This window comes from Bos mutus, chromosome 18 (assembly GCF_027580195.1).
Source record: "Bos mutus isolate GX-2022 chromosome 18, NWIPB_WYAK_1.1, whole genome shotgun sequence".
Classification (NCBI taxonomy): Eukaryota; Metazoa; Chordata; class Mammalia; order Artiodactyla; family Bovidae; genus Bos; species Bos mutus.
Window position 1 is genome coordinate 11,788,933 of NC_091634.1, and position 276,535 is coordinate 12,065,467.

Genomic DNA, 276,535 nt, shown 5'->3' on the forward strand with positions numbered 1-276,535 from the left:
TGACCAGCCCTCTCGGCCATCAGCGGCCTCGGCCATTACTCGGCTCCCGCCTCTGGCCTGTGTTTGTCGAGTCTCCCTTACCTGGCAGAACCGTCCAGACCCACAGAGCCCTTTCAGGGTCTGCCTGACCCCTTCCCCAAGGGATTCCGAGGCTCCCTGTCGTGTGCCCCCAGCCCAGGCCTCAGAGTGACCCCTCCCCTCGGCACAACGCTCAGGCGGTCATTCTTCAATGGCCGCTGCCCACAGTGGTTCTGGTGGGTCTCGAGCCTGTGTGTTTGAGCATGTGTGTGTGTGAGTCTGCTCGGAGGCATGTGTGTATGGCTGGTGGGGTGGCTACAGCTGTGCTTTAAGTCAAAAGGACTATATGTGCATGAGTGTGTGTGTGTGTGTGTGTGTGTGTGCACATGCACACGTGTGAATAAGGGGTTAGAGTGTCAGCAGCTGTGCTTAAAGTCAAGGAGCATCTGAGTGTGATAGTGCCTGTGCGGAATTAGGATGTTGGGACATGCTTCACACGTGTGTGCGTGTGTGTGCGCATGTGTGTGTGCTTGAATGCAGGGGGCACTAGGTGTACAGGTCTGGCCTTGGGGCGGGGGGGCCATGAGGGCTGTTTCTGTCTTGGCCGTGGGGGTCGGCGCGGTACAGGCATCTGCTTTTCAGACGGTTGTGAGCAAGTGGAGTGTGTCTCTCCCAGACTCTGTTGCCTGTGTTTGTGAAAGTGACAGATGCTGCCTCCCTGGCCTCACTGCGGCGGATTAAGTCTGTGAATGCCACATGAGTCTGCACCCCAGTGGGGGAGGGTCCCCGGCCTGCGCTGACACTCATGTTTGCGGGCCACGGCCCTCAACAGTATAGGGTCCTGGGGATGACGACTAAAGTCCCGCCTTCCGGTTTCTTTGAAGGACAGTGTGTCCGAATGGACGCCAGGGTGAAGGGCTCTGTGTGTGTGTGCATGGGCACTCACTCACACTCACACACTAGTCCATGTTGTCCAAGGCACACTGTCACGAGACGCACATGGGTGTGCCAGCTCCCCAGGGCCGCAGAGAGACCAAGTCCAAACTTCTCAGAACCTCCACGGACGGGCCCAGGGCACCAAGTGCGTCTCTGCTCTGAGGGCCGCACCCCCAGCTAGGCCGCTTCTTCCCGCTCCCTCGCCCGTCTTCCTGCCCCCTTCCTCAGCGCCTGAGGACCCTTTAAGACCCACTTCCCCGTTTAAACCCGAACCTCCCTCCTCCAGATTCCCCAGGACCCAGAAGCTCCCTTTGTGCTCCGGGCACCCCCCGGAATCTTCTGTAAGCCTGGTTTCACTTCAGAGCCCGTGATAATCGTTTTCAGGTAAGGAGTGATCATGCTACCATCGCCTGACTTCCTCAGGAAACTAACTGTACCTCATTCGGGGGGTGACACACCACTCAATAAATGCCTATTGAATTCAGGGGCCTGGGACGTGGGGAAACTGCCTGTCCTGAGGAGCTAAAGAAGGTGGGGCTGTGGGGAGTGAGGGAAGGGGGTCCTGCCTCCCAAGCCCACCGCCGGCTTCCCGGTTGGCCACGCAGCACCGGGCTCACCAGCACAGGTTGCGGAGGGGATGGAAGCTCATCAGTAATCCTGCCTTTGAAGAGGCCCAGCACCAAATTGTCAGCCAGAGTGGGCTCTCGACCTCTCTCATTTGCTGGCTTTCTCTTCAGGACACAATGCGAAGCCCAGGTCCTCCAAGCCCGTGCTGAGCCCTATAAGGCATCCATCCACCTGACAGGCCCTGGGAGACGGGCTTGCGGACAGACATCTCAGGGGGCAGGGAGGAAGGGGGAAGGGGGAAGCCAGAGAAAACAAATGGTGCTGGAACAGCTACGGGGACATGGACAGACAAACCTCCAGAGACAGGCCAGGCTCGGGACCAGGAGCCAAAGACCTCAGTCCTGGCGCTGCTTGGTTACTCATAGGCTGAGAGAACCGTATGGACCTCAAACCCTCATCAGTGAAAGGGGCACCATCAGGGCTGCCCTAAGAGCTAGGCGGATGGAAGGGGAGTCATCATCGCCAATATTATTATTATTATAATCAGATCAAGAGGTGCTGGGCCTATGGGAATAACAATGAGTGCTATATATTTAGAAGAACAGACCCCAGTCTGAGGAGACCCCCACACCTACTCTCTCCTCCCAACAATTCTCTACACCCAGGATTCTCAACCATTTCGATCCTGAAAAAAATACTGGAAATTAATGAGAATGTGCTAGATGGGGAAACTGCTTCCCGGTCTGCATAGAAGTCCAAGTAGCCTCTGCCATGCCCATCTGTCTCCCCCTCCAGGGTCATGTTCCTACACACTAGGAATACCACCAGGGCAGTGACAGGCTCTACCCAAGGGGTGCTGAGCTTGGGGCCCTTGGTGTAGCTGTCTCATTGGTGGGGGAAGGGCCTCTGGTCTGTGGCCCCTGCATGCAAGGAGCAAGAGTGTGTGAACCAGAATGCAGGTGTCCTAGGGTGAGCACTGATGGATCCGCTGGAAAAAAAAATCTGGCTAGCATGCTGTTAAGGAGGTACAAGCTAACCTCCCTCACACACTCAGCATGGGTGTGGGCGCACACGCACACACACACATTCACACACACACACACTGTGGCTGCGTTCTTTTCATATCGTGATCCCTGAAACAGACACCCTCCATTTTCCCTGCAAAGACTGACAGAAGTGAGGGCGACTAAGACCCCCAAGGATGGCAGCCAGCCAGAGGGTGGGCCAGCAGCCTACAGGACTGGGGATCTGGACCTTCCCAATGGACATGGGTGGGCCTCTGTCCACCAACACCCAGGAATCAGGAAGTAGACGCGGAATCACATTACCAGCAACTGGAGACGCTGCCCGCGGCCTTGATTCGCTTCCCTCCTGGCCAGCCTGCCACCCCCTGACATGGGACGATGCTTTGTTACCACGGAGGAGCCAGGGAAGGTTTCTGTGGGCTGGCAGACTTCAGGGAGGGGGGATCTTTTCTTGTTTTGTTTTCTTGAACCCAGCTTCAAGGTTGCTGTGCAAGCATGCTGTTAAGCTCACCCCTACGCCCGCAACCTCTGCGCACATTTCTCATCGCTGCACCCGGGCTCGGCTTCACAAACCCAGCCTCCCTCTGACCCAGGCCACAGAGACCCAGAGACACCTAAGGAGAATAACCACCACAACAGTACAAACAGTTGTGTCGACATGATACTTTCACATATGGGACTTTATTTCACGTGTACTCTCGGGGCACACACCACAGTCAGACCTAGTACCTGCATGCAGAGTCTCTATGCCAACCACGCTGCACGTCCAGATGGACGCACCCATCGCTGATGCTGGACTTGGCACACAGACATGCACACACGCCGACGGCCGCCTCGCACAGAGCCAGAGAGTGCCTCCCGAGTACACACGCAGCCAGGGCTCCATGAACATCGAGACAAGGGAAGGACCTCACAGGATAAATACTCGCGCCGACTCCTTCCTGCACACGCCTCGTCCACAATGGGAAGCCCCTGTACCCGGCCCCCCGCTGGACACACGTGTCACGATTCTATCCCTTTGGTTCTTCACTCTGCCAAGGCTCCCAAGCTCTGCACACAGTCAGTCTGTCCAGCACGCCTCTTGCAATGCACGCAGGCCATGTACACACGCACACAGCCACCATGGTCTGACTGTACACACCAGCCCCACCACCACCCACTGACGCCACGCTCTCCCTTTCTGCCCTGAGGGAGGGGGCAAATTCGCCTGGCAGAATGGTAAGAGACTAAAACCTACTGAGTTAAGCATCTCATTGGGTTTTTTTTTTGAAATCCAAGACCTACTCCCCAACTCCACAGGCCCCAGGATGGAGGGAGAAAGCGGGGAGTGGTTGGCAGGCCAGAGGCTTTCTCTTCCGATCTTTTACCTGGGGTGCAGGAGCTCTGAGGACCCTCTCAGATGGACCCCCCACCCCGACTGCCTCCCCTTTCCACTTCCCACTAGCGATTCGTGTCGTTCTCTCCTTCGTCCACACCCTTCTCTCTCAGTGGGGCTGAGTCCAGAGCCCTGAGCCCTCACTTACAGTCCTCCCCTCCCCCTCCCGTGGCCCCAGTGAGCACCCTCCGGGACTTCTCCATGAGGCCAGGGAAAACAGGAGGGTGGCGCTATAGCCCCCCTCCCCAGGGCAGATCCAGGCCCCAGCTGGGAAAAAGGAGGGCAGGAACAAACAGGGATGTGGAATAGGGGTTATGCTCTGCTGGGAACTTGGGGGAGTCCTGTCTCTGCACGGAAACCCTCTCCCTGGCATGCTGTTCAGGACAAATGATACAAAAGTGAAGAATAAATGAAACTGAGGGAGGGGGCAGAAGGGACAGGGCAACAGGGGAAATGAGTGGCAGGGAGGGGGAATGAGAGAAAAGGAGAAAGGGGGAAATGGGAAAGACAGAAAAAGAAAAGGAGGGGTGGAAAAAAGGAAGCTGAAAGAAAAAAAAGAAAACCTAAAAAAAAAAAAAAAAGAAAACCTGAGGGGGTGGGGGGTAGTTTTTATGGAGAGAAGGAAGAGACAGAGAAACTGGAAAACAGGAGAAAGAGAAACCAGCAAAGGAGATGGAGAAAAAGAAGCCCGAGGAAGGACACAAGAGGAAGAAAAGAGCAGGGAGCTGAGGAGCAGGAGGAGACAGCCAAGGGGCTCCCCAAGTTACAGACTTTGCCCAGAGAGCTGAGGGGCGCACCCGGCTCCCCGGCGTCGCTCCCGGGCCCTGGAGCTCCACCGCCCACCTCTCAGAATCCCATCCCAGCTGCTCCCCATCTCAGCTCCCACCCTTTCCGCAATCCGAGGCACCCCGTTTCTTTCTCTCGCCCTCATTCCCACCCCAACCCTCCCTGCTTCCCCGTGCCCTCTTACCTCGCCCCCCCCTCCCCACGCGCCCTGCTTGCTTCCGAGCTTCCGACAGCATCACCAACCGACATCCTCACCACCATCACACTACGGCGGCCCCCACACCCCTAGCAAAGGGAAAAAACAACAGGCGGCACCGCCACCATCCATGACCCCTCTCGTCTCATTTTCTCCACAGTCGCCCCTTCCCCAGATGCAGGGTCCAAAATGGGGATCCCGCCCAGCCCGGGGAGCCTCTCCAAAGCGCCGAAGCCTGCCGGGCACCCATGCCGCCTTGTCTCTCCTCTCTGCGCTCTCTCCTTTTTGTATATGATGGCCCCAGCCGCGGTGTGTTTTATTTTCGTCTTTTTATTGGTGTTATTTTTTCTCCTCTTTTTCTTTATTTTTTGGCCTGGGGACGGCAGCGATGAAAGCGCTCACCGCCCGGTCCCCTCCACCGGCTCCGGGCAGGTCGCTCTTTCTCTAGTCTGCGCTCCTCTGCCTCCCTCCTTTCTCTTCTCTGTCTCCGCTCGGCTCCTCCGTCCTTTCAGCTCCGTCCTCAGCCGACTGCTCTCTCCTCTCTCTACGGCCGCCTCTTCCACGCCTCTCCTTTCCCCTTCCTTCTTGCCCCTTCTCCCCTTTTTTCTCTCCCTCTTCACCTCTTCGTCCCCATTTCTTCCCATCCCTCCCCACCCCCCCACCACGCACATCTCTCCTTCGGTTCCCTCGCTGCCACAGACAGTAAGCCGACCCCCACCACACACACACACCTCGCCCCCAAATAATAAAGATACCCAGCCAGGGGGCAAAGCCCCGACGCCGGGCGCCGGGAGGGAGGCGAGAGGGCCGGGGCCGCAGCGGCGGCGGGCAGCCGGAGCGCGGTGCGGAGCGAGCGGCGCCCGCCCGGCTCCCGCCCGGAGAGCTCTCTGCAATAGGCCGAGCCGGCTGCATTAAGCTTCTTGCAATCAATAAAGCGCGGGTCAGATTATGCAAAGCGCAGATATTAATATGCAAAGTTTTAAAGATTTTTAAATGGAAGGGCGAGCGCGGCGCGGGCGGGCAGGCAGGGGCTGCGAGGGGAGAGGGAGGAAGGAGGGCGGGGGCGGCGGCGCGCAGGCGAGCTGGGAGAGGAGGAGGCTGCCCGCCGCCCGCCCGCCCGGCTGCGCCGCGCCGCCTTGCCTTACCGCTGCTCCCATCGGTAGGCGCCGCTGTCTTCGCCATGCGCGTCAGCTGCACGGCTCCGAGGGGATGGCCGAGGAGGAGCCGCCGCCGCCAACGCTACCCCCGCTCCCGCTCCCGCTCCCGCGCCCGCTCGCTGCCTGCTGCTGGCGCTGCTCTGGCCGCTGCTCCTCGCCTGAGCTGCCGGCGCGAGCCCAGGCGCGCGCCATCCCCGGCTCCCACCTTGTCCCCATGGCAACCCCGGGCCCAAGGATGCTCAGAGAGAGAGCGCGAGCGAGAGAGCGAGGGGGGAGAGAGGGAGAGGGAGAGGGCGGGGAGCGCAGGGGACACGGAGGCAGGGAGAGGCCCGAGACTCAGAGACACAGAGACACGCAGAGACAGAGACACGCAGAGACAGGCTGAAACAGAGATGCAGTAACAGAGAGAGGAGAGTGGGGTGGGGAGTCGAGGGGGACACAGAGACAAGAAGCCCACAGAGATCTACAGAGACATACAGAGAGACACAGAGACACAGAAAGAGACAGAGGGGAAATGGGGGGCAGGGAAAGAGAGGTGGATGCAAGAGCAGGAAGACACCCTGAGGCTCAGAGATCCACAGAGACACCCTGAGACACAGAGACATCCAGAGACAGAGAAGGGGGGAGGGTAGGGAGAGGGAATAAGGCAGGGAGCACAGAGGACTGTGCTCATAGAGACAGGGAAAGACTCATAGAGACAAAGAGATGCCCAGAGACAGTCATAGAGTCAGAGAGACACAGAGATATACAGAGACACACAGAAACATATACACAGAGACAGAGAGGGGTGGGAAGCAGAGCGGGACTCAAAAGGCAGGGAGAGGCCCTAAGAGCCAGAGACTCAAAGAGACACCAGAGACACAGTACACAGGAAGGAAAGGGAGAGGATGGGAGTACAGGGGATATGGAGGCAGGGAGAGACGAACAGAGGCAGAGAGATGTCAGAGACACGAGAAACATGGAGACATAGGCATGGGGGGAGGGGTGGAGACAGAAGTGGGGAGAGCAGATGGGAACATGAAAGCAGAGAGAGGCACTAAGGACAGAGACACTCAGAGACAGAGATAAGAAGAGATCCAGGCAGAGACAAAGCGAGATGAAGAGCCAGAAAAACAGCCACAAAGAAGCAGACGCACAGACAGCAGATATGAATAGTCATACAGAGACAGAGACACAGATAAGAGAGAGAGACATGCAAGAATCAGAGATAGAAGAGCCACACTCAGAGAAAGAGGAAGAGGCAAGACAGAGTTGGAGAGATACAGAGATAGGAAGACACACAGAAAGAGACAGGCATGGAGAGATGGACACAGAGATAAGAGAGACATCCAGAGTCAGAGACATGAAGAAAGAGCCAGAGAGACGCAATACCAGAAAGACACTGACAGAGACCAAAAGAAACAGAGACGGGGAGAGAGACAGAGAGAGGCGGGCAGAGAGACAGGGGCAGGGGACTAGTGAGATGCAGACAGAAACACAGAGAAACAAAACAAGGATTCTGAGAGGGAACCTAAGAGACAGAAAGACAGAAACGTGCAAAAGGAGACACAGAGACCAAGACAGAAAAAGGAACAAGAAGAAATACAGGCAGTGAGAGACGGAAAGCAAAGACAGATTGAGAGAGTCAAAGTCGTGATGCAGAGAAACACAGAGATGCAGACAGAGACATACACAGAGACTGCGAGAGATGGAAAAGGTGACATCTAAAGAGACAGAGAGAGATGGTGGATGGGAACAGATACTGGAACAAGCTCCCTGGTGGACAGAGATCCATAGGGAGATCCACGACAGGGACACCAAGAGATAAATGGAGAGTCCGAAATAGAGAATGGGAACTGGAAAAGGTGGGGGGTGGGGACAAAGAGACAGAGCCGAGGGAAAGCGGGAAGGTGCAGGCTGGGGTGAGAACAGAGGCCAGGAGCGTGAAAAGAGGGGCTAGGGGAGCAGCAAGGGGAGAGAGCAGGTGGGGGGAGAGCTGCAGGGAGGGGAGGGGAGCAAGGAGGGCAGGGCCTGGTCACGGAACACCTCCGCTGTGCGGGACACAGTAAGGCTGGGGAGGTTGAGGAGGAGGGCACCCTGGGCCCTGCGCCAGCGTGCGCAGAGTCTGAGGAGGACGCGTGTCTGCCGGCCCCGGCCGGTGGGGGCGCTGCGGCGTGGAGAGGAGGACGGGGCTGCGAGCGGCACCCAGGCCGGGAGGCGTTTGGGGGAGGTGGGCGCGGGCGCGCGCCGCGCGGTCTGGGCTCAGCTGCCGCCCGACGCTTTGTTACCCGTCCGGCTGTCCCGCGCGGACCGAATGGGCACACAGGACCCTCGCGTTGGGTGCGTGAGAAAAACATGAGAATCACCAACTGCCCACGTGTACCGAGAGGGCTCCCGGGACCTACACTGCAAGTGAGTAGGAGAATTAAATACAGGAAACACCTACCCCGCGGGCGTACAAAGTAAGTACACGGGACTGCGCAGCGCGCTTAACAGGCACGGAACTACCTATTGCCCCCCCAATCCCCTGCCCCGTGTGCAGCAGTCTCCTGGGACCCACTCTGTGTGTACAACACAAATAAATGCAAGAAACACCCACCCAGCCACCCCTGTGCATACCAAGTAGGTACAGGGACTCTCGCAGCCCCTGCACAAGAAACTTAATACCCACTACACAGCACAGGCCCCTAGGCCCCACACTACCTGTTCAGGACACAGATACAGGAAACTGCGGGCCGCACCCGCACACAGACTAGGCACACAAGACCTACAAGGCATGAACACAAGGACAAGGAACCACCTACCAAGCAGCTGGTCCGAGCCCGCAGCTATGCACAGCACAGATGAACGCAGGAGCACTGATGGCCCCGGCCTGTAAAGCAGGCCTCCCTAGTGTGAACATGGCAGACGCCCACAAGCAGGGCCTGGAGCCCCAGAGCATAAGTATATCACAAGGTACTATAAGAAACCCCACTCTATTTGCACACCAAGGTACGTGGGTCCCACTGGTAAGAAGGAAACACCCAAAAAGGGTGTGTGTAATGGCTACATGGGCTTCCCAGGTGGCTCAGTGTTAAAGAATCCACCTGCCGATCAATGCAGGAGATGCAGGTTCCAGCCCTAGGTTGGGAAGATCCCCTGGAGGAGGAAACGGCAACCTTCTCCAGTATTCTTGCCTGGGAAATCCCATGGACAGAGGAGGAACCTGGAGGGCTACAGTCCATGGAGTTGCAAAAGAGTCGGACACAACTGAGCAACTCAACAACAACGACAGTGACAACACAGGAACTGCCCACCCTGGAAGGAGCAAGAAGGAACACGGACCCTGCAATGAACGTACCCAACTGACCCGGGTGTGTGCGTAACAGACAGAGCGTGACTGCTAGAAGGGAGGTTCCGGGCCAGGGTGGGGCCAAGGACAAGGATGGGCTGTGCTCTGCCTTGCCCCCAGCATCCTAAAAGGATGCACGTGCTGGGGGCTCATCCCTCCCAAGAATGACCAAGTCTGCGATAATTATGTGTGTGATGGATACGGGCTTCCCTGGTGGCTCAGATGGTGAAGAATCTGCCTGCAAGGCGGGAGATCTGGGTTCTATCCCTGGGTTGGGAAGATCCCCTAGACAAACAACTGATGAATATACACTAAAGACACAAGGACCAGGGTTAAGGATCCAAAAAAACATTGATTTGTTACGTGGGAGACCCTTTAGGTGCTCACTGGACAGGGTGCTGAATGGTGAGTTGAGTCATAACCCCTAATTATCCAGAATATCCACCCTAAGCAGAAGCTGACACGCCTCAGCCAGGAGGAGAGCCTTGAGTGCAGGTGGTCCTAAATGCTGTCAAGGGCTCCCCCCGTCCTGAGTCATAACTCCGGGTGGGTTGAGGCAGCCATGAGGCACATGCAAAGATGTATGCAGGACATGGCACATGACGCTGGGAAAATGTGTGTGTGTGCTCTCTCTGCTTCTGAAACAGCCCCAGTTCCAGAAGTTCCGGATTCCCCTGAGGAGTGTGTGCATGTGGGTCTGAGTGAGGGCCATGTCCGGGTACAGGTGTGCATGCACGTGGCCCTTCCTGTGTAAGTCAACTTGGATGCTTAGCTCTCACCCCTCCTTGGCCTGCTCATTCATATACAAAAACGTGTAAAAATAACAGTACCTGGTGTATACTAAACGCACTACGTTGTAAGCTGTTGGCACTTGTCATTGTGTCTGCATATCTGAATGTATGGCACATGCTCACTAATGCAACCTATCTATTCATGCATATGCGGCCACCTGTGTGTGTGTGCGTGTGTGTGTATCTTTGTGTCTGGGTCACAAGTCTTGGATCTCCCTTATACCCCTGAGGATAAAGGGGGTAATTTATGGAAAATGGGAGCACAGGAGAAGGGAAGAAAGCTGGGAGAAGGAGGAGGGAAGTTGTACAAGAAGAAGCAGACAGTGGGGGGCTTCCCTAGCGGTCTAGTGGTTAGGACTCCATGCTTCCACTGCAGGGGCATGGGTTCAATTCCTGGCTGGGGAACTAAGATCCCCCATGCTGCACAACATAGCCAAAAAAAGAAGGGAGGGAAAAGAGAAGTGGAAGTGGAATGGGCCCTAGGGAAGGAAGGAAGGAGGCCCTGAGGACAGAAGGAGACGGGAGACAGTGGACGAGGAAAGGGGAACACAAGGACAGCAGGTGATGATGCCTGAGAATGGAGGGGAGGCCAGAGCAGAAAGGAGGTGAGTGGGGTGAATGGAGACCAGAGAAAAGTGAGCAGGCTGAGGGCATCAAGAAGAGGGACACAGACTGGCGAGAGGAGAAAGGAAATGTGAGGTGGAGGGAAGGAGGAGAAGGAAGGAAACCAGAGAGACAGAGGTTTTTCTGGCCTGTACAAAATTTAGAGATTCCCCCAAGGTCCTCCCATGGGAAAATGTTTGACTGGGGCACAAAGGGGATGGCAGGCAGCAGAAGACAGGAGGAAAGAGAAATTAAATAACACAGTGTTCCAGGATGGGGCAGCTCAGAGGAGCTCAGAGAGAAGGGCTCCTGGGGCACAGAGAAAGGTATCCAGAGCCAGCCTGAGGTGGGGAGGCAGCTGCAGCAGGCAGGTCCCGGAGATGATGGGAGGAGGGGCTGGCGGACGCAAGGAGGCCCCGGCTCAGTGGTACAGAGGCGTCCCAACCAGCAGGCAGGTGTGGGGAACCAGGAACCGGGCAGGGGGAAGAAGCTTAGAAAGCGGCAAGGAGAGAGAGCCTGCTGGCTTGAAATGGCCAAGGCAAGTGGAGGAGCAGCTGGAGGGCAGCATGAAGGCACCAACATGACGCTCATAGAGACCCGGGTCTGGGGCAGACAATAAAAAACAGACAATGAAATACGTGGCTACTGAGACACACAGCAGCACAGATGAACCCGAAAAGCAACGTGAACAAGGCTTGTCATGGAAGACTACATGCGGTAGGATTCCATTTACACAAAATTCTATACAGAGCGAAACTGTAGTGACAGGAAAGCAGCTCCGTGGTGGAAAGGGGCTTGGACTGGGAGGAGAGACTGTAGCAAAGGGACAGGAGGGGACCTTGGGGGTCATGAGAAGGTTTGGCACCCTGACTGTGGTGGTAGTTACATGGCTCTGCCCTATGTGTGTGAAGACCCATCACACTGTAAACTTGAAATTGGTAAAAGTTATTGCCACCCACTCCCATATTCTTGGGGCTTCCCTGGTGGCTCAGACGGTAAAGAATCTGCCTGAAATGCAGGAGACCAGGGTTTGATCCCTGGGTAGGGAAGATTCCCTGGAAAAGGGAATGGCAGCCCACCCCAGTATTCTTGCCTGGAGAATTCCATGGACAGAGGAATCTGATAGGCTCTAGTCCAGTCGATGGGGCTGCAAAGAGTTGGACACACCTGAGCGACTAACACTTTATTGCATTTATACTGCAATAAGACTTCCCAGGCAGTCCAGTGGTCAAAATTCTGTGCTTCCATTGCAGGGGACATGGCTTCAACCCCTGGTCAGAGAAGTTCCACATGCCATGCACTGTGGCAAAAAAAAAAAACTATACTGCAATAAAACTGACCAAAAATGCATAAATAAACAAATATTATGCAGAATATTAAGGCTGAAGATAGTGAAAACTGTGCTCTGGAGGAACCAAGAAGTCGAAGAAGGGGCCGTGAAGGGGGCTTCCAGAAAGAGGTGACGCCTGAGATAAGACCTTAAGGATGGAGGTGGGGGTAAGACATTTCCACGGAAGCAGGACTTTCACATGAAAGCAGGTGTGAGCTGAGAAAAGTTCACTGTGTCTCAAACACAGAATGCAAAGTAGGACTATCAAGTAATGAGGGCAGAGAAAATTAGAGTCCAAAATGCAAATCCCGTGACCCCTGGTGTGCCAGGTTGAATAAACCCCACTAGCACCCCCAGAGACCCATTGCATGCAAGACAGAACTGGGAATTAGTAATCTGCCCATGGCCACCCCACAAAAAACAGTTCCTTCCCCTGCCCTTCTGGAACTTCTTCCCTGCTCCCTTCACGTGGGAACGTCCCTCCCCACCAGGCAACAGCCCTCACAGTGGGCCAGCAACACCCCCCACCGTCTGTGCCCACAGCTCACATCTCTGCAAGCTTGCAGGTCCCAGTGGATCCCTCCGACCTGGATTCTGTGTGGCCACTGCCCCCTGGTGGCTACAGTCATGCATTACTGAGGATGAAGGGACAGTGCCCAGGCCAGGCCCTAGTCTGCCACTCCAGAGCCCAGGCCAGGCCACGCCCATTAGTGTCCCCCCTCCAAATGGCCTCCTCCTTGCTAAATCCAACAGGCGCTTTTCAATCCTTCGGGACTTTCCTTCTCTGCAGCACACAACTATCTTTTAAAAATCCTCCTCTTCACATCTAAGAAAGTTCACTCCTTTGGTTTTCCTGCTGTCTGGGCTCTTCTCCCAGAAACTGTCTTCTCTCTGCTGGTAACCCCAAATTTGTCCCCAGCTTATTGCTCTCTCCTAAGCTTCAGGCCAGATATCCAGCCACCTCATGGGGGGTCCCAAAGGCACCTCAAAATCAACAAGTCCAAACTGAAATGCCTCTTCCCCATCATGCCCCCCACACACATGCTCACACACACACACACACCTGGATTCCCTCTCCCCATGTTAGCAGCTCCATTCGATCTGGCAACCAACTCAAGAAAAATGTCCCTCAAGCCTGACAGCCTCCTCCTCATGCTTACATCCAAATTGGGCTCAAAATCCAATTCAGTTCACTTACCTCCTTAATATTAAGATAAACTGAGGGGGCAGGGGAGGGATAGATTGGGAGTTTGGGACTGACATGTACACACAGCCATATTTAAAACAGATAACCAACAGGGACCTACTGTATAGCACAGGGAACACTGCTTAATGGTCTCCAATAACCTAAATGGGGAAAGAATTTGAAAAAGAATAGATACACGGATATGTATAACTGAATCACTTCCCTGTACACCTGAAACTAACACAACATTGTTAATCAACTAGACTCCAATATAAAATAAATACAATGTAAAAACCAACTGAAAAAAATAACTTAAAAAAAAAAGATGGGTGTTGAGAGAGGCTCAAGAGGGAGGGGACATATGTATACTTATGGCTGATTTACCTTGTTGTACAGAAGAAACCAACACAACATTGTAAAGCAATTATCCTCCAATTAAAAATAAATTAAAAAAGAAAAAAAACCCGATGAACCATACGAAAATTACCAATCATTCATCAGCTTTTCCTTACAAATGAGCAGTTTCATAGACTTCAACCTGATATTTCTCAAGTCCATCTCCTCTGCTCTCCCCTGCCCCTAGTGTCCTGGCTCAGGCCTCCACACCTCCTGCTCAGGCCGGTGCACCGCTTCCCACTTGGTCTCCCAGTGTCCAGTCTGACCCCTGGGGTGATCTTTCTACAACATGGCTCTGATGAAACCGCTCCCTGAGTCAGACTCTTCCAGGGCTCCCCGTTGCAAACAGAACAAAAGCCAGACCCCTTAGCCAGCTTTCCACGACCTTTGCAATATCTGGCTTTGGTCCCCTCCAGTTCCTACCACGTATCCTATCAACCACACCAGACCACCATCACTTCCTTGAATCTGACTCCTCTCACCTCTTGGCCTTGGTACATGCAGTTCCCTATAATTAGAATACCCTTCCCAGAAATTCCCTGGTAGTCCAGTAGTTAAGAATCCACCTTGCAGTGCAAGGGACACAGGTTCAATCCCCGGTGGAACTAAGTTCCCACATGCTTCGGAGCAACTAAGCCCAAGTGCCGCAAGTACTGAGCCCATGCACCACAACTGCTGAGCCTGCGCTCTAGAGCCCGTGCTCCTCAACAGAAGCCCCTGCAGTGAGAGGCCCGAGCACCACAACTCGAGAGCAGCAGAGAGCAGCCCCCGCTCACCGCAACCAGAGAAAAACTGTAGGCAGCAACGAAGACCCAGCACAGCCAAAACCAACTTATTAGCTAAGTAATTTTAAAAAATCTATTAAAAATGACCTGGGCCCCCTTCTGATGCCTATGTCAGAAGCTTTCTCTATCTCCTTTATACTTTAATAAAACTTTATTACACACACACACACACACAAAAAAATGACCTGGGACAGTCAAATAAACAATTTTTTTTTAAAAAAGGATGTCCTTCCCACTCTTCTGCCCACTGGCTAACCTATTAGACCTGAAGAGCCAGCTCCCATATCCTATGCTACTGTCCATCTCCAGTTTATACATTCTTCCACTCAATACACAAACTGAGTGACCTATATGTGTGACTTCCATGGAAGCTGCTAGGGATGCAAAGCAGGAGAGAATATAATTCCTGCCCTCAAGAACTCAAATTCTTCGGAATTCCCTGGTGGTCCAGTGGCTAAGACTCCGTGATTCCAAAGCAGGGGACCCAGGTTTGATCCCTGGTCAGGGAACCAGATCCCATGTAATGCAAGTAAGAGTTCACACATTGCAACTAAAACCCAGCTCAGACAAATAAATAAATATATTTTTTTAAAGAGCTCAAATTCTCCTCAGTTTTCAAGGGGAACTCATTCTCCTGAGTTGGAGGTGGCATGAAACTCAGAGAGACGGTATGAACAACAACAACAACAAAAAGACACTTGAAGCAGAGCAGGCTGGGTGCGGGCAGTCAGGGCTATCACTAAAGCACAAGCTGTGAAGGAAAGATGCTTCTGGAAAGGCTGGAGGAGGCCCGGGCATTATGCATCTTTTGATCTCGGAGGCCATGGAGTTTGTTTCAAGGCAGCTTTGCGTTTTTGAGAGGGCGCAAGCATAAGGAGGAAGAAGCCTGAAAAATCTGGAAGTTGTTGCAATAGCCCAGGCTAGAGGTGCTAAAAGCTGGTATTACGACAATGGTACCAAGGACACAGAAGAGGGCGTGGGCTGGAAAAACCTTGAGGTGAACCAAATCAGCCAGGCTTCGTGTTTGATATGAGTGTGAGGGAGAGATGGTGTCAGGGCCTCACTCTTCAGCTGGATGCCTGAGTGTGTGGAGGTCCCATCTGCTGACTGGGGAGAAAATGAAAGGTGGCACAGAACTTATCCAATGAAGTTCTTTATGGAACTTCTTATGTCTGAGGTGCTCATGGGATATGAGTCTGTGTTGGCTTTGCAGCCAACATTAGGATATATTTATGTGCAGTATCACAGAGACAGGTCGGCACTGAAGATTTGGGCATCAGCAGCAGACAGGTGATAGCTGAATTCACGAGGATGGATGATGCCTCTCAGGAAGAATATGTAGACTGAGAGCTATGGACCAAGGAAGGAGCCCAGGGGAAGAGCCATATTTCAAAGGTGGGCAGAGTAAGAGGAACCCCTACCTGGACTAGAAAAGCTGTTGGGAAGGAAGGAGAATCACTACATCATGGAAGCTATGCTGAAAAGTGAAAGTTGTGTCCGTCTCTTTGCATCCCCCACCCCTGGACTGTAGCCTGCCTGACTTCTCTGTGGATGGAATTCTCCAGGCAAGAATACTGAGTGGGTAGCCATTCCCTTCTCCAGAGATCTTCCCGACCCAGGGATCGAACCTGCATCTCGCACACTACAGGTGGATTCTCTACCATCTGAGGCACCAGGGAAACTACGGTAGGCAGCCCCTAAGAGGCCCCGTGACCCCCACCTCCTGGTGTTCGTGCACTTCTGGGATCCCTTCCCTGTGAGTGTGAGCTGGACCTAATGACCCACTTCTTTTCCTTTAATATTTATTTTTCTTTGTTTATATGGCTGTTCTGGGTCTTAGTTGTGGCACGCAGGGTCTTCGATCTTTGTTGCGGGATGCAGGATCTTTAGTTGCAGCATATGAACTCTTACTTGTGTTATGTGGGACCTAGTTCCCTGACCAGGAATTAGACCTGGGCCCCTTGCATTGGGAGTGCAGAGTCTTAACCACTGGACCACCAGAGAAGTCCCGTGATTCACTTCTAATAAACAGAATATGGCAAAAGTGATGGGGTGTCACTTCCAAGATTAGGCTATTAAAAAAGATCACACTGGGAAATCCCTGGTGAGGAACTCCCTGTTCTCACTGCTGAGGGCCCGGGGTTCAATCCCTGGTTGGGGAACTAAAAGCCTGCAAGCCAAAAAAAAGAAAAGAGGACCACAGCTGCCTTGTGGGCTTCCCACGTGGAGCTAATGATAAAGAACCCACCTGCCAATGCAGAAGACATAAGAAATGCAGGTTTGATCTCTGGGTCAGGAAGATCCCCTGGAGAAGAGCATGGCAACCCACTTCAGTACTCTTGCCTGGAGAATCCCATGGACAGAAGAGCCTGGCAAGCTACAGTCCAAGGGCCTGCAAAGAGTTGGACATGACTGAAGCGACTTAACGTGCACAGCTTCCTGGCATGTGTGCATGTCTTTATTTTTCCCCTTCTCTCCTAGGCCACGCTATCCATCCACACTCACACAACCCAAGCCTTCAGAAGAGACAACAACCCCTCAGCTAGGTTGTTCATGGATTTCTGACCTGCTCAAACTATGAGACAGTCAATGTTAGGGTTTTTTTTGGGGGGTGGGGCTGTGCTGGGCCTTCCTTGCAGTGCCCCGGGCTTCTCCAGTTGTGGTGCACAGGCTTATCTTGTTACAGAGCACCGGCTCTAGAGCATGTGGGCTCAGTAGCTACCACTCGACATGTGGATCCCCAACCAAGGATCACACCCACATCCCCTGCATTGCAAGGCAGATTCCTAACCACTGGACCACCAGGGAAGTCCTCAAATGTTTGTTATTTTGAGAAGCTAAGTTTTGGGTTGATTTCTTATGCTGAAGCCAAGGGAGGAAAAATTTTCAAAAGAGGGGCACTGGTCAATGGAATTAAAAACTGCAGACAAAAACTGAAAAATGTCCTTGGGTTTGGCAAGAGAAGGTCATTAACACGCTCGGTGCAAATGGTTTCCGTGAGTGGAGACTCAAATGGGAGGTGAAAGCTGGGGCCGGCGAGCAGTGGACGTCTGTTAATTCTGCCCGCCCAGCGTCCATTTCCCCATCGGCTACAACAGCTCCCTGATTTTTCTCTGAGCAACCACCCATGGCCTACGGGATAGGATTTCATGAGGCTGTGTCCGTCAGGGTGCCCAGCCCCTCCACAGGCCAAAGGGAGGGCCACATGACTCAAACTACACCAATCAGAAGCTCTCCCTGGAATTTGAATTGTGAGCTGACGTGACAGGATGCCTGAACCTGGCTGGAGCTGAATCATACAGCTATTCTTTCCTCCTTTCTTGATTCCTGCCCCTGCCCTGGTTCCAGCCTTTTCCAAAGCCTGTTTTTTCCATCTTTCCTCCACTGTGTGTGTCACCTTCATTTCCTTCTAATAAATTCCTTGTTTGCTTAAATTAGCAAGTCAGTCTCTATTGTTTGTAGCCAAAGAACGATAACTCACATTTGTTCTTCTAAGAAATTTAGCGGGGGACTTCCCTGGTGGTCCAGTGGTTAAGGCGCCCATTGCAGGGGGCCCAGGTTCAATCCCTGGTCAGGGAACTAGATCCCACCTGCCGCAACTAAGAGTTCACATGCTGAAACTAAGATTCCCTCATACTGCAACTAAGACACAGTGCAGCCAAATAAATATTTTTAAAAAGAAGAATAATTCTGGGTGGGATGAAGAGAAACACAAAGGACAGGCACTAGAGGGAGCACAAAGTAAAGGGAGGGAGAGGTTTTCAGTTCGTTTTTTTTTTTAATGGTAAAAATTTGCACATATTTATAGCTAAGAAGGAGGAGAGGGAAGGAAGCACTGTTGAAGCTGAGAAGGGAAGAACGATGGAGTGATATTCTGGGAGTTATGATGACAGGTGATGCATGGGTGGAGAGGCTGCACTCGCACAGAGCATGGAGCAGTGAAGTAAATCTGGGTGTGAATTCCTGTGGGTGTATATAGGAAGCTGAAGGAAATGCATGACTGATTAGCCTTACTTTTATGTGTTGAGACTGAAAGGGGAGCGCTGGGGGATGCTCATGGGAGAGTGGTGACAGAGAGAGAGGGCTGACCAAGAAGTCGGAGTGGCACCTGTATGTATCATTTCTCACCATTTGTGTTTTTTTGGCTGCACAGAGTCTTTGTTGCTGCGCCCGAGCTTTCTCTAGTTATACAGAGCAGGCGCTACTCTCCAGCTGCGGTGCATGAGCTCCAGAGCGTGGGCTCAGTGGTGGTGGCGCATGGGCTTATTGCTGCACAGCATGTGGAATCTTCTCAGACAAGGGATTGAACCAGTGTCCTCTGCATCAGAAGGCAGGTTCTTAACCACTGGACGTGCCAGCATTCTCCTCTGAGCCAATCTCGAAGCAAGGGTAGGGGTGTGCTGATGATGAGGCAGAGGCTAGGGCGCACAGGAGTCAAGAGCGTGCTGGCCATTTCCCCTTGCCCCCTCCAGGCCCACCTCCGCCCTTCTCAGCCCATATGGACAGCATTATCCGGGCTCCCTTGCCCCCTGACTTCTAACTGGGTCCTTCAGGGACAGCACCAGCAGGACATTAGAGAGTGGGGTGAGGGGGTGGGGAAGCATTGTTCTGGATTTTTCATCTCCTGCTCCCAGCTCTGGATCAGTACCGTACCCTCCACACCGCTCAGGTATGCTCCATGGTCTCACCATGCTCCAGTAACACCCTTTCCCTTCCTCACCCCTGCAGACCACGGAGGGGCCCCAACATCCTACTGCCTTCACCTCCCTTGCTGGTTCTCTCAACCTGACCCACACTCTCTGCAAAAGTCCCTTCGTTAAATTATCTTCAAAATCCCAGCTGTAGGAGCCCTCTGTTTCCCGCTGGGACCCTGACAGCTAGAGAGCTAGCCAGAGAGATCAGATGGTCCAACGTGAGATCCTGGCTGAGCAGAGAAGGGTGAGGAGCCAGGAGGTATCTGGCCAACTGGCAGGAAACAGAGGGATCAAGGCAGTGGAGCTCTCTCTGTGAGTTGGTGCTACAGGTGTGATGGCAGTGGAGGCCTGCCAGACCTGGAAGGCAGGTGTTGGGATCAGAGCCCAGAGTACTGGATTTTGAACATGGAAGACAGAACAGGGTTGTGGTTAAGACCCAGGGATTTTTAATTTGGGACCCAGAGAGTTCTGTGTTATTAATACAATCTTGGCTCAGCCCTTTACTAAATGTGTCACCCAGGGAAGTGACTTCACCTTTCTGAGTGTGTATCCTCATCTTTAAAATACCAACACTACAGGTTTTTGTGAGGAGTAAACATGTAAACCATTTGGCACAGGGCCTGGCATGTGGTGTAAGTGCATGGTAAACGCTCACTATGTGCCCTGTACTTCCGGGTAATGACTAAGGCCAAGGTGTGGTCATGGCAGTGGTGGCTGGCGTGGGAAGAAGGTCACTGAGGATGAGGTGGGAAAGACCAAGAGACCAGATAATTAGAAGGATGGGTCATCACACAGAGGTTAAGGATCCCAGCAGAATGGCAGGAGCTGGCGTGGAAAGGAGGTCTGTGACGATGTGCTAGAGTCTTCAGGAAGGAGAAGGAACCGAGGAGTCCACAGATGTCAATGAGGAGGTGGAACAGAGGGTGGTAGAACCCGAGGACATAAGGCTCAAGGAAGCCTGGGTTCTGTGAAGCCAGATTAGAGTCAGTGTCTGCCTCATCTGAGTTCCCATGGCCCCTTGAATGTCCCTTTCAGATGCCCTCAGGACTTCCCTGGTGGCTCAGTGGTTAAGAATTCCTCTTGCAATGCAGGGGACGTGGGCTCGATCCCTGGTCAGGGAACTAAGACCCCACATGTCATGGGGCAACTAAGCCTGCATAATCCAACCACTGAGTCCCTGTGCTCCATAACCCGGGCTTGGAGACCATGGACGTCTGCCTGCCACAATCACAGTCTGTGCCCCTCCACAAAAGACCTTGCAAGACCCAACTAAGACTTGATGCAACCAAATAAATAAATAAATATTTTTTAAATCATTAAAAAGACAAGGAAATGCCCACAGTGATCACATTCCCCACAAAGCCAGAGCATGTCAAGAATGGGACAGGATCTAACCCATCCTGTAGTAGCTACAACAGAAGTTGCTGTTGTTCATTTGCTCAGTCGTGTCCAACTCTTTGCGACCCCATGAACTGCAGCATGCTAGGCTTTCCTGTCCTTCACTATCTCCAAGAGCTTGCTCACATTCATGTACATCGAGTAAATGATGCTATCTAACCATCTTATCCTCTGCCACCTCCTTCTCCTTTTGCACTCAATCTTTCCTAGCATCAAGGTCTTTTACAGTGAATTGGCTCTTCACATAAGGTAGCATCGGCGCTTCAGCTTCAACGTTCAGTCTTTCCAATGAATATTCATGGTTGATTTCCTTTAGGATTGACTAGTTTGATCTCCTTGTAGTCCAAGGGACTATCAAGAGTCTTCTCCAACACCACAGTTCGAAGGCATCGATTCTTCTGCATTCAGCCTTCTTTATGATCCAACTTTCACATCCATACATGACTACTGGAAAAACCATAGTTTTGAATATATGTACCTTTGTTGGCAAAGTGATGTCTGATTTTTAATATGCTGTCTAGGTTTGTCACAGCTTTCCTTCCAATGGGTAAGCATCTTTTAATTTCATGGCTGCAGTCACCATTCACAGTGATTTTGGAGCCCAAGAAAATAAAACCTGTCCCTGTTTCCACTTTTCCCCTTTCTATTTGCCATGAAGTTTTGGGACCCGATACCATGATCTTAGTTTTTTGAAGACTTCGTTTTAAGCCAGTTTTTTCACTGTCCTCTTTCACCTTCATCAAGAGACTCTTTAGTTCCTCTTCGCTTTCTGCCATTAGAGTCATATCATCTGCATATCTGAAGTTGTTGATATTTTTCCTGGCAGTCTTGATTCCAGCCTGTGATTCATCCAGCCTGGCATTTCGCATGATGTACTCTGCATAGAAGTTAAATAAGCAGGGTAACGATATACAGCCTTGTCTTACTCCTTTCCCAGTTTTGAACCAGTTTTTCCATATAAGGTTCTAACCGTTGCTTCTTGACCTGCATACAAGTTTCCCATGAGGCAGGTAATGTGGTTTGGTATTCCCATCTCTTTAAGAATTTTTCACAGTTTGTTATGATCCACACAAAGGCTTTAGCAGAGTCAATGAGGCAGAAGTAGATGTTTTTCTGGAATTCCCTTGCTTTCCCTTTGATCCAACGAATGCTGACAATTTGATATGTTTCCTCTGCCTTTTCTAAGCCAGCTCACACATCTGGAAGTTCTCAGTTCATGCACTGTTGAAGCCTAGCTTGAAGGATTTTGAGTATAACCTTACTAGCATGTGAAATGAGCACAATTGTACGGTAGTGTGAACATTCTTTGGCATTGCCCTACAAGAGAAGTACATGTTGGTAAATGACTGTTGAATGACTTGGGGGATGAGGGAAGGAGAAAAGTCATGGGTGACATTTAATAAAGGGACAGAGCCACGATAGTAACACAGGACTCTCTGGATCCCAAATTAAAAGCCCCTGGTTTTACAGAAAAAGACTCAAAGACATATGGGGAGGACTGGGAGTTTGAGATTAGCAGACGAAAACTATTATGTATAGAATAGATAAGCAACAAGGTCCTACTGTATAGCACAGCGAACTCTATTCAATATCCTATGTTACACTATAATGGAAAAGAATATAAAAAAAAGAATGTATATGTATGTATAACAATCATTTGCATATAGCAGAAATTAACACGAAACTGTAAATCAACTACACTTCAATTAAAAAATAAATTCAAAAATCCCTGGTTTGAACCACAGTATTGTCTTCCATGTTCAAAATCCTGTACCCTGGGCTCTGATCCCAGCACCTGCCTTCCAAGTCTGGCAGGCCTCTGCTGTCATCACACCTATAGCATCAATTCTTAGAGAGAGCTTCACTCCCTTGATCCCTCTGTTTTCTGCCAGCTGGCCAGACCCCTTCCTGGTTCCTCTCTCTGACCAGCCCAGCCAGAGCCTCATACTGGACCATCTTATTTATCTTTGATTTTTTTCCATTTATCTCTCTGCATACTTTTTTGCTTTTAATAACTTAATGCTTAAAAAAAAAGCAACCTCTTACTCAATTTAAGCAAATGACTACTGAGACCTTCATACACGCTATTCCACCTGTCTATAATAGCCCATTCTATGCACCCAAATATCTACTATTCCTCATTCAAGAATAAGCAGAAATTAATTATCAGGGAGGAGAAAGATAACCACAATGATATACTGCCACATGTCTATCAGATTAGCAAAATTAAAAGTGTCTGATGGGTGGGAGGGAGGTTCAAGAGGGAAGGGACATATGTATACCTACGACTGATTCATGTTGATATACTGTATATACAATACAGTGCTGCTGCTGCTGCTGCAGCTAAGTCGCTTCAGTCGTGTCCGACTCTGCGTGACCCCACAGACGGCAGCGCACCAGGCTCCCCTGTCCCTGGGATTCTCCAGGCAAGAGCACTGGAGTGGGTTGCCATTTCCCTCTCCAATGCATGAAAGTGAAAAGTGAAAGTGAAGTCACTCAGTCGTGTCCGACTCTTCTCAACCCCATGGACTGTAGCCTACCAGGTTCCTCCGTCCATGGGATTTTCCAGGCAAGAGTACTAGAGTGGGGTGCCATTTCCTTCTCCAGATACAATATTTTAAAGCAATTATTCTCCAATTAAAAATTTAAAAACTTAAAAACTATCTGATAGCACCAGGTATTGGCAAGGACGTGAAGCAAAGAGAATTTTAACTCTGTGCTGGTGGGATAGTAAATTGCTATAAACACATTAGAAAAGAAGTTTTTTAGTGTAGCAGGCCAAAAAACATCCCTCAAGGGAATTCCTTTGTGGTTTAGTGGTTAGGAATCTGCCCCCCTTTTTTTTTTGGCTGTGTTGGGTCTTCGTTGCTGTGCATGGGCTTTCTCTGGTTGCAGCGAGTGGGGGCTGCTCTCTAGTTCCGGTGCGGTGGCTTCTCTTGTTGTGGAACACAGACTCTAGGCTTCCGGGCTTCAGCAGTCGCGGTTCTTGGGCAAAGAGTGTGGGATAAGCAGCTATGGCACACAGGCTTAGTTGCCGTGAGACATGTAGAATTTTCCCAGACCAAAGATTGAACCCATGTCCCCTGTGTTGGCAGGTGGGTTCTTAACTACTGGGCCACCAGGAAAGTCCCAGGACTCTGCCCTTTCACTGCAGGCGAAACAGGTTCGAACCCTGGTCAGGGAACTAAGATCCTGCATGTCTCTCAGCAGGGCCACAAAATAAAAATAAATTTTAAAAAGAAAAAAAATGTCCATGGCTTAATCCCTGGAGCCTGTGAATGTTATTTTACGTGGCAAAAAAGACTTTGTTGATGTGATTAAAGATTTTGAAATAAGACTATTCTGGTATTCTGGATTATTCTCATGAGCCCTAAATGCAATCACATGTAGCCTTATAAAAGAGAGGCAAAGGGAGATTAACACTGACAGAACAGGAGGCAGTGTAACTACAGAAGCAGAAATTGCAGTAACGCAGCCACAAACCTAGGGATGCTGGAAACCACCAGCAGCTGCAAACCACCAGAAGCTGGAGGAAGCATGGAACAAATTCTCACCTAGACACTCCAGAGGGAATACGGGCCTGCCAACACCTTGACTGTTAGACCTCTTGCCTAACAGTGAGAGAACACAGTTACGTTGAGTTAGTCCACTAGGCTTGTGACAATTTGTTACAGCAGTCATAGGAAACTAATCAGGCAGTGTCAACCAAAACCCTTGTCCATACCCAGGAATTCTCCAATTCTTCTAAGTACATCCCAACAGAAATGTAAGCATTTGTCCATCAAAAAAAAGTGTACAGATGTTCACAGCAGCATTATTTATTACAGCTCCAACTGCTAAAAACCCAATGTTCACCCCCAGTGCAATACATGAACTACCTGTGGGATAATCATCCAGTGAATACTGCTGCAGCTATTTAGTCACTAAGTTGGGTCCAACTCTTTTTGACCCCATGGACTATAGTCCGCCCAGCTCCTCTGTCCACGGGATTTCCCAGGCAAGAATACTGGAGTGGGTTGCCATTTCCTCCTCCAGGGGATCTTCCTGACCCAGGGATCAAACCCTGAATTGGTAGGCAGATTCTTTACCACTGAGCCACCTGCGAAGCTCACGATGAATACTACGCAGCAATAAAGATGGGTCAACTACAAATAAACAAAACGTGGAAGAATCTCACAAGCACAACACTGAACAAAAGAAACCAAAGGCAACAGGACACATATTGTTCAATTCTATTTATATCAAGTTAAAAAAGAGAAAATTAACCATTTCATTGAGTGACACAAAGCTAAAAACTTAAAAGAAAAGCAGGGAATTATTACTCTAAGAGCCAGGATAGTATTTCTAGCTAGGGAACCAGGAGGGATGTGATCAGGAGGGAGCACATGACAGAAAGGGGGTGGGGACTACTAGGGTGCTACTAATGGATGTCTTCTCATGGGGCAGGTGTTTTACAACAGCTTTTCAACTGTACATTTATTTTTATGCACTTTTATGAATGTTATATTTCACAATTAAAAAGTATCTTGGTGCTGGTGGCAGTAATTTTTTAAAAAATATTTTATTTATTTGACTGCACTGGATTTTAGTTGTAGCATGTGGGATCTTTAGTTGTGGTATGTGGGATCTAGTTCCCTGACCAGGGATGGAATTTGGGCCCCCTGCATTGGGAACCTGAAATCTTAGCTACCGGACCACTAGGGAAGTCCTGGTAACTTTTCATCAAATGAAAAGGGAGCTTTCTAATCCATGAAGCCTTCCTGGGGGTCATCTCAGTCACTGGCCACTCTGGGCTGTGACCCACGGCGTCCTGTCTGGCTCCCCCACCAGAAAAGGAGCGGTCCAGAACCAGCACCCTGAGGCTAGAGTCCTCTCAGTGTCCCCAGCAGGGGTCAGCCAGCCCCAGGCCGGGGCCCCCTTAGGAGTAGGGGAACATGTGAGGCCCAGCTCCAGGCACACCAAGCCTGCCTCCCCAACCACCTCACACCGTTGGGGTCACTGTCGGGGGCCCCTGGGTGTCGGCCGTTACTGTGGTAGCAGATGACTGCTGACCGAGAGAGGGCGGGGCTGACTGCATTGCAACTTACCTTTGACTCTGTCTTGTCACATCCCATTCAGGAACGTTCCCAAGGCCTCCTCGAGGAACGCGCTCTGCCTGAAATGGCCCTTCTCTGTCAGTCTACTGAACTCCTACTCGTCCTTCAAGAGCCAGCTCCCGGTTCATCTCCTCTGTGAAATCATGGTCCGCCTTCCTCTGAGCTCCCACAGGCCCCTATTTCTCTTGGCTGCAGCCTGTCTACGTCCTGCTCCAAAGAATCCTTCTAGAGTTCCGAAGCTCTCTGAACTCTCCGGTTGTTCTCAGAACCTGAGTTTTATCCACTTCTCAGCCTCAGGACTCTGGGAAACACCAGACGCGGGTTCCAGCAAGCCCAGGCCAACGCTCCGGGACATTCTGGAAGCGCGAGACACTGCCTCGAGGTTCCCGCCACCATGGATTCCCGGCATGCACTGCGCCTGTGCAGGCTCCGGAGGCCTCAGGCTCGCTTGGCCTCGAGGTCAGGATCACTTACTTCCGGTGTGCACGTGCCACAAAATACACACTTCCCTCCCAACGGCCCCCCTGAAAAAAGTGGAGCGGGCGGGGCCTAAATAATGGGGCGGGGCCTGTAGGGAAGGCCTAAGGAATGGGGCGGGGCTGAGCTTTAACAGGGAACTGAAGTGGGCATAGGTGTGGAGGTTGGGGCAGGGCCAGGGCCTGAATCTTGTACAGTAAATGGGCGGGGCCCACCATTCCTAAATTCAGGGTGGGAGCCTGAGGGAGAGGTGAAATGCGGGGGAGGCGAGGACAAACAGCAGCTCCCACCCGACTACCGCAGGGGTTCCAAATCTTGAAAGGTCGTGAAAACAAAGCCTATTCCCACCCCAGCCGAGCCCTCTAGCTGAGGGAAGGAGAAAGCTCATGGAAGCCCCAACTTGCCTCCCCAACCTGCCTGCAACGGCGAGAGCTGTTTTCCATCTCAGTACTTCCCTACTCCTCAGGCAAGTCACTTTCACTCTCTGAACCCATTTCCTGTCAAAAATGGTAAAATCCCTACCTTACACAGAGTGGCAAAGTATTAAACAAATCTTATTTAGGAGCCCAGAGAAGATAAATGGAGACAGTCTGGGATGGACCAGGTCTTGACTCCCGGGCAAGATTCAACTCCTGGACTTGCCACTGTATCCCTGTCTATCAACACAGGTAAGGAGTCCAGGACAGGTTCCCATGTGCAGGTTTTCAGTTCAGTTCAGTCTCTTCAGTCGTGTCCAACTCTTTCCCACCCATGGACTGCAGCACGCCAGGCTTCCCTGTCCTTCACTAACTCCCAGAGCTTGCTCAGACTCCTGTCCATCCAGTTGGTGATGCCATCCAACCATCTCATCCTCTGCCATCCCCTTCTCCTCCTGCCTTGAACCTTTCCCAGCATTAGGATCTTTTCTAATGAGTCAGTTCTTTGCATCAGGTGGCCAAAGTATTGGAGCTTCAGCATCAGTCCTTCCAATAAATATTCAGGACCGATTTCCTTTAGGACTTGATCTCCCCGCAGTCCAAGGGACTCTCAGGTATGGGAAGCACATCCTTTCCCCCAAGAAAAGCCAGCAGTTGGGAACGCTTGCCCACCCCATCCCCAGCCCTGGGCCCCTTCTCCCTCAGGAAGTAAAACCCTGGATATTGTGTAAGAAACTTGAGTTCCTACAGTCTTAAACAAGGAGTGGGTAAAGAGTAAGAAACTACAACTTCAGCTGTAGCCACAGGATACCAGGAAGAAATGCTTGCCCTCAGGAGGAGGAACAGAGATCCAGGTTTTAAGATAACTGCCTAGAAGTTGTGAGGGGTGGAGAGCCACTTGGAGATGCTTTCTAGGCAGAGAACTGGCTGCTGAGCCCTTTGGTTTCCAAACCCTTGGAACTCTGTTGGCCTTGGGAGATAAGAAGCTGGCCCACCTCACTGAGGGTTAAAAATGCCAGCACTCCCCAGAATACACAGGAGCAAAGCATGTGTGAGTAAGCCTGGGAGAGCCTTTGTGATTCCAAGGCAGTATCTCCTCCTTCGATAGATGAAACTGAAGCCAAGCGGAGGAGGGCAAGCCTGGGGCAGCAGCCAGCACATGATCGTCCAGCATCCTGCCCACCCTCCAGCCCGACACCAGGCCAGGAACTCTGGAACTGATGCCTGGCCCTGGCTCTCGCCAGCTCCTTCCTCCAGCCCATGAAGAAAGAATACAGCCCTGCTGCCCACCTGTGCCCCAGCCAGGGCAGTTTTATTGGTGCCATTGGTACAAGGCCTTGGCCAATAGCCCCAAGCCTTTGCCTCCCCCTTTTCTGAGAAGGAAGCTGGATCCTTGCCCTGGCCTCCTAGGAAATAACACATTTGGTCTGATGTGGCTGCGACACACACCTGACACCCTGGGCATAGATCTGTGTGCAAGTCTGTGTCCAGCTTCAGGAAGCAGGAGAAAGTGGAGGCCAGGTTCGTGGGTGGAGCCCCAGCTAGCTGTAGAGATGTGTGGGCAAGGTGAGCAGGCCCCAGGTGTACCCCAGCTCCAGTGCCCACTGGTGTGACTGAAGCTCAGGGCTAAGGGACTGTATAATCAGAGATCCTGAGAGAGAAGCCCGAAGGCCAAAGAAGTAAGTGGAGCAGGCCAGGGCAGGCGCCCCGGGGTGGTTTCAGAGAGGGTAGTGTGGGTGCACACACACAGCCCAGGGTTGGGAGAAAATGTGCAAGGGGCCTTTGGTGAGAGGGGTTATGCCTCCCTTCCTTTCAGATCTGCATGCCTGAGCCCCTGGCCTCCTGAAGCTGAAGGAACACACCTCAGGGTGGAGTGGGGGGTAGGGGAGGCTGGGAAGGAAACTCGGCTGGAAGTGGTTTAGGCCTCAGAGCCCACATCCTGTGGGAGGGTCTGGCGAGGGGCCTGGTGTCTGTCGCAGTCCTCGGCGCCGCTGGAGTGACAGTCCTCTAGGGGCAGAGATGGTCGACGTCCTCCAGGGAGGAGGCGGCCCAGAGGCGAGGAGGTGGGGTCAGTCCTGCCGCATCCAGGATCAGGAGGCCTCGGGCGAGCGCCGGCCCCCCTCCTCCTCCATCAGCAGCAGGCGGCGCCGGCCAGCCTCATAGTCGGCCTCGTCCACGCTGACCAGCAGGCGGACGGCCTCCCGGCCCACTGCCTCGCGCAGCGCCTCAGTCAGGAACACGCCCCGCAGGGCCTGCAGCAGGGCACCGCTCAGGTAGTCACCCCAGAAGGCGTCCAGGTAGGAGAGCTCGGAGAACTTGATGTCGCACACCACGGAGCCCAGGTCCCGGGAGCGTAGCACCGCGGTGGCCTGCCCAAACACGTCCAACTGCCGTGCCAGTGCCTGGGGCCGCCGCGAGGCCACGCCCTGCTCCAAGGCTGGCCCGTGCTCACAGTACTCTGCTCGCACCCTGAGCCGGATGTCTGTGGAGGAGGAGGGACTGGTCAGGGAGGGACCGCCACCCGCCCTCCCCTCCCCACTGCGCCTCAGCGTGAGTTGCACTGCCCCGGCCCCACATCCTTCCTCCTCCTGGTAACCACACCCAAGTGTGGGTGACACCCTCACTCAGCTTTGCTCTTGTGGTCTGACCTGCTACCTCCTGACCTGGTGGCCCTGCGCTTCCCCTCACGTGCCCCACTCCAGCCTCGCCACCTCCGTGCTCCTCCCCCCAACACCCCGCAGATTCCACCTGGCTCTGGCCCTCCTGTCCTCCAGCTAGGGATGGTCTCTCCCCACTGTCTGCAGGACTTACTCTCTCATTTCCTTCAGGTTCAAACGCCGCCTTCCCAGTGATCCTACTCTGACCATCCAATCTACCACCGCCCCCAGGCCTCTGCACTTCCCAGACCCCATTCCATTTCTGCTCCATTTCCTCCCCCGGCACTTAGCATCTTCTAACCCACCCCGAGCTTTCATTCACTGTCAAGCTAATCACCTATCTGCCCCCAATGTGAGCTCCCTGAAGGGAATTTTGTTTCTTGTTCGCTTGTATAGGTAGCCCCGTGGCACGTAGTAGGTACTCAATACACATTTGTGACAGAACCAACGCATGAATGAATGGACTGGCTTTTAGGTAACCAGCCGTCCCCCTCTTCTGCCCCCAAACAGTGAGATTCATGTGGGGCCAACCATATCCCCAGCCCCCCACCCACCAGGCAGTCACCAGGCCCAGGAGACTCAAGGCCAAACTGGGCTGGCTCTACAGAAGCAGGCGCTCTCAGTTCCACAAAGGCTGCCCAGAAGGTGGGCTCTGAGCCCAGGCCTGCTGGGGGCTATTCTGCCAGGGGCGGGGAGAAGGAAACCTATACAAGGCCAGGGACAGACAGGAAAAGACTCCTGAGTTCATCATGTGTACATGGAGCACCTGGATTTTCAGCTCTGATCAATTTCCTTTCTGCTTAAGCCAGTCTGAGGTGTGTCTGTCACTTATAACCCTGCCCACATCCACCCAAATGAGGTGGCAGCTCTGGGCAGGGGGTGGGACGTGGGACTTCCAAGGCCATCCCTATAAATGTGACCTCAGGCGTATCACTTCCCCTCAGTTCAGTGGAATGACTGAACTCCCACCTGTGAATCTGACTGCTGACTACTGATACCTACTCACAACACAGGCTGCCCTGATGATCAGGTGTAAGCTGGAAATGACAAGCAGCAGAGTCATATGAACTCATTTAATCTTCAAAGGACCCTGTGAGGCAGGCCCTAGTATCCCCCCAATTTACAGATAAGGAAATGAAGCCAGATGAGGAAAAGGGGATAACAGAGGATGAGATGGTTGGATAGCATCACTTACTTCACGGACATGAGTTTGAGTAAACTCCAGGAAATGGTGAGAACAGGGAAGCCTGGCCTGCTGCAGTTCATGGGGTCGCAAAGAGTCAGACATGACTTAGCGACTGAACAACAAATGAAAGCAAGGAGAAGTGACCTGCCCAAGGTCCCACGGGCAGGGAATGGCAGCGCGTGACAGTGCGAGGATCAGAGGGCAGGGACCCTCCCAGGCCCAGACAGCAGCTTCAGGTCAGTGGAGCTGATCCCGCCCCAAGAGCCTTCAGGCACTAGCTATGTGACCTGGAATGAGTCACCACCTCTCTTGAGCCCAGGGTCTTGCCTAAACCAGAGGACAGTCCCTCCTGGAGAGGGTTGTTCAGACGACCATCCATCAGTGGGTGCTACAGAACGGCAGGCACCAGCAGCACGGATGCAGGGGCACGTTCACCCTCTTTGACAGATGAGGCTGCTGAAGCTCTGGGAGGGGAGTGTCAGGCCCCTGACTCCTTTCACCTTTCAAAGACTGTGTCAGCCGCAGAGCAGAAAGCAGCAGGCAGGTCCCCGCTTCCCCAGGCAACTTCTCAGCACCACCCACTTCCTCCTCCCACCCCAAACCCCAAATGCTTCCTCTTTCTGCCTCGAGGGAAACTCACCCTCTCTGCTCGAGGCCTAGGAAAACCTGTCCAGCCTGGACCCCCAAGACTTCCCACGACACTCAGGCCTGGCTCCCTCCATCCTAGGATCAGACAAGATCTCTGGGCCCACATCCTTGACGCCTCTGAGTATCTGACCAGGCCCTCAACAGGCATGAGCTGGGAAGCAGGGGACCAGGGGGCGGGGTGGGGTGGGCGGAGCAGCACCTGTCCAAGGCCACACGGGGGTGCTCAGCAGCAGAGGCACAGAGCCAGGTGGCGGAGAATGACAGACCTTGAGGCGAGTCCCGGCTCTGCCACTCTCTAGCTGTGGGGCCTTGGGCATGTGACCTCACCTCTCTGAGCCTGTTTCCCCATCTGAAAAACATAAACAAACAAGAGGTCCCTGCTGCACGACGGGGTCATGAGGATCAAATAAGGCAACGCATGAAGCATTCGACCCAGAGCCTAGGCACAGAAGGCACCCCAAAAACAGGAACTGTGATTTCGACACTCCCCTCTACCCCCATGGCCCCTGCCTAAGCCCTGTGCCTGCTCACCTGGGCCCGAGCCAATGTCCTCCCTTGTCTCCTCCTGCAATCCCAGCTCCATCCTCCATACCCTGCCCTCCAGTCACAAGGGAAGTGCTCCCAGCACAAGCCTTACTCACAGAATGAGCTGGCCATCTCCTCTGCCCAGAATGCCCGTCACCCACCAAGGCCTGGCTCACCGGCAGCCTGGGGCCTGCAGCCGCCCAGGTGAACCGCCCCCCAGCTGGCATTTCTCCTCAGCACAGCTGGCTACTAGACATGTGGGAAAGCCTATCTGTTCACACAGAGCCCAACGGGCACGGTTGGGGTGGAAGGAGGACTGGACCAGGGGGGACCCGCACATCCCATTCATTCTTCCATTTAACAGACATTTACTAAGTGCCAGGAGCGCTGGGGAGACACAAGTGGGACTGTAAGACCTGTGAGCCGCAACCAAGGAGCACTCTGTGCGGGTCACACTCTGCGTGCTGTGCTTTGGTCAGTCATGTCTGACTCTTCACGACCCCATGGACTGTAGCCCGCCAGCCTCCTCGGTCCATGAAATTTTCCAGGCAAGAATACTGCAGCAGATTGCCATTTCTACTCCAAGGGATCTTCCCAACCCAGGGATCAAACCCGCATCTCTTGCATCTCCTGCACTGCCTGGCGGATTCTTTACCACTGTGCCACCTGGGAAGCCCACCGCACACACGTGACACTCAGTACTTACTGCACCAAGTACTCATTCACACCTGCTGACCCTTTTGATGATGCCTGCAACCTTATGAGGCTGTGCTGCTGTCCCCTTTTGTAGACGAGGAAACTCAGGCAGAGAGGGTGAGTCACCTGCCCCAGGCCACACAGGCAGGAAATGGCAGAGCTGGAATTCCAACCTAGATGCTTGCCTCCAGAGCCCAAGCTCTCAACTATCCCTAAACTGTGTGCTGCCTCTCACACAACCATACACAGAAGTCTATAATTAAAAGACATTCCAAGGGTCAGGAGAGAAAAGTATAGAGTGCGAGTTGTAATTTAGATCAGAATGATCAGAGACCACCTCTCCAGGAAATGACATTGGAAATGCAACGTGAAGGAGGACAAGGAGGTCGAGGCAAACAAGCAGTGAAAAGAGAACAGCGGCTTTCCCAGAAGAGAGATCAGTGTTTGTGAAAGCCCAGAGGCAGAGCATGAACTTGGGGCATTCATAGGCCGGGGGACAGAACGGGCGGATCACGCTGGAAAAGGGTACAAGGGGACACCTGGAGGGGCCGGGCTGACTGCGCCCTGGTAGGCTGGGGAGGCGGGAAGTCTGGGGTCTTCCGAGCTGACCGCACATCTCCGCACCTTGGTGGCCTCCTCCATAAAACCACCTCACCCCAGCACCTGTTCTCATGGGGCCACTGTGAGGATGACAAGGCTGGATGCAGGTAAAGGGCAGACTGAGGTCAGTGCCTGGCAGGTAATGAGCCCTCTGCAAGCAGCAGGAAGGAAGTGGCCTCAGGACACCAAGAAGCAGGGGGGTCAGGAACAGAGCCAGGGAGCACTGGGGGAAGGCCAGAGGGTAGCTGAATAGTTTCCTCGGGCCAGGAACATGGAGCTTTTGCCTGCGGTCCCTCTCCACAGGTAGGAAACGCTGCCTGCCCCCAGGGTGGAGGGCGGGGCCAGGTTTTCTTAGAGAAGAGAGCTGCTCCTGCCTCCTGCACTCAACTGGGCACCAGCACCCGCTTGGCTCCCCTACCCCACACCGCATCAGTCTCTCTTCAGGGGCAAAATGGGCCCCAGAAGGGAATGGGAGGGGCTTTCCAGTGGGGAATCGGGGAACATTTGAGGGACACAGGCCCCGGGAGAGCAGGTAAGCCACCGTGCGTGCCAGACCGTGTGCTGCATATGGCTGGAGCCCAGAGACGACTCTCACTCAGGTCCCCCCTCCAGGAGTTAGTAACAGGAAAAGCTGGGGACCAACAGGATGGGTACCCAGGGGAGAGCAGCCGGGACAGACTCTGTCCCCCAACGCCAGCACCTCCTCTGGACAACAGCCCGCCCTACCCCGGCTCCAGGTTCTTCCCCAAGGCATAGGCAGAAGTCCTTCAACTTTCCTGAACTAATGGACAGGGAGGAACTGTGGGGACACAGGCCACTGAAGTGAACTTGGGAAAAAAAAGAGACTTTCCTGGCGGTCCAGTGGTTAGGGCTCCACGCGTTCACTACTGAGGGCGGGGGGTTTGATCCCTGGTCAGGGAACTAAGATCCTGCAAGCCGCACAGCACAGCCAAAATTTAAAAAAAAAAAAAAAAATCAAACCAGAATCTGATCAGGCCTCTCCAGGCCCAACTATCAATTTTTAGGAAAAACAGACAACAGAGGTACATGGTCAGTCAATCCTATCGCAGAATGTAGTTGGCAAAATCCAATCTTTGGGAAACACAACCACACAACTACCTTCAACAAATACAATGCAAGGCGGGTGGGGGAGGAACAAGACAGGGGGTGGGGGTGGGGGGTGGTGGTGGTGCGTGGGCAGGGTGGATCCGATAGATTAGGAGAGACTCAAGAGCACCAATATTTAGAATAATTAAACATTTAGGCACTGAGAAGACATTTAAGAGTAAGAAGTTACTGGGTTTTCCTTTGTGAGTTTTTTTTTGGCCGGGGGGAAGGCAGGGGGCAGATGCTGAGCTGTGCAGGTTGCAGGATCTTAGTTTCCTGACCAGGGATTGAACCTGGGCCACTGCAGGGAAAGCGCCAAGTCTGAGTCCTAACCACTGGACCACCAGGGAACTCAATTCATATCTTCTCGAGATACACAGTGAAAAACCTACCCCTGAAACTACAGGACACCTGGAACTGACTCCAAAACAACGTGGCTAATGAAACCATGGCCTGACAGTGGCAGAGGCTGGGTGCTGGGGAGCCCAGGGTCGAGGTTCTTAATGCTAGTCTGTCTGCTTCTGTTTCTTATCCAGAAACAGATGAGGGGATGGGCAAACAGACTGGGGGCAGGGGGAAGTGGAAGCAAAGCTCAGCCTGTCATTCAAGCCCTCCGATTGCTTCCCATCATTTAAAAGACGCAAAGGCCTGGCCTGAGGCTCACTGGCTCTGCAGGACAGGCCCCTGGTCACTCTCCTGCCCTGGCCTCCTTACCGCCCCCGCACTCCCCCTGCTCCAGGCTCGCCAGCTTCCGCTCCACCACTGACATGTCCCTGCTCAGGTCTCAGCTCCCGCTGTCTCTTCAACCTGAAACACCCTTCCTCGGCCATCCACACCCACCTGCCTCTCTCCCTGTCTTCTGAGAGGCATTCCTAGACCACCCTACCCTGAAAATCCATCTAGAACTGCATTTCCCATCATTCTCTATGCCCTGTCCCTGCTGGTTTCTCTCCACAGCTGACATCGTCAGTCTCTCTCTTCCTTCTCTTAGCTTTCTCCTCCCACCAGAATACAAGCCCCGTGAGGGCAGGGCCTCCCGTCCCGTCTATGGGATGTGAGCACATAGTCAGTGCTCTATAAACGCGTGTGACAACCAAATGAACAAACCCAGGCTTTTGCCCAGCCTGTCCGCTCCACATGATGGTGGACGGTATCTCTACCTCAGGGGCCATCTTGAGGACTCAAGGTCTGGAGTAGCACGCTCAGCACAGAGCACAGTGGACGAGGGATGAGGAAACTCAGAGGTCCCGTGGCTGAGTCCAGGATCCCCCAGGGCCCATTCCTCACACTCTGGGGCCCTCAGGAGTTCACTTTGGTTCTATCCCTCAGCGGAGTGCCGTTGACTGGAGGCTCCAACCCCACGGGTGGCACAGGTGAGGAGGGGGGCCCCCCTTCCTCAGGTCTGGAGGGCCTCCTTCCAACCCCAAGACTAAGCCATCTCCATTTTCAGGGGAGAAAACCTGGGCCCTACAGGGGAGAGCCTCACGCCGGCCCCACCCTGCCTGGTGAGTCAGCAGTCAGACCTGCTCACTCATCCCCTACATCAGGAACCGGTCACACCCAGGTTAACCACCTCCCCACCCTCAGTCAAGACGCTGAAGCCTCCACCAGCAAGACCGCTCCCTGGCCTCAGCTTGGCCTGCTCCCCAGGGAGGCAGAGGCTCTCCGGGCCCCCCAGCCACGGGGTGGCCCTAATTACCACCTGACTAGGGAAGAGTCACAACCAAGCAGCCACCCCCTCACGTGGGGGCCCTCTGGGGTCACGGCTGGTTCTGCTGGTCTGCTCCTCCTGACAGCACCCAGGACAGGTATCTGCAGCCTCGGCTACGGGGTGGCTTTGGTGCCCAGGGCCTGGGGGGCCGAACTGGGCACCGAGAGGAGGCAGAGCATGCGCTCCTGAGGGGTGGAGGCTCTGCAGGTGAGGAGGAAGGCCTCCCGCCCCCACTGGAGGCTGAGGTCTCCTGGGGAATGCAGAGTGCTGCCACTCCCCCTCAATCTTCCCACTTGTGATCCCATCCCCACCCAGTCCAGCCTGAGCCTCTCACTAGCTGATACCCTGTGACCGAGCCTTGTCCCACTCAGAAGGGGTACCAGAGCAGCGTGTGGAAGTGTGAGAGAGTGAGTCCTCTCCTCACAACCAGTGAGAACTTCTCATGGGAAGGTCTTCATGAGTCTGCACAGCGGAGTCCCCTACCCCACCCAACCCAACAAGTCTGCAGGTCCAGTCAGCTCTATGGTTTATTTCCATAGGTTCACCTCCTTCTCGCCTCTCCAATGCCACTACCCCAGGCCAGACCTCAGCCCCATCCGTGTTAGACTTGAAGCCACTCCACTCAGGTCCCTGCTTCCCCTTTGTTGCCTGTATTTCCCAGGTACCTGGCAGAGCATGTGCCTGTCCAGCAGTGTTCTAAACACTGTGCAAATTCTAACTCATTCACTGATTTTCTAGATGGAATCAGAGTTCACCTTACTGCCACACTAAAAGAAAAACTCCCTTGGAAAGACTTGACTTCTAGTATAAAATCTAACTCCCATCTGCCCTGAGGCCTGCCAAGCCCAACCTCTCAGGCTCTGCTTGGCTCTTCCAATAAAAAATGAAAATGAAGGTAAGGGATTGTCAGGAAAGGCCTCCTGGAGAAGGCTACACACAACATAATCCTTCAACTATGGGTGGGAGGTAGACCACCAAGATGGCTACAGAAAGGGCAAGAATTCTGCTGTGCTGAACAGGTGCCCGAGCCGCTGCCCACCCCCTGGGTGTCAGACAGGGGGGTGCTTCACCCGCCTCCAGTTCTACACTGTACATGCACTCCCCGAGGCACACACCAACACCTACCACAGGTCACTTTGCCTTCTGAGGTGGGCCGGGCTGGCTCCTGCTGCTGCTGGGGAGTGGTGGTAGCCCCCCTCCGCCGCCGTCTGGCACCACCACTGGGACGGCCCCGACTCCGCCGCTGTCGCTTAGTTGGGGGAGAACCTGAGGAGAGAAAGATGAGGTAGGCTGAGGACCAGATGACAGGTGGAGCATCAAGATGGGAGCCCAAGGAAGCGCTCAAGTCTGGACTCTGGGCTGGGGGACCCTGGGTGAGCCCCTCTGCTTCCTGGGCCAGAAGATGGAGAGTACAGACAAGTAAGCATCATGTAGGACAGGTGAGCACACCCCACCTGGCAGTTCCACCCTCAGGTGTGACTCTAGAGAAACCCTGACTACTCACACCAGGAAACAGGCAGGACAACAGCTGCGGGAGCCTGGAGCTCTGTTTATAGTTTCTAACCATGCAAACCTGAAAACAATGTAAATGTCTGACAAAAAGTGCACAGGGGAGTTTCCAAATAGATTGCTGAGTGAAAGAAAGCAAGTAGCTACAGTTTGCTACATTCTATATAAAAAAAGAGAGGAAACAAGATGTATACATTTTTTGCTATTTCTGCAAGATGAAACACTATAAGTCTATAGGGGAAATGAAATTGATTATCTACTGGGAGGGAAAGAGACAACAAAAGAAATGATACTTCTAAGAACATATTTTCTGCATATTTTAGATTTGACTTTGGAATCCTGTAACTGTTTTATGACATACTCAAAAAAATAAGGAGGCAAAATAGAGCATAAAATTAAACAGAAACAAATGAATCTACACATATATAGAATAAGTAACACACAACAGGAGAAAAGGATTTTAAGTAACTAGGAAGAACATTGTGACCATAAACTCTTAGTAGGATATACTCTGAAAACAAAAATCACACAAAAAAATCTTATGTTTCATTCAATAGACATGGTTAGCACTTTTTAAGTTTGAAATTGTTTTATTATTGTTGTAAAATGAAGCAAATAAGTCCATGTCTTAATGTTACCAAGACTTTCAGACTAAGATAAAAATGTCCTTGTAAGGACTTCCCTGGCAGTCCAGTGGTTAGGACTCTGTGATTTCACTGCCAATGATGCAGGTTCAATTCCTAGTCAGGGAACTAAAATCCCCACAAGCCAGCTCAGTGCAGTCAGGAAAACAAACTAAAAAAAAAAGGTCCTTGTAATGTTAATTTTGAACTGAAAATACTAACATGAATTTGTATTTAAAGGCACAGTTTCTAGTTTGGTTCACTGTAAGAGCCTAGAAACAATGCACCTACTCAGCCCCTGAATCTTGGTCTCTAAATACCACTGCCTCTAAGAGAAACCAGGCTTCTGGAAACAGCTGATTCCAGGGCTGGGGAAGGAAAATACAAGGGAACCCAGGACATCCTGCAGTCCTACCTACAAACCAAGAAGCACTCAAAGAACGAAGCAGAAACACCAAAAAGACACAGGAGCTAGCCAATTTGAACATCAGGAAGAATAACTGATTCTAACACTTTAAACACACAAGTATATATGAGTCCATGGTGACACTCCTCACTTGAAAAAGAGAGGGAGGGATGGATGGAAGCAAAGAGAAAAGTTAAAACTCCTTTTGAGAAAATGCCAGATAACAGACACAGGAGAGAATCAGAAAATCATCACCGTGAGAACACCAGTACAACAACTGGTTCAGGCAAAGATTTCCAACGGCTGCTAAACCCACTGGGGATGCTGCTGGGGAACAGGATGGGTAAAAATGTCATCCCACAGATTATCTACTAACCACGAAGGGAAAAATACCTCTGTACTAAGGGCAAATATACCAGATAACCAGGTAAACAAACTTGCTCGCTCACAAAAGGAAAACCAGGTCTCCTCACGTGCTCCAACGTGAAGCTGACGGCATCAACCAAGGAACATCCTGGCCAAATCCACATAACCTGAATCTAACCAACTCTCTAAACACCATTCCCAAAATACAGAGGACAGAGGTATAAGTTAAAAGATACTCTCAGGAAATTATCAGACACATCCAGAAACAATCAGGACACTAAAAAACAAGTGGCCTGGTCAATGTCATGAGGAAATAAAGAAAAAGCTACCCGGTGGCAGGGGGTGGGGGTTCTATAGTAGAGATTAAGGTGACTAACAACTGAGTGCACAACAACACATCTGTCAGTGGATCCTGAAAGTCCAGACAGTATGGAGAAGATCTGAGACAGGCTCATTAGGATACCAGAGGATTAGTGCTCATGCCCTTTCTCAGGTATGATAATGGTCTTGAAGTGGTATCAGACAATCTCCTGATTCTCAGGAGATGCCTGCTAATTTAGGGGTAAAGTGTCCTGATGCCTATAATTTACTTTCAAAGAGTTCAATAAAAAACCACAGAGTTACATACACACACACACACAAAACAAAACTGGCAAAACATTAAAATTACTGAATCAAGGTGAAAGATATGAACAAGTTCACTGTACTAATCTTTCAACTTCTCTGTGTATTTGAAATTACATTTGAATGATTAAAAACTTGGGAGAGGGGAGGAGAATAGATAAATTCACTGCCATGGCAATGTAACAAAACCAGTTAGAAACCCAATGTGAATAAATCTCAGGAACACATCCAATAAATACAGCCATGTGAAGGATAACACCTACAAGGTGATGCCATTTAAACGACAAAAAACCGTAAGAGACAACTGCACAGGTTACTTTTGGACCCAGGTCTTTGCAGCAATAAACACACAAACCCACACACAAACACAAAGGAAAATGAGACAGAATTGGGACTTCCCTGTTGGTCCGGTGGCAAGCAATCCACCTGACAATGCAGGGGACACTGCTTCGACCCCTGATCTGGGACGATCCCATGGGCCTTGAGGCAACTGAGCCCATGCACCACAACTATTGAGACTGTGCTCTAGAGCCCACAAGCTGCAACTACGGAGACCATCTGCGCAACTACTGAAGCCCGTGCACCCTAGAGTCCATGCTCTGCAACAAGAAACCACTGCAGTGAGAAGCCTGCACACCCCAATTAGAGCAGTCTGCACTTGCCACAACTAGAGAAGGCCCGAGTACAGCAATGAAGACCAAGCACAGCCAAAAATAAAATGAATATATACATTTAAAAGAGAAACAGGCAAAATCACCCCTCAGGCTCCTTTCTTGATGGGTCAGGATAAGGTAGGTTCATGAGGGTTCAGAAGGGCCAGTGAGGGACACGCACCTGTCTCCCACTGACCCTGCTCAGCATTTGAAGAACTGCTTGACTGGCGACGGCGACGGCAGCTGCCCTCCATCCTCCGTGAAGAAGAACTGGACAAGCCATAGCTGTAGCGCTCTGGAGACACTAGGGATGGGGCAGGGGATGGAAAAAAGTATTTGAAACCTCCAGCCTCTCCCAGGCCCAGCCTCCAATTCTCACCCCTCCCCCCAAAGATGAAAGCCTGCCCCACAGGGTGCCTGAGTTCCCCAGAGGTCAAAGCCCAGACAGTCACTCCTCCTCAAACACCTCCAGCCCAGTAACTGCTCCGTGCCTCCCAGGATAGCAGACTCATCACCTCCTGGGGCCACCCAATCCATGTCTATAGCAGCACCAACTGTCAGAGCTATTCTGTAAGCTGAGTTATGGTCAGGATTCAGGCAACGCTGCCTACGCGCTCCCAACCACCCCTGGGTCTCCCTGAGGCCCTAAGGAGTAGGCAGGCCCCTGCAAGCTCCCCAAATCTTCTCTTCCAGAGCCTGACCTCCAGACACATTTTTCCCAAAATGCTGTCAGTTCTGCCTTAAGGTTACCCTTCTCCTGGTTATCCAAACCCTAGACAGGGAAGTTCACAAACGCCCTCCCCAAACTAGCCACAGCACCTCCAGTAACCCAGCCAAGGGCTCAACAGCTCACAGCCTCAGCACACAAGGGGCTCCTCACCTGCTCGGGACTGCTCTAGGAGTCCTTCCCTTACAAGGGTTAAGGGCATTAACTCTGGAGACAAACTAGCAGGATCTGAATTCCAGCTGTGTTATCTGCAAGCTCCTGTGTTACACGGCTTCTCAACTACTCTCTGCCCTTATTTCCATCTCTGCTCCTGCCACATTGGCCTCAGATAGTGCCAAACTCAGTCCCACCTCAGGACTAGACAGTCTGTCTTTCCCTATTCCTAGAATGTTTTCCTCTTGAGATCTAGACACTCGGGCAGTACAGCAGCCTCAGTTCAAACGTCACCTTCTCGGAAAGGACTTAACTGGTTATAAAAACTTAAGGGGGCGGCGTTTCACTCTGAAACACTCCACAGTTCCTACTCTCTCTGCTCCACTCTTCTGCTTCAGTCTTTCCATAACCACATCTAAAAGTAAATCATTCAAATAAAATTATCTTCATAGACTAAAATAACAGTAATAATAAGTCATTCATCTGTCTCATAGTCTGATATCGTTTAGTAGCTGCTCACCTCCAACTCTTGTGCGACCCCATGGACTGTGGCCCTCCAGGCTTCTCTGTCCATGGGATTCCCCAGGCAAGAATACTGGAGTGGGTTGCCATTTCCTTCTTCAGAGGATATTCCTGACCCAGGGATTGAACCCGTGTCTCCTGCATTGGCAGGCGGATACTTTATCACAGAGCCACTAGGGAAGCCCTCTATAGTATGATACCCCCACTAAATGAAAACCTCAGGGATCAAACATTTTGTCAGTCTCATCAAGCTGTACCTCCTGTTCCCTATTTCCCAGAGACACACAGGATTCAACTGTTATATGTGGGCAAGCTGCTTAACTTCTCTGAACCTACTGTGCTTTCCCTGTACAGTGGGGACACTGACGGGACTTCCACTTAGGATTACTGGGGTGGGGGTGGGGAGTCATAAGGTGATAGTACACATGAAGAAGGACTTACTGCTATGCCCGGCATGAAGTAAGCCCTCCGTAAACAGTGGCCACAAACATCACTACTGACGTGGCCAAATTTCACAAGCTCACCCCTCCCAAAGCCATGCCTCCTCCCTCTCGTGTTTCTCATTGATACCCTGGGAGGAGGAAAAGTGCGATGAGACACATACTGTCTGATATGGCTCTCTTCGTATCAGGCACTGGGGAGGCCCCCGAAAGCAAGGCCCTCTCCCCAGCGGAAGTCGGTCGCCCTCCCATTCCACCATACCTGGCCGACGCCGCTTGCGCGCCAGGTGCGGCAGCAAGTCGTGGCGGGACAGTAGGCGCAGGAGTTGCCCCAGCAGCCTCAGGTTGCTCTCGTCGCACTGCCCGCGGCGCTCCAGCTCCAGCAGCAGCTCCAGGCCACTGCGGGCGCGGGCCAGGCCGCCGGGGGCACCCGGGACCTCGTCCAGCAGGAAGGCTAGCAGCTCCAGCTCGCACTCGGTCAGCTGCCCGCCCACCACCTCGAACATACGGTGAAGCGATAGCATCCCGTAGTAGTCCAGACACTCATCCTCCTCCCAGCTCGGGGCCGGGGTCGACCCGGTCAGCGCCATACCCGGGGGAGCGGGGCAGAACAAGCTCAGAACCAGGGCCTAGAACCCACACAGCGAGCAGGAGGCAGCGGTCAGCGACGCGGGGACCCAGACCTCAACCCCTGCCAGTGCGTGTCCCCAGCCGCGTCCAGCCGGGCAGGGCCACCCTCAGTCCCAGCCCTTGGAGCCTCCCCTCTCTGCCACAAGAGAATGGTATCGCCCGAGGTCCCCTAGTAACAGGTCCAGACTCCAGACCCCGCTCATCCTCCTACCACTCGGACTGGCCAGACCCGAGGGCCCCTCCCTAGGTGGTATGTTCCGAACAAGCCTCCCAACACAGCAAGTGACTCGGTCCGAACAAGCCTGGGGGCCCGACGCGGGGCACCCCGCCAATCGCCCTTTGTGAGCAATACTGTCCGGACATGCTCCTTGGCTCCGTCCAGAGGTACTGTCCGATCGGCCATACAGGTCAGCCTAAGTGGTACCGCCCGAAAGTGACCCTCTGTCCCCTACAATGAGACCGACCAAAGCCGCCCTTCGCCCCACACAGGTGGCGCTGTCCGAATCCGACCCTCTTGCCCTGGAAGGGCGGTACCTCCCTCTCCCCAGCACCCAGGTGGTCCCGTCTACCCGCCACTAGTCGCTTGTAGGCCTCTCTATAGCCTTACCGAATTCCGGCGTCTCACGACTCCCAGGCGACGGCCGCAGCCACTTGTTTTGGATCTTTCTGGCACCTTCTCTATTATTACGCCTGCGTCACCTCGCCCCTCCTCCTTCGCCCAACTCGCGCAGGTGCGACCGCCACGCCCCTTAAGCGCAAGCGCAGAGCTTCCAGGCCCCTCCCCTGGGTCCGCCCCCAACCGTAGTGTCTGGCAGGCCTGTGCTGCGCCTGCGCAGAGCGAAAGTGGCGCCGCAACTGGGCTGGAGTTGGTGGTACCCTTTTGCAGGGTCGACTCGAGCTACAGTGTCCTTGTTGCCCCACATCCCGACCTGCTGAAACTACTCATGTCATGGACTACAACCCCCTCCTAATCACGACCTAGAAGCCCACGTTACCACTGTTTTCACCTGCCCGTGGCAAAGGACCATAATCACGATCGTCCTGGCTCTGGGTAGTGCCAAGACTCCTTATGATCAGGACTTGGACTTCCCTCCATTAGACTGCCCCTTACTTCTACTGGCAACCTATACCCCATCTGTGCCATCTCGTGATCCTGACTGGAATCCCACCTCATCCCACCCTATAAATTCCTTCCTCACTCAAGGCTAGGACTCTCCGTCTCATTTAAGGAGCCAGTACCTCCTTCTTGATTGCAATAGGCCCCTACATCTTGATTGTGCACTTCAGGATGGTGTCCGTCATGACTCCCCCGTTACAGTCAGAATCCCCTCCAGGAACTCTAACGCCCTGCCCCCCAAACCCTTTAAAATCTCTGACCTCCAAGGTCACAGGGAACTCTCAATACGCCTCTAATCTGCACCTACCAATTTCACTCTGACAAAAGCAGGTCTATATCAAGAGAGTTGGTGTCAAGGCTGCATGTCTAAGTACTACCACCCCCCACCCCCACCAACCCTGCGGCAGAGCCCTGGACGTTTTGGCCATCCTGCCCCTTCCCCACTTGGGTGACTCAAGGTGAGGGCCCTCAAGTGTCTTGGGACAGGTTCTGGGACCGGTTCCCATCCCCTTGGGACTCCTGGGTCCTGCCTCGCACTGGCTATAGCAGTAACCTCGGAAGAGTTCCTTCCCCTCTCTTTTATGGTTCTTTGCCACCCTACGGACTGTAACCCGCCAGGCTTCTCCATCAATGGGATTTTCCAGGCAAGAACACTGGAGTGGGTTGCCATTTTCTTTTTTTTTTTTTTTTTTTTGGGGGGGGGGTTCCATTTTCTTCTCCAGGGGATCTTCCCACCCCAGGGATCTAACTCAGGTCTCCCGCATTGCAGGCAGACTCTTTACCCTCTGAGTCACCAGGGAATCCCTTCTCTTATGGCAATTGTCACCTCTCGAAACCCAGTCCTGGGCCAGACACACAGTAGGCGTCCAATAAGTGAATATCATTAAATTCACCGAAGAGTGGGAGCGAAGGGAAAGCAATTTTACAAACAGGGAAGGACTATGTCCAGGTTAGATGGGTTATAGTGAGCATCCGCATTATATCAGGCCCTGTGTTGAGTGCTTCTACCTGATTGATTTCATCCAACCCCCTCAACAGCCTTTGAGGTAGATTTGATTCAAGCCCATTTTATTCAGGAGTAAAAGTGAGGCCCACAGATGGGAAATACCCCAAGTGTGTTTGACTCCAAAGTTGTGCTCTCAGACATGTTCGGTCTCTTCAGCTATAAAATTACACTTCTGTTAAGGTCTCTTGCCACCCAGTCCACTCCAGGGTCCCTTGCTTTCCCGTGATGCCATTTCTTTCCACTCAACTTTCAGACTTGGCGGTAGAGCTACCCAGGAGAACTGCGCAGGCGCTTCTCCGAGCCCGGAGCCCCGCCCACAGGGCACAGTTGCGTGCGTGGAGAAACTCGCCGAGCCCCGCCTGAGCGTCCACGCGCAGGCGCAAGGGCGCGTGCCCTCCGCTTTCGGCTCTGATTGGCTGTCAGGGGTAAGGGAGCCGCCCAATGGGAGGTGTGAATAGTGAGGGGTCCCGCACGCCTGGAACTGAGGGTCTGTGTCAAGAGCGGCGGGGGCTGCAGGAGGTGAGAGAGACGGGTGAGGGCGCCCCGGGGCGGGCCGGGGAAGAGAACGCTGGGCATACGGAGAGGGCGGAGGGAGAACGAAGGGGACACCGAGGGTCGAGGAGCTTTGGGGCCTGCGCTAGGGCGGGAGCGGCGCGGAGTGGAAAGAGCGCTCCTTCCTCGGTGCCCTGTAGTGTTGACTGAGCGCCTGTGGCGTGCAGGCCCCCCGCTGTTTGCAGGGCTCTCTCAGGCTGCGGCGTTGATAAGTTTGGTCAGAGAAAAGGGTTGTGTCTCAGAAAAGTTGAACTTCCAGACCCCTGGGGGGCTCTTTTTTGAAGGACTTTTGTTGATTCCCTAAATAAACCCATCTTTCTCCTCAGTAGTTCACAATCCAAGATTGGGAAATGGGAAATGTTGACTAGGAAAGTCCACACTTCGGGTCTTTTTACACATTTACTGGGTGCCTCCTGTGTAAAAGCCTTGCACCAGGCGCTGGGCCTCGCTAAAGGGGAATTCTCTTTTGGCACCAGAGCTGTAAACAATGAAAAGTTGAACTCTCAGGCCCCTGGTTTCCGGGAAGATCCGTTGTTGAATGGCTTTTGTGTGCCAGGGCCCCGGGCAACTCAAAATTAGGGAAGGAGTCAAAAAGTTAGCTCTTGGGCTTTTAATGAATCATTTACGCAAGGAGGATATATTGGACACCAGCTGATAGCAGGGCCCAGTGATGGGCCTTGTTATTGTGGGAATTCATAGTTTAATAGGAGGGCTGGTCTGGTGGGAAAAGTGGAATGTGCACAGAGACCCTTAAATTCTCAGAGCCTCACTTCCTGAAAGGAGCATTATTCATTCAGCAAATATACTCAGTGCCTATTGTGATGAGACCTCTGGGAGCTTAACATTTTTAACTCTGTCCCAAGTTTATGATATTTATGATAATGGAGGTGGCACAGGATACCATAAAAACCCCCAAGGAGGGACTTCCCTGGCAATACAGGTTATAACTCCGTGCTTCTAGTGGAGGGGGCAGGTTCGACCCCTGGTCGGGGGCAGATCCCACATGCTAAAAGGTGCAGAAACTTTTGTGTGCACACCTGAAAGCTGAACTCTGGCACTAACAGATGAGTTGAAGAAGAAATGGAGATGGTGGGGATTATATTTGGAAAATTACTACTGAGGCGTGCGTGGGGGCAGTCTGAAGGACTCTGTACCCCATTGTGTGAAGGGGCCTGGGTTGGGTTGAGCCTACACCAATAGAGGGAGATAGGGGGCACATAGAGGGAAGTTCAAAAGTTAAAATCCCTGCACTTGATCAGTGGTTTTGTTGATGACAGCAGCCCCTACAATGCATCACATCTGCCTTGCCAGCCTTCTCAGTCTGATGAGTTTATCTCAAGTTCATGATATTTGCTATGATGGAGGTGGCACAGAATACTATAAGAACCCCAAGGAGGGACTTCCCTGGTGTTGCAGTAGTTATAAGTGTAGGGGGCACAGGTTCAACCCCTGGTTAGGGCAGATCCCACATGCTGAGAGATGCAGCCAAAAAAAAAAAAAAGAACCCCAAGGAAGAGGGAGTGGCCACCACCCTGTGGATATAGATATGTTATTTAAAAAGACTTCACAAAAGGAAATGCTGGGTGGGAGTTTGTTAGACAAGAAGAGAAAACTTTCTTGCCAGAAAGAATAGCAGCATCAAAGACTTAGAACAGGAAAACATTTCTGGAGAATTACAAGTAATGATTCTATCTAACCTTGATCAAGTACCAGGGACTTTGTGGTCGTTAGTACTTGTAGCCCATTTCACAGGTGAGAAGACAGTCTCAGAGAGACAAAGTAAGTGGTGGAGCTCAGATTCAAGCCGAGGGCAGTGTGGTTCCAGAGCCTGTGCTCTTAAACTTTGCTGCATCCCTTTGTGTACACATAGATGGAGGAAAGATGCTGCGAAGAGAGGACATGCACAGGCAAAAGCCAGCAGGCCCCTAAAGATACATTATGTTCTTGGAAAGGGTGTGACCAGCTCTCTGGGTAAGGAGGGTGGCCTCAGAGGCCAGACTGAGGAGGGCTGTCTCCCTCTTGCAGATGCCTGGGCGCCATGGGGTGCAGTTCAACTACAGAGTCATGGGCTCACTGAAGACTGAGGTATAAACATTGGATCCAGACTTGCTGATTGGTAGAGACTGGTGAGTGATGACGTGGGCAAGGGAACTCCTGAGACATCCCCCCTCCCCTGAGTTCCTGGTGTCTCATTAGGCCCCCCTCCTTTCTCCAGGCACCACCTTCCGCGCAATGGCAGAGGTGGTGGCTGAAGTGGCTGAGGTAGCTGAGATGCCGACACAAATGTCACCAAGGGTAATGGAGATGTCAGCACCGATATTAGGGGAGAAGATGGAGCTGTCAACGGAGCTGACTGAGATGACACCTGGGGAGGCCGTTGCCTCCTCCCTCTTCTTCCAGTTCATGTGCTCTGAATGTGGCAACCTCTACAACACGCTGGAAGAAGTCCTCTCACACCAGGAGCAGCACGTGCCCACTGTCACAGAGGAGGAGGCACTGACCACCCAGGACACTGGCCTGGAGCCGGAGCTGGTGCCAGGCACTGAGGAAGGGCCTTTCCAGTGCAGCGAGTGCAGCCAGCTCATCCTCTCCCCCAGGGAGCTCCTTGCTCACCAAGATGCCCACCTGCGGGAGTCTGCAAGCCAGATCCAGTACCAGTGTGGAGACTGCCAGGAGCTGTTTCCCTCACCTGAGCTGTGGGTGGCTCACCGCAAGGCCCAGCACCTTTCCACTGCAGCAGCTAAACCTCCGGTGCCGCCGCCTCTGCCTCCCGTCACACCACCACCTCCACCCCCTGCTCCACTTGAAGTCAAGATGGAGCCCTACGAGTGCCCCGAGTGTTCTACCCTCTGTACCACCCCCGAGGAGTTCTTGGAGCATCAAGGCACCCACTTTGACTCCCTAGAGAAAGAAGAGCACAATGGGCTAGAGGAGGAGGAGGAAGATGATGAAGACGACAATGAAGAGACAGAGGAAGAGGAAGAGGCAGCAGCCGAGGTTGGTGACGATGCAAAGGGAGGTGACAAGTCTGCAGCTGGCCAGGCCCAGGGCAGTGGGGATGGTCCCCCACACTGTACCTCAGCAGGGACACGCCGGCGACACCGGCGGGCATCCCACGGCCCAGCCTCAGCGGCTCACCCCTTCTACTGCAGCCAGTGCCAGCGAAGCTTCAGCTCTGCAAACCGGCTTCTGGCTCATGGGCGGGCGCACGTGGGTGGCACCCATGAGTGTACGACCTGCTCCAAGGTCTTCAAGAAAGCAGCCTCCCTGGAGCAGCACCTGCGGCTGCACCGAGGTGAAGCCCGCTACCTCTGTGTGGACTGCGGCCGTGGCTTTGGCACGGAGCTCACTTTGGTGGCCCATCGGCGGGCCCATACTGCCAACCCACTGCATCGCTGCCGCTGTGGCAAAACATTCAGCAACATGACCAAGTTTCTCTACCACCGGCGCACGCACGCAGGCAAGAGTGGGGCACCCCCCTCAGCAGCACCACCCACGGTAGCATCTGCGGTGGCCTCCCTGGCTCCAGCCGAGCCCACACCTCCCCCCCCAGCCCCTCCCACCCCACCTGCCCAGCTGCCTTGCCCTCAGTGCCCCAAATCCTTTGCCTCGGCCTCCCGGCTCTCCCGGCACCGGCGCGCCGTCCACGGGCCCCCTGAGCGGCGGCACCGTTGCGGCGTCTGTGGCAAGGGCTTCAAGAAGCTGGTCCACGTGCGCAACCATCTCCGGACACACACGGGCGAGAGGCCCTTCCAGTGCCATGCCTGTGGCAAGACTTTCGCTTCTCTGGCCAACCTCAGCCGCCACCAGCTGACCCATACAGGCGTGCGTCCCTACCAGTGCCTGGACTGTGGTAAGCGCTTCACACAGAGCTCTAACCTGCAGCAGCACCGGAGACTGCACCTGCGGCCAGTGGCATTTGCCCGCGCGCCTCGCCTTCCCATCACTGGACTCTACAACAAGAGCCCCTACTACTGCGGGACCTGTGGCCGCTGGTTCCGTGCCATGGCGGGCCTGCGACTGCATCAGCGGGTCCACGCCCAAGCACGGACCCTGACACTGCAGCCTCCCCGGTCGCCCCCTTCTGCCCCGCCCCCACCCCCCGAGCCTCAGCAGACGATCATGTGCACCGAGCTCGGGGAGACCATTGCCATCATTGAGACGTCCCAGCCACTGGCCCTTGCAGACACGCTGCAGCTGTGCCAGGCAGCCCTGGGGGCCTCTGAAGCAAGTGGGCTGTTGCAGTTGGACACAGCCTTCATGTGACACAGTTAAAGATCAACAATAAAAAAATTTGGTTGCAAAACAAGTATGGGCACCTCTGGGGAGAAGGGGATCACCCCCTGACAAGCCACTTTGGTGCCCACTGGGTGCCAGCATCCATCCTGGCCTCTTCCCTACTGACTTTTCAGAACGGCCCCATCAGGTGTCACCTTTCTCTGCCTGAGGGGACACTGAAGCTCTGAGACACCATACAATGTGTCCTAAGCCACCCTACTGCGTTGCAAAATGGGGTTCTCCAAGACTCTTCGCTCCGTGTCACCCTGGTGCCTAGGAATGTCAGGTAACCTTTCCTGAGCCCCGACCATCTGCCAGGTCTCTGCTGGGCACTGTCACATTCCTCTTCAGGTCCTCTGCTTGTTCTCCACCGCCCGCCCCTACCCTTGCCTTCCCTGGACTCTGGGATCCCTGCATTTGGCTCTGCCTGGTGGAAGAAGGTACTTGACTTCTCTGGGCTTCTTTCATCTCACTTCCAGCTGAAAGATGGGTATTCAGCTGCAGATGGGTGATACTGGAGACCCAGACATGAGTCAAGACAGGGGTTGTGCCCCAAGAGCCATACACAGGGGTTGGAGGAACACACCCAAGTACAGATGGCCTTGTTCCCTGAGTGTCTTGTTGATTTATTGAGCCTGGGTGTCGTAAGACCCACCCTCTGTGTGCTGGGGCCCAAAGACGAGTCAGGCGTCTGCGGTGCCTGAGGCGGGGCAGGCACACTTCAGCCCCAGGGTCCCCAGGGCAGCAGTGGGGAGGTGTAGGGACAGTAGGAGCCCGGAGCAGGAAACAAACCTCCATGGTAGATCGGGGGTCAGAGACTTCTAGAGGAGATAGTCCTTGAAAAGGCAAACATCTGCTTGTAGAAGAGGAAGGAAATACTACAGGCAGACACCACCGTGAGGCGTTGAGTTCTCGGTGCACTTGGAGGTTGTCCAGTTACTGATGACAGTGACAGCAGGCATTCCGCTGCCCAGCCATGGGTAGGCGCTGCAGTTAGCACTGTGCGTGTATGTGATCCCAGCAGGCCTGTGAGGCCATCCCAATGTTATCCCAAGGAAATAGGGACAGACTCATCCAAGGTCTCAGAGCTGGGCAGAGGCGTCAGCCGGGATTTGAATCCAGGTGGTGCTTTCAGCCCACATCTGTAACCAGTGCTGTTGAGTGCCTGTGACCTGAAACCAGTACAGGGGGCGGCGGCTCAGAGGAGTCAGTGTAACTGCAGGGAAAGTGACTGGACTTAAGGGGCCGCAAAAGATAAAAAGGTCTTGGGAGCAGGAAGGAATCCCCAACGTTTTCCGAGGTTATGTGGGGCTGATAGTGCTCTGCTGTCCAGAAGAAAGCAGATCACTTGGGGCAGGCTCCTCTCGGGCCTCTAGACCGAGGTGCTTGGACAGGTGCGGCAGGACAGGCTGTGGCTGAGGTGTCCGGGAGGGAGGCCGGGCGAAGGAGGGGTGATAGGTGGGGGTTGGGGGAAGTCTAGACCTGGGAAGGCCTTGAAAACCAGCCTTAGAAGTTAGGGAAGTGCAGGGGGTGGGATGGGGTGAGGGTTCTCTCTGGGGTTAGGGCTCTTTGGCATCCATCAGGGTGGGGCAAGGAGGAAGCTGAAGATGGGCCGGGAAGGAGAGGATGGGGCCAGACCTGGACAGAGGCCAGGGAGGTGGGCGGAGGGTGTAGGGACACCCTTGGGAACCTCATGGCCCACTGGTGTGAGCAGCAGGCAGGGGCCCCCAGGAACCCAAGTTCAGCCCCTTGTCCAGACCCTTCCTTCCCTCATCCAGTCCACCTGCTCTCGGTGTTCATCCTGTGAACAAGGTGACAGCTGATGGTGCTGAGCAGGGAGGGGCAGGGTTTGCTCTGGGCCGTCAGTATACAGATGCCCCTGGTGCTCACCTCACGAGATAGCAGAGCGCAGATACCATAGGAACAGTCCCTGAACACCCTCAGGGGTGTGTTCGGAACTCTCCCATTTCACAAACGGAGTCCAGTACTGGATAGTTCAGTTGCTCCTCTCTAGGGCCTCTTGCCTTTGCTACCATTGGCACCATGTGGAGGAGATGCCATTTCACTCTGCCACAGCCCCACCATCTGGCCCCAGCATGTTTACAAAGCAAGGAGAAAAATCAGGCCCTCTGCAACAACCTTCCCAAAGGTGTCACTTCCCACCATCCCTAGAGGTGGGCACAGTAGGGTCCTGTTTAAGACAGCAATGAAGGCTTGGGGCTCTCTGCTAGGGTTTGGAAACGGCTCCTCTGCCCCCATCCATGGCCACCAAGAGTCTGTATCAAGGTTGTTTTGGCCCAAGTGACCCCCCTCATCACCCTGTGTCCCCCTTAAGCGGCAGGTAGCTCAGGCTATGATATAGGGAGCCCTTCATTCAAACTTTGACTCTGCCACTTACATTCTGTGGCCCTGACTTATCTGATGGCCAGCTCTTTCACCAGTCACCTGGGAATGACGGTGCTTCCCTCCCTAAGTAGAAGCAGATGATGTGTGCTGTGGTGGATAAGCCAGACGCGGCTCACCACGTGCACAGAGCTGAGGCACAGGAGGCCTGGGCCAGCCTGGGTTCACTGCACCTGCTCCCCTGCCTGAGATGCAGCCCACTCTGTCCCAGCGCCCCGCCCCCTCGCAAGCCCCCCCCTCACCTCTGTGAAAACAGGTGTCTAGACAGGAAGCAGGTTTTCATGCCAATAATTTATTGAACGGAGGTCTGTACACAGGCAAACCTTACTGTGAAAACTAAGACATCAGGAGCTCCCCCACTGCCCCTGCCCTCCAGGGTGGGGAGAGGAGGGAGGAGGCCTTAGGGGCAGAGGACAGGAGCAGGGACACAGCTGTAGGAGGGGAAGGGGCCAGGTTGGACGGTGCGAATCGACATTTTCTTTAAGAAAAAAATTATAACAATCTATTTACACCCGGGGGCGAGGGGAGGGAAGAGGAGAAGAGGGGCTGGTCTGGTTCTATTTACAAGGGACACAGTAGGTGAGGGGGTTGGAGGAGGTGGAGACCTGGGGGGAGGGTGGGGGGCTGAGGGGGTGGAAGGTCCTCATGCCCCCCATCCCCTGTCCTTCCTTCTCTTCCCTCCCCACAACCAGTTAAAATCCTCTTAAAAAGCCTACCACAGGGGTGAGGCTGGTGAGGGAGGGACTAGGGGGTGGGGTGGGGACTCGTTTACCTCTGCCCTCTAGTCTAGGGGCCCAGTCAGGGCAGGAACTTGGTGGGCTATGGCCCCCCTTCCCAGCCCCACACAGGGCTCCAAGATGGAAGGGTAGTTGGTGGCGCCCTCAGGAAGAGTTGGTGAGGGTGGCTGTGTTATCGGTCGACTGCCAGTCCGAGCTGGTCTGAGCCTCACTTAAAGCTGAGGGGCGGGGAAGAGCAAATGGTTAACTTGGGCCTGTTGGCCCCCCACCGCCACCCCGCCACCCCAAGGCAGGAAGCTGGTGTGAGATGCTACATTAGAAACCGAAAGCTGTCACTTTAGGTCGAGGGTTTCAAACTCAGACGCCAAAGGGCCAAGTTGGTCACCAAGTGACTCACAAGGGAGCGAAGCCCCTTAGCACAGGGGGCAGCTGGACCTCAGCTCCAGCTGGCAGGACCACCCTGAGCAGAGGCAGGCCCACTGCTGCCCAGTCTGATTTTCTTCCCCAAGAGAAACAGGAAATCTGGATTTGCACATAAAATAGCTCTCATTTTTAAATGGGAGGAACAAATTTAACTATTTGTTTGTGCAGACCAGATGTATGTCTTTCATCTTCCAGTTTGCATCTGAACACAAAATACAGGCAATAATGCCTTACAAAGGTGCCCATTCACATGGGAAACATGGCTTTCTGTCAACAATTTCTGCATATCTGCAGTAAACTCAGGGGCTGTGAGAACAAACCCTCCCCCCCATACACTGAGAAATGCAGCTTTATTGCACAGGAGATGGCCCCCAACTTACCTTGTGAGGACGGGGTGAGGGAGGCAGTGCCCGCCGGGGACCTCAAGTGAGGAGGGATGAGGATGGCATTGAGAGATGGTTGGATGGTGAGTTCTAGAGACAGGAATGGACATGTCTAGTCAGGGGACAGGGCACCTGGCAACCCAGTCCCGGTTAGAAAGGGGCACCAGATAAAGACATGTGTAGCCACTGAACGCTTTAAATAAAACTGGAAGGAGCCTAACACGGGAGATCGCAGAGTGCAGATGAGGTGGGTTGGGGTCTCCCTGCATCAGGGGTGTATTTTCTGAGCCCCAGGACTGTCTTGCAGCCCACACTTAGCTCTCTACTCCGGTCTTCCACACCAAGCTCTTTGCCGTCTCTGGCTGCCCCTCCAGCACCCCAGATCCCAGGCTGGGCTCTCACCGCCAGGACTGAAATTGAAGAGCGGGGGGAGTGGGCGGTTGTTGGGGAGCTGGGTTCCAGGACATCGCAGTTCATCGAAGAAGCTGTGGGCGCAGGCTTCCAGCGGCGAGAGCCTCGAGGAGGGGGTGTACTCCAGCAGGCTGGAGCAGAGCGCAATGGCCTCGGGCGGCGTTCGCGATTTGAACACCTGGGGGTGCAGAAGAGATGGCTGAGGCCCTGGGTACTGGTGTGCTCCTGCTCGCCCCCACAACCCCGCTTTCCAGATGAGGAAAATGATGCACAGCCTCTTGAGGGGAGGTGAGTTTGTATCAGATGAGCAACCCGCTCGGGTCCCATGACTGTTTGGGCCCTGCTGTGCTGTGAGCCCATTTCCCCATCAGAAAGCAAGCCTCTGGGATTTACTGGGGGTCCTCAGCTTTAAACTTTGCCATGTGATCAAAGTTAACTGACCCACTACTGAGCCGTGACTATAGCCAGGTCCCCAGACCAGTTGGCCTCCGGTGGGGACCTCAGCCACGCTGCCTGAACCCTGAGCCCTCCCCCACCTTTGTCCAGGGATGAGCTTTAATCTGGGGGAACTTGAACTCCGTGTAGTTGGGGTTCATCTCGCGAATCTGTTCCCGGCTCGGTGTTCCCAGCACCTGTAGGGAAAGGAAGGGGTCTGAGCCAAGGTCCTTGGCCCTGAGCCCAGTCCCTGCCCGCCCTGGCCCTGCCCTCACCTTGATGATCTCCACCAGCTGGTCCACCCCACTGTCCCCAGGGAAGATGGGCTGGCCCAAGAGGAGCTCAGCCAGTACGCAGCCAGCCGACCACACATCTGAAGAGGAACGGGGGGAGGGTCAGAGCTACCATGCCCATCCCCAGGCAAGCATTTCTGTCCTTCATGATCACCCTGAGAAATGCCAAGAGCCCCATTTTCTTGGCTCAGAGAGAAAGGGCCTTGCACAAGGTCACACAGCATAGGAACACAAGAGCCTGACTCTGAACCTCCAAGTCTGCCTGACTATGCCGTACTCTCCAATCTAGAGGCTTCCATCGCTTCTCTCCACTCTGATCCCAGTAAGCCTTTTCTCTGCAGCCTCAGAGGACACATCAACAGGCCCAGAACAGACACCTATGTTCTCCGGGCCTCAGGGAGGCCTGGAGGGAAAGCATTAAATGAGCTGCCTTACTCACTTCTGGCCTCTCTCTCGCTCTCGGAAATAGCTGTGGCCTGGTTAGTCACCCCTTCCAGTCCTGTACCTTGACCCCCACAGCACAAGTTCACACCTAGGGACCATGATGTTTCCTCGCAAAGCTGATGAACTTTCTCTTCCGAACACTTTCACACCCTCTCCTCATGCCTGGAAGTTGGCACTCTCACCCCCAGCAATAGGGAAGGACATCGAGGCCCTGTGAACAGGTCACACCCTCATGGTGGCAAAGCCTTTCACCTCCGGATTCCCCCAAGGTCACTGTCAGCCCCTCCTGCTGACTGAGGAGAAAGGACTTCCTGGGAGGTTCCAGGGCTCTATGGACTCTGGAGTCAGGTCTGCTTTCAAAGCCCAGCCCTGCCCAGTCCCACCTGACTGTGGGCAGGTGACCTCACCACTCTAAGCTTTAGACTGTAAAATACACCTATGACAGCATCACCTTCCTGAATTTGTGAGGACCGGCTAAAGAACAGGTGTTACGCTTTATCACCGAGCCTGGCAGACACACAGAAGGACCTCAAAAACTGCCACAACTGCTACCCCCCCAAGTCTGACCGATGGATGAGGTGTAATCGGTGGCTCCGAAGATCAGCTCTGGGGCCCGGTAGTAGCGAGAACAGATGTAGGAGACATTGGGCTCCCCGCGGACCAACTGTTTTGCACTGTGGGAAGATATGGGCAGGAGTCAACACGGGCCAAGGGTCGGGATCCCTCCTCGCCCCTTCAGCCACCCAGCCCACCCCAGGTGAGGCCCACCTGCCAAAATCGCAGAGCTTGAGGACAGCAGTGTCGGGGTCCACCAGCAGGTTCTGGGGCTTGATGTCGCGGTGACACACACCCTGGGAGTGGATGTAGGCCAAGCTCCGGAAGAGCTGGTACATGTACACCTGGGGTGGGCAGGGGACAGCAGAACTCCAGCCCAGTTCTCCCCGCAGAGCACACCCCTGCTCCACCATCTCGGCCTGCAGAGCCCTTCCAGGCCCACTCTCCCTGTCTTGAAAACACTTCCGCTGCCCCTTGGTTCTCAAGCTTTGGTGAGCACCAGAATCACGTGGAGGCCATGGTAAAACAAGGACTGCAGGGCCCACTCCCAGAGGTTCTGATTTGGTAGATCAGGATGAGGCTCTGCAACCAGCCCCCTAGTGCTGGTGCCGGTCCACACTTTGGAAACCACTGCTTCAAACACACACTTTGGCAGAAGCCTGATGGACAAGACAGACACATCAGGAAGGCCTTGTTTTAAAGCAGGCTGGGGAGCCTCACCAAGAAAACCACTGGCTGTAGGAAGGGCTCAGCCTCCTTCACACAGCAGTCAAAACCACCCTCACGCCAGCCCCTCTCCACCTGGATTTTTCTGCTATTCTCTTTCCTACTGACTAGGATGTTAAGTGCTAAGAGCAGGGATCTCTGTGTTTCCATCGCTGCTGCAGCCCCAGGGCTTCGTCCATAGCCCGGCATGTGTAACTGCTCAGGCCTGCCTCCTGGGCAGCACCTCCTCTGTTCCCAGTGCCTGTGGCCAGAGATGCCACCTTCTTGTCCTGTGCCCAGTCTTCTCCCAGAAGCCTTCCTCAATCCTTCTCACTCCCAAAGCAGGCAGGGCCAGGGGCCTCCTGTTTGCAGAATCCCTGTGCTGCTTCCGGGTCGGCCACTGTTGGCAGTTTTAGAGTTCTCTGTGATGATGCCTGTCTACCCTGCTAAACTGAGAGCTCTTCAGGAGCAGTCTGCGTCTCAGTCAGTGGGACCTCTACAGCTGCTCAGTGCTGGGTCCGGGACACAGTCCACAAACCAGACCACCACCACCCGCCCCCCCCAAAAGGTGCGGTCCCACAGCACCACCCTAGGCCTGGGATGCTTAAAGCCAGCGGGAGGAAAAACGGCCCATGCAACCTCCGCAAACGTGAGCCCACCCTCCTCCCGCCATGCAGCTGGCTGCTCGGGTCCCGTTCTCCACAGCATCGCGAAGCCCGCCCACTCACTCAGTCACTCACTCAAATACGTCCTTAGGGACAGTAACACACAGGGCACAGCACCAGGAGAATGAGCCTCCGCAGGCCATGAATGAAGATGCCTGAGTCCCTGGTTCCATGGACACTAAGTTTCCTCCAACCCTGCCTCCTTCCCATCCCCCTCTGCCAGGGCTCCACGGGCCAGGACTCTGACCTCACTGTGCCTCTGCATTCTAAGTCCCCACCTCGATTCTGAGCTGACCGCACCAACACCACTTGGTGGGTGGGCTCCTGGTGTGGACACGAGCCGGTAATGTGCAGCCTCCCCAGCCCTGGTCAGCCTGCCTCCCGGATTGCATCAGGCCTCAGCTTGGGCTGCGCTGCCTCTGGGGAGCTCCATCTCTGGGGATGTAGGGACAAGGGCAAGGTATGTGAGGCCTCTAGAGACCAATGTAAACTTGGAAATGATGGGAGAGTCTGTCTGGAGCACCTGACTTGGTGGGCCAGGACCCCCGCAGCCCGCCAGCCTGCCTACCTTGACATAGATGATAGGGATGCTCAACTTGGCCTTGGTAAAATGGCGGGCCACCCGGTACACTGTCTCGGGCACATATTCCAGCACCAGGTTTAGGTAAAGCTCGTCTTTCTGCAGAGAGCAAAGGAGAGGTGTGAGGCGTCATGAGAAATGAGCAAGGAAGAGGGGGAGGAAGGTGTGTGGGGAATAACGGGGGAAGGGACGCGCAGCCATGAGAAAGGCAGCAGACGGGTGGAGCCCACGCAGAGGAGGAATCCCCATACCCAGGTCTCACCTTCTCCCCACTGGAGTAGAAAAAGTATCTCAGCCTCACGATATTGCAGTGGTCCAGCTTACGCATAATCTGCAGCTCTCGGTTCTTGGGGGGCAAGGGAAGACAGCCTCAGAAGACAAACCACTCTCCCTGCCTCCCCTCCAGAGCACCCCTCGCCACAGCTCTACTCCAATTCCTGCCAGCAGGGCCAAGCAGCCACTCCGCTGGTTAGCTCCAAGGCCCCATATGAAGCAGCCCCTAATTCCTCACCCCTAGCTCCCCTCACAACTAAACTCAGACCACTTACATGTGCTTCCTGCAGCCTACTTCTTAACAATGTTTGATTTTTTGCTCAGGTTTACAAAGCAAATGACTTCACATGTAAATCTAAGTTCTTCAGCTTCTCTTGAAAATCACATGGTGTGGCCACATGAGGCCCACCTCCCTGCCTGGCACGAGCAACACTAGACAGGGAGAGGTCATCCAGATGCCCCTAGTCCCCAGGCCGCTCCACTGCTTTCACGGGAGGCATCTGGGCACTTGGATCCTGAGTCCTGGACTCCAGGCTTCTCATCCTCACCTTCCCAGTAGAGATCCAGCCTCAACCTCTTCCCAGAAGACCTATCTTAGCACTCTTCCCTCTCCTCTGTTCCCCCCTGGGGCCTCAGAGGCCCCTATCCTCAGATTCCTCTCACTTTCGGGACTCACCTATAATCAAATTCTGACCGGCACCCTGGAGGAAGACCTGCCCCTGAAGTCCTCACTGCCCGAGACCTAAACTCTGACCTGGTTTCTTCAGCCCAGGCTCAATTTCTCCTACCTCCCGACTATACAGGATCCAAAGGGCCTCTACCAGCTCACAGGGCACTATATATGAATGAGGTAAAGGACCCCTTCCTCAGGGGTGACCGGGCCCCACACCCAGGCATCTATAGCACGGGCAGGATTTCTCCCAGCAAGTGCCAGACCCTGGGGGCAAAGCCTGACCTTCGCAGACAGAATCATCAGCCCCACCAGCTTCCTTTCTCTTCTGGGTAGCAGAGTAACTCAGTGGTTAAGGTGAAGTGCTTGGGAATCAGATTCTAGACTTGACCTTGTGCAATTCTCTTATCTGAGTGTCAGTTTCCAGCTTCTGCTTACTTAGAATGGGAGTAACAACAGTACCTACCCTCAGAGAATCTTTGCGTTAAGTTAAACTCGCCTACAAAAGCACTTACGAAGAACAAGAGCCCAATAAAAGTTAGCTCTGGGTTCTCCTGGAATGCACATCCCCACACAGCTCACTCTCTTCTCCTCTGGCCCATGCTCAGACCCCCTGTACAAACCCAAGTCCAGCACTCTCGCTGGAGTTCCCCCACCAGTCGTGTGCAGTCAAACCTCCTGATCCCCGTTCCCCGCAAGCTACCTTGAACCTCTTGTCCTGGAGAACCTTCTTGATGGCCACCAATTCCCTGGTGTCTGCCAGCCGTGCCTGGTACACGACCCCAAATGAGCCACTTCCAATCACTTTGATGTCTGTGTAAGCCACCTCCTGGGAGCGCTCCGGGCCTTGGCCTAGAGTGGCTACCACTGTGGTCACCTTCCCACTGTCACCTGGGGAGCAAAGGGAACACACAATCTACTGACCTTTCCCCTCGGGCCACCACCCCATCCTGGGGCTGTGAGAGGGCAGGGAGTCTCTACAGGAAGCTCATGGGGCGGGGGACGGTCTTTGTCCCTCCCCCATCTTCAAAGGTGGCTCCTAGATGCTGCCTTTTCCCCTCTTCCCTTCAGGGAACCCCAAATCCTGACTCCTCCATAGGGGAGAATACTAGCACATAAAACCTCTTGCTGTACCAGGGTTGGTAACCTCTAATTTCCACTTCTGGTGAGCAGCAAATTATTGGTCCCTCCTGATGTGAGGAGGCACCACCACTCCCAGATGTTGAATCCATCCATGACGAGAGCTAACTGCCTTCTGCTCCCTACTCACTAGGGAGAGCCTGACCTAACCTCTTCCACTTGAGAGCAGGAATCCTGAGGTACTTCTATGTCAGTAAAGCCCTAACCTTTCCCACAGCTTGGGGGACAGTGATCTCTAAGTCCTCCCTAAGTTCACCACTGGTTTCTGGTGACAGAAAAGAATGACTCCTCCTGTAGGGAGTGCCGGCGCCCTAACTCTCACTTTTGAGACAATTAGCTCTTACCCAAATACTCTGGGGCTAGAAAAAGGCACTGGCCTGACCTCACCCGTGAGGTTCGGAGCCCCAGACCCCATCCTGTACGTAACTGGTCCCTAATGGACGAACACTTAATAGTGAGAATGGTGAACCTGATCTCTATCATCAAGGGTTTATCCTGGCCTCAGTCCTTTAAAGGAAATTCCCAAAGCATTCTGCGAATGGCAGCAAAAGTTGGCATTCTTGGAGGACAGGGATCCCTCTTCTTGGGGTAACTGGTGAAAGGTTCCCCAAAGAAAATAAGTCAGTGATGAATCAGATCCATTCAGAGGGGAGAGGGAGGGAGAGGATCCTATATAGCTATTTATCCACTGTCAATGACATCATACATCAGAATAATGAGAGGGGTATAACTTCACATCCTTATTCTAGGGGAGGGACTGGTAACCGCCCCTGCCCCCATTCCGTTTTCTGTGAAAGGAAACCCTTCAAGACAGACATCTTTGCTTGAATATTAGTGACTATGAACTTGGTCTGAAAGGTATGCTGACTTCCAATCTGTCCTCAAGAGAAGCAGCAATCATGAATTTCCACCATTCGGTGTACAATTCTACACATTATGGACAGATAGTGTTTTAAAAGGGAAGATGACTGGGTATCAGATTTGGAAAGCCCTGGCCCTGTTCTGTTCTCTGGGGCCACAGCAACCCCAAATCCCTGCTTCTAAGTGATACTCACTCCAAATCCCCATGCTCTAAAGGGGAGCAATTCAGATCCCTTCTCTGGGTGGTGGTGATCTTATTCGTTTTCTCTTGAGAAACAATAACCCTTGAGCCCCATTTGCAAGCGACAATGACCCCTGATCCGTTCTCGAATGGATGGCAACATCAGATTCCTGTTTTTAAGGCTCACGGACCCAAGACTTCGGGACTGGAAGAACAGGAACCTGTGACCCTGTCTTTTGGAGGATTACTAATTCGAATTCTAAACTCCAAGTGATGGTAACCCCCCCGAATCCCTCTCTCCGGGAGGGCGTAGATCTCAGATCCCAGTTTGGGAAGGCACAGTGACCTCGAGCTCCTCCCTGAGCATAAAGAAGAACCTGATCGACGTCTGAGTGGCTTCAGGGATCCGATCTCCACCCGCCACCGGCGCCGCTAGTACTCACGGCCCAGCTTCACTCCGGGCGGCGGGAAGCTGGTGCCCGCGCCGGGGCCGCCGCTGCCTCCTCCGCCGCTGCCGCCGGGGCCACCCCCGGAGCTTGAGGCCCCCACGCCCCCGCCCATGGCTCCGACTGACGTCTTCCCGCCGCCGCTGCCGCCTGGACCAGAGGCCGAACCCCCCGGGCCGCCGCCGCCGCCGCCTCCTCCGCCGCCTGGCTCCGCGAACGAGCTGGTCCGCGCCCGGCCCGAGCCCCCAGGGCCGCCCCCCGAAGGCGCGCCACCGCTCATGGCGCCGAGCGCAGGCCCAGGCCGCGGGGCTCGGGCTGCCCGGGCTGCCCCCGCCGCTGCCGCCGCCGCCGCCTCCCCCGGGCTCCGGCCTCTTCCAGGCCGCGCCGCTCGGGCTCCGGCTCCGGCCCAGCGCCCGCCGCGGGGCACGCTGGGAGATGCAGTCCGCCGGCCCTACGCGACGCCGTCGCCGCTCAAGGCCCTCACAGAGAGCCGCGTGGCACGCCGGGAAATGGAGTCCACAAAGACCTCAGGGCTGCGGCGATGATGAGTCGCGCTGCACCTCGGGAAAGAGTCCCGGGCAATAAGTTGGACAACTGCCCCAAACGGACTCTGAAGCACTTTCTGAAGCAGAGTCAGAGTCGCACACTCACTCCATTGCGGCAATCGCGCGTCCCTAGGTGTGCCTCAGAAATGTAGTCTCAGGCAACTCTATCTGTGAGCTGTATAGGCCCGATGCACTCCGGGAAACGAAGTCCAGTCGCTCACTTAATTTATTGGTTGTATGCCGACTGGCGCCAAGTGCACTCTGGGAAATTGAGTCGGAGCCGGTGGACCCGCCGCTATCGGGCTGTGAGGCAAGCCGGGAAATGTAGTCGTCGCCACGCCCTCACCGCATTGCAGGTATAAAGCTACTTCCAAAGCACGCCGGGAAATGGAGTCCCATGTGATTCCTAAGCCCCAAGTGGATTTTGCAGTTCCGGAGACAGGCTAGGAAATGGAGAGGCAGGGCATTCCTCCACCCTCGTTCGCTAGGCCGCAATCCCTGCTGGGAAATGTAGTCAACACCGAGGCTTCAGGGTAGTTGCTACAGCGAGCCTTGTGTCTTCTGGGAAATGGAGTTCAAGGCGGCCTTACCTTTGACTGAGGGGGCGGGGTCTACCGTAATCCTGAAGCGTGCTGGGGAATAGTCCAGACCGGATCCCGACCCTTTGTGAGAAAACAGCTGAGGTTTGCCGGAAAGAGCGTGAGCGAAAAGGGAAAGACAGTCGCCTAAGATAGACTGCAAAAAGTTTCAACGCCTCCTCTCCTGACGCCAGGTCCCAAGAAAGAGCCGAAGTCGATTAGGGACTACTGGAAAATGGAGTGCAAACACTCCCAAGTTTCCACAAATCCGGAAGGAAAACCCTCTCCGCCAACGATTTAGGAAACAAAGTTTCCGGTGGATTTTCAAGACAATACAGTCTTCGGATACTGTCTAGCTTTTCCTAACAATGTACGTTGCACCTGGAGGCTGAACTGAAGGTTGAAAGAAATGAAAACACAATTTATTTTGAAGATCCCATTAAGCTCTTTGAATCCTCAGGCTTCCTAAATTACAGGATCCTGGAAGGCCCAAAAGAAGGAAGCCAGCTGCTAGGCGTAGCCTCGCGTTTTGTGCTCGCATTATGTTGCCCCCACTTAGCGATTAATACCCGGAAGGACGGTAGTCCAAAGCGCGCTGGGAAACGGAGTTCGTTTGAGTGTGTGTGTGTGTGTGTGTGTGTGTGTGTGTGTGTATGTGTGTGTGTACAGAGCTCGTGCGAGTGTGTGCTGGGAAATAAGAGTTCATGTGAATGTGTCTATGTGTTCCGGAAGTATTTGTAACTGAAATGAAGTCACCCTCCTCTCCTGTCTCGTGGAATGACGGGAAATGGAGTTCTAGGCTTCACTTTAATCAGATCCTGTGATCACTCTAATTGCCTTGCCCTTTGAAAAAAGTCTCGTCCACGCTGTAGTTGAGTGCAATTCCCAGCGGACACAAACTCCTGGGGCAGGACGGATAGTAACTCTGAAGCCTTTCGTACTACATTAACCAGAAGGCAAAGCACAGTCACACTAACGCTCTCTTCGCAATGAATGCGGCTACATCACTGCACAGTCCAGAGCGGGTGCTTCTGGGAGTTGTAGTAGTTCCTCAGTCAAACAGTTCCTGCTGCCCTCTGACGGCGGCTCGGAGTCCAAAAGCAAAAATCTGACTCAAGCCCCAAATCCTGGGGAATCCTAACCTGGACCAAGAAGGCTTACAAGGGCAGGAGAACAGGGCGGAATAGCGGCGGTTACTTAACGGCCAGAACCCGTGGGACGTGTGGCTTGGGCCGCACGTGTGCAACCGCCAGAGGATATTGGGGTCCTTGGGAGCCTGAGGGAGTCAGTCTGAAGGAATCTTATCCGAATGTCTGTACGAGATGAGAACGTTTGTTGAGGGGTGCTAGAGCGGTTTGTAAGTGGCTACGAGGGACCTCTGGGTGTCTAGAGGTGCTCAGAGGTGCTCAGAGGTAAAATGGTCTTCCTGGAGAGGAGTGGAGTCAGAAAGGACTTGAGGTGTCTGTAAAAGGTCTGTGGGAGACTGTGAGAAACTGATGGTATCTTTGAGGGACCTGAAGAAGTGAGCGATGGTTGAGAAGCCTAAGAAAGGAATTTCCGGGGACTGAGGGAGTGCTGGGGATTATAGGTAAGGAGAGAGTCTCTGACGATATGAATTAATTGATGGAAGTGTCTTGAGCTTTTACTTGGTATCAGAGATCTTGGAGGATGTGGAAGGGAGCAAGGGTATGACCTTGCAGAAACGGAATAGATTTAGATGGGCCACTTTAAAGATGAGAGGAGCTGCTGGAGTTTTCAAGACCAGAGGCCACCTGTGACGTCCCACTTAGCCAGAATTTGGGGCAAGAAATCTGGCTGGGCTGTGGTCTGACCTGGAGAGGGGTTCTGGAGCTGAGCGCCTTTGACTCCATGTTAGATCCGGTTTAGAGGTGCTTTGAAGGCACTAGAATCAGGTGCTGAGACTACTAGTCAGGGTCCTCCCTCCTACCTCAGTAATGACATCCCCCTCTCTCCATCACACCACCACCAACTTAGCTGCATCTATGTTGCCAGGAGACATGCCTCATCCCTACTTCCAGAAATAGCCCAGTGGCCCCCACCCCAAGGGAATGACTTACATCACCCAGGAGAGGGAGCAGTTGCCTGCAGGCCTCCACAGGAGCCTCACAGTACCCCAGCCCTGGATCTTCTTCACTGCCAACGGGCATCATGAGGGACCACCCACCCGGGGCTGGCTGGAAATGAAGATGAAATGAGAGTGGGTAGGAGTTTCCAGTTCCTTCCCCCAGAGTTGCACAGGGTGGGGTTTCATGGTGAAGCCATGCAGGCCCAGAGCCCTCAATTTTCTTAGCAGCTGTGTGGCCTTTGGAAAATTTTCCCTCTCTGGGCCTCAGGCACCTCACCTGCACTGGATGGGTTGTGCTGTCTAAAAGCACCTCCAGCTTGGATACCTCCTCCTGATTCATCTCTGATTCAAGCTCTCCAACTTGGGCTTCCGGCTTTATGACCTCTCCTATCAGATCTTAGGAACTTGAGATCCTGGTCTAGATCCAACCATCCTGACTTTAGGAGAATTGATTTGTTGAAAGAACATGTATTTCAGAGACAGACTTCATTAAAGTCCCAGCTGGGCTTAAGGCCTTAGGCAAGTCATTTAAGTGAGCTGCCAGCTCCCACCTTGGAGATAAAGAACTCCAGCTCCTAAGTACCTGGCACACAGTAGGTGAACTGCAACTTCGATTAAGCCAGTCTCTTCTTAATTTACTAGTGGAGTGCTCCCATGGGTTGATGGGAGGATCACTAAAGTGCCTTGAAAGATCTACATTGCAAGACACTGCAAGCCTGTCACCAAAGGACTCCCAGATTAACTCATAAGCACCTCTAAGAGCTGACGTGTGAGGACACCAAAGGTAGTGCAGAAGGAGCGCCAGGCCTTCACCAGAGCCTGGAGGGTTGAACAGTAATTCACAAAGAGAGGCATTGCAGACAGAACAAGGGCCATGGCCTGGCACTGAAGAGCCGAAAAGTGCTCCCAGGAAGAGTGGATCCCCACGAGAGAGGGCAGTCAGAGGGCCAGAGAATGCCCAAGACCTTCACCACCAGGCCCAGAGGTTTAGTGCCCCCCGAGGCCAGGAGTTCATTTTCCAGGACTGGACTTGACCCATTGAGATGGGGTTAGGCCCTCTGGCCATGGATCCACTCAGAGCCAAGGATGTGGCCCTGAGGTGGCTGCATGCAACACTCAATCACTGCATCCAAAGGTCCAAAGTTTTTATTGTTTTGAATACATTCTCCAGCAGCCCCGACTTCCCTCCCCACCCACCCTCCATCCCCAATACAGAATAAGGCTTGACCACAGACCCCCACCCCAGGGGCCCCAGCTGGGAGGCAGAGGGGGCTTCCAGTTTGGTTTCAGGGCACCCCCTTCCCTACCCGCCTGCCTATGGGGCAAGTCCTAGGAGCAGCTGGGGGGTGAAGGGGTTGGACTGGCACTGGGGTGGGGACCAGGAGAGGGATAGCAGGCACTTGTAGAGATTTGTGGCCTATGGGCGGCACCCCTCACCCTCCTCCGCCCCCAACACCCCCCTCAACACGGAATTTTTGGTTCATCATAAAATGTCCCTCCCTCTGCTGCAACCCTGTGGGGCTATGAGAAACCCAGGCACTCACGGCCCCTGGAGGGGCGGGGAAGGCAGAGTTGGGGCTGAGGACAGCCGGGGACGGACAGAGAAAGCGGTACAGGAGGCAGAGAACAGGGAGGGAGACAGGCTTTACTTCCTAAACGATTGTAATAAAAAAAGTTCCTGGGCTTTGAGGCCGGAGCCTCAGTTCAAATATAAATTCCCCAGAATGGAGGTGGCCCCCTTAACTCCCCCCTCCCTCCCACCCCCACCACTTTGCCTGGAGCTTAGAAACCCACAGGGACAGGGGATGGCCCCACCCCTGGGCACCCACCCACCCTCACCATTAAAAAAAAAAAAAATTAAAAGTTTTATACAAAACATGGGGGACGGGAAAGAGGAGGAGGCGAAGCGAGACTAAAAAGCTGCCCTCGCCTCCAGGGAATTGGGGGGGGGTTAAGGCAGCAAAAGAGGCATGGGGGGTGGGGGGAATGGGGGTCCCCTGCCCACAGCCCTCAGGAATCTCGATGCTCCAGAGAGAGCTGGGCTGTAGCGTGCTGGAGGTCAGAACTCACCCGCCTTGGGGTGAGGGGCCCCCCAGCCTCCCCAGGCCCCTCCCCACGCACCTTCTTGTCCTCACCCTCATCCTCAAGGCCCCCAGCAGGGCCCCCACCCCCTTCGAGGCGACAGTCTTCACTCCAGCGGCGTTTAAAGCGCAGCTTGAGAGGCATGCACTGGGCGACCCCGGGCGCCTCGCCTGGGTCAGGCTTTGGGGGTGCAGGAGGCACACGAGGCGTCTTGAACACCTCCCCGTCTTCTTCGTCCTCGTCGCTGATGTCAGTCACCTCCACCTCCTCCGACTCGCCTTCGGAGATCGGTTCCACCTTGATCTGTGGTGGCGGCGGTGGCGGTGGCGGGGCCAGCGCCCCGGCACCCTCGGCCAGCCCGCCTGCACCACTGAGGGCCAGGCCACTGCCCTTGTCAGCGCCCGCCAGGGCCTTCTCCCCAGCAGCCCGCTGCCGGCGTCCCAGGGGGGGCGGCTGGAGCTTAAACTTGAATGGAGAGGAGGAAGAGGAGGACGAGGCCGAGGAGGGGACCGGTGGGGTCTCGGGGGCCATGGGCGGCAGCGGGCACTTGTCGGGGCGCTGGGGCTGTGGCACCACCAGCCCGGGGTAGTGCAGGAAGGCGCGGGGGCTGAGGTGGTAGTTGTAGACGCTTTGGGTGTGGGCCTGCAGGTACCGTTTCATGTCCTCGGGGCTGAAGGAGAAGTGGGAGCCTCCCCCCGAGCCGCTGGGGCCCCCGCCACCACCGGGGTACATGGGGCTCAGCGTGGGGGACGGGGTGTAGGCCAGGTGGGTCGGGGTCATGGGCAGAGCCGGGGAGAGCTGCGGGGGCAGCAGGGAGCCAGGCCCAGCTAGAGGAGACACGGGGAAAGGGCTAAGGGGCTCAGGGCCACCCCGGGGCCGGGGGTAAACACGGAAGACACCAGGGTCATGGGGCAGGCGGGCCAGCGGGGGCCCACGGAAGGCACCCAGCTCCGGGGGGCCAGGCGGTCGGGCCCGGGGGTCCTCTCCCAGGGGCTCTTCGAGCTCTGACGTGCCATCGCTACAGTCACTGACCGAGCCCCGGCCCAGGCGCCGGGCCACCACGGCCGAGAAGAGGGATGACGATGAAGAAGAGCAGGCCGGCGGTGAGCGGGGGTCCTCGGTGGGAGACAGCACCTCGGAGGGTGTCGAGGGAGGAAAGCGGAAGTGGCTGCCACCTGTCGGCACTGGCGGGGCGCTCTGGGGCACCGCACCCCCTGAAGGGAGAGGGAAGACGTGATGTCAAGGCCCCCCCCCCCACCACCACTCCGCCTCGCCTGGACATTCAGGTAGACCCTGCTCTCCCTCTGAGGCCGTACCCACCAGCCCTGGTACTCACCAGCCAAGCCCACATCGATGAAAGGGTAATTAACCAGCACCAGTTTGTTGAAGTTGAACTTGTAGGTGAACCGTTTCCCCTTGGTCTTGTGCAGAATGCGTTTGTTGTAGTAATAGCTGGGGGTGCACAAACACCTTTCACCAGAGGGTCAGTCACAGGGGACCCGAATCTAGAACCCAAACCTTGACCCATATTAGTGCTGCTCGCAAAGAGTGACTGAGAAACGTGGGCCACACGAGAGGAATCAAGGTCCAGAGGGTGGGGGACCAGTTCTCCCCTTAGTTCTGGGGCCAGACTACAGGCCACATCCATGACCACGTTCTCGCCTCAGTGTGACACGTGGGCTCAGAGGGGTGAGAACTTGGCCTGAGGTCACACAGCCATCATGTGGCACAGCCAGAAGTCAAACCCAATGTCTACCCCCACGGGCCAGGGGGCTCCCAACCGGTGTGTGTGGGGGGCTGTCCAAGTCTGCCCCGGGGCCTCTGCCCTCCTCACCGCAGAGCCCGGCTCAGCTTGTCATAGTTCATCTGGGGCTTGCACTTGCGGACTCCCCAGAGCCGAGCCACCTCGTCGGGGTCCTTGATGACGAACTCCCCGTAGTCCCCCTGCCAGGCGATGACACCCTGGTATTCCTCTTTCCGCAGCAGCTCCAGGATAAAGTGCCACAGCTGGATCTGCCTGGAGCCGGGGGACGACTCCGGCTTGTAGGCCCAATCCGGGAAGGCAAAGCCTGGAGACGGGACGCAGGGGAGCTGCCCTGGGTCAGGGCGCCAAGTCCAGGGCCCTGGGGCCCATCCCAGGGTCCACCTCCTGGCCCCGCCCTTACCATGGGGAAACCCGTCTCCCCTCTGCCAAGCCAAGACCTGTTAGAGGGAGACAGTGTGTCTGTGTGTGTGAGGGGGGCTAGACAGGAGCTGGGGGGAGGGGAAGCCGGAGCCTGCTCCAGCGACACCGGGAGAAACAGGAAACCGACGGCGGCGGGTCCCGGGGCCAGTGCCAGGGGGCCAGGCACCAAGCCAGGCCGGCGGGCAGGGCTGCCAGTGGGGGAGGGGCAGGAAGGGGCACACGTGGCCAGACGGGTTGGGGCTAGCCACCCCCAGCCCACCCTCACTCCCATTCAGGGTTAGTCATTACCACGCCCCTACCCCCCCAACCTCCTCTGTTCCCCTCCTAGGAACATACACTGTCTCCCTCCCAAGACCTACCGGAGCCCTTACTCCCACCCTAGGCCCCCAAGAGAAGGTTTTTTTTTTTTTTTCTTAAAAGGACCAGGAGGGGTGGGGTGGCTGGTTGACGATGAGGTCAGCGCTTGCACACACAGAGGCTTCTGTCTTCCCTGGAGAGTGAAACCCAGACTGTCTGAGAGAGCGCCCCCCCCATCAAGCCAGGGACCCTCTGTGCTACACTGCCCTACCCAGACCCGGGCACATGGACCCAACCTGGCTGGAGGGCCTCAACACTGAACAGGCATCGCTCGCTGCAACCCGTTCCCCCTTCTGCCTTCTCATCTTCAGTTTCTTCCCTGCCCACCTACCTACCCGCCCCCAGCATTAACCTTGGGTAGAGGTTGGTGGTGGGCTGGTTGGTCCCTAGAGGGGGTGGGCAGCCTGAGGAGGGGAGTTGGGGGGGCTGCGGTTGTTGTCATTTCCCAAACCCCCGGGTAATCAGGGACCATCAATAATTCAGCACAAGGCAGCCGGTAATGGAGGGGTGGGAGGAGGGAAAAGGGAGGAAGAGAAGAAGGGGGGGGAGGCAGGACAGGAGCCCTGGTGCCACTAGAGGGAGAAGGCCAAGGTGGACAGTTAAGGATGGGCGGGTCCCAAGTCCCAGTCAGGCTGCAAGGGTCAGCCTTCTTCCCATGGCCCTGGCTCAAGCTGAAGCAGGTACCAACCCAACCTGAGGCAACATGGAACCTCCCTGAAAGCCCCAAGTCTGGAATCCAACAGGGAGCCTTCCCCATGGGGATGCCGGGGATCAGCAGCTCCTGGTCCCAAAGGGACCACTCCCTCTAAATCAGAGCTGACTCTAATCCCTGACCCCTGGCCTTGGGCAGACTGGGATGGCCAGCATTCCCCACCTGGTCCCTGCCCCATTCAGAAATCCCAGCTTCAGTCAGTCCCTCAGGGCTCCAGGGATATGACCATATGACCTCAGCTGGTCACAGACCCAGGGTCCTGTACCAGCAGTTCCTGCTCCATTCACAAGTGACAGCCCCTGACAACACCTTCCACGGACCCCAACATCCACAGCCCCATCCCTCTCTTGGGAATCCAGGTGTTCACCCTTTGATCCTCACCCTGCTAGAAAACCAGGTCCAACAGTCTTGTTCAGGGCCCGGAGGCTCTTGGGAACGCAAGAGACCGCCCGCTTCATGTACCCGCCAACCTTCTCCAAAAAACTCCTGTCTCCCTTCATGGCACCAAGCTTCAAGACCCCGCCCCCACCAACAAGCCCCAATTTGGCTCTTGGACTCGGGGTGGGGGCCGAAGCCCCTGAGACATCAGTCTAGGGTTGGGAGGGTGTACTGATTTTCACCCTCCCCCCAAAATTAAAGCCACCCTTCCCAGCCCACCCGCCCCAGCCTCCTTGTCCCGGTAACCAGGCAACGTGTGTGCAGCGACAGTCCTGGGAGCGGGGGAGCAGGAGGCTAAAAATAAACTTTGCAGAAGAGAAGGAGTGAGAGAGACTACATGCAACACAAAGGGAACTCAGAATGGAGGTGGGGGGCTCTGGAAAGGCCTCAAGCTGCATTTCGGGGGCTGACCCAGGCCCCCTTAGTTAAGCCCCCTCCCTGAACAACCTTGCTCCGGGGCCAGGACCCTGGCTCCCACTCATGGCAGGGACCCTCCCCATTCCCAGGCCAACCCCAAAGCCAGCTTTCCTCATCGGACACAGCATACATGAGGGCCTGTTCCCAGCTTTGGGGGGAGAAGGAAGATGGGGGGTGACGTCAGGGTGTCTCAATGGGGCTCTGTTCCCCAGGCTTTGGAGCCAGGAGCCAGGCACGGGCAAGGGGAGCATGTGTGAGTGTGTGTTGTGTATGAGTCCACGTGCTTAAAACAGGGAACCACCCGGCCTACACCAAGAAAGCCTGGGGATGCTGGACCTCTGGAGCACGGGGGGGGGGGCGCGGGGGGACAGTGAGGCAGAGACAGAGCAGCTGACAGAGAGAAGAACTGAGGACATTGCCAGACAGGGTGGAGAAGAGGCAGCAGACAGGAAGGGCTGGGATGGCGGGGTCCCAGAAGACACACCTGGATCCCACACAGGCGGGGTAGGGAATCTCCCAAACAGACTATGGAAACCTGGGGCGGAGGAGGGGGTGCAGAATTCTCGGGCACCCCTCAAATTCACCTTAACTGCCCAAACTTATTTCAAAAGGACTATGGGGGTCGGAAGGGAGGGGCAGTGGTAGAGGAAGAACACGCCGGCCTCCTGGGGGGCCCCACCACCTCCCCCACTCCAGGCAGCCCTCGGTGGCGCCAGGGCCGGGAAGAAAACAGGAAGTGGGAAACAGCCGCGGCAGAGGAGAGTGGGGCCGGGATAGAGGATCGGATGGAGGGGCGCGCAGCGGCCAGCCAGGAGGCAGATGGACCCATGGACCCATGGACCCATCGGGAGGCCAGAAAAGGCTCCCGCCCCTTCCCCCAGCCAGAGAACCCACACACGGCGCGGCCCCAAGACTGGGATGGGGGAGCGGCCCAGCCGGTCCCACCAGGAGAAGGCCCATAGCAGGGAGCGAAGACGAGGCGGGGTTGTCTGGGTCCCTCGGCCCCCTCCTCCGGCGAGGGGAGTCTCCGGCTGCCCCCGAGGCCCAGCGGCCCTGGAGCCTTTAGGAGCCAGAGAGTATGTGGGACGCACGTGACTGACCCTACAGCACTCCGAGCCCCTGCCCACACCCAGCCCCCTCCTCGGCCCCCAATCCCCAGGCGACGGAGCCCGGCTCGGAGCCCTTTAAGAGCCGCCCCCACCCGCCCAGCGAGGGGGGGCGGGGTGGGTGGGCCGGTCGGGGCACACACCCGCACACAGGAGCCGTAGCCGCGGCCGCCGCCGGGGGAAGGAAACAAGTTTGAACAGCGGCGCCCGGCCCCCTTCCCCCTCCCCCGTCCCCGCCCCGGGCCGGATTCCGACGGGGTAGACGGGCAGGGGGCGGCTGGGACCCCTCCCCCAGCGCGCCCGGGCGCAAAGTCCAGCCTGTGAGAGCCCGGGGGCGGCGGGGGAGGGGAAGGGGGAAAGTCCGAGTGGGAGGGGGGGTTAATCCTGCTGCCCCCCGCCCGCCGACCGAGGGGGGGGAGGGGAACCTTGGTCCCTTAAGGAGGAGCAAGTTGGCGGGGAAGAGGGGGGCGGAGGGAAGAGACGGCCGGTTGAAAGAGAAGAGCTGGATGAGGGAGGGGGAACGAGGGGGGGAGCCTCCGCGTCTCCCCCACCTTCCCCACCCTCCTCAACCCCAGGTCCCCGGCGGCGAGGGAGGAGGGTTCCCAGGTCTCTCCGGAGCGACCTTAAAGCCGCGCGTTCTAAGGTCGGAAACAAAAAGTTCCTTTTTCGAACGTTCGGGCTGCGCTTTGGAACTTTGCGACTCGGCGCGGGCGGGGGAGCGAGGAGCCGGCGGAGACGGGCGGGGGAGGGGCGGCGCAGCCCGGACCCCGACTCCCGGGCTCCCCACTCACGCCCTCCTCCTAGAGGCCATCCCGTATCCCCCTCTAAGCCGGTGCGGGGCACGCATCGCGGTGAAGGTCACGGGCCGGACCGTGCAGCGCGGAACCGGGAATAGCGGGCCCTGTGGACAGCGCCCCCCCCACACACACCCCGCACACGTCCCGGCCCCCAGAGTGCAACGTGACAGAGCGGCTGGGAGGAACCCAGCCACCCCCGTGATCCCGGGTGTCAGGGAGAGCCCAGGTTTTGGGGTCCAGGCAAGGAAAGAACCAAGACTCGCAGCACCCAACCACTGCGCCCAGAACCAGGAATTGGGGGCTCGGTGCACACCCCCGCTCGCACCACAAGAAGCAACAGGTCTCGAGTGCTTGGGGGGTCCCCCGCAACTGGGGAACACTCGGGCTCCCCCAGAACCCTTCAGCCCCCCCAAAGTTTCTCCGCCTGGTTTCCCGGGGCAACAAGTCTCCCCCACACGTGCTGCCCCCGCCCCCACCTGTGTCCGCCGGGGTCTTCATGCTGGGGGGCCCGGGGCGAGGCGCCCCGACTCCGGGCCGCAGCTCCCGGCGCCCGCGCTGCCCCGTCCCGTCCCGAGCACGTCGGGCCGCCCTCGCCGATTCACCCGGCCTCGCCTCTCAGAGCCTCTCCCCTCCCCGCCGCCGCCTCCCGGGTTAATATCGCACTCCGGGGCCGGGACGCCCACGCCCCCCGGCCGGCGACGTCACCGCCGCGTCGCCATGGAGACACTGTGCCCGCCCCCTCCCCGCGCACTCACACAGACACACACAGGCACACATACATACACACACGCGCGCGCGCGCGCGCGCGCACACACACACACACACACACACACACACACACACTCGCCGGCGCGCTGCCACTGAGGACCGGCCGGCACTAGGCTTAAAGGGGCCGCGCGACGGGGGAGGAGAGAAGGAGGGGCTGGGATAGGATGGGGTCCTGGGGGTCATGACCTTTCTCTGAGGCTTCAAGTCTGAAGATAACTTTAAGTCCTCAGGATCCGCGACTTGCCGCCCCTCCTCCTCCTCTCCTGCCCACTGCGGGGTCCACATTTTCTTTGGAAGCCTGTAAGAGGGTTTGAGGGATACCTTATGATGAGTGTCAGAAACTTCTGTGAGGAGTATGGACCTTTTCGGAAGAGGCAGAACTTTCTCTGCAGGAGCGGGGGGCGCGGGGTGGGGGTCGGGTCGGAGGATGATCCAGACCACAACATTTCCCAGGCTGGCCTTACCATGCGCCGCCCCCCCCCCCAACCCTGAGCCTGACTAGGGGCAGCTGTCCAGGGGTGGGGTGGAATGGGTGGGAAGCATTTCCCTGCGTCGGAAATGGGGAGGCGGCTGCCTCCTCCGCTCCTCCAGGGATAGGGTCTTGGCCTTCCAGATAGCCCCAGTCCCATCTGGGGAGGAAGTGACCAGAGAGAAAGCACGCAAGAGCCGCCCCCCCATCCGCAGACTGCAGCTGTCTTGGGAACACGGCTGGCGCCGGAGGTACCCCCACTTCCACCTCCAGGGCAGGGGGGTTCCGGGGGTGGAGCCAGGATGCGAGGGGGTGACCAAAGTCTGAACAAATGTGCTCCCAAGGGACACTAGGGGGTCGCCAGGAGAGAGGAAGACAGGGCTTAAGGATGAAGGCCAGTGCGTAGGGATGTGTTAAGTCTCTTTCTGCAGCTGGGAGGAATGGATGGAGCCTGAGGCTTTGGGAAACAGGAAATCAGCAATGATCAGATGGCCAACAGTAGAGGGCAAATAGCAGTTATATTCACAGGCTGATCCTGGAAACAATCTCAGAAAAGACTCTGAGGTACCGAAGGAGAGGAAAGGGGGTGGGGAGGAGATGCTCAGAGAGAATGAAACCAAGAAGATAGGGAGAAGTGAACGGGCCACAGAGAGGAAAGGCCTGAAGGGTTAGGCTCTGGGTGCCTAGGGCTTCAAGCCCACCCTCCTTTGGTGTGTTCCTAGAGGCCTTAGGGCAGTCCCTAAGCAGTCCTCAGAAGAATTCTCGGGCCTCTTCCTCGGGAAGACCAGGGCCTCCCAGGAAGCAGCTCCCCCTTGGGGAATTATGTAACCTTGCCTACGGACAGTGCAGCTCCCCCACGGATATTGTAACCCTCTGGGAGCAGTGTGGTCCAGCAATAATAACCATCATCACTGTTATCATAACAGCTCCCGAACTGCTAGCGCTCACTATGTGCCCGGCGCTGGGCCAAGCGTTGTCGGGACAGCTTCTTACTGAAGCCTCACAAACCCCAAAGAAGGGAATTCCTATTGTTAGCCCCATTTACAGATTAATAAAGCAAGGCTCAGAAACTGTCAGAGCCGGGATTCAAATCCAATCTATCCAATTCAAAACCACCACCCTTAACCAGTATAGTTTATTATGTCTTTTACTGCCCCACCCTTCAGAAAAAGATGATGCCAAGTTTAAAAGATAATAGATCCATACTACAGCCTCAAAGACCTCTCTACTCCCATCAGAAGATGGAGATCAGGGTGGCAACCCAAACTGCTATTTCCTGTATGTGAGTGAGATTGTATAGAGCAAATGAATCGATCTTTTTAAGCCTCAGCTTCATCATCTGTAAAATGGGGATATTAATGATTAGGTTGTTATGAGAAATCAGAGATTTGAGATAAGTAGGCAATAAATACTGGTGATTATTAGCAGAAGTGAGCGGCATAACCTATGGACAATATAAGCCTAGAGATTCCAACTGTAGGCAGCAAACACACAAGTATGGACAGTGAAATCGCCTGTTAATGGCAGAATTCTACCCTGACTCAGCTGGATAATTCAATCCCACAGTTTCTGTGAAACAGTCATGGATTGGTGGGCGTGCCTCAGGGGAGACTTTCAACCATCCACAGAGAATGGGAACCGCTGGTGAAAATGACATGTCCACAGATATTATAACATGACTGCATCATGGAAGTGTGGACTGTGTTGGACAGTTCAGTTGCCTTGTGAACACTGGAAACCACCCCAGGAACGGTGAACCCCACAATTACTGTGTGAAACACCCAGAGGTTGTGAACTTGTGATGAGAACTCTCACCGCTGGTCAATCCTTGAAGACATACTATGCAACCAAGACCATGTGAACTCCAGTGGGCAAGGATCCAACCCCCCCCACACACTCTCCTCAGAAAGCCTTCACAAATGCCCCTGAGGCTAGTAAAAAGCCCAGCCTCTCCCAGACCTCAGTGGTGCCTGGGATGAACAGTGTAACACTCCGTGGAGAAAACACCTCTGTCTGGACAGTGAGGAGACCCCCCCCACTCCCATGGCCCTAGTAGTTCTTGTTCCAGTTTACTGTCCTGACACAGATAAAACAGTTATCCTATCGTTGTCAGGCAAAGGCATGGACAGAACCTACAAAACCTACCCCTACAGAAGTCACAACTCTTCACAGAGTCACGCCTAGAAAGGAGACTGTGTGGACGATAAAAATCATAATCATCGCCTGCCCATCTCCCCTATGAACAGTGACGAACCACTACTGCTCTACGAGCATTGCCGTTCCCTGAGAAATAGCGGGACCCACCCACACTGTTCAGAGCAGCAGTCCCCAACCCTTTTGGCATCAGGGATGGGTTTCATGGAAGACAGTTTTTTCCACGGATGGGGGAGAGGAGGGTGGTTTCTGAATGATTAAAGTGCATTACATTTATTGGGCACTTTTTTCTGTGATTATTACATCAGCTCCTAGATCATCAGGCGTTAGATCCCAGAGGTAGGAGACCCCTGATTTAGAGACTGAAGCCACCTAAACTGTGTAACCATTGCCAAACAGAAAATGTAACTCCATTAGATTATCACCCTTGCTGGTCTCTCTGATTTGAAATGCTGAAGGATTCGAGGACTCAGTCCTAGGTCCTCTTCTCTTCTCCATCTACACACATTCCTTTGACAATCTCCACCAGGCCCATGGTTTTATATACCATATACTATGCTGATTACACCCAAATTTCTGTCTCCATCTCAGGACTCTACCCCAAACTCCAATCTCACACATTGAACCACCTCACCGGTATCTCCATTTAGATTTCTCAAGTTTTCCAAGTAAAAAAGGTCTCTTAGAGCTCCCCCAAAGTGACCTCACCCCCAATCTTCCCCATCTCTGGAAATTGCAGCACCATTTTCCTGGTTGCACAGGTAGAATACCTCGGAGTCATCCTTGACTCCTTTCTCTTCTCTGACATCCAGTTTGAAGGGAACTCCTCCCATTAGGTCTTCCTTCAGCTTTTTCAGACTCAGTCACCCTCCCCACACACACATCCCCCACCACCACCCTGGTCTGATGACTCCTCACTGGACTCCTTGCTGCCTTGTCCCCATAGTCTGTGCTCCGCTGGCAGGTAGAAGTGCTCCAGTCAACCAAATGACATCCCTTCTCTGCCCCCAAACCCTCCATCAGCCCCTCCACTCCCTGGGAGGCTTCAACTCCTTGCCTGCAATGCCCTTTTTCCCTCCTGACCTCACTTCCCACCTTTCCCACTTCATTTTTCCTCCAAGTGCATTCCAGCCTCTTTGCTATTTCTTGAATTTGCCAGGCGTATTCCTCCCTCAGGGCTTTTGCCCATGCTATTCTATCTGCCTTGAAGGCTTTTCCACCAGAAGTCTGCATAGCTCTGTCCCTCATTCCCTTTAGGTTTCTGCGCCAAAACCACCTTCTCTAGAGTTCCCTGGTGGTCCAGTGTTTAGGACTCTGAGCTTTCACTGCTGAGGGTGAGTCAGGGAACTAAGATCCTGCAAGTCACGCAGCATGGCCAAAAATTTTAAAATAAAACAAAATATTAAAAAACAAACACCATCTTCCCAGTACTATGCCTGACCACTATGTAGATATAGATATATAACTATCTGTGTGTGTGCACTCAGTTGTGTCCGATTCTGTGACCCCATGGATTGTGGCCCACGAAGTTCCTCTGTCCATGGGATTTTTCCAGGCAAAAGTTGCCTGGAAACTGAAGTGTGTTGCCACTTCCTACTCCAGAGGATCTTCCTGACCCAGGGATTGAATCTGCGCCTCTGGCATCTTCTGTACTAGTGGACAGATTCTTTACCACTAGCGCCACCTGGGAAACCCAGATATATACCTATATGTATGTCTATATACTTTGGCCACACTGTGTGGCATGCAAGATCTCAGTTCTCCCACAAGGGATTGAACCCACTCCCCCTGCAGTGGAAGCATGGATTCTCAACCACTAGACTGCCAGGGAAGTCCCTGACCACTATTATATTGGAGGCCCCTTCCTAGACCCCATGGGTTCCTTTTATTTTTTTGCTGTGCCATCCAGCATGTGAGATCTTATTTCCCCCACCAGGGATCAACGCCCACCCCCCTGCATGGGAAGCATGAAGTCTTAAGCCAGTGCCTAGACCAGGGTCTGTCATAGAGCTGTTGTCCAGTCGCCAAGTCATGTCCACCTCTTTTTGACCTCATAGACTATAGCAGGTCAGGCTCCTCTGTCATCTACTGTGTCCTGGAGTTTGCTTAAATTCATGTCCATTGAGTTGGTGATGCTGTCTAACCATCTCATCCTCTGTCGTCCCCTTCTCCTCCTGCCTTCAGTTTTTCCCAGCATCAGGGTCTTTTCCAATCAGTCAGCTCTTCGCATCACCTGGCCAAAGCGTTAGCTCTCCAGCTTCAGCATCAGTCCTTCCAATGAATATTCAGAATTGATTTCCTTTAGAATGGACTGGTTGGATCTCCTTGCAGTCCAAGGGACTCTCAAGAGTCTCCTCCAACACCACAATTCAAAAGCATCAAATCTTCGGCGCTCAGCCTTCTTTATGATCCAACTCTCACATGTATACATGACTATTGGAAAAATCATAGCTTTAACTGTACAGACCTTTGTCGGCAAAGTGATGTCTCTGCTTTTTAATACACTGTCTTGGCTTGTCATAGCTTTCCTTCCGAGGAGTAAGCGTCTGTTAATTTCATGGCTGTGGTCACCGTTAAAGAGTAGGCTGTAGCCAGAGATAGCGTAGGCTGTAGTCATAGAGTAGGCTGGTAATATGTACTTGCTGAAGTGAACTGAGTCTGAAAACAGCTGGGATAAGGTGACAGTCAGAACCCATACAGAGTGTCTGTGACGGATGTAAAGCCCATATACAGTATGATTGCATGGACAGTGTAAAGCCCCGATAAACATTGTAATGCTCAAAAACAGTATGAACTCCAGTTTAAACAGCATGGCCCTTTTTAGCCTTGTCCAGATATGCTCACCTTCATAAAGTGATCCGAGCTCCATTCAAACTTTGTAAACCGGGTGGACCCATATAGCAGGGCAACCCACGTAAATGGTATAAACCCCACGGAGGTAGTATAACCCTCATAAACGGTATGAGCCCCATACAGATGGTGAGAAAACAAACAAATAACAAATAAATACGGATGGTGTTCTCCGTACAAATGACTTGTTCCCTCTTCAGTGTGTGCTGCCACAGAGGCAGCATCACCTGCTTAACATGGTGTGAATGCCTCTAGCGGTAGGGTCAGTTCCCACCCCAGGGTAAACTTCACATGTATGGTGCAGGTAAGCATGTAAACAGGGTCACCTCAAGCAGCAGCCGGAGTCTTCATGTGAACAGCGTGGCCCCATAGTATGGCCTCAGGCAGGGTAACCTACCACGTGTCCCCATGTGGACACTGCCACGGATTAGGCGGACCACTCTGTGGACAGTGTAGCCTCAACCCTGGTGGCTCAGCTGGTAAAGAATGTGCCTGCAGTGCAGGAGACGCTGGTTCCATCCCTGGGTTGGGAAGATCCCCTGGAGAAGGGAATGGCTGCCCATTCCAGTATTCTTGCCTGGAAAATCCCAAGGACAGAGGAGCCCGGTGGGGAGCCCATGGGGTGGCAAAGAGTCAGACGTGACTGAGTGACTAACACGCAACCAACAGGTGCAGTAAACACCAATATCACTGTCAGGTTTTTAGAACATATTTATGTATCTGGCTCTGCGGGGTCTTAGTTGTAGCCTGTGGAATCTTTGATCTTCGTTGAGGTATGTGAGATCTTTAGTTGCAGCATACAGGATCTAGTTCCCCGGCCAGGGACTGAATATGGTCCCCTGCACTGGGAGCACCAAAATCTTAGCCACTGAACCACCAGGGAAGTCCTGTCACTGTCAGTCTCACCAAGTCATGGATAATGTAACCCTCTCCCACAGACAGGTGGAAACTGCCTATTCCATTCAAACCCTCTGGGCTCAAATAGAGGTGGCCGAATACATCTGACAAATAAGATACAAGACATATGGATAGACTGGGGCTTCCACAAAAGCTGTTAAAAGACTCAGTGTCAACCCCCTACATCCCATGTCCCTGCTTGGAACTTGGAGCCAACGGCAAGAGCTTCAGCAGCCACTGAGGTAGAAGAACTAAGTGTGACTGAAAAGACAGCCTAAGGTGATTCAATCTCTTTAGAGGACAGAGAAAAACACCTCTCTGTTTTGTTTAAGCCACTGTTGTTTGGATTTCTATTGCTTGTGTCTGGACTTAAATCTAACTGATAATAGTTCTTTTAAAAAATTCAATAAAGTTGAAAGACTATTAACATTTTAAAATCCCTCTGGGCTTCTGTAATTTTCATGTGTGTGCGCATGAAATGAGCTCAGTTGCTCAGTCGTTTCTGATTCTTTGTGACCCCGATGGACTACAGCCGCCAGGTTTCTCTGTCCATGGGGTTCTCCAGGCAAGGATATTGGAGTTGCCATTTCCTCTTCCAGGGGATCTTCCCAACGTAGGGATCGAACCCATGCTCTTGCATCTCCTGCATTGGCAGGTGGATTCTTTATACCTGCACCCCCTTGGAAGCCCGTGTAATTTTCATACAACTTCACATATCCTCCCAAGCCTGAAAGCCTTAACTCTCCAATGAAATTTACCCAACTCTCCTTCAACACAAGGTGTTATGACTTGTGTTAACAGTATGACTCCCTAAGGTGTGGTGTAACCCATCACCGAGAATAGGCCTCAAATAAAGGCCAAGAAATGATGAATTCTTTTTAAAAATTTATTTGGCTGCACCAGTCTTAGCTGCAGCACGTGGGATCTTTTTTTAGTTGTAGCACATGAAATGTTTAGGGACAGGATGCACATGTGGGATCTAGTATCCAGATCAGGGATTGAACCGTGGGCCCCCTGCATTGGAAGCATGGAGTCTTAGGCACAGAACCACCAGGTAAGTCCCCAGTGAATTCCTGAAAAGCAGGGATTCCCAGAGTCTAGTGTAGCACAGAGCACATAAAAATCACTGCTCCCATTTACTGAGCACTTATTATACGCAAGGCCCTAGACTCACCATCTTGTTTCATCCTCAGCTCAACTTAATGAGATAGATACTTGAATGATTCCCATTTTTCAGATTAGGAGAGTGAGACTTGAGAGAGGTTCCAGGCCCAAGGCTACACAGCTAAAAATCGTTACAAAGGGACCTCAAGCACTAGACCGTAATGCCTCCTGATGGACTGATAAATGCCCCACAGATACGCTGCACCCTGGAATTCTTTCAGAAAGCACTACCACAGCACCACAACACGCACAAACTATGGACAAGGTCACCAGTAAGGCTGTGAGAACATAAACTCTTCAGGTGGTGATAAGTTCCTTCTGAATAAGAATAATCACCACAGGAGTTAATATGTTTAAAATTAATTTTATTTGGTTGGGCTGGGTCTTCATTGCTGGGCACAGGCTTTCTCCGGTTGCTGTGAGCAGGAGCTACTCTTCCATGTGAAGTACAGGCTTCTCACTGCGGTGGCTTCTCCTGTGGCGGTGGAGCACAGGTCCTAAGCCCGCGGGCTTCAGGAGATGCAGCACATGGCTCAATAGCTGTGGCACTCCACAGCCTGCGCAATCTCCCAACATATGAAATCTTCCTGGACCAGGGACTGATTCTACGTCCCCTGCATTGGCAGGTGGATCCTTACCCACTGCACCACCAGGGAAGTCCAATACTTGACATTTCTGAGGATTTACCCTCAAAAGACATGAGGAGACAAAAAAATACTTTGCACATCCTTTTTTTAAAAAAATATTTATTTATTTGGCTATATCAGGTTTTAATTTCAGCTTTGCACATCTTAATTCTTTACATTTCCGTAGCAACCTTATCGGAGAAGGCAATGGCACCCTACTCCAGTGCCCTCGCCTGGAAAATCCCATGGATGGAGGAGCCTGGTAGGCTGCAGTCCATGGGGTTTCGAAGAGTTGGACACGACTGAGCGACTTCACTTTCACTTTCCACTTTCCTGCATTGGAGAAGGAAATGGCAACCCACTCCAGTGTTCTTGCCTGGAGAATCCCAGGGACGGGGGAGCCTGGTGGGCTGCCGTCTATGGGGTTGCACAGAGTCAGACATGACTGAAGCAACTTAGCAGCAGCAGCAGCAGCAGCAGCAACCTTATGCCATAGGATTGGGAAAAAATTATCCCATAACAGATGTAGACACTGAGGAACAAGGGATTCATGACTTGCCCATACAGCTGAGAAGAAGCCCAGCTCGGTTCCACCCTGAGCAACCTGGCTAAGCCTGATATCCCACTTCCTATAGCACCACTTCCCCCAACTCCACAGGACAGTGGAATTTTGATGAACTGTGTAACTAAGTTAACTACATTTTATGTAATTCTTCCAGGGACATGTGAAATAGGCCTTGGACTGTGTGAACTGTCACAGACGGGTCTCCTCTATGCATGGTGTAACCAGAATAAGCAGTGGAGGTTCCTCTGTGGACATTAAACACATACCACACTCAGAGACAATCTTGAACAGCCAGTTGATGTTGTTACGCAGTCGCTGAGTCCTGTCCAACTCTTTGTGACCCCATGGGCTGTAGCCCACTAAGCTCCTCCGTCCATGGAATTTTCCCAGCAAGAATACTGGAGTGGATTGTCATTTCCTTCCTTCTTTCCAGGGGATCTTCCTGACCCAGGGATGGAATGTTTGTCTCCTGCAAGTGGGTTGGTTCTTCACCACCGAGCCAGCTGGGAAGCCTGGGCAGGAGAGAACCCCTGTCACTGTAGCATTGTGCTCCCTAGGCAGGGTGAATTTCTTTGTGGAGACTGCAGATCTCATTGAGTCTAATTCTCCCTCATGCCTGATGCAGACTGATTGTGGAGCATGAAACGCCATCCCAGTCAATGGAAATCCTCCCGTCCTCAACACCACGTAAGCTCCCACGGGCTATGTGAACTTCGGCCCAATACGCACCTCCCCATGGACAGTATACTTAATCTCTTTCATATCTGTGACAAAGTTAACAAAGACAGTGAACATCACTAAGCATGGGGAACTTTCTGTGGCTGCTGTGAACCCCTGTGGGACAGCATGAACGATTTTCCAAGGGTCTACCTAAATGGGCTGTGGGAACTCTCTGATGAATGTAAGTTTGTTCAGACCCACCCATACTCAGAGATGCAGATGACACCACCCTTATGGCAGAAAGTGAAGAAGAACTAAAGAGCCTCTTAATGAAAGTGAAAGAGGAGAGTGAAAAAGTTGGCTTAAAGCTCAACATTCAGAAAACTAACATCATGGCATCCGGTCCCATCATTTCATGGCAAATAGATGGGGAAACAGTGGAAACAGTGGCTGACTTTATTTTTCTGGGCTCCAAAATCACTGCAGATGGTGATTGCAGCCATGAAATTAAAAGATGCTTACTCCTTGGAAGGAGAGTTATGACCAACCTAGACAGCATATTAAAAAGCAGAGACATTACTTTGTCAACAAAGGTCCATCTACTCAAGGCTATCGCTTTTCCAGTGGTCATGTATGGATGTGAGAGTTGGACTATAAAGAAAGTTGAGTGCCGAAGAATTGATGCTTTTGAACTGTGGTGTTGGAGAAGACTCTTGAGAGCCCCTTGGACTGCAAGGAGATCCAACCAGTCCATCCTAAAGGAGACCAGTCCTGGCTGTTCATTGGAAGGACTAATGTTGAAGCTGAAACTCCAATACTTTGGCCACCTGATGTGAAGAGTTGACTCATTTGAAAAGACCCTGATGCTGGGAAAGATTTGAGGGCAGGAGGAGAAGGGGACAACAGAGGATGAGATGGTTGAATGCCATCACCAACTCAATGGACATGGGTTTGGGTGGACTCCGGGAGTTGGTGATGGACAGGGAAGCCTGGCATGCTGCGGTTCATGGAGTTGCAAAGAGTTGGACATGACTGAGCGACTGAACTGAACTAATGTCTACCCTATGGGTACAGTATAAACAGCTCTGTAAAACTTTCCTCAACTCAGGGACTCAATATGGGACTACTCAGTATGGGCCCACTCAATATGGAAGTGCAAACTCTCTTTTGGAATGATATTAAAATAGCACTAATAATATGACGGTATAAGGTAGTATAAGTCATAACATAATATAGTGTGCTCAGTTGCTAAGCTGCCTCCGACCCTTTGCAGCTCCATGGACTGTAGCCCGCCAGGCTCCTCTGTTCATGGGATGTTCCAAGAATACCGGAGTGGGTTGCCATTCCCTTCTCCAGGGCATCTTCCTGACCCAGGGACTGAACTCACATCTCCTGCATTGGCAGGCGGATTCTTTACCACTGAGCCACATGGGAAACCCTGTAATGTAATAGCATAAGAAATAGTGTAAGCTTCTTTCCCAGTGTGAACTTCTTGCAGACAGTGAAATTTGCGCCACTCTTAAGGCAAATCTGTGGACAGTTGATAATGTGAATGTCATGGATAATGTCAATCTCCTTCATATTCAGTGAATCCCATTGGACAACTGATATTTCCTTATAGCTCAAAGTGAACTGGCCACGTCACAATATACTCTCTCACTTGTAGTGTGAATGTTACAGGCATACGGCCCTGCAATAGTCTGGGTGCATTTTCTTCACACCTGCTGGGAACCCCGCATCTGGGCAGCAGGAATCTACTACCAACAGGGCATATCCCTCTCCTCCCAACCCCAGTGTGATCCGCCCCCCACCAGGTGTGAACACCTACAAAGTGTAAGCTCTTCACGGAATGCAGTGTGATGCTCCATGAAGTGCTGTATTTCCCCATCTCAAGCCTTCCTCTCACCCTACGCCCAGGGGGGCTATCAGAAAACTGAGCCGCCCTAAATGTCAAAGTCTTGGGGAAGGTGGCCTGTCCCCAGGGTCACCAAGCCCCAGGCCACGCGCGGAGACTACTCCGCAGCGCGCGCCACCACACAAGTGATAGTTCTCTACCCTCCCGATGGCAACAGGGCTTTCCGCGGGGCCGCGCCAGACTTTCTGAGACTGTTGATTGGTTGTAGTCGCGGCCACCCGGCGGCCAATCAAACGGGGGAAAGGTGACATCACTTATTCTCCTTCCCTCCCCCCCGCAAACTTCCCTACTCCCAGCTACCAGCAGCAACAACCACGTGGGGGAGGGGTAAGAGAGTAGAACCCGGTGAGGTCATTGCACCGCCCCGACTGCTGCTGATTGGCTACGGGGCTCGAGGGTGGCGGTTGGCTGCTCCTCGCACCTCCCCCTTGTGCCGCTACCGCCGCCACTGAGAGGAGCCAGCAGCGACGCCAGAGCCGGGAGTCCGGGTGAGTCGGGGCCCTGGGTCTAAGATGCTCCTGGCGTCCAGTGAGACTCACGAGGAATTGCCCTTTCGACTTTTTCTCCTCGCACGGGTTCTTCAGAGCTCCAGGCACTCTGTCACATGGGAGTTGTAGTCTGCCATGTACTGTCGACTATGGGCCAGAGACGTAAGAAGACTACCATTCCCAGCAGGAATTGCGATCAGCCGGTCAACAAACGCTCAGGCCACGCCTTCTAAGCCTGCTCATTGGAGAGCCGGTCCCTTAGCCCCGCCTTCCTGCATTTCATTGGCTACTGTCCTTCATAAAGGCTGGGTTCCGGCCTAGAGTGCAAGACGACTGGGTACTGTATTCGTCATTCTGAACTAAGACAGACTACGGTTGGTCAGCGTTGATGTCCATCACTTGTCGTAGGGCAGGACCCTAGGCTGATCGGGCGATCGTAGGCTCAGGTTGGTGTCGGTCCCAGAGGAGGCCGATCTTGGACCTTGGCCCCTCCCCCTCGCGCTGCCGGGTGGGCACGATTGGCTGTGGCAAGCGTCGCTCGTCATTGAGAGGCGGAGCCGACCAGGCTCTGAGTATCTATTGGCCTAGGACGGCGCCGGTCAGCGGGGTTGTGGCCGCTGATTGGCTGACTGCTCCAGCTGTTGCAGGTCCATTCACCATTTTGTGTGTTGGAGTAAAAAAAAAAGGGAGAATCGAGAGGGAGAGCCGGAGGGGGGGCGGGGAGGGACCGGACCGGACCGAGCCGGGGCCACGGCCCCCCGCCCCGAAACCCCGCTGAGCCCGAGGTGAGGGGCGGGGCCAGGGCTGACACAGGCAGGGGGGATTTGGGGTGCTGGGGGCCGAGAGGGGACAGGTGGCAGGGACGGGGAAGGGGTACAGGGGAAAAGAGGTGAGTGGGATGGTGGGAAGGTGGGACGGAGTAGAGGAAGTGGTGGGGAGAAGGAGTGACAGAAAAAGGGTGACAAGGAGGGGGTGGTGGGCAGAGAATTGGTAACAGGAATGGAGGGGTGACAGGACTAGATCAGGGTGACAGGGAGAGAGAGGGGACAGAGTTGGAGGGGGGTGACAAGGAGAGGTGATGGGGGGAGAAGGTGACAGGTCCAGAGATGGCTGACATGAGAGTGACTGGGAGGAGGGGGTGACAGAGATAGATGAGGGTGACAAGGAGGGAGTGACAGAGGAGGGGGCCTAGGGCCTGCGAAGAGAGAGGTGGAGATAGAGATGGTGACAGGATGGGAAAGAGAGTGGCAGAGACGCTGGTGTCAGGAGACCTGATGGGAGCAGAGGACATGAGACCCTGAGAAGCCTGGGCCAGCCTGGGCTTCAGGAGTTATTGCTTAGATTCTGAGGGAGGTGAGGGCCCAAGAGGGCCTTGGGTGGGAGTTATCCTGAGAGGGTGGACAGGAAGAGAGTAGGCCCCAGGGGAAAAAAAGAGGCTTGGTTTCTGGTGTGAAGAACTTGGACCAGGCAGTGTGGTTGTAAGCCCTGGGTGGGGTATGCAAAGGTTTGTGTTGGGCCCGGTCTCAGTGCCCAGGATGGTGGCCCAGCGGGTCAGTGGGAGAAGGTGGTGGTGGCTGTCCAACTCCTGGATACTTGGGTGCCTGCCCCATTATGAGAAGCCCCAGGGCCCCCAGCCTCTGCCCGAGAGGACCCCAGGATTGGCTCAGAGAAGGGGCAGCCTGGGACTGCAGGCTCCTAAGCAGCAGCAGGCCCCAAGAGGGAGAGCATGAGGTCGGGGTCCCGTAGGAGCCTGAAGGCTGAGTCAGGGGTGCCTCGGATCTTCTTTGGCTTATGGTCCTGGGTCCCCCAACCCTCCCGGGGGCCCCCCTTTTGGCCTCTCAGGTTCTTTTAGTCACTTCAGAGTAAAGTTTTTTCCCTTCTCTTCTCTCAGGGCAGCCTGAAAGGGGGCGGGCAGTAATGACTGTTCAGGAAGTGGGTGAGGTTGGCTTGCTGGGCTTGTCCTGCCGTCTTTGACCTTCTCCCACTTACCCCCACCTGGAGTCCGAGGGCATATTTGGGGACCAGGGGGGCCTAGTCGGCTCAGCCACCCTGCCAGAGCCAGCCCGGGCAGGGCGGGGATGCAAGCAGGCCAGAAGGGGGGTGGCTGGGCTTTCGGGTATCACGTTGGGTGCTGTGGGGGGAGGGGCAGGCTCCCATCCAGAGGGACCGTGAAACCCTGGGGTGTAGCCCTGTGTCCCACTGTGTGATGTCTGTGTCTCTGTGTGTGTGTGCTCTGTGTGTGTGTGTGTGCGCGCGTGCTTATGTACAGCCCTGTGGTAGCACTGGGTATGAGCTCTTGCCCCAGACGTGCCCCTGCCTGTTCTCCGCCAGGATCTGGGGAGATGGCTGTACCTGCCAGGCCTGGGGTGCAGAACAGAGTGGGCAGCTGTCCCTTGGGCCTTGCAGCTGCCCACTCCTTCCCACAATGCCCGGCCATTCCAGGCTGCCCGGGGCTAGGGTGGGGGTGGTAGAGAGAGGCTCACATCGCAGCCCAGTCACCTCCTTTTCTGTGACTGTGTGCTTGTACATTTGTGTGTGTGAGTGCGTGTGTTCTCTGGGCAGTGACAGTGCAAGGAAGCGTGCCCTCTGGATCATGTGACAGGCAGCACACTGAAATGGTTAGGAGCACAGACTCTGGGGCCAGATTACCTGGGTCCAGATCTCAGCTCTGCCATTTCCCAGCCGGATGGATGTGGACGAGTGGCTTGATCTCTCTGTGCCCCAATTTCCTCCTGTGTAAATGCGGCTGATGGTAGCATCCGCCTCTTAGGGCTGTGGTGAGGATGCAATGGGTTAATAAAGGCAAGTTTAGCCCAGGGCTTGGCACAGAGTGAGTGCTCCATAGGTGTGAACTGTTACTTTTAGTCGTGGTTCCCTTGAGGCAGTCAGAGTGTGTGCCTGCACCTACTGTCCTCTGCAGAGAAAGCAGAGTATGTGAGGGTTCCCAAGGAACCAGAGCGTATAGCTCAGGGCATATGGGTGCCAGTCTGTGTCTGGGTGCCGGCCAGGGCCCACAGGAACACAGCCAGGCGGGAGACCTTGGGGATCATGGAGTTGAGGCAGTAGCCCCAGCAAGTGGGAAGTCTTGGGGGACACTGGGTCTGGGGGGTGTTCCTGAGGTTGCTCCCAATGATCCCTGTCTGTCCTCTCACCCGGCAGGTGGACAAAAGATGAAGCCCATGAAAAAGGCGTGCACCAGCCTTCCAGGTTCTGGCAGCAGTGGCAAGTCCCCACCAGCCACCAGGGCCAAGGCCCTGAGGCGGCGAGGGGCTGGGGAGGGGGACAAGCCAGAGGAGGAAGACGACGAGGCGCAGCAGCAACAGCCGGGGCCAGAAGAGGCTGAGGAGGGTGAGGAGGAGGAAGCTGAGCAGGGCCCGCGGGCCGAGGGGCTGCCCCCGGAGCTGCAAGCTGATGACCCGGCCCCAGGCCCAGCTGAAGAACCCAAGGTGGAGGGGGAGGCAGGCCGCTGGGAGCCATCACTCAGCCGAAAGACGGCCACGTTCAAGTCACGAGCGCCCAAGAAGAAGTATGTGGAGGAGCACGGCGCCGGCAGTGGCAGCAGTGCGGCGGTGGGTGCCCCTGAAGAGCAGGCACGGACCCCCGAGGAAGCCGGCGCCCTGGGGGTGCCTCCACGGCCACCCACCTCCACGCGCTCCTCCTCCACCGACACAGCCAGCGAGCACTCAGCCGACCTGGAGGATGAGCCGGCTGAAGCCTGTGGTCTGGGCCCCTGGACCCCTGGCAGCACCAGCGGGGGCTACGACCTGCGGCAGCTGCGGTCCCAGCGAGTCCTGGCTCGGCGCGGGGATGGCCTCTTCCTGCCGGCTGTGGTGCGCCAGGTGCGCCGAAGCCAGGACCTGGGTGTGCAGTTCCACGGGGACCGGGCCCTGACTTTCTATGAGGGGGTGCCTGGCGGGGGTGTGGATGTGGTTCTGGATGCCACGCCCCCACCGGGGGCGCTGGCGGTGGGCACAGCAGTCTGTACCTGCGTGGAGCCCGGCATGGCGGCCTACCGGGAGGGTGTGGTGGTGGAGGTGGCCACCAAGCCCGCCGCCTACAAGGTCCGCTTCGGCCCTGGCCCCAGCTCCCAGCTGGGCCCAGCCGCCCTGCCGCAGCCACCTCAGCCACCACACCGGGAGCCCGAGGATGCGGTATGGGTGGCCCGCTCCAGCCTCCGCTTGCTGCGGCCCCCCTGGGAGCCCGAAGCCCTGCCAAGGAAGCCCCCGGCAGGCCCTGAGGAGGAGCAGGCTGAGCCCGGGGCCACCCTGCCCCCCTGCCCTGCTGCCCTGGACCCCAAGCAGCCTGAGGATGCTGAGGTCTCCAAGATCAGCTTCGGTGGCAACCTTGGGGCTTGTGAGGAGGGTGAGGAGAAGCACCCGCCCGCCCTGGGCACCCCGGCTCTGCTCCCACTGCCGCCCCAGCTCCTGTCACCACCACCCAAGTCCCCTGCCTTCGCAGGCCCAGGCCGCCCGGGTGAGCAGCCCTCCCCGTGCCAGGAGGGGAGCCAGGGTGGCAGCCGGAGCAGCAGCGTGGCCTCACTGGAGAAAGGGGCTGCGCCGGCCGCCCGGGCCCGCACACCCCTGACAGCAGCCCAGCAGAAGTACAAGAAGGGCGACGTGGTCTGCACGCCCAATGGAATCCGAAAGAAGTTCAACGGCAAGCAGTGGAGACGGCTGTGCTCGAGAGATGGCTGCATGAAGGAGTCACAGCGGCGGGGCTACTGCTCCCGTCACCTGTCCATGCGAACCAAGGAGATGGAGGGCCTGGCAGACAGTGGCCCGGGTGGGGCCGGGCGGCCGGCGGGCGTGGCGGCCCGTGAGGGCAGCACCGAGTTCGACTGGGGGGATGAGACGTCGCGGGACAGTGAGGCCAGCAGCGTGGCAGCCCGCGGAGACTCCCGTCCACGCCTGGTGGCCCCCGCCGACCTGTCTCGTTTTGAGTTTGACGAGTGTGAAGCAGCGGTGATGCTGGTGTCCCTGGGCAGTTCTCGCTCGGGCACACCCTCCTTCTCCCCCGTGTCTACGCAGTCACCCTTCTCGCCAGCCCCGTCGCCCTCGCCCTCGCCACTCTTCGGCTTCCGCCCTGCCAACTTCAGCCCCATCAACGCCTCGCCCGTCATCCAGCGTACCGCTGTCCGCAGCCGCCACTTGAGCGCCAGCACCCCTAAGGCGGGCGTGCTGACGCCACCAGACCTGGGCCCCCACCCGCCGCCACCTGCCCCCCGAGAGCGCCATTCCTCTGGCATCCTCCCCACCTTCCAGACCAACCTGACCTTTACTGTGCCCATCAGCCCTGGGCGACGGAAGACAGAGCTGCTGCCCCACCCAGGGGCGTTGGGGGCTCCCGGCGCAGCGGGTGGAGGAGCCGCCCCAGACTTCCCCAAGAATGACAGCTTAGACGCTGGCGTGGACTCGGTGTCCCACACACCTGCACCCTCCGCGCCAGCTGGCTTCCGAGCCGTGTCGCCCGCCGTGCCCTTCTCCCGCTCCCGCCAGCCCTCACCGTTGCTGCTGTTGCCCCCACCTGCTGGCCTGACCTCGGACCCTGGGCCCTCCGTGCGCCGGGTGCCTGCCGTGCAGCGGGACTCACCTGTCATCGTCCGTAACCCGGACGTGCCGCTGCCCTCCAAGTTCCCCGGGGAGGTGGGCACTGGCAGTGAGGCCCGGGCCGGGGGACCCGGGCGGGGCTGCCGAGAGACCCCAGTGCCCCCAGGGGTGGCCAGTGGGAAGCCTGGTCTGCCCCCACCTCTGCCGGCCCCCGTACCCATCACTGTGCCTCCAGCTGCGCCGACTGCCGTGGCCCAGCCAATGCCCACCTTTGGCCTGGCTTCCTCACCCTTCCAGCCGGTGGCCTTCCACCCCTCACCTGCTGCTCTGTTGCCTGTCCTGGTGCCCAGCAGCTATACCAGCCATCCTGCCCCCAAAAAGGAAGTCATCATGGGCCGGCCTGGGACAGGTAAGAGGTTTTGCTGGAGGGGCTGGGTGAGGGCTCATTTTGTACTAGGCGACTGGCAAAGTGGCTCTCGAGAAAGGTGAACTCCCCACCCCAGGGGGCATTCAAGGGGAGGCTGCCCTCCCATCTGCACAGAAGTTCCCATGGGAATTCCTGTGTCAGGCTGAGCATGTGGACTTTGAAGGCTCAGTGCAGTGTTTCCAGAGGCCTCCTGGTTGGGGTCTACCAGTCAGCAGAACTTTCCTGAGAGTGCAGGCTCAAAGCCAGCACCCACCCCCCCACCCCCCAATAGAGCTGATGGGGTAACAGAGATGGTAATCATGATGACAACTCTCATGGCCTGAGAACTGACAGGGGCATCACCGTGATAAGCACTGTGAGTGGGTTATCTCTCCTAACCTCACACCCACCCCTTAACGTAGCACTCACAGCATACTGAACCTTGCTGTGAGTAGGCTCCTATATTGCTGTGAGTAGGCTCCTATGGAGGAAACTGGGAGTTTCTCGACGATCCAGTAGCTGGGAATCCACGCTTCCACTGCAGGGGACCCTGGTTTGATCTCCGATCAGGGAGCTAAGATCCTGTAAGCTGCTGAATGGTGCAGCCAAAAAAAAAAAAGAGGAAACTGAGGTCAGGTTAGTTACTTGCCCAGGGTCACGTGGCTAGTAAATCCCGGAGCCAGCCTTCAAACCCAGGCTGGCTGGCTCATGACCACTTGGCCACAGTCCTTGGTTACAGATGGGAAGACTGAGGCTCCAGTGGGTCCTTCTGCCAGGTGGTGGCAGGCCCAGGCCTGGAGACCTCATCTTCGCTGCTGTACCTGGTAAATAGCACAGGTGTGGTCAGTGCCCTGGCGGGGAGCCGGGGGTGTGGCGGGCATGCCTCCCAAGGTGAACCTAGTCTGGCTGCCCTCAGGACAGGGCGTGTAGGCCAGGGGTTGGAGGAGAAGTTGGAACCTGCAACCCTGGGACAGAAGAACCTCCTGGGAGGCTGATGGGAGGGCTCTGAGGTCAGAAGGAGCACAGCTGAGGACAGCCGGTGTGGCTAGAGGGCTGAGGCCAGGGGTAGGGGGTGAGGCATTTCTGAGATGGGGCTGGAGAGCCATCTGGCCTGGGCCTTGTCAGAGGAACTTTCATGGAGGGCGACAAACACGTCACTCACCCCTTCCCGAGCATCTTTTTCTTATTTACCTATTCATTTACTGTCGACTGAGGGCCCCCTCTGTGCCTGGCCCTGTGCTGGTTGATGCTAAGGACACAGCCCCATCCTCACAGGGCTCATGGTTCCTGGAGTAGACAGACCTGTCCCCAGATAGTGGCTGTCCAGCGTGGTCAGGGCTGGGGTGGTCAGGGAGGACTTCTTGGAGAAGGGGCCATGAGTGCATGCTCAATTGCTTAGTTATATCCGACTCTTTGCGACCCCGTGGACTATAGCCCGCCAGCTCCTCTCTATCCATGGGATTCTCCAGGCCAGGATACTGGAGTGGGTAGCCATTCTCTTCTCCAGGGTATCTTCCCAACCCAGGGATCGAACCCCCAGATCTCCTGCATTGCAGGTGGATTCTTAACCGTCTGAGCCACCAGGAAAGCCCTCTAAAAGTGAGGCCTGAAGGGTGTGCAGAAGGGAGCCTGGCAAGGCTGGTAGGAGGACCGTCAGGTAGAGGGAAGAGTTTGTGTAAAGGCCTTGAGGCGAGAGCCAAAGTTTAAAGGAAGTTGAATCTGCAAAGTCAAGGGTTCTAGACCGTGGGTGAGTGTTGGGATGTGTGGCTGCATAGGTGAGCAGCACATCAAAGTCAGATCATAGAAGGTCCTTCAAAGACTTGAAGGCACTAGGAAACTCTGGAGGGTTGTACCATATAGGGTGAGTTCCAGCCCCTGAGCCCAGGGAAGAAGGAGGTGGACGTGTGGATCTTGGTAGGAGCCGCTGTGTCTTGGGCTGGAACAAAGACTAGTGTAGGAAGGAGCCCAGGCCCTGCCCTCACTCAGCTCCAGCCCAGACCCAGGGCAGAGGACACAGGGATAGCGCTTTCCCCTCATGCTCATTTACTGAGGTGTTTTTTGCTCGCCCCTAACATTTGTTACATTTGTTATTTTGTAGCTGATATGAGCAAAATTCCACAAAGTGGGCACAGCAGGGATTTCTGTCCTTGGGCAGATGAAGACACTGAAGCAGAAGGACTCTATAACCATCCCCTTCAGCCCCCCACCGCCCACATTCCTGCAGCCCCGACACTGCCTTCACATATAGCACTTCAGGGTCATGACCCTCACTGCAGCTGCGTGGGGAGGGTGACCTGAGGCCTACCAGGGTGGTCTGGCAGGGTTCCTGCTACCATTTTCCGGATGAGGAAAAGTGAGGCCCTGACAGAAGGTGGTGGTCACCTGATGGAGGTCACCCAGCCAGGGAGGGGCAGGACTGTGTCTTGAATCAGATCTCTCGATCTAGATCACAGGACCCTTGCTACCAGAAGTAAGAGTAATAATGCTTTATTGAGTACCACTCATGCATGTGCCTGGCACACTGCTCAGTAAGTGCTCAGTGCACTTTTACTCACTGAGTCGTGATCACACCCCAGCTCAGCAGGACCATTAGTTCCACTGGACAGAGGAGGAAACTGCAGTCCCAGAGGCAGAGTGACTTGCCTGTGGTCACCCAGCTAGGAACAGGGAGAGCCAGGATTTGAACCCTGACTGTTTGGCGCCAGAGCCCGTTACTCTCAGTAATGATAATGATAACAGTAACAGTAGCTCGCTTTATTGAGCATATACCACTGCCCAGCCTCACGGATGGGGCTGTCTGATTGAAACTTCCTGACACTACAAAATAGGGATTACCAGTTTCCAGCCCTGTCGTCGGTAGCAGGAGGGGGACTGAGGTTCAGGGAGGGGAGGCCCCTTGCTGGAAGCCACCTGATCGTCAGAACTTGTCCAGTGCCTGTCCTGGCGGTTCTGAGCCGCGCCTTCCTGACTACACCCATGCTGAGGTATCCAGGCTGCCCTCAGGTTCCCAGCCAGTGGGCCCTTTTGTTCTCTCAGAGGCCTCCCTAAAGCCTTGGGAGGTAGGCACCTTGGGGCCTTCTCTGTCTTGAGGCCCAGACAGGGCAGACCGTGCCCAGGGGCACAGTGAAGCTATCACCCTTTGGCCTGCCCATGCCAGGGCCTGACCCTCCGTCAGGACAGCAGGTGTGAGGGGGTGGCCCAGGGCAGCCTGCCTGCTTCTGCCCCCCGCCAGGCATTTGCTTCCGCTGGGGGACTTGCTGGAGCAGGCGGGCCGGCATTCTCCGCATTCTGTGCATGGCCGGGCCAGCCAGCTGCCATCGCCACCTCCCTCTGACTCTTCCCGCCTGCTCCCCCAGAGAGGAAGCCGCCCCAGGGCCTACAGCCCTGGCCTAGGAGGCCAGATGTCTCAGCCTTGTACTTGGCATGGCCTGCCTTCCAGCTCCTGGCTTCTGCCTGGGTTCCCCGTATTGACAGGCAGTGCCCCTTCTCCTGGGCCTGTCTTCCCATCTGCCTGTTTGAGCCACTGCGTATCTGTCTCTTCCTTGGGTGCCTATGTCTGTCTCTGCCCAGGTCTCCATTTCTGCGCCTGAATCCTCCTCTGTGGACTTCTGTCTGGCTTTCCCTGAGTCTCTCTACAGCTTTCCTGGTTTGTACCTCCTTGGATACCAGTTCTTGTTGGAGCTTTCATTTCACCCTCTTTCTCTTTTGCCCCCCACCCCCCGCCCCAATTGTGGGATTCTATCTCTGGTCCTCCTCCTCCCATTCTTTAGACAGACCTGCTTTCCCTATCCTAGTCCCCACTTCCACTCTGTGCACATCAGGAACTCTGTTCCTCTAAGTCATTGGAGAGTTGCTAAGCACCAGGTCTCTTGCTCCCTCTTTGGGGAATGTTGGAATAATGTCTAGGCCTGAAGGCCCCTTCTTGGTCCTTGACAAATTAAATGTCCACTCCTGTCCTGAAAGCTGCTTAGAGTTGTCGGGAACTATCCTACAGACCCATCAACACCCAAGCACCTGTTTCCAAGACAGGCAGGAAGGCGGGGGCTTTGGGGGCCAAGCTAGGAGATCCGGCTGTGGGGGAGCAGCAGGAAAGCAGTTCCTCTGCCCACCCACCTGCTTGAGGGCATGATCCGGATCACCCCTACCACCCCCACCCCCATCACCTTTCAGAAGACACTTTGGTGCCAGCTCCATTTAACTGAGTCCCACGAGTAGTCCTTCCCAACAGGCAGAATCTCAGAGACCAAGCAGTATCCATCCACTGTGCTTGGGTGCGTTGGGAAAATGAGGCCCCAAGAAGAGCCAGGGGGGCGGCGGGGTGGGAGTGGGGAATCCTCCTGACTCTGCAGATCCAGACTCTGCCCAACCAGAATTTCTGTTTTGTCTCAAACAATAACCCCCCTCTCTCCCACCAGAAGTCCCTCCTCACCTCTCTCCCTGGCCCAGGCTGAGCAGCCCTGGGGTAAAGTGGGTTAGAAAGGCATATGTGGATGCAGGCACAGGCAAGGATGAGCAGAGGGAGGCCCAGAGCCAGGGGAGGACAGAGGAGAGAGGCAACTCTGGCTTAATGAATGAGGTGATGAGGGAGGTTCAGGTAGGCTTCTCACTGGAGGTGACATTGGAGCTAAAACAGGAAGAATGAGTGGATTTCAGGGAAGTAGAAGAGAAGGTCCATCCAGGCATAGGCAACCACAGGAGCAAAGGCCAGGAGGGGTGAAAGTGCATGGCCTTGAAGTGGCCAGTTGAGGCTGGAGCTGACACGGGGCCTAGGCTTGGCAGAAGGGTGCCAAGGAAGACAGGTACAGCCGAGCCACACTTGAGTGTCAGCCCCGTGAAGAGCCTAGAAACGGTTCAGAGCAGAGGGAGAGGGTTGGATCAGGCTGTCCAAGACCCCTGGATAGGAAGGAGACCTCGCCTGGGAAGAAGAGGGTGAATTACAGGAGAGAGGAGAGAAGAGGCTCTTTTGAGGTAGCAGGAGTGAGTCTTGGAGATGTCTTGGAAGAGCCCCGAGCGCCAGGCACTGCAAGGGGTCAGGCTGCCTCCTGGTGGCGGCGGGTGGCTGGGGTTGCTGGCCCGCGCATGCGCAACGTCGCGGTGGTGTGTGGCCCGCAGCCCCCGGCGCCCGGGCATTAATGGCTCCATTAGTGGCAGGGAGGGAGGCGCATTAGCGGCGACGACGGCGTCTGGCTCCCATTACCACCGGCGGCAGCGGCTGCACCGCAGGCGGCTGGACCCTCGCCTGCCGCGCCGCCGCCTCCGCCCGCACCCCGTACCCTGTTCCCGCTCCGCTTGGGGGCCTGGGCCAGGGAACCCCCGTCTCCCCATTTCGGTGGAAAAGCTAATCGTGAAGCCAGGCAGACCGGGGCTCAAATCTTGATCGTGCCACCTCCTGACTGCAAGATCCTACCCCCTTCTGAGCCTGTTTTACGCGAAGCAGCCAGGGAAGGAGGGTGCATCGGGGGCTTTGTGGATCCAGACCTGCGCCCAGTGAGGGCCGCGCCCATTCCCGCGCCCTAGGGGGTAGGCCCGGGGCGTCTGGCCTCGGGTCTTCCCATTGGCCGCTGTCGCTCCCGCCGACGCCGATTGGTCGAGATCTGTTCCCCCGCCCCTGCGCCATTAACCCTTGCGCGGCCGCGTTCTCGGGCTGGGTGGGGGACCTCCCCCCCAGCAGACAGTTCGGGTGCCAGCTGGCCCGCGCCTCGCCTCGGCCCGCGTGGGTGTCAGGCCGGCCAGGCGCCCGCCCGCCGTCCCAGCACAAAGCGGCTTTGTGGGGCCCGCCAAGGGCTGGCTAGGGGCCAGGCGGCGAGTGGAAAATCTCGTGAGCGCGGGGTTGGGGAGGAGAACGCAGGGCGGCGCCCCCTCCTCCGCCCAGGCAGTGGCGCCTCCCTCAGCCCGCGCGGACCAGCCCTTTCAGCCCCGGCGCTTGTACACTCCCCCTTGACTCCTTTTTCTACCCCCAAATCCACATCCCTCTCTCCATCCTATCCCGCCCATCTCCCAATCCCTGGGGAGCCTCCCCCACACCTCTCGCTTGCCTCTCTTTCCCTTCTGGTCCCCCTGCCTACCCCAGCCCCACTCACACTGACTCACCCCGGCGCTATTTTTAGGCCCCCATCCCTCCCGAGCAGCACCAGCCCAATCCTGGGCTCGTTCCCCAGGCAACCCTGGCCGTCGCCAATTCCGCCCGGGGTGGGTGGGTGGGTGGGTGTGTATGTGGAGAGCGGGTGAGGGGAGCTGGGGACACCGGGGTGGTGAGCCGAGGCGGGGACCCGGGCCTGGAGAGCAGGGTGGGGAGCCGCAGGCGGCAGGGCGCGGTGCCTCTCGGGCTCAATAAACGGGGGCCCGTGAGTTCAGGGCATGTCTGCCTGTCCCTCAGTCTGTCAGCATCCCTGGCTGTGCGCCCCAGGGCTCTGGGCAGGCCTCAGCCTGTGCCACCCTGGGTGGCAGTTGCTGTCTCTGTCTGGGCTCCTGGTCCCCAGGCTGGGGTGGGGTGGTGCCCTGGGGATTGTTTGGGGCCAAACCTTTTGTGGAGTTGGTTACAGGGTAGTGCAGGGGTGAGCTGCACTGTGGTTCTGCCCATTACCTGCTCTGAGTGAAGGGTGGTGAAGCACTCCCTCTCAGATGGGGCTGAGGCCCTGGTTTGGGGAACCTCCTCAGCATTTTCCAACCAGGGAGGCCCCAATTAGAGTTGGGGATGGCTGAAGACACGGAACTGCTCCCTCTTCTCTACTAATCACCCCCACCCAGGGTTCCTCCATTCCAAACAATGGAAACTAAGTATAGGGCTGGCCCAGTGCCCAGGGCAGGGGGGCCCTTCCCGCCCAGATTCCGGCCCCTCCCTGGTAGGCTGGGCCCCCACTTGGCTGTCCCCTACCCTGTAAGGGGCCTCTTCCCATCCCTTCTCTGTGGGCACTGCCTTCTACCAGATGTGCAACCCTCCCAGATGTCTGGGGCCCTCTTTCCCTCCTGTGCCAGGCTTAGCTCCTTTTCTCATGCAGCAGAAGTGGGGGTACTGGGGGCAGGGTTCCTCTGAGCTCAGTCCCTGAGCTGCATTGCAGTGGGGAAGGGGTTAACTTGCCAGGAGGTGACTCACCGGTGGGGAGAGGAGGGGGCAGCCATGGGGAGATAGAGCAGGCCACATTGATTTCAGCCTTGATTTCTGCTTCACATTGCAGTCCCTGGGGCAGTGAGGTAATGGAGGGTCTGAGTCTGGGGCTGCATAGGGAGGAGGGGGTGGTCACCTAATAGTCCCTCTGTTGGTCTCTCCAGGCTCACAGCCAAGAGTCTGGCCCTGCAGTCACTGGAGGTCAGAGGGCTACAGACCTCCCCTTTCCCTCTGGGCTCAGGTTACCTGGTTTTTGCCCCTCTCCATGCCTTCATCTCTGTAGGTGCAGAAGGCTGGGAAGAGTTTGTGCCTGTCACTGATCCTACCTGTGTAGGAGCTCAGTCTCGGTCCATCTGAGCCTGTGCAGTCTTGACCTGCCCAGTTGTGACCCCAGGCCTCTGCCTTCACAGGATGTGACCTCAGGGCCCCCTTGCGTGATCCAAGGCCACTGCCTCTCTGCCTGGTAGGCCCCAGACCTTGTCTGTGACTCTTTGTGTACCCTCTGACTTTTCTATAGTTCATCAGTCTCTCCGAATCTTTGAACATATTCCCAGACCTTTGGATTGGGAGTCTCTGCCTGTGTCCACCCTGAGGTTGAATTTTCAGTAGCGGACAGAGCACTTGAGTTGGAGTGCTGGGCTGTTATGTCCCAACTGCATGATCTGCACCATTTATTGTTTCTCTGAGCCTCACTTTCTCATCTGAACAATGGGCATAATAAAGTGTACTTTCCTAGTGATTGTGAGGATTCAACGCACAGGGTCATACATACAAGCTCCCCAAACGGAGCAGCCCCAGTGTTAGTTTCCCCTCTTCCTTCTTCTGAAAAGAGTGACTCACAACCTAGAGTGGTGGCCTCCTGCCTTACACTGTGAGGTGGAGGGCCCCAGGTGGCCGCTAAGTGTCAGGTAGGGTTGCTCAATGATGGTGAACAGCTATGGCACTTTGTATACCTGATGAGCCAGGGTACTGAAGTAGTGCTCACTGGGGTAAGTTTATATAGTGTGTGGGGTCAGTATGATGGCACTTGTGAGAGTTACCTGTGTTGGGATTGGGAGTGCCAGGAAGGCCACGAGTGTTGGTTGTGTTAGAGGGACATAGGGTATGTGCAGTGGACAAACAGTGATTGTGATGAGGTGTAGGAGAAAATTCTGCCTGTTTAATATGTCGTGTGTTTGTATGATTCACAGGGATGTGTGAGGATATGCTTTGATGAAGCATGTATGACAGGGCATGTATGAAATGGGTGATGTGAAGAGGATGGGTGAGAACGAGTGTGACTGTGGGTGGGGCATGATGGACGGTTAGTATGGGAGGTAGTACATTATGTGAGGAAGTGTTTTAGGTGTGTGACTTCGTGTGAGAGTGTAAGAGGGAGGGTACATGTGACCCTGGGCTGTGTATAAGGTAAAGGGTGTGGTAGGAAAGTCTGTCTAGGAGTGTGTGTGTGTGAGTTTGTGACTGCTGTTGTGAGAGTTGGTGAGGGCTCAGGGGTGGCTGGCCCAACCCTACACGCAGTTCGTCTGCCTTGCGGGGCCGTGCGCGCCCCAGGTGTGCGTGAGGGAGGTGGGCCGAGCCGCGCGTGAGCGTGTTCCTCGCGCGGACTGGACACACACAAGTACCACCCACAGCCCCGGGCCTCTGCAGCACGGCGCCCCGAACCGCCCCCCTGGCTCGGTGCCTTTACTGCAGTGCGCCCTCCCTGCCGCCCTCCTCCCGCGGTCCCGCCCCGGGCCGGCTTGGGTCCAACCGGAGCCCGCCCCGCCCTGCCCTTATTTGCATATGACTGACGTTCCCCCGGGGCGGCCAATGGGGGCGGGCGCGGCGGGGCCTGACCCGCGCGCGGCGGCGGCAGCCAATGGATTCGCGCGCGGTGGGCCGGGCTTGCGCGGAAGGCCGCGGGGGAAGCGGGGAAGGGGCGGGGGGAGGTGCGGCGGGGGGAGGGGAGCGCGTAGTAGTGGCGGGGCGGGGAGGCGGCGGTGGTTCGGCGCGGGGCTCGCTCGGAGCGCACGGACGCACGCACGCTCGTCCGTCTGCCCGTCCGGGGCCGGAGGCCGACCCCGCGCTGAGCCGCGGGCCCCAGGCCCGGAAAGGCGGGGCGCGGTGCCGGCAGCCGGGGCGCGCGGGGCCAGAGCCGTTACCCGCCGGAGCTGCGAGGGAGGGAGGGAGCGAGCCAGCGAACGGGGAAGGGAGGGGGCCGCCCCCGCGCACGCGCGCCGCGCCCCGCCCCACCTGCCCCGCCCGCCCGGCTCCGCGCGGGAGGAGGGAGAAGGAGGGGGCGGCGCCGATGGCCCCCGTGCCGCGCGCCCCGTGACGGCCCCCGCGCGCGCTGGGGGGCGGGGCGGGGCCGGCGCGCTCTGACCTCCCCCCGCCCCCCGGGCGGCGGGAGGCAGGCGGCGTTGTGCGCAGGCGCGCCCGGCAGAGACCCCCCGCGTGGGGCGGCCGGAGGGGGGCGGCGTGGGGGGGGCATGTGGCAACGGCCTCCAGCTCCCCCCGGGCCCGAGTGGCGGCGGCCGAGGAGCCGGCGGCGGGCGGAACGGCGACGGCCGCTGAGGAGGCGCGAGCCCCGGCCGGGCCCCCCCGCGCCGGACCATGTACTCAGCCCACAGGCCCCTGGTGCCCGCGTCCGGCGCGGCCTCCCGTGGCCTCGGCATGTTCGGTCAGTAGCGCCTGGGCCCTGGGACTGCAGGGGTCAAGATGTCGGGGTGTTGAGTGCAGAGTAATGGTGATGGGGTTACAGTAAGAGAACGGTGGCGGCAGAGTAGAGGGGAAAGTTACAGAGCTCGGCTGGGCCAAGTGGTTAGTGACGGCAGGTGGGAGTGTAGCAGAGTGATAAGAGTGCAGAGTGGGGCGTAGCTGGGGACAGCTGTGGGGTTTAGGTGCGGGGTGGAACAAGGTATGTTGTCATAGGAGGTGAAGGGTGCAGAGTACCTTGGTCCGGAGCATGGGTTAGAATCGTAGCAGCGTGAGACCTGGTTCCAGGTGTGAAACAGAGTGGGGAGGCGCTGGGGGCTGTGATTGAGAAGTGGGCTAAGGACAGGTCTTGGGTTTGTGAGTGAGGCACTGTCTGCTCAAGAGTGATGTGTTTGTGGTGTGCTCTTCAGAGAGAGGGCGAGACCTAGGAACCTGGAGGGTAGTGCGCTGGAGAGGAGTTCAGGAGGGACAGGACCAAAGGACCGTCCTCCCATTGTCTGCTGGGCCTCTTCTTTCTCATCCAGCAGAAGATCAGGAGGCAAGATCTTTGTGAAGAGTGGGACCTGTCCAGGTCTCTAAAGGCTCTTGTGGGTTTGAAGGCCCAGCAGGCTTGTGGGGCTCCAGTGCCCCAGTGGTAGGGATGGGATTTTCATAGTATCTAGAGTCCTCTCCAGTGTTGGCTTCTTTGTCCGTCTCCTGTTGCCTTGATGTCTACTTCTTGTTTTGGCAGCATCTCACAGAAGCAGGTCTTGAGGCCAGTGTCTCCCATAGGGGCTCCACGAGGCTAGCCTTCCAAAGGCATTGGTTGGGGGGGTCAGCTGAGGTCAAATTGATCTAGATCAGGGGGAGCCTGGAGTGAGGGGGACCGGGGCTAGGGCGTTTTCCTCCTGTCTTCATGGTCTTCCCCTAGCAGGGGCCTTTTCTGTGGGTTCCACTTCCCCCAGGGAGCTGGCAGTGAGAAGGAGACCCACTCCCAGCTTGGGCCAGCCCCAGGAGTCCAGCCAGGGGTGGGCCGCAGCGTCAGGCTGGCTCTCTTATCACCCAGCTCCTGGAACAGAAGGTTGGCCCCTGGTGCGGGAGGTACCTTCCTGTGCATATTCTCAAGGAAACACCTGGCGCTGTTGCCTTGCCTGGGCAGGGTCTCCTAACAATTCTCTTGTCTGCTCTATTGTCCCTGCCTTTTCTTCTGAGGAGCTTACCACACCCTCCCATCTTTCTGGGCAAGAGGGCTGGCCACTATACTGGAGGGAAGCGCAGGAGTTTCAAGTGAGGGGAGGCCTCTTCACAATTAGTAGACTTCTCTCTGAGGAGAAAAGAGAAGGATTCTGGAGCCACCAGTGCCCAGCCTGGGAAGGGCAGGTCTGGGTCCCTGGGGTCTGTGGTAGGGGGAGGGAGGCAAGAAGAAAGGCCTGAGATCCCATGCCCTGTGGGTAGTGGGGAGAGGAGGGAAGGAGAGGAGTGGGAGAGGAGGTTGGGCCATCTGCTTCAAGAAAAGAGAAAGGGAATGTGGGGCCAAGGTGAGGGGCTCTGTCGGATGAGGCGTGGTGACAGGAATGGGCGCGACTGGGGGAGGGTCTCCAGCCTCGCTAAGGTCTTCAGAGAGTGAGATGGCAAGCAGACATGGCCTGGTTTGTGACAGGAGCCAGTTGTGCCTCTGGCCTGGTCCCTGGTGGCAAGGCTGGTGGAGGTGGGGGAGGGCGTGGGGTGTGAGGGCTCTTTCCCTGCTTCTGTTTTTGTTCTTATAAATCTAGAAATCTGTCAGCGAGGAGCTCTTCCTGAGTGATGTCGCACGCCCGAGCCCAGGGTGCTCTGGGATGAGGGAAGAGGGTGTAAAGAAGAGGGGGCGGCGCCTTGTCCAGGGTGGAAGAGAGCTTGCTTTGGGTTGAGGGGGGTGTCAAGGCCCGGCTCTCCTGCTGCACCACTCAGCTGACTCCTTCCCACAGTGTGGACAAATGTGGAACCTCGCTCTGTGGCCGTGTTCCCCTGGCACTCCTTAGTCCCCTTCCTGGCCCCCAGCCAGCCTGACCCCTCTGTACAGCCAAGTGAGGCCCAGCAACCTGCCAGCCACCCCGTGGCCTCCAACCAGAGCAAAGGTGAGGGGCGAGGGGCCGTGGGGAGGCCTGGGGATGGGGTCGGGATGGCCCCGGAGCCCTCTGACTGGCCCGCCGCTCTGCCCCCAGAACCTGCTGAGTCGGCGGCCGTTGCTCACGAGCAGCCACCGGGCGGGACAGGGAATGCTGACCCGGGGCGGCCCCCTGGAGCCACATGCCCTGAGAGCCCAGGGCCTGGACCCCCCCACACTTTGGGCGTGGTGGAACCTGGGAAGGGCCCTCCTCCCACCACGGAGGATGAGGCCCCTGGACCGCCAGGAGAGCCGCGGCTGGACAGCGAGACAGAGAGTGACCACGACGATGCGTGAGTACCCTGAGGCCTGGGACCAGGGAGGAGGGGGCGTGGCCGGAGACTCAGCTCTCCCTGTCCCCGCTGCTCTGTCTCCATCACATTTCATTCCCCACAGCTTCCTCTCCATCATGTCTCCTGAGATCCAGTTGCCCCTGCCGCCCGGGAAACGCCGGACCCAGTCCCTCAGCGCCCTGCCCAAGGAACGGGACTCCTCTTCAGAGAAGGACGGACGCAGCCCCAACAAGGTGTCTCATCTCCACCCGTCCGTCCCCAGCTCACCCCAAGGCCACCGAGGCCATCCTCTGGGTTCTAATAATCCCTTGCGGGCCGGTGTCTTCTGCAGCGGGAGAAGGACCATATCCGGCGGCCCATGAATGCCTTCATGATCTTCAGCAAGCGGCACCGGGCCCTGGTCCACCAGCGCCACCCCAACCAGGACAACCGGACTGTCAGTAAGATCCTGGGCGAGTGGTGGTACGCCCTGGGGCCCAAGGAGAAGCAGAAGTACCATGACCTGGCCTTCCAGGTAACGCCGCCACCTCTCGGCTCCTCAGCTTCTTCCTGTTGGGCAGATGAGTGAAGGGTCTCCTTGCCCTTTCCTGCTAGGTGAAAGAGGCCCACTTTAAGGCCCACCCAGATTGGAAGTGGTGCAACAAGGACCGGAAGAAGTCCAGCTCAGAGGCTAAGCCCACGAGCCTGGGGCTGGCAGGAGGGCACAAGGAGCCGAGGGAGCGGAGCATGTCAGAGACAGGCACTGCCGCTGCCCCCGGAGGTCAGTGAGCCCCTCTGGCCTCTTCCCTCCTGTGGGCCACCAGTCTTCCCTTCCCTTGCTCAGCCCACTTCCCCAGAAGCTCCTTTCGGCTTCATTGCTTTTGAGCCCCTCACCGCAAAGGCCCTGACACTGAGCTGTGGTGAAGGAGTCAGGGAGGTCCAGGGAGGTCACACATCCGAACAGAAATCTCATCATCAAGTGCCATTTATTGAGCATTTACTACATGACAGGCACTTCTTAGAGCATAATGTCTAGCATTCAAAACCAAAGCCCGTTTTCCAGATGAGGAAACTGAGGCTCAGAGAGGCAGAATCACTTACTTGAAGTCACAAAAAACTAGGAAGTGGCCGAGTCTGAATTTAAACCCCAGCTTGTTGGCTCTCAGGGCCGCAGTCAGAAAAGGCTCTTATTGGCTACTGCTACTGACTGAGGGTGTCTATAGAGTGCACTGCCCTGAGGCGCTTTTCTGGAGATCCCTTGGGTTCTGGGCCACAGCCCTGCGAGGGATGTTCCTTTTGCTCTGAGACCAGGGAACAGAGGCTCAAGACAGTCCAGTGGCTGTCTGTTAAGCGGTGCTGCACGTACCTGTCTCCAGGCTTTTCTCCCCTCAGAAGGGCCGCCTCCCGGGGAGCAGTGGGCTCATTCCTCGAAACCCCAGAGGACAGGAAGTAGTGGGAAATGCTGGGCTGGTGGGTGGTGCCTCTCTTCTGCCTGGTGGCCCAAGAAGTCCCACCTGCTTCCACCCAGTGTCTAGAAGTGTCTGTGGACGTTTTGGCCAGCCTAGGTGCTGGTAGCAGGCTTCCTGACTGTAACCCTGTCTCTTTCCCTCCCTGCAGTGTCTTCAGAGCTCCTGTCTGTCACGGCCCAGACACTCTTGAGCTCGGACACCAAGGCTCCGGGGAGCAGCTCCTGTGGGGCAGAGCGTCTGCACGCTGTCGGGGGACCTGGCTCAGCCCGGCCCCGCGCCTTCTCCCACAGCGGGGTCCACAGCCTGGATGGTGGGGAGGTAGACAGCCAGGCGTTGCAGGAACTGACTCAGGTCTGGAGGGCAGGCCGCAGGGGTAGGGGCAACGGGCAGGGAGGGAGGTGACTGCCCTGGCTGAACTCTCCCTGCACTTGCCCTGCAGATGGTGTCTGGCCCTGCGTCCTACGCTGGCCCAAAGCCCTCCACCCAGTACGGGACTCCAGGCCCCTTTGCGGCGCCCGGGGAGGGAGGCACCCTGGCAGCCAGTGGACGGCCCCCACTGCTCCCCACCCGGGCCTCCCGTTCCCAGCGTGCAGCCAGTGAGGACATGACCAGTGATGAGGAACGCATGGTCATCTGTGAGGAGGAGGGGGACGACGATGTCATTGGTAAGCTGTCTCAGGACCCAGAGTCCTAGCCGGGGAGCAGCAGGCTCAGGTTGGGAAAGTAGGTGGAGATTTGGCTCAGGTCCTTGGGCCCCTTTTTCTTCACTTCCCCGTTTGTTTGTGATCCTGGGCCTGTTCAGTTCAGGCCCTACCGAGGTAGTCCAGCCCTGCCCTCGAGAAGCCCCAGGTCAGGGACTTCCCTGGTGGTCCAGTGGCTAAGACTCCACCCTCCCAATGCAGGGGGTCCAGGTTTGATCCCTGGTCAGGGAACTAGATCCCAAGTGTCGTGACTGAGACCCAGTGCAGCCAAATGAATAAATGTTAAAAAAAAAGAAGAAGCTGCAGGCCAGACAGGAAGCCTGAGGACAGCAGCGTGGCCGGGCCACTGGGGCATAGGATCAGGTGCCGTTTCCTGCTCTCAGGGTCTGGTGGCAGGCTGGGCACACCTGGGCTGAGGAACAGCATTCCCGGACAACACTTAGTCAACACAGGGCAGAGCTGAGGCCAGAGCCAGACTTCAGACCCTCTATTCTGGGCAGCACTGCGCCCAGCCCTTTGCCAACACTGTCGCGTCTGTTCCCTCAGCTGATGACGGCTTCGGCACCACTGACATTGACCTCAAGTGCAAGGAGCGGGTGACTGACAGCGAGAGTGGAGACAGCTCTGGGGAGGACCCGGAGGGCAGCAAGGTGAGGGCTTGGGACTTGCTGTTGTCTGGTCCACATGTCCTGGGTGGGAGAATGTTCCTTTTCTGTGTGTCAAGAAGTGCGGAAGATAAAGGCCCAGAGAGGGCGAGCTATTTGCCCCATGGGCGTCTCAGCCTGGATGAGTGGAGGCCTTCAACTGGCCTGGCTGCCAGCAGGACGTGGAAATGGGGATGGGCAGGGTGTGGGTATCCAGGCTCCCCTGACGTGCTTGTGTCTCCTTTTTCCTTCCACACAGGGCTTTGGCCGGAAGGTGTTCTCGCCTGTGATCCGTTCCTCCTTTACTCACTGCCGTCCGTCGCTGGACCCTGAGCCTCCAGGGCCCCCAGATCCACCTGCAGGCTTCAGCAAAGGCTATGGGCCCACCTCCTCCGCATCCTCGCCCGCTGCCGCCTCCTCCTCAGCCACCACCTCCTTCCCACTGGGCTCAGGGACCTTCAAGGCCCAGGAGTCAGGTCAGGGCAGCACCACAGGCCCCCTCCGTCCCCCACCCCCTGGAACTGGGGGCCCAGCAACACCTTCTAAGGCCACCCGGTTTCTCCCCACGGATCCTGCCACCTTCCGTCGCAAGAGACCTGAAAGCGTGGGCGGCCTGGAGCCACCAGGCCCCTCAGTCATCGCGGCGCCTCCCAGCGGGGGAGGAGGCGTCCTGCAGACACTGGTCCTGCCCTCAAACAAGGAGGAACGGGAGGGCAGCGGAGCTCGCGTGCCCTCAGCCCCAGCACCCTCGCTGGCCTACGGGGCCCCAGCAACCCCCCTGTCCCGCCCGGCTGCCACCATGGTCACCAACGTGGTGCGGCCCGTCAGCAGCACTCCTGTGCCCATCGCCTCCAAGCCTTTCCCCGCTCCCAGCCGGGCCGAAGCGTCTCCTGGTGACACAGCTGGCGCCAGGACTGAGGCGGCCACTGGGTCCCGGGCACTGGGGGGCTCCCCGCTGGGCGTCAGCTTAGTGTACTCGGACAAGAAGTCAGGAGCTGCCACCTCCACGGCCCCACACCTGGTGGCTGGGCCCCTCCTGGGCACTGTGGGGAAGGCGCCGGCCACTGTCACCAACTTGCTGGTGGGCACCCCGGGCTACGGGGCCCCAGCGCCACCTGCTGTCCAGTTCATTGCCCAGGGGGGCCCTGGCAGTGGGGCGGCTGCAGGCTCGGGGGCCAGTGCTGGGAGTGGCCCCAATGGGCCAATGCCCCTGGGCATCCTGCAGCCGGGTCCCCTGGGCAAGGCTGGGGGCATCACCCAGGTGCAGTACATTCTGCCCACGCTGCCCCAGCAACTGCAAGTGGCACCGGCCCCTGGGACCAAGGCAGCGGCGCCCGGCGGCCCTGCCCCCACCACCAGCATCCGTTTCACCCTCCCGCCGGGCACCTCCACCAACGGCAAAGTCCTGGCTGCCACCGCACCCACTCCTGGCATCCCCATCCTGCAGTCCGTACCCTCCGCCCCGCCCCCCAAAGGTGAGGCCCGGGCCGGGCAGCACGAGGAGCGGGCCCCAGCTGCCTCCACTCCTGTGTGACCACCTGCTCTCCTGTCTCTTAACTTGCAGCCCAGTCAGTGTCTCCTGTGCAGGCCCCACCCCCAGGTGGCTCAGCCCAGCTGCTGCCCGGGAAGGTACTCGTGCCCTTGGCCACCCCCAGCATGTCAGTGCGGGGAGGCGGGGCTGGCCAGCCACTGCCCCTGGTGAGCCCGCCCTTCTCAGTACCTGTGCAGAACGGTGCTCAGCCACCCAGCAAGGTAAGGGCACCTCGGTGGCGGCCTCTTGCTCCTGTCCCTTGCTCCTCCCTTCTGGGCGTTGGTCTCTGCGTCCCGTGGTTTTTGTGTCTGCCTGTTGTTCGCTCTCTTCCTTTTGTCCCCTTTGGTGTCTGGGCCTCTGTCTCACTGTCTGGCTTGATGTCTCAGCATCTTGATTCTGCTCTCATCGTTTGTCCCTTGTCCCTTCTCTGTGTCTCCAGCCTCTTGCTGTCTTTCCCTTGATTTCATCCTCCCTAGCCCCAGCCCGATGTCTCCCTTCCATGTCTCTGCTGAGATCCAGCCTCCAAGGTCTCAGGCCTCCCCTGCCTCACTCTGGGGCCCCAGCTCAGCTCTGCCTGTGGTTCCCTTGCCCACAGATCATCCAGCTGACTCCGGTGCCTGTGAGCACACCCAGCGGCCTGGTGCCGCCCCTCAGCCCGGCCCCACTCCCCGGCCCCGCTTCGCAGCCTCAGAAAGTCCTGCTGCCCTCCTCCACCAGGTACAGCAGTTGAGCCCTCATCTGGGAGTCAGCGCAGGGGAGGGTTTCTGGGGGGCCGGCTCTCCTCACACCTTCCCCTTGCCTCTCCCTATGGCAGAATCACCTATGTGCAGTCAGCAGGTGGGCACGCACTGCCCCTGGGCACCAGTCCTGCATCCAGTCAGCCTGGAACAGTCACCTCGTACGGACCCACGAGCTCGGTCACCCTTGGCTTCACCTCACTGGGGCCCAGCGGCCCCGCCTTCGTGCAGCCCCTGCTTTCAGGTGAGGAGTGGGCCTGGCTGGCATCTGGGGACCACGGGTGGGACCGAGGCAGCCCAGGCCCTAACTTGGTCCCCTGCCTCTGCCGTCTCTCTCTCCACAGGCCAAGCCCCACTGCTGGCTCCTGGCCAGGTGGGCGTGTCGCCTGTGCCCAGCCCCCAGCTACCTCCCACCTGCGCAGCCGCCAGTGGTCCCGTCATCACAGCATTTTACCCTGGCAGCCCCATACCCACCTCTTCAGCACCCCTGGCCCAGCCATCCCAGGCTCCCCCAGGCCTGGTCTACACTGTGGCCACCAGCACCACCCCACCTGCTGCCCCCATCCTGCCCAAGGGCCCACCGGCACCCACTGCTGCCACCCCGGCCCCTGCCAGCCCTTTCCCTAGTGCCACAGGTGGGTGTCAGGCTAGGTGAAGACGGGCTGACTGGGTGGACCCAGGGGATGGGTTCCTGTCAAGCCTGGCTTAGCAAATATTTTCTACACCCGCAGGCTCCATGACCTACAGTTTAGTGGCCCCCAAGGCCCAGCGGCCCACCCCTAAGGCCCCCCAGAAAGTAAAGGCGGCCATCGCCAGCATTCCTGTGGGCTCCTTCGAGGCTGGTGCTCCTGGGCGGCCAGGCCCTGCACCCCGGCAGCCCTTGGAGCCTGGCCCAGTCCGTGAGCCCCCAGCGTCCGAGTCAGAGCTTGAGGGGCGGCCAGCAACACCAGCCCCTCCACTGCCCCATGAGACCTGGACTCCCACAGCCCGGAGCAGTCCCCCGCTGCCCCCACCTGCCGAGGAGCAGGCCAGCACCAAGGGCCCTGAGACCATGGTGAGTGCCCAGCAGCCTGGGGGTGGCCACCACTGCTTGGCTCTGCTCCTCTGTCTCCTGTCTGCCCTTCTGTCCCACTGCTCTTCCCTCTACCCATCTGAACCATGCCCTTGTGGGTTCTCCTCTGGCCTTGGGCTAGTATGTCTGCATGACTGGGTCCTGCCCACAGTTCTGTATCTCGGCGGTCAGCATCCATCTCTGTGATCCCTCTCTGTTTCTGGGTCTTGCCCTGGTGAGTCTGACCCCAGTGTTCTCCATCTCCTTCTCCACCCCACCCTCCAGGCCACCAAATTCCCCAGCTCGTCTTCAGACTGGCGTGTCCCCGGGCTGGGCTTGGAGAGCCGGGGGGAGCCTCCCACCCCTCCCAGCCCGGCCCTGGCTCCAGCCCCAGCTCCTGGCAGCAGCAGCGGCAGCAGTGAGGGCGGCAGTGGGAGGGCGGCCGGCGACGCCCCCGAGCGCAAGGAGGCGGCTGGTGCCGGCAAGAAGGTGAAGGTGCGGCCCCCGCCCCTGAAGAAGACCTTTGACTCTGTGGACAAGTGAGCATGGGCTGGGGGACCCGGTGGAGCGTGCGGGTTGCTGGGAGAGGGGGCAGCTGCAGGCGGGGGCAGAGGAGGTGACCCTGCCTGCTCTCCAGCAGGGTCCTGTCAGAGGTGGACTTCGAAGAGCGCTTTGCCGAGCTGCCTGAGTTCCGGCCTGAGGAGGTGCTGCCCTCGCCCACCTTGCAGTCTTTGGCCACCTCACCCCGGGCCATCCTGGGCTCCTACCGCAAGAAGAGGAAGAATTCCACTGGTAGGCAAGCGCCAGGTGCCCGGGGAAGGTGGGGGACAGATGAGGCCCCCCAGGGGCCTCAGCACGGCCACTGAGCCTGCTTCTGTCTGAACAGACCTGGACTCGGCCCCCGAGGACCCCACCTCGCCCAAGCGCAAGATGAGGCGGCGCTCCAGCTGTAGCTCGGAGCCTAACACCCCCAAGAGTGCCAAGTGCGAGGGCGACATCTTCACCTTTGACCGCACAGGTGCCGGCGTGGTGGCAGGCAGAGCTGTGGGGGACCCAGGGCCTCCAATAGGGGTGGGGTCTCAGGAACAGGGTTAAAGGTGGGAGAGTGAGCAGGAGTCGCTAAGAGCGAGGACAGCAGGCCAAGGGTGGGTTCTGGAGGTGCTCTGCTCTGTTGTCTGTGCTGGGTCTCCATTGCTGCACGGCTTTTGTCTAGTTGCAGCGGGCGGGGTCTGCTCTCTAGTTGAGGTGCTCAGGCTTCTCACTGCGGTGGCAGCTTTGCTTGCGGCAGAGGATAGACTCAGGATGCAACGGCTTCCGTAGTTGTGTCTTGAGGGCTTAGTTGCTCCATGCGGGACATGTGGGATCTCCCCAGATCAGAGTTCGAACCCACGTCCCCTGCGTTGGCAAGTGGATTCTTTACTGCTGAGTACCAGGGAAGCCCGGTTCTGGAGTTTCACAGGCCCCTAAATTCCCACCTGACCTTGGGCAGGTTCCCTCTCTGAACTCAGTGTGAAACAGGATTCAGTGAGGGCTGAGTGGACCTGCTTGCACGGTGGCGGGAGGCTTGACCGGGCTCCTTGTACTGCTCACAGGCACAGAAGCAGAGGACGTGCTTGGGGAGCTGGAGTACGAGAAAGTGCCCTATTCGTCGCTGCGGCGCACCCTGGACCAGCGCCGGGCCCTGGTCATGCAGCTCTTCCAGGACCACGGCTTCTTCCCATCAGGTGAGCACAGCTGGGAGTCTCAGGGCGAGGGACTTGGAGGGGGCCTACCTACTCATCTCACCCTGCTCTTCTCCCTCTCCCTGCCTGCCCCTGCTGCCCACAGCCCAGGCCACGGCAGCCTTCCAGGCCCGCTACGCGGACATCTTCCCCTCCAAAGTCTGTCTGCAGCTGAAGATCCGTGAGGTGCGCCAGAAGATCATGCAGGCGGCCACTCCCTCAGAACAGCCCCCGGGAGCCGAGGCCCCCCTCCCTGGACCGCCCCCCACTGGCACTGCTGCTGCCCCTGTCCCCACTCCCAGCCCCGCAGGGGGCCCCGACCCCACCTCACCTGGCTCGGACTCTGGCACAGCCCCGGCTGCCCCGCCACTGCCTCCACCCCCAGAGCCGGGGCCTGGACAGCCTGGCTGGGAGGGGCCCCCCCAATCCTCACCACCCGCCTCTGGTTCCTCCACAGCTGCCACAGGCAGGTGAGGGGCTCCTGAGAAGACCCCAGACCCACAGTACCCCCCTCAGGACATGGACAGTATGTTAGGTGGCAGGAATGGGGGGGCAGGATGGTTGCCTCCTCCCCAGTAAAGCCATTTCGTCCTTTCCAGTTGGGGGCGAAATGAGGCCTGCTCCCTTGTCTACCCCCTCCCCCGACAGCTCCCTCCCTGTGACGGGGGCGACTGAGGGGAAGTGGGGCACAGTCTCCCTCCATCGAGCCCCTGTATATAACCTGGAGTGTGTTACCTTCAGACCTTTTCACTTGTACTTTATGCAAAATGGCTCGTGTGAGGGCTGCCAGCTGGAGGGTAGTGTGGGCCTCGGGCCACAGGGAGGTGCCTGTGAAGTAGGGGGGAGTTCATGTACCCCTTTTTTCCCCAGAGGGGCTGGACTCAGGTTAGCTTGGGGGTGGGGGCTCCTGCACTTTGCCACAGGCACGGGGAGGGTTCTCTCCCCACCCCCTCTGCCCTCCCAACTTGGGTTGTACTTTCTAAGAAGGTGATTCCCCCACCCTTGTCCCCATCCCCAGAACAAAACATGTTGATCATGTGCAATATTTCTTACTGTGCTGAGAAGACGCAATGACCGAGATTAAAGCTGTTTAACACACCTGTGTGGCTGCTAGTTCTCAAGGGAGAAGGGATGTGGGTCATACCAGTCTGGCCCCCAGGTGGCCATGGGGTTACAGGCTTTGCCCCCAACCACTGTGAGGAGCGGGGTGCCATTCCAGTACCATCCCCTACATCAGTGGGACCTGGTGGGCAGAGTCATGCCTACTCAGCCATTCGGCCAGGCATGGTTGGGGAAGGCCTTTGACTGGGTGCTGTGAGAAGGGCAGTTCACCCTTGATGTTCCAGGTGAACTCTCAAGGTCTGAACCAGGGCGGGCACTGGGTGGGAAGGCTGGTGGGATCAGAGTACCTCCCTGTCCCCAGTGAACCCTGCTGCCCCTGTGTGGCCTGAGCCAGCACTGCAGCCAAGGCAGAGGAATCCTCTCCTGGTTTCCAGCTCTATCATACAGCCTTGGAAAGTGCTTCTCTGGGGAGACAAGACCCATACACTGTGGAGGCCTGACTGCCGGGGGTGGGAAGGTCAGAAAGCTTTCACAGGAAGTCACAGGTAAGCTCAGGTCGGAGTGCAGCAGTGGGTGGGCTTTGACTGCTGGGTCACCCAGAATTCTCGCTTGACCTTGATGCTACAGGGTCATGTTAGCAAACCAGTTTCACCTAGTGGGTTATTGATGGGCAGTGCCTGTTTGGAGCACTACTGTGATGGCAGAAATCTGCCTGACTACACGGACCAGAATACCTTGATGGATCGGTGAGGCCTCCCTTGGGCAGAGCTGCAGGGTGATAGACGTCGGAGTTATATACCCACATGGGCTTGGCCATAAAGCAGAACATGGGAGACTGAAAATTTAATGTTGTAGGAAGACAGATGCTTAGGGGCTGGGTTCCGGCAGAGGGGCACCACCCTGTCCCTGGTCTTGGGTTAGCAGACGCAGAAGCAAGGAGTGCAGGGCCCGGCAAACAGGTGTGTACCCCAGACGGCTCAGGTGCAGGTAATCGTACATGTCATGGTGGCTGATGGTACCATCTGAGTGCACAAAGCCAGGGTCTGCGTCCAGGAAGTGGGCCCGAGGGTGGCCGGCCAGTGCTGCCCGTACCAGCTCATTCACCCGTCGGTTTTTCTCTCGAAGTGGGTTGGGGTGCTGGCCCCGAGGAAGCAGGCCCTGAGGAAGGCACAAGGGGTTGTGAGGAGGCATCCTACCAGCATCTGGGTGTCCTGTTCCTCTGTGCCAGATTTCTCTGTCCCCCATCAGGAAGTCCTAAGCTCCAGAATACACTAGGGATGGGAAAATGGGGGTTTTGGAAACACAGGTTCCAAACTATGGTCCTGACACCTCATTCTAGACTTGGAACCTTTTAGAAGCAATGGAAACTAGGTTCACCTTAGGAATGTCTGACCACTCTTGGCTATTTAAGTGTTTTGTGTTTTTCAACAGCCTGATAGCTCAGTTGGTAAAGAATCCTCCTGTAATGCAGGAGACCCTGGTTCAATTCCTGGGTCGGGAAGATCCCCTGGAGAAGGGAAAGGCTACCCACTCCAGTATTCTGGCCTGGAGAATGTATAGTCCCTGTATAGTCCATGGGGTCGCAAAGAGTCAGACACAACTGAGTGACCTTCAGAGTGTCCAGCAGTCCCTTGGACAAAAGGGGCTATTTGCCCCCGAATACGTCCTTCGCCACAGCACTTCTGATGGGCACAGAAAGCTTCAACATGAGATTTTGCCTGAAAGCCACTGCTCTGAGCTGAACTGCCCAGAGCCCTGCAGCTGTGGCTACACCCGAAGGGGTCCCAGACCACAGCCCTTCTTCCTCCCCCTGCCCTCCCCTCTCTCACCAGCACCACGACCCGTGCCTGGGGCTGCCGCTCGTTCACCAGCTGCACTATGGCCTTGATGCCCCCAGTCACCTGCTCTGCAGTGTGCCCGTGGTTGTTGGTACCAACCCAGACCACCACAATCTGTGGAAAGAGAGGATGGAGCAGTGGTGTGGGGGGCAGGCTGAGGGGGCTCTGGCTGCCCACCCAAGCCCTGCTCACCTTGGGCCGGATGTGTTCCAGCTCCCCATTCTCCAGACGCCACAGCACATGCTGTGTGCTGTCACCGCCAATGCCAAAGTTAAGTGCGTGCAGAGGGGAAAAGAGCTCCCGCCAGATCTGTGGGCAAGAAGTGTGTGGGCACAGGGGCATCATCAGCACGGACCACCACTCTCTATACAAAGCTTAACCAAATGTCGTCATGTTAGAGCTTTGTTTTATGAAAGCAGTCTCGTTAAATCTCACCCTAAGTAAACCCCAATATGGTCAAACATCACTTTACGCAAACCCATCACAGTCTCACTTTCATGAATCCCCATAGAAGCAAGACTCCTTCTACGAAAACTCATTCTGCTTGAGCCAGGCATCAAACCAACAGCATTCCAGTTGAGCTTCACTTTGAGGAAAGTCATGGTTTAACATCTCTTAGTGAATAGGTAGAATAATTGAGCTCCCTTAGTAGAGACCTACTGACCTTCATTTTGTGGAAACAACTATAGCTTTCTGGAAATCCATTAGGGCTGTGCGCTAATTTAAGCAAACAAAGAACCTCATGGTAGGCAATCTTCTTGCAAGAAGCCTCATTTTAAGTCTCACTATACACAAACCCAATGTGACAAAAAGCCAGGATACAACACACTTCCTTCTCAGTAGAACGTGGCACATTATACAGAAATTCTGGGTGTCCGGTGCTACGTATTTTGAGTACCCCACACACCGCCTGGCTCGGGCTCTGGTCCAGGAGAGTCGGTGAAGGCACAGGCCTGGGTGGGGCAGAAGAGGGACGGGCCTCACCTCGCACTGGTGCATCAGCTGGACCAAGGAGTCACCGATGAAGACGACTTCGGGTTCCTTATCTTTGCTGTCGGCTACGAACCGATGGTGCTTTGGGGATGTAAACGAGGGGAGTCAATGGCATGCACGCTGCGGTGCCCGCCCCACCCCGCTTCCTTAGCCAGCACCACTCCAACTGCCCTCAGTTTCCCAATCTCCTAGCGAGAGCGGCGCGAACCAGCTGCTCTCCCAAGAGTCTCCCCGCCCTCCCCGCCCCCAGCCCCGGACTCCGGAGTATCGCGGGCGGGGTCGCTCACCAGGGACATCCAGCGCCCGTCACCCTGCACGTCCTGCACTGGCGTGGGCTTGCTGGCTGGGTTCTCGTCTCCACTCATCTTGCCACTCGCCTCCGCTCCTGCAGGACGAAGGAGCGCGGTCGGCGGGAGAGTGTTCCGGGAGGAGGTGGCGCCGCCACGCCCACCCCTACCCCTCAGGCAACAATGGACGGTGCCGAAGCCCGCACTCCCGCGGAAGGCGCGACGGATTCCCGGGCACCGCCCCCTCTCCCGGGGCGGAAACCTTCACTTAGGCGGGGAGGTGGAATTGGGAACCTTCGCTTCCCCCACGGCGACCGCGCAGTGGGCTCGTCCGGCGCTTCCTGCTCCGGCCGCTCTCTCGGGCCACGGCGGCGGCTGGCGCACCCAGGCACCGGGGGGCGTGGGGCCAGGCGAGACCATCCAGCATACCGTGGGGGCGGGGGGGGGGGGCACCACCCTACCGGCGTCACGGAGAGGAGCGAAATACCTGAAGGCCGAGAGTAGGCGGGGGAAATCTAGCGCCAGTCCTGGGGGAAGAAACCATTTGCTGTAGGGCGAGAAGTGTGGGGAGGGGCCAGGGTTGGGGTGTTATGTGTGTCACTCATTCACGTGGTGGTGGGGGAGTGGACGAGTCCATTCCTTGGATCCCTTGAGGGGGTGGCTCGTAAGCACCTGGCCAGGAAAGGACGCGCCCATTTTCTTCAGACGTAGGGGAGAGAAAAGGAGGATGGCAAAATGTGAAAATTAGCGGCTCAGCTGTAAGGCAGTGCTGGGACTTTAGTGAGCCTCTGTGCTCATGGCCCTCCCCTGCTCAAAACCACCAGTTTTTGTGACATAATAGCTAAACTATATGTTTTAGCAATAGAGACATCACTGACCCTGCAGAGAGGGTAGTAGAAGATGCAGAAAGATAAGGGAAATTAGAGATGCTGCAAGGGCCAAGTCTAGCTTGGCGCCCCTCCCGCGCAGCTCACCTTACAGATCTGTGGCCTCCGCTCCCCTCCCTAAACCTATGGCTGACCGACTTCAGTTGGGTGTGTCTGGGCTCTGAAACCTACATCCATAGCCAAGGTCATCTAAGGTCGCTGACTCCCACCTCCTGCCCCAAATTAATCTCAGACCTCAAGTCTTCCCAGATCTCCTTGTTCTGGGGGACCAGGTGGCGGGGTCCCACCCCCTAAAAATCCTGATCATGTTCCTGTAGCTCCACTCCCAAATGAGACCTTCATAGTTATTCATTCCTTCTAGGAACGTTGATGCTGAGATACAGAGATGCATTGCATTTTATTTTATTATGTTTGTTTTGCCTCAATCCACTTGCCTGGAACAGAGCCTGACTCAGAGTACCAAGTACTATCTGTGGCTGTTCACAAGTATTTGCTGAATGAGTATTAAAGGAATAGGTCTGATTCTGACCTTCATCTAGCCATGTTGGAGGAGGCAGACTCCAGACACACAACTGAGGGAAGAATCAAGGTTGTGATTAAGAAAGGTACAGGGGACCTTTGTGGGAGGAGAAAGAGATGGACCCTGAGGGTGAAGGATTTCTTAAGAGTAGTACCTAAGGCGTTTGGCTTTGTAAGATTATGAAGGTTGGACAAGCAATATTACCAGGTAATGCACAATATAGCTTATTAGGGTATGGGGAAAACCCTGGTATAGCTCGATTTGAGAGTCTGAGGGGGGAGTTCACTGGTGCACTAGTGGTTAGGACTCCAGGCTTTCACAACCCGGGCTGGGATTCTGTCCCTGGTCAGTGAACAGATCCCGCAAGCAGCGGGGTGGGGGTGGGGGGGAACTGAGGGGGACAAGTGTAGTGGGAAAGTTTAGAGGCATCCAGTCAACAAGTGCTGTTTCAAATTGGATGCTGGACGCTTATAACATACTTACAGCAGTTATAAGAAGGAGAAGATTATCAACTCCATTTTACAGATTAGGAAACTGAAGCTCTGAGCAGTTGCATACTTTGCCAAGGTCACAGAGCTCAAATGTGCCAGTCTGGGCATAGGAACCTAGGTAGTGTGGCTCTGAAGCCTAGCTCCAAATGACGACACTATATTGATTCCCTAGGGATAAATCCTGTTGACTGCGTGGGGACTGGCTGTAAATAGAGGCTGCAACGGCCCTTCTCCCCTTTGGCTTCGCCGCACTTTGCCGCTCTACAGAGAAAATCCGCCAATAGATGTCTAAACCAATCAGCACTGAGGAAGGGGGCGGGCCTAGTGGACCTAGGCCAATTGGTAGATTGAAGGTGGATAGAAGGTGCTTAGGACAAATGAAAGAGATTTCTGAAAGTGAGGCTGGGAGGGGCGGGACTATAACCGGCACCACGGGCAGCTGGCACGTGCCTCTGGGCCTGTGACTCTCCGGAACTGGATGCCAAAGGGCGTGGGAGGGGCTCGCGCATGCGTGCGTGCGTGCGTGCAGGAGGCCTTGTGTGAGGCCCGGAAGAGCGTCAGGCGCATGAGAGAGCTGGGGTCACGGTGGAAAAGAAGCCATTGTCCCCCACAGCCACGTGGAGTGGGCAGGGCGGGGCGGGGTTCGTTGGGGATAGGAGAAGGTGAGGTGCCCTTCCTCCGCTCTACCCTCATCAACTGTACCCCCATCCCTACCTCACGTGCCTCACCCAGCCTTGAGGTCTACGCCCCTTCCATGACCAGGCCCCAGTCCCTGATAACTCCTCTGCTGCCCTTTCTGTCCTGCCGGCTTACTCTGTGTCTCCAACTTCTATTCTCTTTCCTGCCTTTCTCTTGCTACCGTCTCTCCACTTTCTGCATTCTCCAGTACTTGCTCTCCCCCTGGATTTCTCCTCTGTCCAAAGTCCCTATCTGGTTCACCAGATCCCTCCAGTATCATGATCCCTTTCCCATCCCTCATTTTCCCATCCCTCATCCATGATTTCCTCACATTCTCGTTCCATCTAACCCTTTATCTTCTGACAGATCTTCCCATTCAGCATGACTCCCTTGACCCCATCCTGCCCCTATGACTCTGCCTTTTCCCTCATCTTTCCCTGACCAAACCTTTTTTGATTGCTCTCTACCAATCCATTTCTCTCATTTTAAGTCTCTAAATAGTACTCCCACTTCACCCCAAATCATCTCTTCTCATATGACTATCCTGTCCTTATCTTCCAGGGCACCATGGATCCCGGGGAGCCAGCCCCCAAGCCTTTCCAGCAGCCTGAGAAGCCTGGTCGTGTCCGCCGTCGGAAGACCAGGCGGGAGCGTAACGAGGCACTGGCGGGCAGTCGGCAGCCGCTGACCTATCAGCACCCTCCCGTGGCCAGTCGGGATCCACATATGGTATTGCGGAATTCTGTTGCCCCTACTGCTGCCAAGCTTGTGGTCATAACCCAGGGCCGCCTGAGCCGGGACCACCGGGGTCTCTTCAACCATGAGGTGAAATCTCTGGACGTGGCCCGGCTGCTTAGCAGTGAGTCTCTGGAGTTGGGCACCCCTGCACTCACCACCAAGTCCTCCCCAAGCCCAGGCAGGGGCCAACAACCATCCCTACAGTCAAGGGGCAAGGAAAACCAGGTGCCTGGAGGCTCGGGCCCCGGCCCCCCCAGTCCCCCACAGCTCCCTGACTTGGAGCAGCTGCTGGGGGAGCTGCAATGTCAGCTGATTCTGCCACGAGCCTTCCCTAGGAGAAACCTAGTTCAAGAGGCCAGGGACGCTATTGTGGGCACTTTACAGGCCTGCCATGGCTGTGTGCCTGACCTTACCCTGGTGCTCCGGGGCTGCCAGCCACACTTGCCAGGTGAGCTTACCTCCTGCCTCCTAAACTCCCTTTTTCTTTGTCTGCTCTTGTTCAGCTGTCCCTCATGCTTCTTTCCTCTGTGCCAGGGACTGATCCTGGGGCCCTTAAGAGGCAAAGAATGACACCTTCCTGGATCAACAGTCCTGAGCAGGCCCCAGGGGAGGGGAGGCAGAGGAGGCGGCAGGGAACAAAGGAGCTCACCTTTGCCGTGCCTCCCACCTCCAGCACTCCTACTGTGCACCAAGTGAGCCTGGCACCACCGAAAGGTCCCTGGCCACCCCCATTATCCTCGTTGCCTTCGCCATCTGGGGCAGCCTGGGGCCCCCCAACAGCCTTTGATCTACTGAAAAGCATCTGGCTGGTAGCCACACCGCCTCCTCCCCGGCCTTGGGGGATTGGCCCACCACAACTCCTGCCCCAGCCACCATCACCCTTGTTGCCCCGAAGCTCTGCCTTGGACTGGAGCCCCAGCCCCCCAGCACCGCTGCCCAGCCTCTCCTGGATGGTGGCTCAGAGCAGCCCAGAGGCCTGGTCCTTTCCACCCATGAGACTGTACTGAGCAGGCTGAGGCTGGGTTGGGGGCAGGAATCTCCAACTCTGATCACCTCAATAAAGTGTCTTCTTCACAGTCCTCTTGATTTTTAGTGAGTGGCTGGCTCAGGACAGCAGCTTTCCCTAGCTTTGAGTTCTGGGTCCAAAGTGGAAGGAAAGGTACTGTCATTTGTCACCGTCCTCGGCCCAGAGACCTCCAGTCAGTCTAACAGATCCACCCATTAAGGCCAACTTTGTGCTTGACTCTGGTGATGCTGGGGCTCCAGAGTGAATGAGACTGAGGCTGTGCCTCCAGGGGACTCCCAGTACAGTGGTGAACACAGTTTCAGTCCTTGTGGCATCTGAAAGAGAAGTCCAGGGGCTGGGGAGTCCAAGGAGGGAGTGATGACTCTACTCTGCTGACGAGGAGTTGACAAAAGACCCTTGTATTTTTCAAGTTCGGTAAAAATTTGCTAGTAGAGGAGAAACAGAACATTCCAGGCAATCTAGAAATGCTCCTCTATGGACCAGCACGTGTAAGGCCCATTCTGCCTGTATCCCTAGACCATGCTGGGACTTAGCATGAGTCACATCTGGGCTCTGCGTATGAGAGGCTTCTGGTCTGGTGGGCAGAAGAACAGTGTGTGGGCAGGATCAGGGCAGGAATGACAGATGAAGCCTGGGTATAGTGGCAGACTTTTTTCTTTGGTCTACAATATATTTAACATTTTTGAATCAATTATCTACTGTTACAAATCAGCTTTTTAAAAAAAATTTTTTCTGGCTTCTCTCTCAAAAAAAAAAAAAAAAAAACCCAGAATGAAAGCAGAGAAACTGGCATATCAGACTTACTCTCCTTCCTGTCAAAAACTGGCTGAAGCTAAGTTGCAGAGGCTCCTTTTTTGTGGGGTCAACACTCTGCATTTCACCTGCTTATGTTCCCTGCTTGGCCTCTTGACTTGGAAATTTTTTTAAAATGGTATTTTGAGGAGCAGCAAATTTTCTTCAGTGGAGGGGGAGGGATGAAGCTAAACATGTGTTGGAATCTGATTGGGAAAATGAAGCGGAGGGGCTTGGACTGTACTCTGTAAAGCTTTTCCAAGGCTCCCCATTGCCCACAGGGAAACCGTAAAGTCAGTGCCAGGGTGTAGGGGACTGGCTGGGAGATCCCACAGGTGTGACTCAGTTGAGGTCTTTTAGGAAGCTTATGGCAATGCTGGGATTTGAACCCAAGCAATTGATTTCAGAGTCTGCTTGTGGGTTTCTTGTAACACCACCCCCTCTGCCTCATGGCAACTGATTTTCACACCCTGGTAAGCAGTGACAGGACAGGGTCAGGCTGTAGCGTTTGTGGCTGAGGGCTCTTTACCACCTCGGAGTTGTGTGACCCAGAACTGGTGGTTTACCCACTCTGCCTCTGTGTTTCTGTAGGAACTTCACAGGGTGCATGGGATGTGGAGTGGCCACAGCTGGTGTTGGCTGTCATGGGGGCGGGGATGGGTAATCAAAGAGCTATTTGGGAGCTAAACTGAGGGGAGGTCAGAACAGAGCTGGGGCCTGGGGGTTGTGGGTCATCCTGAGATGGCAGCCTGGAGGAGGATGCTCGACTTGGGGGAGTGCATTGGAGTTCATTTTAGGACACCAGGAGCCTGAGGTATCAAGGAGACTACCCAAGGGGAGTACTGGGGCTGGAGAGGTGTGGTGCGGATGGGAAAGGGGCGGACCTTCCCACGGCGGTTGGATAGGGGCCAGGCTGGGTCATCCCGGAGGAGAAGGCAGGGAGCGCGGTGCCCAGCGGCCCCTTTAATCGGGGCCGCGCGCCAGCCGGCCCGCGCGCTCTCGCCGCCGTCGCCGGGCCGGAGTGGGAGCCGGAGCGGAACCCGGGCCAGGGCCGGGGCCGGAGCGGGTGGAATGGAGCCCCCGCGCGCGCCCGCTCTGCGCCGCCTGCTGCCGCCGCTGCTGCTCCTAATGCTGCCGCTGCCCCCCCGCGCCCGGGCTAAGTACGTGCGGGGCAACCTCAGCTCCAAGGAGGTGAGCGCGCCCGGCCCTCCCCTGCCACCCGCCGGGCCCCCGAGGGACCAGAGGGAGAGAAGGGGGAAGGTGCCGCCCCGCCCCCTGCCGCCTCTCCCGGAAGGTCCCTGAGAGCCTGGGGGCTTGGGGCCAGGGGCGATGAGGGACTGGGTCTGGGTTGAGGCTGAGGGGGCCCCGAGGGTAGAGAGGAGCCTCGGGGATTGTAGGAGGGACATTGAGGTCAGAGTTGGGCGAGGAGCGGGGCGGGGTTGGGAGAGTCAGAGTTTGGGGTGGGGGTGGGGGACGCCGAGGTGGTGCTGAAGGGACAGCACTTTTCACTGCAAGAGAGCCTGAGTTCACTCTCCTGCTCAGGACCCAGAGGGGGCTATTTGGAATACTCCCCAGCATCTGATGGGTTCTGGGACCTGTGTGTGTGTGTGTGTGTGTGTGTGTGTGTCTGTGTGTGTCTGTGACAAAAGATGTCCTGTGTGTGTGTGTCTGTGACAAAAGATGTCCAGTGTGTGTGTGTCTGTGACAAAAGATGTCCAGTGTGTGTGTGTGTCTGTGACAAAAGATGTCCAGTGTGTGTGTGTCTGTGACAAAAGATGTCCAGGATGGGGATCTGGCCCTCCAGGCTTTCTCTGGCACCTGAGAAATGGGAGAAGTGTTTGAAAGGAGGGGAAGAAACTTGGGGGACATCCGAAGCAGGAATCCTGGAACCAAGGTGAAAGGATAACAGAAGAATTTTGGAGGTGACCTGGTCCCCTTTATGTTTCTTAGGAAACCAGGAACTCCAGGGTAGGGAGGAAAAGTTGAGGGGGGGACTATGGAGTCAAGGAGAGTTCTCAAGGGGCTCAGAAGAAAGTCTGAGTGGGCCCCTTTTCCAGGACTGGGTGTTCCTGACGAGATTTTGCTTCCTCTCGGATTATGGCCGACTAGACTTCCGTTTCCGATACCCTGAGGTGAGCCTTCCCCAATCACTCACCATGCTGAGGCTGGACACCCCCTTGGCCTCCCAAGGCAAGGGCTACCCCAGCTCCCCAACTCCCCACATCTCTGGGTCTGCAGGCCAAGTGCTGTCAGAACATCCTCCTCTATTTCGACGACCCATCCCAGTGGCCAGCCGTGTACAAGGCAGGGGACAAGGTGAAGTCTGTGAGGAAGGTGGTGGGGGGACAAGGTTGAAGCTCGCCAAGGAGTGACCACATCCCTGTCCTTGCCTAGGACTGCCTGGCTAAGGAGTCAGTGATCAGGCCAGAGAACAACCAGGTCATCAACCTCACTACCCAGTATGCCTGGTCAGGCTGTCAGGTATGGGCCCGGCCTGGGGGAATGGGCAGGTGCTGAAAGCCCAGGTCCAGGCAGGCTTCAGCCTTTGCGCTCCTCCCCAGGTGGTGTCAGAGGAGGGAACTCGCTACCTGAGCTGCTCCAGTGGCCGCAGCTTCCGCTCCGTGCGTGAAAGGTGGTGGTACATCGCGCTCAGCAAGTGTGGTGTAAGTGACTGGGGCCTTCTCCTCCTTGCCTTCTTGCCAACCCCTTCCCTGCCCAGGGCTACCCCTGCCCCCCTTCCTTAGGCCACCACACTCCCCACAGGGAGATGGGCTGCAGCTGGAGTATGAGATGGTCCTCACCAACGGCAAGTCCTTCTGGACGCGGCATTTCTCTGCTGATGAATTTGGTGAGCACCTGGGGACCCAGCATCTCAGTGGGAACCTAGAACTGGGAGCCTGTTGAGGGAAGACCCCTCCTGACTGCAGGGTTTCCTTCTGCCAAATTGGCAGGGATCCTGGAGACCGATGTGACTTTCCTCCTCATCTTCATCCTCATCTTCCTCCTCTCCTGTTACTTTGGATGTGAGTCCAGCCCATGGCAGGGGCGGAGCGAGGGGGGAGAGGGAAGATGGGGGAGGGGGGACAAGGTTGGAGGGCAGCCAATCTGTCTGTGTACAGCCTTCCCTTATCCTCCTCCTAGATTTGCTGAAAGGTCGTCAGTTGCTTCACACGACTTATAAAATGTTCATGGCTGCAGCAGGAATGGAGGGTGAGGTTTAGAGTATCTTAACTTTTGAGTTCTATGAGAGGAGGAGCTTAGGGCTCAGATACTTAGGCCTAAGAAAGGAAGGGCTGGGGGCCTGGATTCTTAGGTCTGAGGGAGGGGGGCTGGGGATCTGGACTCCTGGGTCTGAGGGAGGAGGGGCTGGGGGTCTGGACTTCAGAGCATCCCAGGAAGTCAGCAGGAGTAGAGTCTAAATCCTGATAGGGATGAACGAAGGGCTCTGGTCATCTGGATCACAGTGCTAGGGAAGAGTGATGCTCTAAAGCCGGTGTCTGTCCTTTCCTCTCACTGCCTGTCCTCCCCTCAGTCCTGAGCCTCCTATTTTTCTGCATCTACTGGGGCCAGTATGCCACGGATGGCATTGGCAACGAGAGTCTGAAGATCCTGGGTGAGAAAGAAGTGGGCCCGGGAGGGTGTGGGGCTCCTCCCCCGGCGGAGCCCGCGTCTGAGCTGCCCTCTCCTCCTTCTACCAGCCAAGCTGCTCTTCTCCTCCAGCTTCCTCATCTTCCTGCTGATGCTGATCCTTCTGGGGAAGGGATTCACGGTGACACGGTGCCCATGCTGGGGCGAGAGGGAGCACAGCAGGGATAGGGTGGCTGGGCAGGGGGGCAGGGCAGAGATTGGGTTTGGGGAGGGGGTGGCCACCCCCTCCTCTCTGACGGCCCCCACCCCTGCTGTCTCCCCTCACGGCCTGTCGCCAGGGGCCGCATCAGCCACTCAGGCTCGGTGAAGTTGTCTGTCTACATGACCCTGTACACCCTCACACACGTGGCGCTGCTCATCTACGAGGCCGAGGTGAGTCCCCCTAAAAGCTCAGGCTTTGCTCCGTCCTCCCTACCCGCAAAGCTTTTAGTGGCCTCTTCTACCTGTCTGCTAGTGTTCTTCCTGGCTCTCTCTCCCACTCGGTGGTTTTCCGCCTTTCCATCTGTCTCCCTAAGTGCATTCCCGTCTCTCTACGTGGCTCTCCTCCTTCTGTCTCTCGCTGTCTGTCACATTTCATGCTCAGTGTCGTGACTAAGTTCAGGAGTCACACAGACCTGGAGTCCACTCTGGCTCTCCCATTTCCCAGCTGGTTGACCTTGACTGATGCCCACCCCACCCCCAAATCTGCTTCTTCTTTTGTAAAATGAGGAGGGTTTTACCTACCCCAGGGGACTTCTCTAAGGCTTTATATATCACCTTGACTTTGGCCGAAAGGCTTCCTGCTTAGCCTCAGTTTCCCCCTTCTGTAAAATGGGGTGAAAATAAGACCTGCTTTATCAACTCGGTGCAAACAGAAAAACTTACACTTGGTGGTGTTCAGCTCTGTGCTGGGCCATGGTAGCAGGGATAGTTTCTATCTTTTTACTCTCTCTCTGTGTCTATCCTTTCATCCCCATCTCTCATTCTCCTACTGCTTCTGTCTTGATCAAGTACCTCTGAGCCCTTTGAGGGTATTTGAGGGTGGGGTCTGGGGTCCCTGTGAGGAGGGCCAAAGGCCAGGGCTGTGACTGACCCTCTCCCTTGGGTCCAGTTCTTTGACCCGGGCCAGGTCCTGTACACCTATGAGTCGCCAGCGGGCTACGGGCTCATTGGGCTGCAGGTGGCGGCCTACGTGTGGTTCTCCTATGCTGTGCTCGTCTCCTTGCGCCACTTCCCGGAGAAGCAGCCCTTTTACGTGCCCTTCTTTGCTGCCTACACCCTCTGGTGAGATGTGCTGGGCCCCCAACCTGTCCATGCCTTCCCCGGCTCCCCAGAAATGGCTGTCTTCAACTCAGACCCTCTTCTGGGAGGCAGATGGACTTTAAGTTAGGCAGCTGTCACCAGAGTCTGCCACTTACTCACTGTGTAACCTGGAAACGATTCCTTTCCCAAAGTGAAAAAAACTATAAAAGCCTCAGGTTGCCTACCCAGAAAGAGGGATTGTCCAGAGTATCTCCTGCAAATGGGTGTCTTGAGAGTTGTATAGGGCAACAGATAAGGGCTTTGAGTGTGGCACATAGTAAATGTCCAACAAAAAGTAGTTGTGATTCTTTTCATTAACATAGCGTAGCAGTAAAATTCAGAGAAGGCAATGGCACCCCACTCCAGTACTCTTGCCTGGAAAATCCCATGGTTGGAGGAGCCTGGTAGGCTGCAGTCCATGGGGTCACTAAGAGTCGGACACGACTGAGCGGCTTCACTTTCACTTTCACTTTCATGCATTGGAGAAGGAAATGGCAACCCACTCCAGTGTTCTTGCCTGGAGAATCCCAGGGATGGCGGAGCCTGGTGGGCTGCTGTCTATGGGGTCGCACAGAGTCGGACACGACTGAAGTGACTTAGCAGCAGCAGCAGCAGCAAAGTTATGGGCTTCCCAGGTGGTGCAAGTGGTAAAGAGCTCGCCTGCCAATGCAGGAGATGTAAGAGACATGGGTTTGATCCCTGGGTGGGGAAGATTCCCCTGGAGGAGGAAATGGCAACCCACTCCAGTATTCTTGCCTGGAGAATCCCATGGACAAAAGAGCCTGGTGGGCTACACAGTCCAGAAGGTTGCAGAGTCGGACACAACTGAAACAACTTAGCACACACACACAGCAGTAAAGTAGGTGGATTCTTTTAAATGATTTACTTTCTCATATATGCATTTTAAATATTTATTTACTTATATATTTGGTTGCGCTGGGTCTTAGTTGAGGCATGTGGGATCATTAGTTGCGGCATGTGAACTCTTAATTGCAGCACGTGGGACCTAGTTTCCTGACTGGGGGTCAAACTCAGGATTGGGAGTGTGGAGTCTTAGCCACCGGACCACCAGGGAAGTCCCAAGTAGGTGGATTCTAAGCCAGATTACCTGGATTTAGATCCCAGTTCTAAAGCTTGTGGGGGTTCCCTGGTGGCTCAGATGGTAAAGAATCTGCCTGCAATGCAGCAGGAGATCTGGGTTTGATCCCTGGTTTGGGAAGATTCCCCTGGAGAAGGGAATGGAAACCCATTCCAATATTATTATTTTTTTCCACTCCAGTATTCTTGCCTGGCAGGCTACAGTCCATGGGGTTGCAAAGAGTTGGACATGACTGAGTGACTAACACTTTTACTTCACTTTCTAAAGCTTGTAAATTGTGTGACATTACACACATCAATTAAATTCTCTCTGCCTCAGTTTCCACACCTGTTTAATAGGGATGGAAATTGTACCTGCCTCATAGAGTCACTGTGAGAGTTACATGAGTGTGTATTCATGAAATGCTTAGTAACAGGTCTGGCATGCAGCAATTCCTTAATTATTATTATCATATGTTAATTCAGTCATCAAACATCTTTGATTTCCTATCAGGTGCCAGAATTTGGGGTGGGGTTAGAACTGAGTTAAATTCAACCTACTGCTTGCCCACCCCCCTCACCACATTTCCCAGGCCAGTGGGATTCCTGTCTCCTTTTAACCTCTGGCTCTGAAGGTCACACTGGCTTCCCTCCAATTTGGGACCCACTTGGGGCGTGTGTGTGTGTGTGTGTGTGTGTGCATAGCAGGGGATTTGGGGCCATGGGGTGGGGTGGAAGGCAGGGATGGTGTCTCTACAGACCCACTGCCTCCCCTTCAGGTTCTTTGCAGTTCCGGTCATGGCCCTGATCGCCAACTTCGGGATCCCCAAGTGGGCCCGGGAGAAGATTGTCAATGGAATCCAGTTGGGGATCCATCTATATGCCCACGGCGTGTTCCTGGTGAGGCTGGGCATCCAGGGTGGGAGGCAGTGGGAAACCAGTGGGTGGAGGATGCATGAGGCCATCCACCCCTGAGCTGCCTGAATTTCTGTTCTGAGTGCTTGATCCATTTCCTTCAATTCATCCTTTAGGCATTCAACACATGCTTATTGAGAGCCTGCTGGGTCTTTGCAGGCTGTTCCACTGTATCCCCCAGAGTCCACCCTCTTCTATTCCTCTCTCCTACTTTTGTGTCCTGGGCTCTTCCCCCAGCCCTACTCTCTTTCTTTGCCCCCATCCCCATTTCCATCCTGACCCTGGGTCCCCGGACTCTCACTTTCCCCTTCTGTATCTCCACAGCCTTCCCTAAGCCCCTTGGTCTCTACTCTCCTGCTACCCTTCACATTCTCCCATCTCTGCCACTCCATCACAGGACGAAGCCACTGGGGTGGGTCAGGCTGGGGCTCCAGGGGGCCTAGATCTGAATGGCAGCAGGGGTTACTAACACCAACTCTCTTCTTTGCTCTGGTTTACATCCTATCTGGCTTTCTGGGAGACAGTCCAGTCCTTCTGTTCATTCATTCTTCCATCCATCCATCAACCATTCAGTGGGCACCTTTCTCAAACCACCCTGTTTCATGCTGGGAACACCCATATGCCTTTATTTCTGCTGTCTTGTTTACTTGGCAGAGCAACCCCAGGGCAAACAGAGAGGGGAAGCTAACGCCCAGAGAGGGGAAGTGACCTGCCAGGCTCCGTGGCCATTGGTGGGGGTGGTGGGGTTCTAAGATCTGGCATAAGTGGGAACCAGACAGGAAAATAGGCATTGCTGAGGGTCCCAGCTCCTGACTTGATGGGTCCACCATGTATTCTTTGTTGGGAATATACTCAGCCACTGAGAGAGGGGGCCAGGTTCCCCATGTTCTACCCTGGAACCCGACTTAGGTACAGACTCACTTTCCTGGGATGATTCCTCCTGAGGCTCTGCAGGAAGTCACAGAGGGACAGAGAGAGGCGAAATGCTAAGAACCCACCATGTGCCAGGGCTTCCCAGGTGGTGCTAGCAGTAAAGAACCTGCCTGCCAATGCAGGAGATCTAAGAGATGCAGGTTTGATCCCTGGGTTGGGAAGATCCCCTGGGGGTGGGCATGGCAACCCACTCTAGTACTCTTGCCTGGAGAATCCCATGGATAGAGACTGGCAGGCTGCAGTTCATAGAGTCGCACAGAGTCAGACACAATTTAGCACACACGCACACACCATGTACCAGAGTCTGCACCAGCGGTTTTCATTTCCACCCTCTTTTCATCTCCACGTAGGCACTGCAACTCCTTTTGTGCAGTGAGGCTCTGGGAGTGTAAGCAGCATGCCGCAGGTCCTATACTCAGTGAACTGTGGGGCCAGGAGGTGGGGTGCAGGCTCAGAACACAGTAACCTTTCTACTATACTTCACCTTCGCCCAGGTTCCTTCCTAAAAACACTCACATTGGCTCAGAACAGCTCCACCACCAGCAGGCATTCCATCGCTCTGGTTTCAGCTCCTTGTTCACTTATTCAGCAACAACCTTGGAGGGACTGAGCTGGGCTCCTATGTGCAGTGCTAGGGTCACCCCAGTCCCTGCCCTTGTGGCCTCCCAGCTAATCCGGAGACATGTCTACATTCAACCATTATTTATTGAGAGCTTATATGTGTCAGGCACTGTTCTAGAAGATGTTGGGGATTCAGCAGGGAAAAGAACCATCAAGTACCTGCCATCAAGGAGCTAACTTTCTAGAGTCTGTCAGTTGCTCTCCAATTGAATTTTCTGTTTATGAAAATATTTTACCATCTGTGCTGTCCCATACAATAGCTACTAACCCCATGTGGCTACTGAACACTTAAATGTGGCCAGTGTGACTGAGAAATTAAAGTTTTAGTTTAATTTTGGTTATTTTAAATTTAAATAGCCACAGATAGCTAGTAACTATTGTACTAGATGGGCTTCCCAGGCGGTGCTAGTGGTAAAGAACTTGCCTGCCAATGCAGGAGACCTAAGAGATCCAGGTTCAGTCTCTGAGTGGGGAAGATCCCCTGGAGGAGGGCACAGCAACCCACTCCAGTAGTCTTGCCTGGAGAATCCCATGGACAGAGGAGCCTGGCAGGCTACAGTCCATGGAGTTGAAGAGAGTTGGACACGACTGAAGCGACTTAGTACACCCACATCCTACTAGATATCATAGGATGCTGCAGCTTAACCATTCAGTGATAACTGGGAGCTCAGGGCTTTGACTGAGAAAGCGCCTGCAGAGTAGTGACGGACTGAAAGTTAGAGCTCAGGACTTTGTGAGAGCCCAGAGGAGGTGCCACATCCAGTTCAAGGGTTTCAGAGAAGCGGGGGTATCGAGTGAACAGGAGAATCCTTAGGGCTCCTGTTTATGAAGGCAGCCTGAGGCCTGGACAGCCCTTCTCCAACCTGCGCCTGCCTTTCACCCCAGATCATGACACGCCCTTCGGCGGCCAACAAGAACTTCCCATACCACGTGCGCACGTCGCAGATCGCCTCGGCCGGAGCCCCAGGCCCCGGAGGCAGCCAGTCCGCAGACAAGGCCTTCCCGCAGCACGTCTATGGGAACGTGACGTTCATCAGCGACTCGGTGCCCAACTTCACGGAGCTCTTCTCCATACCCCCGCCCGCCTCCTGCGTAAGCCCCGCGCCCCCGGCGCCCGAGGAGCTGCTGGCGCCGCCCCTGGAGTACCTGACCCCGCTCCCGGCCCCTCCACCGCCCTCCACGCCCAGGCGCCTGAGCCCACCCCCTGCCTTTCGCAACCCCCGCGCCCCCACGCCGCGCCGCGACCGACCCCCGGCGCCCGCGCCCACCTTGCCAGACTGGGTCCTGGCGCTGTTGCGTACGCCCCCTCAGACACCCCGCGCGGTGCCCCCGCCGCCGCTGGCCTTCCGCGGTTCTCCCCCACCTCCCCGGCCACCGCCGGAGTTCGCCCGGCGCACCCCGACGCCCCCGCTTGAGTACCTGGCCCCACTGCCCAGGCGCCCCTGACTGACCCCTGCGCCCACACCTCGGGAGGGGGGATCATCGCGGGGAGGGGGATGGGCCTTCGGGGCTGCATCTGCCCCTCCGTGGGTCCAGGACGGCATCTGATCCTGACCCCCCTCCCAGGCCGGGAAGCAGGTGGAGGAGACAGCGGTGGCGGCGGCGGTGGCCCCGAGGGGCCGCGTGGTGACCATGGCCGAGCCGGGCGCGGCCTCCCCGCCCCCTTCCTCTCGGTTCCCCAAGGCGGCCGACCCAAGCTGGGATGGCCCGACGCCGCCCTACCAGCCGCTCGTGCCCCAGACAGCGGCGCCGCACACCGGCTTCACCGAGTACTTCAGCATGCACACGGCCGGGGGCACCGCACCCCCGGTCTGAGCACCCCTGCCCCATGGGCCGCGCGCCGGGCCCCGGCCGGGCTCCAGATCCCCTCTCTAACCCGGCCCCAGGGCTCTGCCATTCCCGGCCTTGCCAAACCTCCCCACCCCGCGTGCCCAGGTAGGGGTGCGTAGTGTCCCGCTCCCTCCCAGTCCCCCTTTGACTTTTGTGCCAAACGGTCCCGCGGGAGCCGCTCTCCCCGTCCCCTCCCTCAGCCCCTGCCCCGAGCGGCACCGGATTCTGGGCTCCCGCTGTTCCGTGACCTCCGGCCCCCTGGCCCCCTCCGAGACCTCTGACCCCGCCGGACCCGGAACACCAGTGACGATCGCCGGGACCCTGCCTGAGGCTCTCCAGGAATCCGCGACCCCGAGCCACTGCTCCCAGGACAGATATTGTGAAGCTACTCTCGACTCTGAAACCTTCCCCTGGATCTCTGTGACCTCGGACCCGTACTCTGCCCACCCTATCTCCATCCCGGAGGCCCTCCCTCAGGTCCTTGGCAGAAAGACTTTTCCCCCTTCTTGCCAAAATAAAGATTCGTTGAGTTTTTATCTTTAAGATGGACTCTTTTACATCTTGATAGTGCTCAGAGACTGGGCTGAACACGAACCGTTCCAGGCTCGGGACCTCAGTGTGCCCAACTGTGAAATGGCATCTTGTGAGGGACCTGCATAACCTGACCTTTTGTTGACCCATAATCGGAGAGCCCTGAAGGTATGAATCATCATCTAGCAGAGTCCTCTTACTGTACAGCTTTATTTTTACCATCTCTGCCCCAGTTATAGGTAGAAGCGCCCTCCAGTGGCCGATGCTTTGCTCAGCCACCTGCACCAGGAGTTCGGATTAAGATTTGAGCACCGCGCATGTGTAATTCTCACTTCACCGGCCGAGGCGGTCACTGCTGCGCCTGCGTCTAGGAACAAATGGGCGGGGAAGTTTCCGGAAGTCTCCCTTTGTGGAGGGGTGGGGTTGGGTGCTCTGCAGTCCTCCCAGGGCCGCTCTGACCTGCGTCTCTGCAACTTCTCGCCTCCTCTTTATTTTTTATCCCACAGCGGCTGCTAGGCCCCCTCCCTCTCGTCCTCCCCGCGTTCTTCCCGTGGCCGCTCTCGCCCGAGTGTCCCCTCGTCTCTCTGATCTGGCTCATCCGGCTCGGACGGGAGTCGCGGGTGGGTGAGCAAGCGAGTTCGTCTATGGGGTCCAGGCCTGAGCCCCTGAAGACTGACTCTGCCCCGGGGCAGCCGCTCGCGCCCCGCCCCTGGCTGGAGGGTTCTCTCCCGGAGGACCCTCCGGTCCAGGACGTGCCCGCATCCTTGATGTAGGCCCCCGCCGAACTGTACACCTCTTCGCCCACTGGGGACCCGAGTGGTCTATAAGGTCCGTTTCGGCCTGCAGCGGCCCGCGACTGTAACTGCTGGACATCGTTTATGGGGTCAGCTAGCCTATGGGGGCCCATGTCTACAAGAGACTCCCATGGCCCCTAAGGGTCTGCCCCGACCATAACGACCCCCATTACAGGGTTTTCCATGGGTCTGTAGGGCCCACCCCTCCATCTCCAGAGCCCGGCGACAACGGCTGTCTCAGCGGCTCCTGGACCCCGCTGGTCTACAAGGCCATGTCCCATCCATAGAGGTCGCATTTGCAGGGCTTCAAACGGGGTGGAAGGCCCTCTCCGGGGCTTTACGACCCCTCAGTACGGGAGGAGGCGGCGATGGCCCTGGGTCGGGCTCTGGCTGTGGCGCTGGCTGTATCATTGGCCGTGCTGGGGCCACTGTCTCCTGGAGCCCAGGCAGGGGACTGCAAGGGGCAGCGGCAAGTGCTGCGGGAGGCTCCAGGCTTCGTGACAGATGGTGCGGGCAACTACAGCGTCAATGGCAATTGCGAATGGCTCATCGAGGGTGAGTGGGGCCGCGTGGGTCACACACCCGCTGGTGCGCTAATTCATTCATTTGTGCCCTCATTCATCCACTGACCACGAACGGGTCCAGGCCCTTTGCTCTAAAATGCAGCCAACCTGGGCCCTGCCTTGGAAGGCCTTGAAGTCTGGTCGGGGAGTTGCAACCAGCCTCAGATGGACAATTACAAGCCACAGCATCAGTGTGGGCTGTTCAGAGTAATCCTTAGATACTTAGGGACTACTCTGGCAGTCCAGCAATGAAGACTCAGTGCTTCAACTGCAGGGCAGGGGACCTGAGTTCCATCTCTAGTGGTGACTAGGATCCTGCATGCCGCTGGATGTGACCAAAAAAGTAAAAATAAATTAAAAAAATTTTTTTTTAATCTTCATTTAAAAAGAAGTTGTTGGAAACTCAGGCTTTGAGCCCAGCCACCTGGCTTCAAATTTGCGTTCCGCTTCTTCCTAGCTTTGTGAATTTAGGCAGGTGGCTTCCTTTCTCTAAGATTTGGCTTTCCCTCCCTGCACATGGTGATAGTAATAGTACTCACCTCCTGGGGCTATTGCAATTAAATGAGAGCAGGTACTTACTGTGCCTGGTACATAATAAATATCCAATAAATGGTCTTAGGATTATTAGTGTTGTTCTTTTTAAAGTACTTCAACAAAAGCATTTTTTCAGTCATTCATGTACCAGGCATTGTCTTTGCCACTGGGATTCAGCAGAGAGACCCACAAGCCTCAGCAATCTGTGATGACTTGGGGCTTGGAATCTAGTGGCGGAGACAAACATGTTAATAGTTCAACCCGGAGTGGTCGGGGCTCTGATGGGGAACCCCACGGACCTGGGGGTGCCCAGAGGAGGTGGCTGATCCTGTGGTGTGAGTGAGAGCAGAGAAGGCTTCCTGGAGGAGGAGATGTCTGAGCTGAGGACTAAAGACCTATGGGAATCAGCCAGGAGGAGGAGAAAAGCATTCCAGGAAGAGGAAATAGCCTGTGCAAAGGCCCCAACTTTACTCTTCTGGGCTCCCAGTCTAGTGGGGGAAACAAACCCACCCCTGGGGAGTGATAACCTCAGAGATGGCATCTGATTTAGCCTGGGCTATGCCTGAGACCAGAGGTGAATGTAGGAGAGAGCAAAACGGCATTCCAGGTAAGGAGAATAGCCCACGCAAAGGCCCGGAAATACGAGTGTATGATGCTTTTGTGTGTGTGTTGCTCAGTCATGTCCTACTCTTTGCGACCCCATGGGCTGTAGCCCGCCAGGCTCCTCTGTCCGTGGAATTCTCCAGGCAGGACTACTGCAGTGGGTAGCTGTTCCCTTCTCCAGGGGAATCTTCCCAACCCAGGGATTGAACCCAGGTCTCCTGCATTGCAGGCAGATTATTTAAAATATCTGTGTGTTAGGACAGAATCCAAGGAGACAGTGAGCCAGAGGCTGGAGGGTTGGGAGGAACCGGAAGGTTTAGGATGTGGTGATTTTGAGCTGTGCCCTGAGGACAATAAGGAGGTGAAGCAGCAATCTAAGGCAGTGGCTAGAGAAGTCCAGGAAGGCCTCCCTTGGCAGCAAATGAGGAGCTGGCCTCCAGGGAGAGGTGGGAGTCCCCCAGAGGAGATCCTGGGCAAAGACCAGAGGTGTGACAGGGCTGGGGTCATGCCAGACCTCCTTTTGCAGGCTTTGGAGCTTGGTCTTTATTTGGGGACACGAGGCATCCATGGAAGGTTTTTGAACAGGGAAAGTCATGATTCAGTTTATGGTTTAGAAGGTCTCTATGGCTGTTGTGTGGGCTATGGGTGAAGCGCGTTTCTTGGGGTTGAGTGTGTCTGTCCCCAGTGTGGGGGCCATCCTCATCTAGGGGCTGAGAAGAGAGTGGGAAGTTTGTGTATGCACTGGGGATGTAAATTATTCTCTGGCCTTGAAGAGCTCCAGCCTGGTTGGGGATGGTAAGGCTAGACACAGACATTCATCCTCCAGTGTGCCCAGGGCTGAGACGGAAGGAGGTGCCTGGTTGGGTAGACGGGCCTAGAGGAGTGAAAAGACTCTGCTGGGAGTCACAGAGGGGCAGCCACTGAGCAGGGTTCTGAAACATGCACTGGAGTGTTGTTCAATCGCTAAGTCTGGTCTGACTCTCCGCAACCCCATGGACTGCAGCAGGCCAGGCTTCCCTGTCCATCACTGTCTCCTGGCGTTTGCTCAGACTCATGTCCATTGAGTCCGTGGGTGCCATCCAACCATCTCATCCTCTGTCACCCCTGTCTCCTCCTGCCCTGAAGCTTTCCCAGCATCAGGGTCTTTTTCAGTGAGTCAGCTCTTCGGACTTGGTGGCCAAAGTATTGGAGCTTCCACTTCAGCATCAGTCCTTCCAATGAATATTCAGGGTTAGGAGTATACCAGGTGAAAAAAGCAAACAGCCCCATGAAGACAAAAGAAGGGCTGGTGGGGCTTTGCTCATGGTCCAGCGGTTAAGTCTTTACTGCAGGGCACATGGGTTCGATCCCTAGTTGGAGAACTAAGATCCCATGTGCCGCCAGCAAAATAAAAGAGAGGACTGGTGGGTCTCAGAGCCATGTCTCAGCTCATCTGATCTGGCCAAACTGTTGGCTGGGAAGAGCAAAGGGGGCCAGAAACAGGGGCGGAAAGGCCCTAAATGTCACAATGAGCAGCTTGACTTTTCTCTGGGAATTGATGGGGGGCCAGAGGGGGATTTTGAGCAGGAGTGAGGTGTCACAGTCAGGCTGGGTGAGGGGCAAACTGGAGACTTGGTGTTCTTGTCTTGTGGGAAAGGATGAGTTCTGAATTGGGGTAGGAACTAAGTGGGTGGAGAGGCATGGAGAATGCTGAGAGACGTGTGACATTTCACCCCTGAGACCTGGGGAGCGGTTGGCTGGATGTTGGGGTCAGGAGGAGTCTGGGAGACTTCTGGATCCCTCCTTGAGGCCCTATGCTTCCCAGTGTCTATCACCTCTAAGAACCAACACGTTCCCCCATCTATTAAAAAGGAAATAAATGATACACTTACTTTTTTTTTTTTTTTACCATGTTCACACATTGTTGGGCCCGCTCCTCGTAAGGATTCATAACATCCTTATGAATAAGAGGCATTAAGCCTTTGAAAAGCAGGGGCATTTGGGCTCAGATCTCTGTCCAGCATAGTCTAGGGATTAGGCCTCTGTTGGATGGAAACAGAAGGACTTGGACTCAGGGAGGGACTTCAGGAAGGCAGATGGTGAGCCGGCGGCCCCCGGCAGACACTTGACAAAGATGTATTTGTTGTGATTCTAGGGACAGAGCTTTTATAGTGTGGTTGAGGCTGGTAAGATTCTGGGAGGTCTGGTTGCCCGGCCTGGCTGAATGGTTCTTCTGCATTCTCCAGACCACAGTTCTAGGTCTCTGTGATGTTCCTGGGGGCTCTGGCCAGAGCCAACAGGGGAGGTGTCAGCTTCAGTATTCTGTCTGGTGTGTTTCTTCCTTCCTTCATCCAGTATTTCCTGAGCCCTTGCTCAGCACCAGGCCCTGGTGGGCAGAATCGGGGAGGGACCCCCAAGATGAGCAGGCCCAGGCCCTGTCCTGTGGGCCTCCTCGGTTGCAGGGGAGGCAGACGTGGACACAGATGGTCCTGGTCCAGAGAAATGGAGGTTGTATTGGAAAGTCAGAACCTGGAGGGACCCCTCACCCAGCCGGGGGGCATCGGGGAAGGCTTCCTGGAGAAGCGGAGGAAGTGTGCTGGCAGGAAGGGAGAACGTGCTCAAGACAAAGAGAGGAGTTTGTGCAAAGGCCCAGCTCCTGATCAAACTGTAAGCCATGGGGAGATGTGGGGCAGGTTGAGACTCCAAACCCCCAGTTAGGGAGCTAAACTTTTTCCTGGAGATGGTGGGGAATCACCGAGGGCTTCTGAGCAGGGGAGGGTGAGGACCAGAGGTGGAGCCAGGGGGATCCTTCAGGGAGTCATGTCAGGGGAAGACAGGAGGTGAGGAAGGAGGCCAGCGCTGGCATGTTGAAGTCACCATCTGGGATCGTCACACCAGCATTGGTAGGTGAGAATCATCCCCAAATTACATCAAGGCAGTTGAGGCCCCGAGAGCCCCAGGAGCTGGTGGAGAGTGGATGGGCGCCTCCAGTGCACGGATGGGTGTAGTGAGGAGCATAGGAAAGGGGGCTGGTCCTCCAGCAGGTCCGAGCAGGGCTGGAGCCCAGGTCTCCTAGTTGCCCCAGCCCACAAGACCACCCTGAGCCCCAGTGAGAGATATGGAGTGAGAGAACCTTCTGGAACCAGATAGCAAGAATGGTGACTTTGCCAAGAGTAGTGGCATTATGAAGTGTGAGGCCCTATCATACATCAGCACTTAAGGCGCCTTATCCGTTACGGCCTCCCATGTGGCCACAGTCATCTGAACAGTCCCCTGGGCTGGGCACTCAGGCTGCTCCCTCACGGGCAGGCAGTTGATGGCAGCTGGCAGCTCAGCTGGGAATGACAGCTGGGATACCCACACATGGCTCCTCCACGTGATGCTGGCTTTTCATAGCATGACAGCTGGGTTCTGAGAAGGAGTATTCTGCAAGGCCCAGGTAAAAGTGGCAGCTGCCTCTGATCTAGCCTTGAAAGTCCCAGAGCCTCAGGTCTGCTGTTGTGTATTGGCCAAGCTAGTCTCTTCCCAGATACAAGGGGTCAGGAATCAGCCCTTATCTCTCTCTCTTTTAATTTTAAAAAATTTACTTACTTATTGGTTGCACTGGGTGTTCGTTGCTATGCATGGGCTTTCTCTAGTTTCGGCAAGTGGGGGCTTCTCTAGTTATGACATGTGGGCTTCTCATTGCAGTGACTTGTCGTGTAGCACGGGCTCCAGAGCACAGTCTCAGTTGCTCCGCAGCACGTGGAATCTTCCCAGACCAGGGATTGAACTTGTGTCCCCTGCATTGGCAGGTGGATTCTTATCCACTGTACCACTGGCGAAGTCCAGCCCTCATCTCTCAATGGGAGGAGTGAGCAAGAAGTTTGAATCGACCACAGTGATCACATCCCCATTTTACAGATGAAGAAACAGATCTAGAGAGGTCTGGTGACTTGCCTGACGTCACACAACTTAACTAGTGGCTAGTAAGTGGCAGAGCTAAGATTTGAGCCCAGACAGTCTGGCTTCAGAGGCTGTGCCCTTGGCTAGTACAATACACAGAGAGAAGAGACTCTGGGTCAGGGAGAGAGGAGCTGTGGTGCACCAAGTTTCGGTCCTTGCCCAGGGGGCAGAAATAGGCCTCTTCTCTTAGAGCTTGGAACACAAGACACCCACAAAGGCCCTTTTCCATCTGGGAGTTTGCCTCTCTGCTCGGGCGTGGACCCTGACCTTCAGGCTTAGGCGTGTTCAAGGCTCAAGAATAAATGGGAGCAGTTCTTTGTGACCACTGGGATGGGGTTCCTCTCTGCATTCCAATTTTCCGAATTTCTGAATGATAGCGGGTGTTCAGCCTGATCTTAGGAGCCCTTCCCAGGGCTGATACTGTCCTTTCTTCTTTGAGCTTCTGTCCCTCTTGCTGTTGCAGCCCCATCCTCCCTGGGCTGGGAGCCTGGGAGCCCCTTGAAGGCAAAGCCCAGGCCTGACTCATCTCGGGGCCCTAGCATTGTGAGGAGCAGGGCTTGGTGTTTGTGGGTGGGCTGCGTGGAGGTGGGAAGGGGAGGTCCATGTCTGAGCCCAGCCTCCCTGTTCTCACCGTGCAGCCCCGAGCTCCCAGCACCGGATCCTACTGGACTTCCTTTTCCTGGACACAGAATGCACTTATGACTACCTGTTCGTGTATGACGGTGACTCCCCCCGAGGGCCCCTGCTGGCCAGTCTGAGTGGGAGCACACGGCCTCCGCCCATCGAGGCTTCCTCGGGCAAGGTTGGTGGGGCTGGGCTGCGGGGCCATGGCTGGAGGAGCCAAGTGAGTGCGTAGGACATGGGGGTAGACACACAGAGGGAAACACGAGGCCGGGGCACTCGACATCCATCGGAAGGATACGGGGACAAAGAAAGGTGGAGAGAGACAAAGACAGGAGATGGGGTGCCCCAGGGTAGGGGGCGCAGGAGCAGACCCCGCTCCGTGCCACCCCAGAGCCCCGTACCCCGTGCCTACAGATGCTGCTGCACCTCTTCAGCGATGCCAACTACAACCTGCTGGGCTTCAACGCCTCCTTCCGCTTCTCCCTGTGCCCGGGTGGCTGCCGCAGCCATGGGCAGTGCCAGCCCCCAGGGGTGTGTGTCTGCGAGCCGGGCTGGGGGGGCCCCGACTGCAGCCTGCAGGAGTGCTCAGCCTACTGCGGCAGCCATGGCACCTGCACCTCGGTGAGCCTGTCCCCCCGTGTCCCCCTGGACCCCGGCCTGTGGTCACACCTCCCACCCCCACCTCCTGGCTCTGACCCTGCCCCTGCCTGAGACAGCCCCTGCCAGCCTGCCCTCTCCCATGACGCTGACCGCCACCCCCCCCACCCCACCCCAGGACCCTGCTCAGTCCTACAGAATTCCCCTCTCCGTTCACACCCCACTCCCCACCTGTGACTCCATCCCACTCCACCAGGGGGCCCCTCCTCAGCTTGAACCCACTCCCAGCCTCACCTGTAACCCACCTGTCACCTGTGAACCCAGCTTCCTTCCTCTCGCCAGGCCCGACTCCACCTTCCCACCCCTCCACTCTGTCTGGCTTGGGCCCCCAGCTGTGACTTCTGACACCCCCCACCCCAAGTCTTTATTGAATTTGTTACAATATTGCTTGTTTCATGTTTTGGTTTTTTGGCTGCAAGGCACCTCTGCATTGGAAGGTGAAATCTTAACCACTAGGCTGCCAGGGAAATCCCATGATTTCTGACCTTTGACCACTGACCGGGGGCCTAAGCCGTGCATGTCCAGCTCTGGGACTGGATCAGCCTTGAGCCCTCTCTGCCTTGACCTCCCCGGACTTGAGTTCTTCCAGCCCAGGCCGACCCTGACCTCACCGCCGTCTTCTTTTTCTCCAACCCGTCTGTCTGTCTGTCCTCGTTTTTCTTTCTGGGTCTTTTTCCTTTTCCTTTCTCTGTTGGTCTGACTTCTCTCCACTCCTCTGCCTCCCTCCGGTTGTGTCTCTGTGTCCGTCTCTTCCTCTGTCTGCTGCCCTGTCTTGCTCCTGTCTCTCGCCTTGCCTCTCGGTTTTTCCATCTTCCCCTTTCGTGTTCATCTCTTTCCTTTTCACTTTCTGCTCCGCCTGTCTCACTCTGGCTCTTGTCTCTGTTCCTTGCCTGTCTGTCTGTCCCTGCCTGTGTGTCCCCTTGCCCCCAGCCCCTGGGACCGTGCCGCTGTGAGCCTGGTTTCCTGGGACGCGCCTGTGACCTGCACCTGTGGGAGAACCAGGGGGCTGGCTGGTGGCACAACGTGAGTGCCGGGGACCCCGCCTTCTCTGCCCGTATCGGGGCAGCTGGGGCCTTCCTGTCCCCACTGGGGCTGCTGGCTGTTTTTGGAGGTGAGCAGATGGCATGTGATCTGAGTCTGGGGTCTGGAGGCCTGGCAGCCTGTGGCCAGGGCCTGACACTGTCCTCCTCTCCATAGGCCAGGACCTCAACCGCGCGCTGGGGGACCTCGTCCTGTACAACTTCTCTGCCAACACCTGGGAGCGCTGGGACCTGAGCCCTGCCCCGGTACGGACCCCACCTCTGCCCCGCCAGGGGCGCCTGTCCCCTCTGCCGGAGCCAGCCAGGGCATCCCGGTTGCTGTTGTTCAGTAGCACAGTCGTGTCTGACTCTTTGCGACCCCAGGGACTGCAGCATGCCAGGCTTCCCCGTCCTTCATTATCTCCCCAAATTGGCTCGAACTTACACCCACTGAGTCGATGGCACTCCAGAGTGACCCTGTTACCCCGCACACCCCCAGCCCCTGCAGCTTTATGCAGGGTCACCGGCCCCTCCCACTTGTGCTTTTCTCTCTTCTTCCTTTATCTTCCTTTCTGCATCTTACCTCTCTGCGTGTCTCCTGTCTCTCTCTCGGTTCATCTTTCTGTTTTTTGTCTCTGACTCTGAGTCGTCTGCTCTTTTGGTCTCTGTGTCTCGCTCTCTGGGTTGTATCTCTGACTCTCTCTCTTGGTCTCTGTCATTCCTCCCTGACTGCTCCTTCTCTTCCTGTGTTTCTCTGCCACACCTCTCTTTGTGTTCACACGTGTCTGTCTCTCGGGATCTCTCTTCTTTTCTCTCTTGGCACGTGTCCGTCTCTCTCTCTGCCTCTATCGCATCTTCTGTCTTGTCTCTCCGTCCTGCTGTGTCTCGGCATTTCTGTGTCTGGCTGTCCTTGTCCTTCTGGGTGGCACCACCTGTTTCCCTCTCCATCTCTGCATCCTGGTCTCTTCGTCGCAGGCTGCCCGTCACTCCCACGTGGCTGTGGCTTGGGCCGGCTCCCTGGTGCTGATGGGCGGTGAGCTGGCTGATGGCACCCTCACCAGCGACATCTGGGCCTTTAGCCCGATGGGTGGCGGCCGCTGGGAGCTTCTGGCACCACCTGCCTCCAGTCCCTCGGGGCCGCCCGGCCTGGCAGGTCACGCAGCAGCCCTGGTGGACAACACGTGGCTCTATGTGTCTGGTGGCCGCACCCAGCACGACCTCTTCTCCTCCGGCCTCTTCCGTTTCCGCCTCGACGGCACCAGTGGGGGCTATTGGGAGCAGGTGATGCCAGCAGGTGGGCGGCCCCCTGCCGCCACCGGCCATTCCATGGTGTTCCATGCCCCCTCCCGTGCCCTGCTGGTTCACGGTGGACACCGGCCCTCCACTGCCCGGTGAGTGACCTGCCCTCCACCCCCGCCTTGCAGAGCCGGGCCTGGGCCAACACCCCAGGCCTTTAGGCTCTAGCAGTCTTCGCCCACTGATAGACTCCTGCGGTCATTCAGCCACCCCTTCCTTTCTCCTTCACTCATTCATTTGCTCACCCACTCACCATTCTCTACTCTTGTCATCCAACCTCTTGGTCACATGCTTCCCCATGCACGCCCACTCGCCCATCCATCCACCTCACCTCTGCTTGGTGTCCACCCCTGGCTAGATTATGCAGGGAACCCAGAAATCTGTCGGACTTGGGTCCTGCCTGTGAGTTGCTGCTAGTTCCAAGAGGATAAATATCCAGTAAAGCCAGTCTCAACCCTGGGGGATCATGACTCCTAAGAGCCCAGAGGAGGGAGAGGCCCTTCCTGCCCTGAGCCCCTCTCCTACACCCCCCGACAGATTCTCTGTGCGGGTGAACTCCACCGAGCTCTTCCATGTGGATCGGCGCGTGTGGACCACCCTGAAGGGCCGGGAGGGACTTCACGGCCCACGGGAGCGAGCCTTCCACACGGCCAGCGTCCTGGGCAACTACATGCTGGTCTATGGTGAGGAGGCTCCCCGTCCCCGCCCGCCTGCCAAGGGCCTGCGTCTGAGCTGAGACCCCCTGCATGGACGCCCTCACCTCCCCTAGGCTGGCCAGCTGTGCCCCTCTCCTCCTTCCCCAGGGGGCAACGTGCACACCCACTACCAGGAGGAAAAGTGCTATGAAGACGGCATCTTCTTCTACCACCTGGGCTGCCATCAGTGGGTGTCAGGGGCTGAGCTTGCCCCTCCAGGAACTCCAGAGGGTGAGTGGCCCATCTGTTTCTGTCAGGGGCTCCTGAAGGTCACTCATGCCCCCACAGTGATGTGGGACTTTGGGCAGAAACCACCCGGTCCTGTTTGGAGCTGGCCTCAGGAGGCATGGCGGCACTGGGGGCAGGACCAGGGCGTTGTTGCTGTGGAGATGGGAGACATATTCAGTAGCATCAGATCTGGGCTGCAATTGAGGTTTTGCCAGTTTTCAGCCATCCCAGGGAACTGCCTCCAAAGAAGCGCCTTTCTCAAGATCAGACAGTGGGAAAATGCTGAAGCGGAATGGCCATTCCTCAACAACCTTTTGTATGAAAGCCATCATTTAATCTCTCTGTACCTCAGCTTCCCCCTCTGTAAACTGTAATAACACTTAAACCTCTGGGACGTGGTAAGAATAAATTGATAAAGTGAAGAACAAGTGAGCACCGTCCAGGAAGGGCCCAACACACTGTCCTAAGAGTGCAGGGCCAGAGGGCTCACTTGGAGGGCGCATGGAGAAGCCTTGCAAGCTCAGGAGATCAGGGGCAGCTTTGCAAATGGAAAGAAAGTCACAGGCCCTCTCCTCGGAAAGACACTTGTGTGCACAAGCCAGGTATATCCTTTCAGTGGGCTCTGGACTTCCCAGAGGCCCATCTGTTCTCCCCACCCTATTGAATAGAAGGGTGGGGACAAAGGGCAAGCGTAAGAGAAGGGACAGTAACATTTAAGGGGTGGGCAGGAGGAGGGGTCCCTAAGGAACTGTTTGACCGTCAGAAATAAAGCCTTGGCCTAGCATTGGAGGCCTCCGATCCCAGCCCCGCTTTAGGCTCCCTCACTAGATAGCCCAGAGTGTGAGGCTTCTGGAGGCCTCTTCTTTCTTTGTAGATTTTGATCCCTGGGCCAGGTCCCCTGAACTTACAGAGCAAATAGGTAAGAGAGTGAAGGAGTCACCAATCCCTGACCTCTTACCCATCAGTCAGGACTCTTGGTTGTAAGCGACAGAAAGCCCACTGCTTAAGCAAAAAGAAGAATGTCTTGACTCCCTTGAGTGAAAACTGGCTGCAGGCTGGCCTGGATCCAGGTGGGCATGTGATGGCCTCAGCCATGTCTCTCTCCAGTTCTCAGTCTCCCGGTTTCCTTCTGTCTCTGGCAGGTTTGCTTTTGTAGATGGTCACCAGCAGCTCTGTGATTATATTCGCCCCCCTTAAAATGCCCGGAGAGAGGGGACAGATGTATATCAATGGCTAATTCATATTGATTTATGGCAGAAACCAACACAATATTGTAAAGCAATTATCCTTTAATTAAAAATAAAATAAATTTTTAAAAAATGCCTGGGAAAAAGACAGTGTCTTTTCCCCAAGAATAGTAGGAATTACGTTCCCTGCCTGAGCTAGTCACTGACTCTGATCAGCCTGGGCTCAAGCCCCACTGCTGCCAGAGTCCAGGCCAGCTCGACTTGAGCCTTGGGGAGTGTGAGTGGGAGGGTTGGTTTCCCAGAGGAAATGCAGAGGCTGTCCCTGGAGGGAGGCGGGTGTCGGACAGATGCGAGCCATGTAGCCCACCTCAGCTCCCCGAGGGCAAGGTTCCGTTTACAGAGGAGGAAAGCAGGACTCAGAAAAATCTAGTCTCTTGCCCAAGGTCACACAGCTAGTCAGCAGTTGATCTGTGATTTGAAAGCCAGGAATTGGTAGACCCAGGATTTGAACCCAAGTCCTGATCCCAGAGAGCATGCTCTGTCTGAAAGATGACTCGGGCAGTGGTGTGGGAGCTACAGGAGGTGAGATAACTTGGGCCAGAGCAGGGCCAGGCAGGCTGGGAGTGTCGCATTGGACAAGTGGGGTCGAAGCATGGGGGGGTCAGGGGTGGTCCTCTAGGTGGGTAACCATGAAGGTGAGAGGGGGAGTTGGGGGGTGGTCTCATGTCCTTGAGGGGTCTGTATTCTCCTAGGCCGAGCAGCGCCTCCTAGTGGCCGGTACTCACACGTGGCGGCTGTGCTTGGCGGCAGTGTCCTGTTGGTGGCCGGGGGGTACAGTGGCCGGCCTCGTGGGGACTTGATGGCCTACAAAGTGCCCCCCTTTGTGTTCCAGGCGCCTGCTCCAGACGTGAGCACTGGGGTGACCGGGAGAGGGTGGCTGGGGAGGAGGTGGCCTGGTTGCCATGGTTAAGGGAAGTTGTGGGCGGAGGGTCCCTGGGAGAAAGGGAAGAGATCCGGAGGGCTGTGATAGGAGGGAGGTCAGACCCCAGGTCCAGGGGAAGAGGAATGGTGATCCCTGGGGCTGAGGGCAGAGGAGCAGTGGTCCCTGGGGCTGCAGAGAAGTGGACGGGGGTCCTCAATGATCTGAGCAGTTGGGGTCCCCTGGAACCATCAGGGTGAGTGGGGGTGTGGGAGAAGGCGCCAGGTCTGAGCACCCTCTCCTCCCTGCCCACCTCTCTGCAGTACCACTTGGACTATTGCTCCATGTACACGGACCACAGCGTCTGCTCCCGAGACCCCGAATGCAGTTGGTGTCAGGGGGCCTGCCAAGCCGCCCCGCCTCCTGGGACTCCCTCAGGGGCTGTGAGTGACTGTCCTCGTCCTCTGTCCCCTAGCACAAGACCTGGTCCTCAGTGTCGTCTTCTGCCTAAACCAAGTTGAGACGGAGTTTGCTGCACTTGGGAGACTCATTTTCACTCTTGAGATGGGCATTCCTGACCCTTCACCCTCTTCCCCATCCTTTTGTACTTCTGATCTGTCCCTAGATCCCCCACCCCGTCCTCTTGATCTTTCTGGTTCCAAGTTGGCTCTCAGTCCCTTTCTTCAGTTTCCTGACCTTTCTGCCCCAAGACTCCTGAATCCCAGGTCCCTTAAGCTCCCGTGGGTGGTGACTGCCATGTGTCCCTTCTCTGTAGTGTCCGGCTGCCAGCTGCCTGGGCCTGAGCCGTCTCCTGGGTGACTGCCAGGCCTGCCTGGCGTTCAGCAGCAGTGCGGCTCCCCCCCAGGGGCCCGGTGCCCTGGGCTGGTGCGTGCACAATGAGAGCTGCCTCCCTCGGCCTGGTAAGTGTCCAGTAGCAGCGTTAGCGGGGGTGGGGGGGGGGTGGTGGTGGTAGGGGGCAGCCCAGCCACCGCACACCGACTTCCCTCTCCCGACTCTCCTGTCCCCACAGAGCAGGCCCGCTGCCGCGGGGAGCAGATCTCCGGCACCGTGGGCTGGTGGGGGCCCGCTCCTGTCTTTGTGACCTCCCTGGAGGCCTGTGTCACCCAGAGCTTCCTGCCTGGCCTGCACCTGCTCACCTTCCAGCAGCCACCCAACGCCTCCCAGCCTGACAAGGTGGGGAAGCCAGGGTGAGGAGCCCAGCATAGAGTGTCGAAGGGCCTGGTCTTAAGATTTCTCATTTTTTTCAAATGGATCTTTTAAAAAAAAAAACTTTTAAAATTTGTTTATTTATCTTTGGCTTTGGCTGTGCTGGGTCTTCATCGCTGTGTAGGCTTTTCTCTAGTTGCAGAGGGCAGAGGCTGCTCTCTAGATTCGGTGCACAGGCTTGTCACTGTGGTGGCTTCTCTTGTGGGGAGGACAGGCTCCTGGGCGTGTGGGCTTCGGTAGTTGCAGCACGCAGGCTCAGCAGTTGTAGCTCTCAGGGTCTAGAGCACAAGCTCAATAGTTGTGGCACAGGGGCTTATTTGCTCCATGGCATGTGGGATCTCCCCGGACCAGGGATTGAACTTGTGTTTCCTGCATTGGCAAGGTGGATTCTTTACCACTGAGCCACCAGGGAAGCCCTCACATGGACCTTTATCACTCTTGTGTTTACCCCTTAAGTCTTCACATTCAAGGATCTGATTTTCCTTATTGACTTAAATTTTTTTTTTTTCCTGAAAAACTGTGGTGAGATAACACATAACATAAAATTTACCCTTAGTGATATTTAGCGCATTCACGATATAGTGCAACTGTCACCACTCTCTAGTTTGAAAATATTTTTATCACCCCAAGGGGAAGCCCCAGATCCATTAAGGTACCACTCTCCACTCCTCTCTCCCTTTGGCCTCTGGCAGCCACTGACCAAATCCACTGTATCTGGATTTGTTAACCCTGAATAGGTCGTACGATGGAATCGTATAATACATGGCCTTTTGTGTGTGGCTTCATCCACTCAGCAAACGTTTTCGAGGCTCATCCGTGTAGTGGCATGTGTCAGAGCTTCATTCCTTTTCTAAAAAATCATTTGTTTGTTGTGCTGGGTCTTCGTTGCTGTGGGTGGGCTCTCTGCAGCTGCAGTGAGGGGGACAGTCTGTTGCATTGCACGGGGGTCTCATTGCAGTGGCTTCTCTTGTTGCAGAGCACAGACTCGAGGTGCACGGGGCTCAGTAGTTGTGGCACATTTGGATTTCTAATCTATCCTTCCACAGTTTACCCATTAAAATATGAGTAAATTGATATTTAATTATTTTTGTTTCTTGCGGAAAAAGTAACATGCCGTCTACACTGTACTGCTGCTTTCCTTTTTTTTCTTGGTGTATCCTGGCAAGCTTCCCATAGCAGAACTTGGGAAACATTCTCTCTCTCTTTTTTTAACAGCTTCATAATATTCCATTTACATTCGAATGCCGTAGTGTTCTAGTTTATTTAAACAGTCTCCCGTGGGCTTTCCCAGGTGGCCTAGTGATAAAGAATCTGCCTGCCAGTGCAGGAGACATAAGAGATACTGGTTTGATCCCTGGATTGGGAAGATCCCCTGGAGGAGGGCATGGCAACCCACTCCGGTATTCTTGCCTAGAGAATCCCATGGACAGAGGAGCCTATTGGGCTATGGTTCATAGGGTTGCAAAGAGTCAGGCACAACTGAAGCAACTTAGCATGCACGTACCCATGATGAATACTTGGGTTGTTCCCCCTTTCACAATTATAAAAACACATACTAGCAGTAAATCATGTAATACGTCCGTTGCTCTCAATGTTGGATCTGGACTCCTTTTTTTTATCTTTTTAACTTATAACTTACATACTGGTTCATTTTACAACAAAGAACAGGATACATAGGGTGAGGTCCTGAAGGGATCTCATCTTCTGTCCCCACGGAGTTGGGGTGAGACATCTTCCTAGAACATGAGTGTGTTCACTAACCTGTAACCTGGAAGTTTTCCAAACCCCCTAGTTAAGGGAGCTGGACTCTTAAGGGCTTAAGTGGAAAGATAGGATGTTGAGGAAGAAGCTGCTGAGAGGTCCAGGGCCCTGGAGTTTAATGAGAGGTGGAGATGAGCAGGGCCTGGGACCCTGCTGTCTGCTCTCCGATTTGGAGCCCAGCTCCCTTCCTAGAGTGACGATGGGTGAGCTGTCTGTCACCCCTGCATCCCTAATCCTGGCCTCAGACTCCCATTTAGTAAAACAGAAGAGGAGATTAGGTTGCTTGGTCTCTTCGGTTCGGCTGTGGCTGGAGAGGCCTGAGATGCACGGGGCCGGGCAGAGAAGTCCTCAAGCTCACCTCCCCTGCTTGGCCGGCACAGGTCTTGATCGTCCGCAGCACGACCATCACCCTGACGCCGAGCTCAGAGACCGACGTGTCCCTGGTCTACCGTGGCTTCATCCACCCGCTGCTGCCGGGAGGCCCTGGGGGGTCTGGGGCTGAGGATGTGGCCGTGTGGGCCCGGGCCCAGCGCCTGCATGTGCTGGCCCGGATGGCCCGGGGCCCGGACACAGAAAACATGGTAAGAATGCCTGGGACACTCAGCAGGCTATTTGCGGTAAATACAGGGGGCATAGGTGTGTGGCAGGGAGTCGCACTGGGGAGAATCTGGAGGCCTGGGATATATCCTTAGTGGAGGGAGGGCCTGGGGGGTCTTCATTTGAACAGAATTGGAGGGGAATTTTGAAAAAAGTGGAAGCTCTCAGTTACCAGGTCAGACTCCCCTGAGTAGAAGGTGGGTCGCTGGGAGGTTTGGGGGTGCTGGGAGGTTCTTAGGGTCTAAGGAACTCAGGCCCTCCTCTTCCCTGGAGGGGGTAGGTGCTTGGTGGGCTTGGGGCTCTTGGGGATTTCAGGAGCCAGAGTGTGGGTGGCACATTCAGGGGCCTAATCTGTCCCCCAGGAGGAGGTGGGGCGCTGGGTGGCACAGCAGGAGAAGGAGACAAGGCGGCTGCAGCGCCCAGGGTCAGCTCGCCTCTTCCCACTGCCCGGCCGGGGCCACAAGTATGCAGTAGAGATCCGGGGCCAGCTCAATGGCTCAGCAGGCCCCGGGCACAGTGAGCTCACCCTGCTGTGGGACCGGACTGGCGTGCCAGGTGGCAGCGTAAGTACCCAGACGCCCTGGACTTGCTGAACCCAGGGCCATGAATTAACTCCCTTGACCCTCACCTCTTACTTGTTGACTCCTGAACTCTGGGCCTTACCTTGAACCTCCCAGACCCAAGTATCTGACCTCCAAAGTCTGACCCCTCGCCACATCTCCGAGGCCTCCCACCCTGACCTCGCTGACCCTGACTTCTGCCCTCCCTACTTTGACCTCTGATCTCTAGATTCTCTCAAACCCCGATCCCTTTAGTCTCCCAGTGGCCTAGATCCTGACTTTTTGCATGTCCAAATTCTCAGCCTTGTCTCCAAACCCTTAAGTCTTTGGCTCCAAACACTGATCCCTGTCCCAAACCTTGACCTGGAGCATGGAGCCCTCACCCTCCTCTGACACCCTCACCCCCAGGAGATCTCCTTCTTCTTCCTGGAGCCCTACCGCTCGTCGGCCTGCGCCTCCTACTCCTCCTGCCTGGGCTGCCTGGCAGACCAGGGCTGCGGCTGGTGCCTGGCCAGCGCCACCTGCCACCTGCGCCAGAGCGGCGCCCACTGTGGGGACGCTGGGGCCGGCGGGTCCCTGCTTGTGCTGGTGCCTGCCCTCTGCCCGCTCTGCGAGGAGCATCGCGACTGCCACGCCTGCACCCAGGTGCGCACCAGGCTGCAGCAGGGAGGTCTCGGAGCGGAGTCGGCCAGAGCAGGCGACTCAGCCCTGGGGGGTGGGTCCCCAGGACTTGCTGAGGGACCCTGGGTAGTGGTGAGGGCAGACAGCTGGGGCGCTTGTTGTTAGCAGGTGAGAGTCAGGTGGGAGAGGGGCTGGAGAGCGGGCTTGACATAGGCATGACTCTGCACGTGGCAGGGACTGGAGAACTGAGCTGGACATCTCTGCACCAGAGGGGCGTTATCCGCTGGACAGCAGAGCCCAAGAGCAGGTCTTAAGGCCTGCTGGCTTCAGAAGTTCAAGTCACGTAGTCAGCCCTTCACCTCCTTCTGTTCCACATTCCTTGGGAGGGTCAAGGGAGCCTCAAGGGCTCCAGACTTTCACCCCCCACCCCCACCCTGGGCACTCGAGTCCCAAGGGGAAGGAGAACACCTTCCTGTCCCCACCGCACCGCCATCCCTCAGCTCAACAGAGATTGCCAAAGAGCCTTTCCTGTGCTTCTGTTGGGGCTGGTGCCAGCTCCTGGACCAGTGAGGCTGGGGGGAGGGAGGGTGACCCCTCGCCCATCTCTGGATCCTGGGGATTGGGTCAGCCCCACCTGGACCACACAAAGTGGCGCTACTGCCCCAAAAGCGAGCCGTGTGGGTCAGGCGGAACCCGTGGATCTCCCTGGCTGCAGGAGGGAGGCGGGCTTGGACCAGGGATCTGTGAGCCGGTGCTGGGGGCCTGGCGCCAGGAGGCCCAGGGGAAGCTTCAGCTGGGCTCTTCCTCTTCTGTCCTCCCAGGACCCCTTCTGTGAGTGGCATCAGAGCACCAGCCGCAAGGGGGATGCGGCGTGCAGCCGGCGCGGCCGGGGTCGGGGCGCCCTGAAGAGTCCGGAAGAGTGCCCCCCACTCTGCAGCCAGTGAGCTCCGCTGGGCTCAGGGAGAGGGCGTGTGAGGGTGTGTGAGGGTGTGTGGGGGGCCGGGCTGCGCCCTGACCCGGTGCCCCCGTGCCCCCGTGCCCTGCCTGCCCCCAGGCGCCTGACCTGTGACGACTGCCTGGCCAACTCGAGCCAGTGCGCCTGGTGCCAGTCCACCCGCACCTGCTTCCTGTTCGCCGCCTACCTGGCCCGGTACCCGCACGGGGGCTGCCGAGGCTGGGACGACAGGTGCGGGCGGGCGGCAGGGGCGCGGAAGGGGAGGGTGGAGGTGGGGCGGGGCGGGGGTAGCTCGGGCGGCCTCACACCCGCCTCCCCGCAGCGTGCACTCGGAGCCTCGGTGCCGGAGCTGTGACCACTTCCCGAGCTGTCACGAGTGTCTGCAGAGCCACGAGTGTGGCTGGTGTGGAAACGAGGACAACCCCACGCTGGGCCGGTGAGGGGGGCGGGGCCGGGGGCGGGGCCGCGGGGGCTCGCTGCCCACCCTGATTCTCACGGCCTCTTTGTTTCTCTGCCCCTTGGCCTTTTTCTCTGTTCTTCTCCCCCTTCTCTCTCTCTCTCTTCTCCCTCCCAACTCTTTCCCTGTTTCTGTGACTTGTTTTCTCTCATCTTCCCTTCTGTTTTCTTTCTTCTGATCTTTGTGTTTCTCCTCTGTCTCCCTTTGTCTATATCACCACCCCCCGCCCGCCACTGTCCTTTAAAATCGTTTTTGCCTGGCTTCCCTGGGGTTTTCTCTGCCTCTCTTCCATTTCTCCTGTCTGTCTCCATATTCATCGTTGTGTCTCTCTGGTTTATCTCCTCTCTCCCTGTCCCTGTCTCTCTGTCTCTCTCCTTACCTTGCTCCTCCACCCCAATCGCCTTCTTCAACCCCACTCCCCGCAGTTGCCTCCAGGGGGACTTCTCAGGGCCTCTGAGTGGGGGGAACTGCTCCCTGTGGGTCGGGGAGGGCCTGGGGCTGTCTGTGGCCCTCCCCGCCCGCTGGGCGTATGCCCGCTGTCCGGATGTAGACGAGTGCCGCCTGGGCCTGGCGCGGTGCCACCTGCGGGCGACCTGCCTGAACACACCCCTCAGCTACGAGTGTCACTGCCAGAGGGGCTACCAGGGCGATGGCGTCACTTACTGCAACCGCACGTGAGTGGGGCCTGGGTTTCCATGGAGACATCGGCCCAGGGCGGGTCCGGGCGGAGACGCTGGGAGGAACTGATCCTGGTGTTAGGCTGCCTTCCCCGGAGCAAGCCTCCCCAGTGAGCCTTGGGTTTTTACCTGGCAGAACAGGCCCTCATTAGAGCGACAGGGTCCTCAGTGTTACACAGTTACTGTGGAGACGGGTCACCCTTGGACTGGAGGCCGCAGTTGCCATAGAGATGGAGGAGGACCAAGTTGAAAGGGGTTTTCACAGAGAACAGACCACCAGTGGTGATATTTGGTTTCTATAGAGACAGGAGTTACTACATGTGATGGGGTTACCTTGGAGACAGGGCCACCCACGGAGTCCAGGATCCTGGAACAGGCAGTAGCTTCTGATGGTGTTGCCATGGAGATACTGGGGTGGAGCCGGGAGAGGGGTGGATGCCTTGGGGGCTCCAGGCCTGCCCATCCTTCCCCCACCCCCACCACGCCCCCTCAGGTGCCTGGAGGACTGTGGCCACGGTGTGTGCAGCGGCCCCCCAGACTTCACCTGCGTGTGTGACCTGGGCTGGACATCAGACCTGCCCCTTCCCACGCCGGCCCCCGGCCCCCCTGCCCCCCGCTGTTCGCGGGACTGTGGCTGCAACTTCCACAGCCACTGCCACAAGCGGGGGCCCGGCTTCTGCGATGAGTGCCAGGGTGAGCAGCCAGCCTGCTGGCCTCGGGCACCTCCCTGGGGCTCCTGAGTCCCCACCCCCAGCTCCAGGTCCCTCGGTCCCACTGCCTGTTCAGCGCCCGCCCTCCCTCCTGGTATCTGCACTTCCTCCTCAGTCTGGGTCCCAGTTGCCCTGCTTTGAGCCAGGTGGGGTCAGACAGGGTTGGGCTCCTTCCTGCCTTGGCCCCTGACCCTGCCTCCTGCCTGCGGGGACCTCCACAGACTGGACGTGGGGGGAGCACTGTGAGCGGTGCCGGCCCGGAAGCTTCGGGAACGCCACAGGCTCCGGCGGCTGCCGGCCCTGCCAGTGCAACGGGCATGGGGACCCTCGCCGAGGCCACTGCGACAACCTCAGCGGGCTCTGCTTCTGCCAGGACCACACCGAGGGTGCCCACTGCCAGCTCTGCTCCCCTGGCTACTACGGGGACCCTCGGTGAGCCAGGGGCCAGCCAGGCCGGGGTGCGAGGCAGGGACGTGGCGGGCTAGGACAGGACTGATCTGACGCTGCCTTCCTCTCTCCCCCCAGGGCAGGTGGCTCCTGCTTCCGGGAGTGTGGGGGTCGTGCCCTCCTCACCAACGTGTCCTCAGTGGCACTGGGCTCACGCCGGTTTGGGGGGCTCCTGCCTGCAGGTGGCGGGGCAGCAAGAGCGGGGCCTGGCCTGTCCTACTGTGTGTGGGTTGTCTCGGCCACTGAGGTGCTGCAGCCCTGTGCCCCCGGGACCCTCTGTCCCCCGCTTACCCTCACCTTCTCCCCCGACAGCAGCACCCCGTGCACGGTGAGCACCAAGGGCGCTCATGACAGGCCCACTTTCCCCCACCCAGGGGGAACCTTCAGACAGACCCTGGCCCCCATGTCCCTCCCAACTCTATTCCTCAGGCCCCTACCCCTCTGTTCCTCAGCCCACAGACCCTCCCACTTCCCAGGCTGCCTCCTGTTTCCTGGACCCCAGTTTCCCATTCCCCAGTCCAGGCATGGTAAACGTTTGTACCTTGAGGGCCAACTCTGATCGATTGGTAGTGGCTGCCAGGATCTGTGTATTGAGAGACTCCATGCACAAGTGCCTGATTGATTAACCATGTCTGCTGTCAACACAGGCGTGGAAATGGTGGCCTCCATGCCACAGCGTGACAGTCAGATTAGGTGGTTCAAGCAGCTTTTGCCCCCATCTCAGATTGCTCTCTCTTTTTGAGCTCCTCTCCTCCCAGACCCCAAGCATAGCTTTGTCTCTTCCTCATCATCCCCTGATCCTTGACTCCTCACCCCTCCAGCTGAGCTATGTCCTGGCCTTTGATGGATTCCCACGCTTCCTAGACACTGGTGTCGTCCAGTCGGATCGTAGCCTCATCGCTGCGTTTTGCGGCCAGCGGCGGGACCGGCCCCTCACTGTGCAGGCCCTGTCTGGTATGGGCACTGGGGGAATGGGACCGCTGTCCGGGACTGTCCTTTGTCCCTGTACTTTGCTGCCTGAGGTGGGCTCAAGGCCCAGCCTGACTGTCCCAGCAACTGATTTGCTGGGTGATGCAATCCTTGCCACCTCTGGGTCTCAGTTTCTTCAGCTGAAGATTGTACTGCCTGGGTTATGTTTCTGGAAAGAAGGTCCAAATGGGGGACACAGAATGTAGCTGGTGTGGCCCCTGAGCATCTCTCTCCTCAGCCTAGTGGTTCTCAACCAGGAGTGACTTTGCCCCTTGGGGTATTTGGCTGTGTCTGGCGATGTTCTGATTGTCACGATTGGAGGTACTACTGGTATCCCATGGTTAGGGGTATCCCATGGGTGGGGGCCAGAGATGCTGCTCTGCAGTGAAAGGGCCCACGTTTGAAGTGCTTCTCTTCATGTTGTAAAACCAAGTGGCTGCAAGGTTGTGAGAGGGCAGAGTTGGAGTTGTTCTGCTGGCGATGGCATGCAAGTCCAGACCCTGCACAGCGAGCTTCTAGAGCTGAGGGGTCCTCTGTGTCATTTCACCCAGCAAACATTTACTGAGCACCCAGCTGTCAAGCTGGGCCTGCCTGGGCTCCATGCTGGGCGTGTCGAAGGGAATCAGGGACACAGGCACTGCCTTCATGGACTCACAGCAGAAGGGGACGTGACAAACAGCAGTGAACAAATTATAGTCAGAATAGTGACACTTTTTTGAGAAGGAACGAGAGGAAATGGAAAGGACTGGGGACCTGGCCTGTCTGGGGAGGTGAGGAAGGATTCTTTGCAGAAGTGAAATTTTACTTGAGGCCTGAAGGGGGCGGTGTGGGCAAGGATGACTACTGAGGGAGGCATAGCAGATGCCTGCCCAGGCTCTGAGACCTGCCAGCCCAGGAGACGCGGGTTCGATCCCTGGGTCAGAAAGATTCCCCTGGAGAAAGAAATGGCAACCCACTCCCTTATTCTTGCCTGGGAAATCCAGTGGACAGAGGAACCCTGCAGGCTACAGTCCAGGGAGTCGCAAAGAGTCGGACACGACTTGGCGACTAAACAACGACAAACAATAACTTCCTATTCTGAGAATAGGAAGCTGGTCAGTGGTGCTGGAGTGCAAAGAGCTGGGAGGGTGAGAGGTGATGCGATCAGAGAGCCCGCAGGCCTACCGACTCTGTATTTTTTAAAAATATTTATTTATTTGGCTGCACTGGGTCTTAGTTGTAGCACGAGCTTAGTTGCAACATGTGAGCTCTTAATTGGCAGCATGCAGTTAGTTGTGGCGTGTGGGATCTAGTTCCCTGATCAGGGATCGAACCCATCCCCCCTGCATGGGGAGCGCGGAGTCTCAACCACTGGACCACCAGGGACGCCCAACCCCTGTCTCTTTGGATATCACTTTGTTGTGGTCTTGTGATGAACCTCTGGACTCTCTCCTCCAACAGGGCTGCTGGTACTGCACTGGGAGGCCAATGGCTCCTCATCCTGGGGCTTCAATGCCTCCGTGGGCTCTGCCCGCTGTGGGTCAGGGGGCCCCGGGAGCTGCCCTGTCCCCCAGGAGTGTGTGCCCCAGGATGGGGTCCCAGGTGCTGGACTCTGCCGGTGTCCCCAGGGCTGGGCTGGCCCGCACTGCCGCATGGCTGTGTGTCCTGAGAACTGTAATGCCCACAACGGGGCGGGGACGTGTAATCAGGTACGGGTAGAAGAGAGCAAGCCAGGTGGGATGGAGGGTGGGGGTGGTAATCAGGGCAACCCTCCCAGCTGCTTCTGCTGTCCCCCAGAGCCTGGGCGTGTGCGTCTGTGCTGAGGGCTTTGGGGGTCCTGACTGTGCCACGAAGCTGGATGGTGGGCAGCTGGTCTGGGAGACCCTCATGGACAGCCGCCTCTCAGCTGTGAGTTATGGACACCACTCCCCAGGGAGGTGCCGGGCAGCGCGCCTCCTGGATCATTCTCCCGACTCCACTCCCCAGACTACCCCCAGAGACCCTGTACCCAGCCTGCCACTTGGTAATGACCTCGCCTGAGCCCTCCTGTCCGCGCCCCACCCCCAGGACACTGCCAGCCGCTTCCTGCACCGCCTGGGGCACACGATGGTGGAGGGACCTGATGCCACCTTGTGGATGTTTGGGGGCCTGGGCCTGCCCCAGGGGCTGCTGGGAAACCTGTATAGGTGAGGACGGCCCTGGGGAGGTGGGATGCCTGAATGACAAAAGGTCTCCTCAGGGGAGGCTGAGACGCCTGTCCCATAAGAGTCCCCTGTGGGGGGTGCAGAAAAGTCTCCACAGGTGCAGGGTACCTCAAAGGATGCTGGGATGCTTGCACAGGAGGCTTACCTCATGGGCTGGGGTGCTTACTGGGGTGGTGGTACCCCAGAGGATGGCACAGTGATTGTCATAGGAGGGTCACCTTAGGGGTGTTGGGGTACCTACCAAGTGGGGGGTGATCCCAGGGGATGCTGGGGTACAGTGGGGGGATGTCACCCCAGGGGGTTATGGGCTGACTGCCACATAGTGAGGCTGCTTTTTTGCATCTTGGCCCCAGGTACTCAGTGAGTGAACGGCGGTGGACACAGATGTTGGCAGGAGCCGAGGATGGGGGCCCAGGCCCCTCCCCTCGCTCTTTCCACGCTGCTGCCTACGTGCCTGCTGGCCGTGGGGCCATGTACCTGCTGGGGGGGCTCACAGCTGGGGGCATCGCCCGGGACTTCTGGGTCCTCAACCTCACCACCCTGCAGTGGCGGCAGGAGAAGGTAAGCATCTCAATCCCCAGGTCCCCACAGCCAGGCTCCAGCAGGGATGGCAAGAGCAGCTCCAGCCATCCTTGCCCCCGGAGGAGGACGCTTCCTCCTGGGGCCCCAGCACAAGTCCCAGAAGTTGAATTTCCTTGGCCGTCCTGGGTCACACTTAATTCCTGAGCCAGTCCCCAGCCAAGGGGATGTGACCCTCTGGGTGGCCAGGCTGGGACACAGTCCCCTTGTCGAGCTGGTACACTCAGCCCTGTGCAGCCAGAGTAAGAGCCGGGGAGCAAGGGCTTCCCAGAGGAACCCCGGGCTATTCCCACCTGAAGAAGTGACACCAAGCAGGCAGAAATAGTGATAGGTCTGCTTGTCTGCCGGGACCATGACTGGTGGGAAGGCCTGGGGTCTGACCTGTACCCCCTTAGCGGTTCAAGGGGAGAATGGGGAGCTCTGAGCCTTGCTTCTACGCACAAAATGACCCCTGATCTTTGCCCCTCTCCCTGGTGACCTCCACCCTTCATCCCCCAGGCCCCTCAGACTGTGGAGCTGCCAGCCGTTGCTGGTCACACGCTTACTGCCCGCCGAGGCCTATCTCTGCTCCTGGTGGGTGGTTACTCCCCGGAAAATGGCTTCAACCAGCAGCTGCTTGAGTACCAGCTGGCGACTGGCACCTGGGTGTCCGGGGCTCAGAGCGGGACACCCCCCACAGGTGGGCCTGGGGACAGGGCACGGCGTTGGGGCTGGGCACAGCGCTTTTGACTCGACTGTCCTCTCTACCCACTCCTGTACTCTGTGGTCACTGCCTCCTACACCTGTTGTCTCTCTGTGTACCCCGTCACTCACCCACCTTCTCAGGATGCTGTCTTTTGAGAAGTTCAGTTTCTCTCCTTACCCCTCCCAGACTTCATGAGAAGCTGCCCCACCTCCTGCCTAGTAGCAGTGGGGCACTTTCCCTCTCCCAGGCTCTAGAACACTGCTCCTCAGGTATTTTCCTTTCTCTCCCTCTCCTCTTCCTTTCTTTCTTTGGCTACACCGGATCTTAGTTGTAGCACATGGGATCTTTCGATGTGGTGCACGGACTGCCTAATTGTGGCGCACAGGCTCAGTAGTTGTAACATGAGGGCTCTGTAGTTCCATGGCCTGTGGGATCTTTGTTCCCCAACCAGGAATCAAACTCTCATCCCCTGCATTACAAGGTGGATTCCTAACCACTGGACTACCAGGGAAGTCCCTGTCCCTTTCCTTCTGCATTCTTTGATCACTGTCCCCAAGGTCCCTCTGGTCACCCTGTCTCCCTCTTTTCCCTTTCCCAGAGTCTCCAATGGCTGTCCTTTAGCACTGAAGGGAGAGGGAGGTGTTGAGAAAGGCTCCCAGGTCTCCGCGTCAGGGCCTGGTAGGGTGGTGTCGTGGTCACGAGAAGGGGAGCCTGGGGGGCCTTCTTGACCCCTGGCCCTTACCCCAGCCTCTGTGCTCACTCTCCCTGCACCCCCAGGTCTCTACGGTCACTCTGCTGTGTATCATGAGGCCACCGACTCCCTCTACGTGTTCGGGGGTTTCCGCTTCCACGTGGAGCTGGCAGCCCCGTCCCCTGAGCTCTACTCCCTGCACTGCCCTGACCGCACCTGGAGCCTGCTGGCCCCTTCTCAGGGAGCAAAGGTCAGGAAAAAGGGCCAGAGAGATGAGTCGGTGGGGGGGGGAGCGGGGGGAGGGCCCCTCCTTTCCCAGTGCCGCAGGGAGTGGCTCAACCCTGGATTCCTACTCTGCCTCCTTTCCAGTTCCCTCCCCCCTGCCTTCCCCAAGTCTCCCCTTCTACTGTCTGACCTGGAAGTAAGAATCATCCAGCAGGAGATCAGAGGCCAGTCTTTTGACCTGGTGCTCCCACACTCTGGGTGTGGCCCCGACAGGCCCCTCCACTTCCTGGCACCCCCAGCTATGAAACAGGGAGCTGAGGTCTCTTGTACTTCCGCCTCCAAGGCCAAAGGAGTCAGTGTGAGTGAGAGCAGGAAACCTGGGTGCCTAGAGACAGCTGCATTTTCCATCCATGAACAAGTTTCCAAGCCCATTTTGGGGCTAGACTGCAAGGGAGATGGAAGTATGAGCCTCAGCAGGAGACCCCCCAGTCCAGCTGGCGAGGTCACACAAGAAACCAGGGGTTCATCTCAAGCCATCCAGGCTGGCTTCCTGGGGAACATGGGGCATGAGGGTTCTGGGGGTTCACATAAAGGAGATGGCTCTTGGGTGGGATGAGAGGGAGCGGAGGACGTGGGCTCTCACAGGCCACCCTGCCACGTGTCCCCCCAACAGCCCCGGCCCCGACTCTTCCACGCCTCGGCCTTGCTAGGGGACACCATGGTGGTCCTCGGAGGGCGCTCAGACCCCGACGAGTTCAGCAGCGACGTGCTGCTCTACCAGGTCAACTGCAACACCTGGCTCCTGTCCGACCTCATCGGTGAGTCCGCCGCCCTCCTGGGAGGCCCTGGGACCACCAGGGGGCTCTCTGGCCTGGCCTGAGACCCCCACTCATTGGCAGTCACGTGGACCCCTTCAGACCAACAGGCAAAGCTCCCGTCCTCTCCACATTATCTCAACACCCACAGAAACACCCTCCTTCCTTTTTTCTTTTTTTAGGAATGTTTTAAATTCTGATTATGAAGTCGTGGTAGATAATTCGTAAAAAAGGAGGAAAAGCATCCCCCGTAATCCCATTCTCTAGAGATGACTGTCGTATGTGAGGGTGTTTCCTCTCAGTTCATAGGCTGGCAAGGGGCCGTATCCTGCCTTTGTATTTCATTTGACCATTGTACATGACTGACTGTGTTTCTGGCTCCGTCTCCTTTTCATTTTGTTTCTCTCTGTTCCTCTGTCTCTAGTTCTCTTTTGCTTTTAATCTATCTTTTCCACCACTCTGTGACTGTTTATTTTTTTAGGATTTAAAAAAGTGTAGGTGCTCTGTGATGACCTAGATGGGTGGGATGGAGGTGGGAGGGAGGTCCAAGAGGGAGGGGATATATGTATACAGATAGCCCGTTCACTTTGTTGTACAGCAGGAACTAACACAACATTGTAAAGCAGTTATATTCCGATAAAAATAAATTTAAAAAGTGAAAACTTAGGGGAAATTCACGTAACGAAATTAGCCACTGTCAAATGAATTGAGTGACATTCAGTACCTCCACAAAGTTGCTCACCCACCACCGTGGTCTGCTTCCACAAAATTTGCCTCTGTTTATATTCCGCTCTTTCTGTTTTTTCCTGTTGATGTGTCTCTCTCCCTCTTTCTGTCTTGCTGTGTGTGTCTGATTGTCTCGTTCTGTTTGGCCTTGTCTATCTTCTCCCTGCCTTTTCTTGTCTGTCTCTGCTCTTTTTAGACCGTCTCTCTGCCCAGCGTCCCTCTCTGACTGGCTCCTGTGAGTGAATCTCTGCCTCCAGCTGCCTGTTCCCTGTCTCTGCACTTTCTGTCTTTCCCCAGGCCCGGCCTCTGTGGGACCGCCAATGGAGGAGTCTGTGGCTCACGCCATGGCCGCGGTAGGGGGTCACCTGTTTATCTCAGGAGGCTTTGGGGGAGTGGCCCTGGGCCGCCTGCTGGCCCTGACCCTGCCCCCTGACCCCTGCCGCCTGCTGCCCTCGCCCGAAGCTTGTAACCAGACTGGGGCCTGTACCTGGTGCCATGGAGCCTGCCTGTCTGGGGACCAGGCCCACAGGTAACCGTGGAGACTGACAGCACATGGGTGGGTGGTATTGGTGCCATCCAAAGGGGGCTCTGTGCTGGGCTGGGCTTGTTGGGGAGGCCTCAGGCAGGTACTGTCTGGTCGGGACACCAGCTCCCCTGGGAGAAGGGCCAGCTCATCACAGGCGGGGCAGGCATGGGGAGTGCCCGAGTGGGGAACCCTGTTTGTGGGCTGGGGCAGCTGAGTCTGAACTGGGCCCCAAATGACCAGCTTGGGGTCATTTAGACCACAAAGATTCGGAAGTAGGGCTGTGTCTAGTGGCTTTTAGAAACACCTGAGTTGGGGAAGACAGCCTGGAGAGGTGGGTGGGTCTGCTCAGAGAGGGCTCCAGGGCCCAGCCGCCCTGGGCTACGTCCAGCTCTGGAGACTCCCTGTCTGTAGTTTGGGAATCCAGGCATCTCAGGAGGCTGAAAGTACTTTGCTGGGTTTAGCACAAACTGTACTGGCCGCAGTTACCGTTTGCTGACGTGAGGCTACTACTGGGCTTTGTTTTGTCCCATTACCTGTGTCACCATGTTTACTACAGACTATTATAGGGTCTGATTTTTAGGGTGCTCCCTCAGACTCTGCTTGGGGTGTTACATAACAGTGGGTACACCCACTGCTTTTCTAAAACCTAGAAAATTCTGAAACGTGTATGCCTTCAAGGATTTTGAGTCAGGGATTGTGAGCCTCCACGTGGGTGATGGGGAGTCATCGAAGGGGTGAGCAGGAGAGGGCAGGGGTGGGCTCATGGAGGAGGGGATGGGGAGGGGAGGCTGCAGGTGGAGGCCTGAGAGGAGGAGCCTTGACCTGGGCAGGGGGCTGCAGGGGTCGGGGAGGAGGGGTTGGTCAGGGAAGAAGTTAGGAGACAGAGGCCTCCATGGGCGGAGTGCCAGGAGGACATGGGGTGTTGTCCAGTGTCTCTGGCCTGGGATGACAGGTGGCCGTGGGACTCTCACCAAGTGAGCTCAGGAGGGGCCGGTCTGGGAGGCCTGTGCTGAGGCCAGTTTGAGATGGACCTGCGGGGCCTGCAGACCAGTGTCCAGGAGGCACCAGGGAGGGGCGCCGGGTGTGGGGAGGATGGAGCCTGGCTGAGCGTGACGGGCCAGGCCTCTCGCCTCCCCAGGCTGGGCTGTGGCGGCGCCCCCTGCTCCCCTATGCCCCACTCCCCCGAGGAATGTCGACGTCTGCGGACCTGCAGTGAGTGCCTGGCCCGCCATCCCCGGACCCTGCAGCCTGGAGATGGAGAGGTGAGTGATGGGGTGGGGGGGGGTGGGGAATGTGTTTCAGGCACCACGGGGCTCTTCACCTGGGATCAGGTGGCAGGGACTGAGACCGGAGGGGTGCTGGGGGCCCTGACGACCCCTCTGAGCCAGTACCTCTCCCCCAGGCCTCTGCCCCACGCTGTAAGTGGTGTACCAACTGCCCCGAGGGTGCCTGCATTGGGCGCAACGGGTCCTGCACCTCAGAGAATGACTGTCGCATCAACCAGCGCGAGGTCTTCTGGGCTGGGAACTGCTCGGAGGCTGTGTGCGGGGCGGCCGACTGCGAGCAGTGCACCAGGGAGGGCAAGTGCATGTGGACGCGGCAGTTCAAGAGGACGGGTGAGCGCCAGGCCTGCTCCCCGAGAGGACAGTCCGGGGCGCCTGGACTCCTGCTCCAGGGATGCCAGGGGCTCAGCGGCTTGGTGTGAGGTGGGGAGGTGGGGAGCGGGCAAAGGACCCGGACCCACTTCTTAATCCCTGCGCCCCCCCAACCTCAGGGGAGACCCGCCGCATCCTTTCGGTGCAGCCCACCTACGACTGGACGTGCTTCAGCCACTCACTGCTGAACGTGTCCCCGATGCCAGTGGAGTCATCGCCCCCGCTGCCCTGCCCCACACCCTGTCACCTCCTGCCCAACTGCACCTCCTGCCTGGACTCCAAGGGTGCTGACGGGGGCTGGCAGCACTGCGTCTGGAGCAGCAGCCTCCAGCAGGTACCACACCCGGCCGGGGATGCGGGTGGGCCTCCCCGCCCGCCACGTTCACCTTTCTCACCACCGCCGCCTCTGCCCCAGTCCTCCATCTGCTTAGGTCTGCTCCCACCATCACACTTGCTCTTCCTTCCCACTTTCTCTCCCCACATCTCTTTCTTCCTTTTTTGTCTTGTTCTTTTTTCTTTTTTGGCCACGTCATGGGGCTTGTGGGGTCTTCCCCAACCAGGGATTGAACTTGTGCCCACGGCAGTGAAAGCGCAGAGTCCTAACCACTGGACCACCAGGGAAGTCCCTGAATCTCATTGTTCAAGTGTTTTTAGAGACCTCAGTCTCTGCCCTAAACCCTGGTGACTGGCAACTCCCCTAAGTCACCCCATTAACATAAACTTAGGTGTAAAGGGGTTCCTCCTGAATAACGAAAGACGTGCCCATCACTCAGGAACCCCTGTGTATTTTAGTAGCTCAGTACCAGGAACCTGGGACAAAGACCAAATATATTTGGTGTCATACCACTCCATCCCATAGGAGGGTTGTCCACATTAGATGGGAGAATTATTTAGAGCCTGGAGCAGTGCCTGCTCTTCAGTAGAAACTCAGTGATACCCCCCCCCCCACGTCCCACCCCCTGGGAAGATCTCCATTCTCAGCTGTCTGTGCCACACGGAGAGGGTCAGTGCAGCGGCTGGGGGTGGGGGTTGCTTCCTGTGGGGGCGCTCAGTGTGGCTGCAAGGGCAGAGCCCCCTGCGGTGGCTCCTCTAACAAGCAGAGGCCTCTCTCATCCTCAAGTCTGGGCTCCTTCTGGTGATACAAGGTCTCCCTAAGTATTTTTGAGGTTGGTATTATTTGTCTTTACTGGGATTCCAGGGACTGGAAGACAACACCAGAGAGCCCGCAGGCAGCTGAGGAGCTGGGAGGCGGGAGGGAGTGGTGGGGCGGCTGAGTGGATAGCACAGAGCTGAAGCTGCGTGGGAATGTCAGAGGGCCGCTGCCACACCTGACTTCTAGGAGAAGCAGTTAAAAACTAAAGTGTGTTGGCTCAGGGTTTTTTTTTAAGACATAGGTCAAGGGGACTTCCCTGGCGATCAATGGCTGAGACTTCACCTCCCAGTGCTGGGCTGCGAGTTTGATCCCTGGTAGGGAACTAACATCCCACATGCCTCGTGGCCAAAAAAAAAACCAACTAAAAACATAAAAAAATACCACTGCGCATCCACTCCAGCAACAGATCAAATGTAACAGGTATGCAGATAAGACCTGTTGGGCTGTGGCTCAAGGGCAGCCATGTTGTAACTGTTAGACTTTGTTCTGAATGACTTTGGCCTCAGAGCCTGGGGCAGGCAACAGGGTGCTGTCTTCCCCACTGACTGGCTGGCTTCTTCCTTCCTTCCCTTTCTCCTTTCACCAAATTCATCACCGAGCACCTTCCTCGTGCCGGGCACTTTGCCAGGTGGTGGGCATAGGTCAGCAGACAAGCTGGGATCCTGCATCTCTTCCAGGAAACGCAGTTAATGGTGTTGGGCAGCATTGCATTGGGCCACTACAGTGGTCCCAGAAGAGAACACTTGGCCGACTGGAGCCTTGGGCTTCTCTCGGCCCCCTTCCCGATGGCCCTGCTGTCTGCCAAGGGGGGCACTAATTTTAGATCTGGAAGCCTGACCTGGAGGAGAATTTGGCTCCAGCTGTTCAGCCAGGGTCAGCTCATCACCGGCATAGCCCACAGTGGGTTCAGAGCTCCGGCCACAGCAATCAGGGTTTTCTATTTCAGGATTGCACAATTGCTTTGTTTCTTCCTGAGTGCGTCCAGAAAGACAGCCTAGACTAACCCCTTTCCCCTTGTACTTTACTTAAGGCCAGAGCTGTAAATAAAATGCTCTCATACAGTGAGGTAAGTTCCTGACCTCATTGCATACCCTGTCTGAGTGCCCGGACACAATAAGTGATGGTGTGTGAGCTGCACTGCAGCCCCTGACCACAGACCCCAAATCCTCCCAGCCAAGGGCAGGAGGGTCCTGTTGCCCCAACGGCTGGGCCCAGGTTCTTTTTTTTTTTTTTTTTTTTTAATTAAAAAAAGTGGGGTTTTTTTGGCCACTCTGTGCCTCATGAGGGATCTTAGTTCCCCAACCAGAGATTGAACCTGCAACCCCTGCAAAGGAAGTTCAAGGTCTTGACCACTGGACTGCCAGGGAGGCCTCTTCCACGTTCTAAGAGACTGTGGCTGGCATCCCCCCTCCTGAATCTAGTTTCTGTGTCCACCTGGGACCATTGCCTTTCTTTGATCGTAAGAAACGGCTGTATCCCAAGCCAGGTGGTAGAGAGGGCTCACTGCACCAACACAGTGGTGCCTCTGATAAGGCGGGTGGGAAGTGCAGCCAGGCACTGGAGACGGAGCCCGGAAGGCTGCCTCTCTCCTCGTCTTTAGTGTGTGGGTCTCGTCTTTGCTGCCTTCTGCCTCTGCTCTTTCCTCGCCCCTCCTCACTCTCTTCCTCTGCTGTCACTTGTTCATCCAAACGGCCTGGCCAGCCCTGGTCCACAGTCTAGTTTTAAGGCTGTCCCTAGCCTGACTTCCGGTCTGAACTTCCAGTTCCAAAGGCTGAGAAGGGAGGATGCAGTGGCCCCAGGTGATGTCCATTTTGGCCCACCTGGTTGTGGCCAGCAGGGGTGAGGTCTCTGAGAAGAGGGTGCGGCCCAGGGAGCTCCCCAGGACGTGCGTGTCTGATGCTCTTCCTCTGCCGTTTCTGCTCCCCACAGTGTCTGAGCCCCTCCTATCTGCCCCTGCGGTGTATGGCCGGAGGCTGTGGGCGGCTGCTCCGCGGACCCGAGAGCTGCTCCCTGGGCTGTGCTCAGGCAACCCAGTGTGCCCTGTGCCTGCGGCGCCCCCACTGTGGCTGGTGTACCTGGGGGGGCCAGGATGGGGGCGGCCGCTGCCTGGAGGGTGGACTCAGTGGCCCCCGTGACGGTGAGACAGATGGCTCTGGGGATGGGGTGAGGGCAGCCGGCCCATCTGGGTTCCGACATGGGGGTTGGTGCAGAGAATGAACGTGTGGGCCCTCACAGGTGGTGTTCAGGGAAAGTGGGAGCAAGGGCCAGGGTGGCTGGGTGGGAGGTACAGAGGCCCTTGCCCCCCAGTGAAGCCTGATATCTTCATGTCAGGGCTGACGTGTGGGCGACCTGGGGCTTCCTGGGCCTTTCTTTCCTGCCCCCCGGAGGACGAATGTGCCAACGGGCACCATGACTGCAACGAGACCCAGAACTGCCACGACCGGCCCCACGGTTACGAGTGCAGCTGCAAGGCAGGCTACACCATGGACAAGTGAGGTTCCGGCTGGACCAGGGCTCTGGTGGGGTTGAGGGGAGCAGGCCAGACCGACCCGTGGAGTGGGAGAGCCTGTGAGGAGCAGTTAAGGATGGGGCATGGACCCAAGCAGGATGCAAGGAACCACAGTCCAAGGTGTGGAGGAGGGTGTGAGGTAGGCACTTGGTCCAGGGAGGGCAGGTTGGTACGCTGGTTTGAGAGGGTGCCCTGGAGTGGGAGCTCATCGCTCCCACAGGAGGTTCTGGGCTGGACCCAGGAGCAGGGCAGTGATGGGACAGACCTGGGGCGGGGTGGACTAGTGGAGAAGAGGGTGGGTGGTCGGGGTGGGCTCTGAGAAGCTGTGAGGACCCTGACGCCAGCCAGGTCTGCCCTGCGGAGGGGGCGGCTGCTTCCCTGCCCTGACCCCCACCCCCTCCCCACAGCGTGACGGGGCTGTGCCGCCCAGTGTGCGCCCAGGGTTGCGTGAACGGCTCGTGTGTGGAGCCCGACCACTGCCGCTGCCACTTCGGCTTCGTCGGCCGCAACTGTTCCACGGAGTGTCGCTGCAACCGCCACAGCGACTGCGCCGGCGTGGGGGCCCGCGACCACTGCCTGCTCTGCCACAATCACACCAAGGTGGCCGTCCAGGATTTCCAGGCCTGCCCCCGGGCCCTGCTGGCCTTCCGCCTGCGCTCAGGCATCTTGAGCCTTGTCCCAAGCCCCAGTGAGCTAGATGCAGGGAGGAGATGGCATAGCCCCATCTCAGGGGGGATGAGAGGACAGTGGGGACACCTTCTGGGGCTGTGTCACAGTGGAGTGCCTGGAAATAGTGTGACAGAGTTAGTGCTGGGCCAGGGAGGGTGAACACGTGGAACAGCATTTAGGATCAGGTAGGGAATGGCTTTCCGAGCTCAACACCCTGGACTGAAGCGGACTGAGACCCCGTCACTGGAGGTGTGCAAGTGAATGTGGAGGGCTAAACGGTAGAGGGGCTGGGGTGGTCCAAGCCAAATGCCGGAGCCACTGCTGCCTTCCCATGGTGCTCTCAGAAAGTGAAAAGTGTTAGTTGCTCAGTTGTGTCTGACTCTGCAACCCTGTGGACTGTTGCCTGCCAGGCTCCTCTGTCCATGGAATACTGGAGTGGGTAGCCACTTTCTTCTCCAGGCCAGGAATTAAACCCGAGTCTCCTGCATTGCAGGCAGGTTCTTTACTCTCTGAGCCACAGGGAAGCTGGGTGCTCTCAGAACCTCCCCCGACTCTCACACCCACCAGGACCCTTAACTCCCTCTGACCACTCTGTCCCTGGTTTCCAGGGCAGCCACTGTGAGCAGTGCCTCCCACTGTTCGTGGGCTCAGCCGTAGGGGGAGGGACCTGCCGGCCCTGCCACGCCTTTTGTCGCGGCAACAGCCACGTCTGCGTCTCCAGGAAGGAGCTTGAGATAGCCAGGAGGGAGCCGGAGAAGTACTCGCTGGATCCAGATGAGGTGAAAGAGGCTGGGGTCCTGAGCTCCTGGGTCTGAAGGAGGAGGGGTCTGGTCCGTGTTGGTTTGTGATCGCCCTGTCGTCCCTTGGCCAGATTGAACACTGGGCGACAGAGGGTCCCAGCGAAGATGAGGCTGTGTGTGTGAACTGCCAGAATAACAGCTACGGGGATAAGTGTGAGAGCTGCCTCCACGGCTACTTCCTCCTCGACGGGAAATGCACCAAGTAAGTGGAGGCGGGCCTGGGACCTCCGCCTTGCCCAATAGGAGCAGCTCTGAGAGCCAGAGTCCTCTCCCCAGTCCTCAGCCCTCAGGCAAGGATGGGGTCCCCTGAGGCTAGGGCTGGGGGCAATAGATAGACTCAGGTGGGAGACCTTCCACCTCAGAGGCTGGTGCTGAAATGCAGGCTGCTGAGCAGCCCTGGTGGAGACTGTTGGGCAGAGAGACGGCCCTGGAATGTCTCTGGTGGGCCAGTGGTTAAGAATCCACCTTCCGATGCAGGGGACGTGGATTCTATCCCTGGTCCAAGAATTAAGATCCCCCATGCTGGAGAGTAACTAAGCCTGTGCACTGAAACTTGAGAGCCCACATGCCACAACGAAGACCCAGTGCGGCCAAAAATTAAAAAAAAAAATTTGAATTTAAAAATAAAAAATAGAGAGGACCCTGAGGAAGAGGCCTCACGCCAGTCTTCCCATTCCATCCCCTTCCTTGTGACCCTGGAGTCCATCCAACCTGGGTTCTAATCCTGACTCGGCCACTGAACAGCTCTGTGGCCTTGGGGTAAACGGCTTGACCTCTGTGAGCCTCAGCTTCCTCTTCTGGCCTCACGGATTGGAGCTTGTGTTTACAGCATCCAGCCTGGCCCCTGTAGGTCATGGGAGCTCTATAACCCGCATTTTCTTCCCTCTCTTCAGATGCCAGTGTAATGGCCACGCGGACACGTGTAATGAGCAGGATGGGACAGGCTGCCCATGTCAGAACAACACAGAGACAGGCACGTGCCAGGGCAGCTCCCCCAGTGACCGCCGAGACTGCTACAAATATCAGGTATGGCTGGAGATGCAAGTTATGGGTCAAGGGCCCCAAGCCCAGAAGAGGTCCAAGTTGGGATGAGGCAGCCTGGCTCAGGCAGGACTGACAACATGGTTCTGGTATCTGTGGTCCTGGGGATCTAGGTCAGCTTGATAAACTGATCCCTAGTCAGTGTCAGGCCCTCAGCGTGATACTGGGAACCCAGAAATGAGCCTCCTGGGGGCTTTCAGGGTGGTAAGGAGACAGACTCCATTACAGGTAGTCACAACTTAAAGATGGCAAATGCTGGAAAACTCGTATCATGGTAGCTTGAGCAAAAAACAAAACTTTGAAAACCGAGTTCTGGAGTCTGCCTTCAGGACTGGCCAGATCCAGGTGCTCACACCTGGGACTGACCAGGGTCAGTCGAAGCTGCAAACCCAACCAGCTGTCTGACCCGGGATAGGTGTCACCCAGGACTAGTTTTGCTTTCTTGATGTTTAATCAAAAGGCCTGTTGGTCTTTGTCTGAACAGACAGCTTTGGAGATGAGGTCAGACCTTCTCCTCCAGCAGCTCTGTTTAGGGGCTCTGATTAAGCAGTTTCTTTCACTTCTAATGATAGCAGTTGTTGCTGTTTAGTTGCTTAGTCATATCTGACTCTTTGCCACCCCATGGACGGTAGCTCACCAGGCTCCTCTGTCCGTGGGATTCTCCAGGCAAGAATACTGGAGTGGGTTGCCATTTCCTTCTCCAGGGGATCTTCCTGACCTAGGGATCAAATCTGCGTCTCCTGAATTGGTAGGTAGATTCTTTACCACTGAGCCACCTGGGAAGCACCCCGTGATAGCAGTGGTAGCTACTACATAGGGAGTGCTTGCCACTGAGCTGGAGCTATGCCACAGATACAGCGGAGACAGCGCACACATGGAAGGCTCAGGAAGGCTGTGCTGGGGCCTCAGTGAGCTGTGCGCAGAAGAGGGAGAGGCTCAGAGACCTGTCCTGGGTCAAACAGCTGCTTGGGTTTGGAGCTTGGACTGGCTCTGGTCAACCTCAGAGACTGAGTGATTTCTACTGGACTACAGGAATCAAGTGAGCTGTTATCCATCCACTCATTCATTCCACACGTATTAACTGAGCGCCTAGTTATGCCAGGCACTATGCAGAGCGCTGGGACACAGTAGGAAACAAAACAGGCAAAATGTCTCATCCTTCCCTGGTGGCTCAGACAGTAGAGAATCTGCCTGCAATGCAGGAGACCTGGGTTTGATCTCTGGGTCAGGAAGGTCCCCTGGAGAAGGAAATGACAACCTACTCCAGTATTCTTGCCTGGAGAATTCCATGGTCAGAGGAACCTGGTGGGCTTGAGGTCATAAAGAGTCAAGCATGACTGAGTGACTTAATGCTTTCAATTTCTGGGGAACTCATGGAGAAGTCCAGAAATAAACAGAAAAATAAGTCAAGACACGCAGGGTGTTAGTGATGAGCAGTAAGGAGGAAAATGAAGCAGCGAGGAGGGCTCGGGGGTGTGGGGAGTAGAAATGGTAGATACAGTGGCCAAGAAGGGCCTGAGCAAGAAGGTAAGTAAGTGTCACTCAAGGTGACACTTGAGTAAAGAGCCAATGGACGTGAGGACACTGGACATTCAGACTTGGGGGAGCAGGGGAGCGATCCAGGCAGAGGCTCAACCAGTACAAAGGCCCCGAGGGAGGACCTACCTGCTACAGTCAGAAACAGCAAGGCCAGCAGGCCAGGCGGGCCTACTCGTGTGGAGGCTATGATTTCAGCAGTGTTTACTCCCCGGGTACAGAGGAAGAGTCTCCAGTTCAGCAAGGGTAGGTCACTAGTCCAAGGACACATGGCTAGGGAGGTGGTCAAGCCAGGATTCAACAGAGCTCTGCATCGCTGTGTCTCAGAGTTCCAGAGGCCTCGCCATCAGGGTGCTGTGGTTGCTGGGGTGACACCAGGAACCACAGTGCTGGAGTGTAGGGTGCTCTTAGTGTCCACACTGTGTCAGGGACCTTCAGGGCCGGGGTCACAGGGAAGCTGCTGGGACATGGGCTAATGAGTAGATACAAAATAGAGGACCTGCTACAGTGGCAGAGGTTACTTACCAGTAGGTACAAAATACAGTCTGTCTCCTTGGAGGACTGGACACTGAGTTGTTCTACCCTGCCCTGCCCGCAGTGTGCCAAGTGCCGAGAGTCATTCCACGGGAGCCCGCTAGGGGGCCAGCAGTGCTACCGCCTCATCTCCGTGGAACAGGAGTACTGCCTGGACCCCACGTCCCAAACCAACTGTTTCCACGAGCCCAAGCGCCGGGCTCTGGGTCCCGGCCGCACCGTTCTCTTTGGAGTGCAGCCTAAGTTCACCAACGTGGACATCCGCCTGACGCTGGACGTGACCTTTGGCGCCGTGGACCTCTACGTCTCCACCTCCTATGACACCTTTGTGGTCCGCGTGGCTCCCGACACTGGTGTCCACACCGTGCATATCCAGCCGCCACCGCCTCCCCCACCCCCACCACCCCCTGCTGACGGCGGGCCCCGGGGACCTGGGGATCTCGGGGGACCTGGGGCTGGAGGTGGGCCGGCTACCCCAGCAGAGCCGCGAGTGCGGGAGGTCTGGCCACGGGGCCTGATCACCTACGTGACAGTGACAGAGCCGTCGGCGGTGCTGGTGGTCCGTGGCGTGAGGGACCGGCTGGTCATCACCTACCCGCACGAGCACCACACCCTCAAGTCCAGCCGCTTCTACCTGCTCCTGCTAGGTGTGGGAGACCCAAGTGGGCCCAGTGCCAACGGCTCAGCTGACTCGCAGGGCTTGCTGTTCTTCCGGCAGGACCAGGCCCACATTGACCTGTTTGTCTTCTTCTCTGTCTTCTTCTCCTGCTTCTTCCTCTTCCTCTCGCTCTGTGTGCTGCTCTGGAAGGCCAAGCAGGCCCTGGACCACCGGCAGGAACAGCGCCGGCACCTGCAGGAGATGACCAAGATGGCCAGCCGCCCCTTCGCCAAGGTCACTGTCTGCTTCCCGCCAGACCCTGCTGCCCCAGCCCCCACCTGGAAGCCTGCTGGGCTCCCGCCACCCGCCTTCCGCCGCTCCGAGCCCTTCTTGGCACCCTTGCTGCTGACCGGGGCCGGCGGGCCCTGGGGACCTGTAGGAGGGGGCTGCTGCCCACCGGCCATCCCCACCACCACTGCCGGCCTGCGAGCCGGGCCTATCACCCTTGAGCCCACCGAGGATGGCATGGCCGGCGTGGCCACACTGCTGCTCCAACTGCCTGGCGGGCCCCACGCACCCAACGGCGCCTGCCTGGGGTCAGCGCTCGTCACACTGCGGCACCGGCTGCACGAATACTGCGGCGGCGGCGGGGGCGCTGGGGGCAGTGGGCATGGGGCTGGTGCGGGCCGGAAGGGGCTGTTGAGCCAGGACAACCTCACCAGCATGTCCCTCTGACCCTCGGCAGGACCTTCGGCCCCAGCAGTCGAGTCCCCTTAGGGTGGCCGCCCTGGACTTGGGGCCCTTCCAACTGGGACACTGTGTCCTCAGAGACTTCTGGTTTCCTTCCCCTGGGGGGAGGGTCCCCAGACAGAGCCTTCTTTGTTCTGCGTTCAACAATTACTGACTGAATACCTACTACGTGCCAGGCACTGGGCGTGAGTAGGAACCAAGACAGTCAGGGTCCCTGATCTCGCGGGATTTTAGGTCCCAGTGCCAGGAGACAGTCGACGTGCGCATGCGCACGCACACGCGTAAATGAGGAAAAGCATGTTGAATCGGGCGAGTGGAGTGAGTTAGCAACGGGATGCGCTTGTGAGGGACCTCGGGGTCGTCAGTTGTTCACTGTGCGAAGCTCGACTTTAAGAAGGAAACCGACTGTGGGAGGACCTATGGGGAGCGGGATCCAGGCAGAAGGAACTCCAAGGACAGAGGCACAGAGGCGGGAAGTGGTTGACGTTACTGAAAAGGGTCGGAAAGCTGGCCAGTGTGACCCTGACCAAATGTGCAGAGGCGGTGGGGTCAGGGTCGAGCAGGGGGCAGATCACTCGGGGCCCACCAACCCCGGGTAGGGCTTAGGGTTTTACTCTCAGGGCATTGGGAAGCCATTGGACAGTCTTCTGAGGGAGAATGACAGGATCCGATGTATTTAAGAGGTCACTCAGCTGTGTGGAGAATAGACTGGAGATGCCGAGAGAAGCCGCAGTGGGGCAGGACCCGAGATGGGCCAGGTCAGGGCAGAGGCTGTGAGAGGAGACTGGGACAGAAGCGGGTGAGTGGAAGGATGTTATAATGGCAAACATGGACATCGGAGTAGGGGAGGGAAGGAGGCCAAGCTGATGCCAGCTTTGTGGCCCAAACTGTGGGCCGAGGTGGGGTTGTTGGTGAAGGTGGGACAGACTGGGGCTGTGGGGGAAGATTAGGAGTCCAGCTTTAGACCTGAGATGCCTTTCAGCGACATCTCTTCAGTCAGGTCCCACCAGGGACACAGCCGCTGCCCTGAGGATCTGGGCAGAGGGGGCTGAGTGTGGGGGTTGGCTCAGTGGTGAAGGAGGGGTGCTGCTGTGAGGAGACTGGAAATGGGGCCGCCCAGTGAGCCAGAGCAAGATGCTGTTTCTGCCACCACGAGGCTGCAGGGACAAGCTCAGGTGGTGGTCCCCGAAGTCTGGGCCAGGGTCGCTGCGCTGCCAGGGCGTGTGAGGAGACAAAGCCCCCTGCCTGAGATACCCTCCTGGGTGAGGTTGTGGGGGGAGGGGGATACCCAGGTTGGGAATAGAAATGACAGTTTTCAACCTACAATTCTCTTCCCAGATGACATTTCCTTGAAGCAGCATCTGGCCTTTCCCCAAGGCCTCCTCTTGCCCCAGCCGCCACCTTGGATTTCTGAGCCCTTCTGTCCATAGACTGCCCCACCTCCCCCAGTCCTAACCATCTTGAACTTCGGACTCCTCCTTTCCCAAGACTCCACCCCCCAGCTCTTTTTTGGACCTTGGAAAGCAGGGACCCTGTGTCTTCCTGTCTGCTGGGGGCCTTTGTCTAAGAGGCTGATCCCTATGTTGCCATCAGAGGCTGTGGGAAATTGGGGGAGCAGTAAAAGCAACAAATAAAGAGTGTGTGAAGACCCGGTGTCAAGTGCTGTCTGTAGGGGATGGGCTGGCTTGGCTCTCTGACCGGGCACCTGAGAGCTGGTTACGTCGGATAAACATCCTTATCTTGGTGCCCCCACCCCCCAAGCCATGTGGCCAGGGCCTGACTCCTCACCATCTCTTCTGATGGGCATGGGAGTGGTACCACTACAGAAGCTCTTGTTTCCCAGAAGGCATGAACTGAGGGGACCTGAGGGCAGTGAGACCTTTTACCCTTGCCCAGATCCCTATTGAAAAGAGACCCCCTACTCAGCTCAAGAAGGAAAACAGCCTGCCTTGGTCCCAAGTTCAGGTTTTATTCTGGCCCCTGACATTAAGAGAACTCAGGCAGCACAAAGACTGAAATGAGGCCTTGGCACAGTGAGTGTTCTCCACTTCAAGTAGATTCTCTCAACCCAAATGGAAAGCATCACGGGAACTTCTATTTGCCAGTCCTCTGGGTGAGCAAGAGCCCTGTTGTGAGGGAAGGTAGGGACAGGAGACCCCATCCCTTCAGTCTGGCTGGGAGTGTTCAACAGTGTACTTTTGGGGGGCATCCCTGGTGGCTCAGTGATAAAAGATCCACCTGCCAATGCAGGATAGAGGGGTTCAACCCCTGGTCTGGGAAGATGCCACATGCCACGGAGCAACTAAGCCCGGGTGCCACAACCACTGAGCCTGTGCTCTAGCATCGGAGCCAAAACCTCTGAGGCCCGACAAGCCCATGCTCCCCAACAAGAGAAGCCGCTGCAGTAAGAAACCTTCACCCTGCAACTAGAGAGTAGCCTTGGCGCAAGGAGGACCCAGCACAGCCAAAAATAAATGAAAAAAATTTTTTAAAGTTAACTTTCTGCAAACCCAGCCCCTAGGCACAGGCTGGCCACCTCTGATATTTAGCCAAGAACACAGAAATGTGTTGCATCGAGGGGGCCAGTGAGCCTTCAGTGCAGCCTGTGAGTATCGCAATATTTTCAGACGTGATGGGCAGTTTAAAGAATTTTGGGGGATTACTCTGCCCATACACATTTTGCCTTCATGAGATGATAGTCACACCTGACCTCCAAGACGTGACTGTGAGCTTACATTGCTAAGTATCAATGCTAGATGGCTCGCTTGATCTTTGCATTTGATCTTTCCAACAACCAATTGTATAAGGTAGGTACCGTGTAGTCTCCATCTTGCAGATGAAAAAACAGTACTTCATAGACATTATGGAGAAGGAAATGGCAACCCACTCCAGTACTTGTGCCTGGGAAACCCCATGGACCGAGGAGCCTGGTAGGTTACAGTCCATGGAGTCGCAAAGACTCGGACACGAGTGAGCGACTTCACTTTCTTTTTCTTTGAGTGACAGCTGCCATATGAATCCGGACCTTCTGACTCTCTCACCCACGTTCCTGACCACCAGGCTCTTCCACGTCCCAAGGAAGGACGGCATTACTCAGCACAGATAGACCTCACTGAAAGCTATCTCAGCGCAGAGCAGACGCTAGGAGTCGGTGTTCAAAATGGCCAATTTGTGCTCAGGATAAGGCAGAATTGCCCAACTGGGGAAGCTAGGTAGCAGTGGGACATGCTGCCTCAGGGAGTCCTGGAGCCAGTGGTCACGCATAATCAGAAAGGAGCTGAGGTTCTTCCAGACTCTTACATGTTGTGCTCGGACACTTTGGTAAGGTCTCTGCCTAACACTCACGCTGTGACTTTGCCTTCCTAAGCAGAACGTTTGCTCTTGGACTGGACTTTTCCTCTGGGACAGAGCTACCCTCCCTCCAACCCCTGTCACTGCTATGTAGATGTCCCTGTACAGATGCCCCATGGCGTGTGTTCCTCCTTCCTCCATGTCAGCCCCTTGCCTGGCACCTCTCCCTGGTATCCACACACCTGAGTGCACACCTAAGAGGCTCATAGTGAAGTGAGAGAAAGCCTGGACACGGGAGGCTAGGGACCTGGATTCTAGCCTGTGTGTGGCCACTGACATCCTAGGGACTTCAGGAGAAATTTTACCGAGGGCCTACAGCACTCCAGCACTGTGCTCGGTGCTTGGCATGAGTTTTTTTTTTAATTTATTTGACAGCGCTGAGTCCTACCTGTAGCATGTAGGGTCTTTAGTTGTGGCATGCAGAATCTAGTTCCCCAACCAGGGATCAAACCTGGGCCCCCTGCACTGGACGTGCGGAGTCTTGGCCACTGGACCACCAGGGAAGTCCCAGGGAGGGCCTAGCTCTAAGATGACATGTGAGCAGCAGTGAAGGAATCAGCCATAAGGACATCCGAGGAAAGAACTCTGAGTTGCGGGAACAGCCAGAGCAAAGATCCTAACGTGGGAGCGCGCCTAACATTTCAGAGAAACAACAAAGAGGCTCCTGTGGAATAAAGAGAATAAAGAGGGAAGGTCACAGGGGGAAAAAGATGCAGATTGTGTAGATCCTTAAGTTGCTGTGAGGACGCTGTTTCTTTTCTTTTCTTTTTTTTTTTAAATACTTATTTTTATCTGTGTCGTATCTTAGCTGTGGCTTGTTGTGGCTCACAGGCTTAGTTGCTCTCTAGCATGTGTGATCTTAGTTCCCCGACCAATGCTTGAACCCATTTCCCTTGCATTGGAAGGCAGATTCTTAACCACTGGACCGCCAGGGAAGTCCCCATACTCTGGCTTTTTCCTCCATGCAGGAGGTGCCATCAGAGGGTTCTGAGCCCAGGAGACATGTGATCTACTTCCACACATGTGTCCACAGGGCTCCTCTGTGGGGGAGAAACTAAAAACAGGCTGGAGGCAAGGCAGGAAGCTCAGTGGGGGAGCCACTGTGGTTGGAGCAAGTCTTGCAGTAGAGTGGGAAGAAGGGAGACTCTGGATATGTTCTGAAAGTAGAACCACCAGAATTTGTGGGGGCAAGAGGCTCAGAAACGTTTATTAATTTACTAAGATAACATAGCTAGGAAGTGGCAAGAGTCAAGGTTGAGCCCCAGGTCTGTCCAGTGTTGAAACCTGAACAGTTTTTAATCTGCTAGTTGCTTTTGCAATAAAGAGGGTGAATTGAATCAGATGATCCTTGAATGTTCCTTTCTACAGCACTAGGGTTGTAAAGCTGACAGTTCTGTGCTTTGAAGACAGAGCCCTCAGATCTGTTAGCAATGTAAGTATACCAAGAGTCCATAGGCAATGACTGACCAAGGGGACTCTTCTAAATTTGTTCTTTGGAAGGGTTAGTGCCTGCATGGTTCCCAGACAGCCTTTCTGGGTTTGCTTCTTTTCAGGCTCCAGTCAAGAGCTTTAGGTTGGCAGCTAAGGAGTTAGTGCTTTTACTTTGTTAGCGAGGACTCCCTGACTTAGTGAGGAAGAGACTTGCCAACGACTTACACAGCAGATGCAGGTCAAGCATCTGCCTCCGGAACTCCCTCCACACCAAGACATCTCCCCTGTGTCCCCGCCTCCCTCATCAAACCTCCTTCTCCACCCAGATTCCTTCCCTGGGAGAAAAAGGATGTAGGCGGAGTTGGTTTTCAGGTTTTTATTGTGGATGCATTTTTGGTGAGGGATGGGGTGGAGGGGTAGGCCCTCCCAGGAGAGGGCAAAGGAGGGCAGGCGTCTCGGGGGCGGAAAGGAGAAGGGGCGGGGGCGGGGGGCGGGAAGGAGAAGGTGGGGGAAACTTCTTTACTCTCGGATCTTCAGTTCCCGCGCCATCTGACAGAGCGCGCAGGGCAAACAAAAGGTGAGGGCTGCCCAGTCCTTCCCGATGGAACCCTAGAGAGTGGGAGAGAGAGGTTAGCAGCCCTAACCTGGCACCCGAGGAGGCCAGTCCCCCAGCCCTCGGCTCCCACGGGTCCCGGCGCGCACGCACCTGGATGCGGTAGCGCTCGCGCATGCCGGTGCGCAGGGAGTGCAGGCCTCCGGGCAGGTAGGGCGTGCAGCAGCACTCGCCGAAGTCGTCGGAGATGCGGCAGGCGAGGCACAGGGGGGCGAAGGTGCCGCACAGACCTGGAGCATACGCAGGGCGCTAAGGGCGGGGCCCACCGGGCGCCTCCGGCCGGCTACGCCTCGGGGAGGGGCGAGGCGGGGTCCGCGGGGCGCGGGGTGAGGGTCCCAGAGGCAACTGAGTGTTGGAAGAAGTGAAAGTCCCAGAGGAAATTAGGGGTCCGAAGAGTAAGGGTTTCTAGAGCGGGAAAGAGGGTTTAAAGAAGGAGTTGGAGCCACAAGGAAAACAGTCGAGGGTGCAAGGGGCACGAGGAGGGTCCCCGTGAGAGTTGGAAGGTGTGATGAAGCCAGGATCCTAGGGAGTGTCGGGCGTCGGAGAAAGGCGGGAGGGTTAGAGACCGGGTATTCAGGGCCCACGGGAGGGACCGGGGAGTGGGGTGAGGAGGGTGAAGCTGAGGGTGACCCTCCTTCCCCTCCCGCTCCTTCCCGGGTCTGGAGAGAGAGCGACAGGGCACTCACAGACGGGCATGTCGTTGCAGCAGTCCGTGAGGCCGGTGTGCCAGTCACTGAGCTGGGTCTGGTAGCAGGTGCTGGCGCTTTGGGGCTGACTGGTCACTGGGTAGGACATGGCTGCAGAGGGAGGGGGCGGGGGTCAGCGGGCAGCCTCGCAGCACCTCCCCGGCCCTGGCACCTCTGCCGCCCCTCCCTCTGCCGGGCAGTCTGGGCAAGGCCTCCAGGCCGCCCATCGAGGGGACACCACTGCGTCTTCCCAGTCCCTGCCGCCACTTCTGGGCATCGCCACCCCCATTCTGTCCCCGGAGTTGCTGCCTCCTGCATGTCTGGTTCAGCTAGGGGTGAGGGGGGCATCCTGCAGGTCTAGGGGAGGTTGGCGCCACATGTGGGCGGGGCCGAGACGTGCCACCGCCTCCTCCAGGTCTGGGCTTGGGGTGCTGGGTTCCCGCGCTTCAGGGCTTCTGGGGTGCAAGCAGGCGCCGTCTGTCTTCGAAGCCAGAGTGCCCAGGGGAAGGAAGTGGCCATGGTGCAGGGACTGGAAGGTTTGAGGGTCCATCCAGCGATCCCACCTTTGCCTTTCACGTTGTCGTGCATCTCAAACTGCATCTTGCTGGCCCTGAGGAGGTGGCGTTGGGGACGGCAGAGGTGGCGGCGGTGACAGCGTCAGAGTCTGCCCAGGGGGTGCTGGATACTGAGGGGGGTCAGGGCAAGGGGCGGGGCACTGGGGGCTGAGTTCTCAGGGGTAAGGATGCTGGGGAGAAAGAGGCCAAGTCAGCTTGCCTGCTAGGAAAGAATGGGACAGGGATGTATGGGGTTGGGGGCGAGAAACTCGCCCATCTCTGTACAGCTGCCCGACAGACCCCAGAGGACCCTCTTATACCAGAGGCAGTGCTGGAGAGAACGACCAAGAGACAGGCAGAGTCAGAGACAAGGGCAGAGAGAGATCAGAGCTGGGTGCCTATAGAGACGCCACCAGTAGCACTCACACTTGCCCAGTACCTTTTTTTTCTGCAAGCCCATTTCACAGACAGAACACTGAGGCTCAGTGAGCTGAAGAAAAACGCCTCACACCTGATGGCCCAGCCAAGAGGGTTAGCAGAGGGGGAACCAGGCCCCAGAACTTCCAAATTCAACCCAGTGTCAACAGGTTGAGAAGAGGGGCGGTCACAGGGGGCATGAGGAAGACAGGGATGTCCAAAGAGGTAAGCAGTCAGAGGAATGTAAGGAGACAGATGTGGAGTCATTTGCAGGAAGAACAGAGCAGAGGCGCCAGCCTCTGAGCAGAGAGCTGTGGGCGGATGCTCCTACCTGCAGGACTGCTGCGCGATGATGGAGACAGAGGTATGCGTGACACCTGGGCACCGAGTGGCTTATAAATGGGCGGGCTGTGTGGTGCTGGGCGGGGCTCTGACGAAGATGCCCAGGGAGCCAAGCCGGTCTGGCTGACCCTCTTCTCCCCACTGGGACTTCCCCTCCCTCCCTCTCCATCCTTCATCCCATTTCTGCTCAGAGGACCTAGGAAATAGTGGGGGAGGGGGCCCAAGGGTGAGGAGCTGGGAGTAGAGGTCTAAAGCGAAGGCGGCAGAAAGACAGAGAGATGGAGACAGAGGGCAGAGGGGAGGTGCAAGGGGCACAGCTGTCCAGAGACCAAAGAGGGAGGGATAGAGAGATGGGGAGGGACTGGGAGAGGAGAGGACCAGAGGGGAGAGAGAGACAAGGAGATTCAGAGAGATGGAGAGAGACAAGAAGAGAGAGAGAGAGATGCTGAGACAGCGGGGCACAGACATCTGGGGAGAAATAACAAGAAAAGGGGAGCCACAGATTCAGAAAAGAGAAAACAAGTCAGGTGAGTCGGGGTGCCAGCCACTGGCCGACCCACGACCCACAGCTTCGGGGGAAGGGAAGGGGCTAGAAGAGAAAGGCCGATGGTGCTCCCACCACCCTTAGTGAGGCCCCAACTTCCCTGGGAGTGGGGGCTTTGGGTCTTCCCATTCAGGCCTACCAGGCACATGGAGGGGGGGCAGTGTGTTTGTGGGGGGGGGTGACCCATGCTGGAACCAAAGTAAATAAACACACCTCACCCAACTCCAACTTGGGAAGGGCGGATGCTGGGAGCTGAGAAACCTGTGGTTCCTAAAGGAGGAAGATGTGGTCCAGGATGCTTGAGTCCAAACAGAGCACTGTGGGCCGGGACTCCCGGCTTTGAGGGCAGAGGGGGCTGGGACTCCAGACTCTCAGGGCTAAGCTAGACTGTGGCCCTGAGTCGGGTAGGGGTCCTAGGACACCCAGACTGCTGGCTTCCTGGGAAATGAAAGAGCTGGGGGCCTGGATGCCTGAGTCACCCAGAAGTCTCCCCTCAACAGGTCTGGCGGGGTTGGAGGTGACTCAGTGAAGGAAGCGGCATTAGAGCCGGGTGGGTGAGGTTCCCAGCACGGGTGTCACTCCAAAAATGTAGGAGGCACTGGAAAATCGGGGTGTTAGCTGCAGAGGGAGTGGTGTCGTCACCACGCTGGGCATCACCTTACTGATCTGGGGTCCTGCTTTCCCCCAAGCCTTGGTCTCTTGGCACCACCCCAAAGTGGCTTGCTGTCCTTGTCCCAGACCTGAGGGCAGCACCCAGCCTCTTGCCTGTTATCTCCATCACTTGGTCTGGGAGCCTGAATGTCTGGGAAACATCTCCCTGCTCTGTACCCCATCTCTGCATTATTGTCTCTCTGGCTCTGAATCTCTCCTTTCTTTCTTTCTTTCCCCATCTCTGCAGATCTGTCTCCCAGTTTCTCCTGGTTCTCTGTCTCCTCATCTCTGAGGCCCTCCTCTCAAGCTCTGTGTCTCAGTGCCCTTATCCGGGAGTCTCTGTGCCCCGTCTTGGCATCTCTCCCCACCTTGAGGCCTGCTCCATGGAGGTAGCCACAGGGCCCCCTCCCCCAGCAGACCAGACCACGGGCGCAGGTGACTCAGTCAGGGTCAGATTCTAGGGCTCCCAAGATGACAACCTGAGTCTTCCTCAAATTTCCTCTTCCAACTCTGACACAGCCCAAGCCCCAATTAGATACAGCAACTCATGTAGATGAGGAAATCAGGACTGGAGAAGCTGTGAGTTGGCCTGTGAGGTGGCCTCACTCCTCCGGGGTGAGGAGGAGGGCAGAGGGAAGGACAGGGAGAGCTGGGGGCTGAGGGGTGACCATGGCAGAGTCTCTGGGCACCTGGCCTACATCCCCCTCAAATGGGGTTGCCAGATAAAATACCGGATGTCCAGTTAAATTAGAATTTCAGATAAATAATACTTTTTTTCTGTAAGTATATCCCATATGGTGCTTGCCAGGTGGCTCAGTGCCTACCAAAGAGGAGACTCAGGTTTGGTCCCTGAGTTGGGAAGATCCTCTGGAGAAGGAAATGGCAATCCACTCCAGTATTCTTGCCTGGGAAATCCCATGGACAGAGGACCCTGGTGGGCTACAGTCCACAGGGTTGCAAAGAATCGGACATGACTGAGCGCCTAAACAGTAACAGCAGCAGTGTCCCATATGTTGGAGGGAATACACTTACTCTTAAAAAAGTATTGGGTTGGCCAACAAGTTCATTCAAGCTTTTCTGTACCATCTCTGTACCATCTTCTGTACCATTTATGAAAAAACCCGATTGAACTTTCAGGCCAGCCGAATATTTGCTGTTTACCTGAAATTCCAATTTAACTTGGTGTCCAGTATTTTTATTTGCTAAATCTGGAAACTCAGTTTCAAAGAAGGGAATCCAAAAAGAAGGCAATCTACTCCAGTATTCTTGCCTGGAAAATTCCATGGACAGAAGAGCCTGGCACACTGCAGTCCATGGAGTCACACAACTGAGCATGTACACATGAGGGGAGAGGAGGGAGATGGTTTGGTAGCAATAAACAGAAGGAAAATAAAGCAGGGGGTGGGGGCGGGGATCCAAGTGTCTGTGCCCCTCTTTCCCGAGAACACAGGAATCCCTCCTCAGAGTTCAGGTCCTACTCACCCTCCTCGCCTCCCTTAGAACCCAGTCCCTACTCCAGAACCCAGGCTCCTAGCCTCTTTCTCCCCAGAATTCAGGTGTCCAGGCCAGGTCAGGGTCCAGTTGCCCAACGTGGGTTTCACAAGGAGGGTGGTGCCATCCATGACCCTGGTGGAACCAGTCTGGCTGAGCAGACAAGTGGGGTGGCCCCCATCCCATCCTGAGCCTGCTGCTTCCTCGAAGGCCAGCCCAGTAGGGCTGGGAGCAGAACAGGACGGACTCAGGGCGCTCTGGGTGCGTCAGAGTCTGGGTTTGGGTGTGTTGTATCTCTGCTGTGCGGTGTGTGTGCCTCTCTGGGTGCTGTTGCTTCTGTGTGGGGATTGTCACGCTGTGTCTCTCTCTGTGTTCCCGTGTCTTTTCTGTTTATGTGTCTGTATTGCCCTCCTGTGCTTCTCCCTCCTCTGCACCCGTGTTTGGGTGCAGTCTCAGTTGTCAAGTTTCTGTAATTCTGACTAGGTTAAGGCAGGAATTATTATTTTGTAGCACTTTATTTATTTATTTTTGGCTGTTCTCCGTCTCCGTGGCTGCCCGGTCTTTTCTCTAGTTGTGGCGAGCGGGAGCTAATCTCTAGCTATGGGGTGCGGACTATTTATTTCGGCGGCTTCTCTTGTTGCAGAGCACAGGCTCTAGGGCATGTGGGTTTCAGTAGTTGTGGCACTTGGGCTCAGAAGCTGTGGTTCCCAGGTTCTAGAGCGCAGGCTCAGTAGCTGTGGCTCATGGGCTTAGTTGCTCTGTAGCATGTGGGGTCTTCCTGGATCAGAAATTGAACCCATGTCCCCTGCAATGGCAGGTGGATTCTTTACTACTGAGCCACCAGGGAAGCCATGATCGCAAAGAGTCGGACACGACTGAGTGACTTCACTCACTTTCTGGCTATAGAGTCCAGAAAACAAAGCTACCACTCAAAAACTAATTCCTTGGCTTCCCTGGTGGCTCAGTGGTAAAGAATCCACCTGCCATTTCAGGAGACATGGGTTCAATTTCTGATCCAGGAAACCTTAGTTCAAATCTTGATGGCCTCTGAATGGCTGTGAAACTGCACAAACCACTCAACTTCTCTGGACCTCAGTTTTCCCATCTACAAAATGGGTTTTTGCCAATAGAGTTGCTGAGAGGATTAAATGAGTTAATTCATGTAAAGAAACTGCACGTGGCCCATAGGAAACATTTTGTGTTTATGAGGATAGTGGGGATGATGTTCTAGTTGCTGGTGATGCAATAGTGAATAAAACCAAGTCTTTGCTCATGGTCCTAGTAGGGATTGGACGAATGGCCTGTGGCTGGGCATATAATCACATAACTGAGGTGTCTCTTTTGCATATGGAATGGGATATTTCTGTGTGGTGTCAATGCAAGTGATTTCACAATTGTGCACCCCTGTGTGTGTGTTTGTACGTAACTTCACGTGCTGTGTGTGGGTTCTCTGCTTGTGTGGGTATAAATACAAGACCACACCAAGCAGGTGTTGGAGGACACATATTTGTTCTGATCTTGCATTCCTGACTCTGAGGTGCCAGGGGTGTGCCTGTATTTGGGGTCTTGAGAACTCTTCTGTCCATCGTATTAAAAAAAAAATTTATTTATTTAAAAATTTATTTTTGGCTGTTCTGAGTCTTCGTTGTCTTGAGGGCTTTTCTCTAGTTGCAGAGAGTGTGGGCTTCTCTTGTGGAGCACAGGCTCTAGGGCTCTCGGGCTTCAGTGGTTGTGGTGTGTGGCCCAGTAGTTGCAGTTCCCAGGCTCTAGAGTGCAGGCTCAGTAGCTGTAGTGCCCGGGTTCAGCTGCCCCACCACACGTGGGATCTTCTTGGACCAGGGATCAAACCCATGGCTCAGGGTAAAGAATCTGTCTGCCAATGCAGCTGGCTGTAGTTTCCCCCTAATGGGAGTGGTGGGCCCAGCGGCTTTAGGAGAAACACCAGGGTGAAAGGGAAGATGAGAGGAGATAGGTGAGGCCTTGGCGGGGATGAGAAAGAACATGGTGGGAAAGCAGGGAGAGATGGCAGATGGGGAACAGAGGAAGAGCTGCACGAAGAGATGTGGCTGTTTGTCCATCCATTCCATAAGCATTTGGTGAGCCCTTGCAAATGTGCCAGGACCTCTGGCAGGCATTGGTTCAAGGCTTGGGGGAAAGCAGAGAGACCCAAAGGGATGAAGACCCACCAGGAAAGCTTTTGGTGCCCCAGGGTGGCCCACCTGTGTCCAGAGTGGGCCTCAGTGACAGTTCTGGGTGATGGGGATCCAGCGATGGGGAGGGACAGAGAGGGACCTGCCCTTCTCCAATCCTCCCTGAGGCTGATCTGGGCAGATCAAAGAACACAGGCCGGGGGGCTGCAGGCCCGGGGAAGGGGGGAGGATTCTCCCAGACCAGGGACATCCCAGGAATCATTTCTGTCATATCCTAATAGGATAATGACACGCGACACACCCATTCCGTCCTAATCAGTATTTTCGACCCCAGTCAGGCCTAACACCCATAGTGAGAGGCCTGGTATCTGGGAGTTGAGGAGGAAATACCTGGGAGTCATCTCCCTCACCCTTCCTCCTCCAGACTCCAGGAGTCCCAGACCCCAAACCCCCACCCCCACCCCCTGGGAGTCCCACTCTCAGTCCCTCTTCTTTCTTCACTGTGTACTTTTCCCTCTTTCTCTGGGCCTGTCTGTCATTATCTGTCTCCATCTGTGTTTTGTGTCTCTTTACATCTGGATCTTGATTCTCTCTCACTGGGCCTCAATTTTTCACCTGTCAAGTGGGAATAATAATAATCTGATCACTTAGAGCTGTTAAGAGGAAGACATGAGATAATTATGTAAAATGCTTAGCACAGAACCTAGGCCACAGTAAATTCCGTACAAGTGAGCTCTATTGCGGTTATTGTTTTCAGTATTTTACTCTCTCAGTTGGTATCTGTGTTTTTCTCTTGGTTACCACATGAGTCTCAAGTCTTCTCCTGTTCTGGATTCTTTCTGCACACAGCACCTGCCCCTGGCTTCCCTTTCAGGGATGAAGTAAAGGGCAGTATCAAGGCCAAAGCTTCCCCTAAGCCTTTTTCCTATTCATCTTTAGTCTAAGCCCCACCTCAGGAACTCAGAACTCTGGCTCCAATACAATACGTAGCCACAAAAACCCCTGACCCCCAAATCTGTGATCCTTGGGCAGGCCAGGGACCTTTGGGATTCAGGAGTCCCCGAATCTGGAGCACGATTCTTCAGGGTCCCAGCTCCCCTCTTCCTCAAGATCAGGAATCCGGACGCTCAGCCTCTTCCTCCCTCAGACTCAGAAGTCTAGGCCCCTCAGTTTGTCCTCCTCAGGACCAAGGAGTTCGGACTCTCATCCTCTCTCAAGACAGGATCAGGCCGTCGAACGGTCCAGCTCTACCTGCAGCCGGAAACCTCACTCAAGATCCTTCTGCAGTCGCCCACGCGCTCAGCGAGCTCCCAAGTCTGTCTTTTTTAGAGGCGTGTCTGACACCGGAGCACGCCTCCGAAATCGAGCTGTGATAAGCTACCCGTGACGTCAGTCACCAGCTTCCAGCCAATAGACACTCCGACACTCCGTCTCCTAACTCCTTGGGCCACGCAGGGCAGGGAGCATTCCCTAGTAGGCGGGGTCCACAGCCCAAGGTGGACCGCGATAGAGCGGTCTCCGCAGGTCCAGCCAGGCAGCCAAAATGCTAGGTGTTTGCCGGTTGGTGTGTGTGTGGGGGGAGGTCTGCTTCGTAGACGCTGGAGCGGCTCTTGAGCGGACAGGTTCTGCGAGTCTGGCCTGGTAAGCCCTTCACAGCACACCCAGTATTGGGATTCTGGACACAGCTCGGACGGAAACGGTGAGATTTTGTTGAGGCTGGAGGCGCAGCGGGGAGCTGGATGCACAATCTCAGAAATTCCTCCATCCCTGCCCTTCTCCAGCTACTAAACTCACCCGTGCGTTCAGTCCTTCCTGCCCTCGTTAAGAACCTCACTCACTGATTTCCTCATATGGCGACTCACTCGCACTCGCTCATTCACACACTCATCCACCCAGCCTCCTGCTGGGCAATGGTGATGATCAAGATGAGTCAGGCCTGGGCCCTGCCCTTAAGGAGCCCAGGTCAGATGGGAGGACAGACCCATATTTTGACGTGCAGGGGTTTGCAGAGGCTGGGGAGTCCAAGAGTCCTTTTTGAGTTTAGTGGGACAGGAAAGGATTTCCAGAGGAGGGAACCTCCCTCTTCTGACTCCTCCCACCTCTTGGATTGTCTCATGAAGGCTTTTTTAACTGACGAATAGTTGATTTACAATGTTGTGATAATTTCTGCTGTACAGCAAAGTGATTCAGTTATATATATATATATATATATATATATATATATATAAATTTTCATTTTGGCTTAGCATACTGAATATAGCTGTGTTATACAACAGCAGTCCCCAACATTTTTGGCACCAGAGATTGGTTTCATGGGAGACACTTTCTGCACGGAACGGGGGACAGGGGATGATTTCAGGGTGAGTCAAGCCCATTACATTTCTTGTGCACTTTATTTCACTTACTGTTACATCAGCTTCACCTCAGATCATCAGGCATTAGCTCCCAGAGGTTGGGGACCCCTGCTGTACAGAGGACCTTGTTGTTTATCCATTCCATATATAATAGCTTACATCTGCTGACCCCAACCACCCACTCCATTCCTCCCCCAAACTCCTCTCGATTGGCAACCCCAAGTCTATTCTGTATGTCCGTGAGTCTGTCTCTGTTGAAGACGACCTTTTGATCTGTGTGCAAAACCACCCTCAGTACCTCACCTACTTCACACACCCCTGAGCCTCCTCCCAGTAGAGTCTCCCTGTCCACCTGCTCCCCTGTGCAGACCTGAGTGTCCTCTTCATCCCCTTGCTCACCTGTAACCTCTGCTCCACCCTCAATAAGTCCTCTTTATCCAAGCTCAGTAATGGCTCTGGGAGCTGCTCCACCCCGACTTCTGCTCCCCACCTTCATTGTTTCTGCCCCAGCTCAGGGCTTGTCATCCCTGTCCCCAGCCTCCTCTCTTGCCTCCAGGGCTCTAGTCTTGCCCTTTTCAGTCCACCCCTGATTCCCACTAGACTCTTTCAGTGCCTGAGCTGATCCTGTCCCTCCCTTGCTCAAAGCCCTTCTATGGCTCCTGCTGCCATTTATAGTCCAAATTGCATTCCAGCTCCTTCAGGATCTCTTGCTGACCAGTCTAGGCCCCTCAGACCACTCCCCACTTTGCATCTGAACTTCTGGTCAGGCAGAAGCCTTGACCACTGACCGCTGGCTCTCACAACCTTGTCTATTTCTTCTTAGTAAACTTTTGCTCTTTCCTGGATCACCTCCTCTGTGAAGGACTTGCTGGCTACCACAGATAGAACCTGTGGGGACTGACAGTCTGTGCCTGGGTCTCTCCCCACCTGAGTGTGGAAATTTGAAGGCTAGCCCTGGAAGGAAATCTCTGCTTCAAACCCAGGGCTTACAGAGGGTGAGGGCTTGAGTGGCTGTCACAGCTGGGCAGAGCTTGAGTCCCAGTTTTTGAGTGATCAGTTTGTTTCTGATTTCCTGTTAGCTTTGCTCCGGTTCTCAAGGGACTTCCTGTTTTCTTTTCCCGGTGGGTGCGGGGTCTAGGTTTGTAAAGAGGAGTAGCTGAGAAGCCAGCTTCTGGCACTGTACCTGGATTAGGTCTGAGGAGGAGGTGGGTCTGTGTTAGCAGGGGGGCTCCTGCCCTTCCACTCTCAAGAATGCAGGCCTGCACACCCCTTCTTTCTCAGGACCCAGGTGTTGGGCCCCCAGCCTTCCGTCGGCTCGCCAGTGCCAAGTTCTCGGGCTTCTGATGCTGCCCCCTGGTGGGCAACCCCCGTCCCCACTCTATTTGCCCGTTGTTGAACTGCTAGGTCCTGACTCCTTTGCGACCCTATGGACTGCAGCCCGCCAAGCTCCTCTGTCCGGGGGATTCTCCAGGCAAGAATACTGGAGTGGGTTGCCATTTCCTTCTTCAGGGGATCTTCCCAACCCAGGGATCGAACCCGAGCCCCTTGTGTCTCTTGCATTGGCAGTAGGATTCTTTACCACTGAGCCACCAGGGAAGCCTGTCTATTTGCCAGAGGCCAAACTAATTAAATACTTTTATTTACAAAAAACAAACAAAGCAAATCGATCTGCAAGGTCGGGCCAGGCCCACCCCTGCAGTGGTCACAGCAGCAATAGAAGGCAGTGATCCCGTGCAAGTCCGGCTGTCTCTGAGTCTGGTTTGTGTGCGCCCTCCTCCCCGAGGCCAGGGTCTTAGCTTTGGGGAGGGGGCCCCCGCCCGACTCTCCCCATGCCGTTCCCCCTACTTAAGGCACAGCCCACCCCCTTCCACCCAGCCCGAGAGAGGTCCTGGATGGGCCGGGGAGCCCCGGGCCCGGGGTTCCCCCCGCCCTTCCCGAGGCGCATTCACCAGGGAGCCCTGCGCAGATGGGTACAAGCGGCCTTTAGTGTCGCCCCACGCGACCCCCCTCTCCCCGCGGGGCCTGGCACGCCCCGGCTCAGACCGGCGGCCCGGGAAGATTGAGGATGAGACGGATGCGCTCCACGCACAGCGCGGCTGCCTGCCGCGTCTCCCGGCACAGCGCCGCCAGGCTCAGGAAGCCGTGCGGCAGGTCCTCCACCACGCGCAGCGTCACGGGCTGGCCCAGGCCGCGGAGCCGCCGCGCGAACATGACCGAGTCGTCCAGCATGGGGTCCAGCGCGCAGGCCTGCGGGGGCGGGGCAGGGAAATGCGCAGACGGCGGGGGAGGACAGAGGCAGGAGACACGAGGATGGGGGCGGGGAGAATCGGAGAATGAGTCTGACTGGGTTCTGCCTGGCTTCTCCCTCCCCCGAGAGACCCACTCTCTCTTTGCCCCTTCCCCGACTCTCCAAGCCCAGCGCCTGCCCGGCGATCTCAACAGGATTGCAAAAGCAAACTGGCAACTTTGACCCCCTCAGTCCACCCGTTGCCAGGCCTTCCCTCCTGCTGGCACCCCTCTCCCTGCGGCCGAGCTTTCTCCCTTTCCCCCCACTTGGCTCCCCGGGAGCTCCTTTCTCCAGGAGCTCCAGGCCCCTGCCAGCCCCACTCCTCGCCTGCTCCACCTTCCTGGCCTGGCGCTCACCACGATGTGCACAGGTGGCAGAGTCTGCAGCATGCTGTCGGGTGCCAGCAGCGGTGACATGAAGGGATTCTTGACGATGGGGGCCGAGTAGAGGGGCATCCACATGGCACCCTGGCTGCAGCGCCGTGGGTGGAAACCCTCGGGGAAGGCGGCGCCCACACCTCGAACTCGGTCCTTGTTGTTCAGCTCCTCTTGGGCCTCAGACATTTCAGATCCATCCTCAGATCCAAGTAAGAAGTTGACGGTTGAGGGTGCGGAGGGGCCGAGTGTCTCCGCTGACAGTGACAGCTCTGGCGTGTCTGTTGTGTCACTGCTGTTCCTGAGGCCCAGGTCATGCAGCTTCAGGCTTTTGAGGGAGTCGGTTCCCAGTGGGCCCTCCGGCTGGGTCAGGGCTGCTTCAGACACACTGCGCCGCATTGGCTCTGTGAGAGGTGCAAGGTCAGGGGACCGGTCAGGCCTGCAGCTAAGCCTGGCTCTGTGGGTCGGGTGTGTGGGTGGCTGGCAGGGAAGGCCGCCTTGGGAGCAGAGGCCGGTGGGGGATTGTACCCTAGGGCTGTAGAGGCCCAGACTCCAGGGTGCCCCAGGCTGCAGTTCCAAGGGGGCGGTGGAAGGGGCTCTGTCCTAATGGAGGGGTGTGTGTGACTGGGAACATGAAATGCCAGTCAGTTTACCTCTGGGAGCCTGTTTCCTCTTCTGAACAAAGGGGATAAAAATAGTCCTTACCTCATAGGAAGTGGTGGGAACTCAGTGGGATTAATAAAATTCGGGATTAGATACTGCTACCCCTGGGGAGGCTTCCCAGGTGGTGCTAGTAAAGAATCTGCTTGTCAATGCAGGAAGCGTGGTGTCCATCACTGGGTTGGAAATATCTCCTGTAGTAGGAAATGGCAGCCCACTCCAGTATTCTTGCATGGAAAATTCCATGGACAGAGAAGCCTGGAGGGCTGTGGTCCATGGGGCCACAGAGAGTCAGACATGACTGAGCAATTGAGCACAGAAAACATCCCTGGGAGGTCATAATATATCTATATCTATATTTTTTTTAATTTTAAACATTTTTAATTGAAGGATAATTGCTTTACAGAATTGTGTTGGTTTCTGCCAAACACCTGGTAATGTTTTATTACCAGGTGCCTTGTTTTAGCTGCCTCCTTAGCCCCCAACATGGGGCTGTAGGCTTTTCCTGGTCACTTGAGAGAGTATGAATGGATCAAAGTGGAATGGTGAGCAGGCCCACATGGCTTGAAAGGAGGCTGTGTTCACAGGGCACTAAAAAGAATCTTGAGGACATATCAAGACTTCCAGAGACCCCCACAGCTTTAACTATGTAGATCTGCTCCCTGAAATTCCTCCCTGTTCTTCACCTCATCCCTTCCCTTTTTGTTTTTTGGCTGATCTGTGACGCACGTGGGATCTTAGTTCCCTGACCAAGGATCAAACTCAGGTCCCCTGCACTGGGAGCATGGAGTCTTAGCCACTGGACCACCAGGGAAGTCCCCATCCCTTCCCTTTGAATGACAGACAAGCCAGTGCCCAGCTGATGCTAAAGGTGCACTTCAGGCCTGCCTGGTGTGCTCACTGCGGCCTCAGCTCCACTGATTTGATCAGGACCATTCTGCTTACCACTACTGCCAGGACCTTACATTTTTCAATTTTTCTTTTTTTTCTTTCACTTGCCTTTATAAATCCATGAAGCCAAAATGCAGGATGATACGAGAATAACTGCTTAGGTGCCCTGTAGCCCAGAGGGTCAATGGAACCAAGCTGTTGACTAGAGTCACAGACACGGCCAATCAGGGTGCTGGCATCTTCTAAGAGCACCTACTGTGTTCTAGGTACAAGGCACAAAACAGCACCTACTGTGTGCCAGGTGCTTGACACAGATAGGTAGGCAGTCCTTACAGCAACGTAATGAGGCAGGTATTCTTACTGTATTTCCCCCAGAGGGGCAAAGCTAGGCGCACAGATACTGCAACTTGCCTGTTACAGTACCTGGTACTGTAGGGAGCTCGACTGGCGTGTGTGCCTCTAGGGTCTGCTCTTGTCACCTTTCTGCTACAAGGAAAGCCCCAGTACCAAATGGTCCATGTGTCTAAAATTCAAATCCTTTTTCATTGCTTTTGCATGTATGTGCTTAGTTGAGTCGGAGAAGGCAATGGCACCCCACTCCAGTACTTTTGCCTGGAGAATCCCATGGACGGAGGAGCCTGGTAGGCTGCAGTCCATGAGGTCGCTAGAGTCGGACACGACTGAGTGACTTCACTTTCACTTTTCACTTTCATGCATTGGAAAAGGAAATGGCAACCCACTCCAGTGTTCTTGCCTGGAGAATCCCAGGGACGGGAAAGCCTGGTGGGCTGCGGCTGCCATCTGTGGGGTTGCACAGAGTCGGACACGACTGAAGTGACTTAGCAGCAGCAGCTTAGTTGAGTCCAGCTTTTGCTACCCCATGGACTGTAGCCCATCAGGCTCCTCTGTCCATGGCATTTCTCAGACAAGAATACTGGGATGTGTTGCCATTTCCTTCTGCAGGGGATTTTCCCCACCCAGGGATCAAAACTGAGTCTCTTGAGTCTCCTGCATATGCAGGCAGAATCTTTAGCTACTGTGCCACCTGTTTTTGGGTGTATTTATTTGTGTTGGTTGGAATATCCTGATATTAAAAACTGAATTTAAAATAAAGCATATTCAATTGGAATAATTTTCTGAATAACAGGAACTGTATCTACTTTTTTTCTTGGCCCATGGCTTGTGGGATCCTAGTTCCCTGACCAGGGTTTGAACCTGTGTTCTCGGCTGTGAAAGCGCTGAGTCCTAACCACTGGACTTCCAGGGAAGTCCCTGGGAATGGTATCTACTTTTGAACATGCAATTTCTATTACCCAGAAAATACTGTTGATTTATTAGAGATAGAAAGTAATTTGAGGTGGGTGTGCTTTAAAATCCTTAAAATGTTAGGAAATGGGGAAAAATGGATCCCTGGATGGAAGTGATTTTTGGCAGCCTGAGGGTCTTCCCACCTACCTGGGGTGGGGATTTCCTCCACTTACTGATGTCTCTCCCACTTTCTGATCTCCCTGCGTGCCTCTGTTAAAAGTCAGTAAAGAATCTAGGAGAGCTGGACTTCCACCTGAGGGCCCAGGGAATTTCGGTGGACTGGATTCTTGGGACTGAAAATCAGGACACACAGCTGGCCTTCTGAGTCATTCCCTAGGTTGCCTTTCTGGGAGGGGGTATTTGGAAAGCTAAATCTTACAGTTCTTGGGATCCTGAGCTGACCCATGTGATCAGAAGTTCTGGAATTTCTAGAATGTGGACTAAGGCTTTATGGCAGGAGCCAGGAAGGTGATCTCTGCTTCTCTGAGTGCCCAGGGCCCAGCCCCTTGCCTCCCCCAGGACCTTCTGGTGCTAGGCTGTCCCTCCTGGCCAGGCTGGATGGGTGTGTGAGGGAAGGGTGCCACTCACCTGTCTTGGACATTGATTTCAGGTGGGACTTTTGCCCACCCAACTCCAAGAAGGAGTTGAGCCACGAGGAGGCGCCCAGGCGGAGGTCTCGCAAGAGCAGGGCCGTGTCCCGCTGCACGAGCCCCATCACACCCAGCGCCTTCTGGTCTGAGTCGGGGTGGTCCTCAGTCTCCGCACCTGTGAGTGGATGCGTGTGTTGGGTGGGTGAGTTGGTCTCCTCTCTTTCTGGGCCCAGTCTCAACACACACAACCTCAGGCACCTCTGCCCTCAGGGACCTAGACTATCTGATGGCTTCAGCAGGAACAGGGAGTCTCAGGTTCCTCCCCTTTGTACCCAGTGAGACAGGGCTCTAGTCTCTGTCCCTGAAGGAGCCAGGGCCCCAGTTGTATGCAGATGGGACTAACCGGCATAGGCGCTGACGCACTTGGAGAGCACGCTGAGAGGCAGCAGGGGGTCCATGAGGCTCAGCAGGCGGGAAGGAGAGGCGGTGGACTGCAGCATGGTGGCCGGGTAGGCTGCCATGATGCCATCTGGCACCCGCACCCCGTAGGCCGCTGCCCGAAGGGACACGGTGAAGCAGAGGTTCCCGCCGGCGCTGTCTCCGGCGAGGCATATCCGCTCACCTGTTGAGCCTGGCGTGGAGGGGGCTTGGTCAAGCCTGGCAGGGAGGAGCTGGAGCTCTGGGCTCTCAGAGGTCGGGCTTGGGGTTCTGGCCCACTGCCATTTTAGAGACTGGGAAACTAAGGCAGGGATCTGGACCTATTTGGGGGATAGTGGGCAGAGGATCAGGCAGGCTGAGGATGTGGAGAGGTCTGGAAATCAGGATGCTGTGGGGAAGCTTGCGGGGCTGGGGGTCAGGAGCAAGGAGGAAGGGTGCTGAGAAAGGGGAGACCCAGCGCCCATGTCAGGAGGGAGGGGCGGCAAGGCCAGAAGGTGGCAGCTAGGGTTCGGGCTGGCTATCCTGTGCCCTGAGCCCTGCGGCATGGCCTCACCCTGGTCTGTGCCTCCCGGGCTGTGTGGGGAGCAGGAGGGCGGGGGAGCTGGAAGAGTGGGCTGGAGCCCAGCTGGGTAGCCGCCAGCAAGGGGCAGCAGTGGGTAAAGAAACAGGAGGAGAGAAGAAAGGGCCAGAGTTGGGGACAGAGCGTCAGGGCTAGAGTCGGGGGAAGCAGGAAGAGGAAGTGGGTGAGTGGAAGGTGGGAGCCCGGGGCAACAGAGGCAGAGCTGCAGGAGGGGGCAGGGGACACAGTGGGGTGAGCAGGTGGCAGAGGTGGGTGGTGGGAGGTGGACGGGCAGGCAGGGTGTCAAGACTGAGGCTCCAGTGCCTTGTGGCTCTTTGCCCCTGCTGTGCTGGGGGCTGAGGCAGGCTGGGAGGGGGCTCACCGAGCAGGGCGCAGTGCTTGACGGCCCAGCAGTAGGCATAGAAGCACTCTTCGAGCGCCCGGGGGAAGGGGGCCTCGGGGGCCAGGGAGTAGTCGATGGAGAGGATGGGGGCGCCCAGCTCCTGGGCCCAGCTCTTGAGGTAAGGCTCGTGCGACTTGGAGGTCTGGGCCACGAAGCCGCCGCCGTGGATGTGCACCACCAGGGCTCTGGAGCGGGGTGCCTGCTGGGGGCGCAGCCGCAGCTCCAGGCTCCTGGGGCCCTCGGACCTCACGAAGCTGCTGAGCTCCTTGCTGTCCTGGGGGAGAGGAAGGAAGGGGTGGTGGGTCACGGGGCGGGGGCGGCCTGCCTGGGCCTCACTCCTCCCAGACGGAGAGGGGGCAGGTGTGAGCTGTGAGGCGGGAGGTGGGGAAGGCGCTCCCACTGTGCTCCTCAGCTCTGCGCCTGTTCCGGCAGAGCCAGGGCCCTACCTGTCCTTCCCGCAGGTCATAGGAGATGAGCCTGACGAGGACAGGCCCGGGGCCTGTGTGGGCCAGCGGGGGCGAGATGGTGACTGTGAACTCGGGGTCCGAGGTCAGAGGCATTTCAAAGGCGACAGGTGGCAGGCTGAGCAGGCGGCTCACCCTCACGGTGGTTGAGGCCATGTTTGCTAGAGACTGGGCCGGGGGTAAGAGGAGGAACTGCTGGCAGGGGTCCCCCTCACGTCTCCCCTCCAACCTCCCCGCCCGTCTCTTCCCTCCTGTGCCCGCCCTGGGCCCCGTCACGTCCCCATCGCTGGACCCCAGGCTCACCGATAGCACCTGGATCTCGGTGATATTCCAGAAAGCTTTCCAGAAGTGCACGTCTAGGTTCTGAATGATCCGCTCAAACTCGGCCCCACGCAGCTCGGGGTCGATGGCAAAGCGGCCGCCAGTGAAGAGGGAGCTGGCGGTCACACCTGGAGGTCGGGAGGGGTGTCAGGGAGCCCCTGGTGGCCTTGCTGGGGCCCTGGTGTGGGGGAGGGACAGGAAGGGTAGGGGTGGCTGGGCAGGGCCCTGTGGGGACTTACTGATGCCAGTCTCGTTGCGTTTGTAGTGCTCCCCGAAGGACACCAGTCCAATGGAGATGGTCTGCAGGAACGGCCGGATGGCGGGTGTGAACTGTGGGGAGAGGCCTCCAAGTCAGGGAGCAGGGGCGGGCAGGGGAGTGGGGGAGCAGAGAAAAGGCGGGTAGAGGCGGTCACTCAGCAAATGTCTAGTGAGCTCAACTGTGTGCTAGGCACTGGGCTAGGCACCTCATGGAGCTGACGTTGAGAAGACAGACAGTACTCAAATGAAGACATGCCATACAATTTCAAGAAATGACCAGTGTCTGAAAGGACGGTCGGTGGAGGGACAGAATGCGGACAAAGGGTCTGACTCTGTTTATGGGTCTCCCCGAGGGACCCAAGGAGGGATCGGAATGAAGCGAGGGATGACTGTACCCCGAGGAGAATAGGACACAAGCAGAGGCCTTGAGAGGCATCCTTGCTTGGCGTGGATGGTGAGTGTGGGGGGAACAGAGAGGCCAGGAGACGGGGGTGGGCGTGGGGTGAGAGCCAAGGGGCAGTGAGGGGCTTATGTGGAGCCTGAGGACTTAGGTTTGTTCTAGACATGATGGAGCCGCAGAGGGTTGTAAGCTGGGAGAAGGATGGTGCAGGGGTCCCTGAAACTCAGCGAGGACCAAGATGAGGGGATACAGGCCATGGGGACCAGTTAAGGGGCAGTGGGGAGAGAGAAACAGGAGAGCTCAGAGATCCTGAGGCAGAGAGAGTCAAACAGGGAGACAGAGACCCAGCATCTCAGAGAGGAGCCAGGCAACTGAGAAGACAATAGAGAACCAGATCAGGGGGAAAAAATCCAAGCCACAGGAGGCTGGGCAAGGGGCCAGCAGGGTTCTTCTGTTCATTCAGCAAGTCCTGGCCCGGGTCCTCCGGCGTGCCAGGCACTGGGCTGGAGCAGAGGCTGAGCGAGACCTGGAGATCAGGGACGTCTGCCCCCAGGGGCTGACATTTTATACGGGGAGGCTGTCCTGCAATGTGGCCCAGCTGGGCCCGCAGAGAGTAGCTGTCAGGCGTGGCCCTGCCCCTGGCCAGGGGCCCAGTGGGCCAGAGAGCACAGTGGTGCCTGACCTTCGGGACTGGAATGCAGCTTGGGTGTCCCCAGGCTCTTACTCCCGAGCTTTGGGGGCATGGCCGGGACCCAGGGAGAGCCGGCTGGCCCAGCTGGGCTGATCAATATTTGTGGGTTCAGTTTAGATGAGGGGAAGTTCCCAGGAACACCTGGGCTGGGCTGTTGAGGACAGGCTGCCCCTCATGGAAGCAGAGATGGGATGGAGGCCGAGACAGTTTCCACGCTCCACTACCCGGGGAACGCCCAGAAAGGGTCTGAAGGGGTGCAGGCTCACATGGCTCCAGATACTCCTGCTGGGGTTCCCAGATGTGGCTGGGGACGGGTGGGCCCAGCACGGACCCCGGACGGGGACAGACTGTGCCTCAGCTCTGAGCTCGGTGCCCTACAGACTTCCTAATTCTCCAGATCCCCAGACCAGTCTTCCTGTGAGTCTGAAGGCCTCAGGGCTGCCTCCCTTCCAGCGCTGAGATGAGCTGTGTTCCTGTGATCGTGATTTTGGGGTGGGGGCACAGGATAGGAAAAGGCCTGCAGCTGGGGTTCAGAGGGCCCTGGTTCAGGGAGGAGAGGTGCCACGACCAGGTCTTCCTTGTGGTCACCAACGTGGATGTGCTTGCTGGTTCTCTCTGCAGCCTGAAAATCTGGATTCTACTGCGCCTTAGAGGAGTCTATATGTCCCAGCTGATCTGGGTCCAGCTGAGCAGCTGGGGGCCCCTTTGAACCCCTGTAAAATGGGGCCGGCACCTGTCCTCCCTACCTGCCAAGCCTCTGGTGGGGATGACTAAGTGAGGCGTGCTCTTACAAACAGGCCTTGATGCTCTTACAAACCACACTGGCTACCGTCCTAGGGGCTGTCGAATGAATTCAGGGGCCAGACAGGTCACATAAAAGAGTAAATGAAGCTCCTGAGTGCAGGGTGATGGGGAGCAGTGGGGATCCTGATGTAGGAAGCTATGCCCAGTTGAAGATTCCTTCCTCCATGGTGGAGTTGGCCAAGGGGCCACAAGTATGAGACCCTCGCTCTGTGCAGTATGAGCCCCGACCAGCTTCCCCTTCCTGCATCTGCTGTTTGCTCAGTCAAGCACCACACCACACCACCGTGCTTTCTCTGTATGCTACTAGGGCTTCCCTGGTGGCCTAGTGGTAAAGAATCCTCCTGCCAATGCAGGCGACACGGGTTCAATCCCTGAATCTGGAAGATCCCCTGGAGAAGGGAGTAGCAACCCACTCCAGTATTCTTGCCTGGGGAAATCCTATGGACAGAGGAGCCTGGCAGGCTACAGCCCATGGGGTCACAAAAGAATCGGACACGACTGAGTGACTGAGCACGCATATGTGACTGAGCCTGGTTGGGCCCACCGTGTGCCTTTGCCATGGGCCCAGGGGACAGGCAGGGGGCAGGGGGCTCACCTGGAAACCCAGGCAGCGGCCGTAGAAGCAGCCTTTGTGCAGCGTGACGTACTCTCGTAGGAAGTCGGCAATTACCCTCTCATCACCCTCGAAGAAGAGCCTCCCGGGCTGGTTGGTGGTCAGCAGGCGCTGGGCGTAGTAAGCCAGAGCGCGGAGCTGGGTGAGGGCGGCCAGGTAGGCCTCGAGTTCGGCCAGGTTGTGGCTGGTGCGAAAGAAGATGCTGCGGCGGTTGGAGGCCACGTAGCGCGATTTGTGCAGCAGGTGTGCCAGGCAGCAGCGGGCCGTGTGCACCAGGCTGCGGTACCCATTGGCCGGCGTCTCTGTGTCCAGGTCAAAGAGGTGCGCCACGCTCAGCAGGCGGCCCAGGGCCGGCTCCAGCCCCAGGGCCTGCTCCCGAATGCCCGCAAAGACGCCCGTCAGCCGCCGGGCCGTCTCCCCGGGGCCCTGGCTGGAGAAGAAGGCCATGTTGTCCTCTGCCAGGGTCACCAGCGACTGTGTCATGGTGCGCAGGTCCATCCTCTGCAAGAGCCGTGAGGCTGTGGGCAGGTCGGGAGGCATGTTAAGGTAGGGCTGGGTCACCCCTGGCTCCACTGGGCCCCGGGGTCCCAGAGTCCAGGCTGTACCCTCTCCTCCCCCTGACTCACAGCAGACCATAGTCTACTCCTTCAGACGGGAGGATGGAGTCCAGGCCTCCAGTTCCTTGCTTCCTTGGGACCCATGAGTCCAGTACCCAGACCCTTTCTCCCTCCTCAGGAGCTGAGTTTGATCCCTCAGCCCCCACCTTCCCAAGACCCAGGAGTCCAGGCCCCCGCACCCTCTTCTTCAGGCTGCAGGTCCCTGTTCCCTCTTCCTTGGGATGCTGACACTCCTTAGCTCCAGCATCTGTCCTACAGCCCAGGAGTCTACGTAACCCTCTTTCTCCTTTCTTGGGGCCCACGTTCAGGCATCTGTCTCCATTCTCTCTCCCGTAGCCTGGGACTCCTTCCAGGTTCTGAGCAGCGTGGCCCCTAGTTGGTCCCCTCTCCCAAGACCAGGAGTTTCGGCCCCCATCTTACCTCCTTCTCAGGCCCCAAGTGTCACCTACAGGCCCTTGCCCTCTGCAGTATTTGGGAGGCTTCTGCCCTCAATCTACCAATTCCCATCCACCTGGTGGTGTCCCAGGATCCTGGTCCCAAGTCCAATTCTTTCCCTGAACCCAGGAGTTCATAATTCTAGCCTTCCCTGCAACTGAGGGGTCATTCCTGCCCCCTCCAGGTTGCTCCAGTCTGGCTGTGGAATCCCCTCCAGTCTCCTCTCTCTTCTCAACCTTCCCACTCCTCCCCCAGCTGGGTCCCTGGCCTTCAGGCCTGTCCACTTAGCTTGGCTTTGCACCGGTTGGCCTTGCTGCCTGCCTGCAGTGGTATTCATCCCTGTTGTTAACCTTGAACTCACTTCGCCAAACCCAGTGCTAAGAGCTTTCTCAACTTGCTCCTTTAGTTTCTCTCACTAACCCTCTGAGGTCCAGACTGCCCGGTTCCTGTCTCAGCTGTTATTCGGAGCATTCCCATTTTACAGGAGAGGAAACACAGGCTCAGAGGTGTTAAGACAGTTGCATTGAAAAGTGGCAGAGCAGAAATCAGATCCAGATCTCTGGGTCCAGAGCTGTTACTTTTGCTGGTCTCCGTCCCAGGGCCCTGGAGACTGGGCCTCTAGCCCTGGCCCCACAAAAACTTGCCCTGGACTTGGCCTGACTCCCTACACTTCAGGGTCCCCGGTTAATCTTCCCTTCCAGACCGCTGTCCTGTCACCCAGGTCCTGGACAAACTGTTCTTGTCCCCCCTTGGTGGGGACGCTGCCCTCTGCTTCAGAGACGTTTCCCTCCTGAAGCCCACCCAGCACCTTGCCTGCCTCCCAAGTCGATGGTTCCCTGATCCTCCAGAAAAAGGTGTCTCTTTTCCCTTCCGGGCCCGGGGATTTGGCAGCGGCCATTCCTGTCTGTCAGCTGGCTGTGAACTCACCCCTCCCAGGCCTCTTCAGAGATCCCCAGGGCTGCTGACTGACTGCTGACTGTGGCTGCTGCCAGTTGCAGCTGGGGGTGACAATCCTGGGGAGGGGCCCAGCCTGCCCAGGGTGTGGTCACGGCTCCACCTCCTACCCTGATAGGACGGTGAGAATCCAGCGCGGTAAACAGAGCCTGGGGCTCAACTCACTGCTCCCAGTCCCTGTGCCAGCCTCCTGTGCCTTTGAACCCTGGAGTTTGGGTCCCCAAGGCCCTCCTCATTCAGTTCCAGGAGTCCGGACTCCTAGTGCCCTCAACAATTAGAAATGGAGGCATCCAGGTCTCCTCTCCCCTCCTCCCTTAGGCCCAGGAGGCTCACCCTGGTCCTGAACAAAGTGTTCCCTCCGACTCAGCCTGGCTGCCCTCCTCCTTCCCTGGGGGGATTCAGGGAGTGGAAAAACACCGGGGTTGATGGCAACTCCTGCCCCAGCCCAGGCTGGCCGTGGCACAGCTGGCCCCAGCTGGTGGGCAAGAGAGAGGAGAACCGGCCTTGCTTGTCCCTCGCAGAAGGATAAAAGCTGATCAAGGGCAGTGCCAAGCCCAGCCAGGGGCCCACGCCACAGGTCCTACTCTGTGGTGTTCCCATAGTGGGCACCCTGCAACCTGCCACTCGGCCTTCCAGGCCATCGTCCTGCGGTGACTGTCACTCGCATCTCACAGACGGGGCAATGGAAGCTCAGGGACCCTTCACCTGTTATTCCACGTGCTCCTGGCCTGGCCAGCTCACCCTCGCCCTAAGCTTCCCCCCTCCTCCAGGAAGTGGTCCCTAAGGGTGCCTCCCCATCTAAGATGCACCCCCTCCCACTGCTTTCTGTCATCATATTTAAGTTCTTCTTCCTAGGATTTTCCACCTTGGCACTTTTCCATTTATCTGTTTACATGTTTTTTGTTTGTCTCCCCCAGGGGCAGAACCAGGCTTCATGGAGCTTCGAAGCTTTTCCAAGTGGAGATGGGGTTCTTTAGGAAAAAGGAGAGACAATCCCAAGTGCTGAATTAGGTATAGGGCTTGGGAAGGGGCCTGTGCAAATGAGGGTGTTCTTTGCTTGGCTGTAGGTGAGTCCGCCTCTGGCCCTCTGCCTGGAATGACATCCCCTGGGGGCATGGGGTGGCATCTAGCAGGGGCTCAGCAAAGATTTGAAGAAGGAAGGAAAGGGAAGAGTCAGAGTGGAGGCCGGCAGGATTGGGTGGGAGTCTGGGAGAGGACCACCCCTCCCCAGGGCAAACAAACAGATGGACAGACAGAGGCCTCTGGAGACAGCTCTCAGCTTTGTGGCTGGCCTAAGCCACTGGCCAGGTTGATTTCTTCGTCTTGGAAAGTGCACTTGGCCATCCTGCCCAGGGGGCTGGAAATGATCTTTGTATGGGTCCCCATGGCAGCATTTCTTCTCGTGGTTTGCTGTGTGGTTCTCACTTGGCCTCACTGAGGTTGGGTCCTTCTCCACCTAACATGCTGTCCAGTTTACTGCTTGTGCGTTTGCTTTCTGTGTCTGACACTAGAGTAGAGTCTCCCTTTGGGCAGGGGCTTTGTTTAGTTCACTGCTGTAGCCCTAGCCCTTGCACAGAGCTAGCAGGGTACTTATTGCACGGCTGTGCTTTCCTGTTCCGTAAAACAGCTGTCATTTACTTCCTGTCTCTGGGGCAGGGCTCCTGATTGAAGATGAGGGCACAGGAGCCCTGGACAGAAGAAGCAACTTGCACACAGCAGTGAGGAAGAGGCTGATCCCAGGGGCTGCTTTTCTGCCCTTTGCCCTGTTCCAGGAGGCTCCCTAGGGACTGGCGTGGGCGAAGCAGGGAGGGAAGGATGCTGAGCTGAGGTTGCCAGAGTCATGCCAAGAATCTGATGCAGAGGGCACTGGGGCAGGGGCAGGCAGGCCCCCAGGGCCTTGGGTGAGGACTGGGCCAGAGGGAGGGGTAAGGGTCCTGTTGCCTGGGCACTAGCCCTTTGCCCTAGAGTCACAGGACAAGTGGACCCGGCCTGGATTTTGGTCCCTGGGGACTGAGCAGGCCAGAGAAGGGCAGTGGGGAAGTAAGTGGGGGGAAGATGGAGGAAGGGCCAGGTCGGGGGCCTGGGAGGGGCAAGGCCTTCTGCAGGGGAGAGGCCTGGGGCCAAATGCAGGCCAGGGGGCCGTGATTACGGCCTGATCCTTGAATGTGTCTGCATGGCAGAGCACAGCCTGCTCGACGACAGCTGTGTGTTGAACACTGCTCTCTTCCTGGGTTTTATGTAAGGTAACTCAGGTAAATGGTTTCAGCCTCTCCATAGCCCACGAGGCAGGGACCATCAAGACCCCTTGTGGCAGATGAGAGAACTGAGAGACAGAGGTGGCATACTGCCCAGGGCCACGGAGCCAGCAGACACGGCGCGGCTCCTCCGCTGTGTCTCTGTATCTGCGTTGCTGCTTCTGTCATGTCTCAGCTCTGTGCTTTCTGGGCGGGCAGCTATGAGTATGTCTTCGAGGTTCACCTGGATGTACATGCATGTGCAGGTTCCTGCTGTGCTTAGCGTTGGTCTGTGTGTGTGTGGGTGAGTGCGTTCACTCCACATGTTTTCTCAGTGTCTGTGTTTCTGTTTCTCAGTGTGTCTGCAGGTGTGTTTGTATGCGTGTGTCACAGCCTATCTGATAGGGACAGAATAAAGGGACAAAGTAGAACTAATGATTAAATAGTTAACTAGGGGATTGTAAATAGAAAAATATGAGCGATCCCTATAAGTTAATTACTCAAGAAAGCAGATTTGCTTAACCATAAAACCAGGCTTGCTTAAAGGCAAAACCATGCAACAGAAGCATGAGACATGCCCCCAGATAGTAAAGCGACGGTGGCATGAGACCCACAGCCTGTCCAGCGAGCTCAGTAAGTTAATGATTCCTAGGACACGCTGTCTGCACACGTACAAAACAGTAATTAGTGGACCCAACTTGACCCGAAGGGACAAGAAAACTCCCCTGCCCAACCTGGAGGGGAGCTGATGACAGAAGCATGACGTTGACTCAAGAATGACAAAGAAGTCTCCCCCTCCCCACTTTTTCTTTGCTTATAAAAAGGTAGCCCAGTAAGTTCTCAGGGTGCAGCATTTCTCACCTTGTAAACCTCACAAGCATTCTATTCCAATACATCACTTCTTATCTATTACTTTGCCTCTGGCTGAATTCTTTTCTATGCTAAAACCTAAAAGATTGTGGTACTGGAGCTCTTCAGTGTCTGAAATGACACCAGATGGTTTCATATCTGTATCGCTCAGCCCCTGAAGGCTCTGTGTCTCTGTTGTTCTTGGCCTGTGAGATTGTGCGGGCATGTTGTGTGTATGTGTATGGATGTGTATCTTGGGGGTGTGTGTGTGTGTATGGTACCCCTCTCATCCCATTTGCTCCAGTTGGAACCCAGGGCATCATCATGGGCACCTCCCAGTCTCGTCTAACCCATCAGGAAGTCCTGTTGCCCCGGTCCTGCCTAGAAATCCCTGGAACGTGGCCTTTCTCCCACCTCCACTGCCCACTTCTCTAGATGACTATAACAACTCTTTCTGTATCTCTGCTTTTGCCCCCTCCATGCCTTTCCCACATAGGGGCCAGAAGGTTTTTCTAAAATTTAAATCTGGTCACACACTCCCAACCTTTGAACACCCCACTCTTGCTCTCAGAATAAAGCCCCAAATCCTGGACATGGCATCCCAAACCATGTACCACCTGGGCCCTCTGGGTGCTTAGCCCTTTCCTCGCTGAGCTCCCTCCGTGCTGTGAGCTGCCACTTTCTTGGGCCTCAGGGTTCTGCCTGTGCTGTCCTTGCCACTCTCTGTGTCGTTCCTGCCCAGCAGTCCATACTCGCTCATCTTTGAGTCCAATGTTACGTGCTTGGGGAGCGCCTCCCTCTTATATGTTACCTCTTCATCAGTTTGGCGGATGGGGAAACTGAGATAATTGGATAATCAGATAATTATATCTGATTTGTAGGGTTATTTATTAATGTCTGTATCCCTGGCTCAGATGGTGTCTTATCCTCTGCACTGAGGCCCCAGGCCTGGCTCAAGGAAGGGTTTGTTGAATGTCTTTGCTGAACAAAAATGTGCACCTGGAGCCTTTTGGGTCCAGAATCAAGGTTGAGGCACAGTTTTGAGTGTACACACTCACTGTCCTTAGGAGCCTCGGGGTGGCTCTCTCCTCGCCTTTACTGGCCAGGTGAGGAAGACCAGGTCCCTCACTCCCTCATTCGTCACCTGAAAAGTGGGGTGATCATGACATTAGTGTCATCTGTTACTGGCAAGATCCAAAGGATGAGGAGGAGTGCTCCAGCCCACCTGGATGCCCTTGGGGGTCTGATTCACTCAGTGGAGGCCAGCACCAGGGCAGGGCCTCAGGAAATGATAGGGAAATCTAGGGGCCTGGGGGAATGAGCCTTTGTGAGTAGGTGGGCCTGTGGGTTTGTGGGGAGGTCTGGCTCAGCCCTGTGCAGGAGGCCCTATGCAAGAGGATTCTAACTCCTCATGACTCCCTAAGGGCAGCATGATAATTATCCCATGTTACAGTTAATGCATGCCTTCACTTATTAAGTGAACATTTGAGTGCCCATGTGTCTGGCACACCAGGTTCTGCAATTGTGGGGTAAACAGGGCTGACTGTTTACCCCAGGGGTAAACAGTAGCCCGCTCTTAGCGAACTCACTGTCTAGCTGGGGTGACTCCTGTTTTTATGCCCATTTTATAGCTCAGAAAGTTGAGGCAGGGAGGGAGGGAGCCTCTGTCCAGTGTACCACCCCCTCACAGCCTGAGGCACCAGGTCTCCAAGGCCCATTTCCTGATCATTGTCTTGCCTCTGGGCACTCGGTCCTGTCTGTGAAGCTGTGTCCTGCAGTGTGACAAGGAATGCCCTCGGATCCCAGTTTGAGCTCTGAGCCTTCCTGTGTGCGTCTGGAGCCAGCTGCACGTCTACCCTTGGCTACCGATGACGTCTATGGCAGGGAGGGTGATGAGTTTGGGGTCTCTGGACTAAGTCAGGGCTGTCAGCTTCTTTCCTGCAGAGGAAATTCCCATAGGTCTTCAGGTGGGTCGACACTCCTAATCCAGCAAGGACTTCATGTGGGCCTGAGGCTGGCAGGATGTCTCGTCTGTCAGTGTTTCTCCAGCCTGCCAGGACTTGTGAATAACGTGACAACCTAGGGAACCCAGGTGGCAGCTCTCCTTTCTCCCAAGTGAAGGTCAAGCTGTCCCAAGCCAACCCAGGGCCTCTTAGTCCTTGGAGTAGGAGTCAAGAAGCTAGATACTAGGGCAGCCAGCCTGAGGATGGTGGACTGACAGCAAATGAATGAGCGGACTGAATGAAGGATGGTGGGACAGGGCTGTTGGGAGCGGTACTGCACCCCCTCCTCCAAGTATGCCCCATTGTGGGGCACCACTTCCTCCTACCTTTCACTCCAAAACTTCCTCTTTGGGCAACAACTTCTAAATCTCTCCCCTATAACCGTCTTAAGAGTGTCAGAGACTTGAAAATCGGGGCTTGAACCATTGCCCACGTTGGAATCACAAGGCGAGAGCTGCCACAGCCACAGAGCGAGAACGAAGTCAGAGCGGGAACGCTAGTTCGGGACACTAACATTCTGGACTCTTTCCCCTAACACGGTACTGGGGCATCCGAGAGCCTCTCTGCTGGAGATGATACTTCCCTCTCACGTCACCCGCTTCTCATAGTGGATTATCTCCACACCCCCGCACCGCAGGGCGGCAATGAGCCAGTCCACGAGCGTCCCCCACTTCTCGTGGCAGTAGGTCAGTCCACTCGGTCACCAGTTTCCCCGCAGGATGTCTAAGGTTCCTTCCGTGCTGCTGCCGGCCCCCGCCCACTCACCTTTGGCTCTGGCTTTTCGCCACCGCCGGCGCCTTTGACTTTTGGACCCCTCTTGAACCCTCTTCGAGGCCGGAGCCTCAAAGGCCACCCGGGGCCTCGTTTCCCAGGCCGATTCCATCAATTTTCCGCGGTCCCGTTCCCGCGGCAAATTACACACCCGCCTGAGCCAATTCTACCCGCCAGTCTCCGCCCCGAGGGCCGATCCTCACACGCACCACCGCCGAGCCCCCACATCACCCAATCCTAGACTTGCTCCTCTCTGGGTCCCGCCCCCTGAGCGAGGTGGGCCGGCTTCGACACTCGGGTCCCGCCCCTCTCCACTAAGGCCTAAAGTCTGGCCCCGCCCCCTCGCGTGCTTTAAAGGGCCCGCGACCAACAAAAATGCAGCCCTGGAGGCGGCTAAAAGCGTATTCCGGCAGAACTAGCGGGGAGTCCCTAATGGTCACCCCAGCAAGAAAGCCCCGATGTAGTCACGTGTTGGCTGTCATCCTCGTCTTCCCACTCACCTGCCCACGTAGGGGTCGTCTAGAACGTACTGTGCCTGTCCGCTTAGAAGTAAGCAGGATGCAACTTCGCCTCCTCCTGAAGGTAGGGAGCCGGCCAGGTCCTCAGGCAATTCAAAGCCGAGGCGGGGCTGCAGCGCAGGAGGCGTGACTCTGCCTGGGAGCCGTTGGAGGAGGAAGCCCCGCCTTTCCGCCCCCCTCCCCCCGCCCTCTGTCGTCTAGTTGTCCTATTGCTCCTATTGGGGTTCTTCTTCTCGGTGTCCTGTTCCTCCCCGCTAGAATGGAAGGCCGGGGGCGGCGGGGGGTGGGGGTAGGGGTGTGTGTGTGTGTGTGTGTGTGTGTGTGTGTGTGTGTAGGGTGCTCGGCGCCTGCGCACTAGCTCCAAGCCGCGCACCAGCCCGCAGGGTGGAGAGGAGGCCGGGGGTACCGCGCTGTCCTGGGAAAAGGCGGGAAACAGAGGCGACTCGAGGCTCGCGCATGCGCACACACTCTGGAACGGGGAGGCGGGGGCGTGGGTGGAGAGGCTTTGGTTGTGGCAGAGCTGTGATAAGGGCATCCCTTGTGACTGGATTCAGGAGGCCCAGAGAAACACCAGAAATACCATCCTGTCTCTCCTCCACACCCTTCCGAAACACACGACGAGCCCTGGCGCTGAGAGACACCATGACCCTCTCCTCCTGAGTCCTGAGACGACCCAGCACTTCCAGGAGATTCAGGCCCCTGGGCTGAGACCCCTATTTACCAGCCTTCGGACTAACGGCTTCGCAGCGCCTTCAGCTCCAGGATTGGGGCTGCATTGTTTTCTCCCTCTCTGGCTGTGTCACCCATGTTCCCTGGAGAGAACTTGCGGCCGTTCTCGTGCAGAGCAGGGCTTCTGAGCCCAGAGGAGTTCAGGGCCGAGCCTGCTCCCTGGGGGCACACACCATCGTTGGCTTCGGAGGAGGAAAAGGGGCAGGGGTGCTGTCTCCAGCGGAGTCTCATGCCCACGACCTGCCCACACCGCCCCCCGAGTCTCCCTCCCTGCGCGCAGCCCAGACGGCCTGGGATTTGGCGGAGCCCAAGCGCCTCTCCTGAGCCTTCCGCTTCCTGAGATCACACCCTACGAGGCCAAGGGCCTGGCAGGACTGGGACTCCCCGGGGACGAGTGTCTTCCAACCTACTGGACACCCCTGAGAGTTGAAGGGCCTTCCCTGCCCGATGTCCAGCCTTGCCTGCGTGGCAACCCACCTAGCGTAAGGGTCCCTGGTCAGCGAGGTGCTTGCCCCAGCGGTGCTCAGAGTTCTGGGCCCGGGGGATGAGCACCCACCCTCGCCCACAGCCTTAGTTTCTGTTTGATTCCCCCCTGTCCCCGCGGGGAGGTAGCCTGGAACAGGGCAAGGAATCGGAGGCTGGCTGCCGATCCTGACACCGCCGGCCATCCCTACTGCTCAGTCCCTTACAGGCTCCCTCTCTTCTCCAGGCCTCAGCTCCCTCCTCCATCAAAGGGGGCTCTGGCTCTGTGTCTGGACTGCTGGACGGTGACCTGAGCTCACCTGACGTTCTGGCAGGTCTTAGTTCTTGACTGAATGAGTGACCATCTATGGGAGCCCCTCCCCCTCTCCCTTCCTCCAAGCTCAACTCACCTGTGTACCGGTATTGTCTGGGATTCTGGCTGCTGATTTTCTTCCTGGGTGTTAGCATCCCACCGAATCCTGACATCATTTCATAACCAGGTTGCTCTTTGAAGGCCAGCTTCTTTCCAGGGTCCGCCATCCTACCCAGGGTGGCTGGTGAATCGATGTCTAATGTGAACCCCACATCTGGTTTTGTGCCTGAATCTGTGACCCACTCAAGAAATGTCTTCGATTCTGAGGTCGATGGCTGTTCAGATGGTTCATTTCGTTTTGATAGAAATCGCCACTCAGCCAAAGATTCCTCTCCGGATTTGACTCCCTGAGCTGCAAGTTCTGACTGTTGCTGTCTCTCTTGGGACATCGGTTCAGTCTGGGCAGGTGGTTCATTTTGGGGTTCAGGTTGCCGCTGGGCTCTGGATCCCTCTCTCAGTTCTGGGTCCTGTTGAGTTCTAGATTCTTTTCCTGGCTCAGGTCTGTGCTGTGAGGCAGCTTCCTGTTTGCTAAAGGGCACCCTTTGGATGGGAGGTGACAGCTGCGGGGCAGACTCCTGTGGGACATGAAATTCCTGGTGCAGAGTGGATTTTTGCTGTGCTGGAGGTTCCTGCTGGGCTTCAGTTTCCTGTTGGGCAAGGGGTCTTTGCTGTGCAGTGAGGTTCTGTGGTAGATCGGGTGCCTGCTGAGCCTTAGATGCTGGCTGAGCTGTGGGTGTCTTTTCTGGCTCAGACGCTGGCTGGGTGATAGGTATCTGGGGTGGCTCAGGTTCCCAGTCAGGCCTAGAAACTAACTTAGAGCCTGGCTCCACTGTTGTGAGTTCCCTGAAGGGAACTGTTGATCTCCCAGGCTTCATCCTTCTGGGCTTTACTTTTTCACAGATCTGGGCCTCCTTCACTGATTGCTCATGATGGCACCTGCCTTTGGGTTCCACTCCTTCATCCTGGCATCTCTGCTTTTCCTTTTTAAGGCAGTTGGCAAGTGGCCCCTCTACTCCTGAGCCCAGTAATGTGCTTCTGTGCCTCCTGCTTTTGAGAGGCGGGCCTGGGAACAGGAGGAGGCTGTGTGCCCAGCACACTGTCCTATCAGATGGCAGGGGCTTGCCCTGTTGTGTCATAAATAGGACCCCACCCAACTCACCAATCCATTAAAATGCTGCTTCTCATAAGACCAGCACCCTAATTTAGTCTTCGTTCATCTGAATGACAGAAGGCAGCCTCTGGCTGAGCGTTTCTTTTCTCCCCTTCTGATATTTGGAGAAATGGTCGAGGGGGAAGCAGGATCCACACTTGTTTTTTCTTTTGGCCACAGTGGTCTGCAGGATCTTTGTTCCCCGACCAGGGATTGGACCTGGACCCCAGCAGTGAGTGCCAAGTCCTAACCACTGGATATCCAGGGAATCCCTAGGATCTACACTGTTTTAATGTTTTCCTCTTTACTCATTCTTCCAAATCCATTTTTATTTCCTTATGTTTTCATTCTGATAATTTTATCCCCATGTTACAAAAAAATATGCCCTCTCATTTTTTCACTTGAAGCCCTTTTCAGAGTGGCATTTGAGATTTTCCACACCATCTCTCTAGCCTTCAACTCTGCTTTTGTACATACATCTTCTGTAGTAGATTGGAAACTTACAGGGTCACTTGACCATTAATGATGATGATGATAATCATAAATACTGGAGGCATTTTATGTGCTAGGAAACTGACAGGTGTTTTTTTTTAATCTACATTATCTTTGCTAAGACAATGTCTTACTTATTACTTTAACTTCTTTCTTTGCTCTATCTAGCTTTTACCGTAGAAAGACTTCTCAAATGAGTAAAGAAATAAAAGTTTGGGTAGGGGAGAGAGATTGAGGATGATATTGGGGAGAGGTGTGTGTAGAATCTGGATTAAGTTTGGAATTTACGGAGTAAAATGGGTTCACTGGATTGAATGTGAATTTCCAGGTCTCTTTGAAAGAAATAATTCTGATATCATGTGTGTGTTCTCAGGCGTGTCTGACTCTTTGCGACCCCAAAGACTGTAACCTTCCAGACTCCTCTGTCCATGGAATTTTCTAGGCAAAAATACTGGAGCAGGGTTGCCATTTCCTCCTCCAGGGACTCAGGGATCAAACCCACATCTCTTGTGTCTCCTGCAGTGGTAGGCGGATTCTTTACCACTGTGCCAATTATATTTAAATATATTAATTGGTTACTTGTCTGGTTCAATTTAAGGTCAGGCGATGCCAGCTAGGAAACTTGGCTTCCCCGGTTTCTTTCAGGTAAGTAAACTTAAGCCTGGGTCTGTAGAGGCCATAGGAAAAGACTGTTAGGAGAAGGCATTAGAGGTCACGGTAATTCTGGCGAAAATGTTTTGTTTTTTTGAGAATACTAGAATGGTTTAGGGACTAGGGACTGTGGTGGGGAACCTGAGGTGGAAGAAGAGCATCTTCTAGGTGCGCTCACGGCCTTGTTGACAGAATGTTTCATTGGGAGGGTGGGGTCTCAGAGCGCCTCTAAAGACAGAGCAAAGCTTGCCAGCTGACATTGAGAAATTGCTGTCAAGGCTCTGGAGGGCTTGGTTGGCTTCCTGTGGTGTCTTTGGTGTCCTAGGGTGAAAAGAAAAAGGAGAGACTGCTGTTAACATTTTTAGAATTTAATTTTAATGAGAGCTTTTAAAATGTTAAAAGTAAGACTCATCTAGTGGATAAATTAAAGTAAAAGCTTATTTATTTTATACAGAATAGTTTTGTTCTCCATACCTTTTTGTATGTAAACATAATAGTTTACTTAAATGAGCTTGTGCTATACATATTGTTCTTTGCAATCCTGCCAGGCTTCCCTGTCCATGGGATTCTCCAGGCAAGAATACTGGAGTGGGTTGCCATGCCCTCCTCCAGGGGATCTTCCCAACCCAGGGATCGAACCCACATCTCATGTCTCCTTCATTGGCAGGCAGGCTCTACTTCTGGAGCCACCTGGGAAGCCCGTTTTGCTCTGTGCCTTTAACCAATCTTATTACACTGTGTTATATATCAATGGAAATCCATAAAACTTATGTGAATAGTTTTGGACTTCCCTTGTGGTCCGGTGGATGAGAATCCTCCTTGCAAGGCAGAGGACTCAGTCTGACCCCTGCTTGGGGAACTAAGACCCCACATGTTGCAGAGCAACTAAACCCATGCAGCAACTACTGAAGCCCACCTGCCCTGGAGCCCGTGTGCCACAACTAGAGAGTCCATTTGCCAAATGAAAGTTCCCACATGATGCGATGAAGATCCTGTGTGCTGCAACTAAGACCTGAGGCAGCCAAATAAATAAACATTAAAAAAAGACCTAGGTGTCTGCCTTTTAGTGGCTGCTTTACTTCAAACTAAGCCATTTTCCCTCTCTGTTTCAGTCTTGCCTGTGAGTAAAATTAGGCTGAAGATGGGGTCCAGGAACCTCTTGGAAGGCAGCCCTGGGTTGTTGGGGAAAAGGGTAAGGGAGAGGGCCAGACCTTCAGCCAGCTCCCCTGGACCCTGGAGAAGTCTGGCTCTTACATGAGACTCAGGAAGAAATGAATGATGGGCTGGGGGAGAGGGCAGGGGGTGAGGACAGCTCAGGTAATATCTGCTCTGCTCTCAGAGGGATTCAGGAGAGCAAGTGGGGATATTGATGGTGCACTCTCATTGTCAATATTTTGTTACTGACTTTTGCACTCACATTCTTGGCCTCCTTCTTGGAGCCACCTCCCAGAAGCCTGGCGTTGGTCCCTCTGGCCTCTGGCAACCCCTGTAGGAAGGAAACTGGTAACTTCCAGGCACTGGAAAGGGAAGGCGTCAAGAGACTTGGTTCCTGATCACTGTGCTTCTGGGTTAGTGCAGCTCTATTGCTCTTCCTTTGTACTCAAGGATCTAGGGTACTTCAAGAGAGAAGTATTTTATATGTATCTTATTTATTTAAGCCATACCGTGTGGCTTGTAGGATCTTAGTTCCCCTATCTGCGATTGAACCCAGGCCCTTGGCAGTGAAGGTGCAGAGTCCTAGCCCCTGGACTGCCAGGAAATTCTCTATTTTAGTTTTTAAATTGTATAGTTCGTTTACAATGTTGTGTTAATTTCCAGCCTACAGCTAAGTGATACAGCTTTATACATACACACACACAAATATATTCTTTTTCGTATTCTTTTCCATTAGGATGTATTACAGGATATTGAATCTAACAGGTTCCTGTGCTATACTGTAGGACATTTTTGTGTGTCTATTTTATATATAATGGTTTATATCTTCTAATCCCCAACTCCTAATTTATCCCTCCCCCACCCCCTTTTCCCTTTGGTAACCATAGGTTTGCTTTCTATGTCTGTGAGCCTGTTTCTGTTTTGTAAATAAGTCCACTCGTGTCATTGGCTTCCACATATAAGTGATATCATATGGCATTTGTCTTTCTCTTTATGGCTTACTTCACTTAGTAAATGACAATCTGTAGGTCCATCCATGTTGCTGCCAATGGCATTGTTTCATCTTTTTAATGGCCGAGTAATATTCCTTTGTATATACATACCACATCTTCTTTATCCATTCATCTGTGGAAGGGCATTTAGGTTGCTTCCCATGTCCTGGCTATTGTAAATAGCACATGTATCTTTTTAAATTCTAGTTTTGTCCAGATATATGCCCAGGAGTGGGATTGCTAGATCATATGGCAACTCTATTTTTAGTTTTTTGAGGAACCTCCATACTGTTTTCCACTGTGGCTGTACCAATTAACATTCCCACCAACAGTGTAGGAGGGTTCCATTTTCTTCACATCCAAGAGAGGAGTATTTTAAATGGATAAGGGATTGAAGTTTAAAATCTGACTTAGAGAAAAGCTTACCTAGAAGTAGGTGGAGAAAGAATGATTTCTGGATGGAAAAGTAGGGGTTAATCAAGACCTTATATTCTCCCCCTATTAAGATTCCCTCCTACATACATTAAAATCCTGAAGACTTAAGGAATGAGAGCAAGGAGTAGATTATTCTGTTAACCAGTCAGGAACTTCACCTGACCTCCATGTTTTGTTGTATTTGAATCCATAGTCCCAGTTCAACTGTTAGGAGTTGGTATTTACCTTTGTTCCTCTGGAACAAATCCATTCCTCTTTTTGTCTCTATTCAAGTCTGTCTTATCACCTGATGCTCTCTTATGCCCGTCTTATAAGACCTAAAATATTTTTTTATGACAACCAAGGTGATGTTTTTTAGGTATTCTGGAGCTGCAATTGGGTCCAGATGATGTTTCCTCTGTACAGGAGTTGTTCATATTTCCTGCCAGACTGAATTATACCTTCACATGGTTCCCTACTGTATTTGAATACGGTAGCTGAAGCTCCAGTACTTTGGCCACCTGATGCAAAGAGCCAACTCATTGGAAAAGACCCTGATACTAGGAAAGATTGAAGGCAAAAGAAGATGATTGGGAGAAGATGAAGACAGAGGATGAGATGGTTAGATAGCATCACCAACTCAACGGACATAAATTTGAGCAAACCCTGGGAAACAGTGAAGGACAGGGAAGCCTGGCGTGCCACAGTCCATGGGGTTGTAAAGAGTTGGACTCCACTTCGTAACTAAACAACTATCATTGTACAATCACACTTTAAGCTTGTTGTTTGAAATGTGTTATGTATTGAATTCTGTCCCCGTAAAATTCTTTGAAGCCGTAACCCTTAATAACTCAGAAAGTCTGTATTTGAGGATAGGGCCTTTTAAAGAGATGATTAAGTTAAAATGAGACCCTTATGGTGGGCTCTATTCCAATCTGACTGGAGTTCTTATAAGGAGAAGAGATATGGGCACACAAAGAGACACCAGGCATGCCCATGCACAGAGGAATGACCAGTGAGGAAACAGCAAGGAGATGGCCATCTGTAAGCCAAGGAGAGCATCCTTGGAAGAAACCAAAGTTGCTGACACTTTGATCTTGAGCTTTCCAGTCTTCAGAGTTGTGAGGAAATAAGTTGTTGTTTTAAGCCTGACAGTCTGTGGTATTTTGTTATGGGCAAGTGTAGCAAACTAAAAATCTTTCTCCCTCGCTAGATGCTGAACCGATAACTCAATAGTCACTCAGCTACGTGGCTGCTGACACACGGTAGACGCGTGGTAAATGTCTGATAAGCAGATGGACACGTTGTCTGGAGAGGGCCCTTAGAGTAGCCTCTGGTTCAATCCAGCCCTCCTGATCCCAGACTCATGCCCTTTCTGCCAAACAGATGGAGAGTGTTACATCATTTCTCCAAGTGCTTGTTTCCAAGTGTTTTCACATGCTGTTTTGAGTGGTGTTAATTTCAACAGCCATGGCCCCTGCCATCTAAACTTTTCTAATATTTTACTCTCGTCTGACCTCTACTTCTGGTTACAGAGACAACCCGCAGAATATTAGAGTCAGAGGTAATCTTGGAGATCATGAGTGGAACCCTTTCACTGAGGAGTTTTCTTTTTCATTTTTAACGTTTTCATTTTAACTATATTAGAGAAAATTTGTAAAGTCCAAATAAAAATCTTTACTCTTGCCAACTGTTGGAATTTTAGTGTGCGTATGACTTTTTAAATATAGTGATAGCCACACTATGTGAACATTTTCCTTTTTATTCACTTCGTAAGCTTGTTCCTGTGTTGTCTTACAACATTGATAACAGACTTTTTAAAATAAAATTTTTTTTTCGTTTGGCTTCACTGGTTGGTCTTCGTTTCAGCACGGTGGGATCTTTTTTCAGTTACAAACTCTTAGTTGCAGCATGTGGGATCTAGTTCTTTGACCAGGGATGGAATCCCGGCCCTCTGCATTGGGATTGTGGAGTGTTAGCCACTGGACCACCGGGGAAGTCCCCAAAACAGACATTTTAAATGACTTCATAACACTCGCAAGTATACGCACTTCAGATTACCTAAGTGCTCTCTCACTGCTGAATATTTAGATTGTTTTATTTTTAGATATTGATAAATTTCTTTGTAACTGTTTTCCACATGTTGGATTTCTGTGTTAGGGAACACAAGTGGAATTACTGTGTCCAAAGTTAAGAACAGTTTTATTTTTCTAGATATCTTTACCAAGTTGCTTTAAAAAAAGTTATATTAACTAAACTACTGTCTCTTTTATTTTCAGGTGAGGAAACTGAGACCCTGAGAGAGCAAATGAAATGCCCAAGGTCATAAAGGTAATGGTGACTCATCTGGTGCTAAAACCTAGATCCAAGGCTCTTAGTCTGTTGTTCTTTCTGCAGCCTGTATGACCCTAATTTCATGGTGTAACTGAAAATGACGCTGTTACTACAGTATCGTGTCCCCCAAAGTTCAGACATTTTTGGACCACCTTAATTTTTGCTATAGCTTAGACCACCTCTACTATTATTTATTTCATATTAATACATTTTTCTTTAAATAAATTTAATTTACATAACATCTTCATTCTATGCAATATTTTCTGTGAGATTCTGGGTTTGATACATGCTTAGAGATACATTAAAAATAAACGTATGACTATTAAAGTAGAAGCTTACTTATGTTTTACCTAAAATAAATTTTGGAAAATATTGATATGGTGGAATAAGCATGGACCACAAGGAATCCAGACATTCCTGAGGTCAACTGCTTGCTCTGTCAGTTAGCTGTATGGTCTTGGAGAAGTCACTTAGCTTCTTTGATCATCGATTCTATGGTTTATAGAGTGTCTATCAGTATCCACCTTGCAGTGATGTTAGGAATAAAGAAGCTACTGTGGGCCCAGTGCTCAAGTAGATGTTCAGTACACTGTGGTTATTATAGTGGGTATTATTGCAAACTTCCAGTTATTTCCCAAAAGGAGTGTCTATAGTGGCTTATTGTTCTGCTAACTTGTATGTGTAAAGCAGTTGCTTCCCCATGTTAGGTTTTGCAGTAGATCTGTTATTATTTTTACCTCTCATATCCTCTACTTATGAGCATTGTGATTTTGGACAAGTTTGCTTAACTTTTCTGTGATCTGTTTACATAATTTATAAAACCAAGCTAAAAAAGTACATTGGTGTGTGTACGAACACATCTGTCCACCAGAGGGCCTAGACCTAAGAGCCCTAGTGCGTGCATGCTCAGTCATGTCTTGACTCTTTGCAATCTCATGGACTGTCCAGGAGATTTCCAGGCTCCTCTGTCCAGGAGATTTCCCAGGCAAGAATACTGGAGTGGGTTGCCATTTCCTTCTTCAGAAGATCTTTGTGACCAAGTGATCGAACCCATGTCTCCTGCACTGGCAGATTCTTTACTATCTGAACCACCAGGGAAGTCAATAGCCCTGGTCAGTTCAATCAGTTCAGTCGCTCAGTCGTGTCTGACTCTTTGTGACCCCATGAATTGCAGCAGGCCAGGCCTCCCTGTCCATTACCAACTCCCGGAGTTCACCCAAACTCACTTGCATCGAGTTGGTGATGCCATCCAGCCATCTCATCCTCTGTCGTCCCCTTTTCCTCCTGCCCCCAATCCCTCCCACCATCAGAGTCTTTTCCAATGAGTCAACTCTTCGCATGAGGTGGCCAAAGTACTGGAGTTTCAGCTTTAGCATCAGTCCTTCCAAAGAGCACCCAGTACTGATCTCCTTCAGAATGGACTGGTTGGATCTCCTTGCAGTCCAAGGGACTCTCAAGAGTCTTCTCCAACACCACAGTTCAAAAGCATCAATTCTTCGGCCCTTAGCTTTCTTCACAGTCCAACTCTCACATCCATACGTGACCACTGGAAAAACCATAGCCTTGACTAGGCGGGCCTTTGTTGGCAAAGTAATGTCTCTGCTTTTGAATATGCTATCTAGGTTGGTCATAACTTTCCTTCCAAAGAGTAAGCGTCTTTTAATTTCATGGCTGCAATCACCATCTGCAGTGATTTTGGAGCCAAAATAAATAAATAAATAAATAAAGTCTGACACTGTGTCCACGTGGTTAGCCCTGGTAGCCATGGGCAATACCTAGTACCCAAGATTTGTGATTATCATTCTCCCATGAAAGGAGCCAGAGCTCTGTGGAGAAACGGGTGACTCCAGGGCTGCAGAAGGGAAGTACAAGATGACCTTGGAACATCTTGAGGTGTTATCAAAAGGTGTGGGGTCCAGCTGCTTGCTGCTCAAAAGGCCAATAAACAGGCCAGGTTGGTGGAAACGAAAAATTGCTTTATTTCAGATGCTGGCAACTGAGGGGAAGGGTGGCAGACATCTGTCCAAAGGCTGACTCCCCACTGCCTGTCCTGGGAACCAGTGGGACAAGAGGTTTTATAGACAGAAGATGGGGGGTACTACATGTAGAAAGAGCACAGTCGTCTCTGACAGTCATCTTCAAATTGGTCATCAGTAGTCTAGCCAGCATCATCTTGGTTGTTTTAGGTACAGTTAATCTTCAGTTCCAGGGTTGGTTTGTTCCCATTTCTTTGAGGCCAGTTCTTAGAATCATGGCAGCTCATGTCACAGTCTGGTCATCATGTAATTAACTTCTCCACCTGCTGTTTTGCTGTCTATAAGACAGCTCACAGGATATGGCTCAGAATATTATCTATAGCCGTTAAGAAAGAACTAAAGGTCCTTGACTCTGCTTAATGACTACATTATTATTATTTAGTCTCCTTTGACTGTTTTCCTTTGTTTCCACATTTCTCACTTCTCTAATTAAGCCTATTCTTTGACTAAAGTTTTCCACAGACAAAAGACAGGCAGAGGACACGGTGCGGGGTGGGGGGCAAGGACCATAGAGTCCTGCTCCATTTCAGTGTGAGAAAGTCAGGACTGCTAAAGAAATGATATGTCCCGAAAGACCCTGAAGCCATCTGGATGGGGCTCAGTGGCCAGCTCTGGGACAATAGGAGCAACGTTGTATATAAGGATGGTAATGGGTTATAATCCACAAATACCCCTGAGTCTTTACTTATATAAGTACATAATTTAATAACTAAATAAATGGGAGAGAAGCAATAGCTCTCTCTCTCTCTCTTTTGTATTCAATTCATGGTTTTAAAGCAACGATTTTTGAAAAGCCCATAACATAAGGGGCTGCCTACTACATCCCTGACTACACATCACTTCCTCCAGGATGTAGAGACACTGGATAAATAGATGCTGTGAAGGGATATTTGGTGCAGGAACAGCTCTTCCTCATAGGGGAATGTTAATTGATAAACATAGAAGGAATGTTGGAAACAGAAAATCACTGATTTGCTAAAACCAGAGTAATACCTGTTGTAGGCAAGAATCACCCACTCCAGTGTTCTTGCCTGGAGGTGTCCCAGGGATGGAGGAGCCTGGTAGGCTGCCGTCTATGGGGTCACACAGAGTCGAACCCGACTGAAGCGACTGAGCAGCAGTAGCAGCAGCAGCAGGCAAGAATCACCCATGGATTTTAAAAATTAATGGGCATAAGTATGACGAGAAGAAACATGTTATTTGGACAGTCTCAAACTATCTCTCCACAGGATACTTATTAACCATAATGAGAAATAGTGCCTTTATGGACACCACCTCAACCAGGCTCAGACTCAGCGTCCCCACCAGGAGAGGCATTGTTACCCTGGGCCTTCTGATATGCTGCACCGAGAAGGCAAGCATCCTTTCTGTGGTGTCAGTGCCCATATCTGAACGTAGTCACGACGAAACGTCACATAAGCCCATATGGAGGCACATTCTACAAAACAGTACTCTTCCAAAGTGTCAAGGTCTTGAAAGATAAGGGAGCCTGAGAAAGTACCTTAGATAGGAGGAGACCAGGAAGGATGATAACTTTCTTCACTGTGGGATCCTGGATTGGATTCTGAGCAGGAAAGGGACATCAGTGGTTGATTAGCAAATTCTGAAAATGTGTCCGTTAGCTGATAGTATCGTGTAACTGCTAATTTTCCAGTTTCCATAACTGTATTACGGTTATGTGTGGCGTTATTTGAAAACAACTGCGTGGAGTTTGAATCTATTGGAACTCTGATCGTTTTTACAACATTTTTTTTTTTTAAGTTTGAAAAGTGAAAAGATAATAAAAAAGTACACTAGATTTCTGTGAGGACACAATGAGTTAATATATGTAAAGTGCTTAGGAGAAGCCCGCCACAAAGATTAACATATGGAAGCTACTATTATATGTAACATTATAATTAATAAGTAATCTTACAAAGAATTATTATTGTAAGTAATAATAACTGTCATCACGTCTCAGCTATTTCTTTTTTCCCCTCTTCCCTGGGAAAAGCATATTAAGCATGTATGTGGTTATTTTGGGGCTTCCCTGGCGGCGCAGCAGTAAAGAATCTGCCAGCAGTGCAGGAGCTGCAGGTGACAAGGGTTTGATCCTGGGTCGGGATGATCCCCTGGAGGAATGCATGGCTACCCACTCTAGTATTCTTGCCTGGAGAACTCCATGGATAGAGGAGCCTGGTGGGCTACAGTCCATAGCGTCACAAAGAGTCGGTCATGACTGAAAGGACTTAACACACACGCATGCACGTGGTTACTTTAAGAGATAAAGCAAGATAAGATTTTATTTGGAGTATTTCTGAGCAGGAATATTGTGTACTGTTATTTCTTCTTGCCAGACTTGGTCCAGCATTGCAAACTACCCTTGTCTGAGAAACCGTTGAGCCGTGCCACCAACCCCGGTTTCCTGTGGTTTATAATTGCGCCACCTGGCGGCTCAGTGTTGTTGTTCAGTCGATCAGTCATATCCGACTCCTTGAGACCCCATGGACTGCAGCTCGCCAGGTTTCCCTATCCTTCGCCATCTGGAGTTTGCTCAAACTCATGTTCATTGAGTCGGTGATGCCATCCAACCATCTCATCCTCTGTCGTCCCCTTCTCCTGCCTTCAATCTTTTCTAGCATCAGTGTCTTTTCCAATGAACTGGCTCTTCTCCTCAGATTGCCGAAGTGTTGGAGCTTCAGCTTCAGCATCAGCCCTTCCAGTGAATACTCAGGGTTGATTTCCTTTAGGATTGACTGGTTTGGACTGCAAGGACTCGGGGTGGCTCAGTGAACTTTCCCAAACTCGTTGTTCTTGTGCCTTAGTGGCTACTTTACTCAAGTCGCAAAGTCATAGAGGACGGAGTGACTAACACTTTTCTCAGTTTTACTGAACCCTTAGTAAGTTCACATTATTGAGTGTTTACTTCTCACAACAGTTGTATAAGCCAAGTGGTATTTTATTCATTTTAAGATGCTAAAACCGAGGCTTAAAAATGTTAAGCATCCAGACTTCCCTGGTGGTCCACTGGTTAAGAATCTGCCTGCCAATGCAGGGGATACTGGTTTGATCCCTGGTCAGGGAAGACCATGCCACAGAGCAGCTAAGCCCGTGAGCCACAATTGCTGAGCCCACACGCCCTAGAGCCCTGCTCTGCAACAAGAGAAGCCACCATGAAGAGAAGCCCATGCACTGCAACTCGAGAGTAGCCCCCACTCCTGGCAATAAGAGAAAGCCCACGAACAGCAACAAAGACCCTGTGCAGTCAAAAATAAATAATAAATAATTTAAAAACGTTAGGCATTTTGTCTAGGGTTGCAAGGTAAGTGATGGAGCAGGGTAAGTGATGGAGCCAGGAATTGGATCGCGGTGCCCCTGAATTCAAGCCTGAGTCTGAAGGTCCAGGTGAGTCTAAACATGTCGCCATGTTTGAGAATTATTGGTAGAGAGCAGTGGCTCCAGTGGGGACTGGATCCCCCTCCAGGGAACATTTGGCTGTGTCTGGAGATATTTTTGGCTGTATTAACTGGGGGGTGGGCAGGGAGAGGCTGCTAACTGGCTTCTAGAAGGGTAGAGGCCACTCGGATGTTGCTAAACATGTTACTGAACAGTGCACCCCGCCACCTGACAACTGAGAATTATTAAGCTCTAATGTCAGCAGAGCTGCTATGAAACCAGGGTGTCCAGTCTCCTGAAAGTGAAGGTGTTAGTCGCTCAATAGTGTTTGACTCTTGCGACCCCACGGACTGTAGCCCACCAGGATTCTCTGTCCATGGGATTTCCCGGGCAAGAATACAGGAGTGGGTTACTATTGTGTTCTCCAGGGGATCTTCCTGACCGAGGGATTGAACCCAGGTGTCCCACACTGGAAGCAGATTCTTTACTGTCTGAGCCACCAAAGTCTTGTAAAGAGAGGCCAGTCTCCTAAGAGCAAAATTTTGAACTTAGAAACCTGAGGATTTCTTCTTCCACTTAGATATGTTTACCTAGCACCTTGCCGGGTCACAGGAGGGACATGCAAACAAGACACCAGAGTGTGCCAGTGGCGAGGTTACAGCACAGAAGGGCAGTGGTTGGGGTAGGAGACGCACCAACACTCAAGGTGGAATGTGGATCGTGCAGAGAGTGCAGTCGGGGCCGAGCTTGTGCAGGGGAGGGAGGAGGCTCATGTCTGCCTCTGGGTCACATCAGGGCAGCGGTGGGAGCAGAACCGAGCTGGTGGGAAGACACAAGAGCAGCTGGAGAGCAGCCGAGGTTCCGAGATTCCGGCTGAGAGGAACACGGGCCCTTGTTAGTGCGGGGTGCGGGGGGATGGCCGGGAAAGGCGGCTGTGACTGGAGCTTGGAATCCAGGCTGAGGTCTCCAGCCTGGGGGCCCGTCACAGCGGTGGAAAAGACTTCCCTCCCAGAATGCTAGTATAGGGCTCCCCTGCCGGGCCATGGGGCCCAGCGGCTTCCAGGGAACTCTATAAGGGAGAAGATGCTGGAAATGGGTGCAGGAGGGTAGACTCCTGATTTTAGGACCCACTCGATGCTGAGTGTGTAACAAAGCTACTTCATCTCAAAGTAGTGCCTGGGGAGATGGTCACTTAGAGTGGGAACATAGGTGGGGAGAGGGCCCTGTCTGCACAGTTGTTCTGCTAAGGGCTGGGCCACTCCGGCTGTAGGGAACAGTGGGGTGGATTCGGAGCTCCTAACCCAGGATCTGCTTCCTAAAGGTGAGCTGTTCAAACAGGGCTTGGTGTGGTCACAGCTTCAAACACGGGCACTACCTGGTGATGTGATTTTCCGGTTTATCACCTTACCATGAAATAGCATTAAGAATTGTTGGGGCACGTCTAGTGTACTAGGAAAAATATAATCGAGGATGACTGACTAGACGCACACTTGCCTTCAACACCCTCTCTGCATGGCCTCCAGGCCCGGTCCCCTGGACACTCAATACCCCCAAACAGGGATTCGGGGAGAGGTAAGGTCCTCTCCTGCCAGCTACCCTTGCAGACACTCCATACACCCGGGCTCCTTTAACTTCACGACACTCTTAGGATTTACGTTCAGTTCATTCATTTTTGTAAATAAAGAAACAGGCGCCCAGACAGGCTAAATCACCGCTAACCCCCGTAGCCTGCAGGGGCTACATTTTACCACGTGTGCGGTCATGCTCTTTCCTGCTTCGCCACGTTTCTCCCCTCTTTCTATCTTACATAGAAAGTGGACTTTTTTTTTACCTGTGTGTGAGCTGCTGGAGACCACGGACATCAGCATTAGTGGCAGCAACAGGAGGAGGGAAGAGATTAGAACCTTCATTTCACCTGTCAGTGCTGCTGCGCGTCGACTCTTCAGCAGCTCCCAGTGAGAGGGTGCCCACTTCTCCTGGCAGCTCAGGCCATGCGTGCTACGTGGCTTGGGTGGTGGGGTGGATCTGCACTTTACTCCCAGGCCAGCATTCTCATTAGAGGGCGGGAAGGGCCGAGTGGCGCTGGCCTTGTTAGGTAACAGGCGGACCACGTTTTATGGGAATATGGGAGGCAAAACCAGCCAAACAAAAGAAAGAAGCCTTCCTAGGAACATGAGAGGGTGTCTGGTATCCTGGCTGCTGTACTCGTCCCCTCCCTCCCTCCCGCCTCCCCACCCCGTAATGTGCTATGATTTCTTCTTTTGGCTTGTTTGAATTTCCTTATACGTTTGAGTGATGTTTTCTAGCTCAGTGTCTGGCAGGAAAAGTGAGGGCTAAGGGTTGGCAAAGAGGGTGACATGGCCTGTCTCCCTCCGTCCTCCCTGCTCCCAGCCTCGGCACAGTTTCAGACATCATGGTGTCCCTACTGTGGACAGCGTCCTCCAAGTCTGTGGCCGCATAAGGAGGGAGGCAGAGAGGATGGAGGAGAGGCTCTTCTCTCCTGCCCAGAACCCTGGCCTGGGGCACTGGGTCTAAACAGTCCTCCTTGTTGTTGGTCAGGCAGGTGGCTGTGGCCTCTTGGTTCCCGCCTAAAGCAGAGGGACCTGGGTTGGTGGGAGACCCTCAAGGCTGGTCCAAGGGGGTTTGAGAAGCAAGAGCCACAGCAGGGACTGTGTTTGCCCAGGCTTCTGCGGCTCTTGATGTGAGATCTTGTTTGGAATCAGTCCAAGATGAAAGAAGGAAGTGATACTGGGGCTGGGACCTGGGACCCTTTGCTGCAGTGCTTGCACCTGGACACACCGCTTTCTGAGCAACAAAATACAAAGAAACTGAAGTGAAAAGTGAAAATGTTAGTCGCTCAGTCATGTTTGACTCTTTGAGACCCCATGGACTGTAGCCCACCAGGCTCCTCTGTCTATGGAATTCTCCAGGCAAGAATACTGGAGTGGGCTGCCATGCCCTCCTCCAGGGGATCTTCCTGACCCAGGGAGGGGACCCAGGTCTCCTGCGTTGCAGGCGGCTTCTTTACCGTCTGAGCTGCCAGGGAAGCTCACAAAGAAACTATATGGGATGAAAAACTGCGTGCATGTGCAGTTAGGGCAAATTCTGGACAAAAGATATGAAGAGACCAAAAAACCCAACTGCTGTTTTTGAAGACCCTGGAGCTTAAACTGGGCCCCCTGCACACAATACCGCCTAAAAGGTGGGCAAACCACTTCAGCCATCCCTCAGGCTGGACCCCTGGACACACCTCTAACCTCACCTCATATAAGGAACCAGCTCACCCACCTCAGGCAGTGAGCAAGCAAGGGAACCTGTCGTTTGTTCTTGCTCCCTGCTGCTATAGCAGGGGTCCCGATAAAACCTCGCCTGAGTTTCTTGTCTGGCCTCTGCTCAATTTCCTTTGATTAAGGAGGCCAAGAACCCTGCTCGGTAACAATACTACTTGGAACAACACCAAGGGTGCAGACATGAGCACTTGCTAACCCTGACTACCGAGGCCTCGATGGGAAGCTAAATAAAGCACCCCTCAGGCTCCACGTGTGTGCGTGACCTTCCATCAGAAAAGTGTTTTACTGGTAATGGACTGCACCCTCAGATGCTTTCTAACATAGCAGGCCTAGATAAAGGCTTACAAAAATATCATTCAACTCAAGAAACATTTGCAGAGTAGCCGCAAAGTGCCAGGCCCTACATAAGTTCAGGAACATAAAAATGAACAATTAATGGCCCTGCCACAGAAATCCCTACCCAGTTAGCTCCATGCTCCTCCGCCCTGCCCTCCATCAACACAAATCCTACCCCACCCTCCAGACCCAGCCCAAGTTCCACTGAATCCAGAGTCCCTTAAGCTACTCAGTTCACAGTGAATTGGTACCACTGCTGAAGTCTGATTGCATGCTCTTTTATGGTGCGTGTCGTCTTCCTGATTAGACTTGAGCTTCCTGAGGACAGAGACCATTGTTAGAATTTCCCAGGGGGGAGACACATCAGTGGTTTACATCAGACCAAACTCAGACCAAGTCTTCGACTCAAGCCTTCAACTTGAGGACGATCTCCGCTGTGTGGCACAGTGCCTGCCACCTACAGATGCTTTATAAACTTTGTAGCGAAGTCTACAGTCAACTCTCCAACATGTTCATAGGCGGAAATAATCTGAAATTGAGAGGGTAAGGATGATTAAACAAAAACCATGCCTGGCCTCTTCCCTCGTCTTGCCCGGAACAGTCACACCACCTTTACTTACTCCTGCCTGGAGGAACAGGGAGGACTTCCTTGTTAACCTTCCCCTCAGCTCCACAAATGTCACCCAGCCCTTAAAGCCTGGCCTCTCCTCTGTCCTCGAGCCCATTTCCTAAAGTCTCTGGAATGAGTCATGTTTATTAAGTGCAGATGTTTGGGGCAAGAAGAGCCAGCCCTGGCAGCTCCTTTCTTGGTGAGAGGTGATATGAAGTGCATTTACAGGTTTTGGCCACAAGGTGGCAGTACTGCCAAAGTGCTGCTTTTTCCCCTGATTCTAGCCAGAATCATCAAGTCCAAGTCTGAGATGAAGTTAGGGTTAGGAAAAGGGCACAAGTGAAGTGAACTAGGTAAGCTTTTTTTTTTTTTTCCTGTGAGAAATGATAGAGTTGAAGTGGATCTCAAACCCACTGCATTTGAGAAGTGGCAGACACTTTAGAGAAGTGACTCAAATTTTAATGTGCTAACAAATCTCCTAAGTAGCTTTTTCAAATACAAATCTGATTTCTTCTGGTGGGCCCTGAGATTCTGCATTTTTAATATGCTTTTGAATAATGCTGTTGCTGCTGATTAGTGGACCACACTCTGAATGCCAAAGCACTGATGCTTTCAGATTGTGGTGCTGGAGAAGACTCTTTAGAGCCCCTTAGCAAGGAGATCAAACCAATCAATCCTAAGGGAAATCAACCCTGAATACTCATTGGAAGGACTGATGCTGAAGCTGAAGCTCCAATAGTTTGGCCTCTGATGCAAACAGCTGACTCACTGGAAAAGACCCTGATGCTGGGAAAGATCGAAGGCAAAAGCAGAAGAGGGTGGCAGAGAATGAGATGATTGGAAAACATCACCGATTCAGTGAACTTGGGCGAGCTCTGGGAGATGGTGAGGGACAGGGAGGCCAAGCGTGCTGCAGTCCTTGGGGTTGCAGAGATGGACACAACTTAGTGACTGAACAACAACGGAATGGCAAAGCCCTAGAGGTCATTTAGGTTAGTTCTCCCTTCCCTGATTTATGGATGAAGAGAGATTGATGTCTGAAGAGAGAAGACTTCTTGCCTGACGCAGTGGTGACTTCAGCACTTGGCTTTCTACATCTCAACCCAAGCTTCTCACTCTTAGTCCACTTCTTGCTCCACAATATTGTCTGGCCCCATTTACTATAGTTGCATCTCTGTAGCCTAGAACTCCCATTTTTATCACCATCTGATTTAGTGTTAGATGGAGGCATCACTTTCGTTACTCCCTTATTCAAACCCTTCAGTGGTTCTCCAGTAACTACCAGATCAAGCTCAAATGTCTGTCTCATTTTCATGGCTGTATAACATGTGGTCCTGTTACCAAAAGATGGGGTCTGGCTGCTTGCTGCTTGAAAGCCAATAAATAGGCCAGGTTGGTGGAAAGGAAAGTTCCAAATGTGTGCAACTAGGGTAGGGGGCAGACATCTGTCTAAAGGCCGACTCCCTCCCTGACAAATGGGGGGCAAGAGATTTTATAGATGGAGGGGGCTGCATGCAGAAACAGCACAGTCAGCTCCGGCAGTCATCTTGAAATTGGTCATTGGTGGTCTGACCAGCATCATCTTGGTTGTTCTAGGGACAGTTCATCTATAGTTCCAGGGTCAGTTTGTTTCCATTTCTTTGAGGCCACTTCTCGCAATTGTGGCAGCTTATGTTGTGGGTACAGTCTGGTCATCACGCAATTAACTTCTCCACCTGCCTATCAGACAGGTGTCTATAAGACAGCTCACAGGATATGGCTCAGAATATTGTCTATAGCTCTTGAAAAGGAATAAAGGTCCTTGACTCTGCTTAATGAGTACATTGTTATTATTTGGTCTCCTTTGACTGTTTTCCTTTTTGTCTGCACTTTCTCATTTCTCTGATTAAACTTATTCATTGGCTAAAGTTTTTCCACAGACAAAAGGCAGGCAGAGGACATTGTGGTGGCAAGAATTGTAGAGTTTTGCTCTGTTTCAGTCCCACTCTTGCAAACTTACTTAAATTCCTTGTTTCTTAACCCTATCTTTGCTCTGTAGTTACCCCTGTTCCTTCCTGTTTCCTAAATATACTGTGTTCCGTCCTCTCTCAGTGGTAGTGGTATCGCTATGAGCTTGGAGTTAGATCTGCACCCGTGCATGCTAAGCTGCTTCAGTCGTGTTCGATTCTGTGCGACGGCCTGGACTGCAGCCCGCCAGGCTCCTCTGTCCATGGGATTTCCCAGGCAAGAATACTGGAGTGGGTTGCTGTGCCCTCTCAGAGGGGATCTTCCCGACCTAGAGGTCAAACCCACGTCTCTTATGTCTCCTGCGTTGGCAGGCAGGCTCTTTATTGCTAGTGTCGCCTGAGAAGCCCTGGAGTTAGGTGTCCCTGCTTTCCAATTCCAGATCTACCAATGACCTTGGCAAGTTACTTCACCTTTCTGAGGGTCAGCATCCTCCTCTGAAATAACCCCATACGGTGATTGAGTAAAGAAGAGTAACACATGCAAACCCACTCATTTTTGAAATTCTTTTTAAAACTTGTGTCCACAGTGGTCCTGATGCTTGGTTCTCTGTGTTTGTATTTCTCTTTGTCTCTGTTTCCCTAAGACCTAACCAGTCAAAGGTGTGCTTTTTTGTGAGACCTTCCCCAGCCATTTTTTACCTAGTTGATCCCATGCTTCTGGAAGTTATTTCTATTAGCATTTGATTATTTGTCAGTCCTTTCAGTGAGACACCACAGAGAGGCTTCAGGGGTAACTGGCTGTGTAACTGAGGGATAAGGAAATTAATTCTTGTTTTGGTATTCCCTGAGCTTTAAAGTACTTCCTGCCTTTTCTATTGTCACTTATTCCCTAGCACAGGTTCCTCCTACACCAGCAGCACCAGACCTAGTAGGTTTTCTTTTTACTACATATAATTTTACTTATATATTTTTGGGTGTGAGGAGTCTTCGTTGCTGTGCAGGCTTTTCTCTTGTTGGGGAGAATAGGGGCTGCTCTCTAATTGTGGTACATGGGCTTCTCATTGCTGTGACTTCTCCTGTGGAGCACAGGATCTAGGCACGTGGGCTACAGTAGTTGTCATTCCCGGGCTCTAGAGTGCAGGCTCAGTAGTTGTGGCACATGGGCCTGGTTGCCCTGGGGCATGTGGGATCTTCTCAGATCAAGGATCTAACCCGTATCTCCTGCACTGGCAGGCAGATTCTTTACCACCGAGCCACCAGGAAAGCCCAGACCTGGTAATTTTTGAACACTTTAGGGGCAGTTCTTGTCAGGCACCTTCTAGCCTCTGCATTTTGGGTAAACTGGTATTCCCTTTTGTGTTCCCCATTACGAAATAGCCCCTCCAAGGAAGTGGTTGATGAAATCTCTTTCTAGAAACACCAGTAACAATAAAGAAGTTGAGCACAGAGTCATTGCTTCAACAACCCAGTGGCAAGAGATGTGTACACTTTCCTATTTCATGAAATTTATAGCAAGGTCCTTACTCTCTTATTTCAGAAGAAACTAAGGACAAAAACCAGGTGGGGAGGTCCAAGGCCATTTAAGGGAGATCATGTACCTCTGACCTAGATTCTCTGAATTGTTCATTTGACTGTACCCAAAAGTGGTCGTCTTTGCATGTGTGGTCATATATTCATATCCCATGATCCGTAATTCCCTCCCTCAGTGGCACTTAGGAGCTTGCATCAGGCTCACGATCGTATAATTATATGGTGTTCTTTCACTGTAGCAAAGGTTTCTTTGAAGTCGGGAGAGATAATAGACCGGGAAGACCAGACACTTTCCCCAGCGTCCTGCCTTCTCTTTTCTTGGGCAGCAGTCTACTCACCCATCGCTTTCTCAATCAGGGGATTTTTTTCTTGGCCTTACCTTTCCCCTACCATGGGTTCGTGCCAAAGTCCAGATATGTTTATCTGTGCCTGGAACTGGCTGTTCTTTTAAAAAAAGAAGCCCAGGAAATCACTTCCTTGCTGATTTCCAGAATTCTAATTTTCTCATCTCAGCTGGTGATTTCCGACCCTGCCTGCTAGTTCGAATCACCCACAGGCCACCTAAAGCTAGCAGTGCCTGTATCTTATTCCCAGAGAGGCTTTTTTGACTGGTCTGTGGTGTGGCCCCCGGCCTTGGTAGTTTAAAAAAGCTTCCAAGCAAAATAGTGGTCATTTCAGAGCGGAGGAATGTTGAAAGTTAACATCACCAGTGATGAGACATTGATATTGTGGACCCAGCATGACAAGCTGAGAAGGCATAGCATTGCTTCTGTGGTATTCTTGCCAAAATTGCATAACCTAAGTCTAATCATGAAGAAATGTTAGATGATCTCAAACTGAGGGTCATTCTGCAAAATAACTGGCTAATACTCTTAAAAATGTACAAGGCAAACCTATTTGCAGGGAAGTAATAGAGATGCATACCTGAATGGTCTAGTGGTTTTCCCTACTTTCTTCAATTTAAGTCTGAATTTGGCAATAAGGAGTTCATGGTCTGAGCCACAGTCAGCTCCTGGTCTTGTTTTTGTTGACTGTATAGAGCTTCTCCATCTTTGGCTGCAAAGAATATAATCACTCTGATTTCGGTGTTGACCCTCTGGTGATGTCCATGTGTAGCGTCTTCTCTTGTGTTGTTGGAAGAGGGTGTTTGCTATGACCAGTGCGTTCTCTTGGCAAAACTCTATTAGCCTTTGCCCTGCTTCATTCTATACTCCAAGGCCAAATTTACCTGTTACTCCAGGTGTTTCTTGACTTCCTACTTTTGCATTCCAGTCCCCTATAATGAAAACGACATCTTTTGGGGGTATTAGTTCTAAAAGGTCTTGTAGGTCTTCATAGAACCATTCAACTTCAGCTTCTTCAGCATTACTGGTTGGGGCATAGACTTGGATTACTGTGATATTGAATGGTTTGCCTTGGAAATGAACAGAGATTGTTCTGTCGTTTTTGAGATTGCATCCAAGTACTGCAATTCGGACTCTTTTGTTGACCATGATGGCTACTCCATTTCTTCTAAGGGACTCCTGCCCACAGTAGTAGATATAATGGTCATCTGAGTTAAATTCACCCATTCTAGTCCATTTTAGTTCGCTGATTCCTAGAATGTCGACGTTCACTCTTGCCATCTCCTGTTTGACCACTTCCAATTTGCCTTGATTCATGGACCTGACATTCCAGGTTCCTATGCAATATTGCTCTTTACAGCATCGGACCTTGCTTCTATCACCAGTCACATCCACAGCTGGGTATTGTTTTTGCTTTGGCTCCATCCCTTCATTCTTTCTGGAGTTATTTCTCCACTGATCTCCAGTAGCATATTGGGCACCTACCGACCTGGGGAGTTCCTCTTTCAGTGTCCTATCTTTTTGCCTTTTCATACTGTTCATGGGGTTTTCAAGGCAAGAATACTGAAGTGGTTTGCCATTTCCTTCTCCAGTGGACCACATTCTGTCAGACCTCTCCACCATGACCTGTCCGTCTTGGGTGGCCCCACACGGTATGGCTTAGTTTCATTGAGTTAGACAAGGCTGTGGTCCATGTGATCAGATTGGCTAGTTTTCTGTAATTATGGTTTCAGTGTATCTGCCTCTGATGCCCTCTTGCAACACCTGCTGTCTCACTTGGGTTTCTCTTACCTTGGACATGGGGTATCTCTTCACAGCTGCTCCAGCAAAGTGCAGCCACTGCTCCTTACCTTGGACGAGGTTACCCCTCCTGACCTTGAACGTGGTGTAGCCCCTCTCAGCCTTCCTGCACGCATGCAGCTGCCGCTCCTTGGACGTGGGGTAGCTCCTCTCGGCCGCTGCCCCTGACCTCGGGTGTGGGATAGCTCATCTCTAGATCTGATAGTGGAGAAGGCAATGGCAACCCACTCCAGTACTCTTGCCTGGAAAATCCCATGGACGGAGGAGCCTGGTAGGCTGCAGTCCGTGGGGTCGCTGGGAGTCAGGCACGACTGAGTGACTTCACTTTCACTTTTCACTTTCATTCATTGGAGAAGGAAATGGCAACCCACTCCAGTGTTCTTGCCTGGAGAATCCCAGGGACGGGGGAGCCAGGTGGGCTGCCATCTCTGGGGTCGCAGAGAGTCGGACACGACTGAAGTGACATAGCAGCGGCAGCAGCAGCAGATCTGATAGACAGAGTACCTGATGAACTATGGACAGAGGTTCGTGACATTGTACAGGAGACAGGGATCAAGACCATCCCCATGCAAAAGAAATGCAAAAAAGCAAAATGGCTGTCTGAGGAGGCCTTACAAATAGCTGTGAAAAGAAGAGAAGCAAAAACCAAAGGAGAAAAGGAAAGATATTCCCATTTGAATGCAGAGTTTCAAAGAATAGCAAGAAGAGATAAGAAAGCCTCCCTCAGCGATCAGTGCAAAGAAATAGAGGAAAACAACAGAATGAGAAAGACTAGAGATCTTTTCAAGAAAATTAGAGATACCAAGGGAACGTTTCATGCAAAGATGGGCTCAATAAAGGACAGAAATGGTATAGACCTAACAGAAGCAGAAGATATTAAGAAGAGGTGCCAAGAATACACAGAAGAACTGTACAAAAAAAGATCTTCACAACCAAGATAATCACAATGGTGTGATCACTCACCTAGAGCCAGACATGTGAAGTCAAGTGGGCCTTAGAAAGCAGCACTATGAACAAAGCTAGTGGAGGTGATGGAATTCCAGCTAAGCTATTTCAAATCCTGAAAGATGATGCTGTGAAAGTGCTGCACTCAATATGCCAGCAAATCTGGAAAACTCAGCAGTGGCCACAGGACTGAAAAAGGTCAGTTTTCATTCCAATCCCAAAGAAAGGCAATGCCAAAGAATGCTCAAACTACCGCACAATTGCACTCATCTCACACGCTAGTAAAGTAATGCTCAAAATTCTCCAAGCCAGGCTTCAGCAATATGTGAACCATGAACTTCCAGATGTTCAAGCTGGTTTTAGGAAAGGCAGAGGAATCAGAGATCAAATTGCCAACATCCTCTGGATCATGGAAAAAGCAAGAGAGTTCCAGAAAAACATCTATTTCTGCTTTATTGACTATGCCAAAGCCTTTGACTGTGTGGATCACAGTAAACTGTGGAAAATTCTGAAAGAGATGGGAATACCAGAACACCTGATCTGCCTCTTGAGAAACCTATATGCAGGTCAGGAAGCAACAGTTAGAACTGGACATGGAACAACAGACTGGTTCCAAATAGGAAAAGGAGTACGTCAAGGCTGTATATTGTCACCCTGCTTATTTAACTTCTATGCAGAGTACATCATGAGAAACGCTGGGCTGGAAGAAGCACAAGCTGGAATCAAGATTGCTGGGAGAAATATCAATAACCTCAGATATGCAGATGACACCACCCTTATGGCAGAAAGTGAAGAGGAACTCAAAAGCCTCTTGATGAAAGTGAAAGAGGAGAGTGAAAAAGTTGGCTTAAAGCTCAACATTCAGAAAACGAAGATCATGGCATCCGGTCCCATCACTTCATGGGAAATAGATGGGTAAGCAGTGGAAACAGTGTCAGACTTTATTTTTGGGGGCTCCCAAATCACTGCAGATGGTGACTGCAGCCATGAAATTAAAAGATGCTTATTCCTTGGAAGGAAAGTTATGACCAACCTAGATAGCATATTCAAAACCAGAGACATTACTTTGCCAAAAAAGGTCCGTCTAGTCAAGGCTATGGTTTTTCCAGTGGTCATGTATGGATGTGAGAGTTGGACTGTGAAGAAAGCTGAGCATTGAAGAATTGGTGCTTTTGAATTGTGGTGTTGGAGAAGACTCTTGAGAGTCCCTTGGACTGCAAGGAGATCCAACCAGTCCATCCTAAAGGAGATCAGTCCTGGGTGTTCATTGGAAGGACTGATGTTGAAGCTGAAACTCCAGTACTTTGGCCACCTCATGCGAAGAGTTGACTCATTGGAAAAGACTGATGGTGGGAGAGATCGGGGGCAGGAGGAGAAGGGGACGACAGAGGATGAGATGGCTGGATGGCATCACTGACTTGATGGACATGAGTCTGGGTGAACTCCGGAAGTTGGTGATGGACAGGGAGGCCTGTCGTGCTGGGATTCATGGGGTTGCAAAGAGTCGGACACGACTGAACAACTGAACTAAACTGAACTGAATAGAGATGCAGACAAAGAAAACGGACTTGTGGACACACGGGGGGAAGGAGCGGGAGGGATGAATTGAGAGAGTAGCATGGAGACACGTACATCACCACATGTTAAACAGCTAATGGGAAGTTGCTGTATAACACAGGGAGGTCAACCTGGTGCTCTGTGACAACCTTGAGCGGGGGATGGAGTGGGATGTGGGAGAGAGGTTTAAGAGGGAGGGGACACGTGTATACTGATGGCTGATTCACCTTGTTGTGTGACAGAAATCAATACAACATATTAAAACAATTATCCTGCAATAAAGAAAAAAATGGTGATGGTCAGGAAGGAATTCTGAGGAATTGGTCCAGATTAAAGGGGCAGAGGAGATAAGGGGATCCTAGATTGTATCCTAATTCAGAAAAAGGGCATTAGTGGCAAAGTCGATGAAATTTGGATAAACTCTGTAGATTTGTTAATGGGTTGTATCAGCAATAATTTATTGATTTTGATCATCTCTGTTGTTTTACCTATCACATTGATATTTGGGGAAGTTGAGTGAAGGGTCTATGGGCACTCTGACTATTTTGAAACGTTTTTGAATGTCTAAAATTATGTTAAAATGGAAAGTTAAGAAAATAGAAGCACAATAAGAATGCTTCCAGATAATTAATGAGTTGCCAGAGTCGAGAATCACTTTCCTAAGTTATCTTGCCTAATACTGTCAGAGTAATCTTGCTGAAAATTCTTTTTGTCCTGTTTATGACTTTCAAAAGTTTTCAGTGACTCCTATCGTCTGTAACAGGAAGTTCAAAAAATTTTTAAACTTTTTACTTTATGTTGGAGTGTAGCCATGGCACCCCACTCCAGTACTCTTGCCTGGAAAATCCCATGGACGGAGGAGCCTGGTAGGCTGCAGTCCATGGGGTCGCACAGAGTTGGACACGACTGAGCGACTTCACTTTCACTTTTCCCTTCCATGCATTGGAGAAGGAAATGGCAACCCACTCCAGTGTTCTTGCTTGGAGAATCCCAGGGACGGGGGAGCCTGGTGGGCTTCCGTCTATGGGGTCGCACAGAGTCAGACACAACTGAAGTGACTTAGCAGCAGCAGCAGCCAATTAACAATGTGATAGTTTCAGGTGAACATCAAAGGGGCTCAGCCATCCATCTACATGTATCCATTCTCCTCCAAACCCCCCTCCCATCCAGGCTGCCATATAACATTGAGCAGAGGTTCCCTGCCCTATTACGGTAGGTAAGCTGTCATTCAAAAATCCCCAAAGCATGACCCTAGTCTGCTCCCTTGGTCTATGTAGTAAGAGCTGAACCCACATTTTACATTCTTATGTCTGCATTTATTCAAATTCTTTTCCTTCTTCCTGTAATACCCTTCCCTTCCTGCTCAGCCTCCTGAATTTTTTTTTTTTTTTTTATCTTAAGACCCATTACAGATCCTGTCCTTTCACTGAAGTCTTTTATGAGTATTTCTGTTAGAAGCAGTCATCTTTCCTGTCCTTGAATTCTGGTAGGTGGGATGGCATGGAGTGAAAATATGATCTTTAGATTCAGAAACATGTGATTCTGAATCCTGGTTTTACCTTTCACCAGTGCTTGAATAAGGGACAAGTTAATTGATCTTGTTGGAGTGTTGGTTTCTCATCTGCCAAATAGGGATGGTAGTACCTATGTCAAAGGGTCGCTGTAGGCATTAGATGAGATGCAAACCTAAAGACCCCAGCACATAGGAGGTACCTTCCTCCTCTTGTCTGTAGCTCAGTTGTCCCCACAGGGATGGTGGGTGGTGCAAAGGCTCTTGTCAAAATTTCCTTCAGAGTCTGTAAAAGATGTCTGTGTCTAGTCATTAAGATGACAGGCACACTTGAACTGAATTGAGTGCATGGATCTTCAAAGATTTCAACTGAGATTTCCCCCCACCCCACCCTGGAAGCTGACTCAGTAAATAAGTGACCTGTAGATAGAGGAATGTAACCCAGTGGGGTAGGGGTGGGGAGAGAATGGGTTAGAAACATTGGGAGGAATCTGTGATGCCTCCCACACTCCTCTTTGCTCTCATCAAGACAGCACTGAGGAAGCTGACTGTTTGGTAAGACTCCTTGAATCATGAGTCAAGCATGGCAAACTTCACTAATCCATGCCTTGCCCGAGTGATGGGCACACAGGTGTCAGCTTCCCTGTGAGTTGAGTGCTTTCTCCATTTCTGCTCCCTCCACCCACACAGCTGTGTTGGGTGCTCTGGTTTGGCCCCAGGTGCCAAGCCCCTTGAGTTTGAGCAAATTCCGAGAGATGGTGAAGGACAGGGAAGCCTGATGCGCTGCAGTCTATGGAGTTGCAAAGAGTTGGACACAACTTAGTGACTAAACAACAGCAACAACCCAAGCCCCTAGTACTGGTCTAAGATGTCAAAGCCAGGAGTAGGGGAGACTGAGGAGGAAGTCAGAGGCCAGTAGTCATGGAAAGAGTTGGGTGGGGCTGCCATTGTGCAAAGGCCACAAGCTGGATGTGTTTTATGACCATTTCTGCATTTGGAATCTCCTCCAGCTCCCCTGGAGAAGGAAATGGCAACACACTCTGGTATTCTTACCTGGAGAATCCCCATGGACAGAGGAGCCTGGCGGGCTACAGTCCATTGGGTCACAGAGAGTTTCATAGCAATGGATTTGGTTTCCAGGTTGTCTCTGGCTAATCATCTTGCTTGACCCATTGTCTGACTCGGGCCTTCCTGGAAGGTTCACTGTGGGCTCATCACAGACCAGACTCTGTGGGTAACGCCTCAGATATCTCACCTGCTCTTTTCTGTCATTTCCTAATGCAGGGAGAGTGACCCTTGTGTTACACGTGTGGAGGATGAGGCTGAGGGAGGTGAAGGGATGGGTCCACGGTCATCCAGCCCTAATGGCACGGCTGGTGTGTTTGACTCGGAAGCTCGAGCTCCTGCCTCTGCACCAGAAGCAAAGTGAAGGAGGGGGAAGCCCAAACAAGGGGTGGGTGTGGGTAACGTTCAGGCAGATCCTGGTCCTCCCCCACACCTGCCTTCTAACCCCTGGAGCCTGTGGATGTCACGTTACTTGGGATGATGGACTTTGCAGGTGTGATGATGAAGTTCAGGGTCTTGAGATGATAAGAGTCTTCAGGATCATCCAGGTGAGCCCGATGTCATCACCGGTGTCCTCCTAAGTGACAGAGGGAGGCAGGAGAGTCAAGGTCAGCGTGAGAGACTCCACCATCCATTGCTGGGTTGGTGGATGCAGGGGGCTGAGCACCAAGGAGTGTTGGCGTCTCTGGAGCCTGAATCAGGAGAGGCAGCGGATTCACTCCTTGGATCTCCAGAAAGAACACCGTCTGCCAACACCTTGATGTGAGCCCAGTGACATCGTGTTGGACTTCTAACCTCCAGAACTGTACAAACGGGGGCAAGGTATATTGTCATTGGGAATTCCCTGGCGATCCAGTGGTTAAGGCTCTGCCCTCCCACTGCAGGGGGCATGGGGTCAATCCCTGGCCTAGAAAGTAACATCCCACGTGTCATGTGGTGTTGCTCACCCCAGCCCCCCCAAAAAAAAGCACATCATCTTTGCATTCCAGGAGGTTACAGTTTGCCACCCAGAAAGGAGTAAAAATATGCCAAAAGAAATATGCTGAAAGAAATATGCCAAATTGTTAAACAACAATTAAGTCTCGATTCCCAGGTGGCAGTGTTGTAGCCACGCGTTCCGGGAAACAAACTCACTCAGAAGGACAATGCAGATAGTGGAGTGCAGTTTGTTACACCGGCAGGCCCAAGGCAGAGTCCCCTCTTAGCTAAGGACCAGGACCCTGACCAGTTTTTGTGAAAACCTTATATACCCTAAGTGTACGTGCTCAAACCCACCTCCCCAAATTCCTTGAAACTAGTCTGGACAAGGTAAAAGGGAGATACAGTCAAAGTTAACCCATGATTCATGTGTCACAAGACTAGATAAACAGTGGGTATTTATCAATAGGCCTGTGGTCATATCCAGATAAACATAATGGAATTTACCACTTTGTTCTATTACAGAGATAATTAGCATGTGCTTCTAGGCAATGGAAAGTCCAGGGTACAAGTCCTAAGGCTCTTTTATCTGGGGGCTCTGGTTTCCATTTGTATGCCATTTCTAGATACCAGGCACAAAGTTTAGAGTCCATGGGGAGGGTGACCATGCGTGTAGCCTGATGTCCGGAGCCCGGCCTAGGGTGGAGTCCGGCTCTGTTTCTTCCTTCAACAGTAGTGGTAAAGAACCTGTCTGCCAGCGCAGGAGACCTAAAAGACGGGGTTTGGTCCCTGGGTCAGGAAGATCCCCTGGGAAAAAAAACAAAAGAAGATCCCCTGGAGAAGGAAATGATAACCCAATCCAATATTCTTGTCTGAAGAATCCCCTGGACAGAGGAGCCTGGGGGCTATAGTTCATAGCGTCGCACAGAATCAGACATCACTGAAGCAACGTAGCACGCACGCATGCATGGGTGGAAAATGGAATATGGGTGATACTTTATCTTTTCATACTGTGTCTTAGCTTTCAAAAATAAGAATTTAAATATCACGACTTCGTGATGTTATAAATAGGGGTATAATCAACAAACTGTGGGAGCATGTTTGGGGACCACTACTCATCTGCCTGTGGGCCCCTGAGAGAGTTCGCCACTCGAGTGTGCTGAGGGCAAGGGCAGGAGAAGGAAGGACTTTACAGTGGAGGAGAGGCTTGTGCCAGGGCAGGAAGCGGGGACGGTAGCCTTGTTTGGGGCTAAGCATGAGACTCTGTTCTTCAGTCTAAATGTTTAATCAGGGACTTCCTGATTAAAGGAAGTCTCTGATTAAAGGATTAAAGGTGGTCCAGTGGTTTGGACTCTGCGTTTCCACTTCAGGGGATACAGATTCAATCCCTGGTCTGGGAACTAAGATCTTGTATGATGTACAATGCAGTAAAAAAAAAAAAGAGTCTAGTCACTTGAAGGATCAAACCCAGAGGAATGGGTCTCTAGGCATCAAGGAATAGGATCAGAGACGTTTTATGGGGGCTAGACAAGGCATTCAGCAAGTTGAAATCATATCAAGTAGCTTCAGACTTGGTGACTGGGAGGATGTGCTTATGAAGTAGTTGTTTAAAGCTTGAGCTTTTCTGCCTTTCCCTCCTGTTTCTTACAGTACTGAGTGGGCAGAGCCCTGGTCCCCAAATAGGGTCCTTGTATTTTGCAGGAGGATTTGTTTCCCTTGCTAGGGGTGGAGTGTTTTTGTTTTTTCTCTCACCAGCACTCGGGGAAATTATGATAGAGTGACTTCTTTTTTCTACTAACAGTACAGTCATAAAACAGAGCCATCGAATCTCATCCTGTGTCCTCCACCCTCCAGGGAGCCACTCCTTTTCCTGGTTCTCCTAGATCCTGGGGGACTCAGAGGCCTATGTGAGGAATAAAAAACAAAACAAAAAATCCCAATAAAAAACAAAAGCCAGGGATGAGTAAGAACTGTTGTCATGCCCTTATTTCCTTCAAGCATGTGTTTCTTTCTCTTTTTCTCCCTTCTCTGCTCTGGTACTTTCAGGTCAAGTCCTGATCTCTGGCGTAGAACTGTTTTCCCTAATTCTGCTGTGGTTGGGTTCCACCCATGAGAACAATGGGTCTGTTTTTCTTTTGTTTTTTTTTTCCTTCTATAGTCAAAGGCCCTCGTGTTTGTCTTCAGGAGTTGCCACCTGGAAACTGGTGCCTCGGTTTGAGCTTCTCTGTTCTGCTTCTTCCAGATCACATTAGAATCTGTAGGCTTGTGGGATGGTGTAGGGGGGTCCTGAGTTGTGAGCAGGAGAAGGGGAAGGTTGTGGAAATCCCAGTCAGTTGCACTTGGGAGAGTTTTCTAGGCCCTGTTGGCAGAAGAAGCAGAACTGTGGGCCAGGAAACCTGGGCCCTGGGGCTGGTGACGAAGCTCTGATCCTGAATTAGTAGCTTAACTTTCCTAGGCTTTACCTTGCCTGGGGCTTCCCAGGTCGATCAGTGGTAAAGAATCTCCCTGCCATTGCAGGGAGACACATGAGGCTCAGATTCGGTCCCTGGGTCGGGAAGATCCCTTGGAGGAGGAAATGGCAACCCACTCCAGTATTCTTGCCTGGAGAATCCCACCAGTCTATAGTCCATGGGGTCTCAAAAGAATTGAATAGGACTGGAGTGACTGAGCATGCATGCATGCGGCAAAATGAGATTTCACTAGATGAACTCAAAGCCTATGGCCTGAACGCCCTGCCAGGCCTTTTCTTTCCTGCTTCTTACTGAAATCTTTCAAGGATCTACTCTGAGATCGAATAAATCTGGCTAATAATATCTGTATGGGAGGGCCCCACTCCCAGCTATTAAGTTGGATGCTGGATTTTTAGAGTAGAGTGAAGGGGGTGGATATCTTGGGCCTGGTCTTATCTGGCACCCTCTTTGATGGTAGGAGGGGTGGGGTCCTTTGAAACTGTGAAAGTCTTGGCTGGCAGCCTAAGGAGTTTAGACTCTTGTGAGGGGAACTACACGTGGCCTGGTCAGATCTGCGTTTCAGGACATGCTCTCTGGCAGCTGTTACGTTGGAAGAACTGTGGCCATGGAGAGTCCCCATGAGAATCTGAACTGGGACAGCAGAGGACACAGAGAGCAGGGGCCAGGAGGGTGTTTGTTCTGAAGCACTGGCAGGCCTGGGGAGTGACCAGAGAGGAGAGGGTAGTGAAGGGGCAGGCCTGAAGGCAAGCGGGAGGCCGCATCCTGTTTGGGCTCTTGGGTGATCAGCTGTCATGAGCCCCGAGAGAAGGATTAGGGCTGGTTGCCTAGGGACCGAGCTAACTCAGAGTTGGGTGTGTTTATTTTTTATTGTTAAACTCACAATAAAATAAACCTTATTTATTTATTTTTAGTTGTGCTGGGTTTTCATTGCTGCTTAGGCTTTTCTCTAGTGAGCAGGGCCTCCTCTCTAGTTGTGGTGTGTGGGCTTCGCATTGCGGTGGCTTCTCTTGTTGCAGAGTACGGCTGCAGAGCACACGGGCTTCAGTAGTTGGGGCATGCAGGCTCTAGAGCACAGGCTCAGTAGTTGTGGCTCGTGGGTTGCTCTTAGGCATGTGGGATCTTCCCAGACCAGGGATAAAACCCATGCCCCTGCACTGGCAGGCAAATTCTTTACTGAGCCACCAGGGGACCCCAATTCGGATGTTTAGATGAGATGCCTGTGGCTCGTGCAGGTGGAGATCCCCTATGGGCAGTGGGAAGAAGCTCCCCAGGGAGGCCAGGGTGGAGAAGAGGGAGCCAGCCCAGAGGCTGGCCTGTGTAGTACAGCTCTCCTCGTCTCCTCATCACAAGTTCCAGGGCTGCGTTCTACTCTTCATCACCCTTTTTTCTCTGGTCAGCGTGACTTTTCAGTTTTGCTTAGACTGGTATTCTTGATGCGTGGCAATTAGATAGGTATTCTTAACCTGGGGGTCACATACTAACCGCCTGAAAGTCTTTCGGAGAATGCAAGCTGTTATTTGATGAGGGGGGAGGCGGAGAGGATGGGGGAAAGGAAGGCCTTCTGGAGAGGATGCGGGAGAGGCCAGCACTCAGAACACACCATGAAGCACTTTAACGTTGGTGATGAAGCACAGGGCACAGGGTGAATGTCAGGTTTTGTGAGAGCGCCATGTCCAGGGACAGAAGAGAGGGGTGAGACTAAGGCGGGGGTTGGGGGGGAGTGCCTCAGAAGGATGAAGCTGGTAACTGGCTACAGGGTCTAGAAACCTTGGAAAGCTCCTTTTTGCTTAAAGATTCCTTGACCTGTCAATTCCTTGGGAGTAGTGAGTTTTATGTGCAAGCATTGTGTCATGAACTCCTATCAGTCAGTAAATTCTGCGATTTATTATTGCTTGCTAATAATTACAGTACAGTTGATAGCTAGTACTGCTAGTCGTGTATGAAGAGAACAGCTAATCATCAACAAACATTGTGTGCTTAATGCAGGCCAGGCACGTGCTAAATGCTTTAATAATCAGACGAGCTCCCTTGATCCTCACAAGGGCGCATGCAGTGGGCACTTTATTAGCCCTTTTTAACAATGAAGGGATTAAGGTGTGGTCTGTTGCGCAGGGTACTGCGGGTACAGGACTTGAGCCAGAACTTGAAGGAAGACACGTCACCGGGGGTGGGGGGGGCAGGTGTGGGGAACTTTCTATTGTAGTTCACTCACTAAGTTGTGTCTGACTCTTTGCAACCCCATGAACTGCAGCACACCAGGCTTCCCTGTCCTTCACTATCTCCCAGTTTGCTCAAACACGTGTCCATTGAGTCACGTGATGCCATCCAACCATCTCATCCTCTGTTGCCCCCTTCTCCTCCTGCCCTCAGTCTTTCCCAGCATCAGGATCTTTTCCAATGAGTCGGTTCTTCGTATCAGGTGGGATTTTCTACTTGTGCTCTTCACCTCTCAGCCATCCTGTGGGGAAGTGATGAGGTGGGACTTCTCCTAGGGTGGTCCTCAGACTGTCTGCGTCAGAGTTACCTGGGACGTTTGTCAAAAACTGAGATGTTCAAAGTCTCATCTTGGAGCAAACGGAAACAGAATCTCAAACATGGATATTTGGGACTGAGCTGGGGTTGGATGTCTGACTCTGGAAAGTATGGACTCCTGCCTTCTCCAGCTGCCTGCACCCTGGGCTGTCGCCCCTCTTTGAGGTGGACAGGGCAGGCTCTGCTTTCTTTCCTTCTCTGGGCTGCAGGAGGGTGTGTTTCATTTTGAGAGTGGAGGAAATCGTGCTAACATCTATGCTAGAGGAGGCACTTCGAGACTGTGGCTTTTATTCTTGTTTTCCCTGCACCGTTCATTCGCTTCTCTCCTCTCTGACAGCCCCTCCCCACCCACTCCCTCTCCGGGGTGGGTTTCGCTTCTCTGCCTGTCCCTGGGTGGCTCAGCACCTGACTGGGACAGGACAGGGGGCGGGCACGGCAGTGTCCATGTGGTTCCATGCTCAGGGGGATGAGCACGGGGACGGGAGCAGTGGCCCCGAGGGTCCTTTCAGGCCCAGCCCCACTGGAGGTGGAGGCAGAGGTGGCACTTTCCATGAGGTGCAGCTGTTTCACTCCACGAAGGGCGGGGACATCTGAGAGCAGTGGCAGGCATGGTGGAGCTGCAGCCTGGCATGTGAAGTGGAAATCCTGTCACCCACACACAAGGCTGCGTGCTCCCCATCTCTTCTGAAATGGAGGGTTAATCTCCCTTCAGGCTCCCAGCCAGTCAGTGCAGATGAACAGAAGGACGTATGAACCTTCCGCTACACGTTTAGAGAGCTGATCCAGTTCCACTCCCTGTCTTGAGTGAGGACTCTAGAGTTCAGTTGAGGGGATGCTCACACACTGGGTCTCTGGGGACATCCAGATGTGGGGTAGGGCCCTGGGCTGGGAGAGAGGAGAGAGGAGTTCTTTTTTTTTGTAATTTAAAATTTTTAACTGGAGGATAATTGCTTTACAGGACTTTCCTGGTGGCTCAGCAGTAAAGAATCTGCCTGCAATGCAGGAGATGTGGGTTGAATCCCTGGGTCGGGAAGATCCCCTGGAAAAGGAAATGGCAACCCACTCCAGCATTCTTGCCTGGGAAATCCCATGGTCAGAGGAGTCTGGCGGGCTACAGTCCATGGGGTTGCAGAGTCGGCCACAACTCAGCAACTAAACAACAATTGCTCTACAGTGTTGTGCTGGTTTCTCCCACACAACAATGCAAATCAGTCGTCATTATATATATCCCCTCCCCTCCCCCTCCCATCTCACAGAGCGCCTAGCTGGGCTTCCTGTGCTACGCATCAGCTTCCCACTCGTTATTTTATATATGGTAGTGTGCGCTGAAGCGCATGCGGTTGCAAAGACTTGGATGTCACTTAGTGACTGAATGACAAGTGTACATTTGTCAGTGCTGCTTTCTCAATTCATCCTACGGGAGAGCTGGTTCTGAGTCAGCTAAGGGACCAGCTCCATTTAGTCACATGCTCACTCTGGACATGAGTTTGTTGTGTGGAAATTGCTGGGTTTGGGTGAGATGATCTGATCTCAGGTCAGCCGCAGGTGAGTCAGGGCAGGGGTGGAAGGGACCTGCATTCTCCTTTCTTGGGGTCTCACATGCCTGCCTCCCCCCCTCGCCCCCCAAGTGAGCAGGTGGTGAGTTCTGCTTGTGCTTCTCCCTCCCCAGCTCTGTGTCTCGGTGCCCTGAAGGCGTCATCCACTGACGGTGTGGTGAGGAGGGTCTGTGGAGCCCGGAGCCCCTGAGGCTCCTGGGGAAACAGGGTAGGCTCCCTGCCCTCTCGGAGAGTTGTCCTGTTTGGGGGGGTGATACGACTTCCTTTTCTGTTCTCCCACCTCCTCCCCAACCTACCCCCCTGCACTTCCCCTCTCCAGAGTCTCACATTCAGTTTCCAGAGTGGGCTATGATTGTCGATAACCTTCCCGGCTGTTTCCTGCCTGCGGTTTCCTGTAACAAATAGCAGGAAGTTCATTTCATGGTCCCTAGTCCTCTGCTTCGTGTTTTCCTCTTCCCTCATAGGGCCTGACGGAACACACAGGGGGCGCACAGGCATAGGGCCTGCTCCAGCTCTCTGTATTCCTGTATGCTGAAGGGTGGGCTTATGTTCTTAATGTTGTCCGGGGGCCTGCATAACACATATGTGCAGCCGTGTGGAGTCCTAATGTCTTCTGTGTTGCTGCCACTTAGGAATGGAGTGTGGGTGCTGTATTTGAGCAGGAGTGTATTACATTACCTATGCCTGGGGCTGTGCATCTGGGTCAGAGTCAGGGGATGGGGGGCAATGGCAGTTGATGGAGAGAAGAAGTGATTCAGGAGCTGGATTTGCTCTGTTTATGTTTCTGCTTTTTATGTAAAGTACTGGTAACTCGTATTATCAGAGGACCGATTAAAAAAGTGTATGAAATTTCCTTAATATGGTCTGAAATTCACTTTGTTTTATTTATTTATTTTTGGCCATGCCACATGGCATGTGAAATCTTAGTTCCCCAACCAGGGATCAAACCTATACCCCTCTGCACTGGTAGGTGAAATCTTAACTGCTGGACCACCCCACTTTGTTTTATTCTTGGATGTGTAAGATGTGAGGGCGTGGAGAGCGGAGGATGAAATGCCAGGCCATCTTGAACAGCCTGAGGTCAGCTCTCAGAAATTAGATGTTGAGTATTTAGCCATCACCACCCATGTCACGACTGAGCGACTGAACTGAACTGAACTGAACCCATGTATTTGTGGGCTTCCCAGGTTACCTGCTGGTAAAGAACACCTGCCAGTCCTGCAGACATAAGAGACTTGAGTTCAATCCCTGGGTCGGGAAGATCCCCTGGAGAAGGGCACAGCAGCCCACTCCAGTATTCTTGTCTGGAGAATCCCCATGGGCAGAGGAGCCTGGTGGGCCACAGTCCATGAGGCCTCAAAAGAGTCGAACAGGACTGAAGTGACTTAGTATACATGCATGCTGCATGGTGTGGCCAAAATTTTTTTTTAAAAAGAAAAGACCACCATAATATTGTAAAGTAATTAGCCTCCGATTAAAATAAATTAATTAAAAAAAAGAAATTGTAGTTCCCTAGAGACAATTCCAGATGTATTAATACAAATTGGGTTTCAAAGAGGCAGAGGAACCGGAAATCAAATTGCCAACATTCCTTGGATCATGGAGAAAGCAAGGGAGTGCCAGAAAAACATCTACTTCTGCTTCATTGACTACGCTAAAGCCTTTGACTGTGTGGATTGCAACAAGCTGTGAAAAATACTTAAAGAGATGGGAATACCAGAGCACCTTACCTGTCTTCTGAGAAACCTGTATGCAGGCCAAGAAGCAACAGTTAGAACCAAACATGGAACAACTGACTGGTTCAAAATTGGGAAAGGAGCATGCCAAGGCTCTATATTTCCACCCTGCTTATGTAACTTATATGCATAGTTGTTGTTGTTGAGTGGCTCAGTCATGTCTGATTCTTTGTAACTCCGTGGACTGCAGCACTCCAGGCTCCCCTGTCTTCCACTGTCTCTCAGAGTTTGCTTAAATTCATGTCCATTGAGTCGGGGATGCTATCTAACCATCTCATCCTCTGGACCACCATGAAAGTCCCATGAACTACAGTTTCTTTACCTGTTCTGAACAGGAGTTTGGGCAGGAGTTAAGGATGGAGTAGAGAGAAAGATGCACAAAAATGCTCAGAGCAGCTGTGCCAGTTTTTTCCCCTGAGGCTCCCATACTAAACTGGGATCCCCTTGACCATACCAAAACACCAGGCCAACTCAGTGGGACTCCATTCTGCTAAGGCTTTGTGGTGTGCCACGTGACTTCTCTTCCCCTTCAACATTGCCTTTGATGTTAGCCTGAAGCACTTGTGTAAGATCACAGGGGTTAGGGTGTGTGAAAAATTTTCCAGACCCCACATTCCTAGGGTTGGGTCTGGGCCTTGTACATTTCTGCTTCTCCAGGATGACTCCAGAAATTTAACCAAAACCTGGGTTCTACTGTATCTCTTTCACCACCCAGCTGCTCCCTAAGGACAGTTTACCAAGAGACAGAGACAGACAGAGGCTTCAGCACTGAGATGTGTCAGGTGTCCATGTGCTTCTGGAATCAGGTAGATCAGATCTGGATTTAAATCCATGCTTTGTCTTCCCAGGTGGCTCAGATGGTAAAGAATCAAACCTTCAGGAGACCCAGGTTTGATCCCTGGCTCAGGAAGATCCCCTGGAGAAGGGAATGGCTACCCACTCCAGTATCCTTGGCTGGAGAAGTCCATGGACAGAGAAGCCTGGTGGGCTATAGTCCATGGGGTTGCAAAGAGTCAAACACAACTGAGCAGCTGACACACATTGTCCTTCATTAACTGTGTGACCTTGGCAAGTGACTTAAACACTCTCCAAGACTCAGCTGCTACATCCGTCAAATGCAGATGATGCCCACATAATAGTTATTATTGTAGGCAACATGTATTGAGCACTTTATACTTATTGAGTTAATCCTTATATGTTTCTAGGATCTAATTTGTAGGGTAGCCGTCATTTGTCAGATGAGAAACTGAGGTACAGAAAATTTAAGTAGCAGGTCCAAGGTAGTGTAACGCATAAGTAACGGAGCTGGGGTTCTGAGTTTGGACTGTCTGACCCCAGGGCCTGTGTTTAACTACTGCAGTGGACTGTGTAGTTCACAAAATGTTAATAAGAATTAATTGAGAAGAACATTTAAAGCCCCAGGTAGGGACTTCCCTAGTTGGTCAAGTGGTTAAGAATCTGCCTTCCAATGCAGGGGACTCTTGATTCCTGGTCAGGGAACAAAGTCCCACATGCCACATGGCAACTAAACCCATGGGCTGCAACTAGAAAGAAGCCGGCATGCTGCAACTAAGACCTGACACAGCCAAAAATAATAAATAAATATTTTTTAAAGTTTAATTACGTCTAATTAAAAAAAAATAAAGCCCTGGGTATAGTGCTTGGCAGGGCTCCCCTGGTGGCTCAAAGAATCCACCTGCCAGTGCAGGAGACACAAGGGACTCTGGTTCAATCCCTGGGTCAGGAAGATCCCCTGGAAGAGGAAATGGCAACTCCATTTTTCTTGTCTGGAACATCCCATGGACAGAGGAGCCTGGCGGGCCACAGTCCATGGGGCCCACAAAAGAGTCAGACAAGGACAGCAGCACAGTGGTTGGCACAAGTAGACACTCAGTAAACGATAGTTGTTGCCAGCAGAGCAGGGAAGTCCGCCTGCACCTGGGCACGTGGAAGACACGGCCCTGGGTCAGGCAGAGAGACACAGGTCCTCCTGCCAACTTGAGGTTTGCACAGTGTCAGGGCCTCTTCCAACCTGCTCTGTTACGGCTTTTGGGCACAGTTTGTCCCTGTGCAAAGAAATCCCAAAGTTGTCTGATGGGCCCCAAAAGGAAAACACAGGAGCTGAAACTGGGTGGCCATAGGGAGGGGCTCCTGGTGGGGCTCCCCCCAGGGAACCAGCTGCTGGAGAATCACCTTTCTGACTCTGCTTCAGAGGAACGTGGCTTTTCATTTCCGGCCATCTCACCCATTTGGTCAGAGCTCCTAGGTGAGCCACCTGTGACACAGAGCAGCACGGCTGCCCGGCTTGGCCCCAGGTGAGGAGTTAATGCCAGGAAGGTCAGGGGACCCTGCAAGGACCCTGGGAAACCTGGCTGTGGGCTCAGCAGAGGGGTGTGTCAAACTCGCTCTGTTTCTTTTCATGTGTGTGTATCTTGGCTTCCTGCCTGACCCAGGACTGGCTCTGTTGGCAGCAAGCAGTTCCGGCCCACCCATCCTCTCAAGGCGCCAGCTGGGTTGGGGGCAGTGTGGTTTATGACTGTGCATGCACGTGTTTGGGGCTTCCTGGATGGCTCAGTGGTAAATAATCCACCTGCAATGCAGGAGACACAGGAGATGCAGATTCAGTCCCTGGGTTGGGACGATCCCCTGGAGGAGGAAATGGTAACCCACTCCAGTATTCTTGTCTGAAGAATCCCATGGACAGAGGAGCCTGTCAGGCTGCAATCCATGGGGTTGCAAAGAGTCAGACAAGACTGAGCACAGCACACACACACACACACACACCCCCCATGTTTATTACAGAAACTTTGTAAAGTTTAAGATTTTCCTGTGTGGGAATGAATGTAAATTGATAAAGCCGCTATGGAGAACAGTATGACAGTTCCTTAAAAAACTAGGAATAAAACTACCATGCTTGCATGCTCAGTTGCTCGGTCGTATCTGACTCTTTGCGACCCCATGGACTATAGCCCACCAGAGTCCTCTGTTCATGAAACTTTCCAGGCAAGACTACTGGAGTGGGTTGCCATTGCCTACTCTAGGCGATCTTCCCCACCCGTGGATCAAACCCACGTCTCCTGCATTGGCAGGTGGATTCTTTACCATTTCGACACCTGGGAAGCCCAAAACTATCATATGACCCAGCAATCCCACTATCGGGCATATACCCTGAGAAAACCACCGTTCAAAAAGACACATGTACCCTAATGTCCATTGTAGCACTATTTACAGTAGCCAAGACATGAAACCAACCTAGATGTCCATCAACAGATGAATGGATGAAGAAGTTGCAGTACATGTATACAATGGAATATTACTCAGCCATAAAAAGAATGAATGTGAGTCAGTTGAACTGAGGTGGGTACACCTAGAGCCTGTTATACAGAGTGAAGTCAGAAAGAGAAAAACAAATATCATATATTAATGCATATATGTGGAATCTAGAAAAATGGTACTGGTGAAGCTATCTGCAGGGTGGGAATAGAGATGCAGACATAGAGAACGGACTTACGGACACAGTGGGGGAAGGAGAGGGTGGGAGGAATTGAGAGAGCAGAACTGACATATATACACTACCGTGTGTAAAGTAGCTAGCTAGTAGGAAGCTGCTGTTTAGCGTAGGAAGCCCGGCTGGGCACACTGTGGACCCAGAGGAGTGTGCCGGGTGGGTGGGAGGGAGGTTCAAAAGGGAGGGGATATATGTATACTACTTATGGCTGATTCACCTTGTTGTATGGCAGAAATCAACATGACATTGTAAAGGAATTATCCTCCAATAAAAAAATAAAAAGATTTTCCTCATCATATGCCCTGGAGAGACATGGCTGTGTTTAGACTCTCCTTTGCCCATTTTTCTACTTACTGAGATCACACTATGTATACAACTTGGAAAACTGACTTTTTTCAGTCAATATGAATGTTTTCATGTTATTTAAATTTTAACAAACAGTTAAAAGAGTGTATATTATATTAATGAATAATTCACAACATACTTAACAGTCTCCCTATGGTTGGGCATTTGGGTTATTTCCAATTTTTTTCTGTTTTAAATATTTCTACCATAAATGTGATTTCATTGTTTGTTTTACATTCTAGTTATTTCCCTGGGCTTTATTTTTGAATGTGAACAGATACTTTGGTCAAAAGAGGTACTTGGGTTCTTGACAGATATTGCCACATCATTTCCCAAAACTTGATAGACTTATCTGTCATCGCATGGGTGTTGTATGAGTTCAGCTTGCTGCTGCTGCTGCTGCTAAGTCGATTCAGTCGTGTCCGACTCTGTGCAACCCCATAGACGGCAGCCCACCAGGTTCCGCCGTCCCTGGGATTTTCCAGGCAAGAACACTGGAGTGGGTTGCCATTTCCTTCTCCAATGTATGAAAGTGAAAAGTGAAAGTGAAGTTGCTCAGTCATGTTCGACTCTTAGCGACCCCATGGACTGCAGCCTACCAGGCTCCTCCATCCATGTGATTTTCCAGGCAAGAGTACTGGAGTGGGGTGCCATTGCCTTCTCCAATGAGTGCAGCTTAGGGGTTCTGAAATAGGAAAAGAAGCTGTTTTCTATTGTTTTGGCAAGGGTGGCCATGATGGAGACCTCTGAAAGCTGGGCCTGTCGTTGGAGCCTGGCCCTGATCTTGGTGAAAATAGTAAAACACCCTAAAGGTGTGTCCTTGACAAAGATCAGGCTAAGGCATATATTCCACAGAGGTTTTAAAACGTATTTATTTAATTGGAGGATAATTACTTTACAGTACTATGATGGCCTCTGCCATACATCAACATGAATCAGCCATAGGTACACCTGTGTCCCCTCCCTCCTGAACCCCTCTCCCATCTCCCTCCCTACCCTGTCCCTCCAGGTTGTCACAGAGCACCAGCCTTGGGTTCCTTGAGTCACACATCAAACTCCCACTGACTATCTATTTCACATACGGTAATGTGTATGTTTCAATCCTACTCTCTCAAATCATCCCACCCTCCCCTTCTCCCACTGTGTGCAAAAAGTCCCACCGAGTTTTTTTTTTTTTAATTAAAAAAGAGAAAAGGTGTGTTTCAGGCAGCAGAAGACATTCCAGGGCCTCAAAATTAGAGTGATTTAGAGGTAGAGCCAAGGAAGCTGCTGCCAAGTAGGTTCTGTTGTTGTTGTTCAGTCAGTAAGTCGCATCCAACTCTTTGTGACCCCGTGGACTGCAGCATGCCAGGCTCCTCTGTCCTCCACTATCTCCAGGAGTTTGCTCAAATTCATGTCGATTGCCAGGTGGGTTCAGATGAGGCTAAAGTTTAGGAGAGGAGTGCAGAAAACAGAGAGGGTGGCTCTCCTCCCAGGGCTATCAGGACCTGCAAGTTCAGCATCTCCTGGGGTTAATGAAAGGGAGGGCAAAGTAAATTGGGCTAATCCCTCGGAACTAGTCGGGAGCCAGATCTGTTTTCCAAGGAAGTTCAGACAAGGCCAGAGGCATCCAGTGAGAAATCTCTGGCTAGACTTCAGTTATACTTGGCTGACTGTTTTTATCTTAAAAAAAAAAAAAAAAAAATCTCTTGTACTTTTCTTGTTCCTGTTGTTAGCTCCTACTGAAAGGTTAGCCAGACTTGGCTGAACTAAGTAGAAATTATTCATTCTTGCCCAGACACATTGCCTCAGTTGTGTCTGAATCTTTATGACCCCAAGGACTGTAGCCCATTAGGCTCTTCTGTCCATGGGATTCTCCAGGCAAGAATACTGGAGTGGGTCGCCACGCCCTCCTCCAGGGGATCTTTCCAACCCAGGGATCGAACCTGCGTCTTCCTCACTGGCAGGCGGATTCTTCACCACAGAGTCACCAGGGAAGCCCGGCACCATGACTAGAGTGGTTGAAACAGCAACTCTAGAAAACAGGTGGTGGTCCTGTGGTCATCCCACAGCCTTGTTTTTTTAAACTTTAACGGCACCTGTTGCATTGTCATTATGCCTTGTTCTTTATCTGAGTACGTATTTACCCACTCTCTTCTAAAAGCAGCTTAAGGATAAAGACTACGTCTTTGTTTCTTTTTCTTTTTTTTTTTTGAGATCTATTTACTTTTGTGCTCGGTCTTTGTTGCTGCATGGGCTTTTTCTAGTTGCGGTGAGCAGGAGCTACTCTCTAGTTGCAATGAGTGGGCTTCTCATTGTGGTGGCTTCTCTTGTTGGGCAGTACTGGCTCTAGAGCACAGGCTCAGGAGTTGTGGCACACAGGCTTGCTTGCTCCTCAGCACGTGGAGTCTTCCCAGACCAGGGATCGAACCCATGTCCCCTGCATTGGCAGGCAGATTCCCAACCACGGGACCAACAGGGAATTCTTTAGCAACCGAAGAACTGATGTAAGCAAATTTCTTTACTAATGTAAACTATCCCCCCAAATGCACAAAGTCTAACATCTCAGTGTAGGGTAATAAAGCCCTTCTTGGGTTTAAATGGAAGTGGAAGCCTTTAGTGTCTGTTTCTGCCCATTTCCACTCCCATTTCACTTCACTGTGGACCACGGTGACAGAGCTGGGGGACAATATTACCCAGAAAAGCTCCAGCTGGGAAAGGGGGCGATTCTCTGATTTTAGTCGCAATTAGCACAGTGCTTTCATCTCTGAAATTTACTGTTCCCTTTGTATTCCTCTTTCCTTTGGGGCTTCTTTTTTCTTATCCACACATCTCTGCCACCATCTATACTTCTTCCCTCCCCCCTCCACCCCAGTTTTTCTTTTCTCCTCAAACTCCTGGTTGCATCAAACTGGTTTTTTCAGTCCTGTGCATAATAAGTTAAAGACAAAGTTATGAGACTCAAATGAGTTTTAGGATTCCTTTTACAAGTATGTCAAATCCAAATAAGTATGGGCACCTTAAAAGTACTTGTCCTAATATCATATATTAAGGCATATGTATGTAATCTAGAAAAAGGTACTGATAAACCTGTTTGCAGGGCAGGAATAGAGACACAGATGTTGAGAAGGGACTTGTGGGCACAGTGGGGGAAGGAGGGTGGGATGAACTGAGAGAGTAGTATTGATATATATGCACCAGCATGTGTAAAATAGATAGCTGGTGGGAAGCTGCTGTAGAGCATCGGGAACTTAGCTCTGTGATGACCTAGAGAAGTGGGAGGATGTGGAGCCGCTGGGAGGGAGGCTCAAAAAGGGAGGGAATTTATGTATACTTGTGACCGATTCATGGTGTTGGCAGAAACCAACACAACATTGTTAAGCAATTATCCTCCAATTAAAAACAAAGAAAACAAAAGCAGGAAAAAAAAGTAGCTTTCCTAGCTGACTACCTATTTATTCCAGAAGTTCTGTCATTACTCAAATATTTCAGTCACTTATTATGTTGAGCTGCTGAAAGGCCAGTTTCACCTCCTTATAACCACACTGAGTATTTCAGGAGTCTTGCCACTCTGCTTTTCTCATTTGTCTTCCTGTTTCCAGTTCTCTTTTTAATGTGTTGCTTTAGTCCCTAAGCAAGAAGAGTTCTGGGTTCAGTGGGGCTCAAAGTACAGGGCAAGGCTTATGGTCATAGAGAGCCCAGCAGGGAAGGGAAGTTGGCCTGGCTCAAAAAGCCTTGACCTTTAAGCAAAGCATGCTTAAACAGCTTTTTTTAGTCTGTCCTTTCCTATGTCCCATTTCTGCTCTGTGATTCCTCACCCGCCTTTATAACAGAAAAGAACCATCAAATCCTAGGGCTGGGTCACAGCCTTGAATTGCCTAACTTTCAGGCGTAACGGGGAGAACCGTAGAGAGAGGCCCTCTGAGGCTCCCTTTCCTTCTGCCCCTGGGTGGTTAGTTAATGTCCTACCAGCACTTCCTACTTGTTGGGGACCAGGACTGTGCTCTAGCCCCACATCACTGCTCAGGGCAGAGGGCACTTTGTCCAGACAGCTTAGACTCCAGAGAGACCTGCCTGTGAGCGTCACACTTCACCTTAGAGTCTGTGTCCGTTGTGGTCTTGTATCTTCTCAGATCTCAGGCTCTGGCTCTTCACAGGCTCTTCTTCTCTTCCTCACTGTTTTTGGGGGGTGAAAATGAAGATGTCTGCTAATGGAGGAAAAAGAAACCAGTTTGCACAGCAAATAACAACCTAAAGCTGGGCTCCCTGCCCATTGTGACTCCCTCTCCTCCCCAGAAGTTTCTGAGCACCAAACCCCAGTGAGATGTGAGCTGATTGTACAAATCCGTCTACAGGGTCTCCTCGGTGATGAGACTGTGTTTGAAGAGTTCATGTTCTGGGTATCCTCAGAACTGGACTAGCACTTTTTGTATATTTTGTTAAATTACTTAGCAATATATTTGTTGGAATATCTGCTCTTGTGTTATAAGCTTCTGGAGAGCAAGGGCTTTTTTGTCTTAAAAATGTCAAATAGATGCAAAAGTAAAGCTAATAATACAGTGAATCTACATGTACTCATCACGTAATTTCAGTAGTTATTTCGTGGCCAATCTTGTTGCTTCTATACTCCCCTCTCCAACCTGGAATGCTTTATTTTTTTAATTTTTTTTAATTGGAGGGTAATTGCTTTACACGGTTATGTTGGCTTCTGCCACACGACAGCGTGAATCAGCTGTGCGTGCGTGTGTATGTGCTCTTAGCCACTCGGTCGTTTTGGGACCCCATCCACTGTAGCTTACCAGGCTCCTCTGTCCATGGGATTATCCCAGCAAGAATCCTGAAGCAGTTTGCTATTTCCTCCTCCAGGGCATCTTCCCAACCCAGGGACTGAACTTGAACCTGCATCTCTTGTGGCTCCTGAATTGACAGTCGGATTCTTTACCACTGAGCCACCTAAGTATACATATATCCCCTCCCTATTGAGCCTCTCTCCCAGCTTGCCCCCATCCCACCCACCCCTCTTGGTCATCAAAGAGCACCAGACTAAGCTCCCTGTGTTATACAGCAACTTCCCACTAGCTTCCAAGTCTGGATTGTTTTGAAGCAGATCCTAGATATCAAATCATTGCTTCTGTAAATATTTCAGTTGTATTACTAAAATGTAAGGGCTCTTTGAAAAATACAATCACAATACCATTGTCACAGTAGGAAGTCATGCTTCCTCAGTGCCGTAAAGTTTTCAGTATTCAAATTTCTGCAATTACCTCATTTCCCCCTTTCATTCCTTGCCCATTTTTGTTACTCCTACATTTGTTTTTGTGTCTCCCCTGCTTTTTCTTTTTCTTTTTTAGTAGTAACAATCCAAATAAGGGCTTTATTTTGTAATCATCACGTTGTTCTCAGCAAGTGACTTCAGTTCAGTTCAGTTCAGTCACTCAGTCGTGTCTGACTCTTTGCGACCCCATGAATGGCAGCACGCCAGGCCTCCCTGTCCATCACCAACTCCCGGAGTTCACTCAGCCTCACGTCCATCGAGTCAGTGATGCCATCCAGCCATCTCTGGATCCCCTTCTGTCATCCCCTCTGTCATCCCCTTCTCCTCCTGCCCCTGATCCCTCCCAGCATCAGAGTCTTTTCCAATGAGTCAGCTCTTCGCATGGGGTGGCCAAAGTACTGGAGTTTCAGCTTTAGCATCATTCCTTCCAAAGAAATCCCAGGGCTGATCTCCTTCAGAATGGACTGGTTGGATCTCCTTGCAGTCCAGGGGACTCTCAAGAGTCTTCTCCAACACCACAGTTTAAAAGCATCAATTCTTCGTCGCTCAGCCTTCTTCACAGTCCAACTCTCACATCCATACATGACCACAGGAAAAACCATAGCCTTGACTAGACGAACCTTTTTTGGCAAAGTAATGTCTCTGCTTTTGAATATGCTATCTAGGTTGGTCATAACTTTCCTTCCAAGGAGTAAGCGCCTTTTAATTTCATGGCTGCAGTCACCACCTGCAGTGATTTTGGAGCCCAAAAAAATAAAGTCTGACACTGTTTCCACTGCTTCCCCATCTATTTCCCATGAAGTGATGGGACCGGATGCCATGATCTTCGTTTTCTGAATGTTGAGCTTTAAGCCAACTTTTTCACTCTCCACTTTCACTTTCATCAAGAGGCTTTTTAGTTCCTCTTCACTTTCTGCCATAAGGGTGGTGTCATCTGCATATCTGAGGTTATTGATATTTCTCCTAGCAATCTTGATTCCAGCTTGTGCTTCTTCCAGCCCAGCGTTTCTCATGATGTACTCTGCATAGAAGTTAAATAAGCAGGGTGACAGTATACAGCCTTGACGCACTCCTTTTCCTATTTGGAGCCAGTCTGTTGTTCCATGTCCACTTCTAACTGTTGCTTCCTGACCTGCATACAAATTTCTCAAGAGGCAGATCAGGTGATTTGGTATTCCCATCTCTTTCAGAATTTTCCACAGTTTATTGTGATCCACAAGTGACTTAGTGCTTGTCATATAGTAAATCCTCAGTAAATGATGATGAATGAATGAATCATCAGAAGTCTGTAACATCTCATGGTTGAATATAGTGCAGCCTTACTGTCGCTTTTGGTTGGTTTGTCGAGGTGGCTTTTGGTTTCTGATAAGTTTAGCTAAGAGTTAACTTTGGTGCTCGGAGAAGGCAATGGCAACCCACTCCAGTACTCTTGCCTGGAAAATCCCATGGGCGGAAGAGCCTTGTAGGCTGCAGTCCATGGGGTCGCTGGGAGTCGGACACGACTGAGCGACTTCACTTTCACTTTTCGCTTTCATGCACTGGAGAAGGAAATGGCAACCCACTCCAGTGTTCTTGCCTGGAGAATGCCAGGGACGGGGGAGCCTGGTGGGCTGCCATCTATGGGGTCGCACACGACTGAAGTGACTTAGCAGCAGCAGTAGAGAAGGGGCCCTTGCTTTCTTATCTCTGTTTTTTGTCTTCAGTGTCTTATAATATCAACTTGACTTTGGACCCAACAGATTTGGCTTTTTTTGTTGTTTCTATAGAACAGAGACCCTGAAGGAGCTCCCTGAGAACAAGAACAGCTTCCGTATGATGCTGTTGTAGGCAACATTCTAGGATGGAACCTCAAGACTTACTCCTAATCCCTGGACTGTGAATATGTGATGCGTAATCGTGTGGGTGATTGTTACGTTACATGGCAAAAGGGATTTTGCAGACATACAGTAAATATGGTTACTCATCAGTTGACTTTAACAAAAAGAGATGTGATCTAAGTGGGCTTAATGTAATCACAGGAGCACTTTGAAAAACAACTTTTTCCTAGCTGGTCTCAGAATCGGAAATATAACAGGGATTAGAAGGTCTTCCCTAGTGACTCAGTGCTAAAGAATCTGCCTGCCAATCCAGGAGACACGTGTTTGACCCTTGGTCTGGGAAAATCCCACATGCCCACATGTGGGGCAGCTAAACCCGTGTGCCACAAATGTTGAACCTGTGCTCTAGAGCCAGGAAACTGCAACTACTGAGCCTATGCACCTCAACTGCTGAGGCCCCAATGCTCTAGAGCCTGCGCTCTGCAAAAAGAGAAGCTGGACTGCAACTGGAGAGTAGCCCCCCTTGGCGCAACTAGAGAGAAGCCTCCACAGCAATGAAGACCCAGTGCAGCCAGATAAATACAAACTTTTTAAAAAGAGGAATTGAATTTAAGGGATATTCTCCATTGCTGAGATAGAGGGAGCCTCATGCCTAGGACCTGAGACCGTCCTCTAGGAGCTGAGAGTGTTTGTACTAGGGCGATGGGGACCTCAGGCTTATAACTTCAAGGACCTGAATTTTGTGAGCTAGAGAATGGGTGTTGTTTTAAGTCACTAAATTTGTCATAGTGTGGCAAAAGTAGAAAATGAATACAGATGCTTTGTACCTGATAGGTTGAATAAACTGCTCCTTTGTTTATTTTTTAAAATTCAAATAAAATTAAAATCCATGAGCAAGCACACAGATCTTAAGTATATAATTTGATTTTTGGTAACTGTACACGCCCATGTGATCATCACCTGAATTGAGATGTAGAATGTTTCCATTACCCCCAGGCGCCCTCATGTGCACCTTTGTAGTTGATTCTACCCTCTAAGGCGAATTCTCACACCATTGAGTGCATGCATGCATATGCACCAAGTCGCTTCAGTCGTGTCTGCCTCTTTGGGACCCTATGAACAGTAGCCCACCAGGCTCCTCTGACCATGGGATTCTCTAGGCAAGAACACCAGAGTGGGTTGTCATGTCCTCCTCCAGGGGATCTTCCTGACCCAGGGATCGAACCCTTGTCTCTTACATGTCCTGCATTGGTGGTTGGGTTCTTTATACCACTAGCACCACCTGGGAAGTCCAAGGCCATCAATTAAAAAAATAATAAAGTATTTATTTACTTATTTTTGGCTGATCTTCATTGCTTCACAGGCTTTTCTCTAGTTGCGGAGAGTGAGGGCTGTCTCTCTAGTTGTGGTGGGTGGGCTTCTCATTGCGGTCGCTTCTCTTGTTGCAGAGCACAGGCTCAGTAGTTGAGGCAGATGGACTTAGTTGCTCCATGGCATGTGGGATCTTCTTGGACCAGGGAATCAACCAGTGGCCCCTGCAGTGGAAGGTGGATTCTTTACCGCCAGGGAAGCCCCCTGGGTACTGATTTTAGTGCTGCTTCCAGTGGTCTTGGGAACAAGGCACCACAGCAGAGGACCAGGGGAAATCAGGGGGTGAGGAGGGGAAAGACAGCACATGTTCCAATTGCTTGGAAGTGAAGGAGAAATGAGAAGACAGGCTAATTCTTGGTGGAATTAATAAAGGAAGGTTATCCTGATTGGAAGAGCTCTGATTCTCTGAGGGGCAGAAAAAGGGACAGGGAACAAGAAGGTGGGACGTGCTGGAGAGATTCCTATACACCTGAGCCCATGGAGACTGTGGGAGTGAACGCTGGATCAGGCGTGGGACGCACTGGAGCCATCTGCGTGGGCAGTGCGGTGTGTCCTTAGTGAAGAGCCCAGCAGACCTTTTACTCATGAAATCATCTTCTCTCCTTCTCCCCTCAGAGGAGGACAGGCAGGTCCTTCCAGGCAGGTTGCAGCAGTGACCTGTGGCTCTAGGTGGACGCAGTTTCTCAGCAGGTGTGCACATGAATTTATCGAGCTCTCGGATCCCAGGATCAAATACCTCTGGACTTAGAAACAGGCTCACTCTGACTCCCTGTTGAGCAATTCTATTTCTTCTGCCTGTAAAGAAGGCAATACAGAAAGCAGTACCAACTGCGAGGCAGCATGTTGATACCTGATATACAATATTTATTATAAATATAGAGCAATTTTTACAAATCATTCAGAAGTGGCCTTAGCCAGGCAAAATTAAATTACACAGAAGTGCTTGCATGAGGGGAGGTGTACACAGTCTGTGTCAGGTGAGGAAAGCCTGAAAGAGTTACCTGAGTACAGAGCGCTCCCAGCCACCCTTCTCTGGCGGGCCAGTTCCACACAGCAGGAGGTCCATCATGAAGGTGGAATAAAGCCTTTCTCTCGGCAGCCCAAGGAGGCCCCATCTGTGCAGAAGGCTGGTGGGGAGCAGGCGCACCTCTCCTCCTCCTGTCCTCCCTTTCTATGCGTCCCATGCACCCCATGGGAGAAGAATTCCAGAGGCTCTTCAAGAAACCCAGGGCTGAATCATAATCTGCAGCTTATATCCTAAGGAGCATGTGCACCACTGCGGCTTCCTGGACTGTAAACAATGCTAACAGTGCAAGGGGCCGTGCTCCCTTCAGGGCGCTCCTGCTTCTCAAGAAGGCGTCCTGAGAAGGTAAGCGGGGCAGACGGACTGAACAGGCACAGGCTGGAACACGGAAGAGAAGGGGGTTGATGACTGGCCTGAGATGTCTAGAAATGGAGTGAGACCCATTTCTGGCTGTGCCCCTGACACGAAAGGCTTGGGGAGCTCATGGCCAGAGGGACATGAGGGGCTTTGGTAGGTTCTTCCCCCTAAAGTGGTCAGATTGGCTTATGCAGAAAATTAAACATAATTTTCTTTCACATAAACAAGCAGTTACAAAAATTAAAATGGCAGAATGTCTCAGAAGGAAGGGAAAAAACAACCAATACCCCCAAATTGTACATTCTTTGACCATTATTTAAATAATCTCTGCAGGGTAATTTTCTGAGTCCTTTCCCCAATCCCAGCAGATTGTATCTGGTAAGAGCTGACTGCCCCATAAACTGATGACCCCTCAATCTCTGGGCATTGCCTTGAATAAAGCCCATAGCATTATTAAAACAGTATGTGCTTTTTTTTTTTTTTGCAGTTTCCATCAAGATACACTTATGAACACTGAGAAGTTGTTTTCTAGTTACTTCTAGTGGGTTCTCTGAAGGCATGCTTTCAAAGGTTTAGATGGTATTCTAGCTAAGTAGTAAGTTGCTTAGTCCCTGATCCTGCAGGTAGACAACCCTGAAAGTGGACAAAGGTGTAGAACTTCCCAGCTCAGAGCTGGTCATGTATGTGTCTTCCTGTGAATGGTGGGTTCACACTGGGCTTGAGAGTGCAGAAGCTCTTCCTTTTCCTTCTCCTTGCTCTTCTTTTCTGGCACAGGCATTTCAGTGGATAAGACATAATTCTCCAGGTTATGGCAAATTCAAGTTAGACTCCAGTAGGACAGGACTGAGGTGGGAAGGAATGAACGTGTTCTGAATACACAAATTTACAACTGGTCTAGGTCAGCAAATGGGGAGGGGCAGAGGTTCTGGCAACTTTCTCCCAAGGTCCGCTTTGCTAGATTTCAATGACCAAGGAGTTTTGGTTTCCTACAGACCTCCTCATGGATGTACCTTTTCAGCTGCTGACACTGAAGGAAGGGGCTGTGACCAGGCAGCCTGGAGGAGCCTCATTAAGGGTCGAAGGGGCCGGGGGAAGACTCTCTTCTCATTTTCCCTGAGGGCAGAGGGATCTCCTGGCGATGGGGATGACAAGCTTGGAGTAAGTCAACAGTGCAACAAGCAGGACAGGTTCCTTTACTGTTTTTTCACTTCTGAATAAATGGTTTCTGTATGTGTTGGAGATGGGGAGGCTGAAGTTGCTTTATTTTTTAATTCCTGGGCATTGAAGTTCAGGGAGGAATATTCAACTTCATCAACCTGAAAGGCATGAGCAGCAGTCAGTTAAATCAGCATCCATCATAGGCCAGACCCTCACCTTGTCCAGGGTGACTCAGCACCCCATGCTCTTACCACTTTGAAACTTTTAGCTTCAGAAAAGGGCTTTTATTACCTATTTTCTCTGCTTAGTAACATCCTATTGAATAATCATTAGAACATTATGATTATGGAATTCTACAATGGAATATGATGGCATCGCAATAAGAATAAATAGACAATAAAGGCACACAACCATATGAATGAATCTTGCAAAACAATTTTTTTTTTTTTTTTTTGGTCGCCTCTGTCAGCCTGCCAGCTTCTGTTCCTCTCCTATCAGTGTAAGGAAATCAAGCTCATAAGGTAGGAACTGTGGCGAAACAGGGACGAGCCGCCATCTTGGTAAAGGAGAAGAGGCTACGCTTCGCAAAACAATTTTGAATGAAAGAAGCCAGACCCATGTACACAGTGTGTTTTTCATAATCAGGTAAAAGTAATCTAATGCCTTGGAAGTGAAGATAGTCCTTACTCTTCGGAGGGAAGTAACTGGAGCGTTGTGTGTGTGTGTGTGTGTTGAGGGGGGTTGATTTTTAAAAAATGTTTACATAGTTTTACATAGTTTACATACTGTTTACATAGATATGAACAACTTGTGGAAACTTACTGTTAAAATTATTAAGTTGGTCAAGAAGCTCATTCAGGTTTTTCCATAAGATCTCACGAAAAAACTCGAACAAACTTTGGTCAACCTAATACTTATGATTGAAGCATTTTTCAGTTTATATGTATATTCTGTTGAAGATTAAGATGAGAAAAATTCAGTAAAAGTATTAGAAGGTAAAGGAATCAAGACCTCAGGTCTCTAAGATTGGAAATGATCATTTGTCAGTAAGAGCAGAGTCAGACTGGAGGCAGAAGAGGGAGAATGATCTAGTGCCTTTCTTGCTCTGGCCACTGTGCTGAGTGCTTTACCTTTGTTATGTCTTTTAATTCCTTGACCTCCTCTGTGAAGTAGGCAGCACACCCATTTTACAGAGGATTCAGCTGACGCTCTACGAGGTTGAGTCCATGGTCCCAGCCAGGATGGAGTCCAGTGAGGTGGACTCGTGGGAGTAATGCTTCTTTGTTGCTGCAGTGAGGAACTTTGACCCAAACTTGATTTCACATTTGTGTCTATGAGACTAACCCATTCTACTCAGAGATATTTCCATGAGAAAAGGAGCCAGTGAAACTGGCTGTGCTTACCTTTCCAGGTGAACTGTCAGAGTGACCTTGACCTGGGGAAATGAAAGAAAGTCATCAACCCATGAAAATGCAGAGTTGCCTTATGGCCTCAGAACAGGCTGTTCCTAAGCTGATGTGACTTCTAGTGAAGGAGGTGGCAGGTGGTGGGCGGGTTGGGGGCCCATGGTTAAGACTTAAGGATTTCGCCCTCAGTCTGTGGTCCAGACCCCAGTGCATTAGACCGAGGTGGTGGTGGGGCAGGGTGGGGGTGTTGAGGGGAGGCCTCAGTGCACTTCTGAAGATTTCTGCCAGTTCACAAGGCCTGAGTTTTGCCCAGGTGTGTCTCACAGGTGTGTGTCTCGGCAGCAGGCTCCAGAGGCAGGAGGGGCTGAAGCCCACAGCACCCAGAGCAGCAGAGACAGGGAAAGTCTCACGTAGGAGATGCCCGCATCCATAACAGAGGCAGGAGGGGGAAGGAGGCAGGATGAGGAAAGGGCTCCTGGAAGCTCGGCCATCTCACGGCTGCCTGGCTTCTGTGGCCTCAGAGGGGCCATGTCTCCAGGGACTCTTACATGACTAGGAAGGGTGTGAGGACCTGTGCCAGACTGAGGGTGGGGACTGAGATCACCTCTCATATTTCAGAAGGTAGGGATTCCCTGGTCGGTCAGGGCACGTGGTGGAACAAACCAGCTCTCACTGAGTGAGTGGCTCTACTTACTGTGGTTGTGATCTGAGGATTTGTGCTCTGTGAGATCGCGCTGGTCACTTGCCCTAAATAAATATCAGACACAGTGACTACTATTCCCAGGCACAGGATCTTTGCTCCTTGAATTAGGAAGCGCAACGTCGGCATGATTCCCTGGGGCTCCTCCATGTTCATTTTTACCTTGGTTGGTCCTCTTTCCTCCTAGGACCTCTGTCTTCGATCTACCCATTGCCCCTTCTCATGTTTACTCCTCTCTGGTTTACTGGCTCTTCAGAACATTTACGGCCATTCATCTCAACTGCTTCTATTTCTACCCAGACATCTTTTCCCTTTTGTAGGTAGATGCTGGTTATTTCTCACTTTATTTATTGCCCAGGAGGCCTTGGGTTGTTCCTGCTTTTCTTAGGTTCTCTTCCAGTCCTATCCCTCCCTCCTCCTGCTCTTGTGGTCGACAGAGCACAGGACTCCCTTCCTCCTGCTCCTCCTTTCATGTCCTCATTAGTTTTCCTTCTTGGACCTTGGTTTCCCTGCCTGGGACAGAGGAACACAATTGGCTCTGCCCCCTCTAAACCAGATGGAGGTGGGAATAGCCATGTCCAAGAGAGAGGGGGGTACAGGAAACATGAAGACCAGGGAAGAGGAGACCCATAAGAATCAGTGCCGAGAAGCAGGAAGACTGAGAAGCAGACCTAGGCCAGAGACAGAGACGAAGTCTCCTTCCCTCTCCCAAGCAGGGCAGTCAGCCTCAGAGAAAGTGGAACAAGAGGAAAGGCGGCATACCCTCTAGTACTTATGACGTACACAAAATACACCAGGGCTCCTATCAGAGCCACCCCAGCCATGGCTCCAATCACGATACCGACAATGGCACCAGCTGAGAGGTCAGAGGAGCTTTCTGGTGTCAATTTATCTGTTGTGGAAAGAAAAGAGAAGAATGAACAAATGAAGGCGACATTATTTTACAGTGGGAGAGGCTCTGGGAAATAACTCAATATGAAATAGTCTCTACTTGTTCCTTCAAGGTATAAACTTTCTGTGGAAGGTTGCTGTGAGGTGACTAACCGACTATATCCTTGTGATTTTTTTTCCTCTCTGATTGTATTTCTAGGTTAGTGACCACGTTCCTCAATTCCAACCTGGCTTTTCTGCACTCATATTTTTGTAGTCTTTGGAAATGTAAGAAGGACTGATGATGGTTATTTTTGTATGTTATAACTTCCCATCTTTTCATGGTTACATCTTTATCTGGGTACCAGGTATGGCTGCCATGAATATGCACCTGTTAGGTGTCTTATGAAAGTGTTAGTTCCTCAGTCATGTCTGACTCATTGTGACCCCATGTAGCCTGCCAGGCTCCTCTGTCCACGGGATTTCCCAGGCAAGAATACTGGAGTGGGTTGCCATTTCTTTCTCCTGGGGATCTTCCCGACCTGGGGATCTTCCTGACCCAGGGATTGAACCCAGGTCTCCTACATTGCAGGCAGATACTTTACCATCTGAGCCATAGGAGGTGTCTTATGGTGGGGACTTAACTGATGGAAGGCCCTCTGAATTCACTACCCCTTTGCACAGAGACCATCCTTCACACAGGTTTCCAGCAGGAATATGAACTCAATCCCAATTCTGTGAGAAATAAATTTTTTGTGTGATGGATGACTTATAATTCAAGGGCTCCTTGCCAGCTTTGCAGATATTCTCTTAGAACTGCACTGCAGCCTGAAACTTCCTCCTTCCTAAGGATCACTTGCATCCTGGTCTGAGGACCCTCCCAGGCTCCTCCACTCCTGCCTCACTTTCCTTCACAGGCATTTGCCGCAATGAATGTTTTAGATGTCTAATCCTATCTTGGCTGCATCTCACGGAATGAAAACTATCATACTAGACATGAAACCTTGTACTCAGCCGCCCTGTTTCCTCTCTTCCATATTTAGTAAGTAACATGTTCCTGTGGATCTTTATGCTTTCCTTCCCCAAATATATAACACCTTTTGTCTCTTTCTTCTTTTTTACTTCAGTGGTCCTCACTGTTCAACTCAAGACTGAAAATTAATGCTAATGTTAGCTATTGTTATGATGTATATACTCTGTACCAGGCTCTGTGCTATATATTTCCCAAATATCTCATTTCATATAATAACCCTGTCAGATAGACATTATTTCCATTTTATAGATGGAAAATCTGAGATTTACAGTGGTGGAAAACCTAAAGCCATATGGCTAATGAGATGTGGATCTAAAGTCAAGTAGTCTTAGAAAGACCTGACTTTATATAGCCTAATGAAGTCGAGAAGATCCCCTGGAGAAGGAAATGGCAACCCACTCCAGTATTCTTGCCTGGGAAATCCCAGGGACAGTGGAGCCTGGCGAGCTATAGTCCATGGGGCCTCAAAGAGTTGGACAGGACTTAGTAACTAAACAGCAGCAACAACAATGATAATAGTAATAATTATAGCAGCTAAAGTTTTTGGAAAATTTTCCCTGTGTGGGTATTTTGCTAAGGGTTTAGTTGAATATTACATTAAATCTGTGGGAAAATGCCATAAAGAAGGTTCTTTTATTGCAGTTCTCACTTGAGGAATCTGAGGCTCAGAGAAGTTAAGAATCTTGTGCAAGAATTTATAATTGTAAATGCTTATATTAAAAAAAGATCTCAAATCAACAACCTAAATTTACAACTTAAGGGACAAGAAAAAAAGCTAAACCCAAAGCTAGCAGAAGGAAGGAAATAATTATAATTAGAATGGAGATAAATAAATTAGAGGATGGAGAAACAGTAGATAGAATCAGTAAAACCAGTATTTTGTTCTTCAAAAAGATTAACAAAATTGACAAATCTTTAACTAGATTGACTAAGAAAAAAAGAGAAGATTCAAATTTTTAAAATCAGAAATGAATGTGGAATCATTACTACTAATTCTACAAAAATAATATAAAGTATAAGAGTACTAGGAATAATCCTATGCCAACACATTGGATAACTTCTGTGAAATGAACAAATTCCTGGAAACATGAGAGCTACCAAGATGTAATCATAAAGAAATAGAATATATGACTAGACATATAAAGTAAGGAGGTTAAATAAATAAAATCATTTGACAAAAAACTAACCTTTTATGATACAACACTCAAAACTGGGAAAAAAAGGAAACCAACTCAACGTAACAAAGGCCATATATAAAAACCCCACAGCTAACATCATCCTAAATGGTGAAAGAGTGAAAATTTATTTTCTGAGATCAGGAGCATGACAACAATGCCTGCTTTTTCCAATTCTATTCAAAATAGTATTGGACATACTAGCCAGAGCAATTAGGCAAGAAAAAGAACTAAAAGACATCCAAATTGCAAAAGAAGAATAAAATTATTTCTGTTTGGCGATGACATGACCTTATATGTAGAAAATGATAAAGATTTCCCAGAAAACTGTTAGAACTAATAAACAAATTCATCCAAGTTGAAGGATACTAAATTAACATGTAAAGATCAGTTGCTTTTACATACAATAAAATATTCAAAAACTCCAGGAGTTGGTGATGGACAGGGAGGCCTGGCGTGCTGTGATTCATGGGGTCGCAAAGAGTCGGACACGACTGAGCGACTGATCTGATCTGATCACTCATAAATGGAATCTAATTGTAAAAAGTGATACAAATGAACTAATTTACAAAACTCAAACAGACTCAACATATTTAGAAGACAAACTTATAGTTACCAAAGGGGAAATGTGTGTGTGTGGGAATAAATGAGGAGCATGGGGTTAACATATAGATACTGCTGCTGCTACTGCTAAGTTGCTTCAGTCGTGTCCGACTCTGTGCGACCCCATAGATGGCAGCCCACCAGGCTCCCCCGTCCCTGGTATTCTCCAGGCAAGAACACTATACATACTACTATATATAAAATAGATAACCAACAAGGACCTACTCTATAGCATGGGGAGCTCTACTTAATATTCTGTAATAATCTATATGGCTAAAGAGTCTGAAAAAGAATGTATATATGTATATGTAAAACTGAATCACTTTATTATACACCTGAAACTGACACGGCATTGTAAAATATACTCCAATAAATTAAAAAAACAAAAACAGACAAACGGCCAATAAGCACATGAAAAGATGCTCAACACCGACTCTTTGCGACCCCATAGACTGTAGCCTACCAGGATCCTCTGTCCATGGGATTCTCCAGGCAAGAATACTGGAGTGGGTTGCCATTTCCTTCTCCAGGGGATCTTCCCGACCCAGGGATTGAAATCGGGTCTCCCGCATTGCAGGTAGACGCTTTACCCTGTGAACCACCAGGGAAGCCCCACCAGTAATTCAGTTCAGTTCAGTTCAGTCGCTCAGTCGTGTCCGACTTTTTGCGACCCCATGAATCCCAGCACGCCAGGCCTCCCTGTCCATCACCAACTCCCGGAGTTCACCCACTCACATCCATCAAGTCAGTGATGCCATCCAGCCATCTCATCCTCTGTCATCCCCTTCTCCTCCTGCCCCCAATCCCTCCCAGCATCAGAGTCTTTTCCAATGAGTCAGCTCTTCCCATGGGGTGGCCAAAGTACTGGAGTTTCAGCTTTAGCATCATTCCTTCCAAAGAAATCCCAGGGCTGATCTCCTTCAGAATGGACTGGTGGAATCTCCTTGCAGTCCAAGGGACTCTCAAGAGTCTTCTCCAACACCACAGTTCAAAAGCATCAATTCTTCGGCGCTCAGCCTTCTTCACAGTCCAACTCTCACATCCATACATGACCACAGGAAAAACCATAGCCTTGACTAGACGAACCTTTGTTGGCAAGGTAATGTCTCTGCTTTTGAATATGTTATCTAGGTTGGTCATAACTTTCCTTCCAAGGAGTAAGTGTCTTTTAATTTCATGGCTGCAGTCACCATCTGTAGTGATTTTGGAGCCCAGAAAAGTAAAGTCTGACACTGTTTCCACTGTTTCCCCATCTATTTCCCATGAAGTGATGGGACCGGATGCCATGATCTTCGTTTTCTGAATGTTGAGCTTTAAGCCAACTTTTTCACTCTCCACTTTCACTTTCATCAAGATGCTTTTGAGTTCCTCTTCACTTTCTGCCATAAGGGTGGTGTCATCTGCATATCTGAGGTTATTGATATTTCTCCTGGCAATCTTGATTCCAGCTTGTGTTTCTTCCACTCCAGCGTTTCTCATGATGTATTCTGCATATAAGTTAAATAAGCAGGGTGACAATATACAGCCTTGACGTACTTCTTTTCCTATTTGGAACCAGTCTGTTGTTCCATGTCCACTTCTAACTGTCTTCCTGATCTGCATACAAATTTCTCAAGAGGCAGATCAGGTGGTCTGGTATTCCCATCTCTTTCAGAATTTTCCACAGTTTACTGTGATCCACACAGTCAAAGACTTTGGCATAGTCAATAAGGCAGAAATAGATGTTTTTCTGGAACTCTCTTGCTTTTTCCATGATCCAGCAGATGTTGGCAATTTGATCTCTGGTTCCTCGGCCTTTCCTAAAACCAGCTTGAACATCTGGAAGTTCATGGTTCACATATTGCTGAAGCCTGGCTTGGAGAATTTTGAGCATTACTTTTACTAGCGTGTGAGATGAGTGTAATTGTGTGATAGTTTGAGCATTCTTTGGCATTGCCTTTCTTTGGGATTGGAATGAAAACTGACCTTTTCCAGTCCTGTGGCCACTGCTGAGTTTTCCAGATTTGCTGGCATATTGAGTGCAGCACTTTAGCAGCAGCATCTTTCAGGATTTGAAATGGCTCAACTGGAATTCCATCACCTCCACTAGCTTTGTTCGTAGTGATGTTTTCTAAGGCCCACTTGACTTCACATTCCAGGATGTCTGGCTCTAGGTCAGTGATCACACCATCGTGATTATCTGGGTCGTGAAGATCTTTTTTGTACAGTTCTTCTGTGCATTCTTACCATCTCTTCTTAATATCTTCTGCTTCTGTTAGGTCCATACCATTTCTGTCCTTTATCCAGCCCATCTTTGCATGAAATGTTCCCTTGGTATCTCTAATTTTCTTGAAGAGATTTCTAGTCTTTCCCATTCTGTTGTTTTCCTCTATTTCTTTGCACTGATCGCTGAGGGAGGCTTTCTTATCTCTTCTTGCTGTTCTTTGAAACTCTGCATTCAGATGCTTATATCTTTCCTTTTCTCCTTTGCTTTTCTCTTCTCTTCTTTTCACAGCTATTTGTAAGGCCTCCCCAGACAGCCATTTTGCTTTTTTGCATTTCTTTTGCATGGGGATGGTCTTGATCCCTTTCTCCTGTACAATGTCACGAACCTCAGTCCATAGTTCATCAGGCACTCTGTCTATCAGATCTAGGCCCTTAAATCTATTTCTCCCTTCCACTGTATAATCATAAGGGATTTGATTTAGGTCATACCTGAATGATCTAGTGGTTTTCCCTACTTTCTTCAATTTAAGTCTGAATTTGGCAATAACGAGTTCATGATCTGAGCCACAGTCAGCTCCTGGTCTAACCCTAACCACCAGTAATTAGGGGAATGCAAATCGAAACCACAGTGAGATATCACTTCTTACCCTTTAGAATGGTTATGGGAAAAAAAAAAAAGCAAACAGAAACAAGAAGTGTTTGCAAGGATGTGTAAAAATGGAAACTTGTGCATTGCTGGTGAGAATGCAAATGGTACAACCACCGTGGAAAACTACATGGCCGTTCATCAAACAGTTGGACAAACAACTGCCATTTGATCCAGTGACTCCACTTCTGGTTGTGTGCCCAAAAGATTGAAAGCAGGAACTTCCCTGGTGCTCCAGTGGTTAAGAATCTACCTTCTAATGCAGGGGACATGGGTTCAATCCTTGGTCAGGGAACTAAGGTCCCAGATGCTTCAGAGCAGCTAAGCCCGTGTGCCACAACAGGAGAATCCATGTGCCACAGCAAGAGAGGCCATCGCGCTGCAACTAAAGAAAGCCTGCACACCACAAAGAAGAGCCCGCATGCTGCAATTAAGACCCAGTGCAGCCAAAATAAAAAAGAGCAAAAGCAGTGACTGAACAGATACTTATACACCCATTCATGGTAGCATATTCACAACAGCCAAAAGGGGGAAGCAGTTTAAAAGACAATCAACTTATGAATGATAAAATGTTGTATATACATACAAGGGAATATACTTCAGCCTTTCAAAGGAATGACATTCAGATATATGCTATAATATGGATGGGACGTTGAAGACATAATGCTAATAAGTGAAATAAATCAGATGCAAAGAGATAATTATAATATATGGTTCCACTACTTTGGCCATCTGATGCAAAGAGCCAACTCACTGGAAAAGACCCTGATGCTGGGAGGAGGGCAGGAGGAGAAGGGGATGACAGAGGATGAAATGGATGGATGGCATCATCGAACTCAATGGACATGAGTTTAAGCAATCTCTGGGAGATGGTGAAGGACAGGGAAGCCTGGTATGCTACAGTCCACGAGGTTGCAAAGAGCTGGACATGACTGAGCAACTGAGCTATAACATGATTCCACTTATACAAAATAAGTATCATAATCAAATTCATAGAGACAAAGAAAGTAGAATGGTGTTGGCCAGGGTTTGAGGTGGGGGACTTCTAGAAGTTATTGTTTAAGGAGTACAGAGTTTTTAATAAGATGAAAAAGTTCTAAATGGATAGTGGCAATGTGAATGTACTTAATGCTACTGAGCTGCAGTCTTAAAAATGGCTAAAATTATATATTTTATGTACTTTTAACATTAAAAATGGAGAAGGAAATGGCAACCCACTCCAGTGTTCTTGCCTGGAGAATGCCAGGGACGGAGGAGCCTGGTGGGCTGCCATCTATGGGGTCGCACAGAGTCGGACACGACTGAAGCGACTTAGCAGCAGTAGCAGCATGTTAAAAAAATGGTAACAGGAGAAAAAAAATACAACGAATCTTGTGAAAGTTACACTAAAATGCTAAACCCAGGAGAAGAAACTGTATTTGATTTAGAGATTGAGCTGTTTTTCATTCTGCCACCTGTTTACTATGTGCGTGTATTCAGTTGCTCAGTTGTGTCTGACCCTTTGCAACCCCATGGGCTGTAGTCCGACAGGCTCCTCTGTCCATGGGATTTCCCAGGCAAGAATACTGGAGTGGGTTGCCATTTCCTCCTCCAGGGGATCTTCCCGACCCAGGGATCGAACCTTCATCTCCTGCATTGCAGGCGGATTCTTTACCACTGAGCCATCTCAGAAGATCTGTAGTGGTCTCATTTGATATTCTGCCCACCGTGACCTCTCTCCATTTTGCGCATGATTGTTAGAATGATCTGCCCAGAAAGATATAGCATAAAGCAAATGGTCACTTACATTTCACATGCAGGCTGAGGGGGTCGCTTCTGCTGGAGTTGCCCCTGTTGGAGACCTCACACTGATAATCCCCGGCGTCCTGTCTGCTGACGGGGTTTATGGTGAGGGTGCTGTTGTCTGAGGACAGTGTCATCCTCTGTGCAAGGAGGAGACTCCGGCCTTTGAAGAACCAGCGTATGGAAATCCCAGTCTCATCTGTGAGGCAGGTCAGGACCACGGGGCCCTCATGTTCTATGACTGTGGTGTTGCTGGCTTGGAGGGAGGGCTGTGCCACTGGGTCTGTGGAGAGACAGGGGTGACTGCTGAGAGTGGGTCAGGGGCCTGGGCCTTGCTCCCTCTCAGAGATCTCAGCCAGCCCCGGGCCCCAGTGACCTCTGTAAAGGTGACCCAGAGGATGGCCCTGAGTCTATGATCAAGGTATGGAGTCGCTCTTCATTGATGATCTGTAAGGAGAGGACTGTGCCTCCTCTCTGACTCCCAGGTACCCTGGGACGACCCCTGACCGGTCTCCCTGGACATCTCTGTAGGATCAGCACCGGGACCCTCTTCTCAGCCCATATGTCTAACATCCTCATCATCGAGTGGAGTTTTTTTTTTTTTTTAATTAACTTTCCTTGACTTTTTCCCACAGTTTTCTTTGACTATAAAAAAATTCAGGGACTTCCCTGGTGGTCCAGTGGCTAAGACATCACACTCCCAATGCAAGGGGCCCGGGTTTGATCCTTGGTCCGGGAACTAGATCCCACATCCTGAAACTAAGAGTTTTCGTGCCACAACTAGAAGATCTCACATGCCGCAACTAAGACCCAGTGCAGCCAAATAAGTAAATAAAAATACATAAATTGAAAAAAATTCAGTCCCCAATATGTAAAATAGCTAGCTAGTGGGAAGTTGCTGTATAAAACAGGGAGCTCAGCCTGGTGCTCTGTGACAACCTGGGTGGGGGATGGGGGTTGGTAGGGAGACCGAAGAAAGAGGGGACCTTATGTATACTAACGGCCAGTGCACATCGTTGTATGGCAGAAACCGGCACAACATTGTAAAGCAATTATCCTCCAGTTAAAAAAAAAATCAAGTCCCATTCTTTATTTACACTTCCGTGAAGGCAGGCCCACCAGCTCTGTGTATCTCTGGGGCCAAGGGGACTTTCCATAAAGTGGGGGAGGCATTCACTTTCTGTTACATAATTTCTAATGGCCCAACTCAGTCTTCCTGGACTGTGTAGAAGAGTTAAATATCTCTCAGCCAGGGACAGTCTTGTTTTACAGTTTCCCAACAATAACTACCCCTTCATTTTCACTCATCCTGAATCTGAGACATTAACCTGTTTCTCCCATCACAGGCTGGTGACCCTGAGCCTCTCAAGACAGAGCAGTCCATCCCCTCCCAGTCTTGGCTCAAGGCTGGGCCTGCCTGGGCTTGCCTGGGCCAGGAAGTCATGGCCAGCCTGGGTGTCCAAAGGTGAGGGTCCATGCACTTGGACCTGAGAGGGATGGGTACGGCCTGGCTTCTGGCACTGTAGATTCAGCCAGGAGGCCTGGACCACGTAGGAACAGAGGTTACTCACAGAGGACATTCAGGGTGAATGGGTCACTGCGGCTGACACTCACTGGGTTCCAGGCTTCGCATACATAGGGTCCTGTGTCATTCCTTGTCACATTGAACACAGTGAGAGTCCTTTTGTCCTCGGACAGTTCCAGCCTGGTGCTGTTGGGGAGGCTCTGATTGTTGATCCACCACATGTAGGAGGTGTTCTGGGTCTCAGGTCCACATGTTAACACCACAGTGTCCTGGTGCTCCCAGGGGTTGGAGTTGTTGCTGGTGATGACGGGTCTGGGTAGCACCGCTGTGCAGATAACAGAGAGAACATTGGCCCTTTTATATACTGGGTTCCTCTAAAAGCATTTTCAATCAGGGTTGCCATCTTTCTCCTCTCAGCCAGACTGAGCCCTTAAAGAATAAGGCAGGTCTGTGTATCACGAGACAAATGCATGAACATCTGAGCTCAGAGAGTGTGAAGCCATCTGCTCTTATGTCTGGAAGAAGCACAGACTTCCCCAAGTATCAGTCAAGTATTAGAGTTTGATAGCAGAGTCCCAGGCCTGCGAGTCTGGGACCACTTGCTTCCTCTTTTAGTTTTTCACTGACCAGGTGACTGCCTGCCTGGCCCTGGGGTGCTCACCTGGACTGTGCAGGTCCTGAGTCCCTTCAAGCTGCACAGACCTACATTGCCTGATGGAGACATGTCTTCACCGTCTCCTCAATTCCCAAGGTTTCCTAGAGATGGGTAACAATGGGCCTTCCCCTAGTCCTTAAACCCCAAGAAGACTGGGCAGCACAGCCTGGAACTGGGTGTTGGAGCAGAAATAACACACGGGGATGTCCCTGGTGGCTCAGTGGTAAAGAATCCGCCTGCCAGTGCAGGAGACATGGGTTTGATCCCTGATACGGGAAGATCCCACATGCCATGGGGCAACTAAGCCCGTGCTCCACAACTACTGAGCCTGGCCTCTAGTACCTGGGTGCTGCAACCACTGAGGCCCATGCACCCTAGAGCCCATGCCCCGCAACAAGAGAAGCCGCCACAGTGAGAAGCCTGTGTACTGCAACGAAGCATAGCCCCCACTCCCTGCAGCTAGAGAAAGCTCGTGTGCAGCAGTGAAGACCCAGCAGAGCCACAAATACATAAATAAATGGACATTAAAGTTTAAAGAAAAAGAGGACAGAATGAATCAGAGGGCAAGTCTGAGTCTCTGTTTTATAAAAGGGAGGAATGATCTAAATGAGCAGAAATGATAATGTGCTCAGTTGTTCAGTCTTGTCCGACTCTTTGCAATCCCATGGACTGCAGCCCCCCAGGCTCCTCTGTCCATGGGATTCTCTAGGCAAAAACACTGGAGTGGGTTGCCATGCCCTCCTCCAGGGGACCTTCCCAACCGGGGGGCTAAACCCAGGTCTCCTGTATCGTAGGCAGATTCTTTACTGTCGGAGCCAGCAAGGAAGCCCAGAAATGATACGTGTTCTATTAATAAAGTTAGAGGAAGAGGTCCCTCTCACCAGTTTCCACAGCAAATTAGGCAAATGGGAAGGGGGCCCACCACAGGCGTGTGGCATGCTTTTTTTTTTTTTTTCTGCCTCAGAAAACACAACTAAGTGTTTGATCAAATTTGTCTGAACTGGGCAAAGGCTAAGTGAAAAGACAGTGGCTCGGGCCCCTCATCGTCGGAGGACATCCCACCCTATGATAAAGGTGACATCTTGAGGACACATGGGCGATGAAGTAGGCAGTAAAGCAACCAGATGGCACAGGTGTGTCAGTCCCATCCTGGGAAGGTCTCGGGAACCCCTGAGAGGAACGGGAGGGTCACATCAGGACAAGGTTGTGAGTCACAAGTCAAAGAGGTGAAGTGAGCCCGTGAGCCCCTGGGGACTGCAGACCTGTCTTTCTGCCTTTGGTTTCCTGCTTGAGTCATGTTAGGGAATAGATCAGTGAGGGGGGCTACATATCCTTGTCACGTGGCGTGATTCCACTGGCTGGCACCATGGGGGGAAAGACCCCTGGACCAAGGCAAAGCTGAAGCTCATTCTCCTGGTGACCTGGGGAAAGTGGCTTATGTTGGAGCCCCACAGAGGCTGCTGCTCCCAGATTTCTGAGTCCTTTACTATCGCCTGGGGGAGGGTTGTGCCTGGCCACAAGCCAGGATGGGAACAGGGCAGTCAGTTATTTGGGGAAATATTTGTGGAAGGCTTAAGGGTTTGGGGTGGGGGTGCTTCCCCAGTGGCTCAGCTGGTAAAGAACCTGTCTGCCAATGCAGGAAACGTGAGAAACATGAGTTCGGGAAGATTCCCTGGAGAAGGAAATGGCAACCTGCTCCAGTATTCTTGCCTGGAGAGTTCCACGGACAGAGGAACCTGGCAGGCTACAGCCCATCAGGTCACAAGAGTCAGATATGACTGAGCAACTAACACTTTCACTTTCACTTGCCAGTATTCTTGCCTGAAAAAATTCTATGGACAGAAGAGCCTTGTGAGCTTCCACAGGCCATAAGGTTGCAAAGAGTCAGACAAGGTTGCAAAGAGTCAGACATGACTAAGTGAATGAACAAGCGTGGGGTTCAGGGGCTTCCTCAGCGGCTCAGCTGGGAAAGAACCTGCCTGCCAATGCAGGAGATGCAAGAGACGTGAGTTTGGCCCTCGAGTTGGGAAGATTCCCTGAAGGAAATGGCAACTGGCTCCAGTGTTCTTATCTGGAAAATTCCATGGACAGAGGAGCAAACAGTCAAACGTGACTGAGAGTGCACGCACGAATCTAAGGGCGGGGTGCTGTGCAGAGCAGGGCCAGTCCCGGCTGAAATGAAGGAGGAAGGTAAAAGACATGGAAAGAGCAGAGAGTGAGAAATGTCCGTTTACAAGCAACTTCAAAGCAGGGGTTTCAAGTGACTTCAAACATCCAGAGGTCCAAGAGCCCCACCACTGCCCAGAAGCAGGACCCCTGCTCCCAACCCCTGGAAACCCTCCCACGGCGGAGCAGCCCCACAGTCACCATGAGACTCGGCTCCCAGTGCGCTTTAGGGGCAGGTGGTCAGAGGATGAAACACGGCTCCCCTCCCTGGAGAGACAGGCGCAGGCATGGCCAGAGCCTCCTAGGACTCTGCATCCAGATTCCAGCGCCTGAAGAGATCACAGATCATTCATCCGTCCTTATTCCTTCCGCCCTTCCCTCCCCAAAGAGACACGGAGAGCCTGTTGCCTGTCAGGCCCTGCGCTGGCTGCAGGTATAGACTGGGGAGTGAGGAACTGAGTCCTTTCCATTTCACTCCAGTGGGAGTGACACCCAGCACCTCCAGTAACCAGCAAGTAAATGATCTCTGCTTCACTCAGCGCAAGGAGCTTGTCCATCGGCTAACTAAGGAGGGGAGGCCTGGACATTCCTGTCACTGATTTGATTGTTGATGCAGGTAATTTGCAAGAATACTGGACTGGGTTGCCATACCCTCTTCCAGGGCATTTTCCTGACCCCGTGATTGAACCCGTGTCTCTTACATCTCCTGTATTGGCAGGTGGGTTCTTTACCACTAGAGGCCACCTGGGAAGCTCTAGTTCCAGAGTAAACGGGATGAATTGTCCATTTCCCTTGACTTTTCACACTAGAATCTCCCTCTAGTTGATGATGCCCAAGAAGAAAGGATCTGAACCAACACTTGGTTTCTGAGTTCCTAGAATAAGGCCCCTGGGAGGGAGGAGAGGGTGGGGCTGTGATGTTGGCCCGACCCTTCCACACATATTTCCCCCGACTGGCCTCTCATGGTCTGTGTGACTCTGATTCACTGACTATAGCTCCCTGTGTTTTACTGAGCTTGTCTTCAGTAAAACAGAATAAATGGTAAATGGTGTCAGGAGCACCATGTTGTCTGTGTATTAACCTTAAATCATTAATTATTAGCTGGTCTAAAGCTGGACATAGAAACTGTGTCTAGGGACTTCCTGGTAGTCCAGTGGTTAAGAATCTGCCCTGCCATGCTAGAGATGTGGGTTCCACTGGTTTCGGAACTAAGATCCCACAGGCCTCAGAGTAACTAAGTGGAGCAACAAAGCCCACAAACCACAACGAAAGATCCTGTATGATGTAATGAAGACCCGATGCAGCCTAATAAATAAATAAATAAATATTTTTTTTTAAAAGAAAACCCTGCCTCTCCTATTATTTGCGTCCACAGGAGAGGGCTCTCTGGGCTGCCCGCTGTGGGATGAGGAGCTGCCGGGAGCGTCTTCTCTCCTCTGGTCCTTCTTGGGGACGTTGACCTTCCTCTGGAGTCTCCTCTGACCCCCAGGGGGTCAGCTAACGGCGTGGGGACCCAGCCTAGCCTGCTCTCCATGCTGAGTCTCAGGGGAAGGACTGGACTCTACCCCTGCTCAGATGCGGCTCTTGGGGCAGAGCCCTGGCTGGTGACCTGCTGAGAAACCTTGGCCTCAGGGATCTGGGGAATCATCCACCCCAGTCAGCCCCGCCTGGGAGGCCAGCACCCACCAGCGGCACAGGTTCCCCATGGTCGCTGGAGCCGGGACCCTGGGACGGTGTCTGGGAGGGGCTTCCCCGTGGGCCTGAGCTTCTCTATGAGGATCCCTCAGGCCAGGGCCCTGCTGGTCCTGCAGGGTCTTCCTCAGGGTCATGGTCGCAGGGAGGGAGCCAGGGGGGCTGGACTGAGAGTGCTTTCCCTCTGCTGAGTCCCTCCCATCAGACCGTCCTCCTCTCTGCAGTGTCTGTAGGGTCCAGATCCCCTGAGTGGAATTCGGACCCTTTGGAGTTTGTCTCGATAGTGTGCACTCTGCACTAAATGTTCAAACCCCAACACGGGACATAATGCAGAGGGAGACGGAGGCGCCATCCGGGTCGGTCAGTCCTGCCAGTGTGAGCAGAATGCACCTCACCCAACACCCCGAGGGCAGAGAGGAAGCACTCACGGAGTACGTGGACGTGTCCAGTTGGTTCTTCTGTCTGTAAATCATCCTTTGTAACGAGCAGCATGTAGGATCCTGTGTCTTTCTGGGTGACGCTCTGGATCAGCAGGGTTCCGTTGGGGTAAAGTGTCTCCCGTCCACTGTGTGCAGGCCCTTTGGTAGTTAAATTAGTGGCTACCCTATATGATGCGATTAGCTGGCTGTTGTCTACCCTTTCTCCTCTGTACCAGGAATAGCCTAGAGGATTCTTTGTCACGTTGTGGGCAAGCAGAAGAACATCCGAACCTTCTGCAGCAAGGGGGCACCGTTTCAATAGTGGGCTGGGCAGTGGTGGGCGGGGTCCAGAAAGTTAAGAGTGAGACTAGGAGGGAAGAGAGAGAAACCAGTTAATATTGTGACCTGTGTGGGGGATGGGGAAATGGTGCCCCGGGTCCTGAGCAGGTCTCTTCATCCCTCAGCCTTAGTGTGGGTGTGTGTGCACGTGTGTGTGTGCATGTATGTGTGTGTGTGGTTCAAGGTCAGCAGCATCAGCCCCATCACTTCAGCCCCTCTGGGCTCATTTTTCCTGTTTCCCCTGCTGTCTGCCTAGCTCACTCCCTTGCTGCCCTCACACACCTGCTCACACTCAGGGCCTGTTGGAAGATGCCCCTCCTCCTGACCAGCTGCTGTAAAGACCCTCCGTGCTCACTTGCTGACCCTTCCCGCTCCCTTTCCTGCGTGACGCCTGCAGCACCTGCCAGCACGCTCTCGATCTCTCTGCTTGTCTGTCTTCCTCCCCACAGAGCGTGGACTCCGTGAGGGGAGGGGCTTGTCTGATGCTGCTTGAAACCCAGGGCCAGGACCAGGCTCCAGACATTAGTACCTGGGGATGAAGGAAGGAGAGTTCCCAGGAATTCCACAGCCTGGTTTTTATTTGTCAGTTTCTAAGAGTGCCGGGTAAGGACAGTATTTAGTGTTCCAGTTCAGTGTTTTTCTGTAGTGACACCCCGACATAAATTATTATTATCGTCATCAGTCTTCAACAATTACTGCTCAGTGAAGAATAACTGATAAAACCTACAGCAGTTGAGTCTTCCCGCCCCTCACCAGCTCTAGTTCATGGAGAGTCTCCTGTGGCTGAGCCCCCCACCATCCCCTGCTCCCCTGTCCTCTGCCCTCAGATCTGAACAGAAGCCCTCTGTCCCCTCTCAGAGCCCTGTCTCCCCCAGAGACCCCACCCAGTCTCTTGTTCTCTCTGAAAACTGTCTCTGCCCACTCCCTGAAAATTGTCCTGTCTCACCTGCCAGCAGGAGCCTGTTCCAGGGGATGCACCGTCTGCGGGAAGGGCCTGAGGGGCTCCCCATGGTGCCTGCTGTCTGCTGTGTCCCTCTGTGAGGAGAACTTCTGCTCCAAGCTCACAAGCTCTGTAGTCTGTTGTGTGAGCTCAGCTGTCCTTCCCCCTCTGTGCTGGGCCTGCCCCGGGGCAGGAGCACTTCGCTGAGTCACGTGGCCAGTCCCACGGGGCGGGGTCTCTGCCCAGAGCCCACACTCTCCCCTCCCCTCTCATTCCCGCCTGCCTTCTCTCTTCTTCGTTCTTCCCTTTCTGTTACATTTCATTTGCCTGCGAACCGCTGCTGTTTCTGCCTTTTGCAGTTTGACTTCTCACCCTAAACACGCACACACGTACACAATTTCCCCCATTGGTGGAGAGAGCACCAGCCTGGGGCTCAGTGTCCTGGGCGTTCCCCCATAGGTCTCATTTGGGGGGTGCACAGTCAACCTCCCCGCTTCCACAGTCTCCACTCTCATCTTCCCCTTCTGGCTTTCCCCTTCAGAGCAGGAGCCTGAGGGGTGGGGAGGAGGTGCATCAGAAACTCTTGTCACAGGGACATTATCCCCACGGTGCATGGGAATC

The 276,535-nt window shown here is 53.9% G+C and overlaps 12 protein-coding genes across 31 annotated transcripts; 5 read left to right on the top strand and 7 right to left on the bottom strand.

The window, feature by feature from the left end:
* Positions 1-27,822: 27,822 nt before the first annotated feature.
* Positions 27,823-43,066, bottom strand: DEDD2 (death effector domain containing 2). Its single transcript, XM_005908977.2, has 5 exons — positions 42,933-43,066; positions 41,958-42,324; positions 40,035-40,157; positions 36,798-36,938; positions 27,823-29,024 (listed from the first exon to the last, which is right to left on the bottom strand). The coding sequence occupies exons 2-5, from the start codon at positions 42,283-42,285 to the stop codon at positions 28,633-28,635; spliced, it is 984 nt and encodes a 327-aa protein (XP_005909039.1). The 5' UTR covers positions 42,286-42,324; positions 42,933-43,066; the 3' UTR covers positions 27,823-28,632.
* A 1,793-nt stretch (positions 43,067-44,859) lies between these two features.
* Positions 44,860-49,891, top strand: ZNF526 (zinc finger protein 526). The gene is made up of 3 exons (XM_070387626.1): positions 44,860-44,967; positions 47,026-47,126; positions 47,216-49,891. The coding sequence occupies exon 3, from the start codon at positions 47,233-47,235 to the stop codon at positions 49,264-49,266; it is 2,034 nt and encodes a 677-aa protein (XP_070243727.1). The 5' UTR covers positions 44,860-44,967; positions 47,026-47,126; positions 47,216-47,232; the 3' UTR covers positions 49,267-49,891.
* Positions 49,892-51,953: 2,062 nt separating this feature from the next.
* On the bottom strand, positions 51,954-61,585 carry GSK3A (glycogen synthase kinase 3 alpha). Its single transcript, XM_070387627.1, has 11 exons — positions 60,881-61,585; positions 58,959-59,146; positions 57,575-57,658; positions 57,301-57,411; positions 55,576-55,706; positions 55,375-55,481; positions 54,346-54,443; positions 54,172-54,267; positions 53,627-53,813; positions 53,222-53,314; positions 51,954-52,636 (listed from the first exon to the last, which is right to left on the bottom strand). Exons 1-11 carry the CDS (start codon positions 61,161-61,163, stop codon positions 52,563-52,565), a joined length of 1,452 nt encoding a protein of 483 aa, XP_070243728.1. The 5' UTR covers positions 61,164-61,585; the 3' UTR covers positions 51,954-52,562.
* A 4,458-nt stretch (positions 61,586-66,043) lies between these two features.
* On the bottom strand, positions 66,044-72,834 carry ERF (ETS2 repressor factor). Its single transcript, XM_005908976.3, has 4 exons — positions 72,663-72,834; positions 68,009-68,243; positions 67,511-67,626; positions 66,044-67,388 (listed from the first exon to the last, which is right to left on the bottom strand). The coding sequence occupies exons 1-4, from the start codon at positions 72,682-72,684 to the stop codon at positions 66,103-66,105; spliced, it is 1,659 nt and encodes a 552-aa protein (XP_005909038.1). The 5' UTR covers positions 72,685-72,834; the 3' UTR covers positions 66,044-66,102.
* An 11,782-nt stretch (positions 72,835-84,616) lies between these two features.
* Positions 84,617-111,839, top strand: CIC (capicua transcriptional repressor). Of its 6 annotated transcripts, none has more exons than XM_070387631.1 (21): positions 84,617-84,742; positions 87,902-90,697; positions 102,437-102,586; positions 102,674-102,908; positions 103,012-103,141; positions 103,240-103,422; positions 103,503-103,668; positions 104,505-104,707; positions 104,796-105,021; positions 105,604-105,707; positions 105,961-107,176; positions 107,266-107,453; positions 107,828-107,949; positions 108,047-108,213; positions 108,314-108,604; positions 108,701-109,023; positions 109,306-109,559; positions 109,658-109,812; positions 109,907-110,038; positions 110,613-110,744; positions 110,848-111,839. In XM_070387631.1, exons 2-21 carry the CDS (start codon positions 87,913-87,915, stop codon positions 111,213-111,215), a joined length of 7,530 nt encoding a protein of 2,509 aa, XP_070243732.1. In that variant the 5' UTR covers positions 84,617-84,742; positions 87,902-87,912; the 3' UTR covers positions 111,216-111,839. The 6 variants fall into 6 exon arrangements, with proteins under 6 accessions (XP_070243732.1, XP_070243730.1, XP_070243729.1 ...); XM_070387629.1 differs by lacking the exon at positions 84,617-84,742 and adding an exon at positions 84,829-85,188; XM_070387628.1 differs by lacking the exon at positions 84,617-84,742 and adding an exon at positions 85,374-85,527.
* A 792-nt stretch (positions 111,840-112,631) lies between these two features.
* Positions 112,632-115,541, bottom strand: PAFAH1B3 (platelet activating factor acetylhydrolase 1b catalytic subunit 3). 3 transcript variants are annotated; one of them, XM_005908974.3, is made up of 6 exons: positions 115,409-115,541; positions 114,922-115,019; positions 114,626-114,715; positions 113,834-113,950; positions 113,633-113,755; positions 112,632-112,961 (listed from the first exon to the last, which is right to left on the bottom strand). In XM_005908974.3, exons 2-6 carry the CDS (start codon positions 114,997-114,999, stop codon positions 112,671-112,673), a joined length of 699 nt encoding a protein of 232 aa, XP_005909036.1. In that variant the 5' UTR covers positions 115,000-115,019; positions 115,409-115,541; the 3' UTR covers positions 112,632-112,670. The 3 variants fall into 3 exon arrangements, with proteins under 3 accessions (XP_005909036.1, XP_070243740.1, XP_070243739.1); XM_070387639.1 differs by lacking the exon at positions 115,409-115,541 and adding an exon at positions 115,216-115,364 and having other exon boundaries at positions 113,651-113,755; XM_070387638.1 differs by lacking the exon at positions 115,409-115,541 and adding an exon at positions 115,216-115,357.
* Positions 115,542-115,699: 158 nt separating this feature from the next.
* Positions 115,700-119,302, top strand: PRR19 (proline rich 19). Of its 4 annotated transcripts, none has more exons than XM_005908973.3 (4): positions 115,700-116,535; positions 116,992-117,183; positions 118,059-118,683; positions 118,770-119,302. In XM_005908973.3, the coding sequence occupies exons 3-4, from the start codon at positions 118,065-118,067 to the stop codon at positions 119,240-119,242; spliced, it is 1,092 nt and encodes a 363-aa protein (XP_005909035.1). In that variant the 5' UTR covers positions 115,700-116,535; positions 116,992-117,183; positions 118,059-118,064; the 3' UTR covers positions 119,243-119,302. The 4 variants fall into 4 exon arrangements, with proteins under 4 accessions (XP_005909035.1, XP_070243738.1, XP_070243735.1 ...); XM_070387637.1 differs by having other exon boundaries at positions 115,700-116,413; XM_070387634.1 differs by lacking the exon at positions 116,992-117,183.
* Positions 119,303-121,029: 1,727 nt separating this feature from the next.
* On the top strand, positions 121,030-130,905 carry TMEM145 (transmembrane protein 145). Of its 5 annotated transcripts, XR_011467628.1 has the most exons (16): positions 121,031-121,245; positions 122,112-122,186; positions 122,293-122,370; positions 122,449-122,535; positions 122,616-122,717; positions 122,818-122,902; positions 123,006-123,077; positions 123,196-123,264; positions 123,587-123,667; positions 123,753-123,831; positions 123,981-124,074; positions 124,793-124,965; positions 126,840-126,960; positions 129,415-129,621; positions 130,096-130,464; positions 130,560-130,905. XR_011467628.1 is itself a non-coding variant. In XM_070387645.1 (15 exons), exons 1-15 carry the CDS (start codon positions 121,126-121,128, stop codon positions 130,604-130,606), a joined length of 1,686 nt encoding a protein of 561 aa, XP_070243746.1. In that variant the 5' UTR covers positions 121,030-121,125; the 3' UTR covers positions 130,607-130,905. The 5 variants fall into 5 exon arrangements, 4 of the variants coding, with proteins under 4 accessions (XP_070243746.1, XP_070243743.1, XP_070243748.1 ...); XM_070387645.1 differs by lacking the exon at positions 124,793-124,965 and having other exon boundaries at positions 121,030-121,245; XM_070387642.1 differs by having other exon boundaries at positions 130,096-130,905.
* Positions 130,906-131,306: 401 nt separating this feature from the next.
* Positions 131,307-172,237, top strand: MEGF8 (multiple EGF like domains 8). 2 transcript variants are annotated; one of them, XM_070387641.1, is made up of 42 exons: positions 132,119-132,239; positions 137,158-137,331; positions 137,947-138,110; positions 138,347-138,553; positions 139,520-139,700; positions 139,787-139,875; positions 140,584-140,999; positions 141,442-141,587; positions 141,708-141,830; positions 143,767-143,921; positions 144,257-144,376; positions 144,709-144,853; positions 144,964-145,127; positions 147,302-147,502; positions 147,881-148,081; positions 148,487-148,723; positions 149,521-149,639; positions 149,754-149,885; positions 149,977-150,090; positions 150,537-150,785; positions 151,282-151,481; positions 151,720-151,930; positions 152,024-152,273; positions 152,767-152,899; positions 154,355-154,602; positions 154,691-154,801; positions 154,961-155,079; positions 155,451-155,658; positions 156,175-156,355; positions 157,139-157,302; positions 157,951-158,095; positions 159,116-159,347; positions 160,483-160,606; positions 160,747-160,960; positions 161,119-161,333; positions 164,082-164,289; positions 164,484-164,643; positions 165,069-165,261; positions 165,939-166,109; positions 166,202-166,332; positions 167,024-167,156; positions 169,306-172,237. In XM_070387641.1, exons 4-42 carry the CDS (start codon positions 138,347-138,349, stop codon positions 170,572-170,574), a joined length of 8,019 nt encoding a protein of 2,672 aa, XP_070243742.1. In that variant the 5' UTR covers positions 132,119-132,239; positions 137,158-137,331; positions 137,947-138,110; the 3' UTR covers positions 170,575-172,237. The 2 variants fall into 2 exon arrangements, with proteins under 2 accessions (XP_070243741.1, XP_070243742.1); XM_070387640.1 differs by lacking the exon at positions 137,158-137,331 and having other exon boundaries at positions 131,307-132,239.
* Positions 172,238-175,853: 3,616 nt separating this feature from the next.
* CNFN (cornifelin) lies at positions 175,854-176,779 on the bottom strand. Its single transcript, XM_005908969.2, has 3 exons — positions 176,671-176,779; positions 176,078-176,214; positions 175,854-175,980 (listed from the first exon to the last, which is right to left on the bottom strand). Exons 1-3 carry the CDS (start codon positions 176,777-176,779, stop codon positions 175,891-175,893), a joined length of 336 nt encoding a protein of 111 aa, XP_005909031.2. The 3' UTR covers positions 175,854-175,890.
* Positions 176,780-186,795: 10,016 nt separating this feature from the next.
* LIPE (lipase E, hormone sensitive type) lies at positions 186,796-204,732 on the bottom strand. 5 transcript variants are annotated; one of them, XM_070387648.1, is made up of 10 exons: positions 204,598-204,732; positions 196,217-196,752; positions 193,708-193,798; positions 193,451-193,596; positions 193,130-193,315; positions 192,663-192,957; positions 191,687-191,914; positions 191,282-191,458; positions 187,817-188,238; positions 186,796-187,420 (listed from the first exon to the last, which is right to left on the bottom strand). In XM_070387648.1, exons 2-10 carry the CDS (start codon positions 196,730-196,732, stop codon positions 187,211-187,213), a joined length of 2,271 nt encoding a protein of 756 aa, XP_070243749.1. In that variant the 5' UTR covers positions 196,733-196,752; positions 204,598-204,732; the 3' UTR covers positions 186,796-187,210. The 5 variants fall into 5 exon arrangements, with proteins under 5 accessions (XP_070243749.1, XP_014338145.2, XP_005909030.2 ...); XM_014482659.2 differs by lacking the exon at positions 204,598-204,732 and adding an exon at positions 204,092-204,278; XM_005908968.3 differs by lacking the exon at positions 204,598-204,732 and adding an exon at positions 198,214-198,324.
* Positions 204,733-256,062: 51,330 nt separating this feature from the next.
* On the bottom strand, positions 256,063-276,110 carry LOC102267365 (carcinoembryonic antigen-related cell adhesion molecule 1-like). Its single transcript, XM_070387651.1, is given in 10 exon segments — positions 256,063-257,916; positions 259,162-259,193; positions 259,859-259,911; positions 260,627-260,756; positions 268,183-268,461; positions 269,750-270,028; positions 274,645-274,937; positions 274,939-275,002; positions 275,375-275,503; positions 275,921-276,110. Coding segments are annotated over 10 exon segments (1,446 nt in total). The 5' UTR covers positions 275,985-276,110; the 3' UTR covers positions 256,063-257,793.
* Positions 276,111-276,535: the final 425 nt, after the last annotated feature.

Coding starts and splice junctions, on each gene's coding strand:
- DEDD2 (XM_005908977.2), bottom strand. CDS start 42,285: ATGGCGCTGACCGGGTCGACCCCGGCCCCGAGCTGGGAGGAGGATGAG. Junction 36,939..40,034: donor GCAGGGTCAGTGGGAGACAG/GTGCGTGTCCCT, acceptor TTCTCTCCTCAG/GTTCTCCCCCAACTAAGCGA. Junction 29,025..36,797: donor AGAAGGCAAAGTGACCTGTG/GTAGGTGTTGGT, acceptor CCTCCTCCACAG/ACATCCGGCTCAGGGTGCGA.
- ZNF526 (XM_070387626.1), top strand. CDS start 47,233: ATGGCAGAGGTGGTGGCTGAAGTGGCTGAGGTAGCTGAGATGCCGACA.
- GSK3A (XM_070387627.1), bottom strand. CDS start 61,163: ATGAGCGGTGGCGCGCCTTCGGGGGGCGGCCCTGGGGGCTCGGGCCGG. Junction 55,482..55,575: donor AAGCTCTGCGATTTTGGCAG/GTGGGCCTCACC, acceptor ATCTTCCCACAG/TGCAAAACAGTTGGTCCGCG. Junction 54,444..55,374: donor CGATTACACCTCATCCATCG/GTCAGACTTGGG, acceptor GTTCCTCTTCAG/ATGTGTGGTCGGCTGGCTGC.
- ERF (XM_005908976.3), bottom strand. CDS start 72,684: ATGAAGACCCCGGCGGACACAG. Junction 68,244..72,662: donor GAAGACCCCGGCGGACACAG/GTGGGGGCGGGG, acceptor TCCCGTCTCCAG/GCTTTGCCTTCCCGGATTGG. Junction 67,389..67,510: donor CATCGATGTGGGCTTGGCTG/GTGAGTACCAGG, acceptor CTCTCCCTTCAG/GGGGTGCGGTGCCCCAGAGC.
- CIC (XM_070387631.1), top strand. CDS start 87,913: ATGAAGCCCATGAAAAAGGCGTGCACCAGCCTTCCAGGTTCTGGCAGC. Junction 108,605..108,700: donor CCCTTTCCCTAGTGCCACAG/GTGGGTGTCAGG, acceptor CTACACCCGCAG/GCTCCATGACCTACAGTTTA. Junction 109,813..109,906: donor GAAGAGGAAGAATTCCACTG/GTAGGCAAGCGC, acceptor CTGTCTGAACAG/ACCTGGACTCGGCCCCCGAG.
- PAFAH1B3 (XM_070387638.1), bottom strand. CDS start 115,348: ATGCTGGATGGTCTCGCCTGGCCCCACGCCCCCCGGTGCCTGGGTGCG. Junction 115,020..115,215: donor TCGCCGTGGGGGAAGCGAAG/GTTCCCAATTCC, acceptor TTCGTCCTGCAG/GAGCGGAGGCGAGTGGCAAG. Junction 113,756..113,833: donor TGGAACACATCCGGCCCAAG/GTGAGCAGGGCT, acceptor CTCTTTCCACAG/ATTGTGGTGGTCTGGGTTGG.
- PRR19 (XM_005908973.3), top strand. CDS start 118,065: ATGGATCCCGGGGAGCCAGCCCCCAAGCCTTTCCAGCAGCCTGAGAAG. Junction 118,684..118,769: donor CTGCCAGCCACACTTGCCAG/GTGAGCTTACCT, acceptor CCTCTGTGCCAG/GGACTGATCCTGGGGCCCTT.
- TMEM145 (XM_070387642.1), top strand. CDS start 121,126: ATGGAGCCCCCGCGCGCGCCCGCTCTGCGCCGCCTGCTGCCGCCGCTG. Junction 121,246..122,111: donor GCAACCTCAGCTCCAAGGAG/GTGAGCGCGCCC, acceptor CCCCTTTTCCAG/GACTGGGTGTTCCTGACGAG. Junction 123,078..123,195: donor CCTCTCCTGTTACTTTGGAT/GTGAGTCCAGCC, acceptor TCCTCCTCCTAG/ATTTGCTGAAAGGTCGTCAG.
- MEGF8 (XM_070387640.1), top strand. CDS start 132,053: ATGGCCCTGGGTCGGGCTCTGGCTGTGGCGCTGGCTGTATCATTGGCC. Junction 158,096..159,115: donor GCTCCTGTCCGACCTCATCG/GTGAGTCCGCCG, acceptor GTCTTTCCCCAG/GCCCGGCCTCTGTGGGACCG. Junction 160,961..161,118: donor GCGGCAGTTCAAGAGGACGG/GTGAGCGCCAGG, acceptor CCCCAACCTCAG/GGGAGACCCGCCGCATCCTT.
- CNFN (XM_005908969.2), bottom strand. CDS start 176,779: ATGTCCTACCCAGTGACCAGTCAGCCCCAAAGCGCCAGCACCTGCTAC. Junction 176,215..176,670: donor CTGCAACGACATGCCCGTCT/GTGAGTGCCCTG, acceptor CGTATGCTCCAG/GTCTGTGCGGCACCTTCGCC. Junction 175,981..176,077: donor GCGAGCGCTACCGCATCCAG/GTGCGTGCGCGC, acceptor CCCACTCTCTAG/GGTTCCATCGGGAAGGACTG.
- LIPE (XM_014482659.2), bottom strand. CDS start 204,209: ATGGAATCGGCCTGGGAAACGAGGCCCCGGGTGGCCTTTGAGGCTCCG. Junction 191,459..191,686: donor GTGCGTCAGCGCCTATGCCG/GTTAGTCCCATC, acceptor ATCCACTCACAG/GTGCGGAGACTGAGGACCAC. Junction 187,421..187,816: donor TGCCACCTGTGCACATCGTG/GTGAGCGCCAGG, acceptor CCGCCCCCGCAG/GCCTGCGCGCTGGACCCCAT.